Source organism: Siphateles boraxobius, unplaced genomic scaffold, assembly GCF_051911475.1.
Source record: "Siphateles boraxobius isolate OS27281-9 unplaced genomic scaffold, OSU_SipBor_1 5, whole genome shotgun sequence".
Taxonomy (NCBI): domain Eukaryota; kingdom Metazoa; phylum Chordata; class Actinopteri; order Cypriniformes; family Leuciscidae; genus Siphateles; species Siphateles boraxobius.
In genome coordinates, this window is record NW_027509141.1 from 30138654 (window position 1) to 30379253 (window position 240600).

At 37.3% G+C, this 240600-nt stretch overlaps 9 protein-coding genes and 1 pseudogene across 18 annotated transcripts; 2 read left to right on the plus strand and 8 right to left on the minus strand.

The window, feature by feature from the left end:
• Positions 1-1941: 1941 nt before the first annotated feature.
• On the minus strand, positions 1942-12988 carry lims1 (LIM and senescent cell antigen-like domains 1). Of its 2 annotated transcripts, XM_077203782.1 has the most exons (11): positions 12798-12965; positions 9937-10096; positions 9394-9460; positions 9188-9308; positions 8425-8574; positions 8195-8345; positions 5105-5197; positions 4941-4989; positions 4702-4777; positions 4225-4362; positions 1942-3281 (listed from the first exon to the last, which is right to left on the minus strand). In XM_077203782.1, exons 1-11 carry the CDS (start codon positions 12824-12826, stop codon positions 3167-3169), a joined length of 1149 nt encoding a protein of 382 aa, XP_077059897.1. In that variant the 5' UTR covers positions 12827-12965; the 3' UTR covers positions 1942-3166. The 2 variants fall into 2 exon arrangements, with proteins under 2 accessions (XP_077059897.1, XP_077059896.1); XM_077203781.1 differs by lacking the exon at positions 4225-4362 and having other exon boundaries at positions 12798-12988.
• A 27341-nt stretch (positions 12989-40329) lies between these two features.
• Positions 40330-87552, plus strand: thsd7bb (thrombospondin, type I, domain containing 7Bb). Its single transcript, XM_077202849.1, has 27 exons — positions 40330-40456; positions 49943-50783; positions 53461-53709; positions 54078-54238; positions 56316-56471; positions 56904-57104; positions 62717-62908; positions 68851-69091; positions 69178-69293; positions 69419-69551; positions 74082-74185; positions 75766-75957; positions 76041-76349; positions 76460-76638; positions 78415-78569; positions 79059-79212; positions 79994-80132; positions 81194-81309; positions 81396-81510; positions 82031-82176; positions 83460-83634; positions 83889-84062; positions 84382-84477; positions 84634-84716; positions 85117-85309; positions 85992-86079; positions 86542-87552. Exons 1-27 carry the CDS (start codon positions 40330-40332, stop codon positions 86618-86620), a joined length of 4914 nt encoding a protein of 1637 aa, XP_077058964.1. The 3' UTR covers positions 86621-87552.
• A 25677-nt stretch (positions 87553-113229) lies between these two features.
• On the plus strand, positions 113230-126699 carry spoplb (speckle type BTB/POZ protein like b). The gene is made up of 13 exons (XM_077203783.1): positions 113230-113423; positions 115511-115626; positions 116455-116584; positions 117373-117497; positions 117590-117711; positions 120191-120342; positions 120442-120569; positions 120655-120832; positions 121023-121078; positions 123538-123660; positions 123749-123891; positions 124498-124551; positions 125674-126699. Exons 4-13 carry the CDS (start codon positions 117420-117422, stop codon positions 125816-125818), a joined length of 1179 nt encoding a protein of 392 aa, XP_077059898.1. The 5' UTR covers positions 113230-113423; positions 115511-115626; positions 116455-116584; positions 117373-117419; the 3' UTR covers positions 125819-126699.
• A 1374-nt stretch (positions 126700-128073) lies between these two features.
• nxph2b (neurexophilin 2b) lies at positions 128074-132940 on the minus strand. The gene is made up of 3 exons (XM_077203784.1): positions 132438-132940; positions 131784-131908; positions 128074-129423 (listed from the first exon to the last, which is right to left on the minus strand). Exons 2-3 carry the CDS (start codon positions 131835-131837, stop codon positions 128689-128691), a joined length of 789 nt encoding a protein of 262 aa, XP_077059899.1. The 5' UTR covers positions 131838-131908; positions 132438-132940; the 3' UTR covers positions 128074-128688.
• A 980-nt stretch (positions 132941-133920) lies between these two features.
• LOC143711794 (uncharacterized) lies at positions 133921-139174 on the minus strand. Of its 3 annotated transcripts, none has more exons than XM_077203785.1 (6): positions 139042-139174; positions 138393-138453; positions 137401-138262; positions 136933-137011; positions 135505-135618; positions 133921-134806 (listed from the first exon to the last, which is right to left on the minus strand). In XM_077203785.1, exons 1-6 carry the CDS (start codon positions 139143-139145, stop codon positions 134125-134127), a joined length of 1902 nt encoding a protein of 633 aa, XP_077059900.1. In that variant the 5' UTR covers positions 139146-139174; the 3' UTR covers positions 133921-134124. The 3 variants fall into 3 exon arrangements, with proteins under 3 accessions (XP_077059900.1, XP_077059902.1, XP_077059903.1); XM_077203787.1 differs by having other exon boundaries at positions 138936-139098; XM_077203788.1 differs by lacking the exon at positions 138393-138453 and having other exon boundaries at positions 138936-139095.
• A 510-nt stretch (positions 139175-139684) lies between these two features.
• Positions 139685-158150, minus strand: phka2 (phosphorylase kinase, alpha 2 (liver)). 4 transcript variants are annotated; one of them, XR_013194907.1, is made up of 32 exons: positions 157435-158150; positions 156501-156659; positions 155952-155999; positions 155624-155792; positions 154608-154690; positions 154443-154523; positions 154262-154360; positions 153087-153233; positions 152345-152398; positions 152133-152255; positions 151914-152009; positions 151524-151631; positions 148573-148651; positions 147730-147864; positions 147476-147585; positions 147199-147343; positions 147027-147105; positions 146797-146930; positions 145869-146039; positions 145674-145774; positions 145434-145567; positions 145160-145316; positions 144354-144433; positions 144181-144259; positions 143978-144107; positions 143793-143894; positions 143580-143698; positions 143115-143218; positions 142959-143012; positions 142282-142509; positions 140978-141178; positions 139685-140380 (listed from the first exon to the last, which is right to left on the minus strand). XR_013194907.1 is itself a non-coding variant. In XM_077203790.1 (32 exons), the coding sequence occupies exons 2-32, from the start codon at positions 157510-157512 to the stop codon at positions 140207-140209; spliced, it is 3657 nt and encodes a 1218-aa protein (XP_077059905.1). In that variant the 5' UTR covers positions 157513-157640; positions 157739-158134; the 3' UTR covers positions 139685-140206. The 4 variants fall into 4 exon arrangements, 2 of the variants coding, with proteins under 2 accessions (XP_077059905.1, XP_077059904.1); XR_013194908.1 differs by having other exon boundaries at positions 143115-143317; XM_077203790.1 differs by lacking the exon at positions 143115-143218 and having other exon boundaries at positions 157435-157640; positions 157739-158134.
• Positions 158151-158767: 617 nt separating this feature from the next.
• col6a2 (collagen, type VI, alpha 2) lies at positions 158768-175942 on the minus strand. Of its 3 annotated transcripts, none has more exons than XM_077203802.1 (28): positions 175582-175942; positions 173542-173637; positions 171179-171786; positions 171022-171042; positions 170453-170518; positions 170313-170366; positions 170145-170189; positions 169758-169784; positions 169625-169651; positions 169473-169517; positions 169061-169114; positions 168915-168977; positions 168754-168816; positions 168620-168673; positions 168489-168524; positions 168344-168406; positions 168116-168178; positions 167949-168011; positions 167695-167757; positions 167540-167590; positions 167337-167435; positions 166799-166861; positions 166623-166658; positions 166499-166544; positions 166260-166412; positions 165154-165609; positions 165006-165044; positions 158768-161936 (listed from the first exon to the last, which is right to left on the minus strand). In XM_077203802.1, exons 2-28 carry the CDS (start codon positions 173627-173629, stop codon positions 161344-161346), a joined length of 3039 nt encoding a protein of 1012 aa, XP_077059917.1. In that variant the 5' UTR covers positions 173630-173637; positions 175582-175942; the 3' UTR covers positions 158768-161343. The 3 variants fall into 3 exon arrangements, with proteins under 3 accessions (XP_077059917.1, XP_077059918.1, XP_077059919.1); XM_077203803.1 differs by having other exon boundaries at positions 175586-175756; XM_077203804.1 differs by lacking the exon at positions 158768-161936 and adding an exon at positions 162905-163802 and having other exon boundaries at positions 175582-175756.
• A 16640-nt stretch (positions 175943-192582) lies between these two features.
• Positions 192583-194310, minus strand: LOC143711796 (collagen alpha-1(VI) chain pseudogene; annotated as a pseudogene). The gene is made up of 2 exons (XR_013194909.1): positions 194285-194310; positions 192583-194195 (listed from the first exon to the last, which is right to left on the minus strand). The product of XR_013194909.1 is annotated as a collagen alpha-1(VI) chain pseudogene (transcript).
• Positions 194311-194416: 106 nt separating this feature from the next.
• Positions 194417-195714, minus strand: LOC143712068 (collagen alpha-1(VI) chain-like). Its single transcript, XM_077204287.1, has 3 exons — positions 195624-195714; positions 195253-195439; positions 194417-194587 (listed from the first exon to the last, which is right to left on the minus strand). The coding sequence occupies exons 2-3, from the start codon at positions 195364-195366 to the stop codon at positions 194417-194419; spliced, it is 285 nt and encodes a 94-aa protein (XP_077060402.1). The 5' UTR covers positions 195367-195439; positions 195624-195714.
• A 2669-nt stretch (positions 195715-198383) lies between these two features.
• On the minus strand, positions 198384-234493 carry LOC143711797 (collagen alpha-1(VI) chain-like). Its single transcript, XM_077203791.1, has 35 exons — positions 234262-234493; positions 232821-232950; positions 231124-231324; positions 230879-231038; positions 229866-229979; positions 229223-229243; positions 229107-229127; positions 228976-229020; positions 228797-228850; positions 226764-226808; positions 226630-226656; positions 226456-226482; positions 226321-226365; positions 223952-224005; positions 222973-223035; positions 221419-221481; positions 221183-221236; positions 221023-221058; positions 220808-220870; positions 219721-219783; positions 216937-216999; positions 216777-216839; positions 216635-216685; positions 216506-216541; positions 215547-215609; positions 205250-205315; positions 204302-204337; positions 202932-202968; positions 201933-201941; positions 201711-201835; positions 201305-201414; positions 200932-201118; positions 200094-200265; positions 199964-199993; positions 198384-199874 (listed from the first exon to the last, which is right to left on the minus strand). The coding sequence occupies exons 1-35, from the start codon at positions 234347-234349 to the stop codon at positions 199273-199275; spliced, it is 3024 nt and encodes a 1007-aa protein (XP_077059906.1). The 5' UTR covers positions 234350-234493; the 3' UTR covers positions 198384-199272.
• Positions 234494-240600: the final 6107 nt, after the last annotated feature.

Genomic DNA, 240600 nt, shown 5'->3' on the forward strand with positions numbered 1-240600 from the left:
GCTCCAGAACAAATATCCTTTTTGATGTAAATCCTTAATTAGTAGATACTATACAATTCTGGCCTCCAGCTAGCCGTATCATTGCCTATATTTCAAAAATGTACTTAAGATTTTTTTTTATGGTGCTTTCATTAAGGCACAACATAATCAATGAACAGGGACAGTAAAGTCTATTAGGCCCAGCACGTCTATATAAAAATGAAAGATGTTTATTAAAAGGCCGCTCTGTGAAGAGAAACTTTACCGTAACATAAGGATGTAACCACATATTCAGGGTTGAAGGGGCCAAATGTAATTATAGAATTTCAAAGAAAGAGATAAAAGAAAAAGTTAATAAGAGTTATATATTTTCTCATATAGGCATATGTAGCCTGTATGAGAGAATATATAAATATATAACTCTTATTAACTTTTTCATTTATCTTTTTATTTTAAATTCTATCCCCCATACCATCAAAGAAAACTTTCTGCATTTTTATATTTTCAAAAAACATCACCTAGTATGATTATAGATGTTTTCCTCATGGGAACCAAAAAATGTCCACTCAAGGACAAGGGTTTCGGATATTGACATTTTTGTGAGGACATTTTGTTCCCATAAAGTAGGGTTTACCAGGCCAAACACACACACACTATAATCTGAATAGTGCGGATGACAATGTTCACTGAGGTTACAGCCGAGCCAGTGACGTCATACTTTGTTGAAGATTATTTCTGAGGAAACTAACTAGTCAAATCCACCCTCTTCAATTGCTCTCTTTGAGAACTTTCTGAATGCCTCTTATTGTTCTTTGTCATTTCCTTCTCTCCTTTCATTTGAAAAGATTCCACAGAGATGCTCGCAGGGAAAAGACGAATTGCTGCAACCCTCGAGAGCACAGAAATTAGCGCCGCTGAATGTAAATTACTGCCATTGTAAATGATGACAGAGGCGAGGCGACACCCAGATAATATTTGTCTACTGTTCCACTTGTGCTATTGAGCTACAGTAATAGAATCAGAGGTATTGTTTTATTTGTGATTAGAAGCACAGTTTTAGACGGTAAAACGGCGAGTCTGTTCAGTGATATTGAGAAGTTGTTTATTCAATCCAATCCACCCAATAGCACCCAGAACTCTTGTTGTGTTGCTTCTCTTTTCTCCAAATCTTTTGAACAATTGATCCATGTAGCACCGAGGCTTTAATTCTAAAGGCAAACTAGAAGAAGAGACAGAGTATTAAAAATGTGGACTGAAGGTCCCTTTTCAAACGAAATGCAACTTTTATTGAAGACTTTCATCTATAAGTTTCAGGTCCTGTGTAACAGCGCCACCTGTTGACATTTTCCTTAAGAACATTGTATATTACATACATCACCTTCAAAGAATAATTCACCAAAAGGTGACAAATTAGTCAATATCCATGTTGGCTAAGTTACTCTAAAAAATCTTCAACAGTGTAATTAGATGTATTGCATTAATTCCATATCAACCTCGACCAATGAACAATAAAAGGATAGACAGTATTTAATGTGATTACATCAGACGTAACTAATTTAATTACAGAAAAATTAAGAGTAATCCCCACTTTACTTTTCAACTTTTTCAAATTAATTACAGAGTAATGCATTACACCCAACACTGGTCATCATTTAGCGCTTGTCATTCCAAATCCAAACTCATTCTCATTTGATTATCTTTGTAATTCTGTATTGAATAATGTTTTGGTGCCTCTTTCCATGCAGTTCAGATAATGAGATTGCATTCGAGTCGAATGAACTATTTTTATGATTGTTTTACAAATTTAAAACCCTCTTGCAATTGTTTTTGCATTTTATTGGACCGCAAGATACCAATATTTTATGGATCGTTGACTGCAAAGGCGTCTGAAGGCTGATTACATACATATATGTTAGTTTTGCAAACTTTTATAACAGAGATTAAACCATTACAAAAAAAATATGACATCAGAAATAGTGCATACTTTATTAATATATTTTTAGATTTCATACAGAACAAGTTTATTTAAAAGCTGCCAACAAGCATATTAATACATATTTTGCCAAAATGCGTCATTCTGTGAATGCAGGACGTGATGAATTCATAAACTAGTTTTGCTGGTCTAAATATTCCTTTAAATTAAAATGAAATGTCTGACTGTAATAAAATGGCATTTAAAAAAAGCAACAAATAAAACCAGCACATAATGTAGCTAAATGCACAATCAAACACACAAAATATAATGTATAGAGTAGAAATGTAGTGAGTTTTTTTTTAAATGTTTTTCATACTTAAAAATAGATAAAATCAACCGGTACAAGGACAGTAAAAAATCATGTTTAAGTTCAGTCGATTGTTACATAAATCAAAAGTAATTGCTGTCAATGTAAATAACAAAACACAAGGGGTGAGTTCATTATATTTGAAGAGTATAAAAGGCATTTTTTTCTCCAGAAGAATAAGGCAGGCGTGTCATAAAACTATATAAAACGAAATAAAAAAGACAAGGATGTTATGATGCACGACAGTCAACAGTTCATAAACCTCTTAGAAGAAATATAAGTGGTGTCATTTATTGCATATTTGGAGAACACAGCAAGGGCTTTAATAAAGCAAGATCATTTAAGTTGAGAAGGAGATTACACAGCCTGAGCACTTCGTTCAGTCGAGCGAAGAGTTTGGTTTAGAGGTTGTCGTGTTCCTCCAGACCCATTACATCATGCATTAACTTTTGATCCCCTGTCTGACAGAAATATGTGAGGCTTGAGCATACATTAAATATCAAATACAACTCTTAGATCAATAGATCAAAGTCGGACCCAGGGTCAGACACAGGAAGGTTTCAGCCTTGAGAAAAAGTTCTGTGGCATTGCATATGAGGCAACAAATGTCAAAAACATGCTCTGAACAGTGTGACTAAAACTAGCATTATCTTCATAAACATGCAAGAACATATATATATATATCAATAAACATTATAAAAGTATTTGGTTTTGGTTGCATTGTGTTAAGACAACAACAATCTGTTGGAACGAGACCAATGAAAATCTGCTGGCTACTTTCGATCATGGAAAAACGTTTAAGAACGATAAAGAAAGACACAGGTGAAACTAATCCGAAATGAAATGCGGTCCAGATTTTGTTTGGTCTCCATTCATTCTTAAAGCACCAAAGATGGCGAGGAGATCTACTTGCGGCCCAAGGTCTCTGCAAGCTTCTTGAGTCTCTTCTTCAGCTCCAGAGGAAACTTCTCGTAACATTTCTTACACACTGGCTTCATGTCAAACTCCACAAACTTGTTCCTAAAAACACAAATCTTGCTTTTAGGAATATGCTTTTTAACATGTGGGAGCATATGTTATGCAAGTATGCAACCCTTTTCATTTACTTACAGTGCGCTCTGTGTTTTTTATTGTTAACTAAAACTATTAAAATTAAGAATTCAAAAATGAAACCATATAATAGAATATAAACAATACTATTATATAGTACAATAATAAATAACACTGTTATGACTGTTATATATATGATATACTGTTTCAGCAGTTGCATAAATTAATTTGTATTATACAGGTATGTGCGTATTTTTAGTAAAAACTTTGAGGGCAATGGGTCTATGAATGACCAAAAAATGGGGGGGGGGCATAAAATATGATGATGAATATCAAAAATATGATAATGTTAAACTGACAAATGAACACTGGAAAACAGGGATGCACCGGTATTCAAATTCTGGCTGACACTGATACATATTTTGATGTTATGGCTGCAATAAATATGAAAATGTATTAAAAATGTAATAAATTAAAAAATAAAACATTAATAAAACAATAAAAACATTGCTACAATTGATGTTAGGCATCACATTATAGAATGAAACATGCAAAATGAAAAATGTATAAACATTTTGAAGTTTGCTGAAGATTACATTGCAGTGTTATTAAATGATTAGTATTTTTAAAGTTTAAATGAGCAGCAGTATATGACAGTATAGGTCAATTTTCCATCTAAATTAGGGTGAAAAATTTAAAATATCCATGCATAATTAAACATCCAATACTGACAGATGCTCTTAAGAAAAATAGAATCAGCCGATAACTGACATGTCCATCCCTACAGGAAAACATTTTTGAAAGGAATACATAAAAGCCACAAAATAAATGGTGAGATTGAAAACAATAAGCAATGATAAAGAACGAGTGATGCAGATGAGCATGAAGAAGGAAAAAGAGAGAAAAAGGTTACAGACAGACGGCGATGGCTTTTTTTCGGCGTTCGCGAGAGTCGCGTTCACGTTTCGCCAAGCGCCGTTTCAGCTCTTCCGGCAGGCGTTCGTAACAGTGTTTACACACTGGCTTCAGGTCCACCTCCACAAATCTGTCCCTGCAGGGCCACCGTCAGGGACAATGAGGGACGAAAGAGGAGAAACAAGCGAAAAGGAGGGGAAATTGGATGGAAAATTGGGTTTGAAGTGGGAGAGAGGAAGAGAAATGGAATGTGGGAGCATTTTGAGAGCGGAGGAGAGAATTGAAGGGGACAGAAGTAGAGAATACAAGAGTTAGCAGGACAGAAAGGTTAGTTACCATCCAAAGAACTACACAGACCCAATTTAAAGACACTTCTGAAGAAATTTAAACAGAGCTAGCGAAAAGCCACAAACAGAAAAAGGAAAGTGGGGTAGATTGTGATATAGGATAAGTATGTGTGTGTAAAATCACTTACTTGAGAGTGAGCTTGGTGTTACAGGTCGAGCACGAGAAGCAATTCACACACCAAGCCTTATTCAGAGCCGACACCACTGAGAGAAAACATAAAAGCATCTTAACAACTCACAACAGCAGTACCCGTAGCCATAACAACTGCACGCCAAACCATTATTAGTTTTTGCTATTATATAAATACTGAAGCTTTAAATGTTGAGAACTAAATGTCAATATCATTTTCAAGTAAACAGCAATTACCGTCTCCTTCGATCACACGGTTGCAATGGTAACAAACATCACCAAAGAGCTGCATGACAGACATAACAGACACTCGCATTAAAAGCTAAAAGTTTCATTATCCATAATGTTTATAAATTATAGATTTTTTGGGGGGATCAAAACAGGAGTCAGGCCTGCGTTACCTGGTTGTAGTGAGTCTCGCAGTAAGCAAGACCTTTTCTCTCGTAATGACGGTGTCCCAGGAAAGGCTTCTCGCATTTGGCACAGACAAAATGCTGCAAACATACACAAATAAACAAGCTATAAAACAAGCAAATAAACAAGTCAGTATGAAGTTCAGACATAAACTACCATTCAAAAGTCTGGGATATGGTAAATGTTTTTGAAAGAAGCCTAATGCTCACCAATGCTATAAATATAAATATGAGTCATTAAAACATGAAACAGTAATACTGTAAAATATTTTTTGTAATAAATTTTAAAGTAATACATTTTGTAATAATTTTTTGAATTTTCAGCATCATTACTCCAGTCTTCAGTTTCACATGATCCTTCACAAATCCTTTTAGAAACATTTGTAACATTATAGATGTCACTTTTGATCAATTTAGTGCATCCTTGCTGAATAAAAGTATTAATATCTATTTTAAAAATATCGTACTGACCCCTAACTGTTGAACAGTAGTGCATGATAAAGGAAGAGATCTAATGTGACAAATTCAGAGGCAGTGGCAGATCATCCAATCGAATCACACAGCAAAAATTGAATTGAATTGTCTTAATTGGTAATAATTAAATAGATATTTTTCAATTCAGTATAGTGTTGTCACAAATTCAACATTTCAGGAGTCAAAAATAATGTGCTAATTGTTTTTTTAAACACACTCCTTTAAATAAACATTTAAAAATTAATTAAAAAATATTTAAATTAAATATGACAACCAGTGTTGTGCAAGTTACTTCCAAACTGTAATACATTATATATTACTTGTTACTGTTATTTAAAAGTAATTCATTACCTTACAATATTACTGTCTCAGAATTGTAATGCGTTACATTACTCCTGTATTACTTTTGAGTTACTTTCACCAAAATAACTATACAGTAGTAGAACTTAACATTCTAAAATGACTAGGGCTGTAACGATATGCGATATGAAACCGAAATCGCGACACTCAGATCCACGAACCTGCAGAATGGCGACACACCCCTTCCAACTCACAGCGTTATCTATACCGTCCAGATCCAATGCTACCACATCTTTAAATTACTATTAGTATTATCTGAAGTTAACTTAACATTATAAAATATGTAGACCTACACCACAAAACTAGTTGAGGATAAATTGTTAAAAATTTGGGAATTCCAGCGTTATGGACATGACATTTGCAGACTTGCAGTCAAAACTTATATAATTATATAAATTCTCAGAAAATGCATTAATACCAAAATATTGAAACGTCTGTTTATCCATAGGATCCTCCCAGAAACGAGTCCAGACATTAGAAAAATATCAGTCTACACATGCTTTTATATTTAATATTAGGGAAATCGACAGTCATGTGTGACAAAAAAAATCTTTAACTTTTAGGAGGCAACGATTTTTTTTGTTGTAATTCTGTGAATTACACTGCGCAAATCTAATGAAGAAGGGTTGGCTCTCCACAGAACATAAAATATTCATTTTATTTTATTTTTCGTGTTCGCATTTATGAGGAAAAAACAATGTTACAGACGTGACAGTTCTCCGTTACGGACGCGACCGCTCTGAAGCGGCACTAAAAGACTGCTTTAAAACTTTCACAGACACCTTACACAGAAGACACGAAGCCTTTCTTTAAAGTGAATTTCGTTGTGTATTTATTGTACGGACCTGAAAAATATATCTATATTGAAATGTCTACTTGTAAACAGAACAATTCAAAACGAGGGAAAACAGACTCCTCTCTGCTTATGAAATGAAATGTGCATGTCTCTCTGGTGCATTCACTAGCCTACTGCGAAGATCGCGAGTCAGCATCGTCAACTTCATCTTGACTTTATTAATAAACAATCAACATGTCTCCTTGCTATATTTGACATATTCATAATCATTGCTTTTACCGGTTCTTTGTGACAGCTTTTAGGTGCTTTATCGGCAGCGCCGCCGCCCTTACATGAACGCGTCACCACGGCATCAAAAACATGATTGCGTGATGAAAACATGAAAAATACCACATAAACAGCCTAACTGTTTAGAAAGAAAACACAGAACAAATGGAGTAGTCTAATGCGCATACGTCCATCTCGGGAATGTACAGTCTTCTTCATGCCATCTTCAACATTAGCCGCTTTTCCTCTGGCCAGCGCGAGCACAGAGGCCGAAATCATGCCTCACGGCACTCCTGTAAAAAATAAATCGCTATACAAATATATCAGACGCTGCCATTTAGTCTTTATTTACAGACTTGGACACCACACGCGGCTATTGACTGACCACAAACAGGTAACTTAGCCTACTTGCATCTTTCATTCGTTAATGTCTGCGGTCTTGCTGTTTTTTGTTTGTTTGTTTGTTTTACAATTAAAACTAAAAGTCTGTTGTAACGCAAGCCTTAACGAACATGTACCGAGTAAAATTACTGAAAATTGATTAGTAATGCCTTACACTACTGCGTTACAGCAAAAAGTAATATGTTACTGTAATGCATTACTTTTGTAACGCGTTACTCCCAACACTGATGACAACAACATGAAGCCTACATTTTCTCTATTTTTTCAAGCAATTATTCAAGTAAACAGTCAGTAATACACAAATTACAAGCAATGGAACAAATCAAACAAACAGAACAAAGATATAGAACAAATTAAATAAAAGCAGATTGAAGCTTATTAGTTGAAGTATTTCCAGAAACTGCAATATCACTAATAAAATATCACTTTAATTTTTTTTACTACTTGATTATTATATAAAATACATTCATATTTGATCATATGCATTTTGTTTGATTTATAATACAAATATCATATGTGTCAGGCAAGAAAGGCCTCATGGACACCCGATATCCCATGCCCAGATCCGTTTACATACATTTAAGACATTACCTATGATGTTTGCATTGATACCTTGTCGAGGCTGGCATTTTGACCCGAAACAGTTTTTCCGTTTCATTTTGTTTATTAACTAGCATCCCGGATTAAAAACATTTATCTATATACATGAATTGTACTAGAAATTTGTCACTGTATTAAACATTTTCTTTGCTTAAAATAAAAAAAGAAAGCACACAAACCTCGACGTGCCACTGTTTGCCCATTGCATTGACCACACGGCCCTCGATTGGACGCCTGCATGCTCCGCAGATCGGCACACCCATCTTATCATGGCAGGGGAGGCAGTAGAGTTCACCTTTCAGCTCGCGGGCATCCGCAGTCAGCTCCTTACTGTAAAACATACAACCTCCATATCACATCACTTTCAGTAAATGGACACAGCAGAGGAATCACTTGGTGCCGTACTGACCCGCAGTTGCTGCAGTTGAAGTGATCGGGATGGTAGGGGTCATTTTTGAAAATGAGGGGCTGTTCCTCAATGATGGCGTGACACTTCTGACAGATGTACTTCCCGAGGCCACGAGCTTTCTCGCGGTTATGACACGGACGGCAGAGATGGCTGGAAAACACAGACATGCACATCAGCCAATCAGAACACACGGATGGCAACTTCCTGTTTATTTGTACTTACATGCATCAATGTGGCCACATACACAATCAGCTGATCTAAAGAGCATCTAAAATGAAAGATTATGGCTGGTAGGACTAAAAAAACATGTATTAAAGAAACAGAACTGCTCATGAGAATAAAGATATTTCATTAAAGGACTAGTTCACTTCAAAATAAATTCTGTCATCATTTACTCACCCTCAAGCTGAACACAAAAGAAGATATTTTGAAGAATGTCGGTCACAATTGATGGACCCAATTGACTTCCATAGTATTTTTTTTCCCTACTATGGCAGTCAATGGGGTCCATTAACTGTCTGGTTACCGACATTCTTCAAAATATTTTCCATCGCATTTAGCAGAAGAAAGATATCCATACAGCTTTGAAACAACTTGAGGGTGAGTAAATGATGACAGCATTTTTTTTTAAGGGGAACAACTACTTTAATAAAATCATAATTTCATCAGTGGACTGATACTAGACCAGCTTTTACATCAAACTGAACGTATGGAGCCTGTCAATCACATGCTCACGGTCACCCCTCATTGGCTATAAACTCACCGGCCGGCGTTCTTGACGAATCCAACATCGGCGAGCACGGCTTGGCAGATATCACAGCAGAAACAGTCAGGGTGCCAGCTGTTATTCATGGCCTTAATCACACGCCCAATTATAAACTCTCCTGTGGGAATATGAGGGACACAATTCACAATTAGCACAGTCAATAACATCACCTGTTCATGTGTTTATGCATGTGCATCTCTTACCACACTGGTGACAACAGGGAGCAAACAACATCTGGAAATCATGCTCACAGTATTTCCTTCCCTCAAACTATGGACAAAAGAGAGAAAAAATTAAACATAACATTGGGTCCGTTGGGAATATGTCTCAAAGTCAACAAATTGCAAATTTTTAATTCAACTTGTAGACAGAACATACTGTAACTTCAAGATCTCAACATTTCACCCAGTCCAAAAATGTATTTACTGAATTTAAATGTAATTTTAAGGATCAGAGAAAGGGTGAAAAAAGGTTTATATATATATATATATATATATATATATATATATATTTTTTTTTTATATAAAAAAAATATTATTTATAACAAATATTTAATATTATATTTTGTACATGTTTGTTTCCACAAAACAACATTATACAATAAATCTAACATTATAATTGTACCGCAGGGACTTTCTATAATTTAATAAAAAATAAAAAAAACGAAAGAAATGTAGAATATCACCGCTTTAACCAGTAGGCTTCAAGATTAAATGCTGCCTGACAGGTTTAATGCAAGTAAGTACCTCGTAAAAGAGTCCTTCAGGAAACTGCTGGAAACACTGGGCGCAGACAAAGCACTGTTCGTGATACAGCTCGCCATTGCTGTTGACGATTTTCTCCGCCGGGGCAAAGCCGCTTTTACACCGTTCGCACGAGGCGTTTGCCAGGGCATTGGCCATGTTGCTGTTAGAAACAGATCAATGTCAGGAGAAACAATCAGCAGCGTCTATGAACAGCTTTGATTTATCTATGGTACCAAACAAATGTATATGCAAGGATCACACTTCTACAAAATGTTTGGGGTCACTCAGATCTTTTGAAATTTCTACTTTTATTCAGCAAGAATGCATTAAATTGATCAAAGTCACAGAATAGACATTTATAATGTTACAAAAGATTTCTATTCTGAATCCTGAAAACATATCTATTTTTTTCACAAAAATATTAAGCAGGACAACTTTTTTTCAACATAATAATAAGAAATGTTTCTTGAGCAGCAAATCAGCATATTAGAATGATTTCTGAAGGATCATGTGACACTGGAGACTGGAGTAATGATGCTGAAATTTCAGCTTTGCATCACAGGAATAAATAACATTGTCAAATATATTCAAATATAAAAGTGTCATTTTAAATTGTAAAAATATTTCACTATATTACTGTTTTTGATCAAATAAATGCAGCCTTAGTGAGCACAAGAAACCTTCAAAAATATTTTTTAAACATTTTACCGACCCTTTAAACGTTTAAATTGAATTGTATATTACTTAATTCGTTTACTGATGTATTGCCCAGGTAAATTAGCAGATAAATGCTGGCATTTCATTTCCTCAATTTTGCATACGTCCTTAATATTATTAAATTGTGTTACATCTGTATCAGTATCATATAGTCATTTGCTATCCTGCTCTCGAGAGTGATTCAAGATGATGTTTCTCTAAACAAGAACCCCATGATGTAGCCTGTCTGGCACTTTGCAAGATATAAAGTTACACCATTTAGGAGCGACTGGGTAAGACTTCAACCAATGTTTACATCACACAAACAGAATTAGCCTGCCGTGGCCTGTGGTCACACTGCCAGACAAGATCCCAAATGACTCAGTGATTCCCTGCACCAGACATTTCTCCTCTGACATCACAGGTCATGTGGCTATTAGAGGATGAATCGTCTTTACAACTTCCCCTCACTCCCTTCACAGCGTTAAGGCAGACTGACTATTCCTAGGACACATTCCCTCATATGGTGATTTGAAAAGAAAAGATCTGCTTGTGTACCAACACACTGTAGATGTATAAATAGATCACTTGTGTGTCTAAGAGATGGAGACTGTTGTATGTCAGGACTTATCATATGAAGAGCTCACAGAACAACAGTGGAGGTCTCACACTACTGTGTGAGGAAGCTGGAGCTGTGCCATCTGTGTGTGTGTGTGTGTGTGTGTGTGTGTGTGTGTGTGTGTGTGTGTGTGTGTGTGTGTGTGTGTGTGTGTGTGTGTGTGTGTGTGTGAAAAAAAAGTTTCAAAAAGAAATGTTTTGGCTAACATTTTGCATTAAGGTTTTATTTGATAACATTATTTAACAGAATTTGTAAATCTTAGTCAATTGTAATTTCAACATTTACTAATGCATTTTTTAAATAATATATGTATTTTTAACATTAATTAATGTGCTGCATGTGACCTGACATGAACAAACAATGAACAAAGATAATAAATGCCTCAAAAAATATATTGTTCATTTATATTTACAAATGAGACCTTACTGTAAAGTGTAACCACTTTATTCAACTTCTCTCTCCAATTGTAATTCGTTTTCTTAAGAAAAATGCTGTTATTTCACTAGCGTTCTTAGACCTAGAAATAAGTATCTTATGCTCAATCAAGGCTGTGGTTATTTGATAAAAAATACAGTAAAAACAATAATATTGTGTAATATTATTAATATTAATTAAAATAACTCGACCCAGTCTTCAGTGTCACGTGATCCTTCTAATCATTTTAATATGCTGAATTTTAATATGCTGAACAGTTTTGCTGCTCAATATCTTCGTGGAAAAGAACAGCATTTATTTGAAATATATAGATATTTTGCAAAATTACAAATGTCTTTAAATTGAACGTGTAAATAAATCCATCCCTTAACGCTTTTAAGACGTGATAATTGTCCGTTTTTAAGGCGCTCAGGAACATCTCAGGAAGCAGATTATATCCATGTTTTCCCAAAAGATCTGATAGTCTGTGAGGGGATCCAGATCAGGAATGTTTGGGAATTTGGTCTCCAGAAAAGCAAAACTACACAAGCACAGACTACATAAAACATCTGAGAGAGCATTTGAAGGATAAGGAGCACATAGCAGCGTTACATAAATACTATGAATTTTATTAAATAATTAAATTATAAATAAAATGTATGTTATTTGTTAACTTATATTTAAGTAGGCTATTATATAGACCGTTAACTCCAGTATGACAAGGCTTGTCTAAACATTTGTGGTGTGTTGAATGTCTTTCCAGCTCGCTTTCGCTCTCTCTCTGTCTCTCTCTCTCTCTCTCTCTCTCTCTCTCTCTCTCTCTCTCTCTCTCTCGGTGTGTGTGTGTGTGTGTGTGTCTACCCCAGAAAAACTCAACTAGGGAGGCTAATTAGCTTAGCATCCGCCCTTATCTAGCAACCCATGCCATTTTAGTTATTCTCTCTATATAAAACAAAGATTAAACTCTTACAGTTTAACAGTAATTAAAGAGAAAGGGTGGGAAAAAAAAGAAAGAAGAAAAGTAATAAAGTAACGTTAAACAATAAAACTGCAGATATCAGCTGCATTTCTGGCTAGAGAGGAAGATTTATCTATAGCATATTTAATAAAAAATCTATTTCAAACATCGTACCTGCCCGTCATCTCTGCGACCCCCAGCATCCCCTACAGCACGACTTATCCTGAGAGACGATTCAGATTTTATTCGACAACATAAAACGCCCCTCAGATCTGTTGCTTTTCCACTTTTTCCCTTCACTCTAGGATAAAGATGTTTTCCTGAAAAACAGACTATCCACTCAGCTCGCTTTTCAGGGTTAGATCACGTGTTGCTCGGCTAGACTTCTGATTGGTTACATGAAACAGTTTTGCAGAACTGTGAAATTTTGGGGGGCAATAACACAACATAACATAACATAACAGTCTTCAAATAATCAATATCAGAAATAATCAAGCGTAATAAAGGGTAACTAAACACTAAAACAACTGTATTAAGTATGATATACATTTGATTTTATATAACGGACACTCAGAAATAGTTATTTTGTGAGGTTGCAACACAAAAAGGTCCTCTATAAAGTGCACATATATTTTATGTATATTCGTTTAAAATAAGTTAATATACATTTTACTTAAAAATCTAATAATTAGGAAAATAATATGTGAGAGCTCAGCACTGAGGGATTTCAGTTTTGCGCCCTCTTGTGGTGGTTTTGCGCTGTTGCTAAAAAGTAGTGAAGGCGCTGGAAGAGAGTGGACAGGCTAGATTACAGGATAGAAATGAGTTACACACTTCCCTGACGTCAACATTGTTTAGCGCTTTCTATCAAACAGAGACTTATATGGCAATTGATGCGGGACAGCCATAAAATCCACTAATTTAAAGTAAGAATCCTCAACCAACGGTTCAGTAAACTACTCCAGTCTTAATTGAATAGGAAAGACAGTTTTGGCAAATACACAGAGATCTATAGCTTTCAACATTAATTGTAAAAAGTTACGTTTTGAAAATGTACTATGCCACATATCCAACACACGAGGGCACTGTTGCAAAAATTAAGACAAAAATAACTTGGACACAATTAATGTGAGGAAATACCTATGGAAATACACAACATGTGGTTGCTCTGCAAGTAGACCTGCTGTGAACTATAGGTGAGCTGAAAACACAAGTGTCGTAAAGATTTATCTTGGTTGAAAGTAATCAGAAATTATAACATAATCTATCTATCTATAATAATAATAAACTTTATTTTCTATTGCGCCTTTAAAAGTAGCATCTTAAAGCGCTTCACAAGAATAAGTTCCAATAAAACATACAATTATACAACAATGCTTAAATGGAAGTGAAATACAGAAAAAGAAAAAATACCAAATAAAAGCATAATATCAAAAGTTCAACAAGTAAATAGACAAATATAATAATTTCAAAATAATCAGATAAAAGATACCCTTAAAAAATAAGCTTTAAGGGACGATCTAAAACACTAAGGTATACTTGCCTAATCTCAGCAGACAGAGAATTCCAAAGTTTTGGAGAAATTGATAAAAAAAAAACCTATTACCCATAGTAGCGAGTAAGCGGAACAATTGCTTCCGAGGAGCGGAAATCACACACTGGTGTGCAAGCGGTTAAAAGCTCAGAGAGATAATGAGGTACATGCAAAGCCAAAAAAAATGTAAGCATGAGGATTTTAAAATCAGCACGGAATCTGACAAGGGACCAGTGTAAAGACTCTAAGACTAGACAGGAGTGATGTGATCCCTTGTCCTGTTTCCAGACAGGTTTCGAGCGGCTGAGTTTGGAACCAACTGTAATTTATTTATAGAGGGTTTGATACGTCACGATTTGGTCAGTTAGCATACTCGGATGCGCGGCTATATTGGAGATACTCGGATGTAAACAACAGGATGGATTGCACTGTTTATGTACTACTGAACTCATTGTTACACTAATGTATGATGTCTAAAACTACGGGGAAAAAACACATGGAAGCTGCGAAATCATATAGAGACGGATTTAGTAAGCAGGAAAGAGCGCGGAATTTTGACGAACTAAAGTTAATATGTGGTAAAGATCTGAACGAGCTCTTACCGCTATTCTTCCTTCTATTTCTAATCCCGACATAGGTTACGTTCAGATTGTCAATCCAAAAAAGCACATGAAATCCGTTTCAAGCTAAATCCATATGTGGTTTGGAATCCTATTCAAATCGCATATCAGGAAATCCGCTTCAGTCTGAAGGCTCTGATCGGATTTCGCGTGGTGTGTGACTTTCTCACGCTTAAATTTTTTTAAATTTAAACATGCAGAACAAGCAGAAAATTATTATTTTTGAAACCGGCGCATATAAAAAAGCTGTGTATACCAGCCTCCTACAGTTCTGCAGCTCAAGACGCAGGAGTCCAGCGCGGCGGCTACACATTTCCATGTTGTAAAATTTAAATAAGACAAAATCTCTATTGCAAATGCAAACCCCTCCATCAACGCAACGTCATTGCCATATTGCCAAAGAGCTGCATGAACCTACGACTCGGATCTGAACATTTGCGATACACAGTGTGTAGGCTACATCATTTTAAATCAGACTCCAATCGGATACAAAGATAATCGGATTTGGACTGACACTCTGACAGTGTGAATGTAGCCATAGTTAACTACTTTACGTCAACATTTTAGCCATAGTCAATGTTGCATTTACACATGTGGCTAATGCTGTGCCTCTCTCAACCACAAACACCTCTTTCATCCGTTATTTGTACTCTTCTCTTTAACTTTTGGCAGTCTATAGAACTCAAAATGTTTTTTCCCGGTGTGACCGACTAGTAGCCTACAGACCAAAACACAACCATTTTTCAGCAGCAATAATCAGCCAAATATGCAAGTCCGTTCAGTTCAGTGGCACTGCCTCCAAAATGGCCGACTTCCAGATTTATGACGTGAAAACCCAAATCAGCCACGAACTCTATGGGCGCCGCCATCTTGCCTGCTGCCATTACTGCGTGCCTGCTAAGGGTGACGATGTGACACTTGCCGGTGCCCTCTAATGACATTTCAATGAAAGCGGATCCTGCTCATGAAAGAAAATGTCTGGTGAAAGGGAACACTAGATGATGTCAGGTAGTGGCCAAAACTTACCGATAAAGGTAATTTATTGACAACATAATGTATTAATGTAAAAATGCGTCAGCCAAATGTAATGTAATGTAAGACGTGTATTAATTGATGACAACAATAAAACCAAACGCTGTCATTACTAGCTGTGTTGCTAATATGTTCACAAGCTTCACAAGTTGCGAATAACTCAGTGTTTCCCCTACCATTGTTTTGTAATAATACTATACCCCGCAATAATACTATTCAAATACAAATCCTACGTGTTCTGTGTGAATGAATGGTGCAGTCAACGCGCAGTTTCATTTAACACACACACGCACGTGTGACGCTCGAGCTGTTTATTTGCCTATATGAGGACACGACTGTATGAACTTCCTCGAGACGCGCTTGTTTCCTGCCAGTTCCACAGTGAGAGCGGCGCGGCCAGAGAAATTTTGGGCCCTGCGGCATATTACATATTATAAATAGTTTTCCAGCATGATAAATACAATGTGTGGCGGGAGAGCGTGACAAAAGACCGAAATGAGTGACTGTCACGCTCAATGCGTGACTCTTGAGAGCCCTGCAACTACTTTCTATATTACTTTCTCCCGCCCGCAAATAGACTTTTTTTCTGTACAGTCAAAAAATAGTTTCAAGTTAGCCTACGTGTCGCCAATATACATATCAGCATAAATGCTCCTGATAAATTATTTGTTATTAAAGCATTAACACACAAACCACACTGTTATAACATAAAAGCAAGCAGGCTACTGCGTGCATGGTATGACTGAATGCGCGCAAAGTGCGTGCGCTCCCTTAATAATTCCTAAAAAGTTGCTTTTCTGCAACAGAAAAGTCGCTTTTTCGCTTTTTCCCGCGAATCATTTTATTCTCGCCCGCACCAGGAACTCTGTGTAATCCATATGGCCGTAAACATGGGCAGTCAATGCGCAACAAAGGTTTGTGAATTTCACAAACGGTTCTATTTCTTGTTAAAACAGCCAACCACACACAACACGCTCTTCCCGGGATCACTGGACAGCATACGTACTAAAAAACTACATAGAAATAACATTTCGTACAGCTAACATCTGCTACAGCCGCCTACGGGACCAACGCTACTTCCTTAGCAGCAAGGCACGCAGTAATGGCGGCGCTGCTTTACTTCCGTGTTTCGCCGGATTTGTGTATAGCCTGGATCATAGATATCATACAGAGACTAGATGCCCTATTGGCCGCTGTGGCGCAAAAAATGCGGCCACCATCTTAAACCGGTCATACTCCTATTTGCGTTCCATAGCAGCAGTAGATGCCAGAGCACTGTGCAGCATATTTCTGCTCAAATCGGCGGACCATCACTCGGGGATTACTTTTCACAAGTAAGATTTAACATTTAACATTACTCTACTATTGGTTGTATTTTGTGAACAAAATATTCAATGTGTCCTGTATCGTAGCTACATGTATGACCTTTGCAGCAAAAAAAACCCGCGTGAAAATCAGTTCGGTATTCAGTGAAGTATGATTAATTAAATGGGCTGGCAGCTCATTGCACCTGCCAAACAGATTACACTGAGCGGAGCGGGTGACCGGTTTAAGATGGCGGCCCCCCGGCTCGTCCGTGCCAATAGGCAGTAGCGGTCGATAGGGCGTCTATCTATATGATGTCTATGGCCTGGATGCCATCCGAACTTAGCCCCACCCACAACATTTGAGGATGGGAAGTTCGGTCTGGACTTGATCCGTTGTGAAGCAAGTATGCCCGAACCAAAGCTGTTCGGACCAATCAAATTGTCAGGGCGGGTTTTTTAAGATGATGGACAGATGATCAACCGTAACGTAATTATCCACGTCACCAAAGAGCGCTTGGGCTAAATTCATTTACAACAAAGAATGGCTGCCGCTGGATAATTTAGATGTGTAGATTCAGCCATCGCGTCTGTTATAGTAGATAAGCGCATTCATCAAGCGCATATACAGGTCCTTCTCAAAAAATTAGCATATTGTGATAAAGTTAATTATTTTCCATAATGTAATGATAAAAATTAAACTTTCATATATTTTAGATTCATTGCACACCAACTGAAATATTTCAGGTCTTTTATTGTTTTAATACTGATGATTTTGGCATATAGCTCATGAAAACCCAAAATTCCTGTCTCAAAAAATTAGCATATCATGAAAAGGGTCTCTAAACCAGCTATTAACCTAATCAACTAATTAATTATAAACACCTGCAAAAGATTCCTGAGGCTTTTAAAAACTCCCAGCCTGTTTCATTACTCAAAACCGCAATCATGGGTAAGACTGGCGACCTGACTGCTGTCCAGAAGGCCTTCATTGACACCCTCAAGCAAGAGGGTAAGACACAGAAAGAAATTTCTGAACAAATAGGCTGTTCCCAGAGTGCTGTATCAAGGCATCTCAGTGGGAAGTCTGTGGGAAGGAAAAAGTGTGGCAAAAAACGCTGCACAACGAGAAGAGGTGACCGGACCCTGAGGAAGATTGTGGAGAAGGACCGATTCCAGACCTTGGGGGACCTGCGGAAGCAGTGGACTGAGTCTGGAGTAGAAACATCCAGAGCCACCGTGCACAGGCGTGTGCAGGAAATGGGCTACAGGTGCCGCATTCCCCAGGTCAAGCCACTTTTGAACCAGAAACAGCGGCAGAAGCGCCTGACCTGGGCTACAGAGAAGCAGCACTGGACTGTTGCTCAGTGGTCCAAAGTACTTTTTTCGGATGAAAGCAAATTTTGCATGTCATTCGGAAATCAAGGTGCCAAAGTCTGGAGGAAGACTGGGGAGAAGGAAATGCCAAAATGCCTGAATTCCAGTGTCAAGTACCCACAGTCAGTGATGGTCTGGGGTGCCATGTCAGCTGCTGGTGTTGGTCCACTGTGTTTTATCAAGGGCAGGGTCGATGCAGCTAGCTATCAGGAGATTTTGGAGCACTTCATGCTTCCATCTGCTGAAAAGCTTTATGGAGATGAAGATTTCATTTTTCAGCACGACCTGGCACCTGCTCACAGTGCCAAAACCACTGGTAAATGGTTTACTGACCATGGTATTACTGTGCTCAATTGGCCTGCCAACTCTCCTGACCTGAACCCCATAGAGAATCTGTGGGATATTGTGAAGAGAAAGTTGAGAGACGCAAGACCCAACACTCTGGATGAGCTTAAGGCCGCTATCGAAGCATCCTGGGCCTCCATAACACCTCAGCAGTGCCACAGGCTGATTGCCTCCATGCCACGCCGCATTGAAGCAGTCATTTCTGCAAAAGGATTCCTGACCAAGTATTGACAATTGTGTGCATAACTGAACATAATTATTTGAAGGTTGACTTTTTTTTTGTATTAAAAACACTTATTTTATTGGTCGGATGAAATATGCTAATTTTTTGAGACAGGAATTTTGGGTTTTCATGAGCTGTATGCCAAAATCATCAGTATTAAAACAATAAAAGACCTGAAATATTTCAGTTGGTGTGCAATGAATCTAAAATATATGAAAGTTTAATTTTTATCATTACATTATGGAAAATAATGAACTTTATCACAATATGCTAATTTTTTGAGAAGGACCTGTAGAAGCGCATTCATTTAAAAAGAGAAACAGAGAACCACGATCAAGGCATTTGTCGATCCAATTGAGTGCAGAGGCATTTTCTTTCCTGGTTCGGTTGAAACATACCTCATTATCACAGCCCAATGGAGCAGTATCAGATTCACATTCTGACTAGAATCTGAGTATGACAACGTCAGGCCAATTTTTTTTAGGGTAGCTTTTGAAACCCCGGCCAGCAAAGCATGGCAATAATTAATGCAGGAAAATACAAAGTTGATAGTTAACTTTTCAGCCACCAGGATTGACAACATAGGACACAATCTGGCAATATTTGAACACAATACACTGAGAAAGAAAAGACACGGGCACATTAACATCAAGTTTTAAATGTATATAAACCTGGGTTTCATCTGCATAAAAGTGAAAGTTGAGACCAAGTGATCTTAAAAGTTGACCAAGAGGACAGATGAAGATGCTAAAAAGCAAAGGGCTCAAGATTGATCCACGAGGAACACCAGACTTCACCACACTAGTTACAGACCTGCAACCACCCATAGCGACAAACTGCTTTCGATCTGAAAAATAGGAATTAAAACAGCTTCTATATCTATCTATCTATCTATCTATCTATCTATCTATCTATCTATCTATCTATCTATCTATCTACCTATCTATCTATCTATCTATCTATCTATCTATCTATCTATCTATCTATCTATCTATCTATCTATCTATCTATCTATCTATCTATCTATCTATCTATCTATCTATCTATCTATCTATCTATCTATCTGCATGTGTATATACGTATGTATAATATATATTAGAGCCTAATAATAATGTTTTGGTATTTTTACCAAAACATTTGCTTATTGGTACCCTATAATTTAAACATAGTATTTTGAAAAAAAAGCCTTAGTCATGATTTTTGAAGGTGATATGTGCATTAGTTCACAAAAAGATTGGCATAATTTGCATCTTTAGCAACAGTTGGTCAGGATGATAAACAGAAACAGCAGTTGATTGGCTGCTTCAGAGAGAGAGAGAGAGCACCAGTGTTTATTAATGTGCTGGATAAAGAGAAGCCGTGTCTAATCTTTCTGTGATGCTTTCTAAGCTATAATCTTGTAGACAGAAAAGCTGTTACTGGATTTTGTGTCTCTTTTAAACATAATAATTTTTTTTGGCCTCTGGTTTTGCCCTTTAGTCTGAATTCATCACCATGACAGGTGTTGTTGTCATGGATACCCATGGATGTACAAAGGTACGTCTGAAGTTCTGTGTAAGAGAAAAGCACGATTCCCTGATTAACATTCAGAGTTACATAAAGATGGTATAATAACCATCAGGCCTGTGGCTGATCAAACATGAATCTATGATTTGAGATAAACAGATTCATAACACTGTTTATCTTCAGGTCATCACTGCGTTAGAAAAGTATTGAGAGAGACAATCATTTATCTAGTGGAATTATAGACCAAAGTTAAGTGATAACATTCGTCTTGTCAGTGATGGGCAAGCACAGATGCATAAGTGCATGCACAAAACTCACTTTTAGGATTTCTTGGTATGTCAGTCTTTGTCAAGTTTGTCTTTTGCCTTCTGAGATTTTAATTAATTAAGCAACTGTATTCTGGGACGTGCGCAGTGAGCTCCCGCAGATGAGTTTTACACATCACATGACAGTGAAAAGAATGCTTGTGGTACAGAATATAGATATAACTCAAGATCTCTTCATGAGTGTTTTTCTAGTCAACTCTAGTGGTGTAAAATATATTGACCTGACAATGACTTCAATGAGATTCATCAAGTGTTTGTAAGAATACCCAATGTATTATATATTCATTTCATATTCAAAATATGTATAATAACAATACATGTGTAATTTGTCCCTCCAGTTTTTTTCCAAATATGTGTTTTCAACATATTTTTGAAAACAATTACGAATCATATCAAAATATTCAAATACAATTCGACCAGAAGAACTGAACATGATTCATTACATAATTTCATAAAGAATCATAATCAAACTGAGTCATTGTCAAAAGCAAATATCTACCCCTCATGTCGCCAAGAACACAGTATATGAGCATACGCAAAGATAAATAGATAGATAGATAGATAGATAGATAGATAGATAGATAGATAGATAGATAGATAGATAGATAGATAGATAGATAGATAGATAGTTAGATAGATAGATAGATAGACAGATAGATTAAACAATCTATCTATCTATTGATGGATTGATACTTAATAGACCGTGAGATAAACTCTAAATACTTTTTTTTCTAGAAATTTTGACACTTTTCTCAGAATAGTCAGATATAAACTTGGAACTGTGAGGGGGAAAAGTTATAACTGTGAGATAAAAAGTCGCAATTACCTCTTTTTTTCTCATGGCTGAAACAAGATTCCAAATTACGCAGATTTGTGTGTGTGAACTCATGAATATTGTCTATATTATTATTATTATTATTATTTCCATATCTCGAATTCAATCTACAGATCTAGTTCTAAATCACTCATTTATCTTTTTATTGAAAAAGGCCAAATGTTTCCACACAGAATGCTGTGATTGTGAATATCTGAAAGGTATTTACTTTTGACATTTCAGATTACCCATGAGAGGTGTAAAAATGCAACTCTAAAGACATGAATAGACGTGTTTAATACCCCACTCATAGAGGGCTGTGAGGCTTTGAGCAGGACAGGAGATCAATGAACTGTGAATGGCTCAGGTCTCAATGACACGGAGAAGTCTATATTCATTGAAAGAGATGCTGAGTTCTCTGCGAATAGTTTGTTCTTCATTCACAGTGCACTTCCAATAACACACTTACTCAGACGAACAGATGGCCAGAGACACATACACACCAGACAAATCTATCTATCTATCTATCTATCTATCTATCTATCTATCTATCTATCTATCTATCTATCTATCTATCTATCTATCTATCTATCTATCTATCTGTCTATCTATCTATCTATCTATCCATCTGTCCGTCTGTCTGTCTGTCTATCCTTCTGTCTGTCTGTCTGTCTGTCTATCCTTCTGCCTGTCGTTTTATCTGTCTATCATTCTATCTGTCTATTGTTCCATCTAACATTCTATTGTTCTATCAACTAATTTAAAAAAAATGTATTCCATTCATGGTAGAAACAAGCTTCAATAGATCGCCTTTGTGAACCATTGACATTTTTAAAGGTTTCAAAATTAACTATTGTTAGGTGGTTAGAAAGTCTCTGACATTTTGGTCTATAGAGGATCCTCCAGTGCAATTTTTTAGCTTTAGCAAAAATCATAAGTATGATAGCCACATGATCATTCATTTTTATGGCATAAACATTTCAGGATGAGTAATCCCAAACTATGAGCAATAGTAAAGCTTGATTTAGTAAGCACCACTAACAATGCATGAAATCTCAAAAATGTTATTATTAAGGCAAAGGAGATTAGAATGTTTTCTGTACAAATTCTATCAAGAAATGTTTGTGATCTGATTAAATGCATGAGATTATCACCAGGTTAAACTCTTTAGAGTCCGGTCTGATTTGCTTTGAATGGCAATCCATTATTTGACAATGAGATAGAGGAAGGGGTGGCGGGGGAGTTGAGTGTTGGCAGAGTGACGGAGAGAGAGAGAGAGTGAGCAAGCGAATGAGAGAGAGAGAGCTAGTGCTGCCAGTGTCCGCACACCACACACAATCCCACCTCTCTGTCTCTCTCCTCTCTGCCACTTTATCTTCAGCAAGGGCTTCCCACTGGGATAATATTCTCTATCTGTCTTTCACGCACATTAATCAGTCATTCTCTCGCTCTCTCTTTTCTCTTCCTCATTATTTGACACTTTTTCTCCATCCTCCTTTCTGTCATCTTCCTCCTTCACCTCCCTGTCCTCCTCCTTTATCACTTCTGTTCTGCAGCTCACATCATCTCACCGGCTGGAGAACTCACAGGACGCTGGAGGACAGGTAAGGCTCTGTGTGTGTCTGAGAAGTAAAAGATACTGTGCGTATTTAGATGTTTGACACTTTGATTGATGATAATTTACAATCTTTTCAGTGAGACTTTGTTTTACTGTATATTTCTAATTTTACTGCTCAAAGGCTGATCTTTTATAGCTTGAGTTATGGTTATCATGGTTCAGGTATCAACTTGTTTTAAGATGCTTTATGAAAAATTTAAACCGCCACAAATGAGAAAAGTATTGTCATGCATTGTTGTAAGAGTTATGAAATGAATGTAGGCTGCATAGCTCTAATAAGTTGCTCTTGGTAGATTTTGATGAAAAATGTTTGAGTTCATATTGAGATCTCTGACATTGGTGGCAGAGATTGGTATCATGGGAAATCTGAGGACATTGTTGAAATCTCTTCTGAAACTCTAGAGTAGACTCATTAATGTGGTCTCACAGTACATTGAAAGGTGATGCATGTAATTGTCCTAATTTTCCAAATTTCCTAATTTTATTATAATATAAAAATGATCTAAAATAGGATGTTAAAATATTGTTTCTTGTTCACATTAATGTAAAGAGTAGGAATCTTTCTTGTAAACACTGTGATTCTGTGGTGCTTTTCAAAACAATAAGCTGTTAAAATGTCTAGAGTGGCCGATATCACAACATTGAGTCAACCAATGGTGTATGTTTGGGGGCGGGACTAAATGTGACCAGTCACGGAAACTAGGGACACAAGTTTTAAACATTTAATGTTTGAGTGATCTGGCAAATGGAATAGAGTTCATAGAATGTTGTTTGAAAACAGTCCTTATTTTGGTATCACTTTACAATAAGGTCCCATTAGTTAACATTAGTAAGTGCATTAACTAACATCAATTAATAAGCAATGCTTTTGTTACCGTTTTTAATAATCTTTGGTAATAAAAATACAACTGTTCATGGCTCAGATTATGAAAGTCCCATTTGCTCTCAGTGCTGTCTAGGAGAAATAATTGAAAATTAAAGAGATCTCTTTTGTGCTTTAAATAGCCATGAACTATTCCAGTCGTAGGTTGTTTTAGACAGTCGTTTCTATCAAGCTCATCAGGCAGTCAATAGACTAATTTAGCCGATAAAGCCTCCCTCCTTTGAGAACAAAGAAGAAAGTGACAAAAACAGCGGGCAGAGATAAACAGATGTTTCTCTTCATGTCTGAAGAGATTTATGGGAATATCCGTGGGCAATGTGACCCTTAATTGCAATTCGCCCATGTCTCTTCATGTTATTTAAGTGTTAAACAAAAGTTAAAAGCAGGTGTTTTGGTTACAAGAGTTGGTGTGTCTCCATGACTTCATCCTGAATTGAAAAGAGAACTCAACTGAGCATGAGACATATGGCTGCTGTCTTTTCCTGTCCCACTTTTAATTGAATTTTCCACTAAGGTTGAGGCAGTTAAAGGCTTACCTGTGGTCTTCACAGATGGGCTGCTAATGGCTCTAATTTTCAGTTTCACCTCTCTCAAACTATCTATCTATCCATCCATCCATCTATCTATCTATCTGTCTGTCTGTCGGTCTATTTATCTATCTATCTTTCTGTCTGTCTGTCTGTCTGTCTGTCTGTCTGTCTGTTTTATCTGTCTGACTTTCCTTCTATCACCTTCTATCAACTTCTCAACTTTTTACATTTTGTTAATTTTTTCTCCTGTGTCCTTTTTTTCATGTCTCCTTTTGTGCTCCATTCTTCCTTTGTCACTTCCCTTTAGTTTCAAACCGTCTGGAATCTTGCTGTCACTTTGACAGATCTATGTTGTGATGGATGTGCATGTGTGTGTGTCCATATACAGACATGAAATATTTGTACGTCCATTTCATGGCTCAGAGGGTCATGAATTTGGAATGGGCCCATCGGTGCTTTGTTCAGATCCATTGTGAGAGAACAGTGCAGTGTGCATTTGTGACGTGAACATGTGATTCCTGTGTTACAAGTGCACATTAGTGACAGAAGATTGAATGAGTGTGCTGTGGACTGGAGTGTGTTGTGAGTGTTGTGAGAGTTAAAGCCCATTGCATGATTCATAATTAATGCTATTGTTTTCATAATTTATATGGATGGATACAGTAGTCAGGGGCACTTAGTAATCAAAGTTTTTCTTGGGATATTATGTTAATTGCATTTAAAAAAGGTATGCACAGTACCTAATATATGCACACTGGTCTTTTGAAAGCTTAAAAGTGCATTGATTTCAGATTAAGCATTTAATGCTGTATTTGTCCAGAAATGGTTTCAACTGTGCTGTTAAATGTCGAATGTGTTGCCATGTTGTGAACACCTCTGGCTCCTCGCTTGGGTTGTTCCATTCAATAATTAAGGGATGTAATTATAATTAAGGTTATATTTCAGAGACTTTTCCAAACATAATTTCTCCTCTGGGAAAAGCATTGATTTAATCTGGGACGAAGAGTCATGTGAAGTTTTGTAAATTCCTCTTTGAAATGGGTGTATGAGAGAGACTAAAGTGTCTGTGCACGCATGTTTGTGAGAGCGAGCACGACTGTGTGTTGTTTCCTCTCCGCGGAAATCAATCCAAACATGGAGTGCCGGAGCACTCATTGCTATTCACACGCGTGTCTGTCTGTATCATATCTTTAAATCTGCTAATTAACCTCATTACGACGCTCTGCCTGCAGGGGATCCAGTGTAAACCGAAGCATACGCTCATACACAGATAGATTTGACATAAAACTCCCCAAACTCAATGGAGACTGCTTCTCCAGTTTAATTATAAAAAGCCCATGACTGAATAATTAATGCTGTGGGGTCGTCCTCAGCATCTCACTAAGCAGAGGCCAAGTGGTCATTGTGGTGCAGCTAGACATGCTCTAAATAATCCAAACAGGCACAGACCTCTGTAAACTGCGCCTGCCAAAAACATGAACCATGCAACTAGGATTATACCCTTCACAACACAAAACACACAATACAAGGCTTCTGTATGGGTTTACACAGACCCCGAATGTGGAACATTACCAAAACATCAGAATTCCAGCTCTAAAATCATAAAATCTGGTATAGTAAACCTGTTATATTTTGCAGAGCAAGTTATGGTGGTCTTCTAGCTTTGGCAGCTTTGTACGCAGTCATATTAATGGCTGAAAATTGCATTTAATCGAAAACAGGCTTGACTGATTCTATAGAATTAACAACAGGCACTTAGACTATCAAAGTCATTTTCATTTCATTTTCATTTTATTCATTTAGCTGACGCTTTTATCCAAAGCGACTTACAGTTGCTATATATGTCAGAGGTCGCACGCCTCTGGAGCAACTAGGGGTTAAGTGTCTTGCTCAGGGACACATTGGTGTCTCACAGTGGATTCGAACCCGGGTCTCTCACACCAAAGTCATGTGTCTTATCCACTGCGCCATCACCATCCCAAAGTCAGTCTGCAGATAAATAAAAATGTCATATATGGATAAAGACTCTAAGGGTGTGTTCACACAATTGGCTGGTTTGGTTCGATTAAAGCAAACTCTGGTGCAAATACTCTGTTAGTGTGGTTAATTTGACTAAGTGTGAACACTGCCATCCGAACCCTGGTGCACACCAAACAAGAGGACCGAGACCGCTGAAAATGTGGGTCTTGGTCTTCTTCCAAGTGAAATCTTGTGCGGCTCAACAGAAATATGAACGCAACAAGGACCTAAGACATCTAAACGAACCAAAAACAGAAAGTGAACGTCACCAGATGCTAAAAAAGACAGAATGCTGAAGCATACCTGTTTTTTCTCATCATATGAGTTATGTTGCTCAGTACAGGCGTCAGAAATGCCGTATCCTTGCAGCAGATCTTTGTTTGTGTTTATGACGGAGGTAGGCTAATCCTACTGCTGTTTGACTCCTTTACACATTTTATAAACTCTTTACAAGCTCTCAGCTGGTCAAAATGCCATCATACGTACACACATGTAATGAGCACATTTAGCCCAGCACACAGCATTGGTCTGGATGTTCGGTAAGTTTCTTCGCAAAATTTTTGTATCTTTTTTTTATTTTTTTATCTTTCAGTATGGTCTTAAAAATGTCAATGTGAACGCTAAGCGAACAAGGACTAAATGTATTAGGGTCTGTTCCAACTTGTACTGTAGTTCGGTTCGCTTGGTTCATTTAATCCGGACCAAAAAAAAAACATTTAGTCCTTGTCCGCTTAGCGCTTAGATTGCCCTTTTTACCACTGAACCTAAAGATACTGAGCCTAAAGGCATAGTGATACGTTCACAACCCGATTGGTCGGCTTTTATGACGTATTGCCTATTTTGAGACAGAACTTGCCGAACATCCAAAACAATGCTTTGTGCTGTCTAAACTAGCCCGCTGTATGTGCGTTGCCTGCATATTATGGTATTTTGACCAGCTGAGAACTTATGAAGAGCTTATACAATGTGTGAAGGAGTCAAAACAGCTGCAGGAATCCCTCTGTCACACACACAAACAAAGATCTCTCACACACACAAACGAAGATGCGGTTCTGATCAAACTATGATGGGTGATATCATAACTATGTAGAGAAAAAAAACGGTATGCTTGAGCATTCTGTCATTTTTAGTGTTTTATCTTCCTGTTTTTGGTTCGTTTACATATCTTTGGTCTGTGTTGAGTTAATATTTAATTCGAACTGCACCAGAGTTTATTTGGAAGGGGACCGAGCAGATCTTTTCAGCGGTCTCAGTCCTCTAGTTTGGTGTGCACCAGGGTTCGGTTGGCAGCGTTCACACTTATTCAAATGAACTGCTCTTACAAAGCAATCGCACCGGGGTTTGTTTTAATCGAACCAAACATGGCGAGTGTGAACACCCTTAGAGTCTTTTTTTTTTGTTCGTCTGGACCAAAAAGATCCAAGAGAACCAAACTACAAGTGTGCTTTCAAACTTCGATTTATTGGTCCGTACCAACGTTCGATTGCTCCCCCTTCCCTTCCCCCTCTATTCTCTGTTCAAATTATTTTGTACACTTTATTTATTCTAGTTCCCAAAGCGTCAGCACATAATGGCATTTTAGTCTCTCTGCCACAAATGTACTACAAATTTTCTGCTGAAGGCAAGTAGAAATGAGATATACATTTTGCTTGTAGTGTGTCAGTCACACTTGTCCGGAAAGGGAGTAAGACATTTTTCAAATCATTCAGCATCAATAGTGGTTCACTTTCACGATTTAGTACGATTGCGTTCATATCAGCAGTGAACCATATGGCAGTTCACATGAACGGTTCGGTTCGCGGGTGCGCACCAGAGTTCGGAAACATCATCCAAACAAACTCTTGACTTCAATCAAACCCATGTGCGCACCAAATGTACAAGTGTGAAAGCCCCGTAAATTAGCATTTTGAAGAAAAGCGGTGATAGTTGCAAGCTTTCTGGACATAATTTTGTTTCTCATTACAGAAAGCATCAATGAAAAAGGTTCTGTTCTTGTAGCTTTTTGCTTGCAATGGTTGTGGTTTTGATTCTCAGGGAAGTGAGGGAACCCTGATAAAAGAATATCTTGAATATGCTACCACTTTCATTGCAGGTACAAGCTTCATGTGAGAAAAATACAAATAAACCTGTGTTTATACACAAGTTATACAAAGTGCAGTCAGGGAACTGAAGCCCATGGTCGAGCATTATGGTAGTTTGTGCTTCTCCAGTCTCTTGGTTTATTTGATCACTGATTTGATTTACTGGACACATGAAGGTTCCTGGTATCAGGCATTGTATGAGAGTCTCAGCATCTGCTGTGCAAAAATAAATTGTTGGTTAGTGAGAATGATTTACAGTAGACACACACACATCTAAAGCAGTGCAGTGTGTTCGACATTTCCGTTTGCTTCAGTTGATTCCTCACTGTAAAAAAATATTGTTAAATTTGCGGTATAAACAAGCAGCTGTGGTTGCCTTAAATTTACCATAAAAAATACAGCTACTATGTTTCAGGTATTACAGGATGACATATTTCATTAAGTGATATAATGTTAATATACCAAACTACTTGAACGGTTAAATCAGTTAAATAGATTCCTTCTTTGAACATTATTTTACTGTTTTTCACTGTAAATTATGTTAATTAATAGTCTATACTCGCAAAAACCATGAATTTTACAGTATTTTACAGTAAAATGACAAATAATGTGATTTTAAACATTTAACTGTTCACCGTACATAACTGTACATCAATTATCAGGTATTTACTGTAGCATTTTTTACAGTGTAAGATGCACTGGTAGATTTATCCACTTTTAGCGGAATTTTCTAAATAAAAATTCTTTATTGAAAATGTATTGAAACGCGTAGACGCAGGGATGTGACTCTTTAATACAACATAATTAGATCATTTTTGGAAGGTGTGAAATTAGTGTTTATTTATTTATTTATTACACCATAATGTATAGAAAGTGTACCTTTATAGCTGCATATTAGCACCTTAAGGTGTTTTTGTAAAAACACCCATCTTTTCACTCTTTGCATGCAGTAAATATATGTTTTGCTGCTTGCAGAATAGACAGTTTTCTTGATTATAATGGAAGCAATTTTGTTGCTTCACATTGCTCACTTCCCATGCAGAGCAGGTACCATATGCACCTTTTAGGGGTAGATAAGGTACAGAGGGGTATATTCAAGTATCTCAAGGTAAATTTTTTGCACAATATTTTTTTGAGATGCATCTCAGTCGTAATGGAACATACACATTTACAAGTTTATGCTGTCCTATTATAAAGTTGTCTTTTTTTATCATTCTAATTGAATGTTACTAACCAGACACCAGTATTCAGCTGTTTGATCTCAAAGCTGTGGAACTTCCGATGGAGAGGTCTAGGACTGTGAAACTAGTGAAGTTGTGCTAGAGTCTGAGAGCTTCAGAGATAATCCTACAGTGATGCTAAAGACATCAAAGGACTGACAGCAGCTGGTCGTGTCCGGCCCTTCAAAGTGTCTAAAGCATCTGACGTTTGCACAGATAGTGTGTGCACAGCGGCACACACGGATGAATTTTAGAAGCAACCTAGTGACTTCAGACAACCCAATGTATGTAAATGGGATTAATCGGACATCACATGAGCTATTCATATTCTGGTAGGCCTGTAACCGTATTTTTATTTTTTTTCATTTCGTTTCATTTTATTCCTGAGCATGTAGATACATCCTTGTATTCCTGTACGTGTCACTACGATCAGAAGGACCGCTTCCAAATCTATCTGTAACGCACTGTCTAATCTTTCATAAACCCACAGTGTTCACAGATAAAAGAAGAAAACTTAAAAAAACAAGGTTAAAGTGTGGACATTTGTCTGAGAGTTTCTCTCTGTTGTTTCAAATGAGAGTTGAGACAGTGAATCCAGCTCTCAAAGATCCTGAGCCCAGTTTGCAGCCTCGCGGCTAAGAATCACAATGGGACTATGAAGATGAAAGAAAAGACAGTCAAAGACAACTCAAAAACATGTTGAGTTTGCTTTAAGTGAAACACTTTGAAACCCACTTCCCGGTTTGTTTTTTTTATGCAGAATCTCTCATTAGTGTGGCACACATGAAGACTGTATTTCAATCGGTGTGGAAAATTAGCTCAAAGACTAATAGACTCTCTCTCTCTCTCTCTCTCTCTCTCTCTCTCTCTCTCTCTCTCTCTCTCTCTCTCTCTCTCTCTCTCTCTCTCTCTCTCTCTCTCTCTCTCTCTCTTCATCTGTCTCTTCAGTTCTGCAGCAGTAAGTCTTTGCTGTTTGTCCAATGTTGTTTTATTGAATGACTGATGCTGTCACTGAGAGGTCCTCAGCATGGCAGTTTGCTAAGTTTCATCTTAGGAGAAGAAGGCATAGTTTCTGATGCACTTGAACAAGGTCCAATATTAGAATTTATATTGCGTGGCCAATGGTAAATTTACTTGCCATAAATCTTCCTTACTGGCCACAAAATTGTATTTTACATTATTTTTAATATTAAAGCAATATTTTCTTCCCTCAGGCAATGCAATATTTCCACTGTTTTCTCCAGTGAATGTTACCATGTGACTTGCAGCATCATATATGAGATCTCCACAGAAACTATATCTGATAAATGATTGTGTTCATATTTTCATATTGGTGGTTTAATCACTTGTTTGGTCTTAAAGCAGTCAGGTTCATTATTTTATTTTTATTATTATTAATATTGTACAATATAACATTACTATATATACTGTAAAATTAGTGTTAATAAACCAATAATAATAATAATAGTTAAAACCAATAATAATAGTATTTTTATTTTCACTGAGATGAATAAAGACACAAATCCTGGCATGTGTTCTTCAGCGATGATGACGGCAATACTAATACTAATACTAATACTAATAGTAATACCATAATAATAATAATAAAAATAACAATAATAAAAAAATATTTTATTATTTTATTATTATTGGTTCAAAATATTGCATTACTAAATAATAAATTACACTTAAAATTATAATACATTATAATTTATTATAGATAAATGATGTTAGAAGACTCCCAAGTTTTCTTTAGTAGAAACGAGCAGAATGTTTGTTGTTATTTTGTATTGTTTTTTTCTTTTCTTTTTTTTATAAATGATTTGTCCTTTACATCAGTGTCAGACTATCAGTCAGAACAGAACCATACCAGCTGACTGACAGTATTGTGCAAGTTACTTCCAAACTGTAATACATTATATATTACTTGTTACTGTAATTTAAAAGTAATTCATTACCTTACAATATTACTGTCTCAGAATTGTAATGCGTTACATTACTCCTGTATTAATTTTGAGTTACTTTCACCAAAATAGCTATACAGGAGTAGAACTTAACATTCTAAGGCTGTAACGATATGCGATATGAAACCGAAATCGCGACACTCAGATCCATGAACATGCAGAATCGCTACACACCCCTTCCAACTCCAAGAGTTATCCTTCCCGTCCAGATCCACTGCTACCACATCTTTAAATTACTATTAGTATTATTTAAATTTTGAAGTTAACATTATAAAATACAGAGAACTACACCACAAAACTAGTTGAGGATAAATTATGTAAAATTGGGGAATTCCAGCGTTATGGACGTGACATTTGCAGTCAAAACTTGAAATATAAATTCTCAGAAAATGCATTTAATACCAATATTGAAACTCTGTTTATCCATAGGATACCCCCTTAAAAGAGTCCAGACATTAGAAAAATATCAGTCTACACATGCGTTTTATATTAAATATGAGGGAAATACACACGCATTCATGCGTGACAAAAAAAAAAAATTTAACTTTTAGGAGGCAAAATATTTTTTTGTAATTCTGTGAATTACACTGCACAAATCAAAAGTAATACTACCCACTGGATGAAGAAGGGTTGGCTCTCCACAGAACATAAAATATTCATTTTATTTTATTTTTAGTGTTAGCATTTATGAGGAAAAAACAATTTAAGGACGTGACAGTTCTCCGTTACGGACACGACCGCTCTGAAGCGGCACTAAAAGACTTTTAAAACTTTCACAGAGACCTCAAACAGAATACACAAAGCCTTTCTTTAAAGTGAATTTCGATTTGTACTAATTGTATCTTAATTTTAATCAATGTTTCATCAACCAATTGCTTGGATTTAATAAATAAGAAGTAAATATAGCAGACAATAGATAATCACAACACGGAGGTGCCTGCGCGTGAACTGGAGCGCGTCTCATAAATGAACCGAAACTCAGTGTATAAGGTAGCCTACTTCACAGACCTGAAAAATATATATTGAAATGTCTACTTGTAAACAGAACAATTCAAAACGAAAGAAAACGGACTGCTCTCTGCTTATGAAATGTGCATTTCTCTCTGGTGCATTCACTACTGCGAAGATCGCGAGTCAGCAACGCCAACTTCATCTTTATTAATAAACAATTAAAATGTCTCCTTGCTAATATTTGACATATTCATAATCATTGCTTTTGCCGGATCTTTGTGACAGCTTTTAGTTGCTTTTCTTACATCATGTTACGTGAACGCGTCACCACTGCATCAAAAACATGATTGCGTGTTGAAAACAAGAAAAATACCACCTAAACATAGCCTAACTGTTTAGAAAGAAAACACAGAAGAAATGGAGTAGTCTAATGCGCATACGTCCATCTCGCGAATGTATAGTCTTCTTCATGCCATCTTCACCACTACCCGCTTTTCCTCTGGCCAGCGCGAGCACAGAGGCCGAAATCATGCCTCACGGCACTCCTGTAAAAAATATATTGCTATAAAAAATATATCAGACGCTGCCATTTAGTCTTTATTTACAAACTTGGACACCACACGCGGCTATTGACTGACCACGAACAGGTAACTTAGCCTACTTGCATTTTTCATTCGTTAATATCTCGTGGTCTTGGTGTATTTTTGTTGTTTTTTTACAATTAAATCTAAAAGTGTGTTGTAACGCAAGCGTAACTGAACATGTAATATAGTAAAATATTACTGAAAATTGATTAGTAATGCCTTACAATACTCCGTTACAGCTAAAAGTAATATGTTACTGTAATGCATTACTTTTGTAATGCGTTACTCCCAACACTGCTGACTGAAGAATAACTTTGAAATATTCGCCAAAGCTAAATTTGGTGCCTGAGAATGCAAATTTTGGAAGCTTTTTTTTATGTAGTGGACTGTATTGAAGCTTGAAAGGCAATCTCAAAGCCCTTGCATGTATCTGTAATCGAAATCACTCTTTTATACTCATACACTCATACACTTTACCAATTAAAGGTCTACACCTCATCCTGTTTAAGTCCTAGCTGTCTCCAGCCACCAAGGAACTTACAAGAACAGATGTTCAATCCAGTAGCTGCGAACAGCGCTCATTTGAACCCTATATAAAGTAAGTTTTATTGATTCTTTCATTTCCACTTGGGTTCATAAGTGTTTTTGCGACCGTTTCCAGCTGAGCTGGAGCTGGTTTGGCCATAGCTGCCATATGCTTTCTGCTGCAGAGCTCGGGACCACAGCAGGGTCTGTGTCCTAATTGAAGTGTAATTGACTCAGCAGCAGGGAAGGTCAGTTTGTCACCGAGCACTGCATACAGTGTGCCATCAAGCCTGTTACCTGATCCAGCCAGTAATGACTCATGCCACGGTCTCCCAGAGACTATTTTATAAGATGAAACAGGAAATCGATGCACATATTTATGAACGCACACACCAAATTAGAGAAAACTTGCAAACTCTGTGACATGTGGATTAACATTGACACTAAAGTAATTACCTAATGTAGTTGACGCCATTGACTCTTGGGTGTCTGCTTTCTAATGTGAACACACTATTTGGAGACAGCAGGGATTTACTCTAGTCACTATCTGGTTTTATTACACATGCAGTATGTTCTTTTTGGGGGTTGGAATGCAGACATTTATTTAAAATATTATTTATTTATTTTAATTGTATCTCATTGTAAAAAAAATATTAATATTTCATTTTTTTATTTTGTTTTATTTAAAAAAAATATTTAATTTTATTTCATTTGCACTATTATTCAAGAGGCTAGTAAGAATTTTTGGGCACACTTCCAATTCTCACTATTAACTAACTACTAATTGGGAGCTCAATAAGCTCATGTTTACTGCTTACTAGTAGTTAGTAAGGTATTGTTTAGGTATTGGGTAGGATTAAGGGATGTAGAATATGGTCTTGCAGAATAAGGCATTAATATGTGCTTTATAAGTACTAAACAGCCAATATCTTTGTAATATGCATTCTAATAAGCAAGGTAATAGTGAGAATTGGACCCTAAACTAAAGTGTCATGAGTTGTTTGTTTTTTTAAGAAATTAATATTAAAGGGATAGTTCACCCAAAAATGAAAATTCTGTCAGTATTTACTCACCCTCATGTTGTTCCAACCCCGTAAGATCTTCGGAACACGAATTAAAATATTTTTGATGAAATCTGAGAGCTGGATCACTCCTCCATACTAGTCCATAGGCTTCTTGAGGGATTGAACTTGCAGGCCTCGAAAAGTTATTAAAGACATCGTTAAAATAGTCCAAGTGACTAAAGTGGCTCAATATTAAGTTTATCAAGCGACGAGAATACTTTTTGTGCTCAAAAAAAACAAAAATAACAACTTTATTTCAACTATTAATTTCCTTCTCTCAGCTCTCAGATTTAATCAAAAATATCTTAATTCGTGTCCCGAAGATGAACGAAGGTCTTACGGGGTTGGAACAACATGAGGGTGAGTAAATACTGACAGAATTTTCATTTTTGGGTGAACTATCCCTTTAATCAAGGACGCATTAAATCAAAACAGTAAAACATTTATAATGTTATAAAACATTTCTATTTCAATTAAATTCAGTTTGTTTTTGTTTTTTGCAGAACTTGCTATTCATCAAAGAATCCTGAAAGAAAATGCATCAAGATTTCCTCGGAAATATTAAGCAGCACAACTGTTTTCAACAATGATAATAAAACAATTATTTAAAAAAGAAAACTGAGTAATTGCTACTGAAAATCCGGCTTGGCATGACAGGAATAAATTAAATTTTTAAATATATTAAAATAGAGAACATTAATTTTAAATAGTGATAATATTTCACAATATTTCTGTTCTTTTTTGGATCAAGAACTTCTTTCAAAAACATAAAAAAATCAACCCTGAAACTTTTGAATGGTTGTTCTGTACGGTTGAATTGTAAAAATTCCAAAATGATCTGGACCTACAATTGCATAAACATAGCAAATTTTGTAAATATCATGGATATTTGTTTTTTGGTCCAGACTAAAACCTATAGCATCATTAACCATGTGCTACAAAATCTTTCTTTTAACAGTGCAATTCAATACACAATGTGTTTGCATTGTGTGAAAGAGCATTGTTAAATGTCAAACTTGAAAAATCTTTTAGAAGTTGCTCTCTTTGTAACCAATGCATTTACTTGTTCATTATCCTGATAGAGAAAAAAGTATAAGATTCATAGAGACAACATCTGCGAGAGCAGCCGCTGTGATAACGCAATATTAGCTCAGTTGTCCGCCAGGTTAATTACCACAATACTGTTGAAGTAAAGGTTAAACAAAGGTGAGTCATGTTGGCATTTAACTTGGATTTCCTCCACACCTGAAGCGTGAACATTTGAGTCAACTCTAAAGCTCAAGCACGGGAGACGTTACAAAGGAAGGGTGCATTTTAACACGGGAGTTAAATGTTTTAAATGAGAAGGCATTCCGAGGCTGGCATTATGAAAATGTCATTGCACTTCTATCAGGTGAAAAGTGATTTCAAGAGGTGAGACGTCCTGCAAACCCAGCTGAAAATTGCATTAAATGGAAATTAATGTGCTTGTTATTGCTATGATTAAAGCTGCAAAAAGACGTCTAAATGCATGCATATATATTAAAACGACCGACAGAGACTGCCTGGAATAGGCCTTTTATATTAGGAAGGGGAAATTGTTGTTTTCCCATGGGCTTAATGATGCCTGTATGCGGGAGATTAAGATAAATTTGTTCATTATTCTTTTCTTTACACCCTTTGACCCTCAAAACAGAGCTGAAGGTTTAATGAAAAGGATGCACCCATTTAATCAGCCAAAACAAATTATTTAATTAAACTTTTCAGTGAATACTTGAGCCCCGCAATTCCTCAAATCAGTCCGCCCTTCTTGAAAAATTAGAGTTTTAATCAGGCAGTCATTTGTAGATCGCTACTACTACTTGTGTGTGTGTGTGTGTGTGTGTGTGTGTGTGTGTGTGTGTGTGTGTGTGTGTGTGTGTGTGTGTGTGTGTGTGTGTGTGTGTGTGTGTGTGTGTGTGTGTGTGTGTGTGTGTGTGTGTGTGTGTGTGTGTGTAGTGTGTGTGTGTGTGTGTGTGTGTGTGTGTGTGTGTGTGTGTAGTGTGTGTGTGTGTGTGTGTGTGTGTGTGTGTGTGTGTGTGTGTGTGTGTGTGTGTGTGTGTGTGTGTGTGTGTGTGTGTGTGTGCGCGCATTTGAGTCTGCACATGTGTGAGAGCCTGTGAGTGAATGGAGCCCTGTCGAAACTGATTAGCTTTGTAATTACTCTCCAGTCTCCGGTCAGCGCTAACAGACATGTTTAATGCTATGCGTCAATCTACAGTCTCACGACGGAACGAGCAGGGAATTCTAAGATAACAGCACTTGGAGAAAAGGAGCGCAGAACTGTGTCTCAAAGCTCACTTTAGTTGTGACAGGCCTTTCAAACTGAATGACAAAGCAAGGCAGCTAACCAAACATTGATGTGGATCCAGTCAGTGTTATACTGAATGGAATGTGATTTACATTTTTGGATGGGAATTGGTGTGATATGGGGATTATGGCAAAGGGAAGAGACAGATGTGGAGAAAGAAGAGGAATTATCGCTCAGAAACATCAGGGGAAATGCAGTGGAAAGTAATGGAGCTGAGTAGCAAACATGAGGCTAGTAAAGAGTCTTGGACCCAGAAATAAAAGCTGTTTAGACTATTGCAGCAGTGTACCTTCTGTAAAATCAGGGGCGTGTTTGTTTTTAAATGTTAGGTCGATATAAAGTTATATATATTGGATGTCACATCATCATTATATATTTGCCGAAGGTGCACAGTAGCTTCTCTGGCTTGTTTCACATGTTTTTTCTTGTTATGAATCCTATTTTCCGTTATTACAGATACGCGAAGTGATATGGAACTGCGGTCAAATAATACAGTAAAAGAAAAAGTAATTTTGAGAAATAATATATCAGTTTAAAATAACAGAATTTTCAGCATGATTACTCTTCAGTTTCACATGGTCCTTCAGAAATCATTCCAATATGCTGATTTGATACTCAAGATACATTTGTTATTATTATCAATGTTGAAAATGGTCGTGCTGTTTAATACTTTTTATTAAAACTGTGATCAATTGTTTTAAGTATTTTTTGATGAATAGAAAGTTCAGAAGAACAGCATTTATTTGAAATAGATTTTTTGTAACATTATATATGTCTTTACTTTTTCACCTTTGATCACTTTTGACCCCATATAGAGTATAGAAATAAAATAATATACAATATAATATAAATTATATATATGTCTGATATTATTTTGAAAATATTCTCTTAACTCTTAATCGTATAACTCTTTTTCTTGATAATTTTAATTTATTTTATTCTATTTAAAAAAATCATTTATCTATTTATTTATTTTTAATTTATTTTTATTAATTATTATTTATTTTATTAAATTTCTGCACTATATTGTTCTGTACCAAACCATAGCATGGTATGCCATACAATACTGTTCTATTCCAAATTATCATCAAATACCAAACAAACTTGTTGAGGTATTGATGGAGATGTACACAAACCGAAAGAAACACACAAACACACACTGTATTAGGCCCACTCTTAGAGGACTTCTCTCATCCTTCATACTGATGGTTAATTGACTACGGTTTGCCTGAAAGAGATGTTCCAGTGGAGATCCACAATTAGTAAGTGAAGTTTGGAGTTTATTGTCACTGTAATTTAGTAATTCGGCTAAAAGAAATTCCACTGGTACATAAAAAAAATCTCTATGCAGTATTTTGTCACCATCTCTCCTGCTCTTTATCGCCTTCTGTCTGTTCTCTCTTGCCCTCCTTTTCTTTTCAACCTAGCTTCTCTCCCCTAAGTAACGGATTTGACATGGCGGGAATGTGGCAGACGTAATTTAGCTGAGTGGAATCAGCCGTGGCTCTTTGTGTCCTGTTCATCTCTTTAAATGTTCTCCTTGAGCAGAGCACACGCTTCATCCAGTCAGCTCTAACGAGTGCCAATGAATTCCCTTCAAGCGAACGCATGGATATTTCTTCCCCCTCAGGAAGGTGTTTATATGTGCCTTAGAGACAGAAGAATAAAACGAGACAAAGAGGGAGAGAAACCGATACAGAGGAAGGATTTCACAGGTTTAGCTTTCGTATGTGTTCAGTGTCTCCAAGGGGGTATTCTTCTCAGATCCTAGATTTATAAACTTCCTCTGATTGATTGTGCTAAAACTTCTATACAGAAATATGGAAACAAACATCTAGGTAATGAAACATCTGGATCTGTGGCTGGAAGTTCATTAGTACCAATCAGCAAAATATAGGTTCTGTTGTTTGCTAGAGAAGGAAGGATTTTATAAAACGACTTTATACATTTTTATATATTATTGCTTCGTTTTCAATTATTTGGAGATTTCACCATTTTGACTCATCATTTCATTGGCAGGTCTTGTCTGGCCAATGTTATTTTCTTGAATAGGTTAACCCTAAATGTCAATGTGTATTTTAATATAAAAAAGACTTTTCAAACCATAGCAATCCCAAAATAGTGGATGGTCAGTTAATATTCTCTCTGACAATAAGTTATTGTAGATAAAATATCAGGGGAAAATACTTAATGTAATGTGTTAAAAATGTTGACCTAAAGAAAATAACATGCTGGTCGCAGAACTTTTGCAGACATGAGATATGTTCCTAAATTCATTTTAAATTCAGTTTTTTTTAAGCATTTAGAATTAGAAACAATTTCAAAATTTGTTGAAATAAATAAAAATGTAATTCCTTATTTTGAACTCAAGACCCACTTCAAAAACAGACACAAAACTGTAATTTAAAATACATCAAGACAACTTCACATAACAGATATGTGTGTGAGATTATAATATGTTTTCCTTTAATGGATAAAATATTATATATCTGATCAAAGTAGTTGGAAAAAATTAAATTATCATCAGTGGACATGAAATCTACCCTAAATTGTAAAATGAGTGTGGTATTACTTTTCTATTTGATCAGATGCTTTGCAGATCCCATAGACTTATGTTGAAAGAGGGACTAGAAACAAAATTATTACAAACTTTGTCCAGTATGCAACCAGTATGCAACATGCATAAAAGTCTTTTTCAGACAATATAAAAAATTTAAGGTTGTGGTATTTTTGTATCTGATATCTAATTTTCCATACAACTGTACATAAGATGTCTTATCTTTCTAGAACTAACTATTGTGACTATTGTATTGTGTGTATTTCTGTTGCAGGTTTGAGACCAACAGGCTGACAGAAGATGGCATTTCTGAGGCATGAGATTACTGTTATCTTCTCCCTGTGGGCTTCTCTCCTTTATGTTGCACTAATGTCTCTTCCACTGGTGGCAGAAGCACCAAAAAGAAGGCAGTACATCTGGAATACAGGTGGGTTGCCAATATTTCCTCAGTTTTTTTTCTTCTTGGGACAACAGGAAAAAAATTATTTACGCGGTCCCTAGGCGAATTGAGTGTTTTTCTGCCATGATTACTTGCCATCACTTACTGTCATGTCGTTACAAACCTGTATGACTTTCTTTCTTTTGTAGAACCAACACAAAAGGGGACTTTTTGAAAAATATGGCCAAAAAAACCCAACAAATATTGATACAAACTATTCGTTTAGATATTTCTCTCATGAAAGTGCCATAGGGAGCTAAGGTTTTCAATGACTCAAAATTTTGGAATATGGTGCACAAGCTACTTTTATGTGGCTTTTTTTGGTCATTTTTGGATCTTGACACTACCAGTCTCTCTTTGAGATGAGACCGATCAAGATATCCTTCAAAAAAGCCTTTTTTTAAAAGTCATACAGTATTAGTAACGGTATGAGGGTAGGTAAATGTTGACATCATTTTCCATTCTTTAATACTGCACAGGGTAAACTTGTGTGATATTTTACACAGACAAAATACAGTGCTAAACACAGTTTGTGTTTGTAAGATCCATGCACAGCCTGAGCCAGAAAATTCTGACACTCTATGGTCAGATCCACCTGGAAAAGTCAAATATTATTTGGATTGCATAATCAAATGTGTGAATTACCATTTTTGGTACAGTACATTCAGTCAAGAAGCAAGGTAATTCACATTGCTATTCTGCAATTGATAGAGGGAAACAGAAGTGTTGAATAAAAAAAGAATTAGTGGTCCATGTTGGATATTGATCCTTGTTGCCACAGATCTTGGATCAGCAGGCATGCATGTACGGCAGTTCAGAAAACTGTGAGACCATCTGCCTGTGTTATCTGTGAAGTCTGATCAATCTTATATCCAGCTGGAGTTGCACTGAGAATTCCTCATGTCGCCATGGCAACAATTGTTAAGCGGGAGATTGACAGCTCGCAAAGAACAGAAGATTATTACTTGTCCTATTAATGCCGTCCGGCGCATCTAAGCTACTCTGAGCTTATTTCAAGATGCCGCAATTAAGCACTTCTCCAGTACTTGTAACAAAACATCCAACATTTGGCTATTAAGACCTCAGGCAGGAAGTTCATATCAGGCAACTGCCATTCTCAGTAAATAGACACAGAAATTAGCTTAATTTAACTCCCTTGACTGAATGCAGGGACCAAATTGTGGGGGATTTGAAATGTCTGACCACTGTTGTTTAAATTGATTGAAAGTGACAGTAAAGACTTTTATATTGTCAAAATGTTTTTAATATTGATAATAATAAAAAATAAAGGTTGATTGAGCAGCAAATCATCATATTAGAATGATTTCTGAAGGATCATGTGACACTGAAGACTGGAGTAATGATAATGAAAATGCAGCTTTGCCGTCACAGAAATAAATTACATTTTTTCTGGCTGGTCTCAGACAATCTTGGGGGTGAAGATGCTGGATGTGGAGGTCCTGGGCTGGAGTGGTTACACGTGGCATTGTGCTATGTGATAAAACTGCACATTTTAGAGTGGCCTTTTATTGTAGCCAGCCTAAGGCACACCTGAGCAATAATCTGTCTAAACAACATCTTGATATGTCACACCTGTGAGGTGGATGGATTATCTCAGTAAAGGAGAAGTGCTCACTAACACATATTTAGACAGATTTGTGAACAGAAATAGGCCTTTTGTGTACATAGAAAAAGTCTTAGATCTTTGAGTTCAGCTCATGAAAAATGGGGGCAAAAACAAGAGTGTTGCGTTTATAATTTTGTTCAGTGTATATTCCAATGCAAATTGGAATATATTGTGAATATATTTCACAATAGATTTTACTGTATAAATGCAGCTTTGGTAAGTTACGATCATGTCAAACAAAACATAATATTTTTAAATGTTTTATTTTTAGAATTTGTAATCGATTTACATTGATTGTAATTGATCTAGAGGGCACTTAAAGATAGTTTCCGTTTCAGAAGTGTCTTTTAAAAAGTGGACTCCCTTGAAGGTTATTGTGAAATCCGCACTGATTGATGGCTGGATGACATATCAACAGGTCTAATGCTAATGAAGGCAACTGTGAAAACGTTTTATAGATGAACTATGGATGATATAAGGACGTTGAAGTTTTTCTGTGAAGCAGTGGTCCGTTCTCAGAGGTCTCCTCCCGTGCTGTGTGTGGATCGAACGGCAGCTCTGCGGGTCCACAGTGGTGATGATTCCTGGAATGTAAAATCGATACTGGTTTCATCCTGAAGGAGTGTGTCCACTTTTGTTCTGTCAATGAAGAAGTGCTCATTTGTGCAACCACACTTTCTTTTATACTCGAGGTCTGATTTTCTTGAGCTTTTTTTGTGTTCTTAATTTTGTTGTTTTCCTGGAAAGGAGAATAATATATTGGAGACAGGAGAGCAAATTCTTGAATTTACATCTTTAAAGCACACTGAAGGCTTGAACGCCTAATTTTGAACCAGTCTCCCTGGAGTTCCTCGTCACGAGCTGGACAGAAAATTACTCTGTCTCACAAAACACAAAGGTGAAAATTAACCTTCAATAGACAGATGAAGACAGGCAGTCTGACTGTAGCAGATTATGTTTTTTAGCAGTATTATGGCAGGAGACATTGTCATTCTATCCCCTTTTTTTGACAAAAATGTGTACATGCCAGTGCAAACGAGATGAATCATAATTTTTTGGTACGTTTCTGAATAGAACTAATACATTCTGTGCACATGTATCTAATAGTTTATTTTGTCAGCTTTTAAAGATGGTCTCAAAGCTAATAGACACGTTCTAAAAGCCATAAAACCTCAATTTTGATGCCACTTTGACTAAAATCTTTAACATTTCCTTTGACATTTTGATTTACAATGTGGTTTAATCCACTACTTTGCAGTTCAAGTTTTTGCAACAGTCATGTTCAATGTTTTCAGCTACAGAAACATGTCTTCGTACATAAAATGCAGCTCACAAGTGCATTGGAATAAAATATACAACATGGTATAAAAGTATGCAGTTCATACAGAGAAAGCCCTGGTAACAAGAAAAACTGAAAACATTGAAAAATGCTCAAAACTAGCTGTTTTTATTTTTCTAAAATGTTTGAATATACCTGTGAAGCAGATTGAGCTGCATTTTGTTTATGAGAGATCTTATTAAAAAAGTATTTATACTACTACTACTACTACTACTACTGAGGAAATAATTGTATTATTATTATTTTATTATTATTATTTGCCACCAGGCTGAAAAAGTAGGATAGGGCCATGTCTTCTCATGAATAATTCATACATCACTGATGTAAATGTGCACAATAGTCTTCAGTATAATGCAATACATAATAGATTCATTAAGTCAAAAGAGATAAATAGAATATTTTTTATTATTTATTTTCCGTGGAAAGAGCAGGACCAAGAATTAAGCTGTGTGTCTGCCAAAACGATAGGGCAGTGATGACCTCTCACAGTATAATATGTGTCAATACACATTCTTTCCTTTTTCAAATACTCTTTCTTTCTGTTTGTATGAAAAGCCCACAGAAAAGAAGAGAGCAATTCTTCAGCAGTGAATATTGACCTATTATCCATTTGCCTTTTGTTTTCTGTTCAGTTCATTAGTTGTGCACTCATTTCTTTCTTTCTCTCTGTTTGATTGATTACTGTGGAGGGAACGAGGAGAAATCACCACCGTATACAGATGTACACACACACACAGAGAGAGCGAGAGAGAGAGCGGGAGAGGGAGACTTTTACAAAATACACATAGTTGGTGTTCATGAGATGATTCCTGTTAAATCAGAAGTCCTTGTTCTCTATACAGGAGTTCTAGTTCACTAAAGACTGCCGAAAGGTTGAAATTATCTAAATACTGGGATGGATATTTGCATTATCTTGAAGAACCTTTAACATCCATGAAACCTTTTCATTGCACAACAGTCCCTAAAGTTGAAAAAGGCTTCTTTAAATTTTTTAAATGTTCTTCAGACGAAGCAAAATATGGTTGTTTGAAGAACTGTTCACTGAAAGGTTCTTTGGGGAACCAAAAAGGGTTCTTATGACTTCTATGCAACAACAACAAAAAAATCCTTTTAGAATCTTTATTTTTAAGAGTGTACTTATAAATAGCTCCAAAACATATTCGAACACTTAAAATGAAATGGATATATTTATACATGGATATATACATTTCCTTATATGTGAAATATGTGTTTTTATTTTGTCCATACAAGAAAAATGAGAATAAATATGATTCATTTTATTGTTGAACTATCACTTTAAGCCATTCTTTCAAATGACCAAAGAGGCTTGTTGGGATTTAAATGATAAAACTATAGATATCAAAGTATATGATGAAAGTTTTTTGACGTTTTGGTTGTCAAATGTCAGTAGAACATGTTCATTGTTAATGTGATAACGTACACCTGCGGTTACTCTGCCAGGAAAACCTGTGTAAACTTGAAAGTAAACCCACATAATGCATTCATATCACCTTTTGACTAGTGTTTCACAGACAAGTGAACCAAAATACACTGCAACATCATTGATTTCCAGAGCGACATCCCTAATCTTTTGCATTTAAGACATCAAAATCCACCAATCTTTAGCTCAAACTCCAACTGAATCGTGACAGGCCAAAAACAGCTCCATTTTCTTTGCTAAAGTGTCTGTGATAGGCAGAAAAGCACTGTAATTGAATCTGTGACCATCAGCAAGTAATTAATCTGTCATGTGCCCTATTGTTTCTCCCAAGATGCATCCAAAAACTGTGCGAGTGTCAGACCAGAACATTCCTTTACGCTGTTGAGAGGGAGGATGCTGCCCGTCTCCAGAGACCTCTGGGTCAGGGAATGTTTTGTGTTTTTTAAATGTGTAAACAACACTAACGGTCCTGACACTTTCAGACATCAGAAATTCATAATTCGATTTATTTTGGCATAAACAAGTGCTGTGTTGTTGAGTTGTGCTGTGTAGCATATGTACCAGTGCACTTTTTCGTAGCAAGACACAGCCAGTCTCCAAATATACTTGACTATCCAATTCAGCTGTGAATGTGATTTGGTTTAGCATTGCATACTCTTATTTATCTGTTTTGGGAGCAACATGTTACAAATGTACAAACTTTTTAGCATAGTTGTGTAGCATAGTGTCTTGGCATCTTAATATCATCTAAATTTCTGTACTCGCATTAGTTATTGGTTTACGCATATTAGAGATTTTTAACTCTTCCCCGGCATTGACGGAAATTTCCGGCTTTCCGTGTTTTCACTGTTATAAGGTATGGGGAGCTATTAGGCATCTTCTGAAAGAGTACTGAATCTCCTGGTCAAAACACAGGCAAAGAAGAAGCAGAAACAAGCGATATCATGTGTAAGCAGATGCATTATGTAAAATAATGTGATCAACACAGCATTTCAAAACTATCAGTGTGATAACTTTTTCTCTCAGACTTTTTTTTTCTCTTTCAGATCATTTATTTTCTCGCATGTAATAAAGACACATTTCTAGCTCCATAGGATCACAGGTTAGATTGCAAGGGAATGCATGTGTGGATGAAAATGTTGTTAACATTGTTTTAGGACAAGAAGTATCTGTCAAATGCATAAAATGTTTTTAAAACGAGCTCTGTTTTCAATGTGAGGAATGAGTTGGTATTGCAAGCAGTATAGAGCGCTTGTTTGCACAACAAGGCGGTCACTGGCGGTCTTTATAATGGAAGTACAGCACCGAGGAATCCCACCATAGAGGGAACTCTGGGAGGTTTGTGGGTGATTAAAGCTTTTGAAAGTCTGAATAGCGGAAAATAACCTGTCTCAGGTGTGTTTGAACCAAAGCCTCTGATTGTTGCTAATGAAATATTTTCAGCTGTGGAAATAGGATAAACCTGTGGGGATGAGAACCAATTTCAAATTTCCCTCAAAATGTGCATTTTGCAAGTAAATAGAACTGAATTGATAATGTGGATTCTACTAGATAAGATATCCTAGTTCAATCTGCCTTTGTGCTGCCAAAATTGAGTAAAACCACTCACGATCTTACCGACAGTACCTTTGCTTCCGATGCCCTCGGAGTGACCTCATCCGATCTCACGGCTTTAAGCTGCTGTGAAACCATGGGACAGGGTCCTGCTTGTATCTCAGTTCTGTTTCTCTTCGCCTGCCTGCTGCGTTTCAGTGATGGCCACATGAGAGACGGAGGGAGATAGAGGATCAACTCCCTGTGAGACATACAAGTGAGTTTGAAAGTAGGAAGGCGCTTGTCACGGCTGTGAGAGTGATTGTGTGTGTGTGTGTGTGTGTGTGTGTGTGTGTGTGTGTGTGTGTGTGTGTGTGTGTGTGTGTGTGTGTTTGTGTGTTTGTGTGTGTGTGTGTGTGTGTGTGTGTGTGTGTGTGTGTGTGTGTGTGTGTGTGTGTGTGTGTGTGTGTGTGTGTGTGTGTGTGTGTGTGTGTGTGTGTGTGTGAACATGAACGTGAATTATGAGGACATTTCCTGAGTCCTCATATTTCAAATGGCTTTAAAAACATACTAAGCAGTGTTTTATTAAAAATGTAAAAATGCAGAATGTCTCCTGTGATGGGTATAGGTTTAGGGATAGGGGCAGTGTAAGGGGATAGAATATACAGTTTGTCCAGTATAAAAACCATTATGCCTATGGAATGTCTATGTTCTTTTATAAATGGTTTATGAGGAAACAAATGTGTATAATGACATGGGTATTAAAACGTAAACATTGTTTATGAGGACACTTTCTGTGTCCTCGTAAACCAAACGGGTTAAAAACATGCTAAAAAAAACAATGTTTTTTCTATTCAAAAAATGGCAAAAGTTTTCTGTGATGGTAAGGTTTTTGTAGGAGATATAATATACATTACGCTTATGGTCCCGTAAACCACATATACAAGTTTGTGTGTGTGTGTGTCTTCCAACAAAATGTATTTGGAGGCTTAAAAATGTCTTAATGTCATTGCATTACAGTAAATATCAAACTAAGTGGTATTTCTAAAAATATGTCTGTTATTAAGGTTTATTATATTTAGAAGTATTCCAATTTTCTTCTATCTTTAATGCAATGCAGTTCATAGATTTTTTTTAATTGTGGCTCAAGTGTTCAAATACTATATGGGGCCACTCTAATTACTTTGGGATTTTAATAATATTTATTTATTTATTTATTCATTTATCTATTTTAGTCATACTTCAAAACAAAAATCCTTTAATGATGAATTTTGTTCTCCACAGGTTAAAAGAAAAGCTGTTAATATGTAAGCATAAAACATAAGGTCTTGATATATATGTAGAGTAAACTCATTTTATTTATTTTTTAAATAAATTAATACTGTTATTCAGCCATTCTAAATCTTGCAAATTGATCAAACGACAGAAAAGAGTTCTATTCCAAATAAATACAAAGTTCTGTATTCAAAGTTCCTTAATTCAATCTGCTTGTAATCACATCATTCTCTATAGGGCACAGCTGATTGGTTCCTGCTGTATCAGCAGCCAATGGGCTTGTGTGCTCAACCTTCAAATACTTGGTCAGCTTTTGCTATTGCAGTGCAGCATTCTTCTAGAAACCCTCCACCTTCCCCAGCTCCACCTGTCTACATCAACAGCATGTCTTACTTGCTCACAGCAGCGCAAGTCCTGTACTTGTTCTGCAGAAGCAGCAACAGTGTAGAAGATCTATTCCGATAAAACCAAATATATCAACAATGTCATACAACAACTCAACACTCTGAGAGTTGTCATGACAGAAATGCTGTTCTTTTGAACTTCCTATTCATTAAAGAATCCTGATGAGACAAAGTCAGCATATTAGAAGGATTTCTGAAGGATTTAATTTGATCAAAAAATCAAATAAATATTATTGCAATATAAATTAACTGTTTTCTATTTGAATATATTTTAAATAATGAATGCAAATAAATTCAGCCTTGGTGAGCATAAGAGACTTCTTTCAAATATATGAAAATATCCTACCAACCTCAAAAATGTATGAATGCTAGGGTAAGTGACTGCAGCCAAATTGATATATAATTTATAATCATAAGGATATCATAAGGATAAAAAAAAAATCAATATAGATCTGCATTTCTGGCAACATGGTTTCCACTAAATTCCACTAGCAGAAAAGCGTAAATGAGCCACACGTCAGCTTCACAATATCCTTGTTTTTCCATTTTCCTACCCAAAAATGTCAGTCAGACAGAGAAAAGCACAACAACAAAACATCTCTTTCCCAGTGATTATTCCCACATCTAGAGTCTATAATCAGCATGCCATCCATCAGAATCCTGATTAGCTGGGAGATCTCTGTAGGACAGGCCTCTGCGGTTAAAGTCTTACCTGAACTGCTTCTGAGTAAATTGATATTTGACTAAGGCGGATGAGCGCACGAGCAGTAATTAGCAAGCTGTGAAGACCTACTACAGTCTAATGATCAAATGTGTGTTCGGCTCTGACTTCAGTCCTCATACAGAAATGATGTCATCCCATATGGCTCGCTTTCTCTTTCACATGGTTTTTGTCTGCTTCGTTGTGCATTAGGTGGCATTTGAAGGATGGTAGGTCTCTTTTGTGACCTCACCGGTGGCTTGATGAAGGGAACATGGCCTTTGCCATCCCCTGAGGAACGATAGCAATGATGTCAGACTTTCTGCTGGAAGCATCTGTCCCCCTTTGCCTTTTTTGTCTTTCCTCTCTCTGTTCCTATCGCTTCTCTATTCTTTCTGTCCCCTTATTTTCTAATAAGGGATAATGGAAGCGATTTTAACAGATGGCAACTTTTGCTGCCTTTGAGTTTAAACAATTATCACTAAAAGTTGTCTGGTTAAAATGAATGATCTACATTCAGGATATTAACATGGCTGTGAGATCAGAAGCAACTGTATCACTTGGTATAATGTGTGTTATTCAGTTCAATTCAATTCAAATTTATTTGTATAGCGCTTTTCATAATACATATTGTTTCAAAGCAGCTTTACAGAAAGTGCATTTCAGAAATGTAAATAGAAAAATACAGTTAGTTAATCATGTATTAATTTAGGGATTAACATATAGCCGGCGTTGAGTCGTCTCTTCACAGGCGTTTAGTCATCTCATCGCAGGTGTTAGTTACACTTAGACTTTTGCTTTAAATGGACAATATTACTAACCGCTAATAGAAATACTGCTATTATATTATATTATATTATATTATATTATATTATTAATTATATTATATTATATTGCATTGTATTGCAATATACAATTTTGTGTGTGTATATATATATATATATATATACTGTAATCATTGTTCTGAGAGTGCTATTCTAAAATGATTAAATATGATTAGCTGTCTGCATCATGTACTTGTACAGTATTTCTGTGCTAAAGTAAGATGAATAGAGGCTCATCGCTGTGCCAGTTTTGGACTTTAACAGACAGTGGTTACAATAGTAATATAATTCACTTCATATCCTGTGTGTGTCTCTCTCTTATTTCCTGTAGGTGTATGGGGTGTATGTGTGGCCAATGATTGTGGCTCCGTGGGGCTCCAGAGTCGCTCGGTGTGGTGTGTCCATTCTGAAGGCTGGAGCACTCATCAGTCCAATTGCTTTCCATCTGACCGCCCACCGCACCAGCGAGTGTGTGTGAAGATGTGCGAATGGCAAAAAGATCTTTTTGAGTGGCGCTTGTCTCCTTGGGGTCTCTGCACCCCGAGTCCTCTCCTCCCAGCCAATCGATGTGTGACCGCTCAGCGTGGAGTACAAAAGCGAGATGTGGTGTGTGTGAAGCGTACTAACAGCACCAGGGTGAGCCTGCATGTGTGTGAAGCGTTTTCTTCACCTCCAGAAAGAGAGCAGGCGTGTTTGTTACCCTGCCCGATCGACTGCGTCGTCTCCACCTTCACCCACTGGTCCACCTGCAGTCGCACCTGTGGATCAGCCCTCCAACAGCGCACCAGGCATGTGCTGGCAACACCCCTGTATGGAGGAGCAGACTGTCCCATCCTCACCCAGACACGTCCCTGTAACCATGACAACGCCCACCCTGCCCTCTGTCCCTCTGACCAACAGGAATACAGTTACAGTTTGTGGGTGGGGCCCTGGAGCCCTTGCAGACTTAAAGGGACGGCACCTATTGGAAAGACAACGGTGGACTTCAATTTTGGGCATGATGGGAAAAAAACAGTCAAGGCTGCATACACGATCAAACGCCACACCGAGAGCATTCCCCACCAAAATTATTATGATGAAAGTGGCCACAGAGTATCCTGGGAAATCACCATTGGCTATCAGACTCGGCAACTGCGCTGTACGAGGAGTGATGGGAAGAATGCCATGCTAAGGTGGGCATCCATTCTGTGAACTAACGAGTTAATGAGTGAATACTTTTTTAAATCCATCAGCCTAGTCACCAATCCATCTATTCACCCACCCCTTTACCAATCAATCAAATCAGTCTTTCCATCATTCTCACATCCATCAATCCACAGTTTGATCATTCTGGGCACCCATCCTTTTACTGCACCAACCATTTTATTTTTTCATTTTATTTTATTTTATTTTGTTTATTTATTTAGTTTTTATTTATTTATTTAATTTTTTATATATATATATATTTTTTTTTTTTTTTTTTTTGAAACTCAACCCAGACAGTGTAATCCAGAACCCTTAGCTACTTACTGAAAAATGGCCCTAAAATATTGATTTCAGTGTATTTTATGTACAAAAAAAGAGACCGTAAAGTTAAAATAGCACAACTATGTAGGAAATTGGCCAATTGTAAAGTTTAGCTTTTTACAAAAGTACTTGTCCAGAATAAAGAGAGAGTTGTGTGATAAAAGCTTTTAAAGAATTATTGTAGATGTAGTCAGAATTGACTGCGGTCAGATTGATTCATTACTGATCTGACCATAAATAAATGAGCCAGGCCTATTAGCACAGTTATGCAACAATGTTATGCAATAAATGTACCTTTCTTTCTTTTTTTTAATATTATCATTCTCCACAGTGAGAACAGGCTTTTGTTTATAAATGCATTTCTGGTTACACTGTCAAATAACAGAATCTAAATTGTACCTGTTGTGGGCAATACAGAAAAGTGAGAAGCCTTTTCACCTTTTCTTTTTTCAAATCAGGGAAGATCCCAAGCTGGTTTTTATTAATTTGTCATTAGATTTTAATGGAAATAGTACTTGTTGCTCCTAGAAAACTACAATAATAAGCTTGAGAGAGGAGAGAGAGAGGAGAGAAAGGGCGCAGGACTGCAGTGAATATGAAAAATGAAGAAACAGTTCTGAAAATATCCACATTATCAAACATGCTATAGAACAGCAGTTTTGCTTTTTTATTTACTGCAAATATTTTCAAGTTCTATGTAGTTATGATACCATCCATCAGAGAGCGTTCTGAATCTTGATCCATTGACAAAATATCTACAGCTCAAGGGGAAAAAAAGTAAAGGTGATCTGACTAAATCAATGCGAAGTGTGGGCAAAAGTTTTGTTTTAACACATCCAACACTTAAGATGAGCATATGAAGGTTTAAAAATTTGCATAAAAATCTGAATCTAAATATCCCACCTGAGTTTGATGATTTATGTGTTTTATTTCTCATTACCAAGTGAAATTTCAACAGTGTTCAAACTCATTATCCCAATAAAACATACCCCTGGTTGCAAAGACAGGGCTTATAATATTTATTCAATGCCAATTCTATGGTCGAACAAGCACGCTTTGCAATCAACACTTTGCAAGCAATGTTTTGTTGTCTATGCTATGCAGCAAGCATCAATACTGTTACCAACAATAAGATGCTAATGCCAGTCTTTATTTGAACCACTCGCTTAGGCAATGCATAATAAATTAACATCATTTTATGTCTGCAGATTACAAGATTTCCCTTGCGGTTTGCAAACTTTTTTGCATTGGTATTAAGCCAGACTAAACTTCGGAATAAATTGAACACCCACGGACCACCCTATCTTTCTCTCTCTCGCAGGATTTCATAGTTTGCTTTAGCTTGTTTTGTATGCCAATATATTCAGCAAGAATCATCAGCAACGTTAAAGCCTTAGAGAATTCGAGAGACAGCTTGAAAAATGTTCTGTTTATGTTGCTACCTTTTTTTGCAATAGTAGCCAGAGGCTAAATGCATGCCAACAGCTTCAGAACAGGCAGATGAAATATTTATTTTTTAAAATAAGGCAATTAACAAACACGAAACCGAAGAATATAAATATATATACAGGGCTTGACATTAACACCTGCCAACCCGCCAAATGTGGCTGGATTTCAGCAGTGGTGTGTAACGCAGTCACTCTTACAAGCCACTTTGGCGGGTTCAATTTTACATATAATATATACATTTTTCAACTTATTTTCAAGTCTTTTAAAAAGGCATCTGAAATAATAAACAGTGCTGTGTAGTGTTGTCAAATATCGATTTTTCGAAACCTATTGATACTGAAATATCTGAAAAGCTTCCAATAGCCTACTAAATTTCCAGAGATTAGATCGCTGTTTTCTCATTCTCTCATCTCTCCGACAGCGAGTTGACACACAAACCCGCCTCCACTCACTCGTTTCATTTGCTCCGCATGAATATTGTTGGTGTTACAGGGATTACATTTCGGCATGGGTTTGCATGTATTGCGCATCATTTGACTAATTCCCGCAGATTTTATGATCACATAGTCCGCACACATAAAGCCACCTCTCAGTACTAAATTGAGATCTTTTACGCTCCTTATTGTGCTTAAACAATCAAATACATAAAAAAAAGTCAAAATGCCAGTCTTGGCGAGTATTCACGTAAACACAGTCAGTTATATTTTGAGTCAACGTAAACAGTTGAGAAAGAAAACACGTGTAACAGTATAATGGATCCGTGTGTCAGGTCTTAAAGTGACATCAGCCTAATATAGGCTTACCTGCTGCCAAATTATGAGATTAAAAAAAAATCTATATATATATATGTAAATATAAATATATGACACTATGAAATTTCTTTCTCACCTCCAGCCTCTGCGACCATGACAACAGTCCAGTAAACTTTCGTTCATGTGTGATGCCCAGAGACTGTAAAGTGTCTGATTGGTCACGGTGGAGTCCATGTTCAAAGACGTGTCGGACATCTGACCAATCACCTGGCTCCAGAAGCAGGAGCCGAAGCCTGAAGAGAGCAGCCATTGGTGGAGGAGAGCCATGCCCCGCCCTGGAAGAAAAAGCAAACTGTAACATTCTGGAAGACACACTGTCACTGTGCCCAAGGTGAAGAGACGGCATTGCCAGAATTGTGCATCCAAATCTTTTCAAATGTTTTGATTTTCTTTAAATAGTTATTAAAGTCTGCAAGAATTTATAATTCACCCTATCTATTTCTCATCTGTTTCATCCACATAAATTGTTCAAATCCACACCCTTCTAATTGATGTGCAAAATGATACAAAATGTGCTTGCATCTTATCAACAACTGATGGATTTGTTTTTTTCTTTTTAATAATCTTTTTCACGTACGTCATTATATGGTAGAAAATATATTTTGCTACTTCTGTTTCATTGCAGAAGACTAAACAGATATGACTCTTTAATTTTGACTTGAATTGTCTCGTATGTATTTTAATTGGCTGGAAATACAGGTATGAGTGGAGGGTAACCAATTGGAATCCATGCCAGGTGACCCCTCTTTTGAGTCAGCAGGACCATCGCCATAGCAATACCAGTTTCCTGTGCGGAGGCGGGATCCGGACCCGAGAGGCATATTGTGTCAGGATCCATGACAGCACAGTACCATCCCATAGTAAGAACACTGTTTTAGAAAAAGTATACAATGGATTAATAGCATAGAATTATGATTTATGAATTATCATTTCAGACAACATTTAGTTTTTAGTACCATGGTAGAATCACAGTCTTATTTCAATTCAAATGCACTGAAAATTTCTGCCTAAGAAGAGCTATCCGAGTAATTTATGAGATTCCATTTCAGTAAGGATGTTGCCCTAAAAGACCTTTTGATTTGGGATCAGATTGCTAATAACAAAGGCCAACTGACAGAACTATAAGCAAATGTGAATGAGACTCTCGAATGACAGTCTTTTTTAACACTAAAAGCATAAACATTTTGGGGAATTTCTAGATAACTTTCATTTTATTTCATCCTTTATATGCTGTTGAGACTCAGGGCAGAACACTAAGGGGGAGATTTAGTTTCCTCTGTGTTTCTATTTTTTGATTTAAATGGTAATCTGTTGGACGGATTTGAATTGCATTTATTTTTGTTCAAGCTTCTGTAAGATCTGCAAAAATAGTTTGAAAATACACAGAATAGGGTACAACCTATTAATGCATTAACGCAGCGCTGTTTCACTTGGTCTACACTATCACACTAAACTGCATTTGAGTGTATTCTATGTGTTAATTTGTCTGTATGAGACTAGCAGTAAGCTAGATGAACATTAGGATAACATACTGATCATATTCTAATTTCATCATGTTGAGCTATATAACATTGATTAGTTTTATGTACATTTGCTCACCTGTCTAATAAAGTACATGCAAGTGTGGCATCTCTGTCAAGTCGAAGTTTGTCGTGGACGTGGAGCTCTCGGCATCTCGAAAACGCCACACTGATATTGATCCTCGTTTTAGTTCTCTTTTTGTCCCAAAGTCTGCTTGCCATGGTCCATAATGTTTGAACGAAACAACAACAGCGTGAGCTTGCCGCTAGACGTAACGCAGTTGTGTCGCCACGTGTGTCGCCATGGTTACTATGGCAGTATGAGCGGAAACCAGGGACAACATGGATATTACGTCATTGACAGGCGACAAGTGAACATGGACGAGCCATTATTTAAAATTGGAATTTCTCTGAAATCAAAAATCTTTGTGAACTTTTGGGATATTTTAAGTACACAACTGCAGGAAATACAGTATACCACACTGTGCAAGTGATTTTTGGATATTTTATTACAAACATCTTACATATTGTTGCTTTAATAATGTCTAAGTTAATACTTGTTCAAAACAATCACTTAAGCTAAGTTTGTACTATTTTCTGTTTATTTTCATAAGAAAGAAATAATTTTTGTTCAATAAATATACAGTCATTAAAATATGTTAATATAAAAGTACATTTTAAAAATAAAGAAACAAAAAAGATAAAGTAAAGATTCTAAAGTCATTGAAGGAGATCCCATAATATTTTAATATAGATTTACAGTATTAACAATAAATTATATTTTATTAAATAATATTATTAATGTTATATTTTGAAATATGATGGTTTGATTATAAATATGGTGATTATCTCTAAGGTGGACACCCAACTTAATAAGTGATATTTACCATCTGAATCTAACCATGTCATGTCAACAAATGAAAAAGTCAGCCAACTATTTACTATCATGTTTAATTATTGTGCCTTTTCCCCAACAGCAGGGGCGCATTTACCCCAAATACCATACTTTTACATATTATTCCGTTATTGAAAAACTGTTCCTTAAATTACCTTGAACAAAACTGATAATCATTAGGAATACCTTTGTCTCAAAATATATTCAATAATTTTATCGATTCTTATTTGCTACTCAAATCTACAACATTTTTGAAAATATCAAATATTAGATCAAATTAGCACAGAATCAACTGTGAGCTGCTGCCCACGACCGCATCAAGGATCAGCTTAATTTCCACATGCACCTTGAAAAGCCGATGTTTTGGAAAGTCCTACGGCAAGTTTTGTGCCGTCTAGTAGTTTAGAGGAAAATAAAATCAAAGACTCCTTTTACCCCGGTGGACCTTTAGCCCCGTTGTACCCTACATCAATGGACGTATTTAGTGAATCTGAAACTGTCTCTCTGTTTTTTCATTATTAGTTAATCGGCCTGTTGGCAGGAACTTGTGCTCTGGGCCTTTACCACCATTGGCTGAGTCTTGCTTCATTCCCTGTCAGAAACATTGTCCCCTCACGCCTTGGTCACCCTGGGGACCCTGTCTCCATGACAACTGTTTCGAACCCCAGGGGAGAAGAGGTGAGAGACAAAAACATTCCATAAAACCAGATCGCACACATTAGATTCGCACCCCCGTCATTGGTTTCTCCTCTCAGTAATGTAAAAAGTGTGTGAATCTCAAAGTGGGCGTATTTCTGACCCTAAGCTCTGGTGCCACCCACTCATTGAGGCGACAGTGACAGGACAGCTGTAGTCCTCTATTTTGTGCAGTCACTTTAAAGCATTTTTCTTTGCGTTCCATTTACTTTTTTTAAATCCATTTTTTTTAATCCATTTTTTAATCTCTCCTCTTCTTTAATGCGCATATATATTTGGACGAGATGTTTGGCTGTTACGCTCCTTAGTTTGCCAGAATGTGGGAACAGTATCTGCTAAAACGTTGGCAATGAGCATGTTTCTGTTTGAGTCATAGCTGATGTTTTTTTTTTTCCTTGTTCCTCATTTTTTCAGGTTTCAGAATGAGGACTCGTTCTGTAATTACCGAGTCTTGGGTGGAGTCCGACAGTTGCCCTCACGTAAACGAAGCGATGATCTGCGATGACCCCTTCTGCTTCCAGTGGCGAGTGACATCACAGGGGCCCTGCGTTCCACGAAATGGATCGTGTGGCCCAGGATCCCAAGAACAGACTCTGGAGTGTTTGTCCGCCACAGGTATGAAGCTCAATTCCCTAATAGTTGTGTGTTCCCTAAATGTGACTTTTCTTAAATAATTTATCTAAACACGTACTAAAAATCTGGGCTTGATTTGGTTGTTAAAGGTGAGTAAAAAAGATTTTACCGTTTAATGTGTTTTGGGGTCAGATTGACCCCACATTGAAAATGACTTTTTTTCATTTTGTTTGTCAAAAAATATAATAATAAGTCCAGCATAAATCTGAAAATTTCTACGTTTAAATCAAGGTCTGGTCCTAGAGCATAAACATCTCATCTCATACACACACAAATGCATGCACGCACACACACACACACACACACGCACGCACGCACACGAACGCACAAACACGCACGCACACGCACACACACGCACGCACACACACGTGTGTGACTGCAACAGAGAGCATTTTTATAGAAATTGGCATATAAAATCAACAAAACTGGCACATATCTGAAAAATATAAACATAAATGAAGGAATAATACTAGAGCACACACTCTAGTGTTTGTCCACTAGAGTGCACAACTCTAGGTCCTTTTTTTATAACACAACTCTAGATCGAAATTATTGTTCTGTGTACCCTTCACTCCTGTTCATTAAAGTTTATTGGTGCTGTTGTTTTGTTTTGTATTATTTTGGTTTTATTTAATTTTTAAAATTCATCTCTGAAAAAACAAACAAACATAAAAGTAGCAGAAGAAGTCCATACAAGTCATAATTATTTCCTTCAAATATTTATTTATATGTTGCCAGATTTGTTTGTAATCTATTGTAATGTTTTGTTCTGCAGCATTTTTTTTCTGTTTTTTTTAGGCAAATAAATAAAAAAATGACATCACTGATTACGTCTATCACTGATGAGTCTATTCTGGTGTAATGTGTCTTAAAATTTGAATGTATGCACATGCAAATGAGAGGATTTTCAGGAAGGAGCAAAATACATTTTTGTCTGTTCCCAAAGCTATTTATAGCTTCAGAAAACTGGAAACATAGCGCACAAGACATTTATTTTTTATATTTTCGGAGCCTGACATCTCCCATACCAATACGCTTATTTCACGCAGCCGTTATGTTGAAATACATACATTTCTTTCATACTTTAGACTATATACAGTGAAATTCATTTATATATTTTTTTTTCAGAAAGTAAAAAAAGATGTAGCAACGAACTAACATATCCTATATTGGATATTAAAGGTCCCATATTATGCAAAATTCACTTTTGCATGCTGTTTGGACATAAATGTGTGTTGGCAGTGTGTGTACACAACCACCCAATAGTGATAAAAATCCACTCACTCCTTTTTTATTAATCCCCATAAATCATCAGCAGTGTCTCCCAACGACTCCCATTTTTCAGAATGCTGTTTTAGTGACGTCACTAAGTACAGGCCCCGCCCACGAGTGTTGACAGACACTGCCGTTTATGATGTCTATGGTTCTAACATAGACCCGCCCTGATCGAGTTCACAGCTGCTGCACTGACGAGAATGTCTCCCAGCGTTGTAGGTGTTGTGTGGCTGGATGTATTAATCCACATAGCTCTCTTTATTTACTCCCGAAATCTGAGGCAGCCGCTGAAGACGAGGTGGAATTATTTAGTTTTTAAAGAAAATGCTCCCTCAACTCTACCGAAATTCGTTTACTAGCGCACTTCTTATATCTTACTGTTTACTCAGCTCTTACGGTGAGTTTCTGAAGTAGCCTAAAACTGATGCTTTATCTTTTGTGTTATGTACAATAAACTTTATTAAACTCATGTTTGATCATCATCCGGACCTGGTCCGAAACAGCAGACTTGTAGGCTATTAATAGTGGATACATACAAGCAGATGACAAATACATCACGTTATAACCGTAATTAAACGTTACTAAACTATACCTGTTCCATCCCTATACAGCACTCTGACTCTGTAGGCATTATTGTCCGACTCCGGGTCGAAATGAACACCGTTACTGAGAGTTTCTGATATTATTATCATCATTCTGTGAGATGAACTTGTCCTGAGACTGAGCGCGAGCTCTTGAAGCTCCGCCCCCTGTGCCGTGCTCATTTGCACTTAAAGGGCACACACTAAAACAGCAAGTTTTTCTGAGCACCAAAAAATGACAATTTAAACATGCTGTAAAAATGATCTGTTGGGTATTTTGAACTAAAACTTCACATACACACTCTGGGGACATCAGAGACTTATTTTACATCTTGTGAAAAGGGGCATAATATGGGACCTTTAACATCAAATAGTGTAAATCGGGGCAGCAGCTTCAGGTTGGTAGTCCAAGGCATTGTTGTTTATCTTTACTTCCGGGGTTCTTCCCACCGGAGCCTCGCTTTCGATTTCAAAATAACGGCTGCGTGAAATAAGCGTATACTGTGCACTACTGTTCAAATGTTTGAGGTAAGTAGTTTTTTTTATATATATATATATATTTACTTTTACTTAGCACGGGTGCATTGAATTGATCAAACGTGACAGTAAAGACATGTATAATATAGAAGGTTTATGTTTCAAATAAATGCTGTTCTATTGAACTTAATATTAATAAAAGTATCCTGACATTTTTTTTTATCCTGGATTCCACAAAAATATTCTTTAACACTGATAATAATAAGAAATGATTCTTTAGCAGCAAATTATCCAATTAGAATGATTTCTGAAGGATCATGTGACACTGAAGACAGCTGAAAAAACATCTTTGCATCACATATAATTACATCTTAAAATATATTAAAATAGAAAACGGTTATTTTGAATTGTGATACTATTTCACAATATCACAAATAAATGCAGCCTTGGTGAGCAATAGAGACTTTTCCAAAAACATTTAAAAATCTTACTGACCACAAACTTTTGAACAGTAGTGTATTCATTTTCATTGTATGGAAAACAGCAGCCAGTTCTGCAAAGGATCTCCTTCCATTGTGTAGAATCATCTTGAGTAAATTGATGAAGTTGATTAAATGATGGCTTTACAGAACTATCTCTTTAATTATCTTTCTCAATCTCATATTTCTTCACCTTCATCCCTCTAATTACTTTCAACCTTCTGTTATCCCCATCCTCAAACTCTTCAGCGATTTAGTTATTTTTACTCGCATAAGTAAATGATCAGCTGTCTTTTAATCTCCTCTCATCTCTCCTCTCCTCCCAGCGGCTATGTGGCATATTTCTTATCTGTCTTCTGTGCTTCTCATTGAGATGAGTTTAAGATCAGAACAGACAGACAGATCCATGTCACAGTGTTGCACTGCAGTTTTGAAACACAAATGCACAGAGACACAAGTTTCAAAAAGCCTTAGGAGTCCTCTAAGATCTTTCATTGAAATGTCACTCATCCATGTCAAGTGCCAGTGCATGTGTTGTCCATCAGCAAGTATATGAGCGGTCTTAAGGGGTTTACTACTGTGTGTGAAACATGTCTGCCGATGTCAGGCATTACTGGAAATAGTGGAGTTGGAATTTTATATGCGACACACACATATGCATTTGTGAGTCCTGACAGCGTTATCTTCCCAGCATGCACTTAGAATGTTCTACAAAATGCAAAGTGAAGCTGAAATGCCAAAGCCATTAAAGTCGAAGTGGAGTTGACTTAAAGTGATAATGTATTTTTGCTGGAGATTTGAGTTGTAATCACATTGGTTAAAGTCACCTTATCTAACTTTCCCATAATAACACTACATTACATCCCAGGTGTTTAAGGAGTTTATAAAACGTCATCTAGATTTGTACATATTCCGTCATGATGGAAAAATACAATCCCATATGGAAAAAATATATATTTTCGGATGCTAAAAAACATTTGAAATACACATAAAATGGCCAGAAAATATATTGTTTATATAGATATTTACATATACTGTATTTTAAATATATTATAGCTGCCGATTTCCTCATATTTGGAACTTTATATATACTGTATATGTGTATATACGGTATATTTTGATTACACTATGGGTGGATGGTCACCAGGGTGTTGCTATGGTTTTTAGCACATTGATGTTTACTAGCTATTTAAATGGTTTCTAGGTAATTGCTTATTGGCCCTAGCAAAGAGCCTGATATTAAATACCCTGTACTTCTCTCTGTGAATATGTTAATGTATGATGATGATGATGATGATGCACTATTTGGACGAGTATTTCTCTGGACAGACATGGTTCAATGGTTCATTTGCAAAAGTTATCACTCCAGTTTTATTGATCTGACTGCAAATTTGATGTTTATGAAGTAGCGTGAATCCTGCTGTCTATCGACAGTCCTGCAATTCTGATGCTATACTATAATTCAAATTTTAATGCTCTATAGGTAGATAATTACTCTGGCAAATTGCTTCTTCCAACAGTACAAATTGGGGGGGGGGGGGGGGGGGGAATCTTGTGTCTGCCACCGTGAAAAGAAAATGTAATAAACCCTTACAACAACAGAAAAGATTATGATTACAATACATTTTAAGAGCTTGGCATCTTCAGACAAGACAGTCTCTTTTTAAAAATGCTCCGTTTGTGCATTTATGTCTTAGGCAACGAATATGATTCAGAGAGATTTATTTTTAGGGCCTGACATCAATTGAAGAAATGTTGCCCCTCCTGCATTTGAGATGTAATGAAGAAATGAACTATTGTGCCTCAATATCTGATTCTCAGAGCAGAGTCTGTCTAGGTTTATTGCTTGCCTTTAATCTTTGTTCTTTTATCTCACACAGGACCTGAAGAGCATCTTTTACTAGTTGATTCTGTGCTTGTATATATATATATGTCTATTGTTCATTCCAATTTCACAAATAAAAAGATGACCTGCGAGATAGTTTTTGTATATGTAAGCTGATCTTTGCTCACTGAGGTAGAGGTTATACTGTAGAGGTATAGAGATTTAGAAGTTTTTTAAGTACATTAAGCTTATTTTTTATTTTATTTTAAGCCCCAACCCCCCTAAACATACTAAATATGGTCATAATTATGTCATCAACATAATTAACTTATGAATTAAGTTTATATTAATAACCCTTAAGCAGAAAACTAACAACATTTAGTGAGGTTAATGGTTAAAAAAAGTGCCAATGAGTCTTGTTTTAATTTATTTATTTTCCTGGAACATTTAGGACACACTTCAGAGTATTTCCCAAACTGAACTGAGTGAAGTTTAGCATTGATATTTTACTTCAGCATTCATTAGAAGATAATGATTTTCAAGCGTTCTGTTAATTAAAAAAAGTGCCTTAATGTTGCCCAATTATGGTCTTTGAGGAAAGAATAGAGTAATCAGGATGCTATTAAACATCTTATTTGCATATTATTCTACTTTAATTAAAGAAAAGTGGTTGTTAGTTGCGAGATAAGAGGAAACTGAGAAATTCCTGTGCTTAGAACAAACTAGCCTATGATAATTATTTCAATGTTCTAATTTTGTTTCTTAGCAATGAATTTAATTACATGTTTTCTTGTGTTGTATTGGAATAAGAAGTTAATTGAATATGCTTGTTTATTGAGTGACAAAAGATAAACATTATAGTTGATATAAATAAAGAAAAAAAGAAAGTGAGATCAGATGCATTTGTCTGATCAGATGCATTTAATCAAACGTTCCGCCTTCATCTTTGCATTATAGGTGAGCCAGTAGATAGTAACCAATGCCCAGGAGATCCTCCTCCAGTCGGGCAGTTATGTGAGATGCCCTGTCCTGGGGACTGTGTGCTGGGACACTGGGGTTCCTGGACATCCTGTTCCCAATCCTGCTCCAGTAAACACCAAGAGGGGAAACAAAGTCGTTCACGTCTTGTTCTGGCTCTTCCTGGGAAGCGTGAGTTCAGTCAGATTAAACATTTGGAGTGTCTACTCACCAAAACCATAGCAAATAGCCCACCTAGTTGGCAGAGGCAATTTACACTAACTCTGCACACCATTGTCTGATGGAGACAAAATTACAACAGAAACCCATCTGATAACAGGATAAATGGAGTGGACCGTAAGTCTGTGTTCACACTACGAGCAACCCACTGCATGTCGCCAGTGACTCGCGGGGAGGTCGCTAGTATTTGTGATTGACATTCACGGATGTTCCTCATGTTGTAGACCAAGGATCAGTTTTCTTGCCGCTACAAACAAACATATTGGAAGGAAAAGACTAAATATAAATGGAATAAATATGGCCGAGAAACAGGGAGTGCTCTTTGCAGAGTCAGCACGGCGAGTAGGCTACACAGAGACATCTATCATAAATTATAGGAAAGCTTCTGACTGCTAAAATCAACTTCTCCAATTTCGCACTCCACTGATCACAATCCCATTGGTTGTCGCTCTAGAAAGTCACTCATCATTTGCGTAAGTTAAACATATCTCAACTTTATCACGTGACGTCACTGCACGTAAAATTGTTTTAGAAATCACCAGCTCTCTATGGTAATGATTGGGATCGTGTTGCTTTGTCGCTTTGTGTTGCTGGTAGTGTGAACGCAACTTAAGGCCGGTGCCGTTATTTTTTAACATGGACCGCCTCAAGTTCGAATCTGCGTTTTATGAACTATTTCTACTCAATTTTCCCATTGAATTTATTGTAAATAAAAATTAAGAAAATATGCGGGAAATGGAAATAAAGTGCCTAACGGGTATTTAAAAGTGGGAATAAAGTGTTTGAAGGGTAGGGTTAGGGGTAGGTGTAGGTGAGCTTTGGGGACAAGTCATGCGGCATCAATTTATGATTTATTTTTTTATTATACACTGAATATATTATTATTTTTGCATACTGTTTATTATATACTACAATACACTGAGGTGCAAATAGCATCTGCCACTATGCACTAAGTATAAATCGCATCTAGCTACTATTTACACTGAGTGCAAAGGAAATACTGCTATTTTCACTTAGTGTTATAGTGACTATTGCTATTTGAGGCCTGATATAGTTCATAAGAAGACACAAGTTCAAGTGATTAGCACATATGTTTTCATTATGATAAAAATTATGGGTAACACTTTATTTTACAGTGTCCTTGTTACATATGTTACATGTAATTACCATAGTAATAACAGTAAATGATGCCTAATTACATGCAATTAACCCTCAACCAATTCCTAATCCTACCCTAACCCTATAGTTAGTACATGTAGTTAATTAATATTACACTGTACTTAAATATTTAATAACACTGTAACAATGACACCTTAAAATAAAGTGTAACCAAATTATGTTATGGTTATGTGTCTTGTAAAAAAAAAATTGTGAGCACTCTTAGAGTATAAATACAAGATGCAAGAGATATATACATGATGCAAAAGGTATATGTAGACATGTTGGAAACCCAACATTTGTTAGAATTGTTGCAGAAAAGCTTAGTACAGCATCTCTCGTATACTGGGCTTTATTAAAGTCCTTTTTGAGATTCTTTCAGTTTAATTATTCACAATGCCTCTTTTTTTAAACTCTATACTCTGATTTACTCTGAGTACAAATCTCTAATCCCCATTCCAAAACGTTGTTTTGTCTTTGTCCTGTCATTCTCAGGCATGTTTCTTTTATTCTAGTCCCCATAAATCAGCTCTTTTTCATTAATTATACATTCTTTTATGACACACTCAAGGACATACCCTGCATTTGACCCCTAAAACACACGGTCCTTTGTCTTTAAGAGAGAGAGAGAATGTGTGTGTGTGTGTGTGTGTGTGTGTGTGTGTGTGTGTGTGTGTGTGTGTGTGTGTGTGTGTGTGTGTGTGTGTTGTGTGTTGTGTGTGTGGGGGAGGACCACAACCGTTTTCAACACTTTCTGAAGGATGACACTGTCACGGAACACACACTGGAGGCAGAAAATCCAAAAGCAGTAATTTAATGTAAAAGGGCAATCCAAACTCTTAGTCATCCAGGCAGGGGTCAAAAGTCCAATAAGGCAATCCAAAACATAAAATACAAACGAGAACCAGTCTGATACAAATAACGGAAGTGTGGGGACATAATACAAGGACTCCGTGACACATACTGAAACAGACAGGGTTATATACACAGGGAATCGACAATGATAATGGGGAATTGGCTGAGTGCAATGATCAGTGATAAGAAACAGCTGAGTGCAATGATGAGACAAAGGATCGTGGGAAATGTAGTTCATAAGTGAAGGACACCGTGGGAAAGGAGGACATCTAGTGGACATCAGGGGAACACAAACCCAACACTGTGACATAACCCCCCCTCTACGGAGCGGCTACCAGACGCTCCATGACAACAACAAGAAACACAGAAAACACAACACAATATAATACAAGAGGTTCAGGAGGGAGGTGGAACGGTGGAGGATCAGGGGGAGGGAAGGTGGGCCAGGTCCATGAAGGGAGACAGGAACAAGGAGTGAGGGTTTAACCGGGGACCGGGGCAAAAAAAATCTATCGGGCATCCAGGGGTAAACACAAAGTCTATCGGGATGCCAGGGTGAAACGCACAGTTCATCGGGAGGCCAGGGCGAGACGCAAAGTCCATCGGGCGGCCAGGGCGAGACGTAAAGTCCATCGGGCGGCCAGGGCGAAGAAGACCTCTCGGGCGGCCAGGGCGGCAAAGACCCCTCGGGCGGCCAGGGCGGCCCCTCGGGCGGCCAGGGCGGCGAAGACCCCTCGGGCGGCCAGGGCGGCGAAGACCCCTCGGGCGGCCAGGGCGGCGAAGACCCCTCGGGCGGCCAGGGCGGCGAAGACCCCTCGGGCGGCCAGGGCGGCGAAGACCCCTCGGGCGGCCAGGGCGGCGAAGACCCCTCGGGCGGCCAGGGCGGCGAAGACCCCTCGGGCGGCCAGGGCGGCGAAGACCCCTCGGGCGGCCAGGGCGGCGAAGACCCCTCGGGCGGCCAGGGCGGCGAAGACCCCTCGGGCGGCCAGGGCGGAGCAGACACCGGCTCAGGAACAGCAGACACCGGCTCAGGAACAGCAGACACCGGCTCAGGAACAGCAGACACCGGCTCAGGAACAGCAGACACCGGCTCAGGAACAGCAGACACCGGCTCAGGAACAGCAGACACCGGCTCAGGAACAGCAGACACCGGCTCAGGAACAGCAGACACCGGCTCAGGAACAGCAGACACCGGCTCAGGAACAGCAGACACCGGCTCAGGAACAGCAGACACCGGCTCAGGAACAGCAGACACCGGCTCAGGAACAGCAGACACCGGCTCAGGAACAGCAGACACCGGCTCAGGAACAGCAGACACCGGCTCAGGAACAGCAGACACCGGCTCAGGAACAGCAGACACCGGCTCAGGAACAGCAGACACCGGCTCAGGAACAGCAGACACCGGCTCAGGAACAGCAGACACCGGCTCAGGAACAGCAGACACCGGCTCAGGAACAGCAGACACCGGCTCAGGAACAGCAGACACCGGCTCAGGAACAGCAGACACCGGCTCAGGAACAGCAGACACCGGCTCAGGAACAGCAGACACCGGCTCAGGAACAGCAGACACCGGCTCAGGAACAGCAGACACCGGCTCAGGAACAGCAGACACCGGCTCAGGAACAGCCGACACCGGCTCAGGAACAGCCGACACCGGCTCAGGAACAGCAGACACCGGCTCAGGAACAGCCACAAGAACTGTAATAGTCACAAAAACAGACACACACACAGAAACAAACACTGGCTCTGGAACAGGCACTGGCTCTGGAACAGGCACTGGCTCTGGAACAGGCACTGGCTCTGGAACAGGCACTGGCTCTGGAACAGGCACTGGCTCTGGAACAGGCACTGGCTCTGGAACAGGCACTGGCTCTGGAACAGGCACTGGCTCTGGAACAGGCACTGGCTCTGGAACAGACACTGGCTCTGGAACAGACACTGGCTCTGGAACAGACACTGGCTCTGGAACAGACACGGGCTCTGGAACAGACACGGGCTCTGGAACAGACACGGGCTCTGGAACAGACACGGGCTCTGGAACAGACACGGGCTCTGGAACAGACACTGGCTCTGGAACAGACACTGGCTCTGGAACAGACACTGGCTCTGGAACAGACACAGGCTCTGGAACAGGCATTGGCTCAGCCTCCGGCTCTGGAACAGGCATTGGCTCAGCCTCCGGCTCTGGAACGGGCAATGGCTCTGCCTCCAGCTCTGGAACAGCAGACACTAGCTCCGGCTCTGGAACAGCAGACATGGGCATGTCCAGGATCCGAACCAGACGCTCCAGATAGTCCAGATCCAAGAAGGCAGATGGCACTGGCTCTGCCTCCGGCGCTGGAACGGATACTGGCTCTGCCTCCGGCTCTGGAACAGGCATTGGCTCTGCCTCCGGCTCTGGAACCGGCAATGGCTCTGCCTCCGGCTCTGGAACCGGCAATGGCTCTGCCTCCGGCTCTGGAATGGGCACTGGCTCTGCCTCCGGCTCTGGAACGGCCATTGGCTCTGCCTCCGGCTCCGGCTCTGGAACAGCAGACACTGGTTCCGGCTCTGGAACAGCAGACACGGGCATGTCCAGGATCCGAGCCAGACGCTCCAGATAGTCCCGGCCCAGGAAGGCGGACGGAACGTGAACAGTCTCTCGCTGGGCAGACGTGACGTGAACAGTCTCTCGCTGGGCAGACGTGACGTGAACAGTCTCTCGCTGGGCAGACGTGACGTGAACAGTCTCTCGCTGGGCAGACGTGACGTGAACAGTCTCTCGCTGGGCAGACGTGACGTGAACAGTCTCTCGCTGGGCAGACGTGACGTGAACAGTCTCTCGCTGGGCAGACGTGACGTGAACAGTCTCTCGCTGGGCAGACGTGACGTGAACAGTCTCTCGCTGGGCAGACGGAACGTGAACAGTCTCTCGCTGGGCAGACGGAACGTGAAGATTCTCTGACTGGGCAGACGGGACGTGAACAGGCTCTCGACCACCTCCTCCACTGCGACCTCCACGGGTTCCACGAAACTTAACTAATCGGGTCCCCTTAAAAAACTCCATTCTCTCCCGCTCGGTGGCTGGGGAAGAGATATTGAGAAACATACCGCTGGATCTTGTGTGACGGAGTCCTTCTGTCACGGAACACACACTGGAGGCAGAAAATCCAAAAGCAGTAATTTAATGTAAAAGGGCAATCCAAACTCTTAGTCATCCAGGCAGGGGTCAAAAGTCCAATAAGGCAATCCAAAACATAAAATACAAACGAGAACCAGTCTGATACAAATAACGGAAGTGTGGGGACATAATACAAGGACTCCGTGACACATACTGAAACAGACAGGGTTATATACACAGGGAATCGACAATGATAATGGGGAATTGGCTGAGTGCAATGATCAGTGATAAGAAACAGCTGAGTGCAATGATGAGACAAAGGATCGTGGGAAATGTAGTTCATAAGTGAAGGACACCGTGGGAAAGGAGGACATCTAGTGGACATCAGGGGAACACAAACCCAACACTGTGACAGACACTGAAGATTGGATCAATGGCTGATGAAAATAAAAAAGTAAACTGTATTAATATTTTAGAACATAACAGTTTTTGCTGTAGGTTTAATTAAATAAATGCTGCCTTGTTAAGTATAAGATACTTTTTTTGACAAAAAACATAAAAAAACTTACCAATCCCAATCGTATACCCCAGTGTGTGTGTGTATGTGTGTATGTATATATATATATATATATATATATATATATATAGAGAGAGAGAGAGAGAGATAGATATGAGTTATATGCCATATACTGTATGCCATAATGCCATATTGCAGTTGCAGTTATAAATAAATATGTTTGGGATATAAAAAGGAATCTTGAGTTATTTTGTTTGGTTGTAGATGGAAAGCCATGTCCTCCGGTTCCTGAGCTGGAGCAGTGGAGACCCTGCAGCACGCACCCATGCACGGTGCACTACTGGGATACTTCACCTTGGCATCCCTGTGTGCCAAACACCATCACAGACAAGAGTGACAGTAACAGCACAGCCCAGATGGAGAATGATGCCACCTGTGGTACGGGGGTAAAGATGCGCCAAATCACGTGCAGAAGAGCTGGGAACGGACACGTACTGCCAAAACGGTAATAAAAAACGAAATATTTCATCCTAAAATCTGTGTACACTTATTTGACGCTAACCTCTATCTCGTGTCTTGACTCTACTTCAGGTGTCCTGAATCCTCTCGCCCTGACACTATACGGTCTTGCCCGTTACCGTGCAAAACTGACTGCATCATCACACCTTTTAGTGAATGGAGTGCCTGTCCCTCTTCCTGTTTATCAGGTAAGCACATACGTACTGTATTCCACTAACCCTAACAACATGTCCTAACTAGGCACAACTTTACAAGCTAAATGTTTGACCTTTATGTATTTTTTTCTATACTGTGATCATCTTTGCTTCTTTAGTGAATGCTACTGCCCCAAACCAGTCTCGTCATAGGATTATTATCCAGAGACCTGCTAACGGAGGTCAAGAGTGCCCGGACACTCTTTTTGAGGAGAGAGAATGTGATCCACCTCCTCTGTGCCCAACTTACAGGTAAAGAGAGAAATGGTTTCATCATTTAAATGGGATTTGGATAAGCCTTGGACATACTAAGCCAACAAGTAAGCTAGCAGCCAGTTAATGTGAAATGTATTGAAACAAAATTAAATTAATTAAATTACTCAAATGCTGACAGGTTTAGTGATCATGTTTCAAAAGTCATTGACTAATGTTGGTGTGGTGTTTTTGACAGAAGTCTCTTATGCTCACCAAGGCAACATTTATTTGATCAAACATATAGTACAATCTGTAATACTGTGAAATATTAATAAAAAAACTGTTTTCTATTTGAATATATTTTAACATGTAATGTATCCCCATGATGCAAACATATAGTACAATCTAGTACATATAGTACAATCGGGTCCCTGCATTCCGCCGCGCTGCCCCACCGCGGGTACATCTGTGGTGCCGTTGGTCCCGCTTGCTCAGTGTCTGGGAGCTTGGCTTACGCTTCCCAGCCAGTCTCGCTGGCTCATCCGTACTATCAGACTCGCCTATGCTATTCAGTTCGCCCGGTGCCCCCCAGACTTCAGAGTAGTGATGGGAAGTTCGGTTCTTTTCCACGAACCGGTTCTTTCGGACAGTTCGTTTCAATGAACCGGTTCAAAAAACTCGTTCACCGGTTCGTTTACGTCATCACGTAATGACGTCATTTAGAGTGACGTAATGAAGTAAATTCTTTAATCCCGCGGGGATCATCGGTTCTCAGATGTCGGACGTGTCCGAAAGAAACAGTTTTCGGTTCAGTGTACTGGTGATTCGAAACTGCAACACTTCTTGAGAATCGCTGTAGCAAAACGCGCGCGAGAGAGAGCTGGCGGCTCCATATGCTTTTGAACCCCCCTCGCTGTACTTTAATGTCATTAACTATAATTACAGTACAGGAATTTCATAAATCTGTCACAGTCGGTTGTAGAGAATGGAAGAGAGGATTCATGCGCAGAGTGAATGATGAGATTTTAATAAAGAAAACGTGAAATAAACAAACCAACAAAAGAATCCAATGATTTCCGAACTAAATCCAACACAGACAAGGCCAAACAGGACCGGTACAGAACTCCACCCGACTAACACCGAAACCATAAACAACGTACGAGCACAGGACAGCAAACACAGGTAGATTAAATAGGAAGGCAAATAAGGAGGGTAACGAGGATAACAGGTGGGACAAATAAACCAATGATCAGATAACAAGGGGGAGGGACCAGACAATGACAAGAGCACATGACCCAACATAACAAAACACTCATGTGCACACAAAGACAGGACAGACATGTGACACTACCCCCTCCCTACGGAGCGTCTACCAGACTCTCCATAAGACCAGGGCGGGACCGGAAGGAAACACCAGGGCGGGACGGGAGGGATCGACCAGGGCGGGACGGGAGGGTTCGACCAGGGCGGGGCGGGAGGGATCGACCAGGGCGGGGCGGGAGGAACAGACCAGGGCAAAACACAGAATCCATCGGGCGGCCAAGGCGAAACGCAGAGTCCATCGGGCGGCCAGGGCGGTGAAGACCCCTCGGGCGGCCAGGGCGGTGAAGACCCCTCGGGCGGCCAGGGCGGTGAAGACCCCTCGGGCGGCCAGGGCGGTGATACCCTCTCAGGACCAGACACCGGCTCGGGACCAGACACCGGCTCAGGAACAGACACCGGCTCAGGAACAGACATAAGAACTGTAACATCCACAAGAACAGACACCAACACAGGAACAAACACTGGCTCTGGCACTGGAACTGCCTCCGGCTCTGGAACAGGCATTGGCTCTGCCTCCGGCTCTGGAACAGGCATTGGCTCTGCCTCCGGCTCTGGGGCAGGCATTGGCTCTGCCTCCGGCTCTGGAGCAGGCACTGCACAATTTAATACTTTCGCTCCACCAGTTGTTTCAAAAACTCATACAGTGATAATACAGTAATTAAGTCATAAACATTTCCAATATTTCTATTTTGTAACCCTTTTTGGTTTGCAACAAAATAATAAAGTAGCCTAGCATGTATTTAGTCCGGGGAAAATAATTACACGCATGCTCAGTATCTCCAGCTCATCGGTTCTCAGTATGTCGGACGCGTCCGAAAGAAACCGTTTTCGGTTCAGTCAGTGAGTGTACTGGTGATTCGATTTCTAAAAACGTGCTGCAGGTGCTGTACCTGTGCGTTCGGTTCAGTAGTACGCGCATGCGCAGTATCAGCTGCTCGTGCTCAGTATCAGAAGCTGCTGCTTCTCTCCTCAGCACGTCTCAGTTCAGTGAACTGTTGGAGTTACTGGAGTAAAATATACTCCGGGATATTGGTTTGTTTCGAGTCCGAGGGACTGTCAGGCATGTCTGAAAGTGAGTAACTTGTGGATCAGCACTGACGCAAGACGCGAACTGTTTCGAACGATTCAGTCCGATTTAGTGTACTGGTTCGACCGGTTCACTAAAAAGAACCGGTGAAAAGAACGATTCGTTCACGAACCGGCCATCACTACTTCAGAAGCATTCCGTCTTCTACAGCCCATACTTTATTGTACCCAAGAAAGGCGGTGGGTTACGCCCAATCTTGGACCTGCGTGTCCTGAACCGGTCCCTTCACAGGCTGCCATTCAAGATGCTTACACAGAAACGCATTTTCAAATGCATCCGTCCCCAAGATTGGTTTGCAGCGATCGACCTGAAGGACGTGTACTTTCATGTCTCGATTCATGTCATCTCGTCCGCTCTCTATACCCTCTTGGGATTTGTCTCTGGTCCTTTTTGCACTTCAGAGACCACCCTTTGAGCCTTTGCAGTCAGCGGAGTTAAAAATTCTGTCCTGTAAAACAGTACTCATGGTTGCAGTGGCCTCCATCAAGAGGGTATTGGACCTGCATGCATTTTCGGCCGACCAATCGTGCCTAGAATTCGGCCCAGCTAACTCTCACGTGATCCTGAGACCCCGACCCGGATACGTGCCCAAGGTTCCCACCTCTCCCTTCCGGGACCAGGTGGTGAACCTGCAAGCGCTGCCTTCAGAGGAGGCAGACCCAGCCCTGGCTTTCCTCTGTCCCATTCGCGCTCTGCCCCTGTACGTGGACAGAACGCAAAGCCTCAGGACCTCATCAGCTCTTCGTCTATTATGGAGGCCAGCAGAAGGGAAATGCTGTCTCCAAGCAGAGGATGGCCCACTGGATAGCCATCGCCTTAACTTACAAAGCCCAAGGCGTGCCTTGCCGGTCCGGGTTGAGTGCCCACTCCACTAGGGGTGTCGCTTCTTCTTGGGCGCTGGCACACAGCGCCTCGCTGACAGATATCTGTAGAGCTGCGGACGGGGCGACACCTAACACGTTCCCTAGGTTTGATAGCCTACGTGTTGAGCCGTTTTCTTCCTGTGTGCTCGCTTCAACCAGCCGGTAACACCGAAGTTCCCGCTTTAGTGTCGGCTTGCTGCACCACTCCCCTCCACATGGAGCGGATACGTGCGCTTTTTTGCTCCATTCGAGTTTCCCACTCAGGCAAACCCTGTAGAGTTCCTCCGCACCCTTTCGGTAGTCAGACTTTGCGGAGCGTCTAACGCCAGGCCTAGTGCACGTATGCTTGTGCTAGGCTGGGTTCCATATGTGGTGAGCCCAGCGGCGATCCCATATGCGTATTCTTCCTAGACCAGCTCCCTGCGATGAGCCCGTGTCTTTCCTTTGGCAGAGTCCGCTGTGCCTTCACTGTCTGATGTAGCCTCCCCCTTCTCAGGCTGTAGCAACCCCAGTGACATTCCATATGTTGCACTGCCCGTATCCAGCGAGTCCATATGTGTATTCTCCACATGTTACCTCCCTTCGGGCAGGATGTGACTTCCGCAGCATCCCTCTCCCCTGGAAAGGCACACTTACCCAGTGTTATCCAAAGAGTTCCACTGGCTGGGTTATAACGGAACAGCAGTTTGAACTCCCTCTACGCAGCCCTTCCGCCCCAGCCAGTTGGGGGTCTGAGAGTCTAGTGTAGGGTGCTGGATGTGGCAGCAACCGTGGCGCTGGGCATAGGGATCCCAATTACGTCGACGTTACGTCGAATGTGAGCGACTGATAGGGAACATCTCGGTTACTAATGTAACCCTCGTTCCCTGAAAGAGGGAACGGGAGACGTAACGTCCCGTCACCACGGTTGCTGACCTTCGCTGTACGGCCATCAAGATCTCGGCTCCTCAGCGAAAAACAATGAGTTTGTGCGCCCGCTTCCTGTTTATCCCCGCGCTGCGGGACAGGGCGCGTGACACGATTCATGTCGTCACGTCGACGTTAAGTCTCCAGTTCCCTCCTGCAGGGAACGAAGGGTTACATTAGTGACAGAGACATTTTCCATCGACCTTTTAAAACTAGTTGAAAGCATTTTTTAAGACAACTACCCAAATATAATAAAACCATGTGCAACCATGTGGTGTTACTGAATTAAAAGGTGGTAATGTGTATCCCTACTAAATGTGCCAACAAAATACAAAATGTTTACAAAATGTAATTGGGTCTTAGCCAGACACTGCAACATGTTTTCTGTGCACGGATGTTTCCTGGCAGATGGCAGACCCACCGCTGGCATCAGTGCGTTCTGGTACCTGATTCGGTGAGGCAGGCTGTGGGTGGGCCCGCAGAGGCATGTGGTGTTGGCCTCGAGACAAGAGGTAAGTGACAGATTAGGATCTCTGTATAATTTAAAGTTTTATTAAGGAAGTTCTACAAAACCGGGGTTACTGTAGGACGATAACTTATCTTAGCTGTTCAGGGGGACTTCTGGGCTGCCTGAAGGTTTCTTGCTGGCAAATTTCCTCACATCCCCATCTTATAGAAAGTTGTCAAAATGTCAGAGAGGACACACAGTGTGGTGTGACATCTGACATATGTGTCTCCGAGCGATTTTAAAATGCCCTGCTGGTGCTTCATGTAAATTTAATGGCAAGTGCTGGCCTATCAAGACTCAGCCGGGTTCCTTTCAAATGTATAATTTCCTCAATATGCACACACTGGGCTTCAGGAAACACAAACAAAACGATTATCTATGGAAGTAATTTGTAAAATTGTTCTTTATTTATTTGTTAATTTCGATTCAGTGGAACAATTTACATAAGAATGGGTTTAGAATGTCCTTAATTTGTTACAGCGGGCCCCAAAAAGAATTTGTAAACAAAGTCATTCAAAGTCTCTCCTTTCTTCTATGGAGCACAAAAATAAGAGTTTGAAGAATATTTTTGACTGTACACTGTCTGTACAAAACAACACTGGGCCCCATTGACTTTCATTGAAAGAACAAAAAACAGACATTTTTCAAAATATCTTCTCTTATGTTTCATGGAAGAAAGAAAGAGAGTGAGCAAATGATGATAACATTTTCATTTTATCACATATGCATATTAGTCCTCGCCTCCACTCACTCACTCTAGCTCAGAGATTCACTGTCAACTTTACTGTAGTAAACGATACACAATGGCAAGTGGAAATACCGGTTTAATTCAGCCATATTATGTTTGAACCAGAAACTGATTCAGAAGAAGAAGTGGAAGAGTGAATGTATACAAGTAACAAGTCGATGCATCAGAATGGTAATCCGTTTTATGTATTGCTCTCTACGTAATAGAATTTTTTATTATTAGAATATGATTAGAACTATGTTCCCGTTAGCCATCTTAGAGTCAGACAGCTGCCTTCTAAAAATCAGCATTCGTATAAACGCTTTGAACAATTTAGAATGTCAGTGGAGAAAAGCATATAGTTCATCATAACATTGTAATAAATGTCATATACATAATTCACCAACTATATTGCTAAATGTACCTGATTTTGCATATCAACAGAAAATATACTGAAATAACCTGGCTTCACTTGAGACTCCCCTGCTTCAGAGCGGTCATAGTTAATGATATAAAGCCCGTTGACGGGATTGGTTACATGTTAGAGGACAACGGTGATTTCAAACAGAGTTTTTGAGACTGTCTTTTTTCACTGCAGTTTTAAGGAGAAAATACTCAACAATTGCGTTTAACTGATGAATTTGCACCTGGCTTGCCTTAAAGCATATTAAAAACACCACATAGACATATAAACAACATTAAAAATTTGATTTCCACAACAGGGGGACTTTAATAAAAACTTAAATAGTGTCTGAATGATACTAAAATAATGTTGGTTTGACATAGTGTCCAACATATTTTATACCACTTTTGTACAAAATAAAAAAATGTCTTTTTCCTCTTTGTCATGTTTGCAGAGGTGTCGTGTGTTGGTGCAGATGATTCTCCAGCAGATATGACAGACTGCGTGAGGTGGGCAAGAGTGATGCCCGTCCCGGTGAGGGAGTGTCGTGTGCCATGTAGAGATGAATGTAGCTTCACCTCCTGGAGCAGATTCACCCAATGTCAAGGCTGTGGAAGTTGGCGGACTCGTACCCGATCTCTGATAGGTAGCCTGACTGCATTCTGATTATCACAATGTTTTCTGAAAGCACACAAACCATCCAAACTCCCCTTCTGTCCAAACTCTCAGGTCGCAGTAAGAAGCGCTGGCGATGCCAACAGGAGGAGTTGTTTCCTCTCATGGAGAAAGAAGCTTGTCCTTGTTCTGAATTCCACACCAAGCCTCAGGGTCCCTGGTCTACTTGTTTGCTTTCACCAGCAAATAATATTGCTGGCCATCCTTTCATCCAAAGAGTTTCCCACCAAGGCCAAAAGACAGTCCAGGACTGGCGAGCTCAGAGGAAGAACAGCGAGTGTGGCCACGGAAAGCGCTACAAAGCTCTTGCCTGTCTCGATCACCTGGGAAAACTGGTGGATCCAGATCTCTGTAGCAGCCCTGGTGATGTGCTCTTCAATATATATATATATATATATGTGTTTTATACTATTATTAGTTATACTATATGTTAAATGTATCTCTAAGTAGTAAGTGCCATCATGCTGTTACAGGGTATGAAGAAGAAGTGTGTCATGTGCCCTGTTTTACGGACTGTAAGCTGAGTGAGTGGTCGAATTGGTCCGCCTGCAGCGCCTCCTGTGGTGGGGGTGTAAAAGTTCGCTCTCAGTGGCTACGAGAGAAGCCTTTCAATGGAGGTCGACCCTGCCCAAAACTCAATTACAAAAATCAGGTGAGAACAATTTTACACTTAGATTTTTTTTATTGAGGGTGGATCATTTTATTTTATTGTTCTTGTAGTCCACAGAAGACAAGAGTTGTTCTGATAACTTTAAATATCCAGAGACATTTAGCATTAGATTTACAATTGAGATTGACAGTAGAGCTGTATAGTCTATTTAAAATAGCCTAAAAAAAATCACATGCTGTACACATGCACACACGTGTATGCTTAAATTGTATGTGTTCATATATTCACGAATAGTGTTTCTTCATCTGTGAGCGAGAGTCACAGAGGACAAGGCAGTGTGTGTAAACCTAGTGTGTAATGTATTATTCATCTGGCCAGGCGTTGGGGGTCTTCCCTTGCCTGCCCACTTTCAGCTGTTTCTCAACAACATAAGACAAGACTGGAGAGGATCAAGACCTCCGGGGACTGAACCTCTTATCCCCCCATCTTTTTGCTCTTTTTACTTTTATTTCACTCTCTTTATTTTCCATAAGGGCAGGTAAAGCAACATTAAAGTTTCATGGATCTGAACTGGAGTCAGCAAGCATTTCCTTCAGCTCAGTTTCCCTCATATAAATGAACCACTAAATAACGAATCTACTGTGGGGGCAAACGTCTTCCAGAAGAAACTAATAGAAATTCTTTCCTTTCCTTTTCTTTCCCTTTTTCTATTTCCTGTTTTCCTATTCCTCCTTCCTTTCCCTATTACTTTCCGCTTCCACTTACTTTCATTTCCTTTTCTTTCTGCAATAATACTTTTTCCTTATATTTTCCTTTTCACATTCCTTTCATTTACTTTCCTTTCCCTTTCCCCATTTTTTTATTTCCTTTATTTTTTCTTTCTTTCCTTTACGTTCACTTTCTACTTTTTTCAATTTCCCTTTCCTTTACTCTTTCTTCATTTGTTCCATTTTCTTTCCCTTTTCTTTTCATTTACTTTCCTTTTCTGTTTCCTTACCCATTCATTTTATTAATTTTATTTCCCTTTTCCCCATTTTTTTAATTTCCTTTCTTTTTATTTCCTTTCTTTCCTTTTTCATGTCCTTTGCTTTGCTTTACCTTCCTATTTTGGTATTTTCCTTTATTTTCCTTGCTCTTTTCTTTCATCTTTATTTTCCTTTCCCCTCTCCATTAATTTCCTCTTCCTTTCTTTCATATCCTTTTCTTTATGCATTTGTTTCTTTTCATTTTCCAATTCCTTTTCCTTCCCCTTCCCTTTATTTGTATTGCCTTTGTTTTCCTTTATTTTTATTTCCTTTACTTATTTTCCTTTACTTTGCTCTACTTATTCCCCTTCACATTCCAATTCCCTATTCATATTTCCTTTCCCCTTTTATATCCTCTTCCTTTCTTGTGGTTTTGCTGCTGGTCATGTTCTCTTCCTTTTCCCCATTCATTCCTCTTTCTTTCTTGTGGTTTTGCTGCTGGTCATGTTCTGCTTATATGAATATCTACAAAGGCTCAGGTGAGTACCCTAGAGGTGTGTGTGTGTGTGTGTGTGTGTGTGTGTGTGTGTGTGTGTGTGTGTGTGTGTGTGTGTGTGTGTGTGTGTGTGTGTGTGTGTGTGTGTGTGTGTGTGTGTGTGTGTGTGTGTGTGTGTGTGTGTGTGTGTGTGTGTGTGTGTGTTATTTTGTCCTTAAAAGTGTGTGTGTGCCTGCCTGTATAAATATTAGCATGTTATCTTTTATCTGTACATACTTAGTATACACAGAGATGCACAACACACACTAGTGTGCATATTGCCATAACTAAAATCATAGCTATCTTGTCTGTGATCAGGTGTCTGAGGTACTTCCCTGTTACTCTGACTGCAGTCGGTATGTGTGGGAAGTGGAGTCCTGGTCCATGTGCATCATAACGCCACCAAACAATCTCACGAACACTGGATCAACACAGCCTTCCTGCGGAGAGGGTTTCCGGACCTGCAAAATCCAGTGAGCTTATCATGCTTAGTCCTTAAATGATTAAATTATCGTTTTAAAAGTTTCATTAAAAAGAAGTTGTGTCTCGTACTGAGAATGTCTTTTTTAAATGTCCCCATTCTGCCACAATATATTGTGCTTTACCTCTGTGGTACAATGATAAAACAGATCCTGTGTGTGTCACACAGCAAAATTGTCTCATAAGTCAGCGTTCAAAACCGAGGAGAGGTCACAACAGTGCCAAACAGATTCATGGGGTCATAACTCTTCTTCTTAAAGATAAGTGAGGTCGTAACTCTGCCCTTCAGACTATAGTGAGGTCAGGAGGGGATGATGGGATACTATCGGTAATATTATAACTGAACAACGTTTTCTGGTTCTATTTGTGCTCTCACCCTGACTGAGAGGTGCCACAACAAGCCTAGACCACGTCTGAATTTTAGGCTCCTTATAGTTTCATTTAAATTATAAAAATAACTTTTGTTTGTCCCTGACTGAAAGCTGCTTGAAAAGCGGAGGAGAAAACCAGGATGAGGTTGTGGATGACTCACTGTGTGCCCAGGAGGAACAGCCAATCACAGCTGAGATCTGTCTACTGTCGTGCCCCTCCCACTGTGTGACATCAGAGTGGAGCCAGTGGACCAAATGTACCGTGGTCAGTTTGACTGATGGATGAATAGATGAAGGGGCTGATGAATGGATAATAAAATGTCAGGATGGAGGGAAGCTTGTCATGATGGGATGACTAAAATGAACATTTATTACTTTAGTAAATATATTCCTGTTGGATGATGGACGGTTGAAAGTTCCCACAATAAAAATAGGTTAATTAATAAGTAAATACCAATTCATTTCTAAAAATGTCAAATGGTGAATTGATAGGAATGTGCATGTTTAGCACTTGTTGATTACGACTGAAAAAGATTGTGGCATGTCCCTACATTAGCAAAAAACAAGCATTTACAGTAATGCATTTTAATGGATGTCTAGGATGCAAGTTATCACACATGAATAAACAATAAAATGCACATTGTTTTGAAGGTATAGCCACATGACTTTAAAATTATGCTTGTTGACATGACACAAATGGGGTAGAATTGCTTACTAACCTGTTATATTGAATATATCCTAAAACCTGTCATTTTTATCTTGATACTCTATCCACTTACAACAGTTACAACCTTTTTTTACTCCAACACCAATGACCACAACTATCTTAAAAGATTAAAATAAGTAACTACAATAATTATAATTAAGATTAAACTACTTACATTTTGGAGTTCCGGAAGTCTTTGGGGTGAGCTGAAATAAAAGTATAGACTTCCATTGTAAATGCATTACTGTAAACACAATTAAAGCGTCGATTACTAAACAAAAGTCCCTATTAGGATATGCACGATTTTATACTGGTGTGATTGATGTCTGCATTCCTCAAGGATTGTAATGCCGGTGATTTGAGGTGGAGGAGTAGAACTGTTTTGAGGTGGCCAGTAGGAGATCACACCTGCCCTGATCTAAACCAGACTCAACCCTGTATCAATATGACCTGTCTCAAATACTCCTACGTTTACTCAGGTACTGTAACAAACGTTCACACCAGTGGCGAGGCCAGACATTTTAAAGTGAGTGGACCTTGGTGAAACAGGGTGGACCTCAGTGCCTACTCTCAAACTGAAGTACATCATTTTGCAATACAGGAGATAAAAATATAGATGCAAATTTTGACACCTAAAACAATAGCCGAATAAAATATGCCTAAATTGAAAATAAAAATGTGATTTGTTGAGCATCATGCATTATTAGTCTCATATATCATTGAAAAGGTCTCAACTAACAGAATACAGCAAGCATAATTGTTTCAGGTAGAGACCAATACCAAGTACATGTAAACAGTTTACACATGTGGCTTTTGGGCCACGTTTTGGTTTGTAGCTTAACCAAGTAAAGCATAATAGAAAACATATTTATTTAGAGCAGGTGTTCTCAATTCAAACGAACCCTTACACAACATAACACGACACGTAGATCTTGAGATAATTCTCATACATTGGCATTCCATACTGCTTTGCTAAAGCTATAGGACATCGGAGATCTGATTGCGTCACGATGATGACGATGATGCATTGTTTTCTAACGTCATTTGACAACGTTAGGAAGGTCAACGAATAGAAACTATTCAGACAGTATGTGATTTAAAACAGAGCTTGGATGTCAGGTATAGTGGATAGGGACGATGATAAAAGACCGATCGGTGCTGTGGATTGATCACTCATATTGACAGAACTAGCATTTACCATTCTCTATAGAATAGAAGCACACAACTGAAAGATCAGCGCTCATCCACAGGGATCTTATTAAATCTTGCTTTATTCTTTACGTTTACACATGCAATTAGTTCCTATGTTCGTATATTTGAATGATTATTGTCATGTATGCAGGATTTTTCTTCTTTCCCACAGAAAAACTTGGTGTCTCATTTAATTGGGTAAGCCATCAGTCTGAGAGGAGCACTGCCATCCTGGCCCTAATGTAGCCTCGCCACTGGTTCATTTCACAATTTACAGATTGTCAAAAACAAATTTCTGTGTAGTGCAGGGAGTGAAGTCTGTGTGTGTGTGCTTGTGTGTGTGTCTAAGACTGGAGTAGCTGTCAGCTCAGTGAAAACGCAGTGTGTGGCCGCGGGATTAAGACTCGACTCCTGAACTGTGTCCGCAGCGATGGGAAGCTGGTGGAACTGAGCATGTGCAAAGAGGTGACTGTTCTTTTCTCACTGGAATTCTTTCACAATAAATGCTCAATAGGAATCCAATGTTTTTATTATTTTCCTTTCTTTTCTAGTTGGGTCCTTCACGTGGAAAGCTCTCTGCCCCCTGTGAGGTGGGCTGCCCTGTTAATTGCCTGATTACAGAGTGGTCCACCTGGTCAGAATGTTCACACACCTGTGGAAGCCAAAGTACGATATCCAATTTATATAATAATAATAATGTTAATATTATAATAATAATTATAAATATTTCACTTTTTATTTTTTTACTTTATTTATTGGATTTATATTTCGTTTTTTATAATAATATAGTTTTTTTTATTGAAGAAAACAAGTAGTGCTTTCCTTCTCAACACTGGCCAATAAAATAAAAATAATAATAACAACAATAATTATTATTATTATTATTATTAATAGCAATTCATTATTTTATATTATATCTATAATCTTTGGAAAGATATGACACACCTGTATGTTTACACCCTTCAGAGTTCAGTCATGCTTCCTTGAACTCGGCTGTTGTTAGGGGCTTAATTAAAATCTATTATCAGTCTCATTTATCTTCATCCCAGGCTCTGCCAGTCCCATGAGTAAACTCTTCCCAGAGCGCTTATTAAATTCAGCATGAAAACAGTGCTCACACTGGACTTCAGGTCCTGATCCCATGTGTTTGTGCCTTGCTGTGTGTGTATTTGTGTAAATTTTCCAGGTCACATGACACGTTCCAGGGTCGTTCTGCAGCCTGCCATTGAGGGGGGTCGTCCCTGTCCATCTCAACTCTCCCAGACTCGTCCCTGTCCCATAAGACCCTGCTACAGCTGGAGACTGGGGAACTGGAGACCATGCAGGGTTGAGGTAGTACTGATGCAGTGCACCTGATTGAGTTAAACTCAAACAAACAATTGTCCTTTGCAAGCACAAATGAACAGACCAAAGATGTTCATGTAGCTAAAGGCTACTGCTTTCCATTAAACTGTCAGAGTGAGCACATCAACAGGGTTTCCCCGAGCTCATATGAGATAAAATTATCCTCGCTACGCCGCTATAAACTGCTCTGACAGAGTTCTGGCTCATTTGTTTCTTTAGCATTAAATCAGCATATTAGAATGATTTCTGAAGGATGATGCTACTGAAGAATGGAGTAATTATGCTCAAAATTCATGTTTTTAACAATTTTATTGTTTTTACTGTAATTTTGATCAAATAAATACAGCCTTGGTGAGGCTTTAGTTTAAAAATATATATATAAAAAATATTTACCAAACCCAAACTCTTGATCGGTAGTGTACGTCAAAAGTCATTTCAGGTCTAAAAAAGTATATAATTTTATGTGTAAAAAAGTACAAATAAACAAATTTTTTTGGCCAGTAAAAAATGTAAAAAATTGAAAAAATAAAGTAAAATTATTTTTGGGTGCTGTAAAATACATAATTACAAATAAAAAAATCTAATTAATTTCTAGGTATAAATTAAAAAATTATTAAAAAAATGTAAATCCCTTGTCCCAGGTTTCTCTCTAGTACAGGAATGGGCAACTCCGGTCCTCGAGGGCCTCGTTTAGCTCCAACCCTGACAAAGATTATTTTTTAATAATGAAAATATTGATTAGCTTGTTCAGGTGTGTTTAATTAGGGTTGGAGCTAAACTCTGCAGGACAGTGGCCCTCGAGGACCGGAGTTGCCCATCCCTGTTCTAGTAGAATAAAGGCTACCAATTAAAGGTGCCAGTGTCTCTACAAAATCACTAAAATAGGTGTCCTGAGCAATCAGATGTGTCTCTTTGACAGACACAGGTTCTGTAAGCAGCAAAAAAAAACACACGCTTTTTTAGCCAATCAGAACACCAACAGATCAGAAACACTCTCTGGCTGTGAATCATTTCGCGTGTTGGACACAAGCCCGTGCGGAGGCCACATCATGGTGTTATGAGCCAATTATATTACGGCTCAATCTAGAGTGGTTTCTTTCTACCCACACTTTCTACATGACAGAACTCTAGAAAAAATAAATGACCTGAACTATTTCAGCTGCACACAGAAAAGACATAATACATCTAAACTGTCCAATGTAACATCATGAACATGACAGATGCTGTCAGCTCAGATATGCTCTGTCTGTAATCTTTCTCTCTCTTTGCAGGGAGCCGACTGTGGCGAAGGAGTAAGTCGGAGGGAAATATCCTGTGTGGTGCACTGGGGTTCTCTCTCAGGTCCTCCTCAGCCCGTTCCGGTGGATGATAAGATGTGTGTAGGAAATTCACAGAGCAAAGTCAGTGAGATGGAGTTATTGCAGCCCTGCACAATCCCTTGTCCAGGTTTGCATCTCTAACACAAATACTAGCACAAATACCACACTCAAAAGTTTGGAATAAAGATTTTTGTTGTTGTTGTTGTTGTTGTTGTTGAAAGAAGTCTCTTATGCCCACCAAGGCTTTAATTAAAAATACAATAAAAACAGTCATATTGTCAAATTTTTTTCTACAATTTCAAATAACGGTTTTCTATTTGAATATTTTAATATGTAATCTAGAAGCTCTTTGCAACCACTCATTTCTGTCTCGTACGTCAGGAGAATGTCACCTAACAAAGTGGTCACCATGGAGTTCATGTCAGCTGCTGTGTTTGGATGGCCGGAGTTTTGAGACGTGGGGTCGACAGGCTCGTTCTAGAGCTGTAGTCACACAAGTCCCGGAGAACCAGGACTCCTGTCCCAGCCAGATGTATGAGACACGGTCATGCCAAGGTTTGTGGGTAGCCATAGTGGAGAAAAAAAAACATAAGCAGTTTAATGCTTTTTTGTCATGAACATGCGCTGCTTACTTACTATCACCATTTTGATATTGGTAAAGAAGAATCAGTCCGCAACATTCAAAAGAACACAATACTTGGACTCTTTTTTGGTTTGAACAAACTTCCTTTGGTCAGTTCCAAGCTGTTGTTTTTCATAGATGTTATTTCCTCTCTAAATGTTTGAGAAAATAGCTCTAAGACTGAGAAGTGATAAACAGGAAGTGTTGTTCAGCCACTAAACCAGAAAAGCACTCAAGTGTCTGTTCTTCCAGGAGGAACGTGTCTTAGTTATGAATGGATGACCGGTGAGTGGAGGCATAACCGTAGGCTGGTGTGGTGCCAGCGCTCTGACGGAGTCAACGTCACAGGTGTGCACTATCAATGCATTCATCCTCAGAATAGTATTATAAGAAAGCAAATTCATGTCTTATTTCATACCCCTTTTAGTATTGGAAAGGACTTGTAAAAAACACAACCATTAATTTTCATTTTGGCTTAATGTAATCAGTGTTCCTCTACATTAGGAGGCTGCATCTCTCAGAAGCAGCCGTCTGCGGTACGACAGTGTCACCCTCCCTGCAACAAACCCTTCTCCTTCTGCACACAGGTGACACAGAACACTGTGAACACACATGATCTGATTCATTTTCCCGGCTGCTGAACATGTCCAGGTCCTATTTTATCCCAAAACTAAAAGCACCAAAATAGTAACAGTATTTTTTATTTTTTTTAAAATGATGATCATTTTGCTCTCTTGACTCCTCATTGTTATTGTTAACCAAAAGCAAAACTATTACAAATGTTTTTGGTGAATTAAAGCTAAAAATGTTGTCAGCAATTAACTTAAATAAAAAAAAAATTAAATACAAAAATTATTATCTTATTATTGTCATTATATTTTAATCATAAGGTTATGGTTATGGACGTCTCCATAAGAACAGAGCACATTTCAATATCCAGCCCACTCACTCTGATGTTTTACGAGAATCTCTCTGTCTTTCTGTCAGAATGGAGTTTGTGGTTGTGAGAAGGGCTTCACGGAGGTCATGACCTCTCATGGTTTCCTTGACTACTGTACCAGAACCCCAGGGTTGGACCATAAGAAGGCAGATGTGAAAACCACCGCAGGACGTCTTAGACCAGAGCACACTCAGAACAAGAACCTCATCAAGGACTGGGTACTACAGCCACTTGGACCAGGTACTCACAACAACCAAATGCTTGATTCAGTGATGATGTATTCTTGTAAGCAGAAGTTAGCATCACCCTGGTAACCAAACCGAATTTTTCCATTGGCTTTTGTATGATTATAGAAAATAAGCTCTGTGACCAACAAAAAATGTTTTGGTTCTCAAGCATTTTGTTCTTAATGATTATCTCTTTACAAATTAACACACCTTTATGAATTTCTGAGGCTTAAATACAATTGGCAGAAGTAAAAAGCTAAATGTAGGCGATAAACATTTTCCCTAAAAATTTGGAAGCGGACTAGTGAGTAGATGAGTTTACCTGTTCGTTGTGTTGGCGTTTAATGTCTCAACAACCTCTGTAGTTCCATTTAGACACTTGTTAGCACTTTTTTCAAGACAAGTAAATGTTTTTAAAAAACAAACAAAATTACTTATGTATTTTATGTCATCGAATAAAAAATATATTAAACTTGTGTTAACCACAAACCCTATTTCAGGCATTTAACCAACAATTTAACCGGAAGTGCTAAAATACTAACTGGTTTACAGGCCTAGAAAAATACGTCATCCCTGCAGCATTCTATTGGATGAATTGTTTGATTGACAGCTGGTGGTCGAGAGACAGTTTTCTCAAACAGAATGCTTTGGTTGAGCCATGCTTTGTACATGTTAATGTTTATTTTGACTGACAGATGGGCGCGTCAAGTTGTGGGTATATGGGCTGATGGCAGCTGGGTTTGTTGTGATCCTCCTCCTCATCATGATGTCCTTCCTACTGTGGTGAGGCTGATTTTTACATGGCTGTGCTAGTTTAATGTGCTTCATATCACTCTATGGTCTCTGTCTTCTCACATAATAAAATAGTCGGGGTCCTAATCACCCTCCCACCAGTTTAGTTTCAGATAATGACTGCCTGAATGAGCTGAATGAGCATGTATGACTCCCTCAATGGTAAATGAAACATGTTTGTTCTGCACTCTGGTGGTGATAGTTTAAACTGCAATCAATCATGATGCAAATTGTTTCTTAGGTAGTTTAGTGAGTTTATTTACTTTTTATTTTAGGATTGCCTTTACTTGATTATTCATTTTATTTGTTTACTTTTGTATTTAAAGTGTTTAGTTGTCTCTGTTGTTATGTTTGCCTGTATAGCGCTTTGAGGAAGCAACTTTTAAAGGCGCTATATAAAATAAAAGTATTATTATTATTATTATACATATTTAAACATGTTTTGCGTTTCAGTAAGAACCCAGAGGACAGTCCCAGCAGCAGTCCGCAGAAAGCACTGGCTCTGGCATATGATGGAGACTTGGATATGTGAGTCCACCATGCTAAAAAAATGCTCAAAACAGACGTCTGGCATCATTCAGGCCACAGCATGAACTTTTACAAGCTGAGCATGACAAAGAGCCAGACCAGAGATGGTGTTGACTGGAAAACTGATGTTTAAACAGCACAAAAACTAAACGGGAGGCTGTCGAGAGATCTTGGAAAATGTCATACAGCCGAAACAGGATGTGACATCATGTAGCGTGAGTGTGTATATGTTTGTCTGTGTGAGGATCTGTGCGTGCATGTGTGTATGTGTTAATCAGAGAGTTTGTATAATGCCCATTATGAGGAGATTGTTCTGTACATTTTAAAGGAATTGTTCACTCATAAAGGATTTTTTTTCACGCACTCATGTCATTCCAAACCCGTATTAATATCTATCTTCTGTGAAACACAAAAAGAGAATTTCTAAAGAATATCTTGGCCACTCTTTTTTTTAATACAATCAGTCGTATGAACTACTTTTATGAATCTTTTGTGTCTACTATTTTAAATGTTTAAAAGCTTTGTTCCCATTCTCTGCATGAAAACGAGCAATCAGAGCATTCTTAAAAACATTTAATTAAAATTCCTTACGTTCCACAGAAGAAAGTCAGTCATATGAGTTTAAAACGACATGAGACTGAGAAAATGATGACAGAATTTTCATTTTTGGATGAACTATCCCTTTAAAGATCCCAATTAAAAAGGGATGTTTTCTGATGCACTACATTAGTGCCATCTTAAGTGCCATATTTATTTCATTTATATGTTTTAAAACCTATATAGCCTTTAAAAATTGCCTCCCTATTTGAATCATTTAGGTTTTAAACAACAATGTTTTGCTCAGCTTTGAAGGACGTTCTTTTGTAATGTGTATACTGTAATGTGAATATTTTCTATCTGTGTCTTTGAGTGGTTTATAAATAAATCTGAATCTCAGAGAGGACTGTTTTAATTAAATAAGCACTGTTTCATGCTGTAGGACTTCCATATTTTTGTATATCTATATATGGTTGCGCTCTATTAGATTCATCTCTGTCTTTGCGGTTCTGGAACACTGCTGCTGTCATTTCTGATCAGTATCAATACACTGAGCCAACTTCTATGGGTCAAGCCCAGATTGTCATATTCCTCTCATGAATTGTAATTAGAATGTGAATTAGTTACAACAGATGAGATCAAATGAGGAAAACGCAGGTGCTACACAGCTGCATGTATTCACAAGGGCCTGTAGATGGCAGTGCTATGATAGAAATCCCAATTATCTGAGGTTTTTGGTTCTTGTATGCTGATATGACGCTCTATAAGCATACAATACAATATCAAGGATATGTCTCACATTATCCTAAGAGGGCATCTGAGTTTTAAGCATTAGTAGCTATATATAGGCTATATATATAATTCCAGAAGTTTGAAGAACTTTATGTTCTTCAATAAAAAAGACATGTATTGACAAGAAAAAAGGAAATATCATTTCATTTGATTTTTTTAACCATTTTAAATAAGTTAGATTGTTTTTATATATATATTAATATATATATATATTATTGTTTATAATATTAATAACAATAATATATTAATTTATTATATAAAATACATTTATTTCATTCTGCTTCCACTTTGAATGTTTGCTGAGGACCCCTGGTTGAGAACCACTGTTCTAGATCCCATTTTGAGATCTAGAAGATTTTTTCTCTTTTTTTAAGATATCAAGATTTATATATATTAAAAAAAAGATAAAAATTACTGCTTAATTTAAACATACAAAAAATTTAAAAGTCATTTATTGCAGCTTACAGTTTTCAGATTAGCTTATATAAAATTTAAATCTTACAGAGTTATACCAATAAAGGTATAATATTGTTTCAAACCTATGTGATTTTCATGGAACAAAAGAATGAGTTGAAGTTTAGCATAATATTTGAGTTGCTTCCATGCAATGATTTCTCAATCTCGCTCGTGCTTGTTCATATTCACACATATCAGACATGCCGTGACAGACTTGACGTCAATGACAACAAATCTAAATGGTTGTTTAAAGTTTAAATAAACCACAAGCATGTTTTAATTTTTAAGCGAACTGTTCATTTAAGGGCGCTTATGCTCATCATAACTAATATAGGCTATCTTGAGCTGTAGAGGGTGAACATAGAGCCAAAGGGGGGAGGGGGGGATACTTGAAATCTTTTTAGCTTCTGCATGTGGTTAAATACTCGAATGTTGGCATAAATGCATGACAAAATATTCAATCAGCCAAAAGTGATTTATTAAGAGAATTTTTGATCGAGCGCAAGGCATTTGAGTGAGTTTTTTTCACTCCTCGCTTTGCATCAGGTCACTGATAAGGTTTTCCAACAGCCCAGATTTCGAAATTGGATTCATTGATTTACGAGTGGAGGTAAATGACTTTTTACAACTCTCAAAGGAAAATATTGTAGGTTATTTGGACCTTGAATTATTTTCTGTCTTGCTAAATTCAGCCAAAGATGATCAAATTACCCATTATAGGCAAATGGGCGGCCCACAGCAGCAGTCTTTTTGCATCAAAATGTATTTTGTCTCTCGCAATCTGGTTACTGATGAAGGACGACATTAATTTTATATGTCCGTTTTTGCAACACTGGATCAGCCTTTTTTGTAGATATGTGGTTGTTTTAAACAGAGTTTACTCATTTAATTTAGTTTTCGGTCAAACAGAAGACCTCTCATCTCCTCATTCCTCCACTCTCGAACCTTCTTCTCCCCTCCCCTGCTTTTCGCTCCTCTATCAGTGAAGAAGTGCATTAGAGAGCTCTCGTGTCTCTGTGTGCCTTATCAGATGAGATAAGCTTGAGTGCTGAGGTTCTAATAGGGTTTCAGCCCAGTGGGATTCTCCTCACGTGCCTAGAGAACAACAAACACATACATCACTGCACCGCGAGATCAGCTCCACTTCACGACAACACGGACGCTGCCCAAATCAACCACATTCTAAATCATCAAGATCACAGTTTGGTGTGATCAATTTACTCACCTCATATATGGATTTCTTTCTTAAACAGAGCTTATTAAAACATACATAAACATGACTGTAAACTAGATTATAAAATATATTGCATGATAATTCTGCATGATTTGGGGGAATAAATAGAATTGTGATTTTTCTGATAAAAACTGCCATTTCGATTTAAAATGTAACTTAAAAAACAAGGTTTGCTGTGTGCTTGTTTGTAGGGCTGCACAATTTGGCCAAAAATGTTATATAAATAATAATGATAAATATAAATATAAAATCAAGAAATATTGCTATTTTAATACTTAAAATAATTATTAAGTACAACTGTAAAATTACAATGCAAAAATGTATTGAGTGTTTTCAAAAAAAGTGTGAATACTTGTCAAAATATCTCTTTTTGAATTCCACAGAAGAAAGAAAAGCCACACTGGCTTGAGTGTGAGTAAAAACTAGAATTTTCATTTGTGGGTAAATTATTCCTTTAAAAACCTGGCTTATTGTGTTTGGGCTTTTAAAAAAAAAATCTAATTAAAGCTGCAGTCCGTATCTTTTTTTGTTAAAAATTATCCAAAATCTATTTTTGAGCAATAACCAGCCAGTGTTCAAAACTATCTCCTCACCTTAGCTTGATTCACAACAGTAATCACGTTATAATGTCGGAGGTTTCCGCAGGAAATACGAGCATGTCGTCGTTTATCTTTGCGTCCTTACGTCACGACTGTATGCATAAAGAAGGAGAGTAGGCTATCGCATGTGAGGATGATGCAGGTGGCGGATAATTTAGCCTTTTCTCACAGCAACTGATGGCGGACTGTAATTCAGAAAGGTCTAAAAGACAATCATCAGTGACAACATTAGATTAATCCGCACTGAGGAGCCGTTCCGATAGCACAATCCACGCAAAGATGATAATTCCGCAAATAACTGCAATTGCAGGTTTCAAACTGAGATGGCGACAAAGAGGCAAACCTTCCTGACTGCAGCTTTAAGCTGATCATTTGCCAATTAAACAGATAGTCCCGCCCCCAAACTCACGCTATTGGCTAACTCAGTGTTGCTGTGTTGGACTGGACAGAATGCACACACAAACAATGTTTTGAAGAAGCTACAGTGGGGAAAAGTGTTTTATATCCAAAACGTCGACCTCATGTCACCTCATGCTTTCCATAATAAAACACAAAAAAGTCTGCCTCAGCAACAACAAGCTTTGCCATGCACTTTCTAGAGGGCAGCTCACCTTCCAAATATTAGTAATATATTAGTAAACGATTATAAAACACAAACACTAAGGCCAGTAATGAGAAAGATAAAAGAGAGTGGCAGTGAAGAAAAAGAAGAGTGTTGGAGGAGATAACTCCCCTCTCTTCATTACTCCGTTACTCCGTTCCCTCTTCCATTAATAGCTTTTTGCAGCTCCTCTGCCCCCGGCTGAAGACACTAAAGAGAAAGTGTAATTGTGCATGGGAAATTAAGTCTGCGACTTGCGACACTGTTTAAAATATTGAGTCCCCAAGGGTAAGGAAGTCTGCTATAAAATGACAACTAGTGTTGAGGAAGCTACTTTAAAACTGTAGCTTGTCAAACATCAAGCTCCACTTGACTTATTAAAGGAGTAGTTCACTCAAATTAAAATTATGTCATTATGTACTTAACTTTATTTTGTTGCATTACTGGCTTTCTTCAATGAATGGGTATTATGGGAACTGTTTTGTACATAATGAAATTGAATGAGGACTCTAAATGACAAGAAAACACCCTAGTATCGTTAAAGTGGTCCATATGGCTTGTGAACGACTGTACCATGTTAAGGGGGGGGGGGGGGGTACTTGTTTATTTACTAATCTATTTAACAACTTACTTGATTTTACCACGGGAATTGACGCGTGCAAAATATAAATCGCTCTAAAGTTATGGTGGCGAAGAAGTCTCAAACCCCAGTCAATTATTCACAACAGTAAGGTATGTCACATGATATTGACAACATGGCGAATGTAGTGTATACAGATTACATTCATACTACACACATTCATACTATATAGAACATACTTTTTAGGAGTCGCAAGTGATACTTATGACATCATCACTGTCATGAGTTGACAGAGAAAACCCTAGTAAAAAAAGTATACTTTATTGTATTTGAAATATATTCCCTTTTTCAATAGTACATTGCAAATATACTAACAAAAAATGTTCTATCTCTAGATATATATTAAAAGTATATTAGCACCATGCTTTTACCTATTTTTACAATACAACTTTTAACACACTTTAAAATAATTCTACTTTAGTATATTGTAGAAAAATATATTTTAAAAATTCTGTTTATTTGTTTAAAGTGTATTAATTTGCACTTTATTAAAAATATATTTTAGGTATATTTTAACTGTGTGCTGGAAATGATCATTGCATTAAAAGTATACTTTCAAAATACATTATAGAATACAATAGTATTTTGTACAAAGTATAGCTAAGTTTTATTTGTCTAATAATTTACTAATTGAAGACAATGCACCCAAATATATCATTCATGATAGCCTTGTGGGCGACCTGAGTTCAAGTCCTGGCTCGTGGACCTGTCCTGGTCCCGTCTCTCCTCCCTAACTCACTGTCTAATTACTGTCCTATCTTATAAAATGGCCAATAAAATGCCCAAAATATATATTTTTTAAAATATATATAAAAAAGTACACTTTGATATCACTAATCAAGCATGTAATTAGTCCCTTCACAGGCATATAACTAAGTATACTTGAAGTTGATCCAATTTAGTACACAAAAGTACACTAAATACACTTAAAGATATGCTTTACTACAATTTAATTAGTTAACTACAAACTAAAATAACTGATATACTTAGTACAAAATTAGTTGTTTCAAAATAGCAAACTTCAAGTTAACTAATCATTAACACACTTGAAGTATACTGATAATTAGTCTGGCTGCAATATACTTAGCTTTTTTTTTTTACCAGGGAAGGATCAAGAATTTTTTAAAATTTTGATTCAGATCTTTCTGCTGAATCAGCTGATCCATTTCACAATATCTGTCTGAATGATTCATTCGTGAATCAGTCTGATACGGTTCCTTGAGTTTAGCTACTTCAGAAACGGATCAGTGAACAAATCATTCTTTTGATCTTTTCAATGAAATGGATTTATCAGCAGCTCAAAGCTAGTCTGAATGATGAATTATTTTACAAATTAAACTCATCCATTCCTTGAGTTCAACTTCCATTATTATTCTCTCATGAATCATTCTTTTGTGTGAAATCTTTTCAAATAATCAATTGATCAACCGGTCTGAATGATTCATTCACAAATTGGACTGACTCAACTCACTGACTTGAATCTGCAACAGCAGTTAACACCTACTGGAAGGGAAAATTGTTGTATGACTTGGAATATACTTTTGTTGCACTTTATAGAATAACTATTACACCCTCCTACTCCCATGTTTATTAAGTAAGTAAACTATCATTTGACTGAAGTCTGACTGCTTGGACCTTTGTCCAAGCCATTGGTTGGCATGTTTAAACACAAAGCTAGCTTTTTTTCCACAGTTGAAAAAAAGGAAGTACATCATTAATTTTTTTTCTGTAGCAGTGTGACTCATGAAGCATGAATAAGAAACCTCTTTTCTTGATGACAGATTGTTTTAAAACGGCTGTGTTTTCTCCTCCAATCAAATCTCACATTTGTTCTCTGCGGTAATTTTAATCAGTTAGTCTGGTGCACAGGCCAACATTTTCCCCTTTGGATCAATAATTGTATTGATGACAGTCCTGATAGAGGCAGTTCAAGCAACCCGTCTCTGCAGAGCACATCGATTTAATTTTCTGCAATCCATTTGAATCAGGTGGCTGCCAAACGCCATTGTGTTTCACCTCACACCGAACAGGCATTATCAATCACACACAGAGAATGGCCTGTCCGATCAGGCCAGAGTTATGTGCAGTCGGCCTTTCTCAGGGACATTGTCCCTGGCTTTCGCTCTTGAGAGATGAGGTTCACTCGGGTGCTTTACACAAATGCCGACAGGTTGCAGTGCAGCTGTGGTGTGTAAGCGATAGGCAGAAGTGTTCAATCTCTTGATATCAGACATATGCAAAAGTGATGGTTCCAGAAGCTTTTTTTTTTTTTTTTTTGTGGAAGCTCTACCTGCATGTGCTAATTAGATTTAACTGGAGATTAGGGTATTTGTTGACTTGTAATAACATCACCCTTCTTTATCAGTAGCCCACTTAAATTAAAATTGTTATATAACACATCCTTAACCAAAAGTAATGTTTCGGTACCGTGGTGCAGTGATGGTATCCAATGATGATTCGGTACTTTATATACCATGGTACATATATACTTACATATTTGGTACATATTTATATACTATTATAGTATTTATTAATATTTTCAATTAGCTTTTATTTTTAGACTTTCAGTTCTCTATCAGTCAGTCACGTTCGGCGTTACGTCGACAGACTGACGTTGTGGGATCTCAATTAGGAGCCCAATCACCTTCAAGCAGGGCTTAATAAATTAAGTATAATAACGATAATGTTATTAATAACTTGCTATGTCCGTGTTAAATGTATAAAAAAGTATTAAGAAGTGGAAGAAATGCAGCTACAATGATCTTTTGAATTTGACCGCTATTCGCATTTCCAACACATGGCAATAGATTAGTCTATATATTAAATTATAAATAGTCTTATTATTATCAGGTCCTCTGATCAATGGCTTTTAAAGGTCCCTCGTTGTCATTTAAAATCAAAAGGAAATTGTGCTTTTTCCGTGGTAGGTCCCGAACTTTGGAATAGTCTCCCATCCCACGTGAGGTCAGCTCCATCAATTGCCACCTTTAAGTCTCATTTAAAATTGTATTTATTTTCTTTAGCCTTTGAATAAGTTATGTTTGTTGTATGATTTTAATTTTATAATTTTTGTAAAGCACTTTGGGGCAACGTCTGTTGTTTGAAAATGTGCTGTATAAATAAAGTTGCTTGCTTGCTTGGTATAAAAACTTTAATGCACTTCTGTTGTTTATGAAGAGGTTTTTTGAAACGTATGCATGACATAATTGGCTTAATTTGGCTGTTGGAATAATGTTAGCAGTATTTTAAATGGGTCGCATTTAATATGCATCTTGAATGGTTTTATGAAAAATTACACGTGTATTTTTTGATATTGCATAAGACATGGACAAAACCCCCAAATGAAACTTGTACACACGCTTGGGGTGGATCATTTAGCCTATTATTTGACAAAAATAAATGCACATAAAATGTGATGGAAACATATTTACAGAAGAAAATCCTAGTGAATTTATTAGGAATGTTTAAGTATGTGACTGAAAAATGAATTAATAACTGGAATAGCCTAATAAATAGTATACTAAGTGTTGCATCTGAAATGTTGCCGATCATTCTGAAAATATGAGTTCTAAAATTCCAATGCCAGATTGAGACCAAAGTCGAATCGTTCGAATACAAACTTAAACTATTAAAGAGTCATCTTTTTTATACTTATGAAATGTTAGATCTACTTTGCAAATTCATAATGATGGCTGAGTGCATATAGTGCTTTTCGCATTCCATTACTCTTCGGGGCGACCTGATTTCGAGTCTCAGCTTGTTGACTCTTCCTGATTCCATCCCTCTCCATATCTCATACTTCCTATATATATATATATATTTTGGTTAAGCTTCATCCAAACATAGAATAGAATCATCATCTTTTAAGCCACTACATCTCTCATCATGGGGGTGGGGGAATGGATTCTGACAGCTGTTTTTTTCCCGTCGGATTCGGTTCTACAAACTGAGGTTCTAATATTTACAAAACTGGCTAGTTGGCACAGATACCCTCCTGGGCAGTGCACTGACATTACACTTTGGGCGACCTGAGTTCAAGTCCCAGATTGTTGACTTTTCCTGATTCCATACCTCTCCATCCCTCCCTCTTCACTTCCTTTATATATTTTGTCTTATCAATACAAAAGGCAAAAAGACCAAAAAACATCTTAAAACTGCTTCATCCACACACAGAATAGAATCAGCATCTATTAAGCCACTACAGTAACATCTCTCATTATGGGGGTGGGGGAACGGATTCCGACAGCTGTATTTTTTTTTTTTTTTTTTCCATCTGGACTCGGCAAACCCCCCCAGTGTTATCAAACCAGTTGAGGCTGAATTGGGTGAATCAGGTGGGAACAGCAGCTATCGACCTTCCCCTTGGGAAGTTCTGTCCTTTCGGCCCACCAGGTACTGAGGTCTGATCAATTTACACGGGGCGCTGGGAAGGGTCAGGAGTTGTGACGCTTTCCATGAGGACCCCACAATGTCAGGCTGTCGACGTAACGTAGAACGTAACTGACTGATAGGGAACAGTCAAATAATATTAAAATGAAAACGTCTCGGTTAGTGTTGCAACCACCCGGAGCATGGCTTCCTCTTGGGCTATAGCGCATGGCACGACATCTGCAGAGCTGTAGGCTGAGTGACACCCAACGCATTCGCGAGATTCTACAATCTCCGAGTAGACCCAGTGTCCTCTCATGTACTCGCCCCCAGTGGCTGGTAATAGGACCCGATCGATGTCTTCGCTTGCTGCACCATTCCACTCCATGGACTGGATACGTGCGCTGTTTCACACAGATGAGTTCTTCTTTCCAAGACCCTGAGTTCCTCCTATACTGATGATGCCGTCACCAGAGTGCATGCCCGGTTGGTAAGCCCTCGTGATTGGTTAGGTGTTCCATGTGCATGGTTCCCCCGTTGGGCGACCCCCACGTGTGTATTTCCACTGTAAGCCTCTCTGAGCATGTGTCTTTCTCTTGGCAAGCCACCTTGCCACCCCTGGGGTGGAAAGATTCCACCATGCGGGCTGGATACCCCAGTGTTCTCCATATGTTACCTGCTTGCGGTTCATTTGTGTATTCTTAAGTCCTCCCTTCGGGCAGGCATTGTGTTGCATATTTCCACTGAGATATGCTTCCCAGTGAACCTTGGTTTTCCTGTGTTAAGTAGGAGTCCTTCGTCCGTGCTAGTCTCACGACAGGGATCTCAGACTTATGCAGGGCACTGGAAGACATCCGATGTGGCGTGATTAGGTTGGGACCCCCATTCCGTCATTCACTGACGTAACTCGCAGTGACTGAACGAAAGGGAACGTCTCAGTTACGTATGTAACCCTCGTTCCCTGAGGAGGGAACGGAGACGTTACGTCCCTCTGCCACAACCACTGTACCGCTGGAACGGCCTGGAGTTCAGTCTCGGCTCCTCAGCAGGAAAACATAATGCGAGATTGCCAGCGCCCCTCCTTTTATACCCACGCGGTGTGGCGGAGTCGCAGCATGCAAATTCCGCAGACCCAAGGCATTTTCATGCCATTGGCTCGTTTTCTAAAACTCGAAGGTGATAGGCTTCTAAGCGAAACGCCCATTTCGTCATTCACTAACGTAACGTCTCCGTTCCCTCCTCAGGGAACAAGGGTTACATACTTAACCGAGACGGTTTTAATAATATTTTGAATTTTTAGATTTTTTAGTTGTCCTTTTAATTTAAAAGTTTTAGTCATTTTGTTGTTTGTTTTTTGTCCTTTTTATGGTTTCTGTTTCATAGCTGTAACAGAAACCATAAAAAATTTTTTGAAAAGGTAACTGTCGAGTTTTTTGTGTCCTAGTTTTCCCCAATCTGATTGATAAGTCAATTCATTCACATGTGTCCTGTTAATTACCTGATTAAGCTCCCTTGTTTGCTACATGTATTTAGTCCCTGTGATCTCCCTCAGTCTTTGTCCGTTCACGTTAATGTTTGTGTGGTTTTTCCTGGTTCCTGAGTGTTTATGATTAAAGTCTGTTTTATAGAATTATTTCTCGTCCTGCGATTTACTATTATACCACCGTTACGTAACAGTTTCATAGTTGTAGTTTTTCGTTTTTAAATATGTCTACCTAGTTCTTTAGTTCTAGGTTATTTATTTTTAGTTATTTTACTTCAACTTAAACTAAATTAAAATGAGAACTGTTGCATTGGCACATAGCTAAAATTAAATAAGTTAAGTTTTCCATCTAATATTTATGTTTTGTTTCAGATTGTATATTGTATTTGTGGTTGCACTTTATTTTACAGTATGTTACGTGTACATACAGTGTACATACCTAAGAAATTACTGGTAAGGTAAGTACATAGGTTAAGGTTAGATTTAGGGGTAGGTTCAAGATTAGTACCTAGTCATAACCCAGTTATTGCAAGTACATGGTAATAACATGAGGAACAGGACTGTAAAATAAAGTGTTACCGTTTTTGTTTTACTTTTAGTTAACAATAACAACACCGTTTCATGGCACTGTATTTTTTATTAATAAAATGAAATTAATTAATCAATTTTCACTAATTGGAAAAAAATAGTCTGTCGGGCAACATCACTTATATTTTATGAATCCATTTTTTGTCTGTTAAATCTGGACAAAACAAACATTTAAAGATATCCTAAACTATTTGCAATATATTTTCAACAAAACAAATTTATTTATACAAAGTATCTACTTTCCTAAATATGATTTTTCATATTTCTCTAATCGTTTTTGGTTTAACTTCAGACATGATGAAGCTGTCTACTGATCCTTATAAATGGACATTCTGCTGTATCACAGCCCCTAGGCAACAGAGAGAACTCAGATTCAGCACTCAATGCCACGTGAAGTTTTTCACGTATAAAATGTATTGCTGAACTGCCTCTTTGTCAATAATACCTGCCAATGTGAATGTCAGGGCAATGCATGAGAATCCATTAGACACGGCAGCAGCAGTCTGACTTGTGGCATCACATTCAGTCACGTTAGCCTACTGTCATTTCTTTTGGGTCTCCAAGAGATATTCGGAATGGAGTGTTAACCCTGGATCATAAAACACAAGAGACTGCCACAGGCCGTTTTGACATCAGCCTCTGATAAAGCTCCTCAGACATGTGTAGCTATTGTGAAAAACCACAATCTGCTGTAAAATAAAGGTTTTGGTAATTTTGTCAATGGTCTCATTCTAAATACATAGGTATCAATATGTAACTTTCATTGACACAAAACATACTTTTTTGTACATTTGGATAAATGCTGAAACGCACAACATGGACGTATCAGCAACATTTAAATAGTATTATTAAATTTTTACAGCAATTAATGTTAAATATTTACGAATCTTTCATATCATAATCCCTTAACCCTACTCCCAAAGCAAAACATACCCCTTTTAAAGAATATAAAAAGAATAAACTATAATGGACAGATGTAGGAAAATGAAATTTTTTGTAACAATATAGCTTTAAAAAGATACTCATTTATCCTACTCCTACCCCTAAACCTACCGATAACCATTTCTTAAAATGTCGTACAGTTATGACGAGAAAAAAAAAAAGACAGTGTAATCACACTAATTAATTTATTGCGAAAAATTTGAAAAGCGGTACCAAAAGTTTTTCAAATGAGATTGAGTTGCAGTCGCAGTCCTCTCTGGTGGTATAGTTTTGTAGTACAGAGCAGAATTTAAGTTATTAAAGTTATTTAAGTTATTAATCCAATTATTTAAGTTATTAATCACTTAAGTTATGAATCTCAAAACACGGCATGTAGCAATCTGTGACGAAGCATGCGAGAGCCAATGAGTGTTTGATATTACTGCCAACACGTCGTAATGCTTCTTGAGGGGGTAATTTTTTAATTTGAATTCATCATAAGGAGTCTGGGATTTGCAGTGGTGGTTCGTCAGGGGAGGCAGTGGAGGCACAGCCTACTCAAAATGTTATGTCTCAGAATGTGTATTTCTTGATTTTAATTTCACCTCTGTAAGTGTAACCACTGTGCACTTCTACGAGCGTGCCGAATCAGCGAAATGCGAGTCTGAGAAGATAGAGAAAGGAATGGGGAGGCGAGGCGAGGTGGAGCGTTGGGCCCGGGGAGCTGATGGCCTGAAGACACTTAGCAGGTTCTCAATGCCAATGGGAACTGTAGAGGGGCTGAAGGACTTCAGCGGAGGCGGGGCTGAGGAACTGGCTGATTAAGGAGGTGGGAAAGGGAAGCTGGGCAGGTGTTCTGGAGACACAGGTGGCACTGGAACAAACCCGCCACGATGTACGAGCCCGAACCAAATAAGAGGTTGGAAGGAGTCATGAGCCCCGGAGCCTGTTCCACATCATGAGTCTGACCATGTGTGTGAGCCGGCAAAAACGTGCAGTTCAGACTAATATTACGTCTTGTCAATGATTGGTTGATATACCAAGGAAAGCTAGCCTCCTTTGCCATGTTTTCTCAAAACTCCTAATCGATGAAAGTGAAATACTAAATGGTGATTGGGAAAAGAAATTACCAACAGAGGCCTCCAGTGCTTTAAAGGTACACTGTGTAGGAATCTCCCATCTAGCGGTGAAATTGTATTTTGCATTCAAACGAATAGTACTCTCTAGAGCCTCGCTTTTTCAAATGCGTGTAGCAACTATGGTAGCCGTTATGTACCAAGAAGCTAATGTAATGAATTACACAACCAAGCAATGAAAAAAAGCTTGTAATTTACACTGTAACATTGACTTACCTGTCGAGAAGAAAGCTGGCAACTTCAGCATCCCTTTTAACCCTTTCACACGTAAGTTTAAAATATTTTAACTGACCACCCAGCGTGAGTTTTTCAAGGCGACCGTTATTTAAAACTTGTCACTTTAATGTTTCCATGGTGACACGTCATTGCTTGTCAAGTGACACAGCGCAACCACAACACAGCGCTGAATGAATGATGATCTGCTTTTATGTAATTTTCCCTTTTTTATTAAAAATATTCACAAATGTATTAGCTATAGCATGAAACACTGATATTCCGATTGTCAAATACGTGCAAGTGGATGTGTTTTGTTGTTTAAACACCTTTATAACGATCGCAAGTTGAGCTGTATGCCTGATGGGCGGCGCCATGTTAGTTTGTTTCACAGTTCAGAGAATCGGATCTGTTGGATTTACACGTCAATTCCTCCACTTCTCACGAAATGCATGAAAGTAAGTGGCCGGTGAACTGTGAGAAGAATAGGGTCAGATGTAAAGCTACTTACACAGTGTGTATCTGATATGAATAAAACGTGTTGTCTTATTATAATTTAAAGGATTATTATTGCCGCTTCCATAGACATCAGTGTGTATGTTACAAACTCAAAATCATTGTTTTGCTAGTACTTGTGTGTATTTAAATGTCTGAAACCTAAATAAACATTATGTGGTTGAAAACACTCAATAGTTTTGATATATGACAGCACTGAGTGGGTCCTTCTCTGACTCAGCGCCAGCAAACGCGCGAAAGCATGTTTGAATTTAGCAGTTGATCACGTGATGATCGTACGTGTGAAAGGGTTAAAGTCTTTCTCCTTCATTAGCTCTTTCCACCTGGGAAAAGCTATCCCGATATTTACCCTCGTTTTTTTAATTCGCCAGTCACGTTTCCTTTTAAATTACATTTTTCACTTTTTGGGCGACGAGGATTCCTTCTCCTGTGGCTCGCCATAAGTATGATCCTGCATTATGAAGTACCATGCAGTGCAGCCTTTCAAATTTGCCAGGACAGTGACAAGCGCCTCTCACTAATCTCCTTGTCCGTTTCAGCTGGTTTCAGTCACGTGATGCTGGCTCTGAACGAAAACGCATTGTGGAAACGCGTTGAGGTAGGCTAGTGCTTTTTGTCCCTCTCTGCTATTATAATTTTTCAAAATGGCGGAACGACATGGAAGCCTCCTTGGACTTACCCGCTCAATGTAAATAAAGATAAGAAATTCTTTGCTTACGAGGATAAGTCAGATCATTGGCAGAGGCAATTTTACACCAACGAGGACATATTTAGGAATAAAGACATTGATTTTAGCTAATAAAATACTTAAAAAACTACCTTTAATGGACCAATTAACTTAATATTATGTAAACAAAAAATGCCCGTCTTGGCGAGTATCCTAGTAAACATAGTTGGTTATATCTTAAGTGAACATATGTTGAGAAAGAAAACGCATGATCTGTGCGTGCATTTGGTCTTAAAATGTTATTAAAACAACAAAGTACACGGGGGGAAAAAATCACTCACTGCTCTTGAACTTTAAAAAGGATATGAAGAAGATGATTATTTGATCCTACTTTATTACATTTTGGTACCTGAAAACTATTAGACCTGCCTAAAGAGCACTGTTTATTTTATTTGTATCTTTGTTGTATTGTATTTGTTTGTGCTATTGCTTATAATTTGATTATTTGTTCTTATTTCATTACTGACTGTTTACTTGTATTTACAGGTGGCATAGTATGCCCCTTTTCACATGATGTAATATAAATCTATGGTGTCCTCAGAATGTATCTGTGAAATTTCAGCTCAAAATACCACCCAGATAATTTATTATAGCTTGTCAAATTTGCCCCTTTTTGGGTGTGAGCAAAAATGCCCCATTTGTGTGTCCCTTTAAATGCAAATGAGCTGCTACTTCCCACCCCCAATAACAATAACAAATTATTGGCAATAACAAAACACACGAATAATCTCAACCAAAATCTCAGAAATAACCAGTAGCTGAGTGTAGCCTTACGGAGAGACTCAGGAAGAGGTTGCAACTTTTAGACGCACATGGACGTTTCTGAATAATTAGTGGATACGTGTAGTTGTTGTGGAGTTAATAATAATAAATAATAATAATACATTTTATTTATAACGCACTTTTCATCTAAGGATCTCAAAGTGCTACAGGTTAAAAACAATGAAATATAAGCAGTTCTTTGGAAATAAAACATCTAAAAGGTATCAAAAGCTTTGCTAAAAAGAAATGTCTTAAGGCCTTTTTTAAAACAGTCAGTGGATTGAGGTGTTACATTGATTCATCTCATCGACTTGCATGTACCGTCATGTGTAACTTTTACACATTTTGAAAGTATTTTGGTCAAAAAGTGTGCAACAGTTCAGTTTGCATGCTTTGCTTGAACTTTTGCCATTGCGTTAGAACTGGTTACACTGCTGTCGCTTGCGAAAACCAAATGGCAGTGCCGTGGGTGGAAACGCGCCGATTTAGGGGCGGTAATATTATAATAAGATCCCTTTCCTATGCCAGAAGAAGAGCGAAATCTGATCTGCTTATTTTTTTACATGCTTGCAGAGAAAGGCTTACCAAAACAAAGTTACTGGGTTGTCACTTTTCACGTTTTCTGTGTTGGTAAATACACCGGGGATTTGATTATAGCACTTAAACACGAAAAAAGTAAGATTTTCATGATATGTCCCCTTTAAAAATGTAGGCTATTAAATTTATATTAGTTAAGCTAATAGTTTTAGCTTTATCGAAATTGGAATAGAGGATTGTTAATTTTTCACCACTATCTAAAATGTTGGTGTCATAACTGCCTGTTTTTGTGTCATGGTTGGAAAAAATGTTTGGCCAAGTCAAATTGGCAGGTGTGGCAAAAAATTTAATTTAGGCCCTATATATATATATATATATATATATATATATATATATATATATATCAACTCATTTTAAATTGTGTATTACAGTAAAGAATCTAATGAGAATCAACATTGAGAATAAATGGTGTAAAAAATGTCCAGTCACATTACAGTCTGTAATTGTCATTGAAAATAATGTCCCAGTGCATTTTTATTTTCCATTTAATTTGCTTAATTTACTTTATCCATTTGATTTTGGGGTGAAATATGGCCTAGACAGGTTGTCGTGTGATTCACCTTAAAATGCTTCAGTTCTGGTGCTGGGAGTTTGAAGTGAGAGCTGTAGCCTAATCTTAATTAAAGTGCTTGATGGCAAAAGGCAGGGCCGAAAATCCTGCAAAAACAGATTCGTTCACAAAGAGAGAGAGAGGGATGGACAGAGAGAAGAGAGAGAGACAATAGGTTTCTAAATCCCATGCCGGATTGATCTTCCAGCTTGTGGTGTTGGGAGTTCTGTAATTATGGCTGAACTGAGTCCTTGACCCAGTTTTGCAGTCTTATCTCTCTCCCTCTTTCTCGTTTTCTTTCTTTCTATCAGTCTTTCTCTCACTTCGTCTCTTACTCCATATTTTTCCTCTCACTCATGCCATCTTTCTCCTGCTTGCTAAACTGCTGAAGAAGTGCATGCAAGTAGAAACGGCCGTGTAGATGCTGTTATGTGAGACGGAGATGGCCGAGTGCCCGGGGAGCTCGCTCCAGCGGGGAGAATTACTCTACTTTTTCTCTCAACACCACATTTGACACCTGAGGCTCGCCCTGGCAAAGCACCTCATCATCCTCCTCAACCCAGACACAATTCAGCATGGAGCTGCAATTCGCTCAGTAATGTGGGATCTCAACCATGGCTGGCTGCAGGGAACTGTTGGCCATCTAATATTTCATTTGATCCATTCCTTCCTGGAGATAAGAGTGAATAGTCTTGCTCAGGGCGATGTTTGGTGGTAAAGATGTTCTCTTTTAATACTACACAGCAAATGTGCCGCGACAGAAGACTCAACTCATACTTATTCCAGCAGGCCGGGCTAAAGGGGTGAAATGGTTGAGTTTAACTGTCAACCTCATTTTACGTGTGATACTGGATAATTTTTATGGCATAGCAGAGTTTATGATTCGAAAAGCTTTATAAAAGACAGAGGTTTCCCACTGTCTTCATGTTAAATTTTTGATGATTGCATATGTAACCGGTCCTACTCGACCTGCTCAGAGCGGGATTCAAACCGGTGTGGGAACCAGGCACGCAAACAAGGATGCTTAATACCGCAACCACTAGCGTGCTTCTTCAGGCAAGGGGAGTGAGGTTTACATGCACAGCTCTTACTGGCCTATAAAACAGTTACAATCACTCCACTAAACCTCACTCCTGGGACACGGCACCAGATGTAACCAGTCCTACTTGACCCGATCTGAGTGGGATTAGAAGAACTGGGGTCTCCGGCCTGGGAGGCGGGCGTGCTAACAAGGACACTATAGACAGCAGCCGCTAGCATCAGTCGCTAGCAACTCTTGGGTTCAAACTCCAGGTCACGTTTCTCCCCCAATTCAAAAAAAAAAAATTTATACTGTGATAAATAGCATAAATATTAGCATATTAAATATCATATATAAATATACTTTTAAACTGCAGTGTGTATATATATACTATTTGTTTTAGTTTTTTTTAGTTGTTGTGACCATTGTCTTATTGGCCATGGTCTTATTTGTCTTTTTTTAAGCAATTTGTCTTATTTGTCTTTTCTTTTGATTTTGGGATGAAAATCACCCTGGACATGTTTTTGATGACACCTGTAAACATTATTCAGTTATGTATAAAAATATATGTATTTTTTACTCTAGAGCCTTCTAAGTAACAGATTCAGCAGAGTTTCTGCATTCGAGTTGCCAAGGTAATCAACAGGCAAAACTACTCAGCTCCAGGACCCATACATCACTGTCACCCCACCACTCCTTTTCATGACAGCCATTCTAAAGCACTACTACGGCTTCTCAACCAGGATGCTAAACACATCTACATCCTCCCTCTACACATCCTGAAAAAATGGTGATGAATGCTGTTAACATGGAACTGCAGTTGAGGGCTGGTGTCTAAATCTTTTTTGTTTAGTCCCTCTATCAGGCTTGTTTGCTTATAATGATTTTATATCACAAAGAAATCATTTGTTTCTATGGGACCCTGAACCAGCTGCAAAATGAGAACCAGTTGTAATAAACGGTTGGAGTATTTCCTATCGTCTTACCTCATATCTTGCATAATGTTGTCTGGGTCCATGCTGACTCTTTTGATAAATTGCTTGCGGTGTTCCTCACTTGTAAGTGGCTTTGTATAAAATCATCTGCAAAATGAATAAATGTAAATGTAAATGTAAATGACAATACTTGCCCTTCTCTCTTCATCCAATGGGTCTGATGACAGAATAAATGTTGTTTAAACAGCATTGGCAAGAAAAACAACTTGCGTTTTCCTCTGTGTGGACACTGACAGCACCATTTTTTCACTTCTGATCATGCTGATACGAAGTCTGATGCTACTGCTGTTTTCATGGCATCATGTAAAATTCCTTTGCAAGGAAAAAGCACCTTGGAGTGCAAGTCTGTCTGGAGAGATAAAGATGCTTAGGCTGTGGGACAGATATATTTTCTAAGTCAGTTACATAGACTGTTGGTTTTAATTATATTTTTCACTGATTACCACCAACAAAGACGTACTATTGTGGTCACTTTATTGGACGTTTATTTCTTTATTGGTATATATTTTTTTATTAATCTATTTAGAACTAGATCTACGTTTAGAGTTATGAAAACAGATTTTCACTGTATTATCATGTTGGTAAGAAAGAAACTGCTACAAAAATACTCTAATTTTTAGATAAGTGTTTTTTTATTTGACAAATTAATAATCACAACTTAAGAGCACTTTTCAAGATGATTTCATTATTTCTATTTCAGTGGCAGGCTTGTTTTGATAGGAAAGTGTCTCATGCATCAGACCAGCAATGTTCAAGTTTATTTAAATAATTTATTAATTATTATTGAGCTTCTTGAGAAAATACACTGTAATTCTAAATCAATCAGAGCATCAAGGAAATGCCACTTAATTAATCTTTCCGCTTCATTAGATTTTCCGATCATAATTAAATGATTAGTAGATATGAACTTTGTATTCTAGCATTCCACTTTTGCATCTCTCCTCGCTGACATGATCTCATGCGATTGGAGGGCGATTGAGAACAAGAGCTTGAGTGTTTCCTGAAATAATATTAGATGAAATTCATAAATGTGAGTGTGTGTTTTGTGTGCATGCGCACAAATGGAGTAAGTGTCATGTTCTCTTAATATTGCAGGGAATATTGCAGGGAATCTCACCAGTGCTTTGCAGCCCACTATGAACAATTCTGCTCTCTACTCAGAGACACCCTTAGCTTTTCCTGTTCCTCTTGCAGGGTTTCATGTGCACCGGAGTATACCCTGCAGCCGCGGTGTCTTAATGTCACAGGAAAATTAAAAAACTTCTACCTTCGCCAAAGGCCTGAATCTTACTATAGACCTTTGCTAAATCCAATACACTGGAGATTATGACCAGGTGACAGGGTCAGTAAGTACTGATTAAAATTGAGGTCAGTAAAAGGTAGCCTTAGAAAAAGAGTGAAGGAGAACAAAACACTGAGGAGCTCCTTCAACAGATGCTTAAGGCTGCTCTTGTGTGAAGCGCTGTGGTGTAGCTTGCATTTCATTTATTTTTTACGCAACCCAGACATGTAATATTTGCTCAGACATGTTTTGATATCCTCTCTGGTCATGTAGTAAAAAAAATTATTTTGATATTGCTAAAATATTGTATGAAATAATCAATAGGCTAATTGAGTGGTATAGTAAAAGCTAGGCTCTAGCTTTTCCAGCCAGGATAAATATCGGATGATGTATGTTTATACGGCTCAATGGCTCAATAAGCAAAACACACAATTTAAACATTTTCACAGTAGTCAAATTAGGCATTGCTTGTGAGTTTCCTTATTGACATTGACATTGTCAATAAGTATTGCTGTTAGCATAGTTTACACTTTAGTGTAAAGATTAGTGTAATGTTTACCTGTAACGACCTTCCATAAAGAGACAATCCACAAACACACAAGGGTGCAATTTCATCCCAGATATACAATCCTACTGCTTTTGTTGAAAAAAGAAGTCTGAATGAGTTTAAAGTGGTCTGAAAATAAAAGATTTACAGATTATTGCATTCAATATTTAGAAAAAATAGAACACTTTCGAAACTTAATTTCATAGTAACAATAATTGTGGTATTTTGATGAATGATTCATATTAATTTATTAATAGTAAATATTTTAGAGAGTTGCATTATTACCTGTTATAAATATATTTTTTGACAAACAGCAATGTTTAATAGACACTATAATAACAGGTAAGTTAATGATGACATAACCATGAATGCTATAGATACTTGTAGCCTAACCCAATCACAGATAAACTACTATGGGATTAGCCTATATTATTAATTGTGTTGGAGACTAACTACAAATTGGAGAACATGTCACTGAAGAAAAAATATGTGACTATTGCTTGATGACTAATTGTTTAGACCCTCAAATTAGCCTTGTTTGTTGCCGAAGTAGTTTTCACCTCAGATCACAGCAGCTTGTGCATCCAGTAAACAGCTTTTCATCCGCTCCCTCTCTCACGAGACCATGAAAACATGCGTTTCGCTCAGTGGTTTCTCATTCCAAAAACACAAATTTAGATACAAATACAAAAAAAGCTTTAAACCGCGCTGTCAACGGCGGAGATGAAAGGGAGTAAAGCGTCGGAAACCTGTCAAACCGTTGACATTCCCGCGTTATCTGCACAGCGCGAGCTGCTGGAAGCGCGGGAAGCGCGTGTCTGCTGACCGATTCTCCGCCTTGCACTCCCCTCCTTTCTGTCCTTTCTTCTGACAAGCAGTGGGAGAGAACGTAGGAACAGACAGACGATGATGTGTTTTTCATCTTTTTTTATAAGGATAATTTTTTGGAAACCCCATACAAACAATGTGGTTTTGTGTGGCGCTCTGTCTGTACATTTACTCAGAGGCCTTATCATTAAGGCTATGTTGATTAACTTCTAACAGCTTTCTTTCTCTCTCTTAAGCTGTGTGTTTGAAATTTGGCAATACATTCCTCCTAATTAAACCAATGTCTTCTCAAGCTTTTGTGCTTTTGTTGATAATTATGTGTTTTTGAAATTGCCAGCCTGACAGAAGTCTATGAAATATCTCTGTGCAGACAGGCTTCAGAATGCTGCAATCTGCTAGTGCTCTCTTTCTTTCTCTCTCAGAATTGAATATGTTGGCTACACAGCTGGCATATGCTGAAGACTGGTGAAGCATTAAACCAACCTTTATAAAATATTATATCACTGCACACATTCCTGGTACTTTTCATCTCAATAAATTTTCAATGGTCACATAAAGGTGCCGGCCTCATAGGTCATCACCTGAATGAGTGATCCGAGATAAAATGAAATGGTGTAGGCCTACATGCAGGGCTTGCTATTAATAACCCTTGGGGAACTTTTTGCTGACCTATACACACATGCAAACGTGCACTAACACATGCAAACTGTACAAATACAAAGACATACACAAACCCTCATGCATATAGGCTATAAAAACTTCAATATTTCAAACATGCGCAATCTTTCATCAGGCATATGTATATCTACTATTGATCAAAAGTTTGGAATAATTATTATTTTCAAAATGTTTTTTAAAGAAGTCTCTTATGCTCACCAATGCTGTATTAGCATGATCAAAAATATAGTAAAACTAATATTGAGAAATATTATTGCAATTTAAATTTCTTATTGTGATGGCAAATCACAAATCAAAGAAAAGGAGTCTTCAGTGTCACATGATCCTTTATAAATTATTCTGATGTGCTGATTTGGTGCTCAAGAAACATTTCTTATTATCGATGTTGAAAACATTTTGCTAGTGTATGTAATATTATTGTGGAAACCGTGATACCATTAAAAATATACTTTAATACATTTTATATTATATTAAAATAGAAAAAGTTATTTTGAATTGTGACCTAACACTTCATGATATTATGTTTTTACTGTGTGTTTGGCCAAATAAATGCAGCCTTTGTGCGTATAAGGTCCAATTACATAACCATTATGCCACCATTACATCTCCAGCAAGGAACACTGTCTTGGTGAGCGATGTAAGTCTAGCAATTTTTCGAAATACTGCAAGAGTTCTGTTTTTGTCATAGCCTATATAATAATTCAACATTTATCTATTTTGTGTGTGTGTTATTTTCTGTTTATGGCATCTTGATCATGTTGAGAAAACTGGAAACTAAAGTAGAGATGACATAAATCTTTCGCTACAAAAATGGCCAGTGTGGTTTGACTTTGTGGAATCCCTCTTGTAGACCGGGTGTTAATCACTTTTCTCTCTCCATCCTTTCCCCCCTATCTCTCTCCATCCTTCTCTCTGTTGCCAAAGGTTTTAAAACTCATTACTATTACCCAGATTAGAATTCAGAACTCAAACAATGAAGTTAATTACGACAGATGATTACTGCAGTAAGAGCTCTGGAGTTCTTAAGACATTAGTTGCCAGGGGGGTACTTATAGGAGCGTGCTGCAACTGAAACCAGCTCAGCAAAACCTAAGCTGAACTATTTTGTTTTTTGTCAAAACAGGGAGAAAATAGTGCATAATAAAAAATTATATTTTATTTATATTTATTTTATATATAATTATATATATATATATATATATATAATTTTTTTTATTTTTTTTATTTTTTTTATTATTTTTTTTTTTAACCACAATACAACGTACATAATTAATGTCAGTCCAGCGTTGGATTCTGACATCAACCTGATTTTATTTTTCAACGTCGGGTTTGGTCTTCTAGATGCGAATTTTGTCATTGTTTTGGAGCACACTAGCTTATAGATAACAGTAAGTAGTATATTCATACTAAAAGTCAAAAAACTTTAAATAGGGCACTATTTGAGGGAACAGCCATTTAGGTGTCCTAAACCATTGTGGATGTTATTGAGTGCACTTATTCAATCTCACATTCAATCCCACGACTGGAACTGTGTTCTAGAAATTAAATTGATATTGATATGAGGTTAGGTAGGCAGGCATAGATTCAGTGGCATAAGGTACTGTAAGTGTTACATACAACAACAATAATAAAACAATGCATTGACATTTATTTTTAACTTTTGATACTAAAGTACTTTTGAAAACAAGTACTTTTGTACTTTTACTTAAGAAAAAATCAACTTTACAACTTTTACACAGTAATATTTGACTCGTAGTATCTGTACTTTCACTCAAGGAAGTTGTGTACTTTGACCACTTCTGCATTTGATCCAGAAATTGCCAGTATGTCTGAAATCTAATTTAAATTGTTTTTAGATTACATTAATCAACTGCCAACCTCACATGGGCAAAAAAAATAAATAATAATATTTCACCAATTTGATAAAATCGGTATTTAGAGTAGAAATGCTTGCTTCCGCATGCACCACTGATAGTAACAAAAACAGGTTAGAAATCCATGTCTGCAGTCAAAATGCTCTGTTTTATGCAGCATTTCAGCTTTTCATTCTGATGAAACTGGCCAACACTAGTTTCTCGGTGTGTGTGAACATCAGTGCTTTTATCATCAAAGAAAAGTGTAAATTATGGTACAAACTAATATTGATAACACTGATGCTGATAACCGTGATCAAGCATCTTTTTTTTCAGTCTCTATGTGTCCCACTACTCGACAGGGAATTTCTGTCTCATAATTGGGAAAGCCAGAGGGGTAAACTCAACAGAATCTTTTTTGGGGGGTTGGGGTGCTTGACAAAAAATTCAACATTTCAGGTATTTTGGAAAACGTTTTGCTGCATATATGCAGTTCCTAACTGATTATTAACTGATAGCGATAATAAAACTAGCCTACTTTAACTACTACATTCTGCTCCATATTTTTCAAGATCATAAAACAAAATTTTAACAATAATTTACTTTCATGGTACATTTTATTATTGTCCTGTTGTCTTTTTAAATACATATCCTATAAAGTCACAATGAAATTGAAGTAGCAACAGATCTTTTCTTCCATATTGTGACATACATTCAAGAGTAATGGATTATCGTAAAAGAAAAAATGCACTTACGTTACACTTAAAAAAGGGAGGCAGATGAATGTGACCCTGCAGGGTGGGGTTTAGCCAGACTATAAGGGTATGTTTACACGACAACAATGTAGGCTACTAAAAACTGGAAAGTTTTTCCTTTGCACTTTTAAAAAGTGTTGTATACAAGTATAGCCTACAGTTGACAACGTTGTCAAAACGATCCCCGTTCACACAGTTCCACAAAACACTGTATTATGCATTCCAGGCCAGTAGTTGGCAATGTCACTTTCTAAAGAAGCAGTATGCACTTATAGACTGAACACGTAATACGCATTCACAAGTTAGTGTTTTTGCAGTTAACACGGTACACAACAACGGTATCGGTTTCAAAAACTTGCACTTTGAAACCAGCTTTTAAAAGTTTGAGTTTTCAGGCCGACAAAACCCCACTGTCATAAAATAAACGGGCAAACGAAAAAAAAAAATTAAGTTGAAAACCCCTAAATTATTGTAAAATTCATAACACGTCTCCAGATAGAAGTCTGTCATTTCAGTGGAAAATGAAGTAAAAATTACAAAAATGTAAAAACATGCTTATAAATTATTTACTATAAAATCAATTATGCAATAAGAAAATAGACAGGTTGAAGTTTCATTTCATATTGAATTAACTCATGTAAAATGATTTATACATACAAAAAAAAAAATATGTATATATATATATATACAGTTAACTAATAATTAGATTTAGTATTTTTACACTTTTTTGTTAAATTTAGTAACACTTTATAGTGTAAACCAAGATCATCATAACTCAAAGACTTTGTAGTTGTTTATTTAAAACCCCCTTTGTACTGTGGGCTGATGTACAATCCAGATCTACATTGAATTATAAAAGCCTTTTATTAAACTTTCATCTGCGTTTGATAATAGAATATTTTTCCTCACAAATACCAGTTCATCCACTCTCATCTTTTTCATTTAGTTGATAATCCTCTTACTTTCAAACACAGATAGTGCCATGCAGCAGGTCACAGGGCATTGAGACTCTGGTTTTGTCATGGTAATGAAGCAAGTGAGACAGCTTTCAATTCACAGACGATGAGCTCACATCAGAAATAATAGTTTTTCTTTTTTTTTTTAATCATTCAAATTGGCAAGTAACTTTTTCATCTGTTATTATTTCTATGTATATGATATAAAAGACAGTATATCTCTCCTGGCTTAAAAGAACTGCCTTTCATATTTCATTGAGTGATAGCCTGGATTTGTTGAGGATCATTACCATTACAACAGCCCCTGCAAAAGATACTGTTATCTTCTCTTGTGATATCAAATGATGATATATTGTGAGGCATCTCATTCAGTCTCACAGATGTGATACAGATCAGCGTGCCAAGAGTAGCATATTGATGAAGGAGAAAATATAATTTGAGTCAGCCTCAGTGACACTTCAGTCCGTTTGGTTATGTGGTGAAGGGGGAACTGGATAAGTCATGCCTTTCCCCATTCATATATTCAAGGCCTACATCCCTAAAAGAGTAACTTGATTTTGTCATAGAAATCCCAATAATTTTGTTTAGGTAAAGAGACTGTAATGCCACATAAATGCAGGCTTACCACATGGTGTATATTATATATTTAATGATATGTCACATATAATGTATGTAGCCTAATGAAGTACCTATAAATATATTATAGATTCACTCTATAATATCTATATCTTCTTGTCAATTTTTCGCCCCAACTTCATGGAAACTTCCAGATTCCTATGCAGTTCCTATGCAGCTATGAGTAACTTCGCAGTGCATCATAAAATGTACTAATGTAGGTGCATGTTTTATCTAAGTAATGGCAGCCAAGCTAATTAAAACAACCACGATAATCACTCTATCAGTTGTAGCCATTAGAATTTTGTGTACGATGCTAACTAACTGTGCTTGTTATTAGAACAGATGGTTTGAGAGGAAGTTATGTGCGCATGCGCAGTGCGCCTGCACAGAGCTGAAGCGCAGGCAGCGCTATGAGAGACAGGGAGAGAAAAACACCCCTTATCTGTAGAGAAAGGCTCAAAAGTTCACTCGTTTCGCACAAAATTCTTTCTACGACTCACTCAGGTCACATATCGTACCGTGTTTCTATGTCTGTGATGCGGAGTGTCTAAGAGGTTTGTAAAATTATTTTTTTCTTGTGTTTAACCACCGCTCTGCGCACTGACACAAAGACAGATGCTTAACGTTACTCGATCTACACCATTATGTGCTGTTTTGGGACAAACAAATCAGATACGTGCGGGGTTTAGTAGAATGATATTTCTTGGTTTCGGCCTTATATCAACATTGTTGACTGGGCTTTGTTATGGTTCTGTCTCTTGTTTGGGCCGTGCATGAAATGTAGGCCAAACGAGACGAGCCGTGGTCGGCTAACTTGGTTTCCTTGACTCTTTTTCCCTTCGTTTTCCGCATCAGTTGCACAGCGAGCCGATATAACAGAAAGACGTCAAGTGTTCGGCGCTCATATGTATTTACAAACTTGTTCGAACGCCGTAAGAAACAGGGTTATCGATTTATAACAAAACTTGGGGCGGATGGGGCTTATTTTGTAGCGCATTACACAGCGATGTCCGATTCGCGAACGAACGATTCGTTATTTAGAGTCGAATCTTTTCAGTGAATTGGTTGATTTGGTTAACAAAACCTGTTTGAAAGATTTGTTCACGATGCACAACCGTTCCGAGCGGTTCTCAACTCATTCGTAATAATCATTTTAAAGGAATAGTTCACCCAAAAATGAAAGTTCTGTCATTTAAGTTACTCACCCTCGAGTCGTGCCAAACACATAAGACTTTAGTTCATCTTCGTAACAAAAAACGAAGATATTTTTAATGAAATCTGAGCAATATCGGTCCGTCCATTGACGGCTAACGTCAACGTTACTCAACTACCACTTTGACGCTTACAAAAAAAGACAAAAACAAAGCTCATAAAAGAATTAAAAATCCATAAGAATTGTGTGGTTTATAAACATTCATCAGTGCACACAACAGATCTGGTAAGGAAGCTCGAGCATGTTCGCTTGACATGCGAGAACCAATGAGATTCATTCTCGTGTTACGCAGCACGTTTGAGATTCTGCAAGAGGTTTGTTCTCGTGCTTCAAGCAGGTTCGGTTGAGCTGCTTATGTTCGCTGATCAATATTTATTTGTGAATAAAAAGCCTAAATTAAATCTGTTCATCATATAAAGCGATAATGTCTCTTCAGACAATTTGGACTAAACCACTCAATTCATATGGATAAGTTTTAAGATCTCTATATCAACTTTTTGAAGCACCAAATTCAAAGTGGTAGTTGCGTAGACTGTTAATGGAGGGACAGAAATCGCTCGGATTTCATTAAAAATATCTTCATTTGTGTTCCAAAGACACTAAGTCTTACGGGTTTGGAATGACATGCGAGTGAGTAATTAATGACAGAATTTTCATTTTTGGCTGAACTTACCCTTTAACAATTGAGAATCGACTCTTTTGAACTTGCCGATTTCCAGGGATTTCGATTGACAGCCCAACGACTTTATTAAATCTAGAAACATCTCTTTCAGATATTCATTGTTATTATATTATTTTATAAACTTTTAAATAAAGTAAATTTTATATAGCCTAGCATGCTTCTAGAAAAAAAAAATCTATTTTTAGATAATTTTCTTCGGCTAATAAACAGAAGTTGTTCCTTTTTGTTTGAAGTTATTAGGTTTCAAAATCTATCAGCAGTTATATTAGTGTAAAAAAAAAAATTCAGTATGATATGTGCATCTCATTGGACTGCCATTTTGTCTGTTGTCATTTTTTCAGCCATATGTCATTTATTTTGACCATAAGGGCAGTGCAATGTTTTTGATAAGTACTTTTCAGAAAGTTCTTGCCTCAACTTTATTTTCTGTATGTCTTTAATTTCATGTTTTTTACATCTGTTTTACAATTGTCTTGTGTGTGTTCCTGTTCTCTGCATCAGTTATCAAACATCATAATGCCCTTTGCATTTATTGCTGAATTTTATGGGGTTTGCGCGTTTCACTTGTTGACAAAACATTCCCAAGCACAACTCGTTTTTTTTTTTTAGTTCAAGATCATCTCGCTCACCTGACTCAAATCTGCCCATATCAGAGTTATGATGTCAGTAGTCTGTGAGCTTCAATGCAATTGGGACTGAACAGTGCCAGTGTAGATGTGGTGTTAAAATCCAGTTATTCCTGCCAGGGTTCATTGAGTCTTTGCTGAGATTGGCATCCCATTGAACCGCCCTCATCTGCCAAGCTTTCCGCTCTGGAAGGCTCGCGAAACTCCCACAAGTGAGATTCAGCATTCTTACTGAGGTGAGTGTGCAATTGCGTTTTCATTAGGTTGATTGTGATTTGTAGATGAGTTCAATGAAGACTTGATTGTAGAGAATGGTGAATTCTGATTTGTCATGTACAGCTGGCATGTTGATACGTTTCATCCAATAGTTAAGCTCAGTTGACAGCATTTGTAGCATAATACTGATTACCACAGTAAATAATCTATAAATAACTCTATATTTATAGATTATTTATCATACCTGCTAAATATTAAAATGCATAGTGTTTATAGCCTCAAGATATTATACATACTAGTGATACTGTTCCTTGCTGACCTTGTTTGTGTACTAGTTATATTCAATTTTGTTTTTTGTCATGATGATGTTAGGCCAGCCATAATCTGTTCACCATGACTAGTGAAGAAAAAACAAGCCAGAAATCGTCCATCTTTATTGACACCTGTTCATATTCTGGCAACATTCACTGATTTTACTTAGGGGACTAAAAACTAGCAGCCACTATACCCACCGCCAATACATTTATGTACATGAATACAAAGAATACATGTTTTTATGGAAGAATTAAAAGTTTTAACAAAAATATTAGCTTTGCATTTTGGTTTAACCCTCAGAATGCAGTCATAGCTTGCTTTATTTGCGATTTTTGCAAACTATTGGACATGTAGAGTTCTGTTTGAATCAAGATTATGCAACGACTGATTTTTTTCCCGATTGATTTTGTACTGAGTATTCTGGAAGTGCTGTGTGTCCTTTTGTTTTTAATTTTAAGTTAAATGCTATACAATTTAGCTGATTTTCATGACATGGATGCATGTGAGGTTAATTCTGTATCTGTGTGTTTTAGGATGGCTTGTTTAGAGGCTGAGGTCAGTATGCACTGCTAGTCATTGTTTCCAATCACTCAGACGGCTGTGTCTCTGAGCTTGAGCCCAGGGATGACATGGAACCACAACCTGCTGATCTCTGAACACAAGGTATTATTTGACTATACATTCTCAATGACCTCCTGTATTACTCAGTTTTTGCCATTACTGTTGGTTGAGTATTTCTATTACTATTGGTTCTTTTTCAAGACTGGAGTAATGACGCTGAAAATTCAGCTTTGCATCACTGGAATAAATTGTATTTTAAAATGTATTAAAATAGAAAGTACTTATTTTAAATTGTAATAGGCCTATTTAATAACATTAGCTTTTACTGTATTTCTGATCAAATAATTGCAGCCTTGATGAACATTAGAGAGTTTTTAAAACTATAAAATACAGACTGCAAACTTTTGATGAGTAGTGACTTTTCTAAGTCTAAGTTTTTCTTGAAAAATGATCAAATGGTCAAAAAATCCAATAGACTTGCATTGTTTGAGAGCCACAAGCCACATATCCAAGAACCCTCTAGCAACCACCTCGAAACACTAGAAATCACTCTGAACACCTTAGCATTGTGGTCTGTTGTGCTTTGGATAAAAGCGTCTGCCAAATTTATAATTGTAAATGTAGTGGGGAGTTTTTTTTATAGGCTAGCATCTTTTTCAGAAAATGAAAAAATCTAGTTTCTTAGTAGAATACAAAGTAAATTATGATTGAATGCTTTTTATTTTAGCAAGCCCTATATATAAACTTTGACCTAATAGTGTACCTCAGTTGTGATTATTTATAGACATTTGAGAGAGCTGCCTTGTGATTGTATCCAGTTCTCGTATTGGGAAATCATATTGACTTGTTTTGACTACAGTTGTGCAGTTTTGTCTTGATTTTGTGTGTAGGCCGAGCAGTGAGCTAAATCAGGGGCGTGGAAGGGTGAAAGCAGGCCATGTCACGGGTTCCCACACCCCCTCCCCCAGGGGAAATGACATCTGGACCTGTGGCGGAGAGCTGGTGTTATACACAGGTGAGAGAGACTGAGCGGATGGAAAGAGAACCGTTCTGAGTTGAGAACGTGACTCCTAAATGTCCCTTTGTGTTTTTAATTTTAATCGACAGGTAAAAGTCGTGAAGTTTTCTTACATGTGGACGATTAACAACTTCAGCTTCTGTCGGGAGGAGATGGGAGAAGTTGTGAGGAGCTCGACCTTCTCCTCAGGCCCTAACGATAAGATGAAATGGTATGATTCATTGTGTTCTGAATGTTGTCGACAGCTCTCAAGTAAAGCTGCACGATTATGACAAAAATCATAATTGCCGATTATTCCCTTGAAATTGTAATTGCGATTATTAATTACGATTATCACAATTTACATTGCTGTTCCCAGCACCCAGCCTATTTGTTCAGAAATTTCTTTCTGTGTCTTACCCTCTTGCTTGAGGGTGTCAATGATGGCCTTCTGGACAGCAGTCAGGTCGGCAGTCTTACCCATGATTGCGGTTTTGAGTAATGAAACTGGGAGTTTTTAAAAGCCTCAGGAATCTTTTGCAGGTGTTTAGAGTTAATTAGTTGATTCAGATGATTAGGTTAATAGCTGGTTTAGAGACCCTTTTCATGATATGCTAATTTTTTGAGACAGGAATTTTGGGTTTTTATGAGCTGTATGCCAAAATCATCAGAATTAAAACAATAAAAGACCTGAAATATTTCAGTTTGTGTGCAATGAATCTAAAATATATGAAAGTTTAATTTTTATCATTACATTATGGAAAATAATGAACTTTATCACAATATGCAAATTTTTTTCGAAGGACCTGTATATAGGCATATTATAATACATGTTTACACAAAAATTGTTAACACACACAAGTACTGTCCCCCTTTACTTAACATACACATAAATTGTAAGAATGACTCATAGTAAAGACTAGAAAAACATTAGGACTATGCTAAAGCAATTAAATAGCACTCCCAAACTAGTTTTTGTTAATACAATGTTGATATGAGCCACCACAGTCATTTAAAAATATAAAAAATAACACAAACTGAAAATAAAGTGGCATTTTGGGGTTATGGAAACGACACTTACCATGGTAGGTAAATACACAATACTAACAAGAACTGTTAATGAAACAGCTCCTGGTGAATAGAATTAAAATCATACCTGCATGCACATCCTTCTCAGCTAACACGTGATTTATTTGTATTTTACTTTTATTTCGTGACTTACTAATTTACATTGTAACGACGTTGCATGCTCATACTACGAGCCTCGTAGTTTGTTTTGCACATTATAGACCTTATCCGCCAGAGAAACGAGGGCGCCGCCATCTTTGGAATATTGTCTTTGAACTTCCGTTTTTGCGGTCCCTCTGTATATCTCTATGGGATTGCTGTCCAGGAGTAATTAGCTTTTGAAATGGATTTACTTGATGTAAAGTTAACAAAAGTGATCATGAGGATTGTAATGTTTAAAGCAGATGTCTTAACAAATGTCAGTATACCGGGAAGATTTTAAAATGAGCCGTTCATTTATAAATAGGCAAGATCACTGTGAAAATACAGACCGGAAGGCAAAAGACAATGAGCGCAGCGCTGAAAAGGGGCGGGGCTACATAAGGTCTATACAGTGAAGCGATACACAGCGCACGCCGCAGCATTTGCGCGTGCAATTGAAGAGTGCGCGCTACGAGCACAGTATAACGGCTGACAGGACAGTAAAGTCCGTTTTTCTGAGGTGAAAGACTTTTTATTTCAGCGTGCACTTACATCACTGCCTGGTATGTCATATTGTGCTGGGTTTTCTGAAGTAGTCGTGATTCGCCTCTCATAACATAATTATGCTCTAAACACACACAGGCAGAGTGTTTTTTCTTTTGTAATCGCGGCTTTGAACGATTACGTAGTCGTGGCATCCGTAATCGTAATCGCAATTAGAAATTCGATTAATTGTGCAGCCCTACTCTCAAGTTGCTTCTTAATTCTTCTCTCTTTCCAAATATCATTGTCTGTGAAACCACTATGGCTTGTTTTGAGTTGGGTTGTGTTTACCCTGAGCCAGCTGGGACAAATTTTGGGGATCGCAAAAGATTTATTTTGTCACCAACAGTTGATTAATTGCTTTTATGATGAATCCCAGTCTCTGATGAAGTTCTGACAATATCAGACATTTTGAAGCACAGTCTTGCAGTGCGGCTGCTTCTATGTCCCTCTACCTTCCTTTACACAACAACGTGCTAAAAACCTAAACGTTTTTCATTTTTGCGTACAGACGACAACGTTGTCACGGATCCGCGAAAACGATTAAAAACGCTGTATTCTGCTGCCAGGCCAGTATTTGCCGATGTCACTTTGTAAAGAAAAATGATGTGATTATAGACTGAACACATTATGTGCATGCACATGACGCCACCGTTTTTACAAATTTGCATTTTTTTAGTTTACACGGAGACAATAACGGTATCGCTTTCAAAAACTTGAACTTTGAAACCCATTTTCAAGAGTCCCAAAATGCTGTTGTCTTGTAAACGAACGGCCAAACGCATACTTTTTTTTTTTTTTTTTTGAAATGCCGTCGTGTAAATGCCTCCTTGGTTGACAAATTACAGAATTATGTGAAAATAGGTGGTTGTTCAGAAGCAATGTTGTCCATGCTATTGAATTGGTTTTTACATGTGTATAAAAAAAAATTAACACACTTTTTCTATTTTTTTCTGTAGGTGTTTGCGAGTGAACCCAAAGGGTCTTGATGATGAGAGTAAAGATTATCTCTCTCTGTACTTATTGCTTGTCAGTTGCCCGAAAAGTGAAGTGAGAGCAAAGTTCAAGTTTTCTTTACTAAACGCCAAAAGAGAAGAAACTAAAGCCATGGGTAAGAGTTTTCTGGATGCTCAGAGGATTGAGTTTGGTTATGTGGAGTAACTAAATGTTTTATTTGTATTTGTACTTCTGTTTTCTCCTCACACTTCAGAAAGCCAAAGAGCCTACCGCTTCGTCCAGGGAAAGGACTGGGGCTTCAAGAAGTTCATCAGGAGAGATTTCTTGCTGGATGAAGCTAACGGACTTCTTCCTGATGACAAGCTCACTCTGTTCTGTGAGGTAACGTAACATGTACCGTTTCATGTATACTAAATGCTTTGGTGTAATAATGTCCTTGCTACAAACCAATGATTCATTTGTTTAGGTGAGTGTGGTCCAGGACTCTGTAAACATCTCTGGCCAGTCAAACACAAACATGCTGAAGGTTCCGGAGTGTCAGCTTTCCGATGACCTGGGTAACCTGTGGGAAGGCTCTAGGTTCACAGACTGCAGCTTGTTCGTAGGAGGGCAAGAGTTCAAAGCGCACAAATCCATACTGGCAGGTGAGCTTAGCCATCCAAACACAGCATTGACAGACGTTTGGGGTAGACCCAGATTTTGCCTTGCTAAAAAGACAAGCTGCACGGACAAAAGAGAATGTTCAGTGAAATGATAGAGGCACATGATGAATTTGGCAGTACTTAACCCACATATGATTCACTTAAAACTGATGATTCATGTTTCCTTTGACAGCGAGGTCGCCAGTGTTCAATGCCATGTTTGAACACAAAATGGAGGAGAGTAAAAAAGTAAGTGAAAAGATGCTCACTACCTGTCATAAATTTGGATGCACCTAATCTCTATTCTTTAGAATTACCATTTTTACCACATTTTATAATAATAGTTGTCATAATTTATTTATACAGTTGTAATCAAAATTATTCAACCCCCATTGCAAATCAGGTTTATTGGCTCAACACAACAAATGTTTCAAGTGGTTTCCCCAAGTTCAATAGAGCATGAAACTTTTAATGCCTTCCGCAGTCTCAAAATGAATCATCCCCCTGAAGAGAATCACTCACAACAGCACAAATCTGTAAAAGAGTTGTTGTCTCAAGCACACCTGATGCAACTAATCAAGGGCTTCATCACTTCCAGGTGTGCTTGAGCTAGAACACATGAAATATCTGAAGTGGCTAGGTTTGTTGAGTGTAACGTTTGACTGCATGTTAGAAGTATGTCTAAGTCAAAAGAATGGTCCAAAAAGTTAAGAGAATATATCCAAGGTTCCTACTCTAAATGGAAAAATAATTTGTTTTGTGTAATTTACAGGTCTGGAAAAGTATATAAAAAAATAAATCAAGAGTGTGGAAAAAAAAATATATTTTTTGACTATTGGCCCCTATTCAGTTTTCTACAATTAAGAATTTCTAAAAAAAAGAAATGTAATACACAGACTGGGTCAAAAATATAAATTTCTTTAATTAAGAATATCAATTCTTAAATCCCCAAAATCAACCTTTTAGTCTATGCTGTTTTCAGTTGATGAATAAACAAAAATTTGTAGCACCTCCCATCCAATAAATCGCAAAAAGCTTTGAGTTTTGTTACTTTTTATGTGAAACAATTCTCAGCTTTCAAATTTCGCTCATTTTATCATGAAATTCAAACTATAAATACCGTTTTGGCGCTCTTTAATGTGGCGTGACCGATCGCTGTAGCGCCTCAGTTCAAGCGATGTTGCAGCATCTGATCATCTCTTTCGCTTTACGACTAGTTACAGCACGTAAAAACATGAATGAACATTAGAAGGAATGTTAAAAGATAAAGTACAACTTACTGAAGTCTGTATTGTGTCTCATCTAATCACAAAATTAGTGTTTCAACTGCAGAAAGACCTCAGTAAAACAGCTTGTGAACCAGCGGTGCCGAATCCTGTTTCTGGAGATCTACCTTCCTGCAATTTCAGCTCCAATCCTAATCAAACTAATTAAAATCTTCAGGAGCACTTTATAATTACACACAGGTATTGGATCAGGGTTGGATCTGAACTCTGCAGGTAGGTAGATCTCCAGAAACAGGATGGGCACCCCTGTTGTAAATAATATGTCATGTAATGTTACATTTACCCCAGAAAAGTATGACCATAAACTTGTTAGTCAGCTAGAAAAATAATTGCTAAATTTATTCTCTATATTGCATATTCATTGTATTTTTACTTAACATGTTCTTCAATGTTTAATATATGTTTAAATATGGTCTGAAAAATCTTTTGGAAGGAGGTCTGGAAAAGTAGGGGATTTTTTTAAATGTAAAATGTTTGGGAACCCTTCATATCAAGTTCAAAGTTAAAGAAACAGTGGTTACACTACCTGGATGGGGCAGAAAAAGTAAGCTATCAAAAGTAAGCTATTTCTGAGAAGGCAGGTTCAGAAAAACTGACTGCAAAAGACCTGCAGCAAGACTTGGTGGCAACAGGCAGTGAGGTTTCAGCTTGCACAGTATGGCGTGTACTAAACGCATGCGGTTTCCATGCCAGAACTCTAAGACGTACACCACTACTGACCCAAAAGCAAAAGAAATGTGCTCAAAATCATAAGTAAGCCACGGAAATTTTGGAATTCCGTTCTGTAGAGCGATGAAACAAAAACTTTTAGGTCCTATGGATCAGCGGTATGTCTGGAGGAAGTAGAATGAAGCATATTTAGAAATGAACACGGTCTACAGTTAAGCATGGTGGCGGCTGCTCGGTGATGCTCTGGGGCTGCTTTGCATCCTCTGGCACTGCATCCTGCAGCGTGTGGAAGGCAAGATGGATTCATTTAAGTATCAGGAAATCCTTGGAGAAAACGTCATCCCATCAGTGAGGAAGCTGAAGCTCGGGCGTCATTGGACGTTCCAACAGGACAAGTTGGAGAAGGCGGTTAAAGTCAATAAAAGTTGCACTTTCAGTTCAATTTGGGGAAACCGCTTGAAATATTTGTTGTTGAATTATTTCAATTTCTTTTGTTTAAAGTACAAAAGTTTGGGTTAAATAATTTGATTACAACTGTATATAATATTTCATAGAATTTTAAACTATTATTTTAGATTAAAAAAATTAGTTTAACATATTTAAATAAATTAAGACATTATGCATAAAAAAAGATTAATTTATTGCATGTGTAGATTCTTTGTAATTCTAAACCAGATATTTTGTTCATTAGTGAATGAAGTAAAATAGTCTTTAGTAAATTAGTCTCTTTTTTTTCTTTCAACCCTATTGCAGAACCGCGTGGACATCAGTGATGTGGAACCGGATGTATTTAGGGAAATGATGGTATTTATTTACACTGGTAAAGCTCCTAACCTGGAGAAAATGGCTGACAACCTGTTAGCTGCTGCAGACAAGGTAAGGTGCTTTCTGCTCTGAAGGACAGGCACTTTTGTTTTGTGTTCATGCTATCTGCTACCTGCTGTCTGTTTCTCTTTCTCTTTAGTATGCTTTGGAAAGATTAAAGGTGTTATGTGAGGAGGCTCTCTGTAACAGTCTGTCTGTAGAGAATGTAGCCGACATCCTCATTCTGGCTGACCTGCACAGCGCAGAGCAGCTGAAAGCACAAGCCATAGACTTCATTAATAGGCAAGTACAACCATAATCAAAAGTACAAAGTAGTAATAATCATTTAACCTTTAAAAAATCCTTTTGTACACTTTATTATTGTTTACACTATTCATGTTTACTGAACACTTTACTGTATTTACTTCGCAAATATTTGCAAATTTAATGGCTCGCAAGTTTAATTAGGCCATCTTAAAATGATGCATGATGGGAGAATTTAGAGCAGAAGGGTTTAAAAACGTGTGAAGGGCAGTGGACCATCTAAAAAAAGACCAAATGATTTAACACTTTAAATATTTGAAAAAAAATGAATGATGATAAATAACAATAAAAAAAATATTATTATTATATTCCTTCAAAAATATTTTTTTGCTTATTAAGATTAATATCTTCCTTCAAAGAAGCCTTCAGAGAAATCATACATGTTATTGTGTGGTCCCAGTTTCACTTTGAATGAATGACTGATTAAAAGCAAAGCTGACAACTAGGCCTATATTAACTGCAATTATTTGTATGACAGTAAATCACCTGCTAAATCCTTTTTTTTTTTTTTCTTAATGGTGACAGCCGTAGCTGCAGTGCATTCTGGGAGCTCTGTGTGAATTCTGCTCTGTGCTTTTTCTTTAGATGCAGTGTTCTTAGACAGCTGGGCTGTAAAGATGGGAAGAACTGGAATAGCAAGTATGTGTGCCAACACGTTACCATCTCCCAGACTCCTTTAGAAATATAAAGCACCCAACACCTCTGTACATAGCAGGAAGCTCCAGTTTGCGCAGTAATTATGTGACTAAGATACCTGTAAAAACCAAATGATTCACAGCCTCTTTCTTGAGTTACCTTGCACAAAAACTCATGACAACTCTTATTGTATTGTACTTTTGAAAGGAATAATCTGGGTTCAGTGATATTTAAGCGCTACCAACAGCATATGTGGCATACTTTTTTTATTACCATGCAAAATACCCACAGGAATAACTTTGGTAACCCATAACCAGACGTTCAACCGCTTGTAACGGTAATCTCACCACTCAGACAACATTACAGTTTAAATAATAAAAACTAAAGCAGTAAGCCTATTACAGTGAATACAGCATTTCCCCCCAGAAAAATATATATTTAAATGAAAAACATTTTATTTTCAGGTATGCATTTATTTATTTGACACAACTGTTCAAAAGATTGGTGTCAGTAAGATTTTTAATGTTTTTGAAAGAAGGCTCTTGTGTCATTTCTTTTGATAAAAAATACATTAAAACAATTTTAAAATAACTTGTTTTGTATTTTAATGTTTTAAAATATAATTTATTCCTGTGATGCAAATCTGAATTTCAAGCATCATTACTCAAGTATTCAGCGTCACATGATCCTTTAGAAATCATTTTAATATGATTTTTTTTAAATCTGTTAAAAAATTCAGGATTCTGTGATGAATAGAAAGTTAAAGGAACAAATTAATATAAAAAGATAAATCTTCTGAAACAAGTCTCTTTGCCGTCACTTTTTATTGATTTAATGCATCCTTGCAAAAAAAAAAACGTATTCATTTCCTTAAATGACCTCAAACTTTATATGAAGTAAATATATATTGTTTTTAATTGTATTCATATTCTTCTGATCATTTTGCACCATTACTGTACTGTAGATGTGCACATTCCACAGATGCTGTGGATAGAGCTTAACTTGTTTTGAACCCAGAACATTCCTTTTAATAAGCATGATTTCACTGAATTAATAAAAATCCCAGATTATTTTTACTCATTTCATCAGTGTATGATAAATGTTTTTGTTTTTGCTCTTTCGCAGTCATGCTGCAGACATAATGGAGACTGCAGGTTGGAAAGCGATGATTCAGTCCCATCCTCATTTAGTGGCCGAGGCGTTCCGCGCTCTCGCATCAGCCCAGTGCACCCCTTTTGGTCTGCCAAGGAAACGGCTAAAACAGTCCTGACCTTTGCCCTCAGACTGCTTAGAACAAAACGCATGAAGAGGCGGAACTACCCCACCGAGCCCTACTTCCCGCCTCCTTTTTGCCCCCCTCTTCACTCGCCCGTCACCCTTACTAGACACACGATGGAGGGGCTAGTTTAAATCGCAGTGCTCAAGAAGAAAATGGACTTCGCCATGCTGTTCACTTTGGGTGTCATTTGAGAAATGGCCTTAAAGGATCTGCCCCTCCACTCCTTTGTGTCTCTATGTGTAGCTACGTGCCTGCTGCGACTGATCCCAGACCTGTCTGAATTGCACTAGCTCCCACATAATGCAGTAGTTTTAACATGGTGGTGTTTAGGACCTTGTATGTTACATGTTCATGATGGGGGTAGGGTTGCATTAGCCCTTCTTATGAACTCGTGGTCTGACGTTTCAAAAAACCAAGTATACACTCACTAAACGCATACCCATGCACATGCATCAAGTGCAAAGATCGTCTCCACTGACACTTTTTAAGTGATGATATTTCCTATATTGCTGGCAGAATGTCGCATTGTATGTTTATCATCATTAAAATTGGCGTAAGTATTAACTGAGGTCGTGCTGTAGAATACTTGGTGAAATGTGAAGCAATTCACATTATGAGTATTACATGAAAACGGCTAAAGATGTCGATATTTTGCACCAACCTAAACTTGGTAAATATAAAAAATTGTTTACCGTGCTGTTTACAGAAATTGTTTTCCCTTTTTCGCACAGTTAATTCTGACATTAGTTGAAGTTTTTATCCATGGTTTAACGTACTCTATGGATCAGGAGAGTTATTTGTGTTGGAAAACATGTATTGTGGTTCAAATTAACTTTGATTTATTGCTTTGGAAATAAAATGGAGAAAAAACAGCCAATGTGTACTTTTTTTTTTTTTTTTTTTACAAAGCACAGTTTTTAAAGTCAACATAAATTCTGAATTTAGCTAATTTCAATAATTCATGTCCATGGTCTTATTTTGAATAATTTTCCTCTCCTGTTCCTTATTCATATTCTTTTATCACCCAGTCAAGTAGAGAGAAGTTTTCATTACCCATAATAAAAAAATGCCAAATAACAAAAGAATTATGTTGACTTTAAAATTTAAATTGTGCTTTTTAATAATCTTTAACACTTTGCTCAGCAAAATGTTTTGAGATTATTTTTTTGTTGTTGTTGATTGAATTAATCTCCGCTCATTAAAAAAACTTGTGAATGTGAAAGACATTTCAAATACATCTCTGGACACTAGCATGTTGTAAAAAGTCCATATTCTCCTTGGTCTGTGGCTTCAAAAGTCATTTGAATGAACTTTTTTAAATCTTCCCTTCTTTTAGTCTTTAAACATCTGGAGACAACTTAAGCTGAGATCAAAGCCAGCGTGCCTCAAATCCTGAAAGGCCCTGTTTATCAGGCCATGCGATTACAAAACTCACACTGACATTGCGTGTATTTTTTCAGATCAGAGTCAGCATATATGATCAGACCTTTGCAAATGAAATGTTTTTCTGCTGATGTGAAAGTCATCTCTTTTTTTTTCAAATGGCAGAATTTGAAGACATTACACTGTTGAAGTGGCTGTTCTGTACTGAGATTCTCCTCTGGTAGCACAGGAGGGATGCTAAGGCTTTTAATTAAAAAGATTTTGTAGAAAATGTAGTACAGATTTGACTTCGAATGGTTTGTTTGACAACCACAATATTTTTTTGTTCACCGCATCTGTGCAAGGATTTCTATCCAACCGAATATCTGCCGACAGTCTTGGGGCTTCATCAGGTTCAGTAATTTAACATACGCACAAAAAACGTGCGTACGCCTGTCTTCCAGATGTGAAATAATTTGCAAATGATTTTGAAGTTGTGCGCAGCTGAATTGTTTCAGATCCTAATTAATGTCTTTAACATAAAAATACGAGCACCAGTCAACGTCCAAAACATTTACTTGAGAATGGCGAGCAGTGAAATTTGCGTTAGATTTCCAAATACCTGCAGTACTTAAGAATCTCTGCCACAAGGAAAAGTGCGTATGTCTGTTTGGACCCATACGTGGCGCTAAGCACTTTTCCACGTAAAAGATGAACATTACCTTGGATTTTTGCATACGCACACTTTAAGTTCAAATCTGTGCGTACGCATGTTTTATAAATGAGGCCCTTGGAGTCAATAAAGAAAATACACAAGGGAGAGTTCTGGAAACTCAAATCTCGTCTTTTCTTTAATAATGAAACAAAATACAAAAGAACTGAGGATACAGTGGAACACATGGCTTCAACATTAATCTTAGTTATTGACTTTCTGTGAACACAAAAACATGTTGGCATGAAAAGGAGGGCATCACAAATGGCTGCAACACAAGATGTTTTATATTTTTTGTTTGTTCATGAATCCCAGCTTATGTTGATTGGGAAATTTGTGTATCTTTTAAAACTTCACACTGATGACGTCACAACAGTCACTGATAAAGGGTTAGGGGTCACTGTGGGAACCGTAGATGTGTTGGTCTTGTCCAAGCGTAAGTGTAAAGCACACAAGGAAAATCAGGTCTGGGTTAAGCTTGGGTTAGTTCACCCAAAAAAGAAAATTCTGTCATCATTTACCCTCATTTTGTTCTTAACCGGTTTGACTGACTTTCTTCTGTGGAACAGAAAAATAGATTTTAAAAATGAATAAACAATTTCTGTTTTGGGTGAACTATTCCTGTCATCAAGGACAAGTCAGGTGGAATAAAAAGAGTGGTTCCTCATCTGACCTTGCTTCCATTTATCCGGTTCTTTGTGGAACAGGACAAGGAAACAACAGGTTAGAGAGGCTGTAATAGTTAGATGACACCTAAGTTACCTCAAAACATCTAATCTAGGCTGTGCTATCCAACAGAGGTATAGGGAGTGTCACTGTGGTAGTTGTAGTCTGGGCAGACCTTCTGTACTAGCTTGTAGTCTGCACTGAAGAAGTCAATGTAGATGCAGATGACCTTGAAGGGCTTGGAGCAAAGCCAGGAAACATGGCTTTGGGTCTGCTCCTGGAAGCATACCCTGTTCGGGAAGTCGCTGCAAACAGACGTCCTCTTGCTGCGGTCCGTCTTCTCGTATTCCACGCGACAATTGAAGGCCTTATTGTCTTTAGGTCCCTCAGTGGTTTCCTGTTGAGTGATCTCAAAATCGACAGCCTTGGAGGGCGGGACCAGACTGACGGACACATTACCCAGGCCGGTGGAATTGTGGCGGAAATATACGCTGAAGGTTCCGTTGCCGTGGTCAACAATCTTACCAGTAATGAGAAGGTTGAGCTTGACCGTTTTGATGTTTGAATGGAAGTCGCCCCAACCAAACATTTTCTTAAACTTGCCTGTTTTCACATAGGGACGACGTTTGGCCCTCGAGAGGGTTCCTTCGGTATCAGTGTGGTTGGATAACCAAGCCCAAAGATCCAGCGCCCCAGGGTCCGGAGCAGCTTCACGGCTCTGGCTGTTAGATTGGGATGTGTGGGAGAAAAGCCGCAGGGATTTGAGAATCCCTGAACGAGAGCCGTAAGAAGAGACACTTTCCTCCTTATCACTCTCTCCCCAACCCAGAGGACTGAGCTCCGTGCCACATGTCACCTTCAAAGACAAAACCAGGAAGAGGACTGTTAACCGTAAAGGTTGTAGATGCTTATAGAGAAAAATGAAAGATTCCAATTCAAACCAGTGGTTTATCTTAAAGTATATATGAAATGACATTCACAACCCACTCTATTTCCATAAGGTGACCTATTTTTGTGGGTCCATTAAGAATTAATTGGCATTTCAGGCACCATTTGGGTTTTCTTAGTTTGCTAGTGGAACCCTTTGGAGAACTGCTAGGAAACCTTTTGAAGGTGCTTCAACTATCCTAGTGTGAACTCGAAGGCACTTTCCCTTATGATGGGGTTGCTGGAGGTACTAATGATAGTGTTTAGAGTTCTTGCAGGAACTGGTTTCCATTTTGAAGGTTCCTAAAGGAAACTGCCCTTTTAGAAAGGCAGACGAGGTTCTACATGAGGGTTCTGCCAGTGTATCAATCTGAGGAACCCCAAATAATGCCTCACAAAAAGTGATAATTTCATACCACACTGTAAAAACGACAAGATATTTAAGGGACCATTATGTCAAACCAGAAAAATCTGGTGGAGGATTGGGGATCAAAAAAGCTTTTTAGGGTGCCACAAATATCCAGACCAGAAATGTGTATTAAGAACAAAATTTAGATTTTAAGTTGCATGTAAGTATAAAAAAAAAAAAATTCGATTCAGTGAACATTAGGTTATTAAGATTTTAAGAGTTCCTAAAATACCATAAACTGATGTGCATGTCCACATTCACACCTTGGATGCAAAATTATACATGAATATCTAGTATAACATGAATAACAGCTATAACTACAGCTAGTACGTAAAGCTGCATCACTACTAAATAATCAGTACATAAAGGATGAGAAACTGAAAGCTGCATCTGCATTGTTTAAATGATGCAAACAGGATGTAACATCTTCAGAGTATGAAACTGTTCACTGCAATGTGAGTTTATTACTGACATAATAAACTCCCTCACACACCCAGCAAAACTGGTTCTTAAAAAACAACCATGAGTTCTACTAGCTCTGTTTGTCTAGTTTCAGATTAGTAATACAGCCAATCAGTGTTTACTTTTTTGTACTGTAGGTAAGGTGAAATAAGAATGAATAGAAAATTGCACAGAAAGGACAAAAGGAGGAAGATCAGGTAAATCTCCTTCTGTCTATCTCTCTATCTTTCAGCAAAGCTCAAAAGACTCTCTCACACATACTTTCAAAAGCATAATTTGATAGAATGAAAGTGTATATATGTCCCAAGAGGCTGTTTATCTCTCCAAGTATATATTCAGCTTTCTCCAGCATTTCTCTTTCATGCTCAGAGATAAAGAACCAAAGCGGGTAGATATTTAGGATACACAGATAATCTGTTCTGTACACCTCACAATTCAAACCCATGATGGTGAATGAGAACTACCTTCCGTGCATGAAAAAAAAATCTCTGTTTGTCTACTTCAATAGAGTGCAAATTCATGATCAACAAAACAATTAAAAAAACAACTGACATTCTCTGCCAAAAAGAAAAGACCAGAGATGGAAGGTGTTTTTTTGTTCTTTTGAGGAGTTTTTTTATTTTATTTTTTATAAATGTAACTGGTTAATTTATCATAAATCTCTGTGGAAATAAAAACCTTATTTAACTTTTTTTTTTTTTTATTAGAGATTAGACTTGTACTTAGTTATAGTAAATCAATTTTATTACAGTTCAAAGATGAACATAAATAAAGAGTAATAAACATGATAAAATTTGGCTTAGTGATGGCAATGAAAGAGAAGTCTCTTGAGAGAGGACTTAAGGCTAAAGCCATCACATAGGTTGTCATTTCATCTTAAACTGGCTTAAACCGGTTTCTAAATTAAACTCTGGATAGGCTTTGTGAAGTCAATTCATATGCATTCAAATTAATCTTTGGAGAAAAAAAAATTACGCGCACATTTTGTTCTCCTTTGAGAAATAAATAAAGCTGATGGATAAAGGACCCTGCGGAAACTGGATTATTTTAAGATTTATACAGGAAAGTGGACAAACAGCCACAGCATATTCTAAAGGCATATTTGGATTATCCAAACTGTTTTGACTCTGTCGAATAAAACTATACAATAATTAAAAAATTAAAAATTTATATTTATTTATTTATTTTTAAATTTATACCTACCTGTTTTCTCAAAATAAAACAAAAATACTTCAACAACTTATAGTTGAGGAGATAGAAGTATAAGTTGCAGAGATAATAATAATGATAATAATACACAATGTCTTTTCCCCATCTCTCACCAGTAGACCCTGAGAGAATAAAAGGTTCATTAACTTTGGCAAAACAAATTCTGCAAATGTTTGCTTTAATTAAAATAATTGAAATAAAACTCATACCATGTGTAAGCAGAGCATAAGCAGGGCAGAGTAACACATCTGGCACATCTTCATGTATTTTATGAGTCCAGATCTGGGTTAATAAAGATCAGATCCACTCGTGGCAGGGTCTTGGGTCAGTATGCCTAAAAACACAAAACCATCATGCTTAAAGATATACGAGGAAATTTGTTTTGAGAACAAAAAACAGATAAGAAGAAATGGTCAAACTTTACACTACATCATGTAACAGTGTAATTATTTTAGCATGGCATTAACAAATAACAGGTTAAAATATATATGAATGTATAAAAGAAAGCGCATATTATAACCGGTCAAGTTTACTGGTTACCCATCTTAATCGCCTTTTAACTTTTTTGCAGATCCCGTGGTGTGAAAAATAAATTCTAAAACTTACAAACTCACCATGTAGTCTCTCAAATAAAATGGGGTCATGAAACATGTTTAATAGAATTACAATAATGTAGTTTAAATTAGATTGAAATGATGACACCGCAGGAAATAACTGAGCAATATTAATGAACAAGCAGTTATTCTGAGAAGATGCTTGTGGTTATTCTTTATTGGAATTTTATTACATAAAATAGGTGCAAAGAAAAATAAAGTGTTAGCAAATAATAATTAATATTATTCATCTGTTTTAGTATAACTCACCCTTCTACTGTAGAGTTGGACCCATACATCTCTGTGCGATGAGCATCCTTACAGTGTCGTTCACAGATTGCATTAAGAGAGGATGAAAGACAAGCATCGCTCCTCGACAGTCCAAACTCAAAGTGAAATAAAAACTTTTTTTGCATTTGATTAAAACAATATAATCTTCTTCTTTACTCAGCGTGGCTTATGTCCAGCAGCATTAAATCCTCTTAGCTCTGCTCATCTGGCTGCATGCCTTTCCTCTGCAACACTCACATATCCTAACACGATTATGTGTGGATGTGATTGTCCATCCAAAAGGAAAACAAATAATAAAACTGCTCTCTAAGCAGTCCCCTGGGTAAAAGTCCGGTTTTGCTGCATTCTTGCCCGCTCGCTCTTCCTAAACTGATGTTGTGTGATGGATCAGTGCGCTTTTGGGTTGTGACAGTGGAGTCACTGAGCCCAACCCCTCAACATCAGCACCAATAACGGCACACATCGTAGTTTCAAGCTTTTTTATGTATGTAAACCCATTTAAAACCACTAAGTGTAAAGTCAGTGTTAAGAAGTACTTCGTTGGTTCATAAAACAGCAGAAGACTTGCCTTGTGGGCAGAGTTTATAATTGTGTGATAAAAGTGCTATTCCGAAGCATTTCGGCTCATTTTTCGTCATGACACTGCAAAAAAGATATATATATTAAGATTTGTTTATATTGGTGCTACTGGATCATGTTGTGACACTAGGCTAAGTTAATTACAATAATAAAAAATAAAAAAATATGAAAGACAAAACACCAAAAATGCACAAAAAAAATTGATTATTCGCATACATTGAAACATTTAAATCGTATAAAAACTTGCCCCGATCTTTATGGAAATTACTAGATAAATTACTTTTTTGTGCTGTTTTGTTTTATTCTACAGCTATTACAAATATATTACTCTGGAATTTAAATTTAAGGAGGTATAACTGCTAGTGAAAACACACATTTGTATAATTTAACCTTTGACAAGGTCTATACCTTCTATCTATATATTACATTATATATATATATATATATATATATATATATATATATATATATATATATATATATATATATATATATATATATAAAATACATATATTAACAATTTAAATTAATCCAATACAGAAAACAAAACTAAATTGCTGGGTCTGAAGGATGTTAGATAGATAGATAGATAGATAGATAGATAGATAGATAGATAGATAGATAGATAGATAGATAGATGTATCCATTTAAAACTACTGTGTGATAAAACCGTTTTGGTTGATTCACAAAAAAAAGAGAAATAGGAAGTCTTACATTTTTGTCATTTTAGATGTCAAAACATCAAATTAAACAATTACAATTTAATGGCTCAAGAAACTAAAATGACAAAACAAATGCAAGTTTGCTTGGAAACAGCTCCGCTCTGTGGTTATTACAGCGACTGCAGTTCAAACCACTGTGGAATTATCATCAGGCGAACAGATGTGTTAATGCAAGATTTATTTACTCATGCATATGCCAATGCTAGAACACAAATAAAGTAGCAAAACAATAAATATTAGCAGATTTTCTTAGAGATCACATATATTAATTTAAACAAGTAACCGAAGAAATTGAAGTTGCTAGCAATGCATGTCTTCAATTTTACAACAGCTACCAGAATTAATTACAAAACTCCCATAGACACTCATTTGCAGGATTCTTTAATAATCTGGTTCTGATTTTTCACCATTGTGGCTAACATTGACTTGAAGTTTGGCTTCCGTACAGCAGGTTTTGTATCACCAGAGGCAGAGACTTTCTTCTGGTTCCCTCGTTTAATCTTAGGCTTCACGGCGAAGAGATCTGTGGGCGTCCTGAACCCTTCCGAATCCTCAAACAACTCTTCCTGCTGCTCATGCTGGAAACCATTCTGGGCTTCACGAATCTCTCCACGTTCCTGCTGCTGCCGAGGGCTTTTCCTTTGTTCCGCAGTTTCCACAGCAACAGTTTCAGGCGTGTCATCAAACTTCAGCACCCGCCTCGTTCCGTCTAGGCCATCAGACGCTTTTTGCTTGTTCAATTTGCCCTGGACAAAAGTCCTCCTCTGTTTACTGGAGGCATCTGAGTTCTGCTTGTGATCTGCATTTAATCTTGAAATCTGGTCATCTACAATCAGTTTGTCGTCCTGTGTCCCACTGACACTGAGGTCGACTGGATAAAGCTGTGATAATGTGTCATTTATGGAAGACTTTCTTTTCACCGAAGATTTCCACCCTCCAATGGGTGGCCAGACCACAGCTCGAGGCCTCTTACGATGACGTGGCTTTGCTTTGGTGATGGACAGGTCAGTCTGAATGCGGGTCAGATACTTGCAACGACGCAGACTCCTGAACATATGCACACAAAATGACTTTACTTACCCCTGAAATAACTGTACTGGGGTATTTAAATATTTCTTTGAATGTCACTATTGTAAGTTACATTGTGGTTACATAAAAAGTTGGGAGATGAATCGAGTTTGCATTATGTGCACTTTTAATGTGCATCCAGGTTCACTTGATTACCATATCCGCTAATTAGAATGATTTCTGATGGATCATGATACACTGAAGACTGGAGTAATGACTAAAATTCAGCTTTGACATTACAGGAATAAATCACATTTAAAAAATTAAAAAAAGTTTTCTATTTAATATAATATTTCACAATATTACTGTTTTTCCTGTATAAATGTAACAAATAAATGCAGTCTTGGTGAGCATAAAAGACTTCTTTCAAAGACATAAAAAAACGTACCTACCCCAAGCTTTTGAACGGCAGTGTATATACTGTATTCATTTATTCAAAAAAACTATAAAATTACTTTAATTACAAAATTCTAAATAATACTACTAAAAATAATAAACAATCATATATTATAAATATTATATTACAATAAGTGGGCTGGGTTAGACAACCCAAAATGAATTGGAAATAGGTTGCAAGCCCAACATCGCTGAGGTGGAACACAATGAGATCTCAGCTCAAGATCAGGGGAAGTTTGAGTTTCAGTGATTCTGATAATAAATGACTCATATTGACTCACCTCCACTGAAACACATGAGGTCTGGAGCAGTTCACTTGAGTTCTGTTGAAGACTGCAGAATCTGAGCCTTGTGCTGACAGCTTTCTGATGTGACTCAGGCTTTTCCACAATAATCTGAAGATCAACATTCACACAATTCACATTAAACCTAAGTAACGGGATTATTAAAGGGATAATTCACCACTTGCAATGTAGCCTTTTAATAAAACCCCGACGGCAGTCTATGCACCATTTTTCTTTTGCCTTATTTTAAAGTAAAATGTGTTAGTCTTTGTTTTCTTGAGATGTGCATCGTCTGCAGAACAGGATGTGTCTACTGGACTGTGGCCTGCTGGGAGCACATGTGACCTGTTGCATGAAGCCGGTTTCACTAGGTACCCAGGTAACTTTGCGATTAGTTTGAGCAAACTCAGTTTTTTCCAGCTCAAGAAGGTGGATTGGTTTTAAGCAGGCTTTATCGCCATGGTAAATTACGCTACACGGTAAACCTGCTCTGTTTTATTCTGAGTTAGAGATGACAGACCAAAACTGGACCAATCAGCTGTGAGTAAAGTGGCATGTATCTACGCAATAAAGCCATCCCCCTGTATCTGCTCCAAATTAAAGCAGTTTAGAGTGTAATAATTAAAGAGAAAAAAAGTAAATCTTAATTATTTATTAATTATTTTATTTATATTATGAATTGTAATTATGTATCATTAATATATTTATATACTTATTACAATAATTTACAATTAAAAACTTTGCTTTTAAATTGATATGAATATGTATAAATGCAAGCTTTAAAATATAAGCTTAAACAGATTAAGCATACATGTATTCTTTTGTGATACTATATAAATGATAAGGCCTATTTGTTTGATACACTTGCATTGATATAGTCTGATATTTTCTTTCAGCTGCCTTCCCAAACTTCTGCTGCAGCGGCAGTGTTTATTCAAGCCATGTCAATTTATTTAATTTCATTTAATTGGGCCGGCTCTCTTGCAAGAAGAAAATCAAACTGACACTCTACATGTTCGGTGTGATTGGCTGTTTGCCTTTAAAGTTAATTGCAAACCCTGGATTAAAACTGAGTTGGTAGAGAATGTTTATATCAAGTGTTCTGAGCCTGTTGAACCTGCTCTAAACCAGGTTGGATTTATATGGATTTTTCAGCTCTTAACCTACTCCGAAACTCAGAGTTTGTTCAAATAGCTTCATGTAACAGGCCTCTGGTCTTTAGACTTTGCCTTCTGTTTGTTTGTTTTGCAAACGGAAACTTTAAAAATCTTGTCTTTTAAGGTACTGAATGACTTGAGACATTTCTTGACCATTTTATGTAAAGTCTTTCTCTGTCTGCTTGTTGAGTCTTTTAGATGTTAAAATCTCATAGTCGTCATTCTGGGGGGGGGGGGGGGGGGGATATTCATTTAAAACATAACATACCCCTTCTCCCGATGACGGAGTCTCTGAGGGTGCCACTTCTTAAGCAGAATCCACTCATCACAAGATAAAGACTCTGGATCTAATGCACAAAGAACTTCTTTTTTTTTTGGTAACATGATAACAGGCACTTTATATTACACATTAAAGTGATTGTTCACCCAAAAATGAAAATTCTGTCATCATTTACTCACCCTCAAGTTGTTCCAAACCTGTATGAGTTTCTTTCTTCTGAATGTTGGTAACCAGACAGTTGACTGTAGCCATTGACTTCCATCGCTATGGAGGTCAATGGGTGCCGTCAACCGTTTGATTACCAACATTCATCAAAATATCTTAAGAAACAATAAAGAAATAACAGAAGAAACTCAAACAGGTTTGGAACAACTTGAGGGTGAGCAAATGATGAAAAAAAAAAAAGATTTATTGGGTGAATTATCTCTTTAATCTCAACACATCCGAAATGCTTACTCCTATCTCTGCTTTTCTCTTTTGGGGTCGGCTGTCTTCTCATCTTGGCGAAAAGACTCTCGCATTCTTTGCATCTTATGGTATCAACAGGATGACAGGGCGAGCTGGGACCCGATTCCACCATGAGATCAATACTGGATTCGTCCAATACAGACTCTTGTCGAGATTCAACAGAGTTTCTCGGCCTCAGCTCAGAGCCAGAGGTGTTAGCCATCAACCTTAGCTTTCCTAGAGTGTCCTCAGCCATTGCACCTGGAGCCAGGGCGATCTTCTGAACGGCTCCATATTGTGGTTTCACAATGGAAAGCGGCCTCTCATCTTCTTTACTCAATCGGCATGATGCACCAGCTCTGCTCTTCTTTATCGGACGCCTCATATCATGAATAACAGACACATAGTCTTTTATTTCTTCAACACTGTTTGATTGGCTAGAGTCTGTGTCAGTTAACACCACAGAGAAGCTCTCGTAGACCTTCTCATGTTCTCGCTTTTGCTGTCGACCTTTCAGGGCTGTTTTGTGCCGCAGTTTCATAGAGAAAGATTTCTTTATTTCTTCAACACTGTCTGATTGGCTAGAGTCGGTGTCCTTTAACACCACAGAGATGCTCTCGGAGACCTCATCTTCTCGCTGTTGCCGTCGACCTCTCAGGGCTGTTTTATGCTGTAGTTTCATAGGGACAGATTTCTTTATTTCTTCAACACTGTCTGATTGGCTAGAGTCAGAGTCCCTCAAAACCACAGAGATGCTCTCGGAGACCTTCTCATGTTCTCGCTGTTGCTGTCGACGTCTCAGGGCTGTTTTGCGCCGCAGTTTCATAGCGAAAGATTTGGTAGTGACCTCACTGAGAACTAAGATATTCACCTGTGATAAAGTAAAATCAAATAACAATTTAACGAACAACAACATATACTGACATAATACATACATTACTTAAATATAAAACCTCTTCCAGGTAACTTAATAGTTTGTGACTTAATAGGGTGATTTCTACCTCACTGTAGCATCCTGACTCTTGTCTTTGAGGAAAGTTAGTGAGGTTGTAGTAGCATGCCCTAAAAACATTAATGGTCAGAGACTTTATGACTAACTAGCCACCAAGGTTTTGGCTGACTGCATGTCCAAACAACATAAAAGTAACGTTAGCACATTTGTTAATATACAAGCTATTAAGTATAAAACATTTTACAAGTAACTTTAACTTAATAGTTTATTATAGTTTAGACTAGTTGGGGTGATTTCTACCTCACTCACCAAAGTTTTGGGAGACTAGAAATGCAAACAACATAAAAGTAGTACATTTGATTGAATGCCCCAATACTTCGTTGGGAAAATCTTACTAACGTTACATTGTGTACTGTACATACAATGTACCTAAAATATATTAAAACACTAAATCGCCTCACCTCACAAATAAAAGATTGTTATTTGTACTCTGTTCTCGTTTTGTTTTAACGTTAACGTTACTTGATTGTCTCGTGAAGTTTTAGTACAAGTTGAATAAAGACTAGAATAAAAAATCTAACACATTTCTTACTCTCTCTCGAAATGTCGATAGTCCGTTTGTTCTAACATGTCAAGCGACGTCTAAATGGACTGATCCGAAGCGAAAACGTAGCTTTTTTCTTTTTTGTTTTGTTTACCTCAGAGCTGCTGGGCTGTTCGCGCGCGAACACTCCAGCCTCGCGCGACCTGTCATCATCATCATCATCATCATCATCCGGAAACTGCAGTTCAGCAAGATCATCCTTAAGAGGGCGCTGTAGTCTATCTTTTTTTTTTAATTATGATGTTTGAGAAAGTATAGTCAAAGCCGTCTAAGGATATTAGACATTCTCTGGTATAGTTCAAAAATAAAATCGCAATAAGGTATTCCATTCACATACTGCCTAGCTTTAAAAGATAATATTTTTTAAAATAACTGTAAATGTATCCCCTTAAATTAGTATATTGCAAATTGCGTTTAAAAAGTGTCCGACGATACATAGCATATTAAATATTAACAATAGATTTGTGATATAAACCTATTTATGATTAAACCTATGTATTAACCTGTTTTCAGTCTACTAAATAATGATTCAAATGCCTAATTTGCCAGTTTACCTGTGCAAAAAATATATATATATATATATATTTGAATTGCACTTTCTAGAGTTAGAAGAATGTTGCATTTTCATGAAAAGAACAGACTATAATTTCATTTTTCACATGATTCTCGGAGGTATTACATTTTGCAATGCCTGCATGTTTACTGTATGCTTATTTGAATAAGAAGACACAGTTAAATAACAGATTATAGTGCTTTTATAATGTAATAAGTTATAATATATTGTTAGAGGAAAACACAAGTCTCAAAGCTTACAGTAATACAACACAGTGTTTTCTTTAACTAGAGACAGAGTACAGATCACCAGAACTGGCCTACAGACATTCAATTTAAGCTCCAATTTAAATAAAATAAAACACATTTCTATAAACATAAAATGATAAATGCTTTAAAATTAGTTAGCCAACCAACCAAAAAAGATACTTAAAATGTCCAGATTTAAGTTAATTATATATTAATTATTTTAGAGTTATTTGCATTTTACAGTTGTTAAATATAATTATATACTTCAAACACAGAATAGCACAGGGGTCCATTTCCTACAGTCTGATAGTTTCAAAACATATCCTGTGATATTTTAGTGGCTTCCCTGTTGATGCTTGTCCTTTGCTACCGAACTGAGGTCAACTGATTTTTTTAGAATAAATGAAACCGTTCAAAGATCAGTCCAGAGGTCACAGATTTTCTGGGAATTGCAGTCGTTACTGCATTAGACAGCTGCTGCTTGGCAGGAAGTCGTGAACATATGTGACCACAGCCTTGGAAAGATAAGTCATTGTACCATAGCTGCCGCTGGGAGCACTGTCATAAAAAAAGTTGCAGATTCCTGTGGCAGGATCTTTCTCCAAGAAATACTCATTGGCTCCGTTGGATCTCTGCAATAAAAACACATATGCAACAGTGACCTGACTGTGCAAAGCTGGAATCTAGACAAAAGAAGGCCACTTTGATGTAAGATATAAAATATAAAAGTTTTTATTTGATTTGTTTTGATTTGTTTGAACTTTTTTCATCAGTAAATAATTTCACAGTTTTGATGACATTACTGGGGACCTATTATGCCCCTTTTCAGTCTTGATTTTGTTTATGGAGACTTGAATGTTCAAAAAACACATTATTTTTCCACATAGTTTACATTGTTGCAGCACCTCTCTTCCCAGTCTGTCAGTAATACTCTGTTTAGTTCCTGTCTCTATGACGCCCATCCTTCCGAAAAGCATAATTAACTCTGATCTGGTTGGCTGGACCGTGATTGGTCAACTGCTTTGAGTGTGTTTTCGGAAATGTCGCACCCCTTACCATAACCGCAAGTTTCAAAACACTACAAACGCAAATGAAACAGGCCTCGCCCCATTCCAAAATAGAAATAATAGAACAAGCAGGTGTGTACATACATGTGAACAAACCAAGCAGCTTATTATGAGCATCTTATGATTACAAGTAACAGCATATAAAAAAAAGTATGATGATACCTGATCCTGCTGAAAGAGATCATTAGCCATGTGGACAATGCGGTCGATGTGAATAATTCCACCAATACTAGGAATCTCCATGTCGGCCACAAGCATCAGCACCATAATGGCCTCCACCAGCAGCTGTCTGTACTCAGGCTGTGGGACATGATTCAGTACAGACTCAACGTGCACTGCAAACTTAATCTCTCCCTCTGTCATCTACAATAATCCACACAGACAACAGACAACGTACACATGGTTATGGGTATTTCAAGAAAAATTCCAGATTCATGTTTCAATATAATATAGTATAGCTATCTAAATTAAATATATGAATACTGTCAAAGCTTTGGTGTTGGTTTGATTTTTTAAATGTTTATGAAAAAAGTCTCTTATGCTCAAATCTGCATTTATTTGATCACGTAAAAACATAAAAACAGTAATAATGTGAGACATTATTTTATTTAAAATAACCGGTTTCTATTTTAATGTATTTTAAAAATGTAATTTATTCCTGTGATGGCAAAGCCGAATTATCTGAATTTTGAAACATTTCTTATTATTATTAATGTTGAAGATGCTTAATATTTTTCAGGAAACCGTAATGCTTTTTCCCTCAGGATTCTTTGATGTTTAGAAAGTTCAAAAGAACAGCATTTATTTGAAACAGAAATATTTTGTAACATAAATGTCTTTAAATGTTTGATCAATTTAATGCATACTGAATAAAAGTATTAATTAAAGCAAAATTCACTTTTACATGGTATTTGAACATAAATGTGTGTCGCATAAAACATATCAAGTGTCTCAGAACAAGCCATTTGCAGTTTTTGTGCAATGTGACATCACAAATGCTTAGCCTGCCCATGACTACCCTATTAGCATAGACCTGCCCTGAATGAGCTCTACACAGTCCGCCATGTTGATCTCCTCGCCAGAGCATTTAACAGCAGAATTCAAGTAAGAAGTGTATTCTTATTAAAGCTACTAAAGTTGTTCAATCAAGAGCAGTGGTTTTCAGTTTTTCTTTTGTTGTTTGATTTATATTAACAGCATATATGGTACTGTATATTACACTGCCTTCACTTTAACACACAGATCTAATATATTCCACTAAAAAATTATATAATAAATGATCTGTGGGGTATTTTGAGCTGAAACTTACTTCACAGACACATTCTAGGGACACCTGAGACTTATTACATCTTGTAAAAAGGTGCATACCGGGTCCCCTTTAAAAGAAAAAAAAACTGACCCCCAAATTATTGAATGGTAGTAGGCTCAGTACATTATAGTGTGTATGTGTGTGCAGACGTATGCACCTCGCTGGTGGTGGAGGAAGGCAAGACGTATCCGGCAATAGAGAGGCCGTGACATTTCTGGAGAATCTTCCAAACTTTCTGGTAGAAGCCCATGGGCACCCTGTTTATGGCCCCGTCTAATCTGCGTCTCCTCAGCCACTGGCCCTGGCGCTCCTCCCACTGCATGTGTGAGTCACCTGTACCGGTCGGAGACAGGATCCCACTGGGAGTGGAGGGGCTGCTGCATCGCTACAGACACGCATACATTTCCATTATCAGTATATCAAAGATATGTACAAAGGCAGAGCTAACATTTGGGGCGTCGGTTTAAAAGTGACCGACACTCTAATCACCACATATACTGTAACATGGTTAAAAACATGCTTAAGGTTTAGAAAGCAAGAACTAGGACAAACATAGCTAAGGATGTCATAATGTCAGCCCATGCTAAGTGAGTGAAATGACCACAACAAGACTGAATTGTGACACATATTACAAATGTTAATTGGCTGTTATGGCTGCAAGTTTTTCCCATTTCAACTCAGATAGCCAATCTGAAGCACTGAAGAAAAAAAAAAAAGAATTTTGAAAATCAGTCGAATTTACCCCTCCAAGATAAATTGATCATTTTTTTTTTTAAGAAAGAAGGAAAAGTATTCAAGAGTGGAGAATTTTTGGGGGTTGGGGTTGTGAGTTACCGTGGAACGCGGGGATGTGAAATTACTGCTGATGGAATGACTGGTGGTAAAGATCTAGGAGGATAAAAGCAGAACATACAAACATATATAATGAACATAAGAATGGAAAGTATTTCAGACGAATGAACATTTGAGGCATCATAAAGAGAGGCTTACAGTCAAAAAGATGCTTCAAGATGTGTATGATATGGGCAAACTGAACATTACTCAGAATTTTCATGGTTCGAAAAATGTGCTGTGACATCTAGACAGAATGGTCTCTGCACACAAAAAAACTAATCTAAAGTATTTGCACAGCATGCATGAAAAAAAACAATTTTACGAACTCAACCCACGCTTATGGGTCTGGAGTCATCGAGCTGAAAACAGAATAATATAAATGTTATTAAATGTAAGTCAAGTCAAGTCACATTTATTTGTATAGCGCTTTTCAAAATACACATCGTTTCAAAGCAGCTTTACAGAAAATGAGTCCACATTACAATTTATAGTGATCTGTTATCAGAGGTGACTGTCTAATGTACACTAGTAAAGAAATCTGCTGCTAACATCTTAAAAGACAGGGTAAATATATCATAATTTATGAAACATTAAAACACCTGAGAAATCATTTCCAACAACCTGTTTGATTTCAGTCTTGAGTTTTCTGATACCCGTTCGCTCCGTCTTGGTGGCCCCCGTGTGTCCTAGCTCATGGATGGAGATGGCAGGACTTGTAGCTGAAGACTGAATAGGACGCACTTTCACACGATACAGGCAAATTATTAAGGAACAGACCAGCAGAAATATTTGCTGGAGAAAATACCATGAAAACTAAGGTTGAATAATACTCACTGCTCCTCTCTACACCAAACTCTTTCCCGCTCAAGATGTGATGTAAGAGGTTCTTCATGTCAAATGGACTGAGGCTCATCAGGCTCTCTGACGCCTCCTCACCTGTAGAGGTCATATGGACAGATTCATCGCAGTGAATTTACAGTAAGCGAATGAGAAGATTTGCATTGTCTGATTGGTTGTACCTGAGCAGTGTAGACTGCGTGCAAGTTCTGTAGCCATCACTTGCATGATGAGCCCGATGCGCAGACGCAACATATCTCCGAATAGAGATGGCTGAGAGCGCACATACATGGCCAGATACGCCATGATCTCCTGTATTCAGAAGTTTAATAAGTGAAATGAAAAAAAAAAGCAACACTACTTCAGGGCTTAAAATTAGTGCTACCTGTGTGAGTACTGCAATGCTGATGTCTTGTCCACTGGCCTCATAGATCAGGCTAATCAGTTCCTCGGGAGGAAGAGGACTACAAATAAGAGAATTGGTTAAGTAATAAGATAATATTAAAATGATTTAAAAATCAACATCTAAAATGACTATAGGCAACTAAAGTCACTCACACTGTGATGACCTTCTCTCTGGGCTCGGGAGGAAGACCCACTGTTAGCTGTTTGTGATGGGAGATCAGATCTGTACAGGCCTGTGTGCATATAAACAAACAAACAAACAAACAAACAAACAAACAACAAAAAACTATTAGAGGCAAAATTGTTGGTCATGGTGGAAATAATGTCACTGAAGGTCAAACTGATATAAATAATCGTTATACTTTGTTTAGATTATTTTGTTTTTATTTATGTTTCATAAATCTAATAATTTATATTTTATGGATTTTCATAGTTTAGAATTAAAATTTGAGTCTGAAAAGTAGTAAAAACAAATTATGAATAAATCAAAGGAGGGGAAAGGTTTCCAAGATAGTTGTAATGTGACATTCACTACTGTTCAAAAGTTTGGAATTATTTTTTTAGACCAAGAAAGAAAATAATACTTTTATTCAGCAAGGACTGTGTGTAAATATGTATATATATTATATACATATATATTTACACACACTCGTTGCTGAATATAAGTATTATTTTCTTTGTTTGTCTGTGTGTGTGTGTGTGTGTGTGTGTGTGTGTGTGTGTGTGTGTGTGTGTGTGTGTATATTATATACATATATATTTACACACACTCGTTGCTGAATATAAGTACTATTTTCTTTGTTTGTGTGTGTGTGTGTGTGTGAATAAAACAAACAGATTTAGAACTTATATATATACACACACACACACACACACACATGTGAAACGTAATGTTCAACACGTGAAACATAAAACTGCCTATAGTTGACAAAAATGTATTGATTAACATTGGGCCTCACTTCAGCAAGGACTTCCACCCTCTTCTTCAGGATGCCTGAGATGTAGCGGATAAGGCCCCATTCCTTACACGCTCCCGCCCGAACATAAAGCTCCTCGAGAAGAGAGCTTACCGTCGCATCACCTTGTCCTGACAGATTTACCACCCAATCTGGACCCCTAAACACACACAAAGAGTATGATTTAATAACTGATTTCAACTAAAATGCCTGTGTTAAATAACAAAATATTAGAATTGATGTGTAGGCTACAGTTGATTTGTATGTATGGTCTCACTTCATAGCATAGAGGACATAGAGGATATCTGCCTGGTCCTGAAGGGTTGGACAATGCTTTAGCTGATTGACCAGATGGGCAAAGTCTGTGTTCCCATGAGAATCATGTGGCAAGTGCAGGTCAACGCTATCAGCCTAGAGTGTTTGCAGATAAAACCATATACACATCAAAACTATGTGTCATACAAGTGCATTAATTTAATTCACTTCACTTTATGCTTGCTAAAGTGTGTGGACTTGCCTTGGTGTGATGAGAAACATTGTGCTGAGCAACATCCAGCAGGTTCAGAGACTTCCTGTGTTTGCTCATGATAGGGGCAACAGGCAAATACATGGAAGGCTCTGAAAAACACATCATATAAGAAGATGGCTAGTCTTCCACTAAAAGAAAGCATGAAATCAACTTTACAAATAAAGATCGCTCTTGAGGGCTTACTGGGCATGTTGTGGCCCTGAACCTGGGCCATGAAAGAAAGGATGTCCCTGGTGGTGTGTTCAGCACTGAAAACATGGTGCTGCCCTCTTTGGATGGAAGGTAGATGGCATTTAGTAGCAGTGCTGTGCAACAGATCTGTGAGATACTGGTCAAACATGTCTCCTGAACCTCCTGCAAGAAATAAAAGATAAATCAATTAATTAAATACTAGAAAATAAAATAAAATAAAATGTTAATTTAGGCATCACAACATTATAATGTAAAATGTGAAAAAGGAATATTCACTTTGAGATTTGCTAAAGGTTACATTTATCAGTGTTAAATTATTAAATTATTGTTAAATAATTGTTAATTTTTTTGTGATTATCTAAGTGAGCTTATAGCTAAAATGTAAAAATAAATGTTTTAAAATGCTCTAAAATCCATGGATAACTGATATGCATTATTATTTATATACTATTATTCTATTAATTCATATTTTGAATTAGCTTTTACTTTTGTATTTTCATTTTAATCTTACATGCAAAAATATTATTTTGTTATGTGCTTTTGTGATTTTGATTAGTTTTTGTTTTTATTTTTCTATTTAGCATTTAAGCTGTAGTTTTGTTCATTTTTAGAACTTAAACTTATTTCAGTTCAAAGCAATTCAGATTTTTTATTTTTTAAGTTTAGATTTTTCATGTAATTTATATTTTTACTATATTTAGTTCATTTATAATTTAATAGTTTTATTTAACAATGGAACCTTTTCACAGACGGAAATGACGCATTTCCGCAGTTATCAACATCGCAAATGTTTTGAAGTTTTTTACAAAAAAGAAATTCAGCTTGCTTTGCGAGTCTTTCTAATCCAATGTTAAAGGTATGTATACATTTTACATACAGATTATTTACGAAGCAGCTGTGTGTGAGTCGGTAGGGATACCTGAGGGCCCAAAACTCTCTTCTTCTTCCTCCTCATCCTCCTCGAGCAGCTCCTCTTCAGAGTCGGCGTCCAAGAAGCTGAGTTGGGTGTGGAAGGAGGTGGTGAGGAACGAGGAGAGGTTTGCCATCTGCACCCTAAAGAGCACAGGGATTTGAAATGAACCACATCTGTTCCTTAAACATCATACTATACAAATCTCTTTTTATTATTATTGTCACAAACTGTCTGACCTTGCTCCCGCAAAGTAGCCATCTTGAAGCTTCCGCAAGGTGGACAGAATGCAGGGGTCAACACTGTCACCATCTTCAACTGACCCAATAATAGAAACAAAGAAACTGTTCATATTATTTTTAGCAGATTGTAACAATATTTTCTGAGGATACCAACAAGAAGAAGTTCTACCCAGCATGCTCTGTGTGATGGGGAACGTGAGGGTCGGTCTTCCAGTCATCCGCCAGCAGGAAGAGAGGTAAGCAAGCTCTGTCCGCAACATCTCTACAATCATCTGGTTATCCAAGGCCAAGTAGAAGTGATGCTGGTCAATGAACTATGAGAAAAAAAACAAAGTTGTATTGCTTTTATTAGACTTTACAGTATATGCATATATTTGCAGTCTGACTGTGCAGTAGGTCGTCTACTATTAATAGATTTCCTGCCATGTGAGATAATTCATATTTACCTGTGGAGTGAAAGTGTAAGTACCATTTCTGATCACATAAAACTTTGAAGTTCCCAGGACACCGATGTGCCTGTATGGTCGCCCGCTCAGATTCAGTTTTTTATAGTTACCTATGCAATGGAGAAAGGAAATGATTTTTATTTAATTTTGTATCCTAGAACCTGAAATACCTTTTTCTTTAAGCAATTCTAAAGATGCAGCCGTTTACTACATCTAGCTTTGTCCTGTTCGTCATGGTAGATCTGAACACTTACCCAGTTTCACATAAATGTGGCTCAGGATGCGAGCTGGCATGACCCGGATGGGCAAAACCTCAGAGACAGTCTGAACCTCGATCCCATGATCCCTCAGAAGCTGCTGGATCTGCACGGACTCAGCAACTACACTAACTAAACAGAACAAATAGAGCTGTTAGCAAAAGGTACATTTTCTCTGTTCAGAAAATTATAGCGTCAAGATTCTAGTAATGAACCGAATCTGCAACCAGCTGGGTACTTCTATGTGGCAGATTTTCATATTCCCTAATATAAAATATTAAATATTAATAAAATATTAAACTCACACATTTTATAGATGGAAATCATATCATAAAGTTATAATATTATATCAAAATCATTACATATTATATAGTTTATTATGTTATACATTTTTAACATGAAAAACAGGCTAAATGTTTGATGAATTCTCTGATGTGTTGTGATATTTGTTGTTTTGTCTCACTCAAACGCAGTGATCATTGTTTCCATTGTTAGATATCATAGGAATTGGTATGATAATATAATCATTTTAAAAGTTAACTCTCATTTGAGCTCTCACTCCCTTACGGAGCAACTTTTGCCATTTATCTCTTTATTTCCTTTGTATTCTGTAGCACTTTATATCTTGCTAATTTTGTTGTAAAACTATTGTGTAAGTAATTACATTTTCTTAAAAAAAAACATATGGCATATACTGTACTATTCCCCTAAATTACAGCCGTTTAAAAGGTAATTACAGGTACAAAACTTCTAAACAATTTAAGAAACTGTACAAATTGGTCTGTGTCTTGAGCATAACTGTCAATATTCCTTATAAAATAAGAAATAATATTCACTAACCTTGCACAACAACATCTGGCTTGAATTCTTTAGAAAATCGTCTATTAAGAGGATCAATCTCTCCAGGGGCCAGAAATCCCTGATAAAAAGAAATAATTTGTCAAATAATAGTTAAAGGAACATAGATAAAACATTAAGGATTGCACAAGAAACACTGACATTCATATCTAGTTCAGATGGCGTAGACTGATAGATCCGTTACATTTAATCTGCAAGTAATCACACCATTACCACATGGCAAGCTTATTGACCTCTGCTGGTTCTGCTGCCAAATGAGATTGCTTGCTCAACATTTAAATAGTCTTATCAGAGTTCCTCTGACACCCTCCACCTCCCCCAGCTCCACCTGTCTAGATCTGCCTGGGATTTACGTATGTCTATTGATGCAGCAGAATCATTTCTTACATGCTCACAGCAGCGCGTATGTGTATCTTATGGCAGTAGCAAGTCTATTCTTGCTCTGCAGCACCAGCATGCATAGCAGGTCTATCCCACCGAGACCAATGAACACTGCCACATTCATTTCCAAGCCAAAACTACTCAGAGAGTTGTCATGACTGACATTTCGCATTTGCGAAAGGTAGCACTTCAACAGTTGACATAATATCTCATACATTTTCAGATTCAGAGGTGGGCTGTCCGGGCCATCAGGGCCTTCTCTGCTGGCCCTGTCAGAATCTAAAATATAATATAATATGTAAAATATATATTTTTCATTTTTACGATTATATTTCCATAAAGAATATGTTTATTTTTTGTGAGGCTGAGCTGGATTTTCCATATGGTCATCTAAAAGCATCACAGCTCCGTGGACCAGCACTAGAAGTATAGCTACCCTTCAGTTGAAGCTGCCATTTCCCATTTGATCATAACTTTGACTGACGTGTATCATTAGCCAATCAAATTTCGATGCACAGTGACAGAACGCCCTCAGGGTCCAGCGATGTGTCAGCGCTAGCCCCCGCTGATGTCATCAACCGTTTGAAATGTTGGCCGCTGCCTTCACACCTCTTACCGGTCCAGTTGACGATCTCCTTCGTGTGCCTTTTTCAAGGCGTATGTTTGGAGAGAAGAAAGAGATCATTTAAAAAGGAAGATCTACACCTATGCTGGATGGGCTGACCAAGGCCGGAAAAGGTTTTGTGCGGCACTTCACTGAGGTTAACTATGACCGCTATGACTGGCTAACAGCTAGCACTGAGCGGAACAGGTTATTTATCATTCACACAGGAAGTGCAGTGAGGAACGGGATGAGGATCCAAAGTGCAGTGAGGAACCACGTTCAAGTCTGTCTGTTTAATGCTGGAGCCAGCAGACTTGTTCAACATGTTGACGTTAAAGGCCCTGTTGGGACCAAGTTTTTGTAAATGTTTTGTAAAAGAGTAAGAGTAAGTTTTGTCGCTATGCAAGCATTTTCATCGAATAGCTTATTAATAAAAAAAGTTGTGTTGTATGAATTATTTTTTATGTATATAAATATTGTAATCAGTTTTAAATACATTTTAATCATTTTAAATAAATGCACAAAAATATTTTCAACATTCACGGTTGTGTGTTTCATATTATTTTTAAATCCATGTTATATACACTTTTAAACTATAAGTCCTTAGCTAAACTATGAGTTTAATGTAATTGGTGGCTAAGAGCCGTTTGTTAAACAGAGAAGAAGACTTATTATAAATACAAGCTGTATACAATAATATTAGGCACGGTAGCTTCTTTTCTTTTCTTTTTTACCAAGAACTTTATTGAACAATGTGAAAAACCATAAATGGCCCGGTACAAAATAGGGATGTCACGATATTCGATCAGTTAGACGCATAAAGCTTGCCACAAAGAACCGGCAAATGTAGCCTAATCATTATGAATGTGTCAAATATAACAAGGAGACATTTTAATTGTTTCTTAATAAATAGTGTTTTCTGTGACGATGCTGACTCGTGCACCTTCGCAGTATTGTGAAGGTGCCTACAGAGAGAAATGCACACTTCATACGGATTATAAGAGAGTTGTCTGTTTCTTTTCGTTTTGAATTGTTTTGTTTAAAAGTAGACATTTCAATCTTAAGGTTTCTGTTCATTTATGAGACAAGCTCCAGTTCCCGTGGGATGCAAGTTATATCGCGTCGGCGCCTCCATGTCCTGATTATAGGCTGCTATATTTGCTTCTTATTTATTAAATCCAGGCAATTGGTTAAAACATTGATTAAAATTAAGATACAATTTATACAAAACGAAATTCACTTTAAAGAAGGGCTTTATACAAAACAAAACTTAATAAAGCGGTCAAAATGATGTCTCTCGATATTACGCATGATTAGGCTACTCATACTGGCTGAGAGGCTGATCACTTTTCATATAATCAACATAGATGAAATGGAAAAAATAACATATTATTTAAACATAAATATGAAACTAACTTTACTTTAATGGCTACAACACGTAGGCCTACAGTACAGAGAAATGTAATGTAATGAAAAGAAATGAAATGTAAAGGGGGGGCGGGGTTTTGAATAATAATCAAATTATTGCCAGCGATCGTCGAATATTATTTTTGCTTGAAATGCCCATCCCTACAAAACACGAAATGTCTTAATCAGACAAAATACAAGTATCATAGCATAAGAAAGAAATGTAAATAAAGAAGTAAAATAAAAATACATTAAAGTAGGCCTAAATAATAAAGAAATAAATAAATGAGGCTTAGTAGCTTCTGAAGCAGGAACACAAGCATGTAGTCGCAGTTGTTGTTGATGTTAGGCTACTGATTTAGCATGTCTGACTAGTCGACACGTGGGGTGATGACATCATCGTTTCACAAAATATGTTTTTTTTGGGGGGGGGTTGTGCGTTACTGAAGGCCCTGACTGAAACCCCACGGTACGCTACTGTTCAGATTACATATAACATGTTTAATATGAAAGCGGATCCTGTCTTTCCAGGCTTCAGTACCTCAACCAGCAGACTGCCCAGGATATACAGTGACTGGCCCCACATATGCGGAAGCTTTCCAGAGGCCACACGCTCCACAGAGTGAGGATTCCTATACTCCTCCTCAATCTGAACAGGAAACAAGCACACAGATGAGCAACAGATTAAAGCATTTTCCCTAGAATTGTTTTTTGTCACAGTTACTGACCAGAGTGCAAACACTCATTCAATTTGAATTACTTTTCAGATTGCATCTTTACACAGTAAAAAAATTGTATTTTGACATAATAAATATCGATGACAGCTCAGTATGATAAATGATCATTTGTTGCAGATGAAAATCAGACATTTATGAAATGTGCATGGTCCTGATATGAGTAACTAAACTAGTTCTAAAAAGTTGAAACTCACTTTATCAGCAGGTACAGCGTAGAGTTCAGGCACCAGACGAATCCCGTGTTTGCCCCTGATCAAAACTTCATCAAGGGCCTCTCTGTATTCCTGCACCTATGAGGAATGACATAGCCGTCAATCATTACTATGCAGTATGTGGCCATAATTCTCATTCATAGATTTACTAAAGATGGTTTCAGAATACAGGTGAGTATTTACTGGAAAGCCTGTTCATACCTGCTCATGGTCCTCATTAAAGATGCCATCAAGTATAAGGTAAGTCCAAAACACTGGCCACTCACATTCAATATTCTCAAAGAGCTTCAGCTCAGCTGGATCATAGTGAAGTCGAGTGGGGTCCTATCAAAACCATAAAAATATAGAATGTATGCAGACACATTAATAGAGAACTAGCAACAAAATACTTATTTTGTGTAAAATCTGCTTACCTCTTTTGGGGTCCTGTATCCATCTCGGATAAATCGGCAACAGCCGTAACGTCCCTAAAATTATTAAAATATGCTTAAGCTTGTAAATAATAAATATACACCACAGATGAAAACTACAGAGCCTCTAAGGGGAAATGGTGATGGAAAAAAAATATTATATCATATTTCAAAGCTTTTGTGTTCCCGAGTTTTCCCTCGCAAAACTTTTGCGTTCTCTCACAAAGCTTCTGGGTTCTTTCGCAAAAGTATTGCGGTCCCATGAGAAACTTTGCACTTGCTCGCAAAAGCACTGTTTCTCCGGGGAAAACAAACGTTTTGCGAAAGAAAATAATCGCATTGAAATAGAATTGTTCCTCCTGTCTCATTTTCTTACAATCACCATGTTTCCTTAGAGGCTTCTTAGTAAACATGTTAGGTATATTTTATTTAATAATATGTATGGGTCATGGCTAATTCCATCTCAAGTGATAAAAAAAAATGGTTGCTTGATTATTTTTAATTTCCCCCCACCAGAAATAATCAACTTGAAAGAATTGCACTCTCTCACACATTCTTGCTCCCAAAAAAATTAAAAATAAAAATAAAATAAAGATACATTTTTTAATTAACAGGTAAAATGTTCTGCATGTACACTATACTTACTAAGGTACCCCTCAGAAAAACATTACAACATTTTCTTCGATAAAAATCGTCCATTATTGCATAGTCATCCTGCATAATCTTTTCCCTAACACCACAGTACCTGCAGCTTGGTGATGATTTCACCCTTGGTGATGTTGGCCAGATCTGCATCCTCCACTGCAAATGCAGGAAAGGAGATCACAGAGAGCAGACCAGCATCTATCTCTTTAGAGGTGGAAGCTCGAGGCAGCATGGAGCACAAGATAGACTAGAAACACAATGAGAAACAAGATGTTTGACTCAGGAAATCTTATTAATTGGAGAAACATCATTTTAAATGTGAATCATTCTTAAGAATAAACCTGGGCTACATCTCCCAAAACCATTGTAAGCCTAAGTAGATGATAGAGACCATTAGTGCCAATGGCTTCTATGATCTACTTTGACATATGACACACTTGGGAGACGCAGTTCTAGTCTGTAAAATAATAACAACTAAGAGCGTTTTCACACCTGAAAGTCCGCATCAAGGTCCGAACCAAAGTTCACGTTTTGATACATTTTATACTTTCAGAAAGTTTTGTTTTGGTTTCACACTGCAATTATGCGAGTGCACTAAAGAACTTTACGTGACATACTTGCGTCCTGTCGTCATCATCTATGTGAGGTGCATCTTGACATTGATTGGTTTGTAAATGAACGTGCGTCTGACGTCAGCGTGTTGTCAATTCGGCGGGTAACTTTGACAACATGAATGAACAGACACATATCGTTGCAATTGTATTGTTATTTTTATGGCATAATTACCTGCAGCACCAACTACACACAAGGCTAGTTAAAATTCGCCAGATGAACGTCCTCGTCGTGCGAACATTTTATCGTCGCCGGCAGGAAAGGAGGAGTTGACTTCTTATTATGTCATCAGACCATACTTCAATTAAAAACCTGGTCTCCTCCTCTCCCCATGTGCTACCACGGCTCATTCTTCCTGCCACTTTCTGTTTTTTCGGCTATGCGGGAACCACCGGAACTTCCTGTAAAAGGTCTGAAAGTCCGAACCATACAGAAATGCTTTCACACTAGAAACGAACCAAACCTTTGTTCAGTTTGATCCGGACCAAGACTACCTCTTTTCGTCTGACCAAATTTCGTCTGATTGGTCCGGACCGTGGTCCGGGGTAGGTTTCACACCTGTAATTTTGATTCAGACCAAACTGGAAAGTCCGAAAGTCCGGACCAAACAAGGTAGGTGTGAAAGGGCCCTTAAGAAGCAGGTACAAACTCTGATTAATTTACCTGACAATGTTCTACTTCATCTGGGAGAACATGAATGACTGACTTTGGGCCTCCGTGAGCTCCAAACAGGTCAAGCTCATCAATGGCCTCCAAAGCTGCCTGAAAACATGAACAGCAAACTAAATCAAAATCAACTTCTGAATGAACATAGAAACTAAACGAGAACAGGTGGCTCTCCTACCTTAGCCATTCCGACAGAGCTGCCGTTCAGTTCAGGAATTCCCTGATTGGTCTTGTCTCCTCTCTCCCACATCCCATAATCCTGCAAGGGGAAATTAACAGGGCTGTGATCCCAGTTCAGCTCTGGTATACAGTATAACCTCTTGTTAAACCAGTGAGAACTTACAGCCACTTTGTATGCTGCCTCGATGTAGAAAACCAGGTTCTGGATAAACGCCACCTCGTCCAAGTTAGATATGATACGTAGACCTGCGATATGATTTCAACAACAATGAGAAAGAAAATGTAAGAATTGTAAGAAAATGTAAAACCCTACAGCACAACAAAAAACACAACACAACCGTCAAAGGCTAAATTTAAGACCCCATGGCAAATCAGTTTTGAGGCAAATCTATACAGAATCTGTGGACTATTTTCACATTTTCTGCCTTAGTTTATAGGGGAAATCTGCAAAATTCTATGCTAACATGCTTTGCAGTTGAAACCCTTTTTAAATGTACCAAAGTAATTAGTAAATAGTGTGCAAATGATTTAAAATTTGTATTTATTTTATTGTTTATTTTAAAGCCATTTAAACTCTGCGTAAATTCCGTTTTTGCACAAACAGATTTTTGAGAGCCAGGCTATAAGTACTCGTAAAAAATGAGTATTTATAACAGAAAACTTTAAAAATTATTTAAAAAGTGATTTTCTCAAGAACTCGATAACTATAAATATTTTTGTCCAATCAAATGTTCTCTAGAATGAAAATGCGAGTGAAGATGTATATGACATGCAAAAGCAAGTAGCAAATCCTTTGATACATCCCATCCTGGATTCCATGTTTAATCAGGAACACAGAAAAGAAAACTGTGCTGGTCAAGAAATTTCAATAGGCCTTTAAAGGCATAGTTCATCTAAAAATGAAAATTCTGTCACAATTTTCTCACTCATGTCGTTTCAAGCCCTTTGTCTAGAAAGAAGAAATTTTGAGCAATACTGGAAACCAAGCAGTTTTGGTGACTATTGAATTCCATTGTATGGACAAAAAACACTGAGACATTCAAAATCGTCTTTTGTGTTCCATAGATGATAGAAAGTCATACAGGTTTGGAATGACATGAGGGTGAGTAAATGTTTGAATGAATGAATTTTCTTTTTTTGAGTGAATTTTTTTTTTTAAGGATCAATTGTTGTACTCACCTGAGGCGGTCATCTGAGCCAGGATGAGCAGGTACAGTGAGGTGGCATCGACCTGAAGGTGCCCCCACTGATCATCTCCAACCACTGTGGCACAGGTGGGTGTGTGATATTTGGCATGCAGGCAGTCCTTTGTGCTCTGTGTGTGTTTGAACTTCTCTACCTTTTCCACCTGCCGTAATATGAACGTGCTTAGACAGGCCAGAGACGTGTGTGTTCATATGTGTGCAGAAAATCAATGAACTAATGTATAAAATAAAGAATAAAAACTAGCTCAAATGGATGGCTTTAGAATAACAAATGAGTAAGACCACAGAGTTAAATTCCATACCTGTCTCATCATACACTGCAGCAGCCCCTGCATTAGCTTAACCACACTCTGAAAAAAAAATGTTTATTAATAATGCAAGTAGTGACTTTATCTGGAAGGAATGTACAGCACAACATTTTGAATACATTTATATTTACACAAAATTGCAAGACAATTTATATAATAAATACATATTAGAACAATTTCCGAAAAGATCATATGACTGTAATGGGATCATGTTTTCAGCAGTAATGGCTGCTGAAAATTCAGCTTTGCATCACAGAAATAAATTACAGTTTACAATATATTAAAATAGAAAACATTTATCCTAAATATTAATCATATTCAACGGTTTTACTTCTTAAAAAAAACATTTTAAAATGTTTGGCTTCCTTGTAAACATTAAATAATCTTACCGACCCCAAACTTTTGAACATGAATCAATCGTAATAAGACTTTAAGGCCACATAATAAGAAGGTGTTACAGTCTACACCTGATATACAGTAGTCAATGGCAATGTACTACTAACAATGCTGCAACAGGTGGTCAAGTTATGAGGTTTTAGTCACCTGCTCAAGCTCGTAGGCTTTGGCTTTGTCCTCATCGCGGTCTGCATTTTTGCGGTAAGCCATGCCAAGCCCCCACACTGCTAAGATGCTGTAAACATTATCTCTGACCCAGGCATCCTTCTGCTGCTCGCTAGCTTGCAGTAGACCTGTCACTGGATTCTATATGGAGAGGTCAAACCCATCTTTATTAGTTGACACAACATAATTAAATATAAGTCTGATTTGTTATGCTAATTCTCAGAGCATTTATATATTTTATACACAGTATTTTAAACACTAGATGCCTGCTGTGAAAATGTTAAATCATATAATAAATAATCAAACATAATTACGGTGATCACTTTGTGTTACTTATGCAGTTTATTGTGTTGTGCATTAAGCATCAGCTCTGCTTTTAAAAGAATTCACATGCTACAGATAAAACAAACATTTCCCTCACTTACAAGTTATTTAAAGGTGACCTTTGTTCAAGCCTTATTTATTTTTAGATTCCTCCTGTCAGAATGGCCCCAATGGTACAGAAGAATCTCAACCACAAGAAACTAGAAATGTATGCGTTTTTATTTGAACTAGATTTTGATTCTCACAAATTGCTTTACCAATCTTTTAAAAAATCAGTTTTACATAATGGACAATACTGCATGTTCAGAATGCAGTAATGCTGCCCAGAATAGAATATAGAAGAATAGATCAGAATAGATTAAATACTGTATAATATAGATTAGAACGGTAAAGTGAAATAAAATGCATTAGTGCATAATATAGCAAAACAGAATATAGAACATAATATAGAACAAAACAGAATAGAAATTATTAAAAAAAAATGAATAGAGATTAGAATAGAACAGACTTACAGTAACACACTACAAAAAATAAAATGAAATACACACTCGAATAGATAGAATATAATTCTCAAGTCATGTTTTGAACAAACCTGGTGACATAATATTGTTTCATGGACAAGTCTGGCAAATCCATCCAACCTCACTCCTGAATTACTGCGGCTCCTCATGCTGTCATCTGTTGTTGTTGTTGTTGACAATTATGATCTTGACATGGAATTTCAGAAGATATCTTCCTGAATAACCTTCTGTTTCCCAGTCGATTACAGGAGGAGGAGAGCATGCAACCAGGTCTTTACTGTATTAGTGATTTATGATTAAGTTAGCCAAAACATGTCCGCAGTGTTGTCTATCCATTTACTCCATAATAAAAACGATTAAAATATACAGGCTCACCACACAAAACAGGCTTTTCAAAGTCATTAGACGACCTTTTGCCATTTTAAGGATCTGTATTAAAGCTCTGCATGTTCGTTAGGTATTGCACATCCCGCATGAATGTTGACAGCAAACGGGAACCCACCCACATGATGACGTACGGCCGTTTCAGTGACAGGAAAACCGGGGAGTTTAATAATCCTTCGCCAGCATCCAGGGACGGACTGAAGGTTTCTAGTTATTTTAAACAAACATTCCAATTCGTTCGAGTTTTCTAATCATCCAGCCCTATTGCTCGTGCTAAGCACTAGCCTACCAAGACGTTAATTAAAATGTTGTTGGGCTTAAAATGGAAAAATCCGTTTAGGTTCTCCTTTTGACATTGACATTGGGTTATGCCTACGGTATGCGCTCTAGACCAAACGCGATTAGTTTTCATGTAGAAGCTCGTCTTCTGATTGGTTCACGATGACACGCGTCATAATATGAAAACCACGCCCACCAATCCTTTACATTGCTGTGCACCCTGTCACACAGCAGTGCATTGCCACTAAAAGCCAATAATAAATATTCTGTCTAGTTTTGCGAGGCCATTAGATATTATCCTGCGCAATTTAAAAATATTTAGTGATTCAAACAAAATTGTTCAATTATATAAAAGTATATATACTTTTATCTTGACAACAAGTGTCATACATTTCAGGTCAGTACGTTTTCTTCAACTTTCAGAGACTTTGTAAACCCAGTGACTAGAGTCATGGACCAATCCAAAGTCCAAAATCCATGTGTTTTTAGTGACGATAAGTCCCTCCTGATTTCTCGGTATGTTGTTCAGTAAAGGCAAAAACTACATAGCCTACTGCTGCTTCTATATTACATAATATAGAATGGAATAGAATTTATAATAGAACAGAAAAGAACATAGTAATGTAGAATAGAACAGCATGATAAAATACTAGGGTAGAATAAAATAGAACATAATATAATTTAAACAAAGAGGCATTGAAATAACATTGTATCTTGAACAAAAACCACAGACGCCTCAGGTGTGTTACCACAGCTTGATTTATTGTACTAAAATTTAAGTTTTACAGCAACTATGGAAATAATTTTTCAAGCAGGCGCGGAGTTTGCGGGGGAGGTGGGGTCGGGGGGGGGGGGGGCGTCATTGCACAAACAACAGTAACATTATAATAGTATATAATAGTAACAGTAATATGTTTCAAAAGTGGAGAGTAGCCTATTGTGTGACTGTTCATTTTTCCCGTGTCTCAAAATGTTTTAAATGTTTCATGAAGTAGCCTACAACAAAATGTGGAATATAACTTGTTTTTAATCACTCTCATTGTCACAGTGTGTTTTGAAAAAAGAAAAGAAAAACTTTTGGGGGGGGTCAGGGGGAGGTGCCGGTACTCTCTTGCATTGGCGAATCATGACATTTGAGATTTCTACTGTGAAAAACAAAACTTGGAGATATTGCTGGTACAACAACAATTTATTGTTATTTATTAACAACATAGCCTAAATGTATTTAAACAAGTCGTGTGTGTGTGTGTGTGTGTGTGTGTGTGTGTGTGTGTGTGTGTGTGTGTGTGTGTGTGTGTGTGTGTGTGGGTGTGGGTGTGTGTGTGTGTGTGTGTGTGTGTGTGTGTGAAAAAGGAACCCCTCTAAGTGTGCAAGTCCAAAAATACATTTATGGTGAGATTACTAGCCTACATTTTATTTAATTAAATGCATTTATGGTAAGATTATTATATTTTCATGTCAATCTGTGTTCATTTTGACCACGAACCATGCGCTGTATCTTAATTCAGCACGTGCAGCGCAGCAGAAACGATCGCTGTACTGCTGTATACCGCTCCTGGAACTGATCGCCGGTGTGGTGCCGAATTCTGACCCCCGCCAAATTATTACCCCCCTAGTATGGTAGGTTTAAGATTAGTTGTGGGGGAGGGGTTAGGATTAGAGGTGGGGTTAGGATTAGGCAATCAGATACTGATTTCAACGAGGGGGGTAATAATTTGGCAGGGAGTCAAAATTCGGCACAACACCGGAGCGCATCCGCGTGCAGTGTGAAAGCTCTAACCTGTTAACACGGCGTGAGCTTAGAATTATACGGTTCTATCTCCACTTTTGGTCGAAATTGAGTTTTTGACATAATCTTATCCATTGGGTGTTTATTAATGCCTGTGTGGTAAAAAATGTAATGTTATTTTTGTAAAAAAAATAATAATTTGTTAGTAGTTATTAATAAAATAAAAAGGTTCCATATCACAAAACAGCAGGGATGTAAAAACTTTGATGCTCAATTTCTCAGAACTACCCTAAACGGAGATAGAACTGTATAATTCTAAGCTCACGACGGGTGCAGAAAAAATACGCACCACATGCAAATGTGAAACGGGCTTGACACTGACGCTTTTTCTGTCAGTGGTAGAGTACCGGCTACATGCGAAAAGTAGCGGTACGCAAGAAAAAGTGCAGGTACGCTTTAGAGTAAAATGTAGAAGTGTACCGCCCCACTTCGGGCACTGGTCCACTTCGGGCACTGGTCCGAACGAAGATGCGATGCGAAGTATAGTGGCTGTTTATGCGAAGTTCTACCTGTTTACAAATATGACTGTATTGTTGTACTGTTTTTCTTGGGTTAGAAATAAATGTGTTTATTTAGCATGTTTGTTTTGTCCATATGTGCTAGTGCTGAGTTCCCCAAGTGATCCCCCCCCCCCCCCCCCCCCCGCCCTCCCTCTCCCTGGCTCCAATGTCAAACTCCGCCTATGCATTCAAGTGTCCAACAACATGCCAAATTTTGGTGCTTGGAATTAAATGACTGATTGCAGTGCTAATAGTCTTATAATTTTTCTTTACATTAAAATGTAGGTGAAGAAACATTCTATATTTCACTATAAGCAACTATTTATTCTAAAACACTGAACACTGTGTTGGAACAAGAGTGCATGTGTTGTGGTAGGTGGCATAGATTTATTTTAGCTACTGCTGACCTTTAAGTCAATGGCTTAAAATGTAACCACGTTTTTAGACGCAGTAAGTGATACAGAATGAATGTTGTGTATTTGTCGACTTCTTGTACCCCTGAATTAGTGCACTTTTTACCAATGTGCATATGATAATGATATACAGGAAAATGATTCCAGTCTTACTCTGGTTTAGCACCTTGTGTAGAGGAATATATCAAACAGAAATTAAGCTAGAGGCCTTTCGGCATGAAAATACAGAAGTAAAAAAACTACAATTGCAACTTTATCAAAATACACATTCAGTACATAATCTTTGGAGTGTTACTAGTAACTTGACCTCTTGGTTTTAATGCAGAAAAGTCATTTCCACACTGGTGCATCATTGAGTTCAGGCTGATGACAGTTGCATTCTTTCTAAGGGTCTTCCTAAGTTGTCAGTTCAGCTATAATGATTTTTTTGCATTTTTACCTCTTTTGTCACAATATAAGTGCTTAAACTGCATATATTTAGTGTCCCAGACAGCAACATAGTGTCGGCCCAGATCCGACACTATGTTGCCATCTGGGCTGGATCAAATGCTTCAGTTCTACTCTGAACTCTATGACACACCAATCTCCCCCTTTACTAAAAACCCACCCTACCCCTCAGCAGATCCACCGAAAGAATCGCTCAAAAAAGCTGGCTTTTTTCAAATGGCCAAAACTCTGATCACTAAAAATGGCCGTCTGGTCTCCTAGCGAAAGCTTTGCCAGGATTTCCTTGTCGACATCGCTGCCCATGGCAATCACCGTGGGAACGCCCTCTACCCTGCGCATTGAGCTAATGCCTTCCTCCAGGTTCTTGTTGTTGGTGACCCCGTCAGTGATGAAGATGAAAGACAGCTCGGCATTTCGTCTAGCTAATCGGGAGCCCACAATGTTGTCGACTGCGTAGATAATACCACTTCCCACATTGGAGGTAGAATCCAAGTACCTCATGTTGGCCAGGCCATCAGAGATGACCGTGAAGTTGTTGGTAAGTTTGAAGGCCAGTTGGTGTTGGGTTTCATCGCCAAACTGCAGAAGAGCCACCCTGGCATTACGTACATCATCATCTCCCCGGGCTAGGGACAGACGGCTAGCAACATTTTCCACGAACTCGCGTGCATAGCGGAAATTCTCCTGACCCATGCGCTCCGAGCCATCCAGCATAAAGATGATGTCAACCGGCCGCTGGATGCAGTTGGCTACGGCTGGCTCTATAAAATACAAAAACAGCAATGATTATCTAGGTTGACATGATTTGGATTTAGGTGGTACTTTAAGCTTGAATTGTACCAATAAAAAATTCTTGAATAAACATTCACAGCGTTCAAAACCGAATACTTTGCTATTTTATTGTATGCGAAAAACAGTATGGCAACAGAGTGATATGTCCGAAAACAAAGTATTCAAAAAACAGGCGAAAAGTACCCGGGTGACCTACTACTTCCACCAAGATTTTGAAGTGTGCTTTCGGTGAACACTTTACTATCGCATGAAGCCACGAGAGAGGATTTATGATTGGCAGTGAAGTGACGTGACTGGTAGGTCACGTGACAGTAACAACATGTCAGATGTAGTATGTCCTAAATCAATTCATACTACCCATAATCAAACTATATAGAATGCACGTTTTTAATGATTACGAAGTAAATTCAAATTCAAATGTAGTACCTACTCAGTACGCGATTTTGAATGCACCGATTGTTTTATTAATGGTGCAGAATAAAATGTTACATTGAGATAAAGTTAATTTAAAAGTAAATAAACCTATAATAATTTCATTGCCAAAGATATTTATTTGTTGCAAATAATTCAAGTTGCATTTCTTGCAGTCCGAGAGCTTGCCATTTTTTCATTGCACATTTATAGAACACATCAGATATACAGTGTCATATATATATATATATAAATATAATACTTGATATATACATAATTGTATTACCAAGAAAAAACTCACTGAATTGTGCATAGTCCATTTAGCTCAGAAATCTTTTTTTCACTTGGATGTACATGGCTTATTTACATTGATCTGTATTTCCACCCCCCAAAATAATCACTGAGATAATCATCAATCATGCAATAAATGTCACATAAATGGACATTTACATTTCATTTCATTGTATGGAAGAAAGAAAGTCATACAGGTTTGGAACAACATGAGATTGAGTAAATGATGACAGAATTTTCTTTTTTATGTGAAGAAAAAAACCCATAAAAAAATCCCTTCAAATCCTAGAAACCCTGAGGATTCAAGCTAACTATTGTAAGATAAGTAAAAAAATCGAACAGTTTGTTGCCAAAAAAAAATGATATATTTACAAATACGGGGAGCACCAAAGGCTGCGAAGCTGAAAGCAATGGATATATACACAACAAGCGGCCGCACTCACAGCAAAGTCATTCCTTTTTTTGACCATTGTTGACCATAGCATGCTTTGCAAGCAAAGTGTAGAAAAATCTGTTCATTTATTCTCTTCATTTGCAAATTTGAATGCAAATAATTATTACAGAGCAGCAGGCATCAATGTCAAGATGCAAACGTTGCCATTTCGCATTTTTGTAGCAGGGAATTCTTTTTTGACAGAGGTTAGCAAAGAATTAAGTTTTTGTGAACTGGCCATGATGCTAACATGCTAGTTTCTTGCAAACTGCATTCGATTACTTTTAACGCAAAAACTACATTCATGCATAGACCAGCTAGCTTTTTACTTAACTGTCCTTATTAAGCACAATTCTACAGCGAGGCCAAATGCTTCCTACTGTATCCTTTTAGTCAAGCTACCAATGAAATTTTGGGCGGACATGCCAATCCCATGCTTTCTAACACAAGCCAAGAGCTTTGTTTGGGTTTCCCATCTCAGAATAGATCAATCTAAACGAATCAATGAACAGATCGGTCCATATCTGTTTGTCAGGTTCAGAGGTCTGTTTAGCCATCTGGGCTGCGTAAGCCAATGTAGCTACAGCCTTGGTGTAGGTATCAGGGTGTTTGGCCTCTTGTAGATCGTTCATTAAGTCTGAGACGCTTAGTACAGTGGTTGGGATGGGACTGTCCTTCCACTCCTCTGCAGGGGCATCATCTGCAAGTGAGTGTTGAAACAATAGTTTTAGGGGCCTAGCTCCTAGCAACTGGCTCCCTCTAGATGCTAATTTGATTGATTTGAGTTTTTATTTTGATAACTTTTGCGCTGATCATTGTGCGTTTAGCTGACACGCTCAAAAGGAAATGACTGTTTACACACAATTAAAATGTTCAGATAACTTTTTACCTCAGTACGGTGGATTCCTCGAGCCTCTGTTATTCTTTAATGTCTTTTTAAATGATATGTTTGATGTTTTCCATGAGATATTTTTTATTATTGATTTTATATATGATTTTATTAGCCTGGTAGTAGTTTGATACTGTACAAATGTTTATGTCATTCATACAGTGCATGACAACAACAAAAAAATCCAAATTAGGCCTAACTGGTCAAACTGCTTATTTATACAGTAAATAAATCTGACTACAGTAGGCATTGCACATTTGTACTTGTTTTTGATCAAGTGCTTGCGAGGACTGCATTTATTTGATCAAAAATACAGTACAAACAGTAGTATTATTACAATTGAAAATACCTGTTTTGTGTTTTTAATATATTTTAAAATGTAATTTATTCCTTTGATGGCAAAGCTGAATTTCCAGAATCATTACTCCAGTCTTCGGTGTCACATGATCCTTCAGAAATCAAGCTAATATGCTGATTTGGTGCTCAAGAAACATTTCTTATTATTATAAATTCTGAAAACAGTTGTGCTGCTGCTTAATATGTTTGTGGAAACCGTGATTTCTGAGGAGTCTTTGATGAAGAGAAAGTTCAAAAGAACAGCTTTTATTTAAGATAGAACTCTGTTGTAACATTATAATGTAACATTATAATGTCTTTACTGTCATTTTTGATCAATTGAATGCATCCTTGCAAAATAAAAGTACCAATTTTTTTCAAAAAAAAAAGAAAAGAAAACTTACTAACCCCCAATTTTTTATCATTTGTATAACAGCAACTTTTTAGCCTACTTAACATTCCATATAACACATTATGTATAGAGTACTTCGTTTCTAGCAATCCATCCAAAGTCTGTGAAAAAGGCAATTCAAATATAATAAGGTAAAGAAGAAAAATAATAAAATGTAGGTATTTTTGGGATACATTGACTTGGCTGAAACAAAAACATTGAATGTCTTTTCAAGAATTATGAGCCTTCATCTTTTGGGAATGGACAAATTCGGAAGGAACACTTACCACTTTTACATGGAAGATCTGGACAAACGATCACTGGATCTAATACAAATAAAGAAAAGAAAAGTGATGAAAAGAAAGCTCTATTATTATAATCTTGGATATGAAGACATAAAAACTTTGTACAGTCAGGCCAGGTCACGAGACTCACCTGGGCAGAGTACGTTCTCGATCCTATCGATGAAATCCTCTGCGACCAGATCGGCGAAACGCCTCATGCCCATGACCCTTCCATCTTTTCTACAAGCGATGGACTTCAGGCTTTCATTCTCTTCCGGCTGGTCGAACATGTCACCAATACCGATGGCATTCACATCAACGCTGGTGTCCGTGCAGAGGTAATTGAGCAGTTTGTCATCATCACGGGGGTCATACCGGCCGTCTGTGATCACAACCACTGTGACGTTAGCCTTCGCACGACGACTGTCGCGAATCAGGTTATCGTAGGCGAACTTCAGGGCGGAAGGCGTCCACGTTCCTCCAGCGATCCACTCAAGCTTCTTCACAGCTTCTTTGAAGGCTGACAAAGAGTCTATCTTGGAGTCGTTGAGGCGAATAGCTTGGAATGTTCCGTTGTGACTGTACTGGACAACGCCGACTCGAGTTCCTTAGAAATTTACCAAATACAAATTTTGTTTGATTAAATTTAACCACTTCTGCATTGCTACTAAATGTATTTAAAGGGGCATTCGGCAACACTAGCTATTTCTTCGCTGATTTTCACTTTTGTTGTCGCATGTTTTCTCAGCGAGCTCCCCCTACAGCTGTGAGGCGTATATTTCACAACAATGTCGTAAAAAAACTCACTTGCGGCACCCTCCTCCCCCTTTCTACCACTGCTCATGTGCATTTGTTATTATCGGAGCCGGCCAACTTTATCGTGTGGAGCTATGTCTACCGAGGTGAGTAATACATCGTACACATTGAGGGCGGCGTGTGTGTTTATGCCGAATTGCCGTAAAGCAGTTTGTGTTTCTCGCTCGTTCTCGCTTCTCACGAGACTTCCTTTTTCTAATATACCGGGACGTTAATCCTCATGTTGCAAGGTTGGTTTTCCGCCTAGGAACGTTGGGGGGAGCGGGGAAAGTCACCATTCTCACCAGAACAGGTTATTAAACCATCCAAATGATTTCTAAACGGTTTTAGAAAGCTGAAATAGTTGCCGAATGCCCCTTTAAAACCTGATTTGGATTGTAATTTTGCCATAACAGATTATTAAAATGCAGGACAAACAGAAACACAATGATGTCTTTTTACCTGTTTCAGAACTGGGATCTTTTGCTATTGAGCCCAGTCTGTTGATGGTATTGATCACGAAGTTCTTCTCCAGGGTAAAGTTGGTCAACCCTACACTCTCAGAGCTGTCAATCACAAACACAATATCCAGGGCACCACATCTCTTTTCACAATCTGAAACGAACAAGAAAATTATGTAACCAAAGCAAATATACTGTAGTTATCCATTCATCTCTACTGAAAAGTTATAAGAATCTTACCACAGCATCCACAGGTCTCTCTGATGTAGTTCATAACATCACATTCCTGGGAAAATGGATTCAACATTCATCCCTAATGTAATTATGTGCTATTTAATTAGAAAAACTGAATGTTAATGCTTACAGTAAGGCCAGGGTCTCCCTCTGGTCCAGGGTCACCCTGTTAAGGACATCATTTAAAATCATTTAATATTAAGTTCACATAAATTGCACTGATGTTGCATTTACTGTTATTTAAGCTCTGAATAGATCAAATATTCCATCCTTTCAATATCAATATGCACTAAAAATTAAGCTTACATCTCTTCCTCCATCTCCTCTGGGCCCCCTTTGTCCAGGCTCTCCTGGGGGTCCGGGCTCTCCCTGAAACACAATATTATCATTATGATTATTAATAATAATAATAATAGTAATAATATATATTAAGGAAATTAAATAGTTTGGAAAAGCAATTTCATGTTTACTTTGAAATTCACACTGAAATCAAAATGGACAATTCTTATTTTTTATTGGAATATTGCAGTTAAAAAAAAAAGATTTATCCGTGCACATCATTAATTTCAACAAAAAAAAATCATGTGCCCTCATAATCTGTAATCAAAATAACTTGGGGCGTGAGGGCAGGCCAACCTGTTACTCACATAAAAACGACCAATAGCAAACTACAACCATCCAATCATTGCCCAATGGACAAAATCAAGACCCTCCCAACATGTTCGAGAAGCCGTTTCATTCGGATATACATTACAATAAAGAAGATTAGACAGTCACAACCTCCGTTTCATGTCAACTATTTCTGAACAACTAACGTGCAGGTAAAATGAGTCAATTTGCTTACCGGCTCTCCTGGAGTTCCATTTTGACCTGGGTCGCCCTTTGGTCCGCAGTCTCCTCTACTTCCCCTGGGTCCAGGTCCACCTTTATCACCCCTGTCACCCTGTAGAACAAATATATATTATATAATATATTAATAAAAAAATCTAAAGCTTTATGAAATGAAATAACTTTCAGTATAAGTATAAATATGACTAATATCAGTACCGTAGATCCTCTTGATCCAGGATAGCTGAACCCAGGTCTGCCAGTATCACCCTATGGCAAGAGAAGCAACCTTTTGTTTTTATAATAGACAAGCAAGCATTGTAACATTACCATTTTTAAAACCATTAGACTTTTTTTGTGTGTGTGTGATGTACCTTTGGTCCTGAGGGGCCAGGATCACCTCTAGGGCCAGAATCACCTGGGTCACCTAGGGAACCCTGTAATGGAGATAACATGTTCATTACCAATTCTAGCTAAATAAGTTAATCGGTTGACTGGTGATACAACAAGGCAGCTGCCTTTGGTTTCGGCCACTTTCAGTCAATGTGTACTGTGAGGAAAATATTACTTGATATTTTTTGATTTAACAAGAGAAAATTATCTATTTCTATCTTCTTCTTTTTTTTACTTCTCTGCCTGCTTCTCCAGGAGCTCCTGGTGGCCCTCTTGGTCCTGGAAGTCCATTATCACCCTGGAAGTTAGAAACAAAAGCAAAAACAATTTTTTCATGTCCACCTTAAAACCAATAAAAAATCCTTTTTCCCCAGTATTTAAGCAGCCAAATCACAAAATTACCTTGGATCCTTTGTTGCCAGCTTCCCCAGCAAGACCCCTGGGTCCCTCAGGACCTGGTTCACCCTGTCAAACATTATAAATATTTAAATTCATCCTCTAGGATATTGATAAAATAATTATTACATTAAAATAACATTGTCTCCCCTCATGTAATCGGAGTTTACAACAGGAAAAGAGCTACTTACTAAACACTTTTTTTCATTATTTTCAGTGAACCCAAACACTGACCTTGTCTCCTTTTGGCCCATTAGGTCCAGTGCTGCCTTTAGGTCCAAATTCTCCTCTTCTTCCCTAAAAATGCAATGACAAATATTACAATTCTGACACAGGTCAACCTACTGTAAGTTTTACATGTCCAAAAACTATTCCTCACAGGGTCGCCTTTAGGTCCAGGTCCTCCATCTGTCCCCTATAAAACACAATAAAATGTCCTATAACATTATATCAAAATTGATTTAGAGTGTTAAAATGAAAATAAAAACATTAATCAGAACAAATACTTACAGGAGATCCTTTCTGGCCAGGAGTTCCAGGCGATCCAGGGCTTCCTCTCTCTCCCTGTAGGGGGTGTCAGAGAGTAGATTACAAAATGTTTGATAGGCAATATTAATGTAATCTCTGTGGCTAGGAGATCTTACTTTGGGTCCAGGATCTCCAGCCGGGCCAAGTGGGCCTGGTCTTCCTGGACGACCTGGATAACCCTGAGAACAAAGTGAGAAACCATCACACTTCAAACTAAAACGCCTAAATATTGGCTTTTAAATGTCAATTTGATTTTTATCCGTCATTTTTCATGTACCTTTTCTCCCAGAGCCCCAAAAGGACCAGATTCTCCAACATCTCCCGGATGGCCATCAGGACCCTGTGTAAGACACATTTATTGATTGACATTAAACGACTTTATAAACTGAAGTAACAGATATTCAAAAGAAAAGTCTCACATACCTTGTCTCCCGGGTCACCTTTGCAGCCAGGAGCGCCAATCCTGCCAATTTTACCCTGTTAAAAAAAAAGACATTTTTATTTATTTTTTTATTCAAATTTGTATCATTTCAATGTATATTTTGACAGTCTAATGATGTGTTATCCAGACTTCACTTTGAGTCTACCCAGTGGCGTAGCGCAAGTCCACGGCTTGAATCTGTGGCTACCTTCGGTAGAAATCACTTGCCATGGCCCCGGTAGTAATCACGTTCCGGGGAGGGGGGTTGGTGGTTGGTCCCACTCAGTAGAAATTGCGTTCCTGGGTAGAAATTGCATTCCCTTCGACAGCGGTTATAACAACACGCGGGGCCCGTCCGCAGTGCGTGCCCATCCGCTACGCCACTGAGTCTACCCCACATATACCATAACTAACCTTCTGCCCATCGGTTCCATTGCGGCCAGATATTCCTGCAACACCCTATTGCAATAAAAATGTTTTGTAAATATTTCAAAATACATGCTGCATGGAAGATTCTGTATTCAGAGAAAATATAAAGTGATAAGTAAATGTTATGACAAACTTACCTTTTTCCCTTGTGTTCCAATTTCTCCCTAAAAACAGATCATTTCCATATAAATAAAAGTTAGTTTTTGGTCCATAGTCAATATGCCAACCATATTTATCAGATCTAACAGATAACTTTGAGAAAAATCATACCTTTTCTCCTCTGCTACCAGGCTCTCCCTAAATGAGAAAAGAAACAGTAGGGTGGTTACAACTAGTAAACTGGACATTTCAAATGCGATAATGCTGATATATACATCATATATTTTAATGACAGCTAATTAGATGTACACAACATTTGAAATGAAATGCTGAACTGAGTATTTAACACAATATTTAACACAAAAAAACACTAATGATATATTGTCAAAGCTGTCTGAGCCTTCCGTCCTTTCTGGTAATCAGCTAAGCAAATATGGTTATCAGTTAATGCCAATAATGTCAAAATAGCCAAATATGTTCAGATTAATTGGTCTGACCGAATATATATTGGTCTATGACTAGACATTTCATTGCACACAAGAAGTGTGAAGAACTTACTTTTGCTCCAGGATGTCCAATGGGTCCCTCAATACCTGGATCTCCCTGTAGGTTTTGACATGAGTTAATACAAATAGCATTCACTGAATACAAATTAGGTTTAGTATAGTCTTTGATTGAAGTGCAGTATTTTACCAAATGCTTTCATGAGAACTGGTTTGTACTCACAGGACGCCCACTTTGACCTTTAGGGCCAGGGTGACCGTTATCTCCTTTAGCTCCCTGTAATAATCAAGGCACCAGATCAAGTGTTTAACTGCAGTGAAATGACTTGTTTACTTAAGATTTTAGTTTTTTGAGATACTCACTTTCTGGCCCCTGTTTCCTGGTGGACCTGGAGGGCCTGGAGTCTCCAAACATTTCGTAGAGTAGCACTGGAAAATTATGATGAATTTGAGTTAGAAATCATGATACAATGCTAAGATGTTTTCAATTTTTAAAAGATGTTTAGTCACTTATTTGATAAAGCTATGAGGAGGACAATAACGTCCAGATGCTTTAAATATATATATTTTTTAATTCTATTATATTTTCTGGGAGAATGACAGAAAACCTTTGTAGACCTATCAGCCACTCTTAAAAGTGAAAGTTCTTCATTGGCAATGGTGGTACCATGAAGAGCCTTTAACATTCATGGAATCTTTCCATTGCACAAAAAGGTTCTATATATTGGGAAAAGGTTCTTTAGACCATTCAAATGTTTGAAAAAATATGGTTTGTTGCAGAACTGTTCTCTGAAAGGTTCTTTGGGGAACTCAAAAATGGTTCCTCTGTGGCATCGCTGTCAAAAGCCCTTATGAGGAAACCCCTCTGAGGAACATGTTGGCATGTTGGAAATTGAAATCAATAGTTGTCAGTACACTGATTGGGATCTCACCTCTTGATAAGCCAGATGAAGCTGTAAGAGAGAATAAGACCAAATTATTAAAATACTAAATCATCTCTAATATTTCTTATTTTATCATTAAATGTATCTAAAAATGATCCAGTATCATCATTTCAGATTAGTGTGCCACTGAAAGGCATTGCATTACCATTGTGTCATAAATGCGGTTGATTGTTGATTTCACTAGGAGAGGCCGCCCTCCTGTGAGATCAACCGCCATGAATTTATCACGATAAACTCCTGCCGGTGAGTTGGCGATCTCCCTGAGTCCCGTCTCCTCCAGGTTCCTGGACGATGCAACAGCGAAGATCTTAATTAACTCATCGCGTGCTCGTTCCGACGCCACTTTAATCCCACCACATGGGCTTCCTGTCACGTGACCATCTGTGATGACCACCGCAAAGCGTGTGGCATTGGGTTTGGATGGAAAGCGGACGAGTTGTTGGGTCATGTTGGTGATGGCACAGTCAATATAAGTGCCCTTGCCCAGGTATTTGATCGGTTTGAGCAACCTGATGAATTCATTCTTATTGGTGATGGTGCTGATGATCTCCTGCTGCTGGGAAAAGTGAAGGCCTCCTACAGACCAGCTAATCTGAACTGAACCTCTGTAGTTAAAGTCTTCAAGTTTCATAGCAAAGTCTTCGGTAAACGCTTTGATGCTTTCTACCAAGCTGCCAGGTGGGTTCTCCTGCAGAGCTATGGTCTCAGATGTGTCGATGACAAAGTACAGGTCGATTGGGCATTCGATTGGTTCTGGAGGGACGTAACACACACAGAGCAACAAATGAGCAAGTCACTAAAACAACATGAAATAATATTAAATAACTGTTATACTTGTTAAAATAACAAGCTGCATGATTCTGGATAATTTGAGAATCACGTTTTTATTTATTTTTTCAAATTCAAATTTCACGATTCTGAACAGACAACTTTAACAAAATGACGTAATGTACAAGAGGTTCTGACAAAATGTACATTGCTGCGGTCTATTTAAAAATGTTTCTTTAATTTGAATGTGTTAATTTTTTTAATCAGTTAGAATGAATGACTCAATGACTCACTCATAACTTTCATACATGTACTGCATTAGATTAAACTGGGAAGGGTCATAGCACTTGCATATTGTTGTCCTATTTAACTGCTTCTATTGTTCTCATTTGTAAATCGCGACTAAATGAATAAATGTAAATTTAACTACCTTACTTGTTTCATTACTAGATGAACAGCATTTTTGAACAAATCTCATGAGTGAATTATTCAATGACAAATACATTTTTTAACAGACACCTGTCACCACCTAGTGACATAACGATACAACTGTTTTTTAAAGCACCAACTTACTTTCAAAAGGTGATTTGCTCTATTTTGATTGGTTCTGTAGACATCAGTGTTTATATCCGAACTATAACATTTTATCCCAGTACGAATGTGATAATGGTTGAAAAGGAAGCTGTTTCATACCTATATATAACAACTGCTCTCTCTGACGCAGATTTCAATGTGCCGCTGTGATTTTGTCAAAGGTTTAATAGACACAGGCAAATTGTTATCCTTTAGGAAAAAGTTTGCATGGGTGTTTGAATCTAAATTTCGCTCTTTTAACGGTTAACCGTGCAGCTCTAATACCGTTCAAAAGTATGGGGTCAGTAGGTTATTTATTTTTTTAAGAAATTAAACTTTCTTATTTGCGCACGGATGCATTATATTGGTCACAAGTAACAGCAAAAACATTAATAATGTTACAAAATATTAATATTTAAAATAAATGCTGTTATTTAAACTTTCTATTCATCAAAGAATCCTGAAAAATATGGTAACACTTTATTTTAAGGTGACGTACAGTAATAACAGTAAATGATGCATTATTACAAGTAATTAAACCTAAACCAAACCCTACCTGTAATTGTATTGTAAGTTCATGTAGCCTAGTTAATTAATATAACTCAGTACTATGTGTACATTGTACGTAAGTACAATGTAACTACGTCACCTTAAAATAAAGTGTAATGAAATATATTTTTTGAAAGAAATTAATACTTTTATTCACCAATTGACAGTTAAGAGTTTTCTAATGTTTTTGAAAGAAGTCTTACACTCACCAAATCTGCATTTATTTGATAACAAATACAGCAAAAACAGTAATATTGGGAAATATTATAATTTTTTTTTTAAAAATAACTGTTTTCTATTTGAATATATTTCAAAATGTAATTTATTCCCGTGATGGCAAAGCTGATATTATCACTGTTGAAAACAGTTGCACAATATTTTTGTGGAACCTGTGATATATTTTTCCTAGGATTCTTTGATAAAATTCAGATGCAAATAAACAGCATTTATTTGAAATAGAAATGATTTCAAATTTAACAAACATTATAAATGCCACTTTTGATCAATTAATATGTCCATCCATATTGTTAAATAAAACGTGTGAAATGAGCAATGAAATAATACATGGATATTATAATAAAGCAGATTAATCGGTTAGTAAAGCAAGCATTTACTCACTTGTGCAAGAAGAGCTAACTGGAGTCTGGCCCTGTGTGTGAACGCCCACAAACAAGAGGAGGAGGATCGATAGTCTCATCATCCTCATTCTCCTTCCTAAACAGACATTTATAAAGCAGACTTTTAGAAGAGGGCAAAATATGTTTCTGCAAAGCCATAAATTGGAGAATGTGACCGTTTTACCACTTTAAATTAAAGTACTCTGATGCACATTCATGAAATTATGAACTAACAATCTATATAAATTCACTATATACATTTTATATAAGCTATATAAATTGAGTTTTGCATAGTGTCAGTCTTTTGTATCAGTCCAGTTGCACTATACTACTTCTGACAGGGGCATACAAACATCTAAAGTGGTACACCAAATGATCAGTATTTAATTTATTAATAAATTATTTTTAAATATATAATTGGATGTATAATATAATATAATATAATTTTGTGTCAAATATATTATAGAAGTGCCCTTGAAAATGGTCAAACAGAGTTAAGTGACAAATGGAAACATGAGATTGACACACCCATAAGAAGTTGAATAGAAAATTGAAAGACAGTAGAATATTCAAGAGGCAATGGCAAAAAGTCTTCTTATACTGTAATCTATTAAAAATATTCTGTATTCTGCTGCCAGGCCAGTAGTTGGCGATGTCACTTTGTAAAGAAAAACTACGAGCCTATAGACTGATCACATTATACGCATGTGCATGACGTCTCCGTTTTCACAAATTTGCGTTTTTGTAGTTTACATGAAGACAATAATGGTATCGTTTTAAAACTTGCATTTTCAGCCACCAAAACACTGTTGTCATATAAATAAAATGCCAAAACACATAAAAAGTTTTCCGTTTTTAGTTGCAAACAATGTCGAGTAAACGAGCCCTCAATTAAGTAAAAAATTTCCAAAAATAAATCTTATAAATGAAATCCCCATGGGAAAAATACTTCCAGTGGGCGGGCACTGTTGCAATCTATTAGCCTAAGCTATAAATAAGGGAGTGGCTTAGGCAACCGTAAGTTGTTTCCATAGACTCAATAATAATTATCCTAGGTTATTTGAGTAATTAAGTTTCTCAGTGTCATTATTTGTGTGTGTATTATTGTACAGGCTGATGCTGAAGCGCCAAACAGAGGCCTGTTACCTTTCTCTGCGCTGATCAAAACGGACCAATCACGGTCTTTGCAATTATTGTATAAAGATTAAATATAAATATTAATTTTATATAGATTTCTGGGATGGATGTTCATCTGTATGTCAGAGATCAATTATTATAATTAATCGATTCAAACAACTGTACAGTTACAGAATCAAATGTCTCAAATAAGACAAAAATGACTTTCAAAGCCCCCGTTTTTCCCCTGAAGTAAGACAACCTTTGTCTCAGATGAAAGAGTTTGAAACAATTATCTCATCTAGGCCTTCACATTTGTTAAAATGAGCCGATATGCATTGTTTAAAATAAAATAGGCAACAAAACAGAAATATGGCCTCTAGCCACAATGTAATTCCTGCTTACGTCCAAATAGCACAGGTGATTATGACATGATGAATCAAGTATTGTAAATATATGATTCATATATTGCAAATGCATTACATATACATTTGGTTTTCAAGGTCTGTTTGTTAATTATACTGATTACACCATAACTTCAGGTATTTCAGGCCCACTTGACAATATGAAATGTGAATATAGGCAAGTCATAATATAAACACATGCGTCTAATAATATGTTTTAAAATCAATCAAACAAAATAACAGGACACATGTTATCTATAGGACGATCTACAACATGAAATAACTTGAATAAGCGTATGCAACACACACAGAGTTATGGAATTAATAATAATACAGAATGCACTAAATTGTTTTTCAGCAAATATAAGAACCATAGACAATTTATGTGAGAATTTACAGTTCACTGAATAAATGAACAATGTACAACAAAGTGATAGCATGTGCCTGAGCATTTCCACACTTCCACTCATCAGAGACAAAAACGCACTGCCAAAGTTACAGAAAAGTTTGTCTTCACTTACCCACCAAAGATCAGAAAATCTGAAGAACTTTTCGAGTGCTGATTTCTGTTTAGGGTTATCAAGCATACACTCCGAACTGGGAAAAGCAGAAATCAGAAAAAAAAACTAAAATAAGGGAGTGAGTGAGAAGCCAAGCTGCAGGAGAAGTTTCATATGCGCTTCTCCCAGCTTGAACAGAAGTCTGGCCCCTCCTTCGTCAGCTCTAGAGGACCGAGCATCTGTGCATTGCCTATACTGTCCCCATGGCGGCGCTGTGCATCCACACTGATGGACTACACTCCCACTCACGATTTTCGATGGATAGGCTATCTGGTGTTAGGATGAGGGGGTTGTAAACCCACACGTTTACAAAGAACATCTCATAAAACTATATATTTTTGTTAAGAAGTAGGACATGTAACCTATTGTATTAATCGATTCGCAGGAACTCTCATATGGCATTTCTTCTGTGGAAGTGAATTAATGAAACGCACATGGCAGAAGCATCTGTCGCCAGAATGACCCTAGTTCATTTTCAAAGGAAAGACGTTATTTGTCTTTTGAGTATTTGCAGAGAATTCTTGGGAAAAACACAGCCATGTGTTATTAATAAAGACTTTAAATACTCTGTTCTCAAGTTTAATTGAATAACTAACACACGCACACACATGGGGGGTTTTTCAACTACAGGCACTTTTGGCCTTGTGAACTTGAGGGGGGGGGGGGGGGGAAGTGTTCTAATGAAAATTGTCACAGTCTAACAGTTAAATATAACTAGTCTAGTTTAATGATCCATAAGAGAACGCACTTACATTATAAGACAAATTGGTGTTTTTTGACATTTTCCGATCCGCACTGAACAAATGTCATTTCCATCACATGTAAATATTTGATTATTATTTTAAAATATTATGATATGGATCATTTCTTAACAGTGTAACACCACTTTCACACATAGTATTACCAGTTTATACCATAGATTTGTGGATTAAGTAAATTAATTGTCATGAGGCCCAAACACAAAGCTTACATCCACCATAACCTGAAATATAATATTGGATTGGTCAGACACATTTAAGAAAAATAACTACTTATGTTATTACATAAAGTGGACCATTATCCCATAAACTGTATGGAGTGTATGGAGTGATTAAAATGTTGTAAATATTTTTTTAAAAGTTATGAGAGGGTGGAAATGACTGGGTGTTGTGGAAATGACAATGAGTGGACGTCCATGTAAAAAAACAGAAGACATTTATTTGAAACTTTCTGAAACAGACAATTCCATTTAACAAATCCTTAATCTCAATAGTCATTAGTTTGTTTGGTTCTGTTTTGGTATAGGACTGAGACCTTTCTGCAGTTGACTTCCGCGGCATCTTAAAAATAGATGAAAAGGCATTTCAACAATATATATTTGAATAAATACATTAGCATTGTACATTTCAATAAATAAAATATACATATGTAGCCACACAATCTATGAATTGCACCCTGTAACCATAAATGTCATTTCCACCTCACCTTTGTCATTTCTACCCAAGAAGGAATGTGTTGGAAATGATGGTGGTGGAAATTACAATCCTGCAGTATTTTGTAGAAAAAAATCCAAGCTAGTATTACAGATTAGTTATGAATTGGTAGCTAGCATTGCATGCATGCAAAATACATCTATTTATGTTAAAAAATCTATTTATTTACAAACTCGATTTATGTTACGCAATGTTTGGAAACGACATACAATAAAAATATTTCCATTTCAAGCAATATTTACCTTGAGTTTTCTTCTCCAAGTTGGTGAAGAAGTTAAAAATCTCCTCCATGTCAGACATGTGCTGTGATGTCATTGTTCATCTCAAAAGAAACTACCCAAACAATCTTTCAGAAAACAAAAAAAACTTTTAAAAGGGACATTACAGCGTTGTGGTGGAAATGACGGCAATACTGTGGGACAACTACATTTTGTATATAAAATCACATTAATAGTTGTCTGACCTTAAATACCACAATTATGTTTTGATTATTTTACCTATACTGTATACAGTCATGTTAAAAAAAATAGATAAATATTTTTTTACACTTCTTTTTCATTATTGAAGATCAGAAGTCTGGGTGTGGGACAAGCACAAAACAGCAATATTTGCATCTATAATGATGTTTAAAAAGGTGAAAAAATCATCGTAGACTACCGGTAAAAAGTTCCTAAAGTACTTTCATTGTAAAGTTAACTATATGAAAGTGTGAATTTTTCTAAATTAAATGTTTTTTATACAATGTGATCAAAGGACATGAAAGTGCCCACTGTCTAAGAATTGCCCATATATATATCCGCAGGTATTCCAAATACCAATTATTTTCAGTGTAGCCTACTTTTTTATTTTTTTGTTATGCTGGTTGAAAATGTATTCAAATCCTTATAGCAATTGCTAAGTTCATTGTTTTAAATGTAGCCTATGTAGGCCCTATACTGTATCATCTGTGGAAGGCGTAGGACCATAAAATGTTTATCCAATCATTGCATGCGGTCCGAATGCAATGATTCGATGTCCTGCGCCTGTCAACGACGTATGTATTTTCATACCTCCACACACCCTGCTCGCACAGACATCACACGTCATTTCATGCTACGTTAGATAGACGCCAGTCACCGAGTACCGCAACAAAAACAGCAGCCATAGTTCCTACTGAACTAAAACCAGTAGTTTATGCTGGATCCACACCATAACATAATTTGGAAGAAATAGAAAGCCGTGACGTTATACTCGGAGTGGTTCGTGACTAAAATTTATGCTTTTCAATGGCAACACTATCAACACTAATCTGCAGCAGTCAGGTGGTACAAGAGCTCTTTAAGTTATTATTTTTGTAATGTTATGTGCTTTGAGACATGAGTTGGTTTAACGGTGTCTCTCACGACTCTATAGTTTGCTCTGGCTGTGCGCGTTCAAGTGTTTTAGATGAGGCGTTGCTTTGGAGACGCTCTGAAGGCAGGGTGGGATCTTGTGCTTTCAAAGCTAGCTCGCTATTGCTAGCCTCTCGGAAAAATACATACCATACCTTTAACATGTGAAAGTTAACGTGAAAACGTGAATGATTACCATGTGAATTATATATCACAATTTTATCATAATCCAGTGATGAGAATGAGATGATCTTGCATTACAGTAAGGAAAATGCTACTTCAAAATAATGAATGTATCATGAATGTCAGAATGGCAAGAATTCTAATGTTCATAAAAATGGGCTTAATTTTCATATATGCAAGATATACTTTTTATTACATTTTATTGTTATTTTAGGGAGAAATATGACTTGGACATATTCTTGAGAGGCTTCATAAGCTTCACCAAGTTTTTTTTTTTTTTTTGTCATTCTGAAAAACTACAGCCGTAGTTGTTTCCTTAGTCAATTAGCCAAGCATAAGAAGGTATTTCCAATTGTAGGCATCTGACAGAGCGTGTGCCATGCAGTCCAGTGAGTCACATACACCAAAAGATATCTACATAATCATTCATATTCCAGTAAACTTTCCCATAAACATGAGTAAGTGCACACCCTGTAAATAACTCACTGCGGCTCAATGTGTGTAAACACAGAACTGCTCATAAAACAAAAAATAAGCACACAAAACTACTATAATCCTCAAAAGCATACATTCATATGATGCCACATGAGAAGAGGAAATGACTGATCGTCTGCCTTGTGTCCTGTACGACTGGGTATGAGAAGGGGGAGAGAAAGGCGAACAAGAGAGTGAGAGAGAAAAGAGAAAGGAAAAAATATCTTCCATCCTGTCCACGGAATTTCATATCACTTGCACAAATATCCCCTGGTTACTAAAGATATAGTGAAGCAGCACAGAAAGCTCTTTATCCAGGAGGAAGAGAGATGGAAACTAATGGACTATGGTCTTCTGAAGAAACTATGAGTGGTACTTGCACCTGCAAATCTTACCACCATATTGCTCATGGTTGCTGGGATGTCAAAAGAAGTTCCTAGCTTGATTCCTGCCTTCAGTGTTAATCAATCAGATAAAAATTATTTGAGGTATATCATTCGATGCAGCACAAGTTACACATTGAAGTTTGTTCCAATTGACACACTCTTAAAAATAAAGGTTCCAAAAGCCGGTTTGCACAGACAGCAATGCCATAAAATAAAAAATGTTGGTCTCCCAAAGAACCTTTTTTTGTAAAGAACATTTTAATAATCTAAGGAACCTTTTTCCACTACAAAGAACCTTTTTGTGCAATGAAAATATTCTCTGAATGTTAAAGTTTCTTCATGGAACCACCAACAAAGAACCTTTATTTTTAAGAGTGCACCACAAAGTATGATCCTAAGTAGCAAGCATCACTAATTAAAGCACAGTTAATTGGTTATATTACTAAACTGCAATATTTAAAGGGGTGGTTGATTATGATTTCACTTTTCTAATGTTAGTTAGTGTATAATGTTGCTGTTTGAGCATAAACAACATCTGCAGTTACAACGCTCAAAGTTCAAAGCAAAGGGAAATATTCTTTTAAAGAAATTGCTGTTTAAGGACTAGGCTACAACAAACGGCTTGTAGGACACGATATTCCTTACAGGTTAGTGAAATCACTAACACTAAACCCCGCCCCCGGGAACACGATTTATAGGTTATCATGACAGAATATGATAATCAATGACAAAAATATAACTACACATAAGATACATAAATTAATCAACTAGCCATTCAGAAATGTTGTCTACATGTTGTCACTTCTTCTTGAGTCTCTTCATCTTTGTCTGACTCCGGTTTGAACATAAAAAACTAAACGTTTTTGAAATTTTCAGTGATTTTCTGTGTGTGGTAATCAAAGCTGCTAAAAAAACAAGCAGTTGACGCTCCGCCCTCTGTGCCGGGAGCAGCAGCTCATTTGCATTTAAAGGGACACACACAAAAACGAACGTGCGTTTTTGCTAACCTTCAAAAAGTGACAATTTTAACATGCTATATAAAAATATCTGTGCGGTATTTTGAGCTAAAACTTCACATACACACTCTGGGGACATCAAATGCTTATTTCACATTTTGTGAAAAGGGCATTAGCCTATACCATTCCTTTAAATGCCTGTGTGTATATTATGTGTATATTGTGTATGTGCCTGTGTGTATATTATGATTTGTTGCTATGGTGGAAAAGGCATACAATTTTCTTACATAATTTGTGCAATTTTTCCTAACTTTGTTTGTGTGCCAAATGCAAATGTACAAAGGTGCCTTATTTTGTCTTGTTTTGTGTGGAACAATACAGGACCATTAAAACAAATTCAAATAGAAGCTGTTTTATAAGGCATTTAAGCAAAATATGAAAGCAATTAGTGCCCAGTAGTGCACTTTGCACAACACAACGAAATAAATCCAAATAGTTTTAACAGTATGTAGCTAACAATTGTGTATGGACATTTATTAATTCAAAATCACCAACATGCATTAGCTGCACACTCTAGAATGCTTTGAGCACTACCACACCGCATGATCCCTAAGGGAACGTCTGCCAAATAGAGTTCTGAAGTTATGACTTAATTTGTAGGCCAAAACGCGGAAGTGAGTTAGCATTTTAGCACTTCCGGTTCCCTCTCCCTAAATGGGTTTTTTGAATGGGTTTTTGCTAAATCGCCTGAAATAAGGTCTGTGGTTAACAAAGCCTCTAAATATTTTCACGTTTTGATCTATGACATAAAACACACCAGTTATAACCTGCTTGTGGTTTTTTAAACTTTATTGTGTCTGCTTGTGGTTTTTTAAACTTTATATTCAAAATGTATAGATTTTGGATTAACTTGTAAAGATTATCTTGATAGACAAAACGTGTAAGGGTCACAACTCTTTGTTGAACACAGATCTATCTCGTACGAATTTTTACGATTTGTCTAAACCCACGTGATGGTTAGGTTTAGGGGCGGGGTCAGGGGTAGGTCATTCGTACAAATTCATACGAATTGGGCAACTCATAAAATATGTACGATTTAGCAAAAATCATACTAATTCGGACGAGTTAGGTCGTATGAATTCGTACAAATTAGCCACCTCGTAAAATTCATACGAATTGCCGTGAGATCAGGCTGTGAATACACAATGGTTAGTTACATACTGTTAAAACAAGAAAAACTAACTTTATCACGCTCCGAGAGTCCTCTAGCGGTCCGGAGCATTTCCTTTGTGTTACAGCTTTATTTTGTTGTGTTGTACATTTTTCGTTGTGTTGTGGCTTATTTCTGATGTGTTGTGGCCCATTTCTGTTGTGTTTCTACGTTTTCCCTTGTGGACACATTTCGTTGTGTTGTGGCTTAATTTCGTTGTGTTGTGAACTTATGTTTGCTTTTTAAATTACGTTTGTTGCGCGCTACTGGGTCACCGTAAATTAGGACTTTACAATTAGGATTTTTTTTCTTTTTATTATCTTTTTCTTAATCTACATTACCAAGTTTTTCAATACTGCCTTGTATCCAAACATGCTTCTCAATTCTGCCTGTGCAGCTTGCAACAATAAACATTTTAGCTGTTGCGTGTTTATACTATGCACTAAAACCATTTAATTTGCTAATAATCCGAAAGTACCTTTTAGTAACCCAGCTAACAGGAAATGCTCTCAAAATTTTGGTTGACGGCAAGGTTCTCTCGAAGTTAACAGTAACAGAACGTTTTTTCAAAGTTATCTGGCCTTTAATGATGTTCTTGAAATATTTTAACATCTTAAAACATAATATGTTAAAACATCTTGAAACATTGTTTATTAAATGTCTTTTTTTATGAAACGTTTTGGTTGGATGTTCGTCTGTTTTTTTTTTTTTTTTTTTTTTTGTATGTTACTAGTTGCAGTGTTTCAAGGAAAATTCAAAAGTTACGTTCTCATAATGTTTGCAAAATGCCAAAAAAAAAAATGCTGTGTTCCCTTAATGTTCGTATAACCAAGCAAAAAAAACAAAAACTTTTCAATGAACATTCAGAAAGAACGTTATCATAACGTTATGCCTGCTAGAGACGCATTTTCATGAGGTCCGGCAGGAAGTGTTGAGAAAATGTTTAGGCCTATCTACGTTTCTAACAGATTCAGCTGCGTATTCCGTGCTACTTTTCTCTAACTAAATAGGCTAAATAAAAAATGAACCGTCAATATTTATCTTCCTGATAGCCTACTTAAACACATTTATTTGCAAATTCTCACTAATGTAAACGATCGTTTAGTTTTTACTATGATTTGTTGTATTGAATTTATGTTCACTTTAACTTTAAAAATCATGTCAATTAATATTTCATTGCTATATTGTAGTAAAAAAGTGGATAAAATGTAAAAAGTCACAAGGCAAAAATTATTAAAGAAAATGTAAAAAATATTTTATCTAGTGGGAAATAGTAGCATGCAAGCATGCATAATGCACGTCTAAAATCCATCTCAAATGGTAGGCCTATATCATTTAAGACTTGGGCATCCTTTTTTACATGTAATATGATTTAGGAAGCACTAATTAATCTATGCAAATTGGCATGCAGGGTCTTCAATCTGACACAGCCATTTTAAATCATGTGCATTAGATTAGGCAGAGATGTATTTCAAATGTGCAGAACTGAAGTAATAGGCCTATTGATGAACACATCCAGCTTTGTGAGACAGTCTGGACTCTGGAGCTTTATCTGATTAGCTTTTCACTGGAAAAATTCTGATGTCAAGCACCCGTGTGAAGTAACATGAATTGTGGAGTTAGCAGAGAGAAAACATTATTTTAGCTCAACTTCTGCAGAATAATCACGCAGTGCTTGTGAAACAGCAATGGGTTTTGTCCATGTTTCTATGATGAGAGGACGGACAACACACACACACACACACATATCATTTATCAGTTGCACGAACATGCCATTTTTCTTATTTATCCTTTTATTTTCAGCAGGAACTTCACATTTCAGAGGAAAGAGTTCTTGTAAGTTCAGAGCCGGGGGCCAGTTTTCTGTTTAATCACGTACGGAGTTCTATGGATAATAAAAAACAATGCTTTTGTAAATCCTAATAGCATAAAAACATAATTATGAGTTTTTATCATAATTATGTTTTTATCATAATTTGAATTCAGCTTAATGACTTTTTATGCCATAATTATGATGTTATAATTCTGACTTTTATGTCATTGATTTTTGTCAATTTATTTTTGTCGCAATTATGACTTTATATCTCATAATTCAGTCTTTGTCACAATTATGACTTGTGTAGACTTTCATTTAAATAATTCATATTGCATTTTTATCTCATAATTATGACTTAGTATTGTCATGATATTGACTTTTTATAATAATAAATATAATAATAATAATATAATATCTATTTCTCAGTTTTGAGTTTTATGTTATAATTAACTTTTTATCGATTATAATAGTCATAATTGACTTTTTATCTCATAATTTCAAACTTTTTTATACTTGTAGTTTTTGCTTTTGTCGATTTTGAGTTGAATAGTTGAATTAGTTGTGACCCTTACACGTTTTATCTATCAAGATAATCTTTACAAGTTAATCCAAAATGTCTACATTTTGAAGCCTATATAAAAGTTAAAAAACCACAAGCAGACACAATAAAGTTATAACTGGTGTGTTTTATGTCATAGATCAAAACGTGAAAATATTTAGAGGCTTTGTTAACCACAGACCTTATTTCAGGCGATTAAGCAAAAACCCATTCAAAAAACCCATAGACTTTAGGGCGACGGACGCGTTCACGTAACAACATGATGAGGGTGGCGGCGGCGCTGCCGATAAAGCACCTAAAAGCTGTCACAAATAACCGGGAAAAGCAATGAATGATTATGAATATGTCAAATATAGCAAGGAGACATTTTAATTGTTTATTAATAAAGATGAAGTTGACGTTGCTGCCTCGCGATCTTCGCAGTATGCCAGAGAGAAATGCACATTTCATACAGATAGGCTAAGCAGAGAGCAGTTAGTTTTCTTTCGTTTTGAATTGTTCTGTTTACAAGTAGACATTTCAATATAGATTGAAATATATTTTTCAGGTCTGTGAAGTAGGCTATCTTATACGCTGAGTTTCGGTTAATTTATGAGACGAGCTCGTGCAGGCGCCTCCATGTCTGATCTATTGTCTGCTATATTTACTTCTTATTTATTAAATCCAGGCAATTGGATGATGAAACATTGATACAATAAGTACAAATCGAAATTCACTTTCATTCAAATTCACTTTCATTTCACAAATTCACAAGGCTTTGTGTCTTCTGTCTGAGGTCTTTGTGAAAGTTTTAAAACAGTCTTTTAGTGCCGCTTCAGAGCGGGTCGGGTACAATATTTTCTTCTTTTTTTTGCGGTCCGAGTCGGGTGCGGGTTGTTTATACATTGACCCTCGCATCAGGGTCTTCAATCTGACACAGCCATTTTAAATCATGTGCATTAGATTAGCCAGAGATGTATTTCAAATGTGCAGAATTGAAGTAGCCTAGTGAAACAGTCTGGACTCTGGAGCTTTATCTGATTAGCTTTTCTCTGGAAAAATTCTGATGTCAAGCACCCGTGTGAAGTGACATGCATTGTGGAGTTAGCAGAGAGAAAAAATCTTTTTAGCTCAACTTCTGCAGAATAAACAGGCAGTGCTTGTGAAACAGCAATGGTTTTTTTTCCATGTTTCTTGGCGACGCATGCATATTTCCTTAAAAAGGAGAGAAAGGAACAGAGGAAAAAAAGGGATGGAAGGGGTCTAAATGAGGAGGGACTGAGTCTGTTTTGTCTCAGAGGCACTGAATGACTAACACTGCAAGAATGATTCCATACTTCCCTCCAGTTACAAGCTCACAAACAAAAAACTACAAGACCGTGCTGAAAAACTCTACTAGAATAACCTTACCTATATATGATCACATTTTCTGTTTTGTAAACCATGCTATTTATAGAAGCTCATTTCTGACACATAATAAGAAAAAAAAAACATTATGATATACTAAGTTATCATTATGAGATAGAAGGTCACATTTTCATTTTCAACATATTAAGCCATAATTATGACATAAAAAGTAAGTTATGAAAAGGCAACTTATGACATAAAAAGTCAACATTATAAGATACTAAGCCATAATTATGAGATAAAAAGTAAAAAATGTCAAAAGACTATTATAAAAACTATGAGATAGTCCAACATTTTGACATAGTAAGTCATAATTATGAGAAAAAAAGATGACATCGCATTTTTTTTTAAAAAAGTTCAAAATTATGACATAAAAAGTCATATGAATAAAAATTCCAAAAATTCAATTCAACTCAAAATTGACAAAAGAAAAAAACTATTAATATAAAAAAGTTTGAAATTATGAGATAAAAAGTGAATTATGGCTATTATAATTGACAAAAAGTCAATTATGACATAAAACTCAAAACTGAGAAATAGATATATTATTATTATTATTTATATTATAAAAAGTCAATATCATGACAATACTAAGTCCTAATTATGAGAAAAAATGCAATATGAATTATTAAAATGATTGTTTAAAATGTCATAATTGGGACAAAGACTAAATTATGAGATATAAAGTCATAATTGCGGAAAGAAAGTAGCCTAATTGACAAAAATCATTGACATAAAAGTCAGAATTATAACATCATAATTATGGCATAAAAAGTAATTAAGCTGAATTCAAATTATGATAAAAACATAATTATGATTATGATAAAAACTCATAATTATGCTTTATGCTATTACTGTAGGATTTACAAAAGCATTGTTTTTTATTATCCATACAACTCCGTACGTGATTAAACGGAAAACTGGCCCCCTGTCTGTCATTCTGAAGAACTTACAAGAACTCTTTACTCTGAAATGTGAAGTTCCTGGTGAAAATAAAAGGATAAATAAGAAAAATGGCATGTTTGTGCAACTGATAAATGACGTGTGTGTGTGTGTGTGTGTGTGTGTGTGTGTGTGTGTGTGTGTGTGTGTGTGTGTGTGTGTGTGTGTGTGTGTGTGTGTGTGTGTGTGTGTGTGTGTCCATGTTTGAATCCAGAGTTCCTCTGAAATCTTGGAATTAGTCGCAGAACCAATTTCCCTATTCAAACAAAACCACAGGTTTAGAAAAACAGAAGCACAACAAAAAAGAATATCGTCATTTTAGTGCACCCGTAGGCCTACTACGCAGATCTGTTTTTAATAAGCAAGGCGAAACAGACGAATCATAGTTTACTATGACATTTAGCTTAAGATAACATTTAGTCTGCTGTTCAAAACCAGATATGTGATATTGTAATTGGCATACAGCACAATTCCCAATAATTACAAGTTTATATTCAGCATAAACTGTTACGTAACGCTCTCTACTTCTCACGAACCAATTACTCGTGCTGGATAGAGCTTCAGAACAGTGGTTCCCTTTGAGAACATCGACATGCCCTCAATTGGGAAAGATTGCCTCAATGGGAACATAATGCAAAACATATTCACAGAATATTCCTTATTTAAGCATGCCGTGTGTGTTGACGGTTCCACTGAGTCATCTACTTGTGTATTGTAAACACAGTGTGGTTTGTTAGTCGGTTGGGTTGCGCTCACATTAAGGCCAGGTTAAACAGAGACCGGTCGAATTTGATGAGGTGTTTTAACTGATATTTTGGCTAATGCAGATGCAGATCTTTAGGAAGACATATTCATTACTCATTTTATGACGTTTGACTAAGGCTGAACGCAACCTCAAATTATGAAGTCTCTGGAGAATAAGAGGGAGTCGATGAAAACTCACGTTTCTCAGCGGGTGGTCGTTGGCCTTGGCACTGACCAATGAACTTCCTCTCACACTATAGAACAAGATAGTCCTGCGCAGATCTAATATTTCATATATAAAAGCTGCCGACTGTATCTATGGTTATTGTTTACCAATAGGGTGGTGAAAAATTCATAATTTAAGACTTGGTTCTCCTTTAGTTTTTCATGTGTGAATTTTAATTGAATTGGCTACAGCCTACAGGAAGTGGAATTGCAATAACAGGAAGTAGAATTTAATGAAAAGCAATAGAGTGCATTAGTGCCGGCTTGGTTCCTGAAGTACTTTTCCCAATTTTTTCCCATAGGGACCTTTAAAACGTCTTAGTTAAAGAATTACAATCCATAACCAAACCGACCAGCTACAAGGTGATTCACAACAAACTTTGAATTGAAGCAAAAAAACTATTTAAAAAAATCTGTTAAAAATTTATTTTTTGTGAGATTTGCGGTTATATGAATTTCTTGGAATTTTAACTGTTTGCTTCCTCAATTTAAAAATCCAGGTATTGAATTGTAATTTCAAATGCATTCTAATTACAGTTCTGATTGGAAAATGACTCTTGTAACATGTTCACCTTCGCTTAAATGAGACACATTTCCTTGAGTTACTCCATGCAAGTTACTCCATGAATAGCATCTTAATTCAATCCAACAATTAAAGTATAATTTCAAGTCAGTAATTCCATTCCATCATTAATCAGTAAAGCAGGCTGATTTCCCAGTGAATATTCAGTTTGTTAAATGATTAATTATTCAGAATAGATCACAATGTAATGACTCCATTATGTTAGTGATGATCCATGACTATAATAATATGAAGTGTTTTGAATAAAGTAAGTCCCCCCTCCCCCTAATTTAAGCCTGTGATTCAGCTTCTCCTACGAGCTGTAACAAGATTGCGTGTTTAACGCATTAAGTGATTAAGTGTTTAACAGTGGTTTTGGTATCCCGGCTCTGCGGTTCACTATTGGCCGGAGTTTGTTTAAACTAAACTAAACTGCCACTATGGAGCTCTCACAGCTCTCATTGCTCAAGCAAATTACAGTGCATTGTGGGATTACCCTGCTACGCCTTTCAAGACAATTCTTTCCTTCCCGTCTCCCACCATTTTTCTCTTATCCTCCCTTTTCTCTATTCATGCCCACTTCTTTGAACCAAACTTAAACAAAACATAAGTTTCAATTTCCTCTCATATATTTGCTTAATCCAGTCTTTTTACACATATTTCCTCTTTTGTTTTCATTCTGTCATCTTTACCTCACCTCAGCTTTTTTTCTGCAGGCGACTTGCATCCTAACTGAGATATTTCTGTGACCACATGCCTCCAGATGTTGGCCTTCAGTTGTTCAAAGCCAGCTGGGAGTCATTAGCTGGGCACAGTGTACCAAACCTCTTTGCCTTCGCTCTTTAAACCCCTCCCACACCTCCAAACACTCAGTTCCCATGGCCTCAGTGCTCGTCTGTGGGATTTCAAACGAGTAGGATCGGGCGAACGCCGAATGGGTTTGGCATGTATGTGGTGCTCCAGGCATGATTTGGTAGAATATTGAACTAGTAATATTACAGTATTAAACTCTAAGCTCCCAAAGCCACCCATGTTGCACCAATTATAATAAGCGGACTGTAACACCAAATCTTGCAACATGTAGAATGAAACTTGTTGAAATCAGTCCAACATCTCAAGGCTCAATGTCTTTGTGTTATGAAACTGAAGGTTTGCTAACAATAAAAAGCTGATCTGGTTCAGTCAAATATTCAGAAAGAATTGTAAAAGGAGATTGAATTTACCTGATGTGAGGGGGGGGGGGGGTGGATTTGAATAGGGTTTGGATGTTTTAGCAGCTGCAGAGTTTTTCTGAGTAAGACTCCAATTGGGAAAGCTTTTTCTTAGCAGTCAGTTTTGAAAAAATAAATGATGTTCTTAAAAAGTCTGCATTTATTTGATAAAAAAAAATGCTGAATCTGCTCTGGCTGTGTGCGTTCATGTGTTTTGTAGTGGAGACGCTCTGAAGGGAGGGTGGGATCTAATCATTTAAAGCTTGCTATTGTCATGATTCCTGTCTTGTGTTCTCCTTGGCTGCGTTCCAGTCCACTTTTAGACACGCACTTGCAAACTTCCCTAAGCACTTCCCCTCGGGGGAATCCCTGCCGCCATTTTGAAGTGCGTTCCACTTCATGAAGTGGACGAGGGAAGTTTATATGGACAGACCCTCGTTCCCTCGATTTTGACCGAGGGAGCGAGTCTACTTCATATGTACACTTCAGGCAGTTCCATATACCACAATGCAATATGATTGTGACGTCACCGCAGAGCTCGTCTAATCACTACCACCAAAATAACTCTATGGTATATTAATTCGATTTTTTAATATAAAACAACACAAACACACCTATATACATTTGGATGCTGCATTAAACAAATTCTTAAAGGGAAAAAAATTGTAAATACAATTTTACGGACAAATTACGGGCACTCGTGCAACGTAAGCATGACGCAAATCCGAGTGAACGAGACAGAGGGAAGTTAGTGAGTGAAGGGCATGTCAATTTTGGACTGGAACGCAGCCCCTAGTCTTGTGTGGACTTTTGTTATTTCCTGTTCTGTGTAATGTTTTGTAGTCCTTTGTAGTTTTTCTTGTTTATTAGTCTCTCAAGGTGTTATCTTGTTTAGCTTGTTTGCCTGTGTATTTAAACCTCTGTGCTTCAGTTGTTGTTTGTCGGTCGTTGTTGCTTGTAGCTGTTGCTATTTCATGTTCTTGTCCTGAGTTCTATTGTTTGCCCTGGATTACCTGTTTGTTTCATTAAAGTAGTGCTTGCATGTGGATTCATCTTTGGGTCAGTCGTTCAGTAATGATTAGGCAGGAACAAAGCGGAGAGATAATCCACATGCCAGCACTACTTTAATAAAACAAACAATAGATGGTAATCAGGGGCAAACAATAGAACTCAGGACAAGAACATGAAATAGCAACAGCAACAACAACCGAAAAACAACAACTGAAGCACAGAGGTTTAAAAACACAGGCAAACAAGCTAAACAAGACAACAAGGGGACGCGGCTAATTAGAAACACCTGGAGAGACTAATAGACAAGAAAAACTACAAAGGACAAAGAACAGGAAATAACAAAAGTCCACACAAGACAAGGAGAACACAAGACAGGAATAATGACAGCTATTGCTAGCCTCTCCAAAATTGCCTTTCCTACCTTTAAAATAACTGTTTGCTATTTTACTATATTTTTAAAATGTAATGGTCAAGAAACATTTCTTATTAACATCAATGTTGAAATTAGTTGTGCCGCTTAATATTTTTGTCATTTCAATAAATATCTTTACTATCACTTTTGATCCATTTAATGTATTGTTGCTGAATAAAAGTATTAATTTAAAGTCTTTCTCTGCCATGAAAACAGAAAGCGGAAACAGATTCCTTCTTGTAAATTCAAAGTTGTGGTCAAGACAAACTAACATTTTTGCAAAAAAAATATTCTTTAAAAGTTTAATGGCTGCTGTGGTTTCATGCTCCCTAGAGTTAGGAAAGGAAATGGAACTATGGCAAAACCTCAACAGATGAAGGTGAGATTACATCGCTGCTACTGAAGCCCTGACCGGAGATGACCTTGTAGGTTTTACACAGTTGCTGTGAAGGTGGCGACACTAACTTCACTTAATGTAGAGCACAGGGGTCTTCACATGGTGCTTTTGAAAAGCGTAGGGGTAAAGTTTGTAAATGTGGTAATTAGTAATGGGTAAACTTGTAGGTCGTGGAAAGATACAATCCAAATCTGTACTATATACTAGAGCGGGAGGGTAAATCAGATCCTCTCATAGACTTGCATGAAATGTTTGTTGTCTTAAAGCATTGGTTCATTACCATCTAACAGATGTTAATGATGGATGGATAGATGAATGGACAGGGTGCCAGTCTTTAAGCAACTCTTGCAAATGCAAATGTTAAGTGTTTTGTTTACCTGAAAGGAATCTAGTGAGACTATTATTTTAATGTATCACAGTTGTTCTTCAATGTCTTTTCTAGGGGAAATGAGGATTATTGAGAAACTGTACAATGGCTAAAACGAATCCACATGTGATCTGTTTACAGCAATGCGAATCACACTTCATGCTTTGTCACCTCGGGATACTGAATAAACTGATCCAGGAGTTCATGGCATTCACCGATCTGATTCAGCTGGCTCTTAAAAGACAGGGAAGTCATGGGATGGAAAATATAGAACATTAAATACTAGCTTTAAATAAACAAATAAAATTGTAGGTCAGTGATATTTTTTTAGGAATGAATGCATTAAATTGATCAAAAGTGACTGATGATTTCTGAAGGATCATGTGACACTGAAGATTGGAGTGATGGCTTATAACTATAGGTACTAACCCTGAACCTATTTCTTAAACCATGTAATTACCTTATGTCACCAGCACTTTCTTGGGTAACTGCTGTACACTGTAAGTACACATACTGTAAAACAAAGTGTAACCATTATAATATATCAAAATATGACTGTTTTTACTGTATTTTGATCAAATAAATTCAGCTTTGGTCCACAGAAATGTGTATCCTGAATCATTAGGCTGGTAAGTGCATTTTTGCCCTGTTTCATGTCTATTCTCTAACCAGGAATTTTATGGACAGGTTTAAATGGCCTTGTCAGATGACATCAGTTCTTAGCTGCTTTTGGGTGAGGAATGCATTATGTCACATACAAAAACCACAGCCAGATCTCTAATGACAAATTGCATGTTGTCAGGGGGATGTGGTTGTTAACTGGATGTTTTTCATGTGGAGACTTGGCGTTATACATTGATATGTTGCCGTTGTACAAATTTATAGGCAATCCCATTCAATGTGAACAAGCAGCAAGTGTTCATCCTCTCCAGGATGTATTTCTTATGGGATAAACAGAATATCTCAAATCGTTTTTCAACACTAATATTTTAAGGGACACAAAATACAGAGTGCAAAAATGATTTATTATTGCATTAAGTCAGATTTTCAAATGTACAGTAGCCATAAATTGATGAAAGATGAAAAAATGTGGCATATGAAAGGAGAAAAATTAGATAAATTACTAAGAAAAGCTATTACTGTAAAGACATCCTGTAAGAAGTAAATTGACACATTGATCGTCCACAGCATCTTGCATCCAGCATCAGCATTTCAGGATTGTTTGTGGAATTTGTGCATGGAGCTTATTTTCAAGATGGACAAATGACAGAGGCGTTAGTGGTGGGGTGTAGCATCCTTTATTTCAAATCCCTTTACAATAGCCCCGAAAACTGGTCCCAAATACATTTCTGATATGAGAAACCTATTGGTAAATTCTTTGTCTAAAGGCATGAAGAGCTATTTCGAAGAAACATGGATTTGAATAACTAAAGGAGCTTGTGTAGTGTTTACATTAGTAGCACCAAATTTATATTCAAGTTTTACTTTAAATGCAAACAATTAAGTGTACCACAGACAAATGAAAATAAAGAATTGACTTGTTTCAAGCATGCAGGGTCCAAAATAAATGCAATTCCTTTTGATTTTTTTCAGATAGATAGATAGATAGATAGATAGATAGATAGATAGATAGATAGATAGATAGATAGATAGATAGATAGATAGATAGATAGATAGACAGACAGGCAGGCAGGCAGGCAGACAGACAGACAGACAGACAGACAGACAGACAGACAGACAGACAGACAGACAGACAGACAGATAGATAGATAGATAGATAGATAGATAGATAGATAGATAGATAGATAGATAGATAGATAGATAGATAGATAGATAGATAGATAGATAGATAGATAGACAGGATATGTGTTTATTTTGGACCCTGGCTGCTAGATATAAATGTCTCACTGCATTTTAATGATACATTCCTTATATATATCGAGTCTAAGTCTGCATCATCATAGAGATTTCAGCTCCTGAACACTGAAATAATAAGTTTTTCGTGCCCTCAACATCATTTCATGCTAATTTCTGGCAGTTATGGAGAGCAAACTTTAATACAGTCATATAGACAAAGCACTAGAGCTCAAAGAATTGACGTAAACTGTGGAATGACTAGATAAATCCCTATACTTTACGAAGACTTGTGTCATAAAAAAGAGGCATTATTTTTAAGAATTTTGACAATCATTTACTGTCTTTTACAAAATGAAAGCGAGACTAAAACAATCAAAGCTTGGGCTATACTGCTGCAGACCCCCTTTATTCCTGGACCCCTCCCACTACCCAATCACCCCCTCGACTCCAGAGAAATCTTGCGGGAGACAGTTTGGTAAAAGAACCCAGTGACCATTGAGCGGTAGTCGGGTACTTTGAATAGGTGGCGGTAGGCGTACGTGTTGTCATACGGCCGGCCACGGCTCACCAGGGTGCGCAGATGTGCCTCGTTCACCTGATTTCCCACGGCCAGTACGTACAGCTCAATGCCCGCTTTGCTCACCTGCTCCACGGCTTTCTCAATCTGGATGGTGTTGACACCTTGGGAACGACCATCCGAAAACACCAGCAGCTTCTTCTTTCTCGTCCTGCCACCCCTGAAGCGCTCGATGGCAAAGTTGAGAGCGTTTGTTACCTGCGTACCTTGACTCTGGAACTTGGCTTCTGCGATTTGAGCCACCACCTGGGTGGCGTTTGAGGAAAACTCAGCCTCTAAGTTGGCATTGTTGCTGTACTGGCCAACGCCAACCCGCACCTGGAAGCCTCTTCTTTCTGCTGACAGAAAACGCTTAGCCAGCATCCCTGAGAAATCCTTGGTAATCTCGAAGTTCTTGGAGCCCACGCTGGCCGAGCTGTCCATCATTATGAGGACATCGGTGTTGTCAATAAATGAAACTGGAGAAGAGGAAAAGGGTGTAACCATTATTATTTAATGGTCAAAATGCTGTCAAATCTGGTTAATGTGTTCTCAAATAAATACTTACTTGGGCAAGTATAATTGGGACACTTCTTGTCTGTGAAAAAAGCACAATGTAGTAAATAAGGCTTTCTCAAAATTTGATCCAGAACTCACAAAGCACCCTAAATCTGCAGCAGATACTGTATTTAACCTACCTTCACAGATTTTTCTCAGTCAGGTTTTGCAGGAAACTGTCATCAAGAAGAAGACCAAAGTTGTTCAAGACAAAGGAGAAACCTTGTCTGGGATCATCTTTGCACACAACCTCATCAAGCTGTTCTCGATTGGGGCTCCTTTCTGCATAGTCCACGACTCCAACGCCACCAACCTGCCAGAAACCAGAAGTGAGTCTAGGTTCCCATCTACCAGTAAATCCTTTCTGGTCGTGAATTTAATTTAACCTCATTTCATGGGACCATACTTGTATCCCAATAACATGAAATGTCATTGAATCACAAGTTCTCCCTAACTAAACATCATGACATAATGTCTGCAGCATATTAGATTCATATAATTGAATAATGAATTACATTTCTATGAAAACAGTTTCTGTACACTTCATCCTCAAAGATACACAGAACAACGTTAGCTCATTAGCCCCAAGTTCCACCCAGGCTAATTGGAAATACGTGCCTGTTGCAACATTTCTGCAAGTTGTATTACGACGCTTCTTGCATGCCTCGCGACACTTTCAAAGTTAAATATATTTAATGAGTGGTATTGTTCATTTTTATCTGAAACAGATGAACGTGAATCTGGAAATGGTATCGCAACAGTTCAACAAACAAAATGCCCTGGTCATATAGTATTGTTTATTAATCAATAATCTGATCCGTAATCAGAATGTGTGTGAACAGGAATACAAGTTGTTGGTGTTTTACTCTCACTAGGGTTTATTTTAGCTGAAAACTGCAGTGAATTGTACTGTATGCTAGGTACGTTTTGGAGTAGAGGCACGGTTTCCTATTTGTTGTCCAAGTGTATTAGGTTTACCTTCAGTCCCTTGCCACACAGCACGTTTAGGGGCTCTTTGTCCCTTATGGTGTCAGAGCGTCCATCAGTTAGGATAAGGATCACACTCTTCTCCGTCACTAGCTTGCTAATCATGTTTTTTAGCGAGTACTGCAGAGCTTCTCCGGTGTACGTGGCTTCAGCTAGCCAGCGTAACTCTTTCACAGCTCTAAAGTGAAGGACAGAGATTATTTTTCTATATTTCTTCAGACACAATGCCAGACATGCACACAAAATGCAAGCTCATCTGATGAGGAAACAAATTCCTTTAAGCCGAAGAAGAGTAACTTGAAGTTGTTATTGCCATGTGTGCAGATTATGGCTTTTAACAAACGAACACTGATATTTCATACTGTTTTAAGTCTGTCAGGGTCTTAATGTTGGGGTCACCAAGCTGTACGACCTCCTGAGCACTAGCACCGCTGTACTGCACCACGCCAATACGAGACAAAAAATAAATAGGAAACTCAACTTAAATGCATCTATTATCATTATAAAGTGGAATTCATTTAGAAGAGCCCATGCATCTAGTATGTAACCACCACATCTTCAAGATTAAAGGGGACCAAATGTAATAATTTATGAATCAACCATTGAAACCCATATCGGTTTAAAACTAATCGGAATATGACAGGGATTGTGTCTTTCTCAGTGTCTATCATGATTACAGCCCCAATAAATCCAAGTTGACAGTTAACTGAAGTGTTAATGAGTCTCATAGTTATAAAAGAAAAAACCTACCTGTCTTAACTTGAGTCTGTCCATTACCGTCACAATGAAGTCTTTAGCAATGGCAAAGTTAGAAGCACCAATACTCTCAGAGCTGTCCACAATGAAAGCAATGTCCAGGGGTCCGCATGTGCATTCTTCAATAACATGTATTTAAGGAAGATGGCATTGCAGAACACTAAATAAAACAGTTTTAAATATTTATCATATACTTTGAAGTCTTAGGACTTACCACAGCAAGCTGAAAGAAAGAAAAAAAGTGAAAACACATTACATTTGCATCAAATCTGCTAATATTAGGCAGATCAGAAACTTATGTTCCATCAAAACGTTCAAAGTAAGGGATCCATTATTTTACAGATGGAAGAATCTGGTCTGGAAATAATATCAGTTCATAAAAGTTTATTAATTTATGATTAAAAAAAACAATTAATGCTTTTTTTGGTGACAATTTCGTCTGCTTTTTATTTGGCCCGTGGGGTGTCATTCAAACTAAGGTGTACTTTCACACTGAACTTTTACACACTTCTGTTCAAAGAATCAGTGTTTTCTCTCCAATTGGATTATGTCCTGTTTTCACATGCCTGGATGGCGATATTAAATATCTAAGTTAAGCTTCCAAAACCAATATTTATGATAAACGTGCACAATATGAGCATTTAAATGAATCAATTCTGTGTTAAAGGCTATGGCTCCAGCAAGGGTTATAATCAGTCTAATCTAAAGTGAATTTTTGGATGTTTGTCTTGTTGGCTGAAACCCGAAATGACCTCGTAGGTTTAACACACTTGCTTTGAAGGTGGCGACACTAACTGTACAAGGGTCTTCACATGGTGCTTATGAGAAGCTGAGAGGTGACGTTTTTAAATGTGGTAATTAGTAATGGGTAAACTTGAAGTTTGTGGAAAGATACAATCCAAATCCGTACTATATACTGGAGCGGGAATGTAAAATCAGATCCTCTCATAGACTTGCATGAAATGTTTGTTGTCTTAAAGCATTGGTTCATTACCATCTAACAGATGTTAATGATGGATGGATAGATGAATGGACAGGGTGCCAGTCTTTAAGCAACTCTTGCAAATGCAAATGTTAAGTGTTTTGTTTACCTGAAAGGAATCTAGTGAGACTATTATTTTAATGTATCACATTTATTCTTCAATATCTTTTCTGTGGGAATGAGGATTAATGAGAAACTGTACAATGGCTAAAACAAATCCACATGTGATCTGTTTACAGCAATGCGAATCACACTTCATGCTTTGTCACCTCGGGATACTGAATAAACTGATCCAGGAGTTCATGGCATTCACCGATCTGATTCACCTGGCTCTTAAAAGACGAGAAAGTCATGGGATGGAAAATATAGAACATTAAATACTAGCTTTAAATAAACAAATAAAAGTGTAGGTCAGTGATATTTTTTTAGGAATGAATGCATTAAATTGATAAAAAGTGACTGATGATTTCTGAAGGTTCATGTGACACTGAAGACTGGAGTGATGGCTTATAACTATAGGTACTAACCCTGAACCTATTTCTTAAACCATGTAATTACCTTATGTCACCAGCACTTTCTTGGGTAACTGCTGTACACTGTAAGTACACATACTGTAACCATAATAATATATTAAAATATGACTGTGTTTACGGTATTTTGATCAAATAAATTCAGCCTTGGTCCACAGAAATGTGTATCCTGAATCATTAGGCTGGTAAGTGCATTTTTGCCCTGTTTCATGTCTATTCTCTAACCAGGAATTTTATGGACAGGTTTAAATGGCCTTGTCAGATGATATCAGTTCTTAGCTGCTTTTGGGTGAGGAATGCATTAAGTCACATAGAAAAACCACAGCCAGATCTCTAATGAAATATTGCATGTTGTCAGGGGGATGTGGTTGTTAACTGGATGTTTTTTATGTGGAGACTTGGCGTTATACATTGATATGTTGCCGTTGTACAAATTTATAGGCAATCCCATTCAATGTGAACAAGCAGCAAGTGTTCATCCTCTCCAGGATGTATTTCTTATGGGATAAACAGAATATCTCAAATCGTTTTTCAACACTGATATTTTAAGGGACACAAAATACAGAGTGCAAAAATGATTTATTATTGCATTAAGTCAGATTTTCAAATGTACAGTAGCCATAAATTGATGAAAGATAGTAAATAAATGGTTTCATCAGAATTTTTGTGGCATATGCAAGGAGAAAAATTAGATAAATTACTAAGAAAAGCTATTAAAGACATCCTGTAGGAAGTAAATTGACACATTGATCGTCCACAGCATCTTGCATCCAGCATCAGCATTTCAGGATTGTTTGTGGAATTTGCGCATGGAGCTTATTTTCAAGATGGACAAATGACAGAGGCGTTAGTGGTGGGGTGTAGCATCCTTTATTTCAAATCCCTTTACAATAGCCCCGAAACTGGTCTCAAATACATTTCTGATATGAGAAACCTATTGGTAAATTCTTTGTCTAAAGGCATGAAGAGCTATTTCGAAGAAACATGCATTTGAATAACTAAAGGAGCTAGTGTAGTGTTTACATTAGTAGCACCAATTTTATATTCAAGTTTTACTTTTAATGCAAACAATTAAGTGTACCACAGACAAATGAAAATAAAGAATTGACTTGTTTCAAGCATGCAGGGTCCAAAATAAATGCAATTCCTTTTGATTTTTTTAGATAGAGATAGATAGATAGATAGATAGATAGATAGATAGATAGATAGATGATAGATAGATAGATAGATAGATAGATAGATAGATAGATAGATAGATAGATAGATAGATAGATAGATAGATAGATAGATAGATAGATAGATAGATAGACAGGATATGTGTTTATTTTGGACCCTGGCTGCTAGATATAAATGTCTCACTGCATTTTAATGCAACATTCCTTATATATATCGAGTCTAAGTCTGCATCATCATAGAGATTTCAGCTCCTGAACACTGAAATAATAAATTTTCGTCCCCTCAACCTAATTTAATGCTAATTTCTGGCAGTTATGGAGAGCAAACTTTAATACAGTCATATAGACAAAGCACTAGAGCTCAAAGAATTGACGTAAACTGTGGAATGACTAGATAAATCCCTATACTTTACAAAGACTTGTGTCATAAAAAAGAGGCATTATTTTTTAAGAATTTTGACATAATCATTTACTGTCTTTTACAAAATAAAAGCGAGACTAAAACAATCAAAGCTTGGGCTATACTGCTGCAGACCCCCTTTATTCCTGGACCCCTCCCACTACCCAATCACCCCCTCGACTCCAGAGAAATCTTGCGGGAGACAGTTTGGTAAAAGACCCCAGTGACCATTGAGCGGTAGTCGGGTACTTTGAATAGGTGGCGGTAGGCGTACGTGTTGTCATACGGCCGGCCACGGCTCACCAGGGTGCGCAGATGTGCCTCGTTCACCTGATTTCCCACGGCCAGTACGTACAGCTCAATGCCCGCTTTGCTCACCTGCTCCACGGCTTTCTCAATCTGGATGGTGTTGACACCTTGGGAACGACCATCCGAAAACACCAGCAGCTTCTTCTTCCTCGTCCTGCCACCCCTGAAGCGCTCGATGGCAAAGTTGAGAGCGTTTGTTACCTGCGTACCTTGACTCTGAAACTTGGCTTCTGCGATTTGAGCCACCACCTGGGTGGCGTTTGAGGAAAACTCAGCCTCTAAGTTGGCATTGTTGCTGTACTGGCCAACGCCAACCCGCACCTGGAAGCCTCTTCTTTCTGCTGACAGAAAACGCTTAGCCAGCATCCCTGAGAAATCCTTGGTCATCTCGAAGTTCTTGGAGCCCACGCTGGCCGAGCTGTCCATCATTATGAGGACATCGGTGTTGTCAATAAATGAAACTGGAGAAGAGGAAAAGGGTGTAACCATTATTATTTAATGGTCAAAATGCTGACAAATCTGGTTAATGTGTTCTCAAATAAATACTTACTTGGACAAGTATAATTGGGACACTTCTTGTCTGTGAAAAAAGCACAATGTAGTAAATAGGGCTTTCTCAAAATTTGATCCAGAACTCACAAAGCACCCTAAATCTGCAGCAGATACTGTATTTAACCTACCTTCACAGATTTTCTCAGTCAGGTTTTGCAGGAAACTGTCATCAAGAAGAAGACCAAAGTTGTTCAAGACAAAGGAGAAACCTTGTCTGGGATCATCTTTGCACACAACCTCATCAAGCTGTTCTCGATTGGGGCTCCTTTCTGCATAGTCCACGACTCCAACGCCACCAACCTGCCAGAAACCAGAAGTGAGTCTAGGTTCCCATCTACCAGTAAATCCTTTCTGGTCGTGAATTTAATTTAACCTCATTTCATGGGACCATACTTGTATCCCAATAACATGAAATGTCATTGAATCACAAGTTCTCCCTAACTAAACATCATGACATAATGTCTGCAGCATATTAGATTCATATAATTGAATAATGAATTACATTTCTGTGAAAACAGTTTCTGTACACTTCATCCTCAAAGATACACAGAACAACGTTAGCTCATTAGCCCCAAGTTCCACCCAGGCTAATTGGAAATACGTGCCTGTTGCAACATTTCTGCAAGTTGTATTACGACGCTTCTTGCATGCCTCGCGACACTTTCAAAGTTAAATATATTTAATGAGTGGTATTGTTCATTTTTATCTGAAACAGATGAACGTGAATCTGGAAATGGTATCGCAACAGTTCAACAAACAAAATGCCCTGGTCATATAGTATTGTTTATTAATCAATAATCTGATCCGTAATCAGAATGTGTGTGAACAGGAATACAAGTTGTTGGTGTTTTACTCTCACTAGGGTTTATTTTAGCTGAAAACTGCAGTGAATTGTACTGTATGCTAGGTACGTTTTGGAGTAGAGGCACGTTTTTCCTATTTGTTGTCCAAGTGTATTAGGTTTACCTTCAGTCCCTTGCCACACAGCACGTTTAGGGGCTCTTTGTCCCTTATGGTGTCAGAGCGTCCATCAGTTAGGATAAGGATCACACTCTTCTCCGTCACTAGCTTGCTAATCATGTTTTTTAGCGAGTACTGCAGAGCTTCTCCGGTGTACGTGGCTTCAGCTAGCCAGCGTAACTCTTTCACAGCTCTAAAGTGAAGGACAGGAAGATTATTTTTCTATATTTCTTCAGACACAATGCCAGACATGCACACAAAATGCAAGCTCATCTGATGAGGAAACAAATTCCTTTAAGCCAAAGAAGAGTAACTTGAAGTTGTTATTGCCATGTGTGCAGATTATGGCTTTTAACAAACGAACACTGATATTTCATACTGTTTTAAGTCTGTCAGGGTCTTAATGTTGGGGTCACCAAGCTGTACGACCTCCTGAGCACTAGCACCGCTGTACTGCACCACGCCAATACGAGACTCATTGGCACCAAACTGCAAAAAATAAATAGGAAACTCAACTTAAATGCATCTATTATCATTATAAAGTGGAATTCATTTAGAAGAGCCCATGCATCTAGTATGTAACCACCACATCTTCAAGATTAAAGGGGACCAAATGTAATAATTTAAGAATCAACCATTGAAACCCATATCGGTTTAAAACTAATCGGAATATGACGGGGATTGTGTCTTTCTCAGTGTCTATCATGATTACAGCCCCAATAAATCCAAGTTGACAGTTAACTGAAGTGTTAATGAGTCTCATAGTTATAAAAGAAAAAACCTACCTGTCTTAACTTGAGTCTGTCCATTACCGTCACAATGAAGTCTTTAGCAATGGCAAAGTTAGAAGCACCAATACTCTCAGAGCTGTCCACAATGAAAGCAATGTCCAGGGGTCCGCATGTGCATTCTTCAATAACACATGTATTTAAGGTAGACGGCATTGCAGAACACTAATTAAAACAGTTTGAAAAATTTCTTATATACTTTGAAGTCTTAGGACTTACCACAGCAAGCTGAAATAAAGAAAAAAAGTGAAAACACATTACATTTGCATCAAATCTGCTAATATTAGGCAGATCAGAAACTTATGTTCCATCAAAACATTCAAAGTAAGGGATCCAGAGTTATTTTACAGATGGAAGAATCTGGTCTGGGAATAATATGAGTTCATGAAGGTTTATTAATTTATGATTAAAAAAAGCAATTAGTGCTCTGACTTAAATACCTGACCATTTTTTTTCTCTCTCTTTTACATACTTCTGTTCAAAGAATCAGTGTTTTCTCTCCAATTGGATTATGTCCTGTTTTCACATGCCCGGATGGCGATATTAAATATCTAAGTGAAGCTTCCAAAACTAATATTTATGATAAACGTGCAGAATATGAGCATTTAAATGAATAAATTCTGGGTTAAAGGCTATGGCTCCAGCAAGGGTTATAAAACAAAATAATGAATATCCAAAAACAATAAAAATGCTTAGGCATAAACTGATTAATTAAAAACTGGCATAATACTTTTCATACTGCATCTTAAGTGGATCTACACATGACATATTTTACATATGAATGCATAAGTTTTTGGGAAAAAAGCACATTTGCACATTTACACACACACACACACACACACACACACACACACACACACACACACACACACACACACACACACACACACACACACACACACACACACACTCCCACACACACACACACACACACACACACACACACACACACACACACACACACACACACACACACACACACACACACACACACCTTGAGCTACAAATGTATGGTGTTTAGTATTCTTGCATGTTCTCTTCTGGCCAGCAAAGTTTTGTGAACACTGAGCTGGCTAGGTGGATTGCTGTATCATCACTTCATGGCACGAGTCGACATTACAGTGTTAAATCAATATGGGTAACAGGCAGGTCGCCATTTATGGAGGCAGTGAAACTGAGTAGTGAGTCATGAGTAAATACAAAAACAGGTCTACTCACAGCACATCTTCATGATGATATCCAGAATCTCACATTCCTACAAGAGAGAACGAGAGAGAGAGAGAGAGAGAGAGAGAGAGAGAGAGAGAGAGAGAGAGAGAGAGAGAGAGAGAGAGGGATTAATGGAGGGAGACTGCTGCCTCTACAACTGATTTTCTCTGTCGCCATTTTGTATCACAAAATGGAGCCACAAGTCCATGTTGTTTTAATTACAGGAAATTCTGCACTTTCCGCACAACACTCCCCAGAGACTCACAATTACTACAAATTTAAAAAAAATACTTTTTAAAAGTGTATTTCCTCTTGTGCTGAGGGATGAAAACACATACTATGTCAATATACACATTCCCGATAAAGGGGTCACAAGGAATCCAATTTTCCCCAATCTTTTGATAAAAAATTATCATTATACTATTCAAATTAATAATATGCAATTATTTCTCTCCAGTAAAAAAGAGACCATTTTATTTTAAACTAAGCTGAAAAAAAAAAAACCTGACTCAACATCAGACATATACTTTGGATACAAGTACACATGACGGCCACATTTACATTGCCTATTTGGTATTCAGAAACTTGTCACAGTAATAAAGAGATATTATAACATTCCTAAACACCAGAATAACTAGTATTATGAATAAAATGTGGCTGGTTGTGTCCTGGTTGTGTAGCACCTACGGCTCTGCAGATCCTTCTGAAGGAAGAGCAGCAGGAACAAACAGCTAAAGTTTAAGGTCCCTCATCAGTCTGATCTCAACAGTTCATGCGCCACATTTCAGCACAGATTGATGACAAATCTAATTTAATATGCAAAAAAGCTGATGGCTTAAAGGCACGGCAGCAAGGTATTAGCCTGTTTAATTCTATAATAGAGAAAATGGTTAAATAATTAATGTTTTTGGGGAAAAACTTTAACATTACAAATTACAAGTAGCCTTCAGGGAAACAAAACAATAACCCCTTCAAATGTCGATCTTAAAGACTTAACATCTATAGTGTCATACATTTATTTCTTTGCAGATGCAATTGGAACAAGCCAGCTGTTGTGTGCTATTAAAGGATGCTTTTATTACACAAAAAGACTAGTCTGGTATGTGCTTGGGCCTTGGCTACAGATTACCACAGCTACTGGCTGTCAGTGATGTGGAATTTTAAAAAAAAAATAACGGAAAGTGAATTGTGGAATGTCCAAGATTATTTATTATCAAGAGCACTGTCACCCTCTTTGTCTCTTCATACAGGAAACGGTGCTGGAAAATTTGTGTGCTTAAAATCAAATAATGATTTTACGGTGCTAAATCAAATAATGTGTGCTTTCTTTGATTTGTGCATTGAGCAAAACCCAGTTTATTCAAATTAAACTCACTCACATCTGCTCCTTGATGGCCAGGTGGTCCAGGTGGTCCCTGTGCATGAATACAAGACAGATGAAATATACAATGTGCCCGTGAAGACAAATACTGTACTAGTATCGAACAACATAAACAGGTCTTTGAAAGGGTCAGTGTCTGTTTTGTTACATGCTACACAGAAGTAATTCTGCCAGAGCAAAGAAGCTCTGAATCCCTTCCCAAATAAGAGCATTTTTGAGACAGTCAAGTCTCCTCCTCTCTGGATGTCATCCAGTGGCAAAGAGGAACATCACAAAATTGCAGGCTGAGAGAAATTTCCCTTCCCACACACCCATAACTCATGGCTGTTTAATGCCGTTCTACATAACTGAAGATTTCTACACTTAAAAACTTCTTTAGGCTCCTCTGGACAGTGTAAGAGCCTTGTTGTTTACCTCTGAAAACATATAATGCCAATCACCTTTTTGTTTGTCATTTGAAGATGTTTAACCAAGTTCAGGTCCAGGTTTTCTGGCATGTTTCAGCTTAAGTGAGCATGTCAACTGCGGCCAATGGTATTTTTGATTCTATATCAAGCGTACAATAAAACTTGTTTTTCTAACTTTTATTAAACCAAAGTTTTGGGGTTAGATTTGTTCATCACATTCCATTGTATTTCTCAACAAAAGGTTGAAACTGAACTTTCTTGCGCCTTTGGATCTCAGGCATTCAATCCAACAGCAGATCGGCTCGTCTATGTTAGACTGATTCAGAATACAGATACATTATTTAAAGTGTGTCAGGATGCTGACATAAGCACATGGTACAGAATAAATACCATGCTCATATGAACCCTCATCGGAGAACATGAATCACAATATGAACAGATATGACCATTTTTATCATTAAACCCTTATAAAACACTTCAGTAGGGAAAAATACAGTAAACACAGACTGAAAACATTGAAATGGTGCATTCACACTTACAGGATTTCCTTCAGGTCCTCGGTGACCTTTGGCTCCTTTAGGCCCATCTGGTCCTGGACTGTTGTTCTGTTGAAAACAAGATAGGAACATTTAGCCTGGAAAATACAGTGTATACAGTGTTAAACAGCAGACAGTCTGCTGTAAACACAAGCCCTTCATATCAACTCCTTTTCCAAGCGGTTGTTCTATCCAGACTGGACTATTGTAATGCTCTCCTGGCTGGTCTTCCAGCCTGCACTGTCAAACCTCTGCAACTGATCCAAAATGCTGCAGATAGAGTGGTCTTTAACGAGCCGAAGAGAGCACACGTCACTCCTTTTCCTCACAAAATTGCACTGGTTGCCAGTTGCCGCTCGCATCAAATTCAAGTCACTGACGTTTGCCTACAAAACAACCACTGGCTCTGCTCCCTTTTACCCAAACTAATTACTTCAGACTTATGTGCCATCCGGAAATGTGCGCTCTGCAAGCGAACGTCATCTTGTGGTGCCATCTCAAAGAGGCACGAAATCTCTGTCTCTGACCTTTACCTTGACTGTTCCCTGCTGGTGGAATGATCTGCCTAACTCAACCAGAGCTGCTGAGTCCGTAACCATTTTCAAGAAACAGCTGAAGACGCATCTTTTTCGGCAGCACTTTATCCAGTAATACAAACACTTTCTCTTCTCTTCTATTCTATTTAAATTTTTTTTTTTTTTTTTTTTACATGTATTGCGAAGGGTCATAGCACTTGCATATTGTTGTCCTACTGCTAGATTAACTGCTTCTGTTGTTCTCATTTGTAAGTCGCTTTGGATAAAAGCATCTGCTAAATGAATAAATGTAAATGTTTCAAGCCATTTCTGTAATTGTGACAACGCTTGCCCAATGCCAGCATGACAAAACATTTTTTAGAGGTTGCGCTGACGCGACCACGACATTGCACAACATCCCCACTACAAGCCGTCTCTCTCATGCTGCTTCAATTACTTTCAAATTCCTCACTTCAAAGTCCACAGGTGTCACAGTCACAGACATTCTCCTAGCAGGCTCACAGGACGAGGTTAAATGATGGCGTCATGCCAATATTGTCATGGTTCATTGTGATTACCTTGACAGATACTGGACCAAATGTGGGCCCCTCGGGTTTGGGAGAGGCCAGAAGAGCCCAATCAATTGTTTACAAGCACAGAAAAACTTTTCCAAACAGTCTTGGGCAGCAGAAAGATAGAGCCAAACACAAGGAAAAGCACCTTCATGGCTCATATGGAGCAGATGTGAGGCCCTGAATAATAATGTATACAAAATAACATATACACACCATATATACACTTAAACATAATAAATACATCAATTTGGCTAAGTAAGAACATGTTCAAACAAATGCAGATAAAGTCAACACATCACCTGGCAGCTTTACTAGGAGAAGCAAAGTAAATAAAAATTCCTTTTCCACAAAAAGTAGATCAGGCTTCAAGCTGGTTGCTATAAACAATTTTTTGTTTTATAATGAACACAAATTGCTAGCATACTGTATGCTAGTGTTCTGTGTGGTTCATAGCACGTGCTATTCAGGGTGTTCTGGTGGTGGCTATCATGCTTAACTGATTAGAAAAGTATTAATAATAAAAGAAGAATTGATGGGTTGCATATTATTTAAAACGCTAAGTGTTAGAAAAAGTAATATTGGTTGACTTAGCAAACACCAATATTAACAGTCTTCAGAAGTGTCTTAAGCAGAATGATCACTATGTATGAATGGTTTAAACATTCGAAACACAAATGCTGCAAAATGTTCATATATCATGTAAACATTGTGTTTGATTAATAAAGGCCTTTCTGTAGCCCAAACATTCAAGTGTGTTTTCAATTACAGCAGTTTATCTTTACTTTAAATCAGTGTTTGTTTCAGCTTGTTAAAGAGTTCTTCCTTCTGTATTATTCCCTCCAGACCTGATGGTTATAATGAAGAGCCTCTGGCCATTCTTTAAGATTCAGTTGTAAAACACGTGGTAAACATTTTAATTTATGGGCACTGCAATTCTGCTAATGATTACTTTTGGTTTCTAAATGCATTCTAGATGAATGCTAGTATGGTAAACTACTCAAAACTTTTTACAGGGGGTCTTTAGGTTTTTGTGAGTAGTTGAAGACAGTTACAGAGGGGTGATAAACACAAGGGTAGGTTTACAATTATCGTAAAGTGAATGTGTGGTTGAACTTTGAGTACATCTGTCTAAATAGCCATTGCCTTTTCATGTTTTAGGCTCAAAACATGCTCTAAGTAAACTCTTCTAGCTAAATAAGTTTATTGTCTTCTCAAATGTGTCCGAACACAATTGAGAACAATAGGCAAGTGCATTTTCAGCCTTTTCACAAGAGGCAGTATAGAAGACATTAACGTCATAGTCCAATAAGAAACCACTGGGTACTTTATACTGTATGGAAACCTTGTATTTCCAAATTTCATTTTTTTTTTCATAAATCATTACTATTGGTCACCCTTTAACTGGGTGTAATATTTAACTGATGAACAGTATTTAAAAAAGCTTGTGACTAAATCACATAACTCCACTGGATACTCAAACTGATGGATGGTCTTTAATGGGGGTTTTTACAGTTTAGTGATGCTTGCCTTAGCAAACACCGCCAATATCAGAAGTCTTGCAGAAAGGGTATATGTCTTCAATAGAAAGATCACTATGTGTAAACAGTTTACATACCTATGTTGCAAAATGTGTGTGGCTTGTAAACATCCCGTATGATTTATGTGGCCTTTCTGCAGCCCAAACATTCAAGGGTGCATTCAATCACTGCTCAACAAACAAACAAAAACCTGGCACTCTATCCTTCTAATGTGTGTGAGAGACCAACCATTTTAAAATTAGAACATAATTTCTAAAGAAAGAACCATGAACAGCCAAAAGATGAAAAACAATTCTTCTACATATGCACGTCTCCACCGCTTCCTTGTAGGTTTTGGCTTTGCATGGACAAAGACAAACACAATGATGAATAGTTAAGCTGGCTGGGCGTTAGATCACCAAAAATCGACTCCAGATGACAGAAGATGAAAGCTTGTGAGCATATGTATTTGTTGCTATTTTGCGTCGGCTTGTACAACCACAATAAAGAGACTAAACATTTTTTTGATGAAAAAATTAAACATGAGCTCAGCGCTTTGATATAAGCATGTGTGATATGTTTACAGCCGGCATTCACCTTGTCACTTGACTAACATCCCACACAAGGGTGGGTGCTATGAACAAAACATCATGTCATTTGTTATTTTATTATATATGGGATACTATACAGCTAGGTGTGCACTACATGATTTTAAAGTACAACGTGGAGGCAAAGAACCACCCAACTCGAAGCTGAGGCGGGGTGCATCAAAATCATGAACTGCACACATAGACGCAGATTATCCTGCTTATATCATGATCAATTGCCAAAACTGACAACATGAAAGTGAAAGTGACACGTGATGGCCAAGTATGGTAACCCATACTTGGAATTTGACCTCTGCATTTAACCCATCTAAGTAAGTGCACACACATTAGGAGCAGAGTAGTGAGTAGTGAACACACACACACTGCAAACGTGGATACACACACCCCGAGCAGTTATTGATGTTTACAGCGTAAAATTTGGCTGGAAGGGTTAACATGTCATTAATTTTTCGCCAGCTATGACTCGTTAGATCAAGTATTCTGCCCTCTTTAAATCACACACAGAAATAAAGTGTGGTAAGATTACATTTATTTGCCTGAATTATAACATTTATTTGAATTAATTACTGTGAGATTTGAGAGAGAGATACATTAGATGTGTTTGTGAATTATCTATGTCCTTCTAACAATGAAGCTGTGAGTTTAATTACTTCAAAAACAGCGATATTTCGGAAAAGTATAATGTAGAGATTCAGTGGCAAAGCTACATTTTTAATAAAAGTTACAGGGCAGACAAGTTTCTTTGCTCCTCAATGCATCTGTGTTTGTGCAGCGTGATCACCGATCTCTGTGTATGAGTGAGGTGTGTGTGTGCTTTAATGAAAGCAGTGCGTTAATATAGAATGGTTATTAAACCGGAGCTACCCATGCATTAAACCATTTTAATGCACACTTTCCAGGCAATCAGAATATAGTATTCTGACAGACCATGGTATAAATATATATTTAATAAAATGCATGATTAATTGAATTATAGGTTAAAAATTTAAGTTTCATCTTCATTTTGAACTTTGTGGGTGCAATAAAAGATCAATTGAACGATCTCATATTGTCTCATATAATAAAAAAACATACAAACAATAAACAGACTCAAAACAATAAAATAAATATTATAAAATGGATAGTTCTAACTTTAAAAACTGACTTGATTAGTCATATTGGCAAGTCTGTATTCATGTACCAAATATTAAAAACAATGTAAATTCAACATAAACTTAAACTCAACTTAAACTAACTATATTGGAATATTCCTACCATCACACAATATATAGCATCCTACGGCCCCATCCAACCACATATATGTTCCAGATGTAAGGACGTGACATGATGAAATGGAATCTATGGTGTGATATTACAATGTTTGCAGTCCATTCTTTTGTCCAGCACATTTGGAAGTTTGGATTCTTGGATTACAAAACAAACAGTTCTAAATCTACCTGCTGAGAACTGAGTGCTAAAGGAAAACACTGCATTCTAAATCCTTCAGATGTACAAAATGGGCAGAACGATCAAAGCACCGAATGTGCAGGACATTTCCTCAAACATTTTTGCTGAGGAAGTGCACAGCTAGACAACATAAACAACAATAGGAGAAGCAATTAGTCAGTAGAGACGGCGGTAGAGCGCAAATGTTTGCTTATTACCTTGTTTGTTTCTGTTGTTCAGATTAATATTTGCAGCCAGGAATGATTCATTCGTTTAATACGTATTCTACGTATTCGTTCTATTTTATACTTTCATTATAGTTTGTATTTTGAGTGCACTTATTTGTTATTAGAATAATAGTTGTTGGCTAAAAGATGGTATTCGTTATTTGTATCCATAGGTATATAGGTTTCCAAAGCACATCGACTTAACATGGGGGTTCCTCAGGGATCAGTTCTTGGACCCCTCCTCTTCTTCATATATCACTCGGACCCATCATACAGGCACATGGTTTCTCCTACCATGGCTATGCTGATAACACCCAGGTATACTTTTCATTTCAAACAGATGATCCAACGGTAGCTGCACGGATCGTAGACTGCCTGGCGGACATCTTTGCATGAATGAAAGAACATCACCTGCAGCTCAACTTGGCAAAGACAGAGCTTCTCATCTTCCCTGCCACTTTGACTATACAGCACAATTTCACCATCCACAATAATTTCAGCGAGTTCGATCAAATTTTGGTGTAATCTTTGATAATCAGCTGACCTTCAAAGACCACATTACAAAGACAGCTCGATCATGCAGGTTTGCACTGCACAATATCAGGAAGATCAGGCCCTTCCTAACAGAGCAAGGGCATGCTACACAACTTCTTGTCCAGGCCTTTGTCATTCTCGGCTGGACAACTGCAATGCTCTTCTGGTTGGACTTCCATCTCGTACATTTAAACCTCTACAAATGATTCAGAACGCAACAGCACTACCGGTCTTCAACAAGACTTACGCCGTAGCTACGCCGTAGGCTGTGCGTAGCGCGCGTACCCTTCGGCGTACCCTGACGTGCACCTCTCCAAAAATGTAACAACGGGTCAATTCTACGCGGACGCAAGCGCTGTGATTGGTCAGCTAGAACCCCTCCCTCGGGTTTCACATGTTCCCTCACATGTTCGCGGACAGCGAAGCAGAAGTATAAATGAAAACCAACGCGTAGTGTATAGCGTAGAGGCTCCGGCGTAGGTCCGATGCAGAAGTATAAATTCGCCTTAAGTGAGCCCATGTCACACCTCTTTTTATCTCTCTGCACTGGCTATCAGTTGCATCTCGCATCAAGTTCAAGAGATTAATGCTTGCATACAGAACAACTCTCTGTAAAGAGTCTAGATCCTCTCCAGAAGCCTGATCGATAAATGAACGCAGCCTCATCACAGAGAGGCACAAAATCACTTTACAGAGCGTTCTCATACACTGTTCCTTGCTGCTGGAATGACCTTCCCAACCCCATCCGGAACACCAAATACCTGACAACTTTCAAGAGACATCTGAAAATACATCTCTTCCATGAACGCTTAAAGGTGCCATGTGTAAGAATTGAGGTAAAAATATAAAAAAAATGAGCTACACGCATCAAAAGAATGAGAAGAAATAAGGGCGATGATGTCATAAAAAAAATGACAAGTTATAGTGCTGCAGATATATATCAACCTGAATTAGCATGCTAAATTACCAGAAAGAAATGAGGTTCGACTCCGAACTTGCAACATTTCTTTTGGATTGGTAAGTAAGATGCTGTTAGTATTTCGCTAGAAGTTTGTTTTATATGTTTGCTTATTTTTTTCGGGAAGTTATAACATAGAAATGTATCGAAGGCTGTTCGATAAAAGTGCTAATGTTAGCGATGGCAACAGTATCTGTTAGCGTTTGATAGTTACCCACAGATCCGATCCGGTTTGCACCTGTTATCTACCAGAGCCCGTCTCTACCAAGCTGATGATAAAATGTACCATTAGCTAAGAAGCTTGAAATGTCTTCGATGATAATGAACCCCAAATTACGTGAGGTAAATCTGACATAATTGTTCTCCAGCTATGTTATTGACCTCTGCACGCTGATTAAAAAATGATTGGTCGGTATTATGTATAAGGAATACATTTTGGTAAGTTGTAGCCTACTGTATCTTTCAACAGTGTTCGTGTTTTACTAATAGCTAGAAGAGATGATCGGTTCACGTGCGCTAGGGATCTGTCGTGTAACATTTACAAGCGCCAAACGGTATTTATTGTTTGAATTGCATAGTAAAATTGACATTATCTGAGAGCTGAGATTTTTTTATATCATAACTAACCTGCTCTGTCTAGTCTGTCGGTCTCCGTGACCTCTTTGCTTTGCGATTTTTCCGTGCGTGACAAAATTGATGTGTGGCGTGAGAGCGTGTGAAAAGTGTCAATGGCGTGTGTCTCAGTGTGAATTCGTGAGAGTTGGCAGCTCTGAATGGCGCTAGCTTGGTCAACACCAGCGAATGCTGTCTGTCAAATGAATGTAATTCAAACTAACAATAAAAATGTAATATGAACAAACGAATATGAACATATTCACTGGTAAAGGTGAAGGGGAGTAGCTTGAAGATGTCATATTTAAAAACCACTTGACATCAACCAACGTTCCTCTGGAGTCAAAACGTCCTCTATTAGGAGTTGGCTCGGCTTCGGCTATGGCTCTAGGGTCGTTGTAAAGGTAGGAGCGGAGCATAGAGACTATGCCGTTTCTCGTTTGTTACTCTAGAGTAGACCAACTCACTTTCTGGAGGTATACAGCCCCCATCTGGTATGGAATGTGGAGTATGAATTGATTTTTTGGCGGACATTACACAAGGCACCTTTAACTGCATCCTACTGGGAAAAAAATTTCTATGCTTTAACTTAATTCCTTTTTCCTTAATCCCTCCCTACTATAGTTTATCCAATTCTAAACAATGTTTGAAACTTTATGTTACTGTAAAAGCACATATTGTGTTTATATGCCTCTTTATGATTAATCGCTTGTTGTATTCCTCATTTGTAAGTCTCTTTGGATAAAAGCGTCATCTTGTAAATGTAAATATTGGATGGGAATAAGTCCTATTGATGAATGCACAGGATCAAAGCTACTAGTCAAGCTACTAGTGGTTTTTTGATCACCCCAGACCGACAGGTTGAACGTGATTTATCCAAGTAAAACATGATCCTGGAATAACATTCCAATCAACCAATCAGATTTTAGGGCTAGGTTTACAGTTAATGTTAAGTTTAGGGTTTGGTGCTTCTTATTCAACCTATAATTTCCCTCAGATTTTAGGGATAAGTTAGAGTAGGTTTAGAGTTAGGTTTAGGGGTAGGAATAGGGTTAGATGGTGATCCAGGAAAATGGCTTACTTGGCAAAATCACAGTGACCAGATAGACAGAGCTGTTTATTTTGGGATGAATTCAGAATATTTCCACTTGTAAACACAGACTGGGAAGAGAATTATTGCATCTTTGAGAGGTTTGTACATGTGTTGGACCAACAAGAACAAAAACAACACAGCCCAAAATTGGAACGTGAGGAAATTTTTTAATTTCATACTCAAAATATGCGTGGTAGTTTGTGATTATCTCAAATTGAGTGTTGTTTTGCTGTTTTAATGTGCTGCTACGAGGTTGCCAGGTAGTTGCCCAAACCGATTATTTGAGACATTATTCATGCATTATTCATGTACACATACTGTGCAAAGCACTAACATTTAAAACATTGGTTAGGAGTTTCTATTTATGAGCAACTCTAGCAATCTCCACTAATAAATTTACAAATGTACTACATGGATGTTGCATCCTCCAAAAAATAAGAGATGTTATAGCAGTGGCTAAATTAAACATCTTGAACATTTTAATTTTCCTAAAAAATACGCAAGATTTGCACCAATAACACCTCTACTGCAACAACTGTCCCGTTAGCTGTTCTAAAACAACATTTCAAAACTGAACCGAAGAGCAGGAGTCCTCAATTAATTGGCCAAATCACAACCTCTTTAAAACAACTTCCACCATTTAAATCAATCATCAGACACAGAAAACAGCACTGTGTCGAAACCTGTGACTCTTCTACAGCATATGTTGTTTTGTGAGAGTGCTGGAGACCCATCTGTTGGACTGAAAGTGTGGGGGGGCTGTTAATGTAATCCAGCTGAGGAGTCTGGCTTAAGAAAAGCGTAAAACATGAACTTTCCAACAAATCTTTGCTCTCAAGTATTCTTGTTTATCCAAACTGATATTTAAATGATTAGGCATCTCTAAAAACGTTTTGTTTATTAATGCAGTCATTCAAAAGTGACAAAGTTGGTTACCCTGTTGTAATGTACCAAAAAAAGAAAACTTGGCTCTAAAGTGATTTTCTCACCAAAAAAAAAAAAACCCTGACGAAATCAAATCATCTCAAGACTTCTTTTCCAGCAGTTTGAAACAAAAGTAAATAAAGATACAGCCTCTTGAACTTTGCTTCCTTGAATCCATGACAACAAGATATATACAGTGCACTGCTGCCTAAATGCAACACTGGCGACAGCGACCGAAACACTGAGAGGTTCCAGGATTCTCTATGATGTATGTGTGACCGACACAAAACCTTTTTTAAATTGCAGAAATTAATAGTTCATTTTGTGAAATTTTGTTTTAGTTTAATTTGTATGGAGTCATGGGGCGGCCACGTTAAAATCACAACCAATCAAAACTTCTTGCTTTATTTCAGAAACCCTCCTATTATGGGACACTTTCTTTTGCAGAATAAATTTGCAGAACTATTGCTGACTGAGAATGGCACTTTTCCGCAATGTTATCGGTGACTAAAGATTTTTTTGCATTTGCATGAACCTGAAATTATTTTGCTCAGTATTTTAGCCAAGACAAATGTTGCACATTTAAGGGTGTGTTCCCACTTGGCATGTTTGATTCAGATAAAACTAACCCTAGTTGCTCTGTTAGTGCAGTTAAGTGTGAACACTGCCATCCGAAACCTGGTGCACACCAAACAAGCGGGCCGAGACCGCTGAAAAAATGCATCTCGGTCCGCTTCCAAATAAACTCTGGTGCGGTTCGAATGAAATATGAACACAGCACGGACCAAAGATATGTAAACGAACCAAAAATGGGACATGATGTCGCAAGATGCGACGCTAAAAAGGACAGAATGCTCAAGCATACCTTTAGTTTTTTCTCGCCATAGTCGCGATGTTGCCTATCATTACAGGCATCAGAACCGCGCCTCATCGCAACAGATCTTTGTTTGTGTATATACGTCATATACTTATATACGTAAATATACGTCATATAAAAATGACCAATCAGGTTGTGAACATATCCCTATGCCTTAAGGTTCGGTTTAGGTTTGGTGTTAAAAATGCCAATGTGAAGTGTAAACACACCCGAGATTTAAAAACTTTGGTGATAGTGCTTTCGACAGTGCTTAACTTGTATTAAACCCAGAACATTCCTTTAAAAGAGAAGAATTTCATGAAAAACATAAGAAGAAAAACTAGAGAAAAGTGATATGCGCGCTATGGAAAATTTTGACAAGAAGATAAACAAGGGGGAAAAAATTAATTAGGGTGATACAGTGTGATGAGCACAAGGGCATTTAAAATGACTCACATCTAATCCAGGGTCACCTGGCTCTCCATCATCTCCCTTGGGTCCAGGGGTTCCTTTTCCACCCTTGAAAGTGAGAAGTTAAAGAAAGTGCAAGGAGGAATATTAGGTCAGATGAATTATCTTTGCTGTGTCAGCTCAACAGTCTGGCCTCAGACTAGACAATTTACATCTGCTGGGGATGAGCAAATTCAGCTGTTGTGTGTCTATTGCGATACGCAATCCCTGCTGGGACACACATATGCACTTACCCCTAATGAATGAAGACTTTTGTGAATCAACAGTTAGGGCATGCTAATAAAACCACTAATAGATCATATGAACCATTCTCAGTATCAACATCATCTTCCATATGGAGGCTATCTTTGAATTGCTAAATCATATTGAATTTCACGGTAACCACAGACGTGAATTATATGCTCAGTTGTGGAGTGCAGGGTAAAGGATTTTTCCAAATCATTTTCTCAATGGGGATTTTCACAACAGCTCCAAGATATATGACATTTCCAAATAAATAAATCAATTAATTAATTAAAAACAAACACAATTAGATGGTCTTGATGTCTTTGATGAAGGAATAAACTACTCCCCTAACAATGGTAATATAAATATATTTTTTAAATAACTAACAATATGATTAATTATAAAATAGTAACTAATTTTTAAGTCACTGGTGTGCATGAGCATGTTTCATGAAAACTATTCAAACATGCAAATATAATAGTTTGAGAGTGCAGGGGGAAATGATTACATCATTCACAATGATTTATGAGAGCAGGAGATTCCTACTATTTTGCTGTACCAGCAAATCTGATTAATGCATCACTCTTCAGGATCATGGTTCTTTACTAGGAATCATTTGGGGATTGTGTTTGGAAGTGATGGAAGTGTTTTTAACTTCTGGAAAACTGATGTTGAGTTTTATTAAAATAGAGAACCTCTGTAAGGGTCAGTATACTTACAGGTGCTCCTGGAACTCCCCTGGGGCCAGGATAACCCTGAGGATACAAACACGTACATAAACAATAAACATACTACATTAAATATGATTTTTGAGGGCAAGATATTTAATCAATTGAGAGGTACTCTACCTGGAAACCATGGCACCCTTCAGTTCCATTTCCTTGCGGTCCATCTTCACCCTGAGCAGGTAAAAAAAACGGTGTTACAGCCACGGACAAACTGTCTTTGGTTAGTTAAAACTAGCTCTGAAGACCAACAGGACTAACTCACCCTCTCTCCCATTATGCCTCTGTCTCCTGGGGCCCCTTTGATTCCTCTGCCCCCTTTACTTCCCTAAAAAACAGAAATTCAACATAGGAAAAGTACATCAGTCGTAGATGCAACAATAGGTCAGGGTGACAGGAAATCAAGATTAGTTAACATTACCCACCTCTGGCCCAGCAGGACCTTCATCGCCACGGTAACCTGGTGCCCCTCCCCTGCCTGGCGCACCCTGTTGGAAATAAGAAATTATATTCCTGAAGACGTATGAATATATTAACATCCCTTTGTTGGGGGAAAATATACTTAAACCAGCTTAGACTAGTTTGCTGGTTTAAATTTATTTATTTTATTAATTTCATATATTAAAAATAAATTTCAGAGTAGAGGGCCATTAGAATGAAATATTCCTGAATGTAATAAAACTGCAGTAATTTTCTCACTAAGAGTCAAAGACACTGAAGACAGAGAGCCATTCATGACAACATGACCACATATTGGAATCATACAGTTATCTAATGTTTAGCTTTTTGCTGGCCTTGGAGATCTGAGTCATCGACTAAAAATATTCTTTTGGTAAATGACTCAGTAAAAAATCAAACTTTTTATTTTTTTATTTTTTATTTTTTTAAATGAAGCATTACATTTCCGAGAGCAGAATCTGACGCATGGGTGAATTAAATCATTAAAAAAGCAGGCTTTGAGAGAGCAGTGGCTCATGACTTCAGAAACCCATCCAGATTTCCACCTTTTTGAACACTTGGTTCTTTCCCATCCCACCCACTCAATTCTACTGGAAAATACCTCTGGCAGGACAAAACTAATAAAAAAAGGAAAAACTAAAACTCAAGATTCACTGGTAAGCACAAAAGCTGCGTATCTGGCATAGCGACAGTTCTCGCTAGTCGCTAACCGAGATTTTGCGAGAGCGTAAAGGGCTTGTACAAACTGCTGTTTTTGAGAAACAGATGATTTTGAGAAAACCATTAATCTGAGGAACCGTTCTGCACGCACATGTTCTAAACACTCTCACGTAAAGCTGCACAGGAAATTTAGAGTCCTGAGAGGCATCAGAAATGTGTTCTTCTGCTCGCAGTTGGCCTGGTAGTTTACAAGTGCTTTAGAGAGCGGTCAAGTGCTGACAGACCAAGCATGCATGGAGTTCTGTTGTGCAGCTGGTGATGTTGTAAGCCTCAAGAATCCAAGGTCGAAATCTCAGCAGAATAGCTTGTTTCAGCTGTGAAATCTTGAGTCGTAATCGGTGGTGATGGCGCAGTGGATAAGACACATGTCTTTGGTGTGAGAAACCTGGGTTCGAATCCACTGTGAGACACCAATGTGTCCCTGAGCAAGACACTTAACCCCTAGTTGCTCCAGAGGCGTGCGACCTCTGAAATATAGCAATTGTAAGTCGCTTTGGATAAAGGCGTCAGCTAAATGAATAAATGTAAATGAGTCAGGTCTGGCATGTGTAATCACTCACAATGTCCTTCCTAAACCTGAAGCATTCTAATGAATGTTACTCAACGCCTAAAAACCATTCAAGCAGGTTTGTTTGAGACAAAAATGATGCTGTTTATTGTTAATTTATCTGACAGGAGATGCATTAAATAAAATATAAAACATTATACCACTCTGTTAAACGCTTTATTCTGATTGGTTAAAAACATCTTGAGTTGAACACAATATACACATGTGGTCCCTGCTTTAAAAAAAAAACTACTTCAACTGGTATCACTGACTGGCCAAGCTAGTATGGCTAGCTTATTTCACATAAGAAAAGTGCTTAAAAACCCTCTAAAACAAGCCAAATGTCTGGCTAGGCTGGCTAAGAGCACCAAATTAGTTTTTTGAGAAGTACCTATGATATTAGTGGAATAGCTGACACTTTTTTTCTCACTAAATAAAATAAAATAATTTAATAAAAATAAAATATCATATCATATTAATCTGATTTATCTATTTATGCATTTATTTATTTAAAAAATATGTGTGATAAGTTGTTGGATAATTAACAGTCAGACAGGCATTATTGCTAAATAATTTAGAGCAATATAAGACCCCTTTGCTTTATGTTGGGGCCCACTTTTTATTTTATAATTATGACTTTTTAGCATAATTTCTTATTTGCATAGTTTTTATTTATGTAATGGGCTTCCAAAAGGTCTTCTAATATTGGTTATGCATACTATGAACAATTAAATGTATTCCATTGCTTTTCTAAACTCTTCTTTATTATTTACGAGAGGACACATAAAACTATCACTAGTGCTCTTTAATTTAAAATAATCTACATTGTTTTATGTGATTATGGCCTGGATGGAGGATCTTAATGAGATTCAGACACTCAGTCGACCCTACATCTTAAAATGACGCCATCTTTTACTAAATAAAGTGTAAGATATTTCTGTCAGGGAAGAACATTTGTATACTTTTAGGTATTGAAATACATCTGTTGAACTGTATCTGCTGCTCATGTCTGAACTCACCCGGCTGGTCTAACAACGTCCATCTGGAGTCCATCTGACCTTTGGAACTTATATATCTTTTGTTCTTTCTCCTCCCACAGCCTAAACCATCACAAATGGCGGAACCACAAGACGTATGTCTTTGTTCCTCATGTTACTTTCTAACACAGCCCAGAGGTCCAATGATCTCAGAGATTCAGAGGGCCTCTCAGAATGCCTGTGTCCTGAGGTCATAAGCTTTCATCCATGTTCAAGCTTTAGTGTAAGGTCTTATGTCTTACATAGGCTACTACACAATTCTGCAATGTATAGTTCTGGACTTTTAAGAAAGCGGATAAATGTATAAATATGATAAAATGTTCGAGGTTTGTGATTTGAGCCTTCTGCAGTGTCTCAGCTCAGGCAGGGTAATGCTAAAGGACTTTACACAATCTTACATACTCAAAATCTGCTTTAAAGAAGTCATGATGGTTTTCGTCACTCACCGGGTCTCCGTTTGACCCAGATGATCCCTCACGTCCTTGCTCACCCCGGGGCCCAGGTTCACCCTGTCAGAGTTAAAAGTTCACATTAACTTCAATTCTATCAATCTTTTTTATAGTTGAAATGAGTTTGTTTTATAATTGAAGAACTTTGCAACATTACCACTGTTTATTACTACTGTGAAGCTGGTTTGAAACAATCTGTATTTTATAAAGCGCTATATAAATAAAGGTGACTTGACTACAAAGTATTTTATTATATATTATACATAAACACTTAAGGCTTAAGTTGTCAAAGTAATTTACAGAACAGAACATGCATACTTAATATCTAATGAATTTGTTTGAAACAGAAATTATGTACATCTGTGGATAATATAATTTATGTCAGATATGTTTAACTTATAAAAATGTGTATTTGATTAATAAGAGAGTCACCAGAGCCATTTCACTCATCAGTGAGAATACAGTATCCTTTAAGTCAGCATGAAATGCATGAAACATGAAATGTGTGTGATTAATTTGCACGTTGTTTCAATAAAATGTAAACTGTGAAAAGATCTCGTCAATGGCGGGGAAAGTGTTAAAGGGGCAGTAAGCGATTTAAAAAAAAAACCCTGTTGAAAAATGAGGATCGGCCTGAGCGCCTCAATAAACTTGTAGCCAATCAGCAGCAGGGGGCGTGTCCACTCATGATGGAGGAGGAGAGAGTGAGAAAGAGGGAGATTTGAAGAAAGACTGTTGAAAGAGATTGTATTGCATTGTAAAGAAAAGGTCAGAGGAATATCACTGGGAAAATAAAGGTTATGATCAGGCAAGAGCTTTAGGACCCACGATAATATGAGAAAAGCTTTCCAGTGCTGGAGAGACCGAAGCGGGAAGGAACTTACTGGCACTTACTGCACCTTTAAATGAAATGGCTTGCAAATGTCATTTTAAGTTGCATTTAAATTATTAGGAGGGTTTTTAACTTTATGTTTGGAAAAGATGCATTGTGGGATATTTTCTCATATCCACCTTATTTCACACTATTATTTTTACAGCTAAAATAACTAGAAGTGGCCTTATTAAAAATAAGGTGGATACTCACAAGCTCGCCTCTGGGCCCTCTGTTACCACGGGAACCTTGTTCACCTTTTTCACCAGATGTGCCCTAAAACAGAAAAAAACATCTGTTCAGACCGTCTGCATATCTTTACCCTCAAATATAAAAATGCAAAAGAACCCCCATTTGCAAACAGCATAAAACACAACCATTCACATTACAAGCTACAAGAACAGAAGTAAATATAAATGTTTGATTACTCTGTCTCCGATTGGGCCGTTTGGTCCTGCTGGTCCCTGAAAACAGTACAAGACATGGAAGAAACCATTAGATAACACTAAATTCACATCTGTCAGACATAAGTACATTGCATGTTTAGAATCCCATCCTTTGAAAAGGTAAAAAAAAAAAGATCCTTACATCATTTCCTCTCTCGCCTTTATCACCATTGGCACCACGAGGACCCCGGTCTCCCTAAAACAACAAGCACAGAGATTGCAGATAGGCCAATGTCCTTTGAAAACTGTATACTGTAAAGATCCATTCTGTATAAAGTCGAACACCACCAGTAAAACAGAACTAAACTATATTGTAACATTTACCAGCCAAATAAAATCATGATGTAAAATACATCAATATATCATGTTCCTCTGTACCTTGGCACCTGAAGGTCCGTAGTTTCCAGGTCTTCCTGATTCACCATCTTTACCAGGATCTCCCTGAAAGCAAGAAAGAAAGTTTAATAATGTTTAACTGCTCAAAAGAAGCCAATATTACAAATTATATCTCTCTAAGACAGAACTGGTAAATAAATGTAGAGCAAATGGAGACTTTTGCTCAAGTCTCGATCTTCTCAGATGTTTCTTCTGAGAAAAAGATCCAATAATTCCATGTGTCTACTGAGAAAATGTCTCAGATTTTGCACAGATTTGTCAAAATTAAGCCTGCGATCAAAAGTCAGAGATCTCAGTATGAACTCATATTTCCCATCAAATGCTCCTAAGGCAAGAACTTTTATTCAGCATTTAATTGATCAAAAGTGACAATAAAGACCTTGTATACATCCAAGTATTCAAAAAAAAAAAAACTAAAAAAAACGGATAATGGTTTTCACAAAAAGCTGCACAACTGTTTTCAATGATGATAGTGATAGGAAATGTTTCTTGAGCAGCAAATCAGCATATTATAATGATTTCTGAAGGATCATGTGACACTGAAGACTAGAGTAATAATGCTGAAAATTCAGTGTTGCCATCACAGGAATAAATTAAATGTTAAAATATATCAAAATAGAAAACAGGTAAATTCTAACACTATTTAACAATTTTACTGTTTTCACTGTATGTTTCATCAAATAAATGCTGCCTTTCTGAACATAAGATACTTATTTTTGAAAAAATTAAAGGTAGTGTATACTTTATGCAAACATTGTATTATTTATTTCTATTTTATTTATCCTGAAAATAAATAGGCAAGTTTAGGAGAGTTTAAAAACAAATGTAACACTTAAATGAAACCTATCTAAGAACCAGTAGGGATTTCTTTAAGACTGCAAGGGAAGCTCGGCTTCCCCAATAATGTCAAAAAAATTAATGGTCAAACATGTAGCCTAGTTAACATTTTATTGACTAAAAATACGTTAGAACACGTTCATCTCGAAGACGAGTTCGTTCAGAATCAGCTGACTCGATTTCCTTCTCATACATTCCCATTCCACTTTTGCAAGTGTAGTCGAAAGGCAAATTGCTGCAACCTATTTCTTGGTATTTGCTTGGTGAAATTGCAAGCCAATTTTCGTCATACATTTCACACAATTATACACCACATTCCTTGTTTTTAAAAAAATATTTTTTTTTTAGATCGTTTGTTCATTCATTCATTCATTCATTCATACAGTAGGCTAGGCTAGCTAAGCTATAAATAAATGGACAATTTTAATGATGTAGGCCAAAAATGAGCTTCCCCTCTTTGAAAGACCAGCAGTTGCCACTGCTAAGAACTCATTAAACTCTACTGAGCTCTAGAAAAGAAACCTCAGAGATGGATATTGATATTGGTTGGACAGATATTAAAAAGTCATTTAAAATATGTGTTATTAATTATATATTTATATACTGAGAACTCTTATGATCTTATGATCATAGGTTCTAGCACGCTCTACATTTTGAATCATCATTTTTTTTAAATGCAGACTAATTTTCATCCCTTACTTTTTCTCCTTTGGTTCCATATGGGCCGGGGTCTCCTTTAGGACCTGCTTCTCCTTGCAAGCCCTACAATATAAAATAAAAAGGTTTATTTATAAATAAAGAAGAAGAACATACAACCATATATCCTACTTTTCGTTTAGTATATTCTTTACTACAGAATCTAAACAAAGTACAAATACTCTGAGAGTTCTGAGAGCAGTTTGGATGTCAAATTTGGTAAGTGTTTGGCTGTTCAAGAGGCAAACATCCTCTGTCCTGGTCTCCAGATGCAGACTGGAGTGGAAACAGACACTCATAAAACTGATTGACACATCACGCAGCCAATGAACATTGCTCAAAAGGGCGGGAGCATCTGCAGTCCTATTGAGGTGATGTTTTATAGTAGAGTGATATCCATTTTCTCATCCAATTAAATTCTGATATCTAAACATGTGGATCTATAGCCTGGGGTAATTTCAAATCATTTTCTTAATTAATATTACCAAACAAGATCGTTTTAAGACATTAAGACTTGTTTTATTTGAATGTATCTTGAATATGTAGAACATGAGTATGTCAGATCTAGGATAGGAATATCTCACACCATTGGAAAATTGGCATTAACATTTTTTTTATTTGTTTGAATTATAAACCTAATGTAACCTATACAATAGGGTGTTTGTTTATCTGGTATTTTTTAAAAATCATTTAAAAGATATTTAGATATTTTTACTGTACATAAAACAAATTTCCTTCAACTCAGAATGTGATTTTTCGGCAATTCCAAGAGGATGGAAAATTGATTATTTGAAATTAGATTTACAAAAGCAGAAGATCCTTTACCAATCTTTCCTTTGTACAGATTATATTACAAAGCTTTTAAATTAGTAACCAGAATATTAATATTATAATATAGCCATAAGTAAATGTGGTGTATTAACCAGTCATTCAGTTCTGTTGATTATTTGACATCCTTTTGAGATGCAACAGTTATACTTACATCTGGACCTGGTGACCCTTTGCAGCCTGGAAGGCCAGCAAATCCCGGCTCACCCTATGAAATATAATACAAACACACAAAATATAAACACTCTTCTTCATGGTGGGAGTCAAACACCTTGAACTGCATTTAACTATGTTGAGGGTGACATCACACTAAGAAACAGTGAAGACATACAGAGGAAAAAGATCTTTCAAAACAAGACTGCATGCAATAAAGAGACGGAAAATAACAACAGAAAGAAATATGTGTCGTATATCACATCACATGATAAAGTTTTAATGTGAGTTGAGATGTTTCATGTGCAGATGGGGGAATAAAGACAAGGCACACTGATTTGTTGGGTGGAAAATGCCCTGAAAAGAGTTACAGCACATGTTGAGAACTAATTGAGGAGCAAAACAACTAAAGGATGAAGACCAAGTAAAGTCAAGGGAAGAGACACAAGACTAGGCTTTTGGCCCAAACGGCAGATACACTTAAAAAGAGACAAAGCAGAAATGGAATAAAGTGTCAGACAGACAAGACAGACAGCCATGCCAAATTTTCTGTATCTTTTGTTCACATACTGTTAACCTGAAATCTGACACAGGATGCCAGAGAAAGCAGCACAGGAATGAGAGAAAAATAATGTCATATCTAAAAGCAGTGTATTAAAAACCAATTTTATAGGGAGATACCACAGGAATATTTCACGTTTAACTTGTATACTTTTGTGGAACACAAAAGAAGATATTTTGCAGAACATTCACACTGCTCTTTTCTGCACAATACCAGTGAATGTACAGTAGACGTGGCGCTGACAAAATATTAAATAAGAGATGTACCAATCAGTTTTTGCACTGTGTATTCTAAGTCTTCTAACAGTCATATGATACATTTGTATGAAGGACAGAACAAAATGTTAAGCTTTTTTTTCTTCTAAAAATCTCTGACATCAGTAGCTGCATTTAAATGGACCCTAATAATCCGATAGTAATCAGACTAGTAGCAGTCGGAATAAAAAAAGTCACATGTGACCATTTATTTTATAGTCCTATTCAACCATGTACATACTTATATTAGATTAATTATTATATTATAATTACCCATAATTATTATATTACCCATTACATAACTGGGTAATAACTAGGTACTAACCCTGAACCTAACCCATGTTGTTACCTTATATTAACCAGTACTTTCTTAGGCAAGTACACTGTAAGAACAAGTAAGTGCACATAGCGTAAAATAAAGTGCAATTAATCGAATTGAAAACTAAAACTGGAACGTTGTGCAATGACGTAGAAATGGCATAATGATGTATGAAACACGGAAGAAGCTGTTGTTGTTGAATATAGTATTATAAATGACTGCAGTGTCAATCTAACATTCATTTTCCACTCATCGTATTTAAAGCAGTGCAAGACAATGTTGTCCAATGTCTCGCTTTGGACTCTCATACACAAACACCTTGTTTTGGGCACAGGAAGGTGTGATTTTGCTGCTTGAATAGCAGCTCATAATAAGGACCCGAAATAAATTAATATAAAGTCTGTTTTTTAAAACAAAGAAAAGAAGCTGTGGTAGGAGGATGGTGAGTATGTTCCAACAGCGGGAAACTCAGTATAGTCGTGCAGTGTGCGCATTTTATAAGATAAATTCTGATTTGAAGCATGTGACATATAAACGTTTACATGCTATCACTTTATTTAGCGTTCATGTAAACAGTATGTTCGGATTCATCAATTGGAATGATTTAATTCCGATTGAAACAAATGGTCTCCATGTAAACGTAGCTAGTTACATGAAGAATGCATGTCTTGTGAGCAATCGCCACTGACATCAGACCAGGCGAGTGAATGTACATGAACACGGATAACAAAAAAGATGTGAAAACTATGGTGGATAGGAATTTTCAGATTTATATAACCTAATTTTCAGTTTTGTCTTTTTTTTTTTAAATGTAGTCATGCACTTAAAAATGAAAGTTTCCTTATTGCCATCGATGGTTACATGAAGAACCTTTACAAACCTTTCCAAAAGGTTCTTTATAGTGGAAAAGTTTCTTTAGATTATTAAAATTTCACACTTAGACTAAAAATGTTTCTTATAGGAAACTGTTACAAGAAAGGTTATGTGGGGTTCTTTGTCATCATTATGAAACTTTAGGAACCTTTACTTTTAAGAGTGTATAGACCATTTTAATCACACCTTTATGGTGTTTATTAGTCATTTTTAGACCTTGACAGTTCTAAACTCAACAGAACAGAAAATAGCAGCAAACATTGTACAAAATGTCTCCTTTTGTGTTCCATTGGTAAAGGATACAGAATTTCCCCTTTAAAATAATGATTTGTGTCACATAAGAAGAGGACATGAGCATTTACCTTACGTCCATCGATGCCATCAAGACCACTGTAACCTTTGTCTCCCTAAAAGTAGAATTGGGATTCAATTCAGCATGGTATACAACTTCTGATTGGCAAAACTACATAATTAAAGAGAGTAATAAATAAGCTCACCTTTAAGCCTTTATGACCTCTATCTCCCTGCAGATAAAACAAGAGTGCATTAGCAGTTTTGCAGTTTGCAGTTCTTGAATGAATTATGAGATTAAATAATCAACTGCAGACTGTTGGAATGTGCTTTTAATAAAAATGTCCACTGAATCAGCAAGGAAGCTCTGTCTCTTTTACCTTATCACCTCTTTTTCCTTGGTCTCCCTGGAAGGAAAGGAAAATAGTATAGATTATCACTTCAGCAAGAATTCACAAATCAACTGTAATATAAACAGAATGTAAATATTTGTGAGAGAGAGCGGAAGACAGACCTTCATTCCTTGGTAACCGACTGGCCCGGGATCACCAGGATTTCCCTAATAGGAGAAGTAGAGCAAAGATCAGAGAGAATGCCAAAACGAGTTTTGCAGTGTGGTATAAAGAACTAATAGAGAGACATTTGGATGCTCCCTCAACCCCTATTAAGATCCCCTCAAACTACTAGTGGCCATATTAACTGACCTGACGTGAGAATAAACAATGGAAAAACTTGGAATAAAGTAATCAAGATCGTATCTTCAAGAAACAATTCCTACAGGGCCTTTTAGAGTCAACTGTATGCTGTAATTATAGTGTTGTCTACAAAATCAGCATTCACTGTAAAAATAATAGAATAGCTGGCTCAGTCACCATATGCTGTTGAAAGATTCTGTGTATTTTCATTTAGTCAGATGCATTTAAATTGTTACTGTGCCTCAGATGTAATCAACTCTATCTGTGTCTGTGAACCAAATGGCCCATTCAGATGTATGGCCTATAGAAACTCAATGGCCCATACAGGTGTATGGCCCAGAGAAACTGATTGGTGTGAATGAAAAAGAAACAGCATTGCTCAGAGTAGATTGCAGGGTAGATCGATCTCCTGTGGGAGGCCCAAACAGTTTTCTATTGTTTGTAGCCCATTTGTCTTCATGTATTAAGTTCTGTCTCACAAACAGAGCTTTGGGTTAAGATTGTTGAAGGGCAGCAGGCTAACATCAATGCTGAAGAACTGTGCTACACTACAAACATTCAATAAATTCTTCTCCCCACAAGAACTCTGGTCAAGGTTACTTAATTTTTGTATTGGAGAAATCTAATGCATTGGCGAGCCAACCAAAACCACTGCTCGGCCAAATACAGCAAAATCTAACACTGTTTAATAGCTTAGCTGGATGTTTTCCAGTGTGTGTGCTTGTTTTATGATACTTATGAGGGCCAAATATCTAAAAACATCCTTACAAACATAGAATAATTGTGAGCATGTGGCAGACAGGAAGTCCACCAGCAAATTCAGAGAAAAAACTCATTTTGACAGGTCATTGAAATTGTAACAGCTGCAGAAGATGAAAGACGCTGGACCTCGTGGTCAGTCGAGGGTTTTGCTTTGTTTGGATTCTCAACAAAGAGATCCGGAGACACATGGAACATTTATTAGACACAATTTTTACCTTAAGATGCGGTCACATTTACTGTTCTTCAGCGAATATATGTGGGAGGAATCTAGTAATTTCAATAGTGTAATATCTGAATAAACTTTTCCTTAAACAATTGATCACCTATTCTTTTACTGTGAGGTTACTTCTAAATTTTGGTACGATATACATAGCTGGTTGTCAGTAAAAATGGAGATTTTTAAAAGTGAAAAAAAGTGAAAAGTGGAGTTTTCACTTTTTTAAGTGTGATTTAAATATCATATCCATACTTGTTTCAAATGTTTAAAAAAACATAATAGAAAGTGTGAAACTCTATGTCTATCTCTGTCAAAATATGTACTATTTTAGTTTTTTTTTTCTTTGATGTCTATATCGGCTACCTGTTTGTCTCCATCCTTGCTCCTCTTTCTTTCTTGTTTTTTTTCTTTTTCTTAAACTCAAACTCTGTGTTAGTCTCAATGGAAGTACACTGTTGACTGTTCCCTGTCTTGTTATATATATATATGTAAGGGATAATGTAGAGCGAGGCAGTTGTTATAGCGAATAGAACCCTGACAGGTTGATCAGGACCCCGACGCAAAGCGGAGGGGTCTTGAATCCGCCTGAAAGGATTAGAATTCGATCACTCCATATTATATATATATATGAATCCACACGAATTTCGTGTGAGGGCAAAAGATTTCCCCACTGAAGATTTCACAAAGGCTATGTGTATTTATGTTATATGTAACATCGTCTTGTAAAGCATGACATTTAGTTCTTTAGTATGTCTCTACATAAAGAAGAATGACAATAAAGGTCACTTGACTTGACTTGACTTATGCCTACAAACACCCACTATCACTTCTAAAAGTGCATTTATCTAGCAAAAGCAGATAGCAGATACTAACCGGAGGACCAACATCTCCTTTCTCTCCCGGCATGCCTGGTCTTCCAGTCTCTCCCTGCACGAAAAGGAAAGGTTAGGCCACAGACCCCTGTGCATACTGAGAGTGAATTTAACATGAATATATGTAGATGGATGGAGAGGCAACATAAAGACATAAAAATATATTTTATTAATACTCACTCTTTGTCCTTGGTCTCCAGGGAGTCCCGGAGGGCCTCCAGGGGCCTGTGAAAATATTGTATGAAACAGTTAGAAACAGAAAATATCCATAACGACTTGTTTAAATGGGTTAGACAAGTAATATCACTTACGTGGCAGTCAAATGAGCAGCACTGAAGGAAAGATTTATAAAACAAAATTAATTTAGTAATGTACAAAATGAAGGTATTCTATACAAATGTGCAAAAGCTGAAGGAAAGCAACATACCACTTCCTTTGTTTCATTTGTCTAGAATGAAAAGAAAAAAAGGGAAGAGGACAACATTAGAAACATCTACACACAAATGGCTTGAGCTCAAATGTTACAATGGGCTGCCAATATTGATGGTGGACAGATAAAGGAAGTTCAGGTTGTGGAATTCCCTTCGCTGAGCTCATGTGTTTAAAGAAAACAGTATTAATAAACAAATAAATGCATTAAGCCATTAAGTAGAATTGATTTTAGTAATATGTACGCTGATATACGAAATATACGAGTTGAAACGCTGTGGGTGAAAAAAAAGTATATTATGCTCATCAAGGCTGCATTTATTTGACCAAAAATACCGAAAAACTTTTAATATTGTGAAACATCATTACAATTTAAATTAACTGCTTTCTAAAAAATTTTTTTTTAAATTACTGACCTCAAACTTTGAATGGTATAGTGTATATAGCTCAAGGCACACAATGTCAATGCCAATTCAACTTTTCTCAAATAAATATTTGATCATGCAATTTCAAGCAGATTCATAATTATTTTTCTTTTTGCAAAACCAATTCTATATGTGTTTTTGCCAGTCTGACTCATAAATCCACAGGAAAACCACATAATCATCCTCGTTGTGGTGCGTTTGTGTAACGACACTCACAATCATGTTGATGATGGAGCGTATAGAGCTCAGTTGTGTGGAGCGGGAGTTGTCTGCAGCGGTGAAGTTCTGTCTGTAGTTCACATCTGTTGCAATGACAGACAGTCTGGTGTCCTGGGAAGAATAGAGTTGAAAGAAAAGGGAAAAATTATGGCTTGGCCAAATACATCTGCATGAGAAAAAAAAATTCTCTTTCTCACAAAGAGCATCACTTTATATGTAAATCTTTTGTGGTCAGACTTTTGACCAATCGGCATAAACAACTCCACATTGCTGCTTATCATTGGTGCCCACTTACACTTATGACTTATGATTTACTGCTAAGTGGTGGTTTTTGTATTGTTTACTTGGTATTAATTATTTCAAATAAAAATCTTGGTAACACTTAGTCCACTTTAGACATTCTACTAACTATAAGTAGCATTGCAACTACAGTACATGTCAACTACCAATCAGTAGAATAGTTTGTCTGTATAATATCTGCTAACCTTTGGTTCTTTTGGTCTTTTTACTAACCCTAACTTAACAGTCTACTAATTATTTAATAAGAGTTAGCTGGCATGTAGTTGCAAGGTTAGTCGAATGTCTAAAGTGGACTATCAAATTAAAGTGTCACCAAAATCTTAAATATTTTTCAAACATTAAATGGCATGCACCTTGTAAACTTTGGCAAAAATAGTAGTTTACGCACTCATTGTAGGAACTATGATAAACGCAACCTTTTTTATATGTAATAAAAAACTGTGTTAAAGTGAAGTGCACATTCATTCCCTGAAATTTTAAATCCAGACAATCATATTGAAGCTTGCCATTTTGAAAGAGCACTTGCCTGATTTGAGTATGATATAAATCAGGCAGTTTGGATGATACTTTTCATGCACAATGGTTTTCAAGTAAAGTTATACAGTATCTACTTGAAAAGTCCTTATTTGCATCAATTGTATGCATGTTAAAAAACATAATGCAATGCACTTCAGATTGAAGTAGCATTTATTTTATGTACTGTACAGTACCTCCTGGTCAGGTGTGATGGCGACAGCGAACACTTTGATGGCGTGTTGTCGTGCTTCATTGGCAGCCTCCTGGATCCCACCACATGGCTCCTTGTAGCCGGTCACAGGGTGACCATCCGTGACCACCACAATGTACTTATTCTCATGATAGTGGGAGCCCCTGCAAGCAGATGTATGTATGTATGTATGTATGTATGTATTTTAAAATGCATATGTAGTTTCAAATAATGCCAAAATGAACATACGCTCGAAGCAGCTCAGCGATACCATCCTTTATGGCACAGTCGGTGTACGTTCCTTTGCCTATGTAATTTATTTTGTCTATGGCAGCCTTCAGGTCAGCGCGTTTTGTTTTCAGGTCAACTAATTCCATCACCAGCTCGGTGTCGTCACTGTAGTGCAGCGCTCCTGAGTTCCACGTCATTTCACGATTACAAGGATATTGCCTGTCAACAAATCAAATGACATTTGTAGCAAAGCATTAAAGTAAAAATACATGTAAACTTGCACGCAATTTAAAGAAATTCAGTTATCGGTGTCAATGCACTTACAAAAAAGTACATGATATGATTTGGCCTGGTCATGTGATCTCAATATGGCAGCTGCCATAGGGGGCTCCAATCATGTAAAAATAAAGGTTTTTTCCAAGGCCTTTCATGCACAGATTTTTCTATGCCTGGTTTACTCTGTGCACCTTTAAAGGAGACCTATTATGCCCTATTACAGAGTCTTGATTTGGTTTTTGTGGTCTACTAGAAAAGGTTTTAATGCTTGAAAGCTTAAAAAAAATGTTTTCACACATTTAAATTATTTGCAGCACCTCTCTTCTGTCAGTGACCACCTAGTTGTCTTTGTCATTGCCATTATCATCGTCACTGTCTTGTGTTAGTCCTCGTCTGTACTACAGTTCCCAGCTTCCTCCTTGGCCCACACCTGCACCTCCTTCACCATTACCCGCACCTGCCAGCAATCAGCATCATCACACACAGTCTTCAGCTGTTGTCTTCATTGTTCACCTTTGTATTTAGTTCCTTTCTGTTCAGTCAGTTCCTGTCCGTTCCGTTCTACTTCGTCAGTCTTATGTAGTGTGTGTGTTCATCCTGCCTGTCTGTACCCGTTGGAAGTATATATTCAGTAAAAGTTTGTATTGGAGCCTTTTTGCCTCTTCATCTTCTTCTGCCAACACCGCACCGTGACATCTTCCAGTCTGTCAGTAACGCTCTGTTTAGTTCCTAGGTGTGTGTTTAACTTGAAGCAGCGCTGCACAGACCGATCGGTGACATGAAAGTATCATGAGAGCGATTCGAAAACATACAGAGCCGTCTGCTCTCCAGTCGTACTTTGATGTCACACACCGATAATCTGAGCAGCACCGCTTCAAGTCGAACACATCTAATGTCTCTATGAAGCCCCTCCTTCCGAAAAGAGCAATGTGCTCTGATTGGTGGGCTGGACCAGTGTGTTGTGATTGGTTAACCACTCAGAGCATGTTTCTGAAATGCCACACCCCTTTCAATAACACAATTTTAACACACCTAAACCAGGCCTTGCCCCCTTTAGTTTGAGATGCCTTGGGCAGGGATTATTTTAATGAGGAATATTGTGACGTGTACGTTCCCGGATGAAAACTCAAGACTACAATCCTGGCGTTTCAGGGAGTTCAGAAACAATCTGCACTGATATGGAGATTAACTCCCTTTGAAATGGAATTTGTGCTTTGTAACTTTGCAAAGCTTTTTCATGCTCAAGCAGCAACATAACACACTAAATAAAAGTAAAAAAAATAAACTAAAAAAGAGCGAATAATAGGGCCACTTTTCAAAATATATAGATATGACAAAGATATGATATGAAAACATCTGTGATAATATATGATAAATATATGATAAAAGATAGATATAATACAAAAATTATAAAATATCTTGGTCAAGACATAGCATACAGGGTTTTCAGCTCATCGATGAAGAGCTTAGTGAAGGTCTTGATCTGGTTGATGTAGAACTCTGGAGGTTTGGCTCTGAGGGCCACACTTTCAGATGTGTCCAACACAAAGAACAAATCCACAGGACACTCTGCAGGAAGACAGAAGTAGAATCACAAATTCATCTGTGGTTCAAAAATCAATGCTCTTACTATATGTGCTTTACAGGTCTAGTCTATCAAATTTACAGTCATGACTTCAGGAAAATGCTTAAATGTGAGTTTGTAAGTAAATGTTTATGTAAACAGTATAATGCATTCTCGTGTTCACTATGCCACATTGTGGGGTAAAATAAGGTACATAAAACATTTTGTTATAGGGCGTGAATGGGTGTAACATCATAAATTAACGTTCAATGTTTACACACTTTTATCTCCACTTCCTAATCGTGATAATTACATGTAGGCTATGGTTAGTTTGGAAAAATAATGATGAGCTCCCCCTATTGGTGGATGATAAACTTGACGCTCAATCGTCAATTTAGGACATGTGAGAAATTTGCATGACCTGACCTGAACCATGCAGTCATGTGAAATTACAGGTAATTTAAAAATGGTAGTATCTGAGATACAGTATACAGGTATGTACAGATCTATCCAGATGTATGGTGTGTGTAACTGCAACAATGCCATGGTAGTTTACCAAATCAAATCTTCAAACTTTAAAATCAATCTCCTTGGGACAGTCCAATCAGATTAACTTTCTTCAGTTAAACATTAAAGTAACTATTTCATTTTATATTTACTAAATTAAGCACAGTTAATATGAAGAATCCACGAATGTGGCCTAAACCAAAGCCTTTCATGCATAGAGGCACACGGTTTCTTCAAAAACAAGTTGCACTTAACAAATCATCAATTCCAGAGCATCTGCTGAATCATAACTCACTATCCTCATTTCAGTCACATTAAAGCATATTTTGTGACGCATTAAAGTATAATTATCTGCTGCATATACTGTAGCCTAAAACAATCAGTAGGCTATCCCAACTCAAACATCCTCATGCATCTCTGGATAGATGTGTAATTTTGCATGGGATCAAATGTCATTCATTCTGTAAGTTGCTACTATTGTATATTGTAACTCAATAACTACCGTATTATACTACAGCCCAATAGGCTATACTACCATCCCAGTTATTGCCTATAGGCGACACAATACTATTTAGCCGAATACCTCTATACAAACTATTATAACTTTGCTATGTTTATTACAACAAAAGAGCAAACGTAACATAAGTTCAGAATCCATTTAGGTAGTGGTAAGTTCTATGTCCACCGTTTATTTGCAGCTGTATTTAATACCCGACTTTTACGCACACTGGACAACATGCTAAACATATTTATCCATTGCAAATAAGAAATGATCAATACGACTAGGACGGAAAAAATATTTTAATTACCTGTTGTGGGGGGTTTTGAGGAATCCTGAGCGAAGATCCCTGCCCAAAGTGCGCACAGAGCGGTCAATACATATCCATTAAGCGCCATAGATCCTGATTTAACTGCACGCTAACCGTGCAAACTGACGTTGAGGAACACAGAACAGGAGTGATATGATATCAGATGAAATAAGAAAGCACGGTGGCGCGTCCGCTCAGAGCGCACATCAGAATGAAACGCCTTACAACGGGAGAGAGGAGGAGGAGTTCTGTCCACTTATGTCTACTTCAGTGCTTCATCTAAGCTGCTATAGGCTACAGCGATGTTAGGCCCTGAAACACTTTAACATAAGTATATTGATAATCAACATTTCCTTAATATGCTTGTTTAAGGAGCCCAATAAACTGTATGACTTTTAAAGATGCTTTGCTGCCTGCATAATGTCTAAATGCATGGCATTTTTACACGTGCGCTTCATGGTTAATCTACGCATAATTACTTGATATAATATTAAAGGCCCATTGTAATAGTCCAATAGTCATATAATATTAAAGGCCCATTGTAACAGTCCAATAGTCAGAAATATCATGAAACAAATGTATGTCTTCATATTTGAATGTACATTAAATATTTATTTTAATAATTAGATAAATAAAAACACAAAATCTTAATAAAAAACGAATAAAGTATCACTTTTTTCTTTTTGCACCTAAAAAAACTACTTATATTGCAAAAACAAAATACATTGCATTTTAACCTTCTTTAATTAATGAAACAATGCTTCAGAATCTTTATATTCAGTGATAGGTTGCTAATACCAAATTCCCAGGTTTATTCCAGCATTAATAATTGTAGACATACTTGTACAAAGTTTAGTTACCTTGGAAACATTTTTGTGAGTAGGCTAAATGTGCACATGACATGATGGAGCACTGTGGTTTGGTTGGGCAGAAGCAGAAAGATGGTCTGTGTTGAATTGTACTGAGGGAACAACATGCAGCAGGGAGAGAATAAACAGCTGTCAATAGCTCAGAGGTGAAGAGTTTTGAGAGAGAGAATAAACGAGACATCTGACAATGTCTTTTCTCTGAAGGGGAGGGTAATGTCTTTTCACATCTGCATCTCGTGGAATCTCAAGGAAGAAAGAAGAGTAACATGAAAAGCAAAAAAGAATGCCACTCCCTCATGCATGTCTCTGTCTTTGAAAGAGAAACAGCGCCACCCATGTGCGGATTTCTGTGTAGAACATCAGGCCATGCAGGCGTTGCTCACTATTGGCTCACTTAGATCTTAATTAGGACAGTCATCAACTAATCCCAGAACTAATCACAGTGATGAGTTTTCATACTTCTGTATGGCTGAATAACTTGTGCAATTCATTCCTTCTACAAAATATGGGCCAACTGTGCCCCTCATATAAATAGGCCTACTATTGTTCAAAAGTTTGAGGTCAGTAAAATTGTTTTAATGAAAATTAATATTTGTATTCACCAAAGACATTAAAGTAATCAAAGGGTGAGTAAAGACTTTTATAATGTTACAAAAGATTTCTATTTCAAATAAATGTATTTCTTTTGAACTTTCATCACTGTATCTACAAAACGGCAGCACAGCTGTTTGAAAATAATAACATTGAAAATAATAAGAAATATGTTTATTGAGCAGCAAATCATCATATTAGAATGATTTCTGAAGGATCCTGTGACACTAAAGACCGGAGTAATGATGCTGAAAATTCAGCTTTGCCATCACAGGAATAAACTACATTTTAAAGTTATTTTAAATTGCAATAAGATTCACAATATTAGTTTTTACTGTATTTTTTTTAAAATAAAATAAATGCAGCCTTGATGACCATAAGTGACTTTCTTCCAAAAGATAAAATCTCACAGACTCCAAATTTTTGAATGATATTTTACATAACTTTTGTACAGTAAACATTGATGAGTGGATATTTGTTATATCAACATTAACTGTCGACCTTGTTACTGAATATTTGAAAAGGCATTGAATGACTCTCCTATTGTCATTGTGTGGTCCGAGCAGAAGAAGACAAGGGAGAATAAAAAGTTCCAATGCAAACAATATCACTCAAACAGGTGCAGACGGGTTCACACACACTTAGTAGGACCGAGATCGGACCAAGACTGGCTAAATAGAATGAAACTAAATACAAATACTGATGAACACTGATTAACAGGTGATATAGATGAGGTAACAGCTGAGACAGATGAACTAATGAGGGTTACCATGGAAACAAATGAGTGGCAGGAAAACAGAACAAAGGAAGACATGTGACTAATGAAAATACAAACAAACACTGGCACGTGATACCTATAAAGTCTTCTTTGAGCGCTAAAATTGAATAAACAAGGCTGTTACACATGTGTTACTTAAACAATTAGCCGTTAAAAAACATATTGGCCGACCATTAATCAGAATCATAGGTGGGACGAGATATAGTCTATATTGGTTGCAGGCCTAATGCAGTCAAACAGACTCTGGTTTGAGACTCATAACATGAAACTGCTGTAAATCAGCACACCAAATTATGCCATTAATTGAGATAAATTATGACATACCCATAATTTTCCTGAAACAATGGCAGGATCACAGTGGAATATGGAGTTAATGAACAATGCTTTGTGTCTGGGTTAATGTCTCCCACACCGTAAAAACTATTTAGTTCAGTTTACTTAATTAAATTGTGCAAACTCGTTGCCTTAATTTAAGTAAGTAAGCATAACTTAATTACATCAAGTTCTCGTTACTTAATTTATTTAAGTTTTGTCAACTTAATTCTATCTGTGATCTGAGGAAGTGTACTCCCAGAGTGCATTGCGGCATGAATAAATGAATTGCTTTGTTTTACCATTTTTGGCTTTATTTTACCATTAAAACTGTATTTGCTATCGTTATTGGGGTTATACTGACAAGAGACAGCAAATAAAATTGCAATGGTCTAATTAATTAAATTAATTTTTAAAAAAAACGTGTTACCATTGTTGTGGTTTGCATGCTGAATGTTGAAGGCTGTGTGTGACTCAATCAAAATTGCAAGATATTGTCACAAATATAGAGGGATTATATCAACCCAATTAAAAGTTCATGCCATAAGTGTTTGCAATTAAAATGTAAAAAGATCATTATTAAACATGATAGTAATGTTATAAATCATAAATACAATCATTAAGAACATGGAAATAATTTAAGTATAAATATATATAATATTTATTACTTCACTTCCTTTGAAATCAAATAACTGTGAATTGATTGGAAATCTTCAATTGATTGGTGATTTTAGGAAATCAACATGAATTTATGAAGAACGATGACTGCAGAAGTGGAAGAAATTATTGAAAAGTCTATTAAGAATTGCCCCGCATCAAAAACCATTTGCCCCGCCTGTTTTTGTGTTTGTTTTTTTGTTTGTTTTTTTGCTTTGGCAAAATGCTACTTAAATCAGTCGAGTAATGTTTAATAGTGTTTTCTGAGTAATGAAGGCATAGCATGCAAATAGTACAGATTACTAATTTTTTTTAAAGTAAGTTCAACACATTATCGGACTAATTAAGTTAATTAAGTTAACTAAACAATAGTTAGTAAGAACAATGGTTTTACAATGCATTAGCACAACAGTAAATTCAACATGACACTCAGACATCTTGAGTGAAGAACAACATCATTATTCATTTGCGTACACAACAACAGACTCGCATACATGCATGAGCATGTGAGAGGATGAGAAAACATCGAATTGCTTTTGAGAAAGTCCAAGCGAGAGCAGCTACAGGACATTTGAATGGGAAAGAGTGACGGCAAAGTCAGCAAAGTGAAGACACTACATTCATTGTACATCCAGTGTTGCGTAAATTAGAGGAGGGGGAAAAGCAGTATGGTTCACTAATAGAGGAATATTTTTTCCTCTTTCGGTCTGTAATGAACACGGCATGAGCTGGAACATCACAGACACGCGGAGGGGGAGATCACGGTGGTCTCTGGATAAACCTAGTCATGGTTCTTTACAAAAAAACTAAATACTGTAATACTGTGGTGGTACCATGGTAATAAACTATGTTTACATGATATAAGGTACTATGTGGTAATATCATGATACATGATGCTTTAGTTTAGAGAGATGTGAATTGGGATGTTTATGCTTTGGATCAAAATAGTTGCCTGGTGGCAACTGAAGGGAAATGGGTGTGCTTTTCCCCCTGAAGAAAGGATTCATTTCTGCTTGAAAATTCTATTACAAGAGACCAATGTTTGGCCAGAGCTCAGCAAGCTTTTTCCACTGATCTCATTCGCTTTTCTTTTTTTCTTCCATGCAAGAAAGAAAAAAATCATTTTTGCACCCTAAGACTGAGAGGGAAACGGGGGAAAGCATCTGGTAATAATCAGGATTTAATAGTGGAGGCTTACTGTAAATCTGCGAAGAATCTGACAGCTGCGTTGGTTCATTTGGCCTGGCCAGCAGGATGGGGACATCATCGAGGTGAATGACATCAGGAATCTTCTCTATTATGTGTGAGAGAGAAGCATACTGTGAGAATGCTGAGCAAAAATCAGCTCTAAAAATATACGGGGGATTTAAGAGCATTTGCTGAAGCAGAACAGACAAGAAGAAAGTTCAAAGTAAGAGGCAGACTGACAAGTCAAAGTTTATGGCCCCTAAAGTAAATGCCATGCTGATATTTTTTAAAAAGAGGCAGGGGTTAAATTTGACCTATGGTTGCTTAGGGATCCTCAAAGGTTTAGATTACTATCACAAAACAGCAGGTAACATAAACGCCCCAACTCCAAACACTATCTGAAAATAAAACACACACACACACACACACACACCTTGAAGAATATCTATATACCATCACCAAAATGGCATTTCTTTTATGCAAAATGCAGTGAAACCAGTTATATTCTTCCAATATTCAATATCATTTTTTAAAATAACTTTAATCTGTTAATGTAATTTAAAATGTAATATATTCATGTGATTCAAAGCTGCATTTTCAACATCATTACTCCAGTCTTCAGTGGATGATCCTTCAGAAATAATTTTAATATTCTGATTTGTTGCTCAAGAAACATTCATTATATTTATTATATTATTTTTTTTAATGACAGAATATATATATGATATTTTCACAGCATTCCAATATTTGGGTTAATGTGCCTTTAGGGACACACTTTAAATACTTTTATATTGCACTTTATGTTATCTATATGACATAATTTTTCCAGCTATGGTGAGATGGACTCTGGAATTCTGGGAGGTTTTTGTCTATAGTAAGGGAGAGAAAGACGAAGGCATTGATCTGCAGAAGATAATAATCCATATGTTTTGACCTTCCGCTTGAATATTTCATCACTGAAGGATTTTGGTTGCATGGGCTTTGGTAAAAATCCCAATTTTACACCAAATGAATACCCTGGCCATCCTTACCAGATCTGGATCCAAATAGGAAAGCCTGTGAGATTTCCATGGGATGAGATCATAAGATCTTGAGAACTGCTGCAAGCACATTTGAATACAGGGGTCAGTTTCATTAGAATTATGAAAACTTTTACAGCATGTGCATGAAACAGAATGTAAAGTAAGTAATCGATGTGGATAAGATCATTATTTATATTGCACAACAATAATTCTGCCCCATTTCCTCTAGCGATTTAAGACTTTGTGATGGTGAACAGATGTTGTCACATGGTTTTGCAGAGGTTAGATCGCCTGTTTCTCGTGTTCTGGGGGCAAGGATAGGTTAATTCAGGTGCTATGTGGTCATGTTCATGAGAAAACAAACTGTTCTCAGACTGCACAGATGCACACTAGTGTCTTTCCCCTATTTTATGCTTCAGCAAAAAACAATACGAAACCGTTTTTCCAAATCATGTGATCATGTGACAGAACGATGCAGCCACCCAATTACAGGGAAAACAAATCAGTACAAAAAAACCTGTGAGGAGACTGCTTTGAAACAATGTCCGTTGTGAAAAGTGCTATATACTTACCTTATACTTAAATTTGACTTACTTACAGTATAAAAATTTGCATGATCTGTATTCAAAAATAAAATATATATTTATAAAGCTGCAAGCATATATATTATCCCATCGTAAGTGAATTGATAATATAATGATCATAATGATCATTTTAAAAGTGTAAATAAAATGTGATTCAACACAACAAAATAAACTATATTTCGTTTGTGTTCCCGCATGAATATTAGTGTTGGGGGGGAATAAATTATGAGCATTGTCATTTTAGTACTTTATGACCCGGTTTCGACAAGACTCGAGCCAGTCCCAGACTGAAATGCATGTTTGAGCTGTTTTAACTGAAAGCAACTTGCACTGACATA

Excerpts from the sequence above, each read along its gene's own strand:
- LOC143711797 (XM_077203791.1), bottom strand. The coding sequence starts at position 234,349 with ATGGCGCTTAATGGATATGTATTGACCGCTCTGTGCGCACTTTGGGCA. Across the intron at positions 229,021-229,106 it reads GCTGCTCATTTGACTGCCAC|GCCCCTGGAGGCCCTCCGGG; the intron begins GTAAGTGATATT and ends ATATTTTCACAG. Across the intron at positions 199,875-199,963 it reads TCCCAATTATACTTGTCCAA|TTTCATTTATTGACAACACC; the intron begins GTAAGTATTTAT and ends CCTCTTCTCCAG.
- phka2 (XM_077203789.1), bottom strand. The coding sequence starts at position 157,512 with ATGAGGAGCCGCAGTAATTCAGGAGTGAGGTTGGATGGATTTGCCAGA. Across the intron at positions 156,660-157,434 it reads AAACAATATTATGTCACCAG|AATCCAGTGACAGGTCTACT; the intron begins GTTTGTTCAAAA and ends CTCTCCATATAG. Across the intron at positions 154,691-155,623 it reads GGCTCAGATGACCGCCTCAG|GTCTACGTATCATATCTAAC; the intron begins GTGAGTACAACA and ends ATCATATCGCAG.
- thsd7bb (XM_077202849.1), top strand. The coding sequence starts at position 40,330 with ATGGCATTTCTGAGGCATGAGATTACTGTTATCTTCTCCCTGTGGGCT. Across the intron at positions 53,710-54,077 it reads ACACTGTCACTGTGCCCAAG|GTATGAGTGGAGGGTAACCA; the intron begins GTGAAGAGACGG and ends CTGGAAATACAG. Across the intron at positions 81,310-81,395 it reads AACTGAGCATGTGCAAAGAG|TTGGGTCCTTCACGTGGAAA; the intron begins GTGACTGTTCTT and ends TTTCTTTTCTAG.
- LOC143711794 (XM_077203785.1), bottom strand. The coding sequence starts at position 139,145 with ATGATCTTGCTGAACTGCAGTTTCCGGATGATGATGATGATGATGATG. Across the intron at positions 137,012-137,400 it reads AGAGAAAAGCAGAGATAGGA|ATCCAGAGTCTTTATCTTGT; the intron begins GTAAGCATTTCG and ends TTTGTGCATTAG. Across the intron at positions 135,619-136,932 it reads CTCCGTCATCGGGAGAAGGG|ATTATTGTGGAAAAGCCTGA; the intron begins GTATGTTATGTT and ends GTTGATCTTCAG.
- nxph2b (XM_077203784.1), bottom strand. The coding sequence starts at position 131,837 with ATGAAGATGTGCCAGATGTGTTACTCTGCCCTGCTTATGCTCTGCTTA. Across the intron at positions 129,424-131,783 it reads TTATGCTCTGCTTACACATG|GTGACATGTGGCACGGAGCT; the intron begins GTATGAGTTTTA and ends TTGTCTTTGAAG.
- LOC143712068 (XM_077204287.1), bottom strand. The coding sequence starts at position 195,366 with ATGATTAGCAAGCTAGTGACGGAGAAGAGTGTGATCCTTATCCTAACT. Across the intron at positions 194,588-195,252 it reads TGTGTGGCAAGGGACTGAAG|GTTGGTGGCGTTGGAGTCGT; the intron begins GTAAACCTAATA and ends GGTTTCTGGCAG.
- col6a2 (XM_077203802.1), bottom strand. The coding sequence starts at position 173,629 with ATGAGGATGATGAGACTATCGATCCTCCTCCTCTTGTTTGTGGGCGTT. Across the intron at positions 168,817-168,914 it reads TTGGGGCTCTGGGAGAAAAG|GGTTATCCAGGTCGTCCAGG; the intron begins GTACATGAAAAA and ends CTTTGTTCTCAG. Across the intron at positions 168,674-168,753 it reads CTGGAGATCCTGGACCCAAA|GGAGAGAGAGGAAGCCCTGG; the intron begins GTAAGATCTCCT and ends CACCCCCTACAG.
- lims1 (XM_077203782.1), bottom strand. The coding sequence starts at position 12,826 with ATGCTGGGGGTCGCAGAGATGACGGGCAG. Across the intron at positions 8,575-9,187 it reads TTCGTCAAGAACGCCGGCCG|CCATCTCTGCCGTCCGTGTC; the intron begins GTGAGTTTATAG and ends TGTGTTTTCCAG. Across the intron at positions 4,778-4,940 it reads CCGTGTGATCGAAGGAGACG|TGGTGTCGGCTCTGAATAAG; the intron begins GTAATTGCTGTT and ends GTTTTCTCTCAG.
- spoplb (XM_077203783.1), top strand. The coding sequence starts at position 117,420 with ATGTCACGGGTTCCCACACCCCCTCCCCCAGGGGAAATGACATCTGGA. Across the intron at positions 117,712-120,190 it reads CCTAACGATAAGATGAAATG|GTGTTTGCGAGTGAACCCAA; the intron begins GTATGATTCATT and ends TTTTTTCTGTAG. Across the intron at positions 120,570-120,654 it reads AGCTCACTCTGTTCTGTGAG|GTGAGTGTGGTCCAGGACTC; the intron begins GTAACGTAACAT and ends TCATTTGTTTAG.